The 278,280-nt window shown below is 39.0% G+C and overlaps 4 protein-coding genes and 3 pseudogenes across 4 annotated transcripts; 3 read left to right on the forward strand and 4 right to left on the reverse strand.

The window, feature by feature from the left end:
- Positions 1-21,877: 21,877 nt before the first annotated feature.
- On the reverse strand, positions 21,878-139,074 carry LOC140234746 (lipoyl synthase, mitochondrial-like). The gene is made up of 10 exons (XM_072314786.1): positions 138,742-139,074; positions 116,245-116,441; positions 114,175-114,268; positions 103,335-103,415; positions 101,664-101,820; positions 81,893-81,950; positions 66,038-66,166; positions 47,850-47,995; positions 37,041-37,223; positions 21,878-26,257 (listed from the first exon to the last, which is right to left on the reverse strand). Exons 1-10 carry the CDS (start codon positions 138,793-138,795, stop codon positions 26,172-26,174), a joined length of 1,185 nt encoding a protein of 394 aa, XP_072170887.1. The 5' UTR covers positions 138,796-139,074; the 3' UTR covers positions 21,878-26,171.
- On the reverse strand, positions 26,312-27,669 carry LOC140235282 (uncharacterized). The gene has a single exon (XM_072315313.1). The coding sequence runs from the start codon at positions 27,667-27,669 to the stop codon at positions 26,389-26,391; it is 1,281 nt and encodes a 426-aa protein (XP_072171414.1). The 3' UTR covers positions 26,312-26,388.
- LOC140235280 (uncharacterized) lies at positions 72,333-74,864 on the reverse strand (annotated as a pseudogene).
- A 7,057-nt stretch (positions 139,075-146,131) lies between the features above and the next one.
- LOC140234748 (uncharacterized aarF domain-containing protein kinase 2-like) lies at positions 146,132-223,871 on the forward strand. The gene is made up of 10 exons (XM_072314787.1): positions 146,132-146,174; positions 166,689-167,532; positions 168,629-168,720; positions 181,354-181,500; positions 183,227-183,355; positions 185,242-185,349; positions 188,025-188,276; positions 199,369-199,497; positions 217,167-217,220; positions 220,838-223,871. The coding sequence occupies exons 2-10, from the start codon at positions 166,776-166,778 to the stop codon at positions 220,973-220,975; spliced, it is 1,806 nt and encodes a 601-aa protein (XP_072170888.1). The 5' UTR covers positions 146,132-146,174; positions 166,689-166,775; the 3' UTR covers positions 220,976-223,871.
- On the forward strand, positions 160,086-161,430 carry LOC140234611 (uncharacterized; annotated as a pseudogene).
- LOC140235501 (uncharacterized) lies at positions 163,162-164,337 on the forward strand (annotated as a pseudogene).
- A 40,094-nt stretch (positions 223,872-263,965) lies between the features above and the next one.
- On the reverse strand, positions 263,966-274,242 carry LOC140234794 (ras-related protein Rab-9A-like). The gene is made up of 2 exons (XM_072314831.1): positions 274,179-274,242; positions 263,966-265,486 (listed from the first exon to the last, which is right to left on the reverse strand). Exon 2 carries the CDS (start codon positions 265,305-265,307, stop codon positions 264,684-264,686), a length of 624 nt encoding a protein of 207 aa, XP_072170932.1. The 5' UTR covers positions 265,308-265,486; positions 274,179-274,242; the 3' UTR covers positions 263,966-264,683.
- Between the last annotated feature and the right edge of the window lie 4,038 nt (positions 274,243-278,280).

Raw genomic sequence — 278,280 nt, forward strand, 5'->3', positions numbered from 1 at the left:
ATGTTGAATGAGGACATTTCGTGAATACAATTATTTATTATGCAAAATATTTCATATTTTCTTGTAAAATCAAAAATATCACTCCAACTCAAGTCCTTTTATGTTTTCTATGAAGCATTTGGAAAATACAGAACGTATCATAGCTATGAAAAAGAATCGTCTTGATTTTCATGTGAGCAAATGGCAAGCTCTTATACCATATAGTCCATGGGCCACGACCCGAAAAATGGGTTATTGGTACCACCTGAGGTGGCAAAACCTTTTTGGTGTCATTTTGTTTGTCGGGCATAGATATGCTTATCAAGCTATGATAGCATTTCCAAATGAGTAGCTTAGTCATAATACATGAATTTTTAACAATTTGGTCTCGTCTTTATATCCCTATACTTCTGAATCGAAACTAACCGCTATACAAAGAATTAGAAGAGCATTGTCTTCTGTATGTCCCACCGAACTAGAAACACAGACGGTGGTATGTCCACAGGTGTTCTGTTGTTGTTGTTGTTGTTGTTGTTTTGTGTTTAGTGGCGTTTTCCATTCTCTTTAGAATATTTACGCCAAACACTTATCTATAAATTTCTTTTCCTTTTATCATTTTTTTTTCCAAAAAAGAATATTGTAATGAGTATCCTTGGTCAGCTGTCGGTACGTCTATTTGCCTGCTTAAAATATCATATCTTCTGGCCAATCCGGCTCATTGGGCCGAATGCATAAAACAAGCAATTGCTTGTAAGCAATTGCTTCAAGCAAAAGCACAAGCTCGTCTAGCAAAAGGTCTAGCTCAAGCAATTGCTTAAATCTATATGCATAAACTTTTGCTTATGCTATTACCTTTTGCTTGTCCCGCACAAGCAATTGCTTGCGTTTTCAACAAAAGGGACTTCACGCCTGTGCGAACGCAAGAACAAAGGCGAGTGTGACAGCATGTATTTGAAAGGGCATGTGTGTGAGGAAACATGTGAGGAAACATTTCCTGACATAGCAGAAGAGCTATGAAATGCACATACAAACACATACACACACATCTATACACACACACGTATTACTGACTGATTCCCATCACTGCGGCTTATAGTAGCCCGGATCTGCCAGATCGCACGCGGAGAGAGGTCTCCTTGCTCTCCACCGAAGTCAGACATCCTGATTTTCATCACATTTTGCGTGCTAACCACTGGACATTCCCGGTGTTGAAATGAATAAGTGTCTTACACTACTCAAGAGTAATTTCTTGTAGATCTATACCACTCCTTCACAAGTGTGGTCTTTCTTTCATGAATATGAAAATGATTTAAAAAGGGAACGTTCCGGTTAAGCAAAAGCTCAAGCTCATTTTACAGAGCTTGGAAAATCGTAAGCAATTGCTAGCAAGAACTAGCAAAAGGTAGGTTTTATGCATACGTTTTTAAGCAAATGCTTGGTCTCTACGCAATTGCTTGAGGGCAGCAAGCAATTGCTTGTGCTTGCTAGCAAAAGCTTCTGCTCGCAAGCAATTGCTTGTTTTTATGCATACGGATTCGAGTAAAAGGCTAGCACAAGCAATTGCTAGCGTTTATGCATTCGGCCCAATGATGTCTCGAGCAGACTTCTCAGCCGTTAAAACGGCCTAGGCCCCTCCGATATGCAGGCAGTAGAGTCCGATGCTTACCAGCACAGGAACCTCAATTGGTCCGATACAGAGCCAAACAAAACAAACAAGCAATATTAATAAATTACAAATATATATAATAATCACATATACATTCTTTAATAAAGTAAGCAATCTCTGGGCTGTGGTGCGCATGAAAAGCCTCTTCAGGGTACCTCGAGGCAGAGTTAGTGTAAACTATGTACACTCATAACATGCATGAAAGTTTATCTATCAGAAAACTCGTTGTGATCTTTTAACATATAACACAAGAGCTTTTTGGTATACTGGGTTAGTTGAAATTAGTAAGCTTTGAATGCTGTTCTCATGAATTTTTGTTTCAACTAACATCATCGCTCTGGGTATAATATATCTGCGGCAGAACATAAGAAAATGATCAACTGTTTCTGGGACGTTACAATATTCACACAAACCCGACACATGTTGGTTTATTTGAAACAAATTGTCATTTAAACCTAAGTTCCCCATCCTGAGGTGATGTAGGATTGTCTCAGCTCTTCTGTCATTCAAAGTGCATAAATAGGTCTGAGAAACCTTTCGTTGAACATATTTCAGGGGGGAGTTTGTCTCCTCCCATTTATTTTGCCATTTTGTCATATAACACCTTTTCAGTTTTTTATTAAATTCGTATTTATTCAACTTGTTATTCACTTGTATGGAAACATTTTGTAAAGCCTTTTTTGCTGCTTTATCTGCCACTTCATTTCCTGTTATTCCACAGTGTGCAGGAATCCATTCCAAACACACTAATATTCCCTTAAAGTATAGATTAGTACAGAAACTTAGAATTTCTGTAACAAAACTTTCTTCTCTTTGAGATCGAATGGCTTCAAGGGCACTGAGTGAGTCACTAAAAATAACTACTCCTGTTTGAAGTGGTGGTAGTTGATCAATCCAATACAAAGCTAACGTGATAGCCGCCAATTCGGCTCTATAAACAGATGTTTGGTTCTGCATTCTTTTACTCTGAACACATTTATACACTGGCACATAAAATGAAGAGGCTACCTTGCCTTCAAGTGATTTGGAGCCATCTGTATATACATGTAAATAGTTTTGCCATTTGGTATACATCACTTCCAAGGAGGCCTGTTTTTGGAAGGCTGTGTTGTCAGTCTTTGACACACACTCTCTTAATTGTGTCGATACACACGGAGGCTTCCACATCCAGAAAGGCACGTTGGGAGGTTTTACACACAATTCAACATGAAGTGGATCTAAAAATTCAAATGAGTTTTGAGTCCTTTGTCCGAAAGGTTCTTTTGAAGCAGTGTTTTTACAAAATTCAAATTGCCAACAATTCTTAAGCCCTTCTTTCATAGGATGATTGGGAGTATTCTCAATACGTGCTTTCAGTCTAGCCGAGAGCATCTCTCGACGTAACTCTAGGGGCATTTCTCCGAATTCCACTTGGAGGGTTCTTAGGGCTGTCCCTTTTTTTGCGTTTGCACAAATAGTTAAAGCCTGATATTGTATGGAGTTTAAAACATTCTTGACACTCATAGTAGCAGAATCATAAGCCTCACAAGCATAATCTATTATGGAGCGTATTAAAGATCTGTATACGCCTAACAATTCTTGTATGCTTTGACAAAAATTTGTATGAGCTAAAACTTTCAATATATTCAACCTCTTCTTACATCGCAGAACTACGTCTTGCAAGTGTGGTCTCCAAGTCATCCTCCTATAAAATATCACTCCTAAATATCTATACTGAGGAGCAAACTTCAGCTCATTTTTCTCCAACAATAGACGAACGCGCTCATCTTTGTTTCCACGAGAGAAAAGAACAGAAGTGGTCTTCAACGGTGATATTTTCAGTCCCCGTGAAGTGAACCATTCATTCAAAACGTCTAAGTATGTTTGAATTTGAACAGTAATTTCTCTAATATCATTTCCTGATGTCCAGATAACGCAATCATCTGCATATAACAAATTATAAACATTATTCGTTCTGCTTACAGGTACATCAGAAATCATTAGATTAAACAATATAGGGCTCAAAATACTGCCCTGCGGGAGACCGTTTTCCATATGGAAAATATCAGATTTCTCGTTTCCTATTTTGACCTGGCAAGTGCGATATAATAGAAAGTTCTTTATAAACTGTAAAATATTTCCTCCTAAACCCAACTGACTGAGTTTTACTATGAGTCCTTTTGTCCAGAGTGTATCATACGCCTTCTCCAGGTCAATGAACACTGCTAGAGACTTCACACCAGTTTCTAAATTCTTCATTACTTCATTTTCCAAATGTACGATATTATCAAGAGTGCAACGGCCTTTTCTAAAGCCATGTTGAAAATTTGCGAGCAGATCGTGTTTTTCTATAAAATATTGCAATCTGTTTTTCACCAGCGTTTCCATTATTTTCATGAAACATGATGTCAACGCTATTGGGCGGTAAGAGCACAAATGGTGTGGGTCCTTACCCTGCTTGAGGAGAGGAATCAAAATCGAGTGTTTGTATGCTTCTGGAATATTTCCAGTATCCCATATTTGGTTGTACAATTTCAGTAATATCTCCTTTTTTGACTCTGGTAAATGTTTATACACTTCATATCCTATCTTATCTTCTCCCGGTGCTGAAGCCTTTTTATCTTGCAGAACTCTTTCCAATTCACTCATCACAAAAGGCTCGTTTAAGGCCAGTTGCAAGCCTTCCTTCTCCTGAACCTGGATCACATCAAATTCTTCCTCTATCTCTTTATAAATTTTACTTTCTGTATTTCCTTTCCCTGTATGCTTCAAATATCTTACAAATTCATTTGCTTTGTCTTTATCATCAACAATAATACGTTCACCTACATATAACACAGACATGCTATGGGTTTTATTCCGAGGAATACCGTTCATACTCTTAATGAATTTCCACAACGCCGAAACAGACGTGGATCGATTCAGACTTGCACAAAAGGCTTGCCAAAATCTGGCTCTTGCCTGCCGTATCGTTCGCTGCGTTTCTGCTTTCTTCTTTTTGTACCTGTACAAATTTTCCTCAGACCAACACCTAGAGAGTCTATTTTTCAATCTATTCCTTTCTTTAATTTTCAGAGAACATTCTTTTGTCCACCAAGGCTGTGACTTTTGGTGTTTATTTTTTCTTCTTTTACCTTCAACTGTATCTTCAAGTACCTCTGTAATGTGTGACATAAACATCTCATAAAATATTTTAGTATCCACGTTAATATTATCTATATTCATAACATTCTCACACAATTGAGCAAATTTTTGCCAATCCATATTTTTTAGATTCCAACCATTGCTTTCATTACTCATTTCTCGAAGGAGAGACTTTCCTCCCACACACAACTCAATACAAACAGGAAAATGATCGCTGCCTAGTTTGTCTGGCTTAACATTCCAAGTGCACTTACTTGCTAACTGAGATGAAATCAGAGACAGATCCAAACAAGATATTTTTCCTGAATGGGGGTCAAGTCTCGTGCCAGATCCGTCATTTGATATGACTAGATCATTTTGTAAAACAAATTCCTCAATCAATTTACCATTTCTATCCAGTTTATCACTACCCCAAAGGGGGTTATGAGAATTAAAATCACCTACAATCAATAATTTTGCAGGATCTTTAGCTTTACTTATAAATAAATCTACAGCCTCACAGCGTATCTCTCTACAAGGGTTATAATAATTAACTACTGTGAGGAAAAACTTACCCCAAAAAATATCAATCACTTGCAATTCAATTTCAGACTCGCCGCCTTTATAATCATAATATACAGAGTCATGTACATAGAAACAACACCCTCCTCTACTTTGTGTTGTTCTATTTTTAAACAAACAAGTATAATTTGGAATCTGCAAAACATTATCACTGTTAAACCATGTCTCCTGTACACATATCAAATGTACAATATCAGATTTATTTGTACTTAAAAATTGTATCAATTCTTGTCCGTGTCCACTCATTCCCTGAGCATTCCATTGGAGAACGAGGAAGACCGACATATATAAACTAGCAAGTTTCCCCAACATCATAGCTGTCTTGTCCAAGAAGTTTACCGGCTGCTGCATTTATCAGGAGGCGAATTTCATCCTCTGATTTATCTTTCATGAGATTCATGATCAAAATAACGATGAAGTTGATCAGCTCATTGTCTGTAGCCTGAGCTACAAAGTTTACACCTAACCTGTTTTTGACAGGTCCCTCTCTTTCTTGGGGTAGCTTTTGCATGTTTTGCTGGGGCTGAGCTTGGTTTTTGCTTTGGTTGGAAATCAACGAAAAGGACCGTGTAGCTTTTGATGGGGGGTTGTTCACTTCAGTTGAATGTGGGGTATGACTCACGGGTTGGCTTGCCCGAGGGGTACCATGCTTCATTTCTTCAGTGCTCTCTTTAGTTTCTTTCACTGCAGGCTGAGGTATGGGTCGTGTCTCTACTGCAACATTCGGCCTTTGCTCATGTTCTTGCCATTTGCGAGTGGCCTGTGCGAAGGTTAAGTTGTTCATTACTTTCAATTTTTGTATCTCTTTAGCCCTTTTCACCTCTCGGCATCCGCTGTATGCAGCCGAGTGGTTTTCTCCGCAATTAATGCATTTTGGAGTGTCTTTCTGTGGACATTTCTCAAAGGTATGCGGGTCGCCGCATCTCACACATCTTTGTTTTGCCTTACAATTTGCAACTGCATGCCCAAACCTTTGACAATGGAAGCACCTGAGTACAGGGGGTATGTATTGTTTGACCTGGAATTTCTGGAAGTACAAATCAATGTCTTGGGGTAATGTGGTTGCTTCAAAAAATAGTATGACACTGCGTGTCGGGGTGAGCTTCATTTGCTCGTTTCCTGAGTTGTTTTGATTTTTCTTTTGTTCCTCTCTCATTATTCTTTTCACATGAGACACCTTTTGCTTTTTCAATTCCATCTGAATTTCTGTCTCAGACATTTCCGTGGGGATCCCAGATATTACTCCTTTAATGGTGTACATCTGATCTTGCACCTTTACTGGCATTGTACCAATAGATTGAAGTTCCATCAGTTTTCTGTACTGTTTCTCGTTTCTACATTTCACCATAATGCCATTTCGCGTAGACTTAACAAACTCTGGTGGGGATCCACAGCAAGTATGGATGGCTTTGGCTACCGTAGCCAAGCTTGTGTTTTTTAGGGACCTTTTCTTGTCTATAGGACATATGTACAATCTCAGGTGGTTTAGATCGGGGGGTACCAAACTTTTCATTACCATTCATAGATTTATCATGATGGTCATCCTCCGAAGAGGAGTCTACTCTTGTCGCAAGGTCCTCAACATCAACGCTTCCTTCGCGTATTTTCCTCTTTTTTCGACGGACTTGTCTATCAGACACAACAGTTTGAAATTCGTCATCAGGTGTCGCAGTACCCACTTCCGAATCCATAAATGGATCCGGGGGGTTTGCGGCGGCCATATTGGCGCTACTCAATAAAAAGGGCGGGAGATTCAAAATCTATGTGTAAATCTATGCTAGCTCTAATAGGTCTATACTAGAATCGTTAGTTGTGCAAAATGGGGTGCAAATGAAGCCCAGAATGATTGCTTACCTCTGAATGATTCTATCCACAGTCATGAATCCATTTAGCCACAAAAATGGAAAAACAACGAGAGACCAACAACCAACAACCAACCACCAGCAACCAACAATGTGTTTGTTGCGCGGTGCGCTTAGTCTTTATTCAAGGCAGCGAAGGGAATATCCAAAGGGTTATGATGTCCACAGCTGTCACGCGGTGCGCTTAGTCTTTATTCAAGACGGCGAAGGGAATATCCAGAGCTTATGATACAGTGTATATCCCTTTATCTAAAAACAACAACAAAAGGCAATTCCTCGTGAATTTTGCCGTACTTTTCAATTATTCATCATTTTCCGGTGAAAACGCTACGGTGAAAACGCTAATACCACGCCAATGTCGCTTTATTTCCATCCAACGATGAAAGATAATGCAAGAACAATGTACCGGTACACTACAATACATTATAATAAATAGTATTGTAAATGAACAGAGTGATATTTGTTTAAAACCGATGTATTTGTTGAGAGGGTAGTATAAAAACATTATATTAGCATTTTAACTTTTTTTTTAACTTTTATTAGCAACTTTAGATATGATAATGGTACATTGTTTTGTGTTGTTTTTCTTTTTAGCAGTGTTTACCAGAATATTGCTGTTAATCAGCCAAGACCCGAAAAATGGGTTATTGGTACCACCAGAGGTGGCAAGTTCTAGTTGTAAATTATGAAATGGCATATTATATCTAAGGATTATATTTTGCTCTGATAGCATTTCCAGAGTAGTAGCTTAGTCATAGATTTCAGCCATCAACCCGACCAATACCAAATATTTTTTTGACGCTCTTTGACCAAAGACAGGCAGAGTGTGACCTTTGAAAATTTCAAGGTTTTCAAACCAATTCCTCTGAAATTTGGCACATATATTCAGCATAATATGATGCTCTAAAATATGACACCATCAAAATTTCACCGGTTATATTAAAACAGAAGCACAGTGAAATGTAACAACTCACCTTGATCTCCGGGACGACTTCCATTCATACTTCCAGCTGGTGATGGAGTTGCGTGGCATCAGGGGGGCATTTCATGAAGGAACTTGTCGGATAAAATATCTGACAAGTCAATTATATCCGACAAGTTTTGAGAAATTCTTTAGTCTGATCGGCTGATTTCTCCGAACTTGTCGGATATAATTGATTTGTCGGACATTTAATCCGACAAGTTCCTTCATGAAATGCCCCCCTGATCTCCCTTTCTTTCTTCTCACCCCCTTCTTTTGTCTCTTTGACCTTCATTGTCCTGTCAATGTGTTCTTAATTTCCGCTACAATACTGTGTCTTTACATTATGTGACAATTGTTTCCGTGTCTGTGTGTGTGTTTGTTTGTTTGTTTGTTTTTTTTTGCCTGATTAACAACAATATTCTGGTAAACACAGCTAAAAAAGAAAAACAAAACGAAACTAGACTCGGAATTTGTCAAGACTGACAAATTAGGTGATCCGATTTTTTTTTTTAATCAATGATTCGAGTCCTGATCGCAATAGGCATGACCATATAGATTTTATCTGTGTTTAGAGACATTGGCCGTGTGATATTTGGATTCTCATTTAGAAAAGAGAGTGAGGTCTACCATCTTTGGTACCAAATTCGGTATAAACCAGGGAGGTACCTCCCTGGTATAAACTATAACGAAGATACAGAATGAAGTACATTTGACCATTGACCCAACTTTGCACAGCCAAGATGGCATCTGAGCAAAAAGTGGTTATTTTGTGAAATGATCCTTGTAACATGGTCTTTACGTGTGCAAAATATGGGAAAGATAGGACATGTATTCACCAAGATACAGGTTGAAACATTTATGACCTTTGACCCTAATTTACATACCCAAGATGGTGTCTGATCAAGTAGTTGTTATTTTATGAAATAATGTACGTGACATGAACTAAACATGTGCAAAATATGGGCGTGATAGGGGCTGTTTTTCTTGAGTTATTGCAAAGAAAGTTGTAGAAAGAAAGAAATATCTCAATACATCGAAGATAAGTTTGATTTCAACCAAGTTTCTTGACGTGATCTCGGCGTCGTATGAAAAAATGGAGGGTATAGTCACGATAGCCCAAAGTCTGAGCTACAACATATTAAAATCTGGGAGAAATTCACAGAAGAGTAAGTGAGCTAGTGTTCGATAAAGACCGTCATGTCAATTTTCATTTCCAGAAAAATTCCCTCCCATAGAGATAACACGTAAACTGGTTAAATTTGACAAGGTTACATTATATCTAATTTCACGAGGTGAAGACATCATCCGATTAAAACTTTGATTGAACAAAACTTAAAGAGTATTACATTGGCTACAACATACTAAAATCTGGAAGAAATTCACCAAAGGGTAATTGAGTTAGTCGTCGATAAAGACAATATTGTCAATTTTCACATCTAGAAAAATTCCCTCCCATAGAGATAACACGTGATAATGAAGATAAAGAAAGAAGTACATATGACCTTTGACCCTACTTTGCACAGACAAGATGGCGTCTGAGCAAAAAGTGGTTATTTTGTGAAATGATTCTTGTAACATGTTCTTTACGTATGCAAAATATGGGAAAGATAAGACATGTATTCACCAAGATACAGGATGAAACATTTTTGACCTTTGACCCTAATTTACATACCCAAGAAGGTGTCCGATCAAAGTAGTTGTTATTTTATGAAATAATGTACGTGACATAAACTAAACATGTGCAAAATATTGGGCTGATAGAGCTTGTTTTTCTTGAGTTATTGCAAAGAAAGTTGCAGAAAGAAAGGAATATGAAAATACATGGAAGATAAGCTTTAATTTCAACCAAGTTTTTGGGCATGATGCCGACTCCGTATGAAAAAACGAAGGGCACACTTACGATAGCCCAAAGTCTCAGCTACAACATACTAAAATATGGGAGAAATTCACCGAAGCATAAGTGAGCTAGTGCTCGATAAAGATAGTCATGTCAGTTTTCATTTCCAGAAAAACTGCACTCCCATAGAGATAACACGTAAACTGGTCAAATTTAACAATGTTACTTTTAATCCATTTTTACGAGATGATGCCGTCATCCAATCAAAATGTTGTTATTATATTACCGAAAGAGCATTTAATAAGCTACAACATACTGAAATCTAGGTGAAAATTGGCAAAGGATTAGTGAGATACGCTCAAATGAACTTAAAATTTGATGACGTCATTTTGAAAATTTACTTTTTTTACTTTATTAAGAAATTTGATATCTTTTAATCATTTTTTCAGCATCGTCAACCCATGAAATGACATGTACAACTCATCAGCTTTCAGAATATGTAAAGAAAATGGGGGGTCACCGTCCATCCTGACGAGTAAAATCGGATTTGAAATTGGCGGTTTTTTGGCATTGTTGGACTGTATATCGCCATTGACGCGCGCGCGGAATTTCAACTTTGACGGGTCTGTATGACGTCATATTGAGTCGGATTGACTTGAAACTTGGTAGAAATATTCCTTGACATTTCAGGCATCCGATAAGTGTGAAAAAACGGGAAATTTCTATTGCATATGAGCTGTGCGTGCGTATATATGCGCGCGCGTACGCGTCCGTCCAATTTTTTCAATTTTTCAAAAAATGCTCCAAATGGTCTGAAACGTGTGCAAAAAAATTTTGAGCTCGATTTGAGCATACAAATATTTCTACGCGCGCGTACGCGCACGTTTTAAGAGAAAATATGAATTTTGAGAATATGAGTAGAATCCGCATAACTTGAAATATATGTGACGTAAATTTCATTGAAAAACTCCATTCCATTAATGAGATATGAATGAAAATGTGTTTTCATATAAATGACGTCATAGTGACGTCACGGTCGACTGATCACTATGATTTTATTTGACCCGTCGTCTTTGGGACATGATACATATATGGTATAATTTTGACATTGATAGGAAGAACACTTTCTGAGCTAATCGATACACAAATTTTGTCCAGAAATAAAGAAAGAAGAAGAAGACCCAACAAAGAATCCGTACAGATACAGAAGGTGATCCGAGAGGATACTCGGATCACCTAACAATGTACCGTTATCACATCTAAAGTTGCTGATAAAAAGGATTATCTATACTGTTTTTATACTACCCTCTCAACAAATACATCAGTTTTAAACAACAATCACTCTGTTCATTTACAATATCATTTACTATAATGTATTGTAGTGTACCGGTACATTGTTTTTGCATTATCTTTCATTGTTGGATGGAAATAAAGCGACATTGGCGTGGCATTAGCGTTTTCACCATAGCGTTTTCACCGGAAAATGATGAATAACTGAAAAATCCTTATAGCATGCAGCGGGTACTGCTTTGTTATTCAAATTTATGAAATTCTTCCGTCGAGATGTTTTCATTGCAACTGATTGACAAATTGCCCTACATCGACGTAAATAAGCACTGAATTGATCAGTGTTTTAGTAGTAGCCATGATATGTATGTACGCCCATGATCTTTTATCATGGCTACTACTAAAACACTGATCAATTCAGTGCTTATTTACGTTGATGTAGGGCAATTTGTCAATCAGTTGCAATGAAAACATCTCGACGGAAGAATTTCATAAATTTGAATAACAAAGCAGTACCCGCTGCATGCTATAAGGATTAGAACCAACACTTGCTGTCGGGCGAAAGCTCGGTGGTCTAGTGGAGATGACGCCTGTCCGGTGATCAGGAGGTCGTAGGTTCGAATCCTGCTCGAGTATGTACGCCCATGATTTTTTATCATGGCTACTACTAAAACACTGATCAATTCAGTGCTTATTTACGTCGATGTAGGGCAATTTGTCAATCAGTTGCAATGAAAACATCTCGACGGAAGAATTCCATAAATTTGAATAACAAAGCAGTACCCGCTGCATGCTATAAGGATTAGAACCAACACTTGCTGTCGGGCGAAAGCTCGGTGGTCTAGTGGAGATGACGCCTGTCCGGTGATCAGGAGGTCATAGGTTCGAATCCTGCTCGAGTATGTACGCACATGATTTTTTATCATGGCTACTACTAAAACACTGATCAATTCAGTACTCATTTACGTCGATGTAGGGCAATTTGTCAATCAGTTGCAATGAAAACATCTCGACGGAAGAATTTCATAAATTTGAATAACTGAAAAATATGGCAAAATCCACGAGGAATTGTTTTGTTTTGTTTTGTTTTGTTTTGTTTTGTTTTTAGATAAAGGGATATACACTGTATCATAAGCTTTGGATAATTCCCTTCGCCGTCTTGAATAAAGACTAAGCGCTATGGACATCATAACCTTTGGATATTCCCATCGCTGCCTTGAATAAAGACTAAGCGCACCGCGTTTAAAACAGAACACCTGTGGACATACAGAAGACAGTGCTCTTCTTTGTATAGCGGTTAATCTCGTTTCAGAAGTATAGGGATATAACAACGAAACCAAATTGGTTAGAAATTCATTTATTATGACTAAGCTACTCACTTGGAAATGCTATTATAGCTTGATAAGCATATCTATGCCCGACAAACAAAATGACACCAAAAAGGTTTTGCCACCTCAGGTGGTACCAATATCTGGCCTGGCCCATGGACTAATAGTTTTCTATGTTATTTTTTTTCCATAATGTACTATTCATTATCATGCATGTATTTGGTATATGAAGCAACATGTGCATTGGGAAAATAAAGTTTGAAAAAAAAAAACCCTGAAGTTACTAAGCCCACAAGATTTTACACAATTTCATTAAAAAATGTTGACCAAAAGGCTGTCTTGCAAATGTCCATCTTATTCTTATGTAGTTACATTTGTTGAATCTCAAATCACAAATTTATAAAACTAATGAAGCTTTTAGTCCATAAGATTTGTACATGCTTTTTATTTTAAGAATGCTATTCCTATAGCAATGCATTGTTGAACATTGACAAAAGATGTGTTTTGTATATCTAAAAAATTACAATGATCACATATGCCTAGTCTCAAGCCATGCCCTCAAAAACTGAGGGAGTTTGTGCACTTCACAATGATTCTTATTAAAAAAAATTGTGTTACTATGGCAACACATAGACATCGACAAAAGATGAAGCTCACACATCTACATACTACAGCAATCAAATCTGCCAAATCAAATCAAATACTCTCAGAAACTGAGTGAATTAACTTAATCTACAATGTATACTTGAAATGTTGAACCCACATGTTCTTTTTGAACGAGTTACTGTATACGCTGTTATTTTCGTGTTCAGACGTTTTCAGGAATGAGGTCAGACATATTCAAGAGATGTTGTTTTTGTGAATTGACACAGAGGCCTTCATAAGCCACTGTTACCTTAGAGCATTTTCACGTGTTGTTAAATTGACCTGTGATTCGCAAAATTCACTAAAATTAAAGCCTCATGAAAATAACAGCTTATACAGTATATAAAACATTTTGCAATGGCTACACATTTCTTCCCACTCACAAAAAGGTGTCTTGCACAAGTATTAGAGCTATCATATGTCCCAGATACCAACTTAATTGCATAACAAGGAAAAGTAGAAATTACGCGGTGCGTAATATATGTCCCCGCCGGAAGTAGCATTTAGTAGCAAAATGTACAATATAGGTAAAAAGATCAAGGTCAAAGGTCAAAGAAGTCAAAGGTCAAAATTCTATGTAGAAGTTTTGAAGCCCTCACCTAGTGCCATCACATAAAGCAAACGGAATCGAAATCGGGTTAGAAATGGCGAAGGAGTAGCATTTTGTAGCCAATGTACAATATAGGTAAAAAATCAAGGTCAAAGGTCAAAGAAGTCAAAGGACAAAATTCTGTGTAGAAATTTTGAAGCCCTCACCTAGTGCCATCACATAAAGCAAACGGAATCGAAATCGGGTTAGAAATGGCGAAGGAGTAGCATTTAATAGCAAAATGTACAATACAGGTCAAAAATCAAGGTCAGAGGTCAAAGAAGTCAAAGGTCAAAATTCTGTGTAGAAGTTTTGAAGCCCTCACCAAGTGCCATCACTTAAAGCAAACGGAATTGAAATCGGGTTACAAATGGCGAAGGAGTAGCATTTTGTAGCAAAATGTACAATTTAGGTCAAAAATCAAGGTCAAAGGTCAAAGAAGTCAAAGGTCAAAATTCTATGTAGAAGTTTTGAAGCCCTCACCTAGTGCCATCATATAAAGCAAACGGAATCGAAATCGGGTTAGAAATGGCGAAGGAGTAGCATTTTGTAGCCAATGTACAATATAGGTAAAAAATCAAGGTCAAAGGTCAAAGAAGTCAAAGGACAAAATTCTGTGTAGAAGTTTTGAAGCCCTCACCTAGTGCCATCACATAAAGCAAACGGAATCGAAATCGGGTTAGAAATGGCGAAGGAGTAGCATTTAATAGCAAAATGTACAATACAGGTCAAAAATCAAGGTCAGAGGTCAAAGAAGTCAAAGGTCAAAATTCTGTGTAGAAGTTTTGAAGCCCTCACCAAGTGCCATCACTTAAAGCAAACGGAATTGAAATCGGGTTACAAATGGCGAAGGAGTAGCATTTTGTAGCAAAATGTACAATTTAGGTCAAAAATCAAGGTCAAAGGTCAAAGAAGTCAAAGGTCAAAATTCTATGTAGAAGTTTTGAAGCCCTCACTTAGTGCCATCATATAAAGCAAACGGAATCGAAATCGGGTTAGAAATGGCGAAGGAGTAGCATTTTGTAGCCAATGTACAATATAGGCAAAAAATCAAGGTCAAAGGTCAAAGAAGTCAAAGGTCAAAATTCTGTGTAGAAGTTTTGAAGCCCTCACCTAGTGCCATCATATAAAGCAAACGGAATCAAAATCGGGTTAGAAATGGCGAAGGAGTAGCATTTTGAAGCAAAATGTACAATATAGGTCAAAGGTCAAGGTCAAAGGTCACAACTGAAATTCTTTATAGAAGTTTCAAAGCTCCCATGTAGTGCTATCATATAAAGCAAACAGAATCAAAATCGGGTTAGAAATGGCGAAGGAGTAGCATTTTGAACATTTTGATCACACACGGACGCACGGACGGACGCACGGACGCACGGACGGACACACGGACACACGGACACACACACGTACGGAGCCCGTTTCATAGTCCCCTGCTCGAACTCGTTCGGCGGGGACAAAAACTGATATCACTGTAGTTCCCTCCACAAGTTTTCTATGATATGTATAAACAAGAGACCCGAGGATCTCACGCTCTTCTGAGTATCGCAAGTTCATCTTCCATGTGTTCTTGCATACTCTTTAACTACAGTATATTGTATTAACTTGACTCTATCACTTCTGGTTCAATACAAGTAGATCTTTAAAGATGCCTTACTCCCCGGTAATTTGGGGAGGTTGGGGCCACCTACGGGCCCCAGGGGAGCATGGTGCCCATTTGAACAGATTGATATCGTATCCCCCTAAGGATGATACTTGCCAAGTGTGATGAAAATTCATCATGGATTTTCAAAAGAAAGATGGAAATGTAAAATTTAGGCCCCCATTTGGCCCCCCCCCCCCCCCCCTCAGCTCCAAGGGGGGCACCCCTGGATCTGCCACGAACAAATTTGAAAATACAGTCATCACCCACTGTATCAACGTAGCTCTATCACTTCTGGTTCTTGAGAAAAAGATATTCAAAGACTCCTTATTTTTTTTTTTTTTTTTAATATGGGGGGGGGGGGGGTAGGGCCCCTGTGGGCCCCCTGGAGTGCAGGGGGGGGGGGGGCCTGGTGCTAATTGAACAAATTTAGATCCTATTGCCCTAAGGATGCTACCTGCTAAGTTTGGTGAAAATCCGTCTTGGGGTTTTTAAGAGGAAGATGAAAATGTAGAAAGTTTATACACGCAAAGCACGATGGACGATGGGACGCCAGATGAAGAGTGACCACAACAGCTCACTTGCGCAGGCTCAGGTGAGCTAAAAGTGCTGGTGCCATGGCAACACAATTCTTGACACAAAGATGTCTTGCACAACAATACACTATTGATCTCATGAGCTGAATTTCAACTGACATGTTTTAAATCTGAGATTAGTTTGATCACATTTTGGTATGATTTTCGTAAGATTTTGATGTTACCATATGCCAATGCCATGACTCAATACTGACAAAAAAGTGTGTCATATATCTACACACTGAATATGATACCAGTCACAAAAATCAGGGAGTAGTTTGATCAAAAGTTCTTTGCAACAGACTGATTGCTTGGCCCCCACCCTAAGAGTGATTCCCGTATAAAATACCTATCCCTTTAGAAAGTGCGGGCATGGGTGAAAACATCTATCCTATCACAGTGTAGCTGCATTTAACATTCCTCATGCCCCAAAACATTTTCAGACCAAAAAGAAGATGTCTTTTGTTCTTTGCTGTTTAGCAAATTTATTCCAAACCTGTCAACTACAAGTTTCTTACAAGTCTGTTTATAAACTTATTCTTTGGTATACATAAATTACAGTCAAGTTTGAACAACCAGTTGACATTTTATTGAATTTTCATGTCTGTATATCACTTTTTATTTAACCCAAAAATGTCCCCAAACCTTAGTTTAATTTCAGAGATAGTAATTTCGATCCATATCATACACATTTACTAGGTCTGTCTCAGCATATTCATGTCATGATGTGGTTTTGCTACAGTCTCTACTGAAGTACAACCCCTCCAACACACAAACAGAGAGTGGAATATATAGACCTAGTGGAGGGCCTAATGAATACTTGCATACTGTCCACTGAACTGCTCACATCAGAGAGTAGCTTTCACTTTTCTGAATGTGTTATTTACAGAACTGTCTGTTTCAGTTTCATTGACCCTTTGTTTTTTGTTTTTGTTTTTTGGACAAAGATCCTCCTCAGCTATCCTTTGCCCATTGAAACAGCTTCTTTCACACGAGTGTTGTATGCAAGTATCCATAGAAAAAATTGATGGACTTGATCAGAAGTGGCATATGAACTAGAAATTTGAAAGTGTTATCTTGAGATTGGGCATCTGCCCAAGACTATTACAATGTCAAATATTCACACAGTACTTTTATAAACAATTTTTTTTTTGGACAATACACTCAGGAAAGAATAAAATAAATGTTATAGAGACTAGCACTTTTTGACAACAATCTGTAAATTCCTGATGTCTGTATTTCACTGTATGCACCCATGAGGGTATAACTGTTTTCTTTCCATGAAATATATATAAGGGAGAAAGATTTGTGGTGACACCATGTGTATGTAGTTCTTAACCGGATCGTTGTTTGGCAGAAGAGCCTAGAAAGAGGAGAACTGAAAAGGGAAGCAACATATAGGGGTTGTAAGGAGGGCAAAAAGTGAAGAGTGGGAGACAGTAATGGGCTAGAAGTTGAAGTTGCACTGGTGGAGACGGTAGAGAAAGGAACAGAGAGAGTCACGGGTAAGGAAGAATAGAGTGAGAATCGAGTAAGATGTTTGGACATCGTTAGAAGGAGAAAGATGAGATAGAAGGGAAGAGGAAGAGGGAGGAGTTGAATGGTTGAAAATCATGGAGATATAGGAGAGAGAAGTGAAGATTCATGAAACCAAGAGAAGAACGAAGTCGGCGAACAATGTGGACTATGGAATGCGGAATCAATGGAAAAAGGACGAATAATCCCGCGAAGGAAAGGTAAGTCGAGGAGAGGTGAGACTATGTTGAGAGAAGGGAGAGAGAGAGGGGGGGGGGGAGAGAGAAAACAGAGAAAAGAAGAAGAATAAGAAAAAATGAAATTCAAGAAGTAAAGGAGAGGGGGCTTGGGTGGATCTTAGAAATAAATGCTGCAGAGGAGAGAGAAAAAATATGGAGAGGAAAATTGATGACAGTTAAATCCTGAAAAAGGTTCCTGTGGGAGAAATGCAAAATGAGAGATTAAAATAAGGTTGAAGTGTAGTCCTGAGGGTAGAAGGCAAGAGAAATAACCTGTGAAGAAAACTGTAAATTAATACAAGTGGTCCTGAAAAGGACCGTTGGGTTGTATGGAAGAAAGAAATAAAATGAAAAAGAAGAAAAGAAGAGAAGAGAACAGAAAAGAAAAGAAAAGATAATTAGCGTAGAAACAGACAAAAGTGTAGGAGAGAGAGAAAAAAAGAGAAATGAAATACTGAGTAAAAGGTGCTAGTGAAGGTAGAGCAAGATGTCTAGTTATAAGAATAACTAGGAGAACCAAGGAACTTGACGTTTCGGGCAGGTTGACTGTCCTTCGTCAGAAATTAAGCGTGACCTGAGAAGAGGCGGGCTATATACGGAGAATGTGGACCTAGATGGAAGTGGTCGGTTGTGGCGGGCTCGCGGGCGGGCTGAGCGACGGCTGTTGGCGTGCGAGGTGGAGTGTTGCGGTCGTTGATGCGTTCTTTTGTTCTCGGAGTGTGTTGATGGTGGAGTACATCTGTGAAGGCTAACTTGGCTGTTAGTAGGTTGTGGCCGGAGATTGGAGTCCGGATTAGATGGGGTGGACGCCGGTGGTGTGGATGACTTGTGTCGGTGAGGGCGTCTTCTGGAGCCAGTGATAGGTGTGGTAGTGAGTGGGAGGCGTGGTTGACGTCGTGGGTGCTGTTGTGAGGAAGTGGGAGAAGAGATATGAGAGGAAGAAGTAGAGGGTGGAATGTGCTGTAGAAAGAGTGTGTTGTTGTCGTTGCTGCTGTTCGATGGTTTGTTGATGAGAGGAAGCCAGATGTTGTTGATGTGGAGTCCAGTATCCTGTGTAACAGTGTCGTGTGTGTGAATTTCTATGGCTTCTCTGATGCGTCGTGTGTTCCAGTTTTTGATGGATGTGATGAGTTTGCTGTCTTCCCAGTTGATGCGATGTTCCGACTGTTGAGCATGTTTCACGATGGCTGACTTTTCCCATTCCGAACGTCTGTAGCATGTTTTGTGTTCTTTCAGTCTTGTCTCTAGTGATCTCCCTGTTTCACCTATGTAGACCTTTCCGCATTCGCATGGGATACCGTAGACACCTGGTTGTTTGTGTTTGGGGTGCGTGTCTTTGTGTGAGTGCAATAAATTGTGGAGTTTGTTAGAAGATGTATGTCGGACCTGGATGTTGGCAGACTTGAAGATGCATTGTAGTTTATGCGAGGTGGCGCCGAGGTAGGGAAGAAAAAATGTATATATATAAATATATATATATATATATATATATTTTTTTTTTTTTTTTTTTTTTTGAACTGGTCTATGTGACAAGAATACTGGGGGCATGATGCCCAAAATCAGCATTGAGAGAAATTTACCATTGATCCAATCTCCTTGTAGTGCCTCTTGAAAGTATGTTATTGGACAGAACAAAATAAATGAGTCACCTCTATTGTTTGTTTGAAATGCTGCCGAGGGACTTGTAATCTCAGAGAAATAGCACACTAAACCCCATGGAAAGAACATTCCGAGTATTCTTGACAATAAAAGTCATCTATTAAATAGGATAGTCAAAAGTACATGGAAATATAGGCATACCCTCAAGTTTTCTTTGGTAGCCAGTTTGCTACATCAAGAAGCCTACAGCCATGCAGCTTCAGCGTCTTTATGCCTCATACAAGCAATTTATTGCCATAATTATTGTACAACACACTGCATGCCTTTCCATTATAAGCGTGTTTCTACTGAGCGATAAAAATTTGAGGTGATGCGAGGTGATGTGAGGTGATGCAGGGCAATGCGCGGTGACACCTCAAATATTTCCTCTATAGAAACGCACCGGGTAGTGGCCAATGCACGGTGATGCGAGGTGCCCGTTCGTTCACCTTCATTAGAAACACAGTGTGTAACGAAATTTGCAGTGCACCGGATGTCTCGAATTATTGGGAGTTTCAACCGCGTTATTCAATAATGGTCACACCCAGGCTTTGCCTTCACAGTGCTGGCACATCTTACGTGTTGTAGATATCCTATACAATACATGCACTACACAGGTGTACACTTGAACTGCATACTTCACGTCTCATGGCTCGCATGTTGTTGGGGTCTAATGTTTCCTGAACAGATATAGACTTGTTTTTTGTTGTTTGAATAAATCATATTGGAGAATATCAACTGGACATTGAATCTGCAGCTGTTTTTAATTTTCAAGGGGTGGCAGATGACTGAAGGAGTGAAAGGCATTTCATTTTTGGATGGCAAAACAAAGCGGAATGCTAGTCTTATGCCGTTATGTAGCCTACATGTACATGCTTATTCTAATTCGAGACATTACATCTCCCGAAACATTCGGCCACTTTCTCCTTCTCAAAGCAGCAGATTGTACTTGACTCCTTGACTTGCAGGGGCAATGACAGCAGTACAAAAGCTAACATACTAATAAGCAGTTCATGTCCTGATCTAGTTTGTGCCATCTTGATCGTTGCTTACCTTCCCATACCGCGTGACCTGCGACCATCTCTGTAATAATACGCGACTTCCTGTTCACAGCATGTTCTCGCATCTCCCTGCGTCACCGTGTATTTATTGCTCAGTAGAAACAATTGGAGTAGTTGTAAAATACGAGATGCAAGGGACAAAAATTCTCTATGCCTTCCTATCATCTGTTTACAAGAAATTGTTTATACATGAGAATATAAAAAGTATTAATACCCATGGGAAAAAATGACAAATCTGCAAACTTTCAATCAAGCGACCCAGAGAGCAAATCACTGCACTTTCTCAACAGAGATCATATGCTTAAATCGTCCCCTACCTACCCACGGCTTCCACTGACAAAAGCTCAACAAGGATGGCATGAGCATCTACATGTTGTGATGGCAACATGTTAAAGGTCCAGTATACCTTTGGGAGCAGTAATTCGAAAAATGTTCAAGATATCGCCTTTTATGCATATGTGTAGGTCTGTTGTACCACAAAACAACCTCCCATATACAATTTTTGCAATAGAGCCTAAAATGTAAGGAGATGTCAGTATTTTTCTCAATAAACGATAACTGTAGACAGTTTAGTCGGGAAACATTTTTATTATAACTATTGTTCACATTTTGTATCTTTAACAATACTTAACATCGATTTTACAGATTCAAATTTTCACAGTGGTTGTTTCTATCGCTAACTCACATTTTAGAACTATTTCAAAGCACTAATGCTGGGTTTTTGTTTCATCTGCAAATGGTAAATTATGCCTTTAATCTGTCTCTCTAAGGAGAATAATGTGCAGGTTCTCACATGTAGAAGTCAAAATCACAATCTATTTCTCACAGTGCTTTGCAAAATTGGTATCGAAAATTTGAATCGCAATAATAGGGCTAATAGTGACAAAGTGCAAAACTATCGTCAGGAACAACCACATAAGTTGAACAAAAAGAAAATTTATCATTTGATACGTGGTTCAGTTTCTCCACTCACGAAGGTGGTTTTAAATCTTGCTCATTTGAATATTCATAGCTTAATTTCTAAAATTGATGAATTTAGATTACTTCTGAGAAATGTATCATTTGACGTTACTGGTTTGAATTAAACATTTTGTGATTCCATGACTGATGATTCTGAATTGCATATAAATATATTACGTGAAGAAAGTGCAAGATGTGGTGGTAGCATGGCTGTATACAATATAGTGGTACAACATATTCAATGATAAAATAATTTCATTGAATGATTGCATTTCAATCATTCATTTTTGAATATTTGACACTAGCATAAGTAATCATTATTTGGTGTATGCAATTTGAAATTTCAGTGCAAAGATACATAAAATATATGAATATGCAGAATTCACTCAAAGAACTTGATGAGGAGAAATTTTAAAGTGATTTAAGAAGTGCTCCTTGGAAGGTTTCTATTTATTTATTTATTCAGTCTTAATTCAACAGGGTAGCCTCATCAGTAGGCAGGTACTGTTTTTCCTGGGGGCCCTGCACATAAAATCATAACAGATAACAAAACGATATTTACACAAAGTACACCACACGTGAACAGGTACAGTTCTTCCACTGAACCTGAATACATATGATCACACAATAACTATACAATGGCATTTATAAACATACTAATCGAACAAATGATAACACCTGTACCATGGTGGCCCTACATATCTAACAACATTAAAGTAAACTTTTGAACAAAAAACAATGTCACTGAATGTCTTCAATACTCCACCCAAGACTAAGGGAGCCAGCTCAATCCGCAACATTTGAGCAAGTTTCCTATTGAAAAAAAAAAAAGGTTGCAAAAGATATATATGACATTGATGATGCTTGAGATATGTGGTTGACTCTATACAATTATGTCATTAACAAGCACATACCTTTGCACAAAAAGCGGATAAGATAACAGGCATGTCCACGGATATCTGACGACAATGGCGAATTAATTGATATTTCTCTTTTTCTATCGCCATTCTGGTGAACTCATGTTATGGCATATTGATATTTGTTTCACGTTACTTTTCAATGTACAAGTATCTCACTTCTTCTGTATATACATTCTGCTGTTTGATGTACATAATATGCTAATCAATTTCATTCAGGCCCCCATGGAAGACCAATACTTACTAGTGAATAGGCTACCCTGAAAAAAACATTAGAAATAAGTAAAATCAAGTGATTCTATTTATCCAACTGTTTGCTATATTTGACTACCCCAATAAACATACATGTAAGCTTCTGTAACTACCTTCTCAAAGGCACCACATACAAGGGATGATGTCTTTTCATTTTGTTTTTTGAAAAGAAGGCCAGCCAAGCATGCTTTGCAGCAAGAACATCCACAGTAAGCACATTTAGGAGAATCGGGGCAAACACGCACTACCCATATTTCAGGATTTTTCAGGAAAGATTTGAAAACTACCCCAAATTAAAAATATTTTGAGGAAAAATACTAAAAGCCTTTAAAAATACTTGATGCTTTTTAAATTTACCCCCTAAATTGAGCTCCTAAAGTTATGTCTCTTTTCTTGATAAATAATGACCGATGACAGCCTGAGGTTCGGGGGGGGGGGGGGGGGGGGGCTAGCTATTAGCTATAACAGGTATTGACATACAATCAAATTTGCTTTATACTATTAAGAGGGGTCTCCCTTTCTAGTCGTAACAATTGTGTCCCCTCTGCCCTTAAGAATGCTTTGGTAAATGTCTGATCATGTATTCTAAAGAAAGATGACAATGGTTATTAAGATCATTGGGTCCTATCCCAGCTTGTTACCCCATTGAGTGCCCATCACACCAATGCTTCTGCTTGTCAGAGCAACCTTTATTCTTTCCCTCTCTGAGTATCTAATTGCAATATATTCTGGTTGCACTTTAACTTGTACTTCTGGTTCTACAGTAGAACATCTTTGACAGTATCACAATTTGGGAAAATTTTGGGCCCTGCATTGAGGCCTTCTGGTACCAATTGATCAACTTTGTGTCTCTTATCCCCTACAAATTATTCTTGTCAAGTTTGTTCATATCTGAGGACAGATTTCAAAGGAGATGAATATCGGTATGTAAAACTTGTGACGATGCACAACCCACAGGAAGCAACTGCAATGACTCACTTGAGACTACAATATATGGCTAAGATGAGTTAATGACAATGATGATAACAAAGAGAACTCATTATGTATAACCTACGATGTATCATCATTCTAGAGAACTATTCTGACATACAAAGAACTGCATTTCCAACATTCCAATACACCATACAAAAGGATGTATGCATTTGTTTGAATTTAAGCATATACACAAGGAGAAAGAACAATCATATTCAGAGTTGTCTTTTATGTCAATGATTTCTCTATGCCAGAGAGAAGCATCCTCAAACAGAGTTATCTTCCACAAATTTGATTCATGCCATTTCTTGAAGATTAAGAATCTAATCTTGGTGCATATTCAGAATTTACAGTTTGGCACACAAACACAAATGGCTTTCAAAGTCAAAGGCCAATTCTTAAATGGGGACTCTTTCACATATTGGTAATCAAGATGAACCATTACATGCAAGTATATGATTGGGGCTGCACATGTACATCATGACCATGTTTTTTTTTTTCAAATTGGTATTGATCTCACAAAATTGAAAATATGCAAGCAAATAAATGCTACTCTGATCAGCAACCACTAACATTTCAAAATCTTAATGCACACCAGGATTCCTTGCAGTTGACATTGCATTCATGTCAACAGTACCAATAAGTGATTACTCTCAAATTTTACTGGCATTCTTTAGTAAGGCCAAAAAAAAAAAAATTGTTGCATTGGCGTAACCCGCCCGACCCTAAAAATTCCGCCGACCCCATGTTTTTTTATTATTTTTTTTGCTATCGATATCAAATATCTTGTTGATTGCGATCGCGATCGCACAAACCCGGAAGTGGAAACGGCTCTGGGGATATCGGATGTACGAGGGAGAGATCTAGCGCCTCGCATAAGCCTTCCTTGATCAGTACGTCATCTGTTTCCAACACGGACATGTACTCTAACAAGATTTATTCAGTGTATACGTAGCATTCAGACTGCGATGTATTGTGCACAGTTTTGCCATAGGTTTCGTGTGTGGAGAACTTACACGAATCTGTATATGTGGGACTGTAATAGAGATCGCCGTGTGCGATGAAAAGATCGTACATATGGGTCAATTTGCATCTATCTTATCTAAGTCAAAATAGTAAAATATGAAGTGAAAACATTCAGGATAGGGATTTCAACATCTTTAAATTCTGTGAAGGGGTATAATTCCAGTAATATCGGCCTCATAAATGATTTGTAGAATAGATGAACACAGCACATTCGGTGCAGCAGTTGTAACTGTTTACTGAGCTGAGCACGAGTTTTACACGTAAAATGCAGGTAAAACAAAAAAAAAAAATAAAATAAAATCCGCCCGACCGACCCTATTTGAAAATCTCATGTTACGCCAATGCAACAATTTTTTTTTTTTTGGCCTAAGGCAATGACCATAAAATTTGAATTGACAGTCATTGTCGTGATCCACATGGCGTTGTCATTATTCAGTTGTGATTTATTATTAATCAAATGATTTTAATTGTACACAAAATTGTTCTGTTCTCTCCAATACTCTTTCAAACTAATACACAACCAAGAGAATTGAGTTTTGTAAGCTTTAGATCTCTGACATAATCGCTAGGACAATGCCTCCTCCCCGGTTGGACAATGGAAACAGCTGTCATGCGCAGAACACCATTTTTGGTCTTATAGCATCGTGTTTGCATTCATGTTGCAGATCTAAAGCTTGCTATTGTGCCCAACCAAGAAGTGTAAAGAATATGGCAGAATGTACATATAAGTACATGAAGTTGCAAGAAAAAAAACCCACCATAGAATCAAGTTGATGCAAATTAATTCAGTGACAAAACAGCACAAACCAGACACCAAGAATATAATATGCATACAGGCGACTCCTGTTACAACAAAGTTCTTCGGATTGACAGTTTTCTGTTGTTATATCAACATTTTGTTATAGGTGAACAAATGATGTAAAGATGTATAGATATAATAATTTTGGATCTGAATCTTACTTTGTTTTTATAAAATGTCATCATAACCATGTTCTTTATAATTGGAAAGCACTGTACATCGTTTCAAACACAGTCAAATTGCCTGATATACGTAGTAGGAATGAATGCAAACATGTACATGCTCTTGTAAATCATTAATTGGACATGCTTGGCAAGCCACGGGAACATATATGACTAAAATATTTTAAATGAGAAATCTGATAAATTTGACACAATAACAGAGATGTACACTTTCAACTCCACTGTGGCTTCTATGTCATTAAACCTTCTTCTTGTTTTATCTATTTGTATTCTCTGTCATCATTCTACGGGCCTAACCTATAAAGCTGTTATTGCTATCTCTTACATTGATGAAAAGTTTTAAGCAAGACTTCAACAATACTTATTTAACAAGAGGTAAAACTGAAAGATAGTAACACACAATACTTGTGTTTAAAACTTTACACCAAGCAGCCATCAAATAGCATAATCTTTGATACCAAAGATCTTAGCTAACTGCACAAAAAAAAGAGTAAATAGAAGGTGTAAACAGCGAAAAACTTCAGACTGAGGGTCACTGATCTGTCATCAAGTTGTTCAATCTGCTGGCTCTTCAGCTGTCTTTGACAGTTTCACTGCTCCATTCCTCTTCTTTCTTACCATATTTGTGAGAAAATATTCACCTGTACATGGGATTAAGAAAAATGCATAAGCAAATATTCATATCAGCTCGCCATTCAACACCATTGCATATAGGCATTATAAAAATTAACTTTGCTACTATAAAGCACAAAACAACATCAGTGCCTCTTCATCACAGCACATGGAGACTGTTACACCTTCTGAAACCTGGAGAAGAGGTTCTGGGCTTCCTAGAAAGGGTCATAGACTTGTGCGCTTTCTGAAGGACTACAGTCAGCAGCTGATCATCCTCTGGCAGGCGAAGGATGGACCCTCCCTGATTCAAGAGAGATGAGTGGACACTTCCTAAAGATGACCGGGCATCATAAAAGATGTCACCCTCCTCATCCTGAGCTGCTGCCAAAGAGAGGGGCAATCTCCTGGGGATGCCAGGGATGGAACCAGTTGGAAGCCTGATCTCCTCCAGGGAGATGGAGTAACGGTAGAGCATGTATGGATGCAGGGGTCTGCGACACTGTTCCTGCACAAAGCCAGAGGGTGTGTGGGGTCGGGACCTCCAGGGCAAGTCATCAGCTGTGAGGTTGCTAATCCAAGAGGTTTCCAGCTCTAGGGAAGATGTGGTGGATGAGCGATAATGCATCTCTTCTTTGGCCATTGAGCAGCGGTACCTGAGCAATGAGCCCAGCTTGTTGGTGAGTAGACTGGAACTCTCCACTGCCCAGGGATTGACAATCTCCTCTCTAGGGAGAAGATCTCTCCTAATGCTGACCTCTTTTGTAGTATCTTTATCCGAAATAATTACCTTTATGTCATCTCTGCCAGCATCACCATCATCAGGGGAATCTGACATTTCATCTGAGCCACTCTCTCCACTACTTGTGAAACTGCAGTTTTCTGAACATGACTCTAGAGACCCTTTGACATTCTGCAGGGAATCTGTCACGGCTGGCTCAAACACCAGTGCCTCTACACTCTTCATTACCTCTTCTTCAAAATCACTAACAACAGAGTGCATGCTTGTGCCATCTGCATTCAGAACCTGTGCCTTCACTCCATCCTTGATCAGCAGCTGGCATGGGTGTGGAAAAAAGGGCTCCTCACCATCTTTTATGACCTGCAAGCACATTGAATTGCTGTTGAAAATAATGCTGCTCTCTCGGTCATCCTGCATTCTGCCATGACTCTGTCCCCTTAGTGGCCTCACATTATTCCAAGGCCAAGTGTTGGCCCTCCCACTGGCACATGTCTCTTGATGAAGAAGCACTGACGGAACCACATCCCCTTCTTCCTCTTTGCCATCATTTCCAGAATCACTATCCCCTGATGAGTTCTTGTGGCAGCAACCTCTTCCAAAACTGGACTTGAAGCAGGCAAGCCCACATCCAATCAGCAACACACAAAAAAATATCACTCCTGCATTAAGCACTACAGGCAGTTCTGTGGAAATCATCATGCTTCAGATTGTGCTTATACTTATTTCCTGAAAGCGTGTCACTTGTATTCACTTTTTGATTATCTAGATGCAAACTTTCCCAGCAAAATGCATCTCGTCAGCTATACAGTTGTTGAGAGATCTACAATGTCGCACAACTGGAGTGTTTGATGATGTTGCAAGTTCTGTCAATCGAACAGATGGATAGAACACTGTAGTGAGGCATTCTCCAGCTACAAGTGTATGTCCAATCCATATCAGAGGTTAAGCAGGAAACAACCAAGCACTTTTTTGCATGCCTCCTACGTATCGAAAGTACCTCTCTGTTTAACAAAGGCCAACCACATGATGCATGCTGAATAAATTGCTTCAAGTAATGACTATCATTCTTTAGTGAATGAAATTATCACAGTTTAATTCAACATGACTTCCTGTAGTGTACCAATCACAGTCTATGAATTACGACACTACAGTGGTTAGATAGATGATATGAAAACAAAACTAATAGGTACTTATAACGCTACCTAAGTGCCCTGAAAACACGCCTACATTTTATTAAAGTCTCGATTGCACTTCTTAGACGAGTATTCCTTTCTCTTTCAATACCAGCGACAAGAATCATTAGATACATTTGCAAGATTCCATCTATGAACAAGAACATGACAGAAGGTTGCTCTCAATTTTTATGCAAACACAGCACATATCCAGATAACATCTACTCATTCCACATATTGGGAAAACATTTGTAAAATCTATTTGTTCTGGAGGAGGATTTGTAATTCTTCTGTCCTTCAAGCTAACATGTTGAAAATTGTTGCTCACAGTCCAAATATAGTTTTGGGAAAATTCACTTTCTTGTTTCAAGGCAAGGAAAGAAGACCCCAAAGTAAATGTATGCAAGTACCATTGTGAGAAGAAAACAGTATATTGAGCCAAATGTTAATATTCTTGGTCTGAGCTCTACCTTTGAGATTAAAATTCTCTAAAATGATTGGAAGAGTCCCACAAACCTGGCTTAAAATTGGTTGAAATTGAAAATTAGGCTTCAATTTGGGGAGATTTTGTACAATCCCTATCATATATAGGCATAACCTGTTGATGACAAACCCGCATTTCGATACATATTATAAAAGCTTATGAGTCATAGATGTCAGTTAATGAATCTTCAAGGCTGGCAAAATGATTTAAAGTTATCAAATACCTTCATGAAATGAAAATATGAAATTTCTTAACGACATCAATTCTCCTATTCATTTAAACTTAATTCAATTATACTTTGAACCAAGATTTAGCATGTAGCGTGTTTCTGTATTTCATTTTTCCCCCCAAGTTAGTAATAACAGTATAATTGCATTTTGCAATGCCATCACTAAATATTTGATTGAAGTAAACCATATTTTTTGTAGCTTGACATCTGCAAGATGCCAAGTTTGAATTGCAAAATAGTTTACAACAATTCTTCATTCTCTATATCGGTTTGTACATGCCTTTCATCCCTATATTTTGTGCAGATATACATGTAGACCTATTTCATGTTTGGACCTTTGATAACAAATATCTACTAGGAAATAGGTATACAACTAGAAATGTCGCTATGGCGACTGGTATGCCTCCGCCATAATGTATGATTCTCCTAATAGGTCGATAGTACGTCTTGGCAATGATGACGTAATGACAGTTTCATCTAATTGGCAAAATATCAAAATGACATATGTGTTGAGTGTTCACTTTCCTTGAACTAGATTTAATTGGATGAATGGCCACATTTTCCAAGAAAGCATGTATTTGGGGATTTGAGGGCTTTTACTTGACTTTTAACCCTTTTATAAGTCTATGCATCAGGCAATTTCAAGGTAAGGAAAAAAGGTGTACTTTCTATATTAAATAGTAAATTGTGAGAATTTTGACCTGGCCTTTGAACCTTGACCACTGACCCTATGACCTTGAAATTCCCAAGAGAATCACTGTCGGGCAGAACATGCATGAATATTAGTTTCATGATGATACTTTCAGCCACTTCCGAGATATGGAGGAAGAAGTGAAATTTAGCACTTTCACTTGACCTTTGACCTTCTTAGCCAAAAAAAACTTCCCTGAGAATCTCTATTGGGCAATACATGTATATACAAAGTTTCAAGAAAAATCTTGCAAGCATTGCATGACAGAAAAATTAAATCTAATGAGTTGACCTTGACCTTTGACCTCCTGATCTTTGACCTCATGACCCCAAAATTTCCCAAATAATCACTGCCAGTCAGAACTTGCATAGGTACTATGTTCCATGAAGATACCTGGAATCATTTCCGAGATATGGAGGAAAACAAGAAATTTTAACATTTTCACTTGACCTTTGAACTTAGACCTCATGACCCGAAACTCTCACTAGAAAATCATGAGGATCAGGCGTGATCCTCTAATCTACGAGGTACATACGACCACCTATCTGTGACAGTATCCTATTTTCTATAATTGCCCATAGACCGAAATAAAAATTTTGACACAAATGGCCTACCATACACCGCCTGTGTCCCCCGGGTCACACGTTTGTAACCCGTCACCTGCCATGACACTTCCTCCAGTTCCACGCACCAAGAGAAAACCCGCAACCGGGACACGCAGACATGTCGTGCTGCGGGGCGAGGGGTAGGAGGGGAGACACAGATAGGTGGTCGTATGTGCCTCGTAGATAAGAGGATCACACCTGACCCTCATGATCTATCAGTACATCCGACCACCTGTTACAGTATGCTAGATCGACACGGACACGGACTAAGCAGATGGTGTATTAGCGGGACTGAGCCGCCGACAGCAGGGCTGCCCGAGAGAATGAGGGCACGGTGGCGGGAATGTCCCGGAGATAAAAGGAGATGAAGGAGTTCGGGGAGTGCCAGTAAACTGACTTCTGAATCTCCTCAATAGACACACCGTTGAACAGGGCCCAAGAGGCACTAATTCCCCTGGCATCATGTGCACGGGGCAACACACCAGGCGAGAGGGCATCTGGGCCGGCCGCTCTGATGGCGGCAACAATCCAATTCGAGATGGCGCTCCCAACGCACATGCCCCGGCGCCGCCAATAGTGCGTGCAAGGCACTGCGGCGCTGACCAGAGGCAATCACCAAGAGAAAGACCATTTTAATGGTCACATCTCTGAGGGAGGCCTCAGCAAGGGGCTCGACAGATGCCCTAGATAGGGCCTCCAGCACCCGAGGGAGGCTCCACGACAGGAGCAATCTCCACGTTGGGGGGCGCTCCAGGAAGAAAGCGCAGACCAGGCCTGTCAGGGAGGGGGCAGTTGAGACACTGGCCCCGTCCGCGAACCCGGCATGAACAACCGCGATAGCCGAACGGTAACCACGGATGGTTTAGACAGTCAAACCCTTATCAAAAAGGGAGATCAGAAAATCTGTGACATCCCTTAGAGGTGCAGAACAGGGGTCCACCCCATGTGATTTGCATAAGCTAAAGTATCCAGCCAAACGGGAATTATACAATTCCCGGGTGGACTCCAGTCGGCTGCGAGCGATGAAAGTCGCAGCCCACTCTGAAAGGCCCGCCTGAGCTCCAGATTCCCTGACAATGGCCAAGCAATCAGGTGGAGTGTGGCCAACCGGGGTGCATGACCCCCGACACTGGCTGGGAGATCAGGTCCGGGCGAGCAGGGAGGAGCCTCAGGTTCCCCACTAACAGGCCCATCAGCTCGAGGAACGTCCTCTTGGGCCACCACAGCACGAGGACAGTCACTCGGTACTGCCTCACCGTCTGCAAAACACGGGGAATGAGAGCGAACGGTGGGAACGCATAGCCCCTGAAGTCCTTCCACTGGAAGAAGGCGTCTATCCGCCAGGCCACCGGGTCCTGCACTCTCATGCAGTACATCAGCAGCTGTGCATTCAGCTCCGAGGCAAACAGATCCACATCTAGTGGGGGAAGCTGACGCACCAGCAGTTGCATGACCTGCGGGTGGAGTGTCCACTCCGAAGGGGAAACCCGGCCCCGGGACAGAAAGTCTGCAATCAGGTTGTCCCAACCCGGTATGTATGATGCAATAGGGAAGACTTCCATGCGTTGGCACCACCTCCACAGCTCCGCTGCTAGGGTGTTCAGGCGTGTTGTGGAGTGTGTGCCTCCCTGCTTGTTGACATACACTGCTACAGTGACATTGTCCGTGCGTTTCAACACAGCCTGGCCGCGAATCAGCGGCAGAAAATGGCAGAGAGATAAGGCAACAGCCTGGAACTCCAGCACATTGATGAGGCAGGCCAAGCGGCACCAGTCCCCATAGGCATGCAGGCCCTGACAGTGCCCGCCCCATCCCATGTGGGAGGCATCGTGGTCACTGTGATGGAGGGCTGCGGGGCTGCAGAGGATTGCCCCTGTTCAAGAACTCCGGGCGGCACCACTGCCTGAGTAGCAGGCAGTAGGTGTACCAGCCTTGTCAGGGAATCCTGTGATGGGTGGTAATGTCTGGGAAGGTGGATTTATAGTGGTCGCATGTGTAGCCGGCAGTCTGGCAGCACGTCGACCAGGCTCGCCAGGGCCCCGTGTTATCAAGATAAAGTTAGCGCTGATTGTGAAATCAACGCTACCTTTATCCAACTTAACTTTAAATCAACTGCAAGTTTCCATTTTACGAAGAGACTTAATAGTCGATTATAGTTGTGGCTGATCACCATGACTTGATTATTGATGTAGTCAAAACAAAAAACACAGGAGGCTGGTTTCCATTAGTCTACTTAAAAACAATACAATACATAAAGAAAAACAACAGAAGCGTAGTCTGCTAGTGCCACACAGTATTATTAGTGCTAGAAGTATGTTTGTAACAGAACCGCAAAATACGCTGTTTTGCATTGTATTGAAGAAAGTAGGTCGATAGAATAATAGCACATCTCAAGCTCAACGAAAATCTGCATACGCGCATACCATAAAGATCCCACACAATACGTGGCCCTCAGTAAATCTAACATTATAACTGTATTCATTGACGTACATGGATATAAACGTACAGTAACTGACTGTCCAAGGTTGAAGGTCGTGTATGCTTTGTTTCAAGTTCTGTGTTTACGTGTAGGATTATGGAAACTTGTGAGAGTGTGGTGACTACAGTAGCTTGTTTTTACCTCTACAGCACAGATCGGCTTTGTAAAGATTAGATCGCGAGTCTACATGTCGAAATTCTAGACCTAGTAGACGCTCTAGTCTGCAGTGTTACAGTAAGTACAAACAACTCGCTGTGTAAACGTTACTTAGGCCTATTAAACATTACTTAGGCCTATTAAACGTTAGGCCTATTCACTGGTTAGATTTTACTGATGTACTCGGTGCTATAGAATTAAACTCTATTTTCTGAATAGGCTAACTAAACTCTTAATTAGTATCTATTGATGAACTTGCCCTACGTAGGCCTACACACATCAGAAATCACTGGTTTCCCCACATATGGGTTCTTTGGCAAGCAATACATTGCACACAAACGCGGTTCTGTTAGTTATTCGGATACTTGCCCTTGCTGGCGATGGCTTGATTGGCGGGCCGAGGCGCCGGGCACGCCGGCTGGGATTGAGACTGCTGTCTAACCGTTAGGGTGTTTCCGTGCAGCAGTCGCGTAAGCAATGTGTGCCAATCATTGATTCCACGCAAGGAAAAGACCATAATTACATGAAAGAAATGCAACTAAATGTTAGAGAAAGTGAGCAGTTAAACATTTGTGACAAGACCCCAGCTAGACTAGGAAAGTGTGGCAATAATCTTTCTTCTGTAAATTGCCTCACAATTGAGTCTACCTAGACTGCCTCTATTTAGAATTAATATTTTATCAATTATAAAGTTAGGGATTTGGAGCAGTTGAAAAAACATATGTTGATTTGGGAGGAAGTTGGAGTTGATTTCAACTCTAGGTGTCTTGATAAAATGGACCTCAAGTGGATTTGGAAGTTAATCATAGATTAAGTGGACTTAAAGTTGATATGAGAAGCTGATCATAGATCATCTAGACTTAACGTTCAATTTATCTGTTGATAAAACAGGGCCCTGGTATCCTAGGAATTGAAGCCAGGTCCTGGCTGGCACCTGCTGCCGCCTTACAGGTGGCGCCCATGATCGTAGCCACCCAAGCCGGGCTGGGGGCGTGCCAGCTGTCAGGGGATATTGATCACGCACCCAGGAAGGTCAGGCACTGTGTAGGCACGAGCTCCAATTTCTCCCAGTTTATAAGGAACCCCAGAGCTTGCACCATTCTCAGGAATGGGAGCTGGCTGCAAGCAGACAGTCGAGGTAGCAAAAGACCCTCAGGCCTTGCTGCCGGAGGAAGGCCGCCATGCACAATACAAGCCTGGTAAACAGGCATGGTGCGGGCTTCAGGTCGAAAAGTAGGGCGCGGAAACAGTACACATCTCCCCTGAATGAGAAGCCCTCTGGAGGATAGGGCTATGGGGATGTGAAGATAGGTGTCCTTCAGAGCTATACATACTGTCCAGTCACCTGGCTTGAGCCACGGAAGTATGGACGCCAAAGTCTCCATGTGGAAGTTATTTGTACTGATGTGTTGGTTGATTCTCTTGAGGTTGAGAATCAATTGGAAATTCCCCGAGCGCTTGGGGATGAGGAAGATGGGGGAAAAGGAGAGGCACGGGTGATCGCGGGTCCATTCCACCGCCTCCTTCGCAAGGTGGCGAAAGCCGGGTGGTCAAGCAATGGCACCGGGCAGGCATCCGCCGGCACAGGGAACATTTCTTCCCCAGGCGGAGCACCGAGCGTCGCCAGGGCACGGCTCGCACCTGCCCGCTGGCGGGGGAGTGGCTCGCCAAGCAAAGGTGTGGTAGCCAAGGGCAGGTGAGGAGCGGTGGCGGTCCGACGAAGTTGACATGGCCGATGCAGGCCGCTTCTTATACTTCTTCTTCCTCTGAGGAGTCACTAGGGGTGAGCTCTGAGGCTGTCCAGCAGGCGGGGTGTTGGAGGAGGAAGCCGCAGAAAGCTGCCAGCCCCATCCGGGGGCCTCGACCGGCGGCGCCTGGCCAGGCAGGACAGGGAGGGCTCCAACGGAGGTAGCTGCCTGCCTATGGGAAACATGGGCACTCGTTACCAGCCTCGACTCGCGGGCCACGAGGTGCAGGCCGGGTGGGAGGGCACCGGAGGAGGCCTGGGAGGTGGACCGCCAGGACAAAGCCGCAGCCAGCACTCCCCCACTCTCAAACCCCACTGACAGCCCGACTGGGCCGGGGAGAGAGCGGATAGAGCCATGGCTGGATGCCGCTCTAGCAGCAGGGACGACCAGCCGGTCGGTGCTGCGAGCGGATGGGGTGGGGGCAGCTCTCCTGAGCGAGTGTGCTCGGGGCTGCACCCCACCGCTCTCAAACTCCTTGGTTGGCCTATTTGGGCCGGGGGAAGAGCGTCCAGCAAAGCTCCTATCGTGGCGCCATGGGTGGCACTCATCCTGCTCCTCCGAATCTTTTTTGCTGTCCCTGGAGGCGAGAAGCTCAAGGGGAGGGTCGGCTGTGCCGAGCTCTCTACCCTCCGGCTTAGAGGCCAGTAAAGGCTCTCCCTCTACAGGGGGGTCCCGGGCAGGAAGCTGCCCTGAATCTGCTGGCCGAGTGGCCATGGAAGGGACCAGGGCCGAAGTCCTCTGGGTCGGGGGGTGTGAAGACAGCCAAGCCTCAAGTAGAGCCCATGTCGGGTCATTCCACGTGGAGCAAACTACGCAGGGGTCGGGACGGGAGCACTGCCTGTGCAGCGGGCAACACGCGTGCATATCCCAGTCCGGCAAACCCCAGCGGCAGTTCTGGCATCTAAGAGTCATTCCTGTATATGAGAGATAAGGACTGTTAGAAACAGAATATATATTGTAAATATATATATATACATGCATAAGTACTGAGTCAATTGTAGACAAAAATCATGTGTACAAGACAAGGGGCGGGAATTAAACAAGCGCTGTGCAAACAAGATGGTCTACGTTGAAGGCACAGCAAGAAAACGCCTAAGAATAATCATAAATACATGAAACATGTATGAAAAGCAGTACCAGAAACCCTGGAACCTATAAAGAACATTGTTAATTATGGCCAAGGTGGCCCGCCATAGGCGAAAACTAGAATAAAGGCCGTGATGGCCCGCCATAGGCATTAATTATGGCCTAGGAGGCCCACATAGGCGAAAAACTACGATAAGGGGGCCGCGATGGCCCACATAGTAAAGATTTTCCTCGATGTTTCTAGAATTAGCCAAACGGCGAGAAACATTACCAAACATACTCCCGAGACCGATAAACATCCACCAGGAGGAAAACCTAAAAATAACAAGTATGCCGTACAAGGTAGGCAAGGCAGAAAAGGGAGAAAATCAAGCTAGCACAAGCCACGCTCCGAGGCCGCAGTGCACTCAACATGCTAAGTGTATGGGGCAGCGCAATCTAAACAGGGTCAGTTTAGACCACGGAAAAAGGCTTGATTTTCCCCTTTTTCGATGACATCAATGTAACAAAAACGATATGCTAGCGTGAACATCAAAGGGTAAGAAAAAGGAAACGACCGGCCTGTTTGTTGCGGATCACGTCGATGGAGACGGATTTTCACTAGCGATCGTGCATACACGTCCAGTTCGTAAGAAGGCGAACGGAAAGAAGGAAGTGTCATGGCGGGTGATGGGTTACGTGTGTGCGACCCGGGGGGACCACAGGCGGTGTATGGTAGGCCAATTGTGTCAAAATTCTAGTTCGGTCTATGGACAATTATAGGAATTAATAGCATACTGTAACAGATAGGTGGTCGGATGTACTGATAGTAGATCTTAATTGGGTAATACATGTATGCACCAAGTTTCAAGAAAATACCTTCGGGCATTGCATAGATATGGCAGAAAAAGTGAAATTTTGAGCATTTGACCTTGACCTTTTGACCTTTAGCATGTGTGCCTAAAAGTTGATAGGCACAACCTCGCCCCCTCACGCATATACCGGCCATGTTTCATTAGGATACCTCAAAAGGTTTTTTAGTTATGCTGTCCACAAAATTGATTACGGACGGATGGAAGGACGGACAACCCAAAAACATAATGCCTCCGGCGATTCTTCGTGGTGGAGGCATAAAAATTTATGTGTTGTGGGAATGACAAATCTTCAGAATGATGATAGAATCATTCTTCATGTTAAGATGAACAAAGCTTTCAATGGATTGGAAACTTACGTCACAAGTTTCTTATCCAGTTTTATGACTTATACGAATTTTGGAGATTTTTTTTGGACAATGATGGTATCTATAGCTATAATAATGACAGTGACAACATTAATAAAAGAAGAATTACAGTAATTATGCACAAATCATTCTTTACATGTATCCCAATATCAACATAAGAGGAAAGCCAAGCCCAGCTTTGTTCATAAACAGAAGCCATACCTGCTTTGTACGAAGACCTGACCAGAGGCCCACTGGCTGTGTAGGCAAAGCCAAGTTTGTCACCCACTTTCTGCCAGTAGTTGAACTTCTCTGGGGTGACATATTCAACCACTTTGAGGTGACGTTTGGTTGGCTGCATGTATTGTCCCAGGGTAAGACAGCTGACACCAGCTGACCTCAAGTCTAAACAAGTAAGAATCAGCCACATTTTTCAAAAATTCAATAATGAAACAAAGTACATGTGATTGTGCACCACAAAACAAACAAAAAGTCGCACCCCTTGATTTTACTTAAGGACTCAAAACAGGTGAAATGGGTTATCTATGTCAATCTTGAGTTTTTCATATTTTCTGAAAGAGCTATCTTTCTTCTACATTATTCTTTAGTTTGGGATCATAACACAAATGGGAAAATGTGTTTTCAGCAGTTTTTCTACAACCCCTTTTTGGGGGAGAGTATAGAATGTTCAGGTATGTATTAGAGGCCCCCTCTTCATTTCTTGAAATCCTTTGTACACTCTTCACTTTCGAGTCTAATAACTTTTGAAAGTATAATGCTGCTGCATTGTAAGTTATCATTAATCATGGACATGAAGTGTTACTAGAACATGCTCAATTTCAGTTTAATCTGATAATCCCTTCACTGTTGTTGCTCCAGTGGTGGGCATCCTGTGTTTTGTCAAATTCATCGCCCAGCTAGCGCGTCTTGGTGAAAGATTAAGCGCTTGAATAGACCCTGTACTTCAGGGCATCTTTTCTCAGTTCACACTTTTCCAGAGTGTGAGCTTTCTTTCCAGTATTTAGGTAGGTTAGGGGAGTCCATTTGAATTGAGTTATACATCATTTTAAAGCTTAGAGTCTGCTCCTTCAGAATCCGCCCTTACCTAAAAATCCATGTCTGGCGACTTTTTGTTGGTTTTGTGATGCAATGCACATATAAACACACACACAACCTAACACACATTAATCTGTGGGATACTATTCGTGTTGTCCTGTGTTTGCGACAGGTTGGGTTCTTTATCCCAGTGTTGACAGTGCTCCTGTGCTCTACAAAGAAGCCCCTGTAAGCATGTGAGCACAAACACACAACACTCTAGTACTACCATGTACAACTACAATGTACCTAGTGAGCAAATCATGAAGTATTCTATATGAATATATGAGTTTGATAAGGCTTCCATTTTTCTTTCATTGGTTCCTACACTCAGTACTACACAATCAAAGCAGCAGAGGTTTTGTTTTTGTGTGTGTGTGTGTGTGTCTGAGGATGGGGGAGGAATAGAAAACTTGCCTATTCAGACTTCATCTTTATTATTGCTGTTTTGATTATTATCAGATGGTCTTTGGAAAAACAGATATAAAAGAAACCAAACCCCCTAATATAAATGTGGCTTAAGTGAAAGTAGCAATATTCGTTGAACAAATCTATGAAAGTTTGAGGAAATTCGTACAATCGATTGAAAAAGTGTGAATTGTTTATGAAGTTTTTTGTGCTGTCACTGCTGGATAAGGAGACAACTACACTTCATGACATTATAATAATATAGACAAAAAATAACTAGAAATGTCGCTACAGCGACTGGTTATACCCCCGCCAAACAACATTTCATAAGCTTTGGTCAAAACAACATTTGATAAGCTTTGGTCAAAAAACTGAGGAAGTAGTTAAATCCGCAAGATCTTTCCTTGATCTTCTGCCATTAATATGCCGTTACCATGGCAACGTACTTTCGGGTACTGTCGAAAAATGCGTCTTGCACATCTACAACCAAAGGCACACATCTGTATCAAGTTTCATGGAAATTGGGCAAAAACTGAGAAAGTAGTTTGCAACACAAAATTTTCCATCATTTTGGCTCATAATATGTGAGCTGTTACCATGGCAACATACTTTTTGTCACTGTCAAGAAATGTGTCATGCTGACCTATATCCTAAGACAAACATTCAATATGAATTCCATGAGAATTGGAAGAACACTGATGAAGCAGTTTTGCCATGAAGCATTTTGCCCTACATTTTACCAATAACATGCCGTTACCATGGCAACGCACTTTTTGCCACTGCGGAAATATGTGTCTTGCACATTAACATATTCAGATGAACATCTGTACCTAATTTCATAAAAATTGATCAAAAACTGTGGGAGGAGTTCGCGACGCAAGATTTGTACCCATTTTTGCCCATAATATGCCGTTACCATGGCAACGTACTTTTGGGTACTGTCAAAAAATACGTCTTGCACATCTACAACCCAAGGCACACATCTGTGCCAAGTTTTATGGGAATCGGTTGAAAACTGAGGAAGTAGTTCGCGACGCAAGATTTGTACCCATTTTTGCCCATAATATGCCATTACCATGGCAACGTACTTTTGGGTACTGTCAAAAAATACGTCTTGCACATCTACAACCCAAGGCACACATCTGTGCCAAGTTTCATGGGAATCGGTTGAAAACTGAGGAAGAAGTTCGCGACGCAAGATTTGTACCCATTTTTGCCCATAATATGCCATTACCATGGCAACGTACTTTTGGGTACTGTCAAAAAATACGTCTTGCACATCTACAACCCAAGGCACACATCTGTGCCAAGTTTCATGGGAATCGGTTGAAAACTGAGGAAGAAGTTCGCGACGCAAGATTTGTACCCATTTTTGCCCATAATATGCCATTACCATGGCAACGTACTTTTGGGTACTGTCAAAAAATACGTCTTGCACATCTACAACCCAAGGCACACATCTGTGCCAAGTTTCATGGGAATCGGTTGAAAACTGAGGAAGAAGTTCGCGACGCAAGATTTGTACCCATTTTTGCCCATAATATGCCATTACCATGGCAACATACTTTTGGGTACTGTCAAAAAATACGTCTTGCACATCTACAACCCAAGGCACACATCTGTGCCAAGTTTTATGGGAATCGGTTGAAAACTGAGGAAGTAGTTCGCGACGCAAGATTTGCAACGGACCGACCGCCCGACCGACCGCCCGACCGACCGTCCGCTGATTCCTATATACCCCCTTCAAACTTCGTTTGGCGGGGGTATAATAATATTTTTTGTAATATAGACAAAAAATTAAGAAAATTCAACTAGCACAATAAAAGAGCAATTGACTTACCTCTTTTATACAGTAGGGTGAATATCATTGCTCAAAATGTCAGTAACCACTCAATGAAATTTTAACTTTCATAACTCTAATTCATCAGTCTTGAATGGAATGTCCAATTTTCCTCAAACTTTCTTGTGTCTTTTTACTTCTGCTTTGACTGAATCTCCTTTCATATTAGGGCTTTGGTTTCCTTTAGTAAAATAGCATGAGCTTCTTATCATCGCTGACAATAGTTTCTTAAGTGGTAAAAGGAAAGCACAAAGAACGGGTTATTGAAGTCTTCAATGAGAGACAAAGAATATAAAAGAAATAAAGAATATGCCATACTGTTAGTCAATATATGTGACCCTGCACCACAAAACCAACAAAAAGTTGCCAGACATGGATTTTTATTTAAGGACAGATTCTGAAAGAGCAGACTGTAAGCTTTAAAATGATAACTCAATTCTAGTGGACTCCCCTAACCTATCTAAATACTGGAAAGAAAGCACATACTCTGGAAGAGTGGGAACTGAGAAAAGAGGCTGTGAAGTACAGCGTCTATTCAAGTGCTTAATCCTTCAATACCAAGCTGTGCTAGCTGTGCGATGAAAGGGACAAAACATAGGATGTAAACCACCGGAGCAACAACAATGAAGGGATTATCAGATTAAGCTGAAATTAAATATGTTCTATCAACACACTCTGTCCATGATTAATGCCAACTTTTAAAACAGTAGCGTTATCCTTTCAAAAATTATTAGACTTGAGTGTGCAAAGGATTTCAAGAAATCAAAAGGGGCCTCTAAGACATACCTGATCATCTACTCTACCCCGGAAATGCTGAAAACACACTTTCCCATTCATGTTATGATCCCAAACTAAAGAATAGTGTAGAGGAAGGATAGCTCTTTCAGAAAATATGAAAAACTCAAGATTGACTCGGTTGACCCATTTGACCTTTTTTGAGTCCTCACGTAAAAATCAATGGGTGTGACTTTTTGTTCGTTTTGTGATGAACGGTCACATAATATGTTAGTAAGTGGAAGAAAAATGATTATGCATACAACATTCTACATCGTCAGTAAAAATTTGAGGAAAATTGGACAATCCATTCAAAAGTAATTAATTTTGAACATTTCTGCAGTCACTGCTGCATGAAAAGACTTATGTAATATGGGTAGAACAATAAAGGAAAATACAAAGAGAAGTCCACAACATGTATCTTTTTTTCCAAAAAAAGTACACTTTCCCTCGACTTGCTACTGTTGTATTTTAAGGGTAATATCATTCCCTGCCTTCTAAAAGAGGCAAGTGAAGTGCTCTTTTCCTCTGCATGAAAAGTAAAAAAAAAAATACATTGAATTTTCTTTACATTTTCCTCATATTGTTCTACGCATTCGACATCACAAGCTGCAGCAGCTTCTCATCCAGCCATGGTGCCATTGAAACTTCAAATATTCATATATCTTTTGAATGGATTGTCCGATTTTACTCTAACTTTCATTGATATAAATTATTCAACTAATATTGCTGGATTCTCTCAATCCATATTATGCTTATTTAGGTGGACTTGTCCTTTAACATGCAAAAATTTCAGCTCATATAGTAATGGAAGTCACAATACATCTATAGTTAAGTTTGCTACAGACTTCCATTTGCACAGGCCAATGACCTATGAATGTGCCTCTTGGACTGCTTCTTACCATTTTTGAATGCTTCACATATCATTGAGAAAAAACTGTGAGAAACTGTCTAATTAAATTCAGACAAGTGATGACGTATGATCACAAGTGGATATTGAACTTAACATGATTGTCTAATCAAAGAGGTATTAGGTGAGCTGGAGTTACACCTGAAATTTCTATAGCCCATAGTACTGTATATTCCAAATATTTCGCAGTTATTTTTGCGAATTTCGCAAGTCAGGTGCTATTCGCGAAATTAAGGCACGCAAAAATATTGACTCTGATCCCGATGTGAATGTTACGTACACGTGTACATTTCTCCGTTCAGTACAGGACTCCACGATCACAAATTTAAAGGGTGTGTACAGTTCTGGTCGAGGTGAGGATTTAGCTTATAACGTTTTGCAAGATATTCAGAAACCACTCTATGAGATGTCAAAGAGCATGCAATTCTAAGGGGTATCAAAAGTTTATTTGATGAAAATCGGTTTTGAAATGGCCGAGATATCCAAAAACAACATGAAACAAAGAGATTCTAATAAAAGGCGTGGCCTGTTGCCTTTTATTATCTATTTTTTTTTTGGATATCTCAGCCATTTGAAAACCTATTTTCATCAAATTAATGTTGAATCCTTCTCAAAATTACATGCTCTTTCATATTTCATAACAGGTTTCTCATTATCTCACTTAGGAATGTTCAAAACATGAATACCCACCTGAACCAGTATTGTACAGTCCATTTAACCATTCGCAAAATCGTCGGGAAGTCCTGATACGTGAAAATTTAGACTCACAAAATATATGGCGTATACAGTATTATGCAACGAGATTTATGTGATTTCATTTCAGAGTGCTGCTCTGTTCTTAAAAGTGCGATCTTGCCTTGGGTGATAGCTGGGAATTATGCTTGGGCCTATTGATGTCCAAGGTTCAATGCCACATGGAAAATTAATAAGCCAGTTCGGAGTTCCACTTTGCACATGAGCAGAAAAAGGTCATTTGTACCAACAGGGCAAGCTGGTGTTGAAATTCACTGAGATAAGTATCTGTGACGTAATGATTATTCAAGTATCCTTCTAAATGGTGTTTGCCATCACATCCACCTGACAGCAAAAGTGGTATTTGGCAATATCAATAGAAAATGATTCAATGCCAAATAATGCTATGGATGCTTTCACATGACCGTGTTGATCATGGATATTTCTAGCCACCTGGTCTATGCAAGTTCAGCCTTTCTTCGAACATGACTGAAGAATTCCATGTATTGTTATGTCGCAAAAGCTACAAGTAGCTGCATTTCTTTGAAAACAAGTGTAGTGCCTAACCAGCTGAGAAAAAAAGAAAGGTCATTTGTACCCATGTGCACATGAGCTAACTCCGAACTGGCTTACTGGGAAGCGGGGAAACTGCATCAACAAACAAATCAGACATGCGCAGTTCATTATTTTGCATCCTTTATATGTACAAATTGTGTTTGTCACACTTTTTCCTGCATATTGGTCCTCATTTCATCAAAATATACCAAGAAATAGGTGAATTTTGGTGCTATATCTTCACAAATATGATTATATTTATCAATTCATGAGTTTTTGGCAATATTTTCCAAAAATGAATGAAAGATATCTCATTGGATAGAGCAACTCTTTCTCTTCGTAAACTACCTCATGCTGAGAGTGTAAAGATGTGTAAACATAGTAAGAATTGCATGGAAAGAAGGAACCATCCCCAGAGTGTTTAGTTGCTCTTTGATCATGTCGTCTGCTGCAAGTTGTAAAGCGGTCCCATGTGTTAAATTTTCTTTTTGTGCATAATTTGTGATCAGTGCAGTGTTGAGATTTGTGCAATGTCAACGGCAGATACTTCGGTCAACTGATCAGATCACTTATCACTGTTTGAATGAGGTAGGCTTATGTCACAATGCTTCAAGGTTGACAAATGTGTATTATTGATATTGGCCTGGAATTCATTCTACAAAATATAATGACTACTTTACTCTAGATCTAGATTAAGAATATCTTTTTATTTACAATAATGCCATGAATGTGACAAACACAACACTCATGCAAGCCTTGATCAGTCAGTGGATCAGTACACTGGAACTAAATGTTAATCACATGAATTGACATCGTACTAGATCTACTACTAGATGATGATCAAAGGTAAGGGATAAAACAAAAAATCCAGTCATTACTTTAGCCTATTTTTTGCCCTTGTATTGGGAGTTCAGATGTTTTTGTGTTTTAACTAGGTGTTACAAAAAACATTTCCCACTTTTGATCCTTAATAGTTCGAAAACTATACATAAGATAACACTGTTATTGATATGAGTAATAGCTGAATAGTGTACAATTTATTTGAGGGTGACTTGAATATGATAGCATGAATCAGTTTTGTTAAATCCATGATTGATTTTAAAGTTATGTTCTAGATTTTGGTCAAATTTGAACCCTCTGTACAAAATTGAACTTTACACAAGAACCAATGTTGTGTATGTGAGTGTGTGCTTACAATGACCCTGAACAATAGACATGAATACCACAAATACCACCTTTTCAGAGCTCTGCTGACTAGGCTTCTGGACTCTTGGCCCAAGGCACATGAATGCTTTATTAATAATTCATGATGGATTGCCCTGGGCACTGCTAGTCTGAATTCATGATGAGGGGTAAAATGAATGCATATGAACAAAATATGCACATGTTTTCATGTGCATGCTTGCATACACTACATATCAGGATGAATAAAGACTAGCTGAGATCGTGGAATTTCTCATGCATACATAATAGAGCATTCCGATCCTGGCCATTGTTCAGGACCATTGTCAGGGTGTTAACAACACACTCCCATACACACGAATTGACCCCTGTGCAAAATTAGAATTTTGTACAGAGGATTGAAAACAGAGCAAAATCTGAAACCTAACGTCAAAATAAATCTTGAATTTATTGAAAATGATGTAATATATCAAATGTAGGAGTGTTGTTGCTACAAACCCAAGCTTCAACCACTACGGACATGAGGGAAAACTCCTTCATTGTTATTCTCAGAATTTTGTCCAACCCGACTGGTCATCACATCCTGTGATCAGTCTACACACCCTACCTCCCTAGTAGCCTAACCTCTCCCATAAACATTTCTGGATAACTTGTCTCCCCATTGTCTACCAGTGCTAAGTTTCTCCCCCCATCATCCCCATCATGTAATATGTGAGTCACTGGTGTCATGTGACCCATGGATTGACAGTGGTCATTATTAACCTACTCCTTTGTTTTATTTTAATTTGAATCCCTCTATTTTGAATATTTGAATATTATAGATTAAGCCCCTCCTTCTAGTATACATGTATTATAAAAGTGACCATGTGCTTTGAAAAAGGAGTTATCTCTTTCACCCTCTTCGGGTAAAGACACATTGCGTTGGTCTCCCTCTTTAGGGGCAATATATGGCCGTTTGATGGGGAAGTGTTATATCCTCCTGTGATTAAATAAAGAGCCCGGAATTGTATACTTTATATGAACTGGTCTCTTGGTCTTTTCTGTGGAGCTGTATGTCGAGAAACATTACCAATGTAACATCAACATTTAATACGCCATCAAATAAAACATCGACTACAAATAAAGGTGTTACATTCTGGTGGCAGTGGTGTGTCGATTCGTCGAGCCCTTCTCCAGGTAGGATCAACTGATCGAGCCCATCTACATGTTATATCGCTCTAGATGTTCCTGTTCTGAATTGTTTTATATTATTTGTTTCCTTCGACTGGATCATCTCGAGACAGTGACCTATCTCTTCTGTGGAACTAAATTCGAGCCTTTGTGCATCATAAGGCTCCTGCTTGTGGACACAATATATATTTTCTCCACAGTTGAAAGTGATATTGCACAGTGAACTATCACTTCTGCACAGTTAACTACTTAGTAATATGCACACTGTACATGTACATGTAACCTACAGAAGGTAGCATACTGTAAAACATGATATATTCGCGGCATGAATTTTTTGCGAACTGGAGCTGACGGCCTTTTTAGCGGCATGAAATTTTCACGAACTGCCACTGGCATTCAATGCATATTGCGTAGAAACGAACTTTCGCGTGCATTTTAATTTCGCAAATCTCCGCGCTCGCGAAATTTGCGAAATTAAAATGCACGCAAACATTCGTTTTACAGTACATTGAAACTCTTTTTGTGCTATCAGCGCAAAATTAATTTGTTGCTAAATTTACCTGCTTAGATATTGAGGAGTGTATCAAGCAGGTCTTGGAAGGAAACAGAATGAGTCAACAAAACTAAATGTAAAAATTCAATATCAAATCATGGCTTGGCACTGACAAATTGCACAATGTGGTGCACTGCGATCCAGCAATGCTCGCGTTACAACAAATAGTGAGCATTAATGTCTTTCATTGCCCAACTAATGAACTTGAACCAGTGCGAGTCTAGTCATCTTGACATGGCCTACATGTGGCAATGAGAATGAGAGGAGCACATACATTGTAGACGGCACAGTGTATCAATTTTGCGTGAACATGTCACATCCTCATCAGCTGGTCTAGCTGCCTTCACAATTCTTTGATACATGTAATTTGCTCAATGAATGATTGCCTGCACTGTGCCCTGATTTAATGCAAAGTTTTCTGTCCATGTTCTTGTGGTGATTTAGGGGTAGAGAATGTCTGAATGCATGTTATTTAGAAGAAAATTAGATGTGAATGTATATATACATTCATATTATTCCCAAAAGAATGAACATATATGTTCATTCTGTTGGGAATAATATGTAATTCATGTGAGTTTGTCTAGGAATTTTGTTTGAGTTTGCAATCCCCCTTTTCCCCATAATTATTGGATTGAAAAAAAAAAAAATGCCGAGATTGCATCTGGATGATAACAAGAGACCCGCGGGTCTAGCGCTCACCTGAGTATCGCATGTTCACCTTTCACGCAGTCACTAATCTAAACTATTCACAGCTCTACTAAAATTTGACCAGGCATTCTCAAGTAGAAGATGAAAATGTACAATACGGGCCCAAATTTTGTAAGATTCCTTAATTTGGGGGGATTAGGGCCCCCTGGGGCCGTCTGGGTGGGGCATGGTGCCCATTTTGATAAATTGAGATCCTGACCCCCTAGGGATGCTACCTGCCAAGTTTGGCGAAAACCCATCATATTTTCAGGAAGAAGATGAAAATGTACAATTCATGCCCCCATTTGGACCTCCTCACCCCCCCCCCCCCCCCACCCCCAAGAGGGGCACCCCTGGATCTGCTATGAACAAACTTGAAACTACAGTCATTAATGTACTCACTCATAGTATTATCTTAGCTCTTTAACTTCTGATTCTAGAGAAGATTTTTAAAGATTCCTTCATTTTGGGGGGTTGGGGCCCCCCTGGGGGCCCCCTGGGTGGGGCATGGTGCCCATTTTAACAAATTGAGATCCTAACCCCCTAGGGATGCTACCTGCCAAGTTTGGTGAAAATGGGTCATGGGGTTCTAAAGAAGAAGATGAAAATGTACAATTTAGGCCCCATGAGGACCCCTCCCCACCCCCTCCCCTGGGACCCAAGGGGGGCACCCCTGATTCTGCCATGAACAAACTTGAAACTACAGTCATCAATGTACTAACTCATAGTATTAACTTAGCTCTATCACTTCTGGTTCTAGAGAAGAAGATTTTTGCAGATTCCTTAATTTTGGGGGGGTTTGGGCCCCCCTAGGGGCCCCCTGGGTGGGGCATGGTGCCCATTTTAACAAATTGAGTTCCTAACCCCCTAGGGATGCTACCTGCCAAGTTTGATGAAAATCGGTCTTGGGGTTTTCAAGAAGAAGATGAAAATGGAAAAAGTTTACGCACGACGGACGACGCACAGCGGACGACGCACGACGGACGCCGGACAAAGGGCAATCGCAATAGCTCACTTGAGCCTTTGGCTCAGGTGAGCTAAAAAGGTCTGGATAAAGGAAGGCCGGATAGGAGAGGTCAAACTGTATATATAGCGAGAGGGAGAGAGATAAGAAAAATGAAATACCTCTGAGAGTCTGGAAGACCTCTTCATCAGATTCTCCAAGGCCAAGCATGATTGAAGACTTGGTAAAGGCTTCAGGGTTTACCTGTCTGGCATGCTCCAACACTGACAGTGTCTGTTTGTAATTGGCCCTTGGATCTCGCACAAACCTAGATGTGATGGGGAAAATATGTGAAATCAGTGGAAAGAAGGATTACATAGAGGTGCAAGACTATTGCCTCCATGAGCCTAGAGGTTGATGAATAAAGTGTACACTGTAAAATGCTTAACTTAATCTACATTACAAAGCCCAATCGGTCATGTACAGTACGCGGTAAAGAAAACATTCCACAAAAATAGCAAATTTCTGTTAACGGAAAAAACACGCCAATGACATTTCGTTAAAAGAGTTGCTATAAGACGCATTTCCGTTGAATTCGTTGTAAGTGTCAGCCGCTGATTAGCAAATTCCTTTAGTTTGTTGAAAGCATTCACGCATGACATTGATTCTGTTGAAACTGTTGAAAATTCCCAACGCTTTGCAAAATGTAATCTTGAATGCAGATCGAATATGTTGAAAATGCCAAAACCTTTAGAAAATGAAAAACAACAATGTTAAAGGGACTGTACAATACTGGTTGAGGTGAAGATTCAGGTTTATAACACTTTTTGGTGAGATAATGAGAAACCTCTTATGAAATATGAAAGAGCATGTAATTTCTAGAAGGATTCAATGTATATTTGATGAAAATTGGCCTTGAAATGGCTGAGACATCCAAAAAAGCTATCCTAATAAGATTTACAGGCCACGACTTTTATTAGGATCTCTTTGTTTTTCCTTGTTTTTACATATTTCAGTCATTTCAAAACCGATTTTCATCAAATAAACTTTTGATTCCCCTTACAATTGTCTGCTCTTTAACATTTCATAGAGTGGTGTCTAAATATCTCGCAAAACATTACAAGCCAAATCCTCACCTCAACCAGTACTGTACAGTCCCTTTAAATGTGATGGGATTTCTAACAATTTTTTTTTTTTTTTTAATCCGAGAGAAAAAATTCTGTTGAAGTTAGTTAAAACCATTGGCAAGGAATTCTACATTAGTTAAAATGGATCCAATCTGTTCTAACAGAGCAATGCATGCTTTTGCTGTAGTTTCAGAATATTGACACGAAGTCCATTCTGATGTAACCATGAACATAAACAATACTAAATCTTATTTTATACAAACCTCCGTATGAATTTACTAGTGAGTAAACAAAAGAAGCAGAAGAAGTATTGTCTTGATTGCTATAACCCTTTCCTGTAGGGCCGAAGTGTAGCATTCAAAAGTACATCACAATTCAGAGTTCAGACTGAGGGTGTAAGCTGAGTCCACAGTATTTCTGTATGCTTTTTAGTGAAAAAATGCTGTTACCCTGGAAAAGTGAGTAAAGAAAAGAAAAGTGTGTGCGTGTGTGTCACACACAAACACACTGCTATAGCTTCTGACCACCCGAGCATTGAGAATTAAGGGTTTCTGGGACGAACACTGTACTAGGGCTTTCTATAGCTCAGTCGGTAGAGCACCGGTCTAGCAATCCGGAGGTCTCGGGTTCGAATCCCGATGGAATCCCATTTTCTTTGCTCACTTTTCCACTAATAATTTATATTCTTTCTGGTCAGTTAATTCTGTCTTTATTTCTTTCAATATTTTGTCGTAGTGGCACTCTACTTGTAAACAAACGCAATTTGGTATTGTCTGGTTTTCAGACCCTTTGCCAACTGAATTCCGTGGCGACGAAGTCACCGTTCGGACAAAGGCCTTTGCTGAAGGAGAAAATCCTTTGCAGGACAAAACCACCTTAAACTATACTAGTTTTGAAGTGGTTAATATCCTGAATAGCGAAATAGTACAGGCGAGGGTTTGGAAGCCAGACTAAAATTGGCCGCGCATTTGGCCCAGTTTGCGTTTACACTGAGAAAAAGGCCGAGACCACCTCCAGAGCGTGGCCTAATGCGAGGCCAATTTGGGCCTCTCATTTGGCCTTTTGGGCGTTTACACAGAAATGAAGGTGGGCTCAGCCGCGGCCGAGCCGCGGCTGAGCCTCGCACTGTAAACGGGGTCCAAGTGATCCTCGACACGAACAAATCAAACATGACAATGAAGTGTTTTAATAACCATCCTGGCTTTAACAGTGGCCTTTTAAAACATAACCTTTGACCCTTATTTACATAACCAATATGACTCCCTCTGATCTTGTTATCATAATTGATATGATCAGTTCAGAGAGCTCTTTCAGAGAGCTATACAAACCTGTGAGATTTACCAGCAGTAAAACCAATGAAGCCTCCGATACAAAACAAAGGGATATAGAGCAAGTGTGTTTACATGAGAATGTGATTCATACCTGGACGAAAGTGATACCTCAATTAAAGAGAAAAGGGCAAAAGAAAAACGGGCCAAACATACGGCTCAAGCGAAAGAGACAGCGCCTTTAACCATGTAACTATAGGTCTACTCCAACCAAGAATACACTTTGAACGTAAGCTTATACGTGAATGATAATTTATGACGATCTCACGTGATCGACACACATTCAAAGGGGTCAGTTAGAAGTGATTGGAGTGCTTAATCGTGTCATTAATTCCTAATCAATGACACCCCTACCATAGGCATGTCATAATTTCTCATCTAAAATCAATGGTCTATAGGACTCATGCACCATTACTTGTATAGTGCATAAACTTTGCTTTTTAAGCTTTGAGTGAAATGTGTCATAGCATAATTCTGTAATTCCATCAGCAGTGATTGACATAATGAAGAAGAAAGATCCTTGAACGCTTAGAACCTAACGGGGGGGGGGGGGGTATTATAGCATGATACTCGGTTCTTTACTGCCCAGCTAGATGCTAACAACACCCACAACTCACGGCTACGCATAGAGAAACAGCCATGGCGAAAATAAAACTTTGCTTTCTCATAGGCAGAATGACACAGAACCCCGTCAAACACACTATAATTGGCAGGGAGGGACATGAAAAAGTTCATTACTAATACTAAACAGCGTATGCATTCCATTCATGTGGCACGAGATACCTCTATGGCAACATAAAGCCTGTCTTCAACTCCGTTGGTCGAATGACAACCTTGAAATTTCAAAGAGATGAGCGAGACGCCATATACACCTGGCCTAGAGTTAATTTATTCAGTTCTCATTCCTACTTCAAGTTGGGTTATGTTATTCTAATCATTCCCATCTGCAGTATAACAAAACCAAACTGAGTGAAAAGGGGAGAGAAAAACGAGAGGTGGCAAAAGGAAAACTGCATGCACAACTGCAATCCATAGCATTGCTTGTGACAAGTGAAGCAAATGTTTTAGTTGTTATAGCAGTGTTTTATGAGCATAAACAGACAAATACACAATGTCAAATTTAAAAACCATCAATTTAATGTCAGAGAAGATGGTAAACAAGATGCATTGAAACCGTAACTAAATCGAACAAATTTAGATATAACATTCTTGAATTAAAAACAAGAAAAAGAAAATGTCCATGTCAGGATTAAAAAAAAAAAAAAAAAACGCCGCACGAACATGCATTATATTCTAGATGGGAATACGGTCTTGATGCAAAGGTCCAAGGATTGTTTCATTAATTTAAAAGCAATGATTCCCTTACCACCACCACCAGTACCACACCACAATGACGTCTCCAAAATCAATGGTAGCACATATCATTGCATCGTGCATTAAATTAGCTCCCTTTTCCTAAACTACCAGTGGAATGTGCCGTATTATATTCAATTTGTGTAATTCGATCAGTAGTGATTGACTTTAATGAAGAAAGATAATGCAACAAATTGAATGCTTACCACATTGCTTATAGGGCTATTCCAGTTTGGTACTGATCTGTTCTATTCTCCCAGATGCCAACAACACATATCACCTATGGCTAAACTAGTGAAACAGCCATGACGAAAATAAACGACAGAGAACCCCGTCATAATCACGACACTAATTGGAAAGGTATTGCCCGAAAATCCTCATATAATATGAAACAATATCAAGTCACTTCCTTCCCTGCCTGTCTTTAACTCCGTTATTTGGTCAAACAATAACAACCTGGAATTCCAAAGAGATAAGCGAGACGCCATACATCTGGACTCAAGGGTTAATTAATTCAGTTCCCATTCCTGTTAGTTATGTAAACGTACACATTCCTACCTATATCCTGCTACAGTATAACAAGAACAAATGAAGAGAAAAGGAAAGAGAAAACGAATGGTAGCAAGCGTGGCACTGTTTTAAGGGGCAATGTACAACATTACGTGCGACAAAATTAATGAAGCAAACCCAACCTTCAAACTCCAATACAAAACAAGGTAAATAGAGTAAATAGTGTTCATGACATCGGAGTGAAGCTGAACTGCAAAAAAAATAAATAAATAAAAGGAAAAAGTCCTGCGGGACTCGATTAACTTCTCTCCTTCCGGTCGGGCATTATAAACACGCAGCGCGCTAAGCGATTCTGCCACACGGCTCTCCTGAAGATCTTGTGCGAAACTTAAATCTATATACTATACACAACACAAATTTACTTTGATATTCAATTTTTTGGCGATATACGTCAAGTGACTGAAAGCGCTATTCAACTTCCCACAAGTGGCCGCGTGGATTCGATCAATATACAGTTGCAAAGACAAATCGGGAATCGCTTCGACCAGATTCCATTCTCATTTTCAGTGATCGACAACGAAAATAATGTTAAGTAGCGACTTGAAGTAATATTGAGAAACATTCGTAAAGTCCAATTCTTTATACAGTCCAACATAATTCAGATGAATTTGTTTCTGTCATGCAAACAAGTGAAAATTTCGTGCGTGTGTCGGCGTGTGCAAGTATGTCGATTGGACAGGATATATAAATGAATATTTACCAATAGGTCTTTATATTGTAAAAAAAAAATCAAACATGGCCATGTGGTCTTTTAAGAGTCATCTTCACTTTAACATTTGTAACTTCAAGTCCAAGTTGCCAGTCAAAGCAACGTAGTCTCCAACACAAAACAAAGGGATATTGTGTGTGTGCATGTGTGTGTGTGTGCCTGTTTGTGTGTACGTTTACATGAGAACGTGATTTCTACATGGACGGAGGTGTAATACTCCATAGAAGAAAAAAAAAGTAAACGATATACAAGTAAGTATTTTGTTTCGTGCTCCTATGGGGTTCGAACCCGTACGTGCGCAACCTCACGTCTCTGGTGACGTTGCCTTTATCCTCTCGGCCATGTACGTCTTGACGAGAAAATATGAGGAACGTAAGCTTATATGTGAAAGATGATTCAGGAATCGTTTGGTCCACATTCCATTCTCATTTTCAGTTTTTAGCTGCAAAATTATCAACCTGATGAGGAGATTTGAAAACATAAGATTTGAAAACATTACTGCAGCTTATTGTCTTAGCTACCACATACTTAAATTTCAGAGGAAATGGAGCAAGATCAGCTGAGATAAAGGTCCTTAAACGTTGTCAAGTCAACGCATGGTTTTAAAAAAATCACCTCCCATAGTCATAACACGTCAACTTGTCTGATTTTGAGTATTTACCTTTAATCACAATAAAAAGTATGATGGTAAGTCTTCTCAAACCAAGAGTGTGGAACATAAGCTTTTATACATGAAAGATGAATCCTGACGATCACCCGTGACCGACACATCTTCAAAGGGAACAGTTAGAAGTGGAAGTCCTCGTGCCAAGCATATTGTCTCAACAATTCCAAAGCAATGACACCCTTACATTTAGGCATACCATAATTTCCCTCAGAAATCAATGGTATTAATCATGTACAATTGCTTGCCTTGTCCATAAACTTTCGGTGAAACGTGTCATAACATAATTCTGTAACTCCATTAGCAGTGATTGACTACATAAATAAAGATATATCAAATTGAACGCTTAGCGCGTATTACTAAGGGGGATTTTAGCCTGATGCTCTGTTCTTCACAGCTCAGATGCCAACAACACTCATTATACGGCTACGCATAGAGAAACAGCCATGACGAAAATAAAAGTTTTTTCCTTTTCTTTGGCAGATCGACACAAAACCCCTTCAAACACACTATAATTGACATAAAGGGACATGAAAAAGTTCATTACTAGTACTAAACAGTGATGCCTTCCACTCATGTGGCACAAGATACCTCTATAGCAACATAAAACCTGTCTACAACTCCGTTATTGGGTCAAACAATAACAACCTGGAATTTCAAAGAGATGAGCGAGACACCATACACCTGGACTAGAGTTAATCAATTCAGCTCCCATTCCTGTCAGTTATCTAAACGTACACGTTCCTACCTATCCTGTTACAATATAACAATAACCAATGAAGAGAAAAGGAAAGAGCCAACGAAAGGTGGCAAGCGGGACACTGTAACAAGGGGCAATTTACAACATTAAGTGTGACAAAATTAATGAAGCAAACCCAATCTCCAAACTCCAATACAAAACTAGGGAAATAGAACAGCCGTGGTCACGGGTTACGTATTCTTGATGAAATAATACGATAAATGACATCGGAGTGAATCTGAACTGCCGAAAAAAAAGGAAAAGAAAGAATGGAAAATGTCCTGCGGGAGTCAAACTTCTCGCCTTCCGGTAAAGCGTTATGAACACCCAGCACGCTAAGCGATTATGCCACACGGCTGTCCTGAAGATTGAGTGCGAAACTTAAATCTAAATACTATCGTGACTGTGTTGACTGTGATGACGCTATTCAACTTCCCACAAGTGGCAGCGTGGATTCGATCAATATACAGTTGCAAAGAAAAATCAGGAATCGTTCCGTACAGATTGCATTCTCATTTTCAGTTTTAAACTACAAAATTGTCAACCTGATGAGGAGATTTGAAAACATAAAATGCATGATTACTAAAGCTTATTGTCTCAGCTACAACATACTTAAGTTTGAGAGGAAATGGAGCAAAATCAGATGAGGTAAAGGTTCTTAAACGTTGTCAAGTCAATGCATGGTTTAAAAAAGAAATCACCTCCCATAGACATAACACGTAAACTTGTCCGATTTTGAGTCTTTACCTTTAATCACAATTTCTAGTATGATGACGTCATCAAATTTCAAAACCATCACATGGACTTAAGAGGCAAATGTTCAAAGTACGACATATCTGAATTTGGGATAATATTGAGCTTAAAGATAATAAAAAGTTTTGGTACCTCAAAAGTTTCCCTGAATTTCCGTGTTTCAGGTTAAAGTACCTTTCAAATAACTAACACTGTGAAACTTACTCGCCCCAAAGTGCTCTCATTTCTTAGTAATCAGGCAATTAACTGCGACCAGCAGCCCCATACGGATAGCGTAATGGGGCTTCGCATTGTAGCATTCAGGATCATGACAGATTTAGTATCGCGGGTTAATATCAACTTAAAATCCAAAAAATTCTTCAATTTGAAGACTTACCAATTAAGTTGAAGTCTTGAAAACAGGCTTCGAGCAACGTTTGGTTCTGCTAATAGTCCCTTTCTGTTCGAATTGATGACTGAATGTGACTCTGTCGAGATTACCTTGGGAGAGGTACATACACTGATTACTACGGCCAGCGCATACGCACACATCACATGCGAACAAATTTCAAATCCACGAACGGATAAGATGTTTGTGTGCGCATGCGCTGGCCGTCAATTCAGTGTAGCTCTCCCAAATTCCTCTCGACCGAGTCACATTCAGTCATCAATTCGAACAGAAAGGGACTATTAGCAGAACCAAACGTTGCTCGAAGCCTGTTTTCAAGACTTCAACTTAATTGGTAAGTCTTCAAATTGAAGAATTTTTTTGATTTTAAGTTGATATTTACCCGCGATACTAAATCTGTCATGATCCTGTAAGCTACAATGCGAAGCCCCATTTAGCTATGCGTATGGGGCTGCTGGTCGCAGTTAGCTACTCAGTATGCGTATGGGGCTGCACGCTGCTGGTCGCAGTTATCATGCAATAATGGTTTCGTACAATACGTGTGCTACCTCGCCGCCGTACGGCGGCGGCTCTGGTACGAAACCATTATTGCATGATTACTACGACATGAGAGCACTTTGGGGCGAGTAAGTCTCACAGTGTTAGTTATATGAAAGGTACTTTAACCTGAAACACAAACTAAGACAAGGAAATTTAGGGAAACTTTTGAGGTAATACCAAAACTTTATATTATCTTTAAACAACAGAGATACGAGCAAATGAATGTCAGAAACAGTACCTCAAAAAAAATCAATTCCACTTTTTTATTTAAAATGATATGACGACGTCGAGTTTTCCTGGCAATATTGATACTTGGAATGTTATTTACACTTCATATGCTTTTGTAATATGCAATAGAAATATAGGGTCAACAGACGATTTAAAGAGCTATGGCAAAATAAACAAAGACATGTTTTTTCACTATATTTGAGTACACAAGACATGTGCCAGAAGTTTTTCTCTCACACGCTCACCGTAAATGAGAATCAGAATTATCATTGTTTGCAGACTGCAATCAGATGTGTAATGATACAGCAAGGAAATACAAGGAATTTATGACTTACACCACTGCTTAGACTAATTCTTTTCTTTCGGGTTTTGCATTTTAATACATCATAAATTTCATGAGTTCATTGTCAGTTGAACGGAAGTAGAAATTTAATGATTTAATGAACAAATCGGGATGAAAAATTCATTCTCGGTCATAGTTTCACTCACAACTAGAACAAAAATGCAATACAAACACAAATGGACAGGGTACTACTCTTCCAGAAAAGAGCGATGCGTTTGATATGCAATACAGCTTAGAGATCACACACTGATGTCTTGTTTAAAGAAAACCGTATTCTTAAGATTACTGATTTATATCGTCTTCAGCTGGGTTGTTTTATGTACAATGTAGAAATTAACGCTACCCCTGCTGTATTTAAGGAAATGTTTCGAAAAAATAATGTTATACATAATTACTCAACAAGGTATGCGAATGATTATCATCTTCCTAAAAATAGAACTAGTTTTGGTAACAGAAATTTCATGTTTACTGGTCCTAAGCTTTGGATTCCTTTGATCGTTCACTAAAACAAGCTCAGAGCTTGAATAGCTTTAAGTATAAGCTCAAAAATTTGTTTCTTGATAAGTATTAATAAACAGTTTTATGGTAATAAAACGTATGTATATTTCAATCAATGTTTTCTAGAAGTACTTTCATTAAGTATACACGGAAGGTTATCTTCTGTTTCATTCATCATTCTAATGGTATATAATGTACACTGTAAACACTTTATACATAAACCTGTGCTTTATAACATATACATGACTTGTATCCATAGTACGGTTCATAATTGTGCCCTTGTAAATAGTGTATATATGGTGTTTTTGTTATTCCACTCAGCCTTATCTTTGATATTATTTTGTCTATAATCTGTAGGGGGGCTACATTTAACAAGCAGTGCTTCTAAGTAGTCCCCTCCACATTTGTACGTGGTGTAATTTTATCTCAGAATATCACGATATTTTGTATATACATGTAATATACTCTGTATAGTTTTGATATAATGTCCACTATGTGTTATACCCTGTATATTTTATCATATAATGTCCACTATGTGGAATATGAATAAATTTCATTTCATTTCATTTCATTTCATTTCAAGTAATAGTAGTAGGCCCTACATACACAAGAACATTGTAGCCTTCATTTTCATTTATTGCAGGTGTGCACGCAAATTAAAATCATTACAAGAGAATGAAGCACAAACAGCATTGAGCTTAGATGAAACAGGGATAACTCCTTGTATAGGGAGGTCGCAGACAAAACTAAATTATCATGGGTGTAAAATATTTTTGACTTGTCTTAGCATGTGTTTCGCATTGTGCACAAGTTCGTACATAATCATACAATTTTATAACAGGATCCTTGATTCGTTCACACGCGTCATCTATATGAAGTTACTGGCGAATTAAAAGGGTTAAAACCTCAACAGTTTATTTAAAAAAAAATGTACAATGACAAATTGATACACTGTGAATACCTGCAATGTGATCCCTCCAACACTTATAAAAAAGAAAATAAATGTATGCTTAGCATTCGCCCTTAATCGTCAATGAAAATAATGATGATCGGTATTTGAAGTTTGCAGCATTTCAAAGAAGCAGATAATGACAGTGGTGATGTCGATTGCTCAGTCTCTTTTGGTTCTAGTTTTATATGAAATTTGAATGATGTGATAATTTTCCTTGCTTTGGCTAAGTTGCTCGGTCAATTATTAAGACATTTAGAAATTGGGGTTTTTCTGTATTTCTTTAATAAGTTCACAAGTCAAAATGATTTTGCGATCATTGAGTTACAAGGATTTTAGCCACACGCAACCGTTTCAATTAGTCAAATATGACAACTCATGCTGGACAATCTAACAATCACCTTTTTTTCATTCAGATTCAGATTCGTAGAAAGCGCTCCAACTTTGCGAAGTGGTCATTCAATTTTGTGAGAGATGGAGATGTGATTACACAGCATCTAAATTGTAACACTCAACTTTGTTTAGGAGCAAGGTATTTCGAGCAATAAATGCATGAAATGTTCTTGTTGTATCTCATAAATTGATGTAATCAAATGTTTCATGTTACTATTGAAATGATTCAAGCACTTATTGTGCCTGTCTTTTCTATAGCTATCTCTGCATATAGGTACATGCATTTATACTTATTGTAGACTTCATGAAATCCCATTGCAGCATTTTCATTTTCATAAACAACAGCAGCAAATGCTTGTTTCCTTTATACATTATGCTTGCTGAATACGAATAGTACATCATTTTTCTATCTTTAATTGGGGAGTGATTGTTATACACAATAAGGTAAATAATAATTTACAGTCTTGATATTTAAAGAGAAGATCATTTTAGCAGAATTGGCTGTCTATTATGAGTGGTTGAAGAATGTCAGGAAAAATGTTGTGGTATATTCAAACAAACATATTGTCTTTTTCTTATTTTCTGAAGTGATGAAATGACGTTAGGCTTTCAAACCTGTATGGCATGTGCTCACAATACTTCCATGGTCATGTTGGCTTCTTCTACAGCTTCCGGGTGGCCAACCTTTTCTTGCTAACTTGAATGAACTTCTCCAAAGAACTCGAAAATGCTCACCTGCAACTCTGCTCAAAAAGACGCTCTCTCACATTGGGACAAATATGAATTCTCGATGGGCATTCTAATTTGAATGGTGCTAATGCTACATTTTAGGATATAGTGAAAGGAAAATGAAATTGAATGAGTATCTTCATGGCTCTATCATTTTTGTGGGTAATTCTGAATGACCCAGCTATGAAATTGAAAGACGAACATACAAAAAATGACAGCAATATCTTTTGCATAATGTACCATTTTATATACTTATTTGCCATTTTGCTCCTCCTTTGTAATACATTTGCCTCGATTAGTGTTCCTTCAGTTGATCTCATTACATCACTTTCATTTCCAGCTATCAACTTTCTTCATTCCCATGTACAAACATCAGGGGTGAGAGAGCTGGTTAAAAAAAAAGTCTGAAAAAATCTGAAGTGAATAATGTGCGCGAAGCGCATGTGCGCAAAGCACACATCACAAGCACGAATTCCCTTAGGCTGGGGTCCAGGGCCCACCTAGGGCCCTGGAAGCTCTGAGGTTCTAGATGCTCTCTGGTGCAACTTGGGCTTATTTAGGAGACTATTTCCATCAATTTCAATTGCTAATTTTGAGAATAAACACTTTACTTTTTCCATACCTTAGTACCTGAGGCTTGAAACTTTGCATCTAGGACAACCACTGTACTTTTAAATAATCTGCTGCCTGGCACCTGGCATTTGCTGGTAACAGCAGTTTGGAATATGTATGTTATCAGATAAATTTAAAGGCATCTTTTCTTTCTCTGTGCATGGTTGCTGATATCTCTGCTAGCTCGTTTGAAATGCTGGAGCTTTGCTCGGACCTGAGAGATATCAGGCTTCTTCTTGATGACCCCTACAGTTGCCATGTGTGATTCTCTTTCCTTCTTGTGGTCTTCTTTTGCTTCTGCATACATTGTATCTTTGATAGGCACTACGCATATTTTTACAAAGTGTACTGTCGACTGGTTTGTCCAAAGATGGTGAAGAAAAATACTGCAAAGCGGTCTTCTTGGATGATTTTAGCTCAAACTTGACTGTTTGCACAGCTGAAAAGCTGTCTATGTGAATACTTGGTCTCCTTATGTTTAGAGTTTCCTGCATAATACTAAAAGATGATTCCACAGCTGGGTTATGGAAGCAGCTCAAGATGGCAAAAATCATCTTTGTAAGGTGGGGGAATGTCTCAGACTGCCTTGTCCAGTACTTGACGATATCATCAGACTCCTCACTTCCAGCTGCATGAAGTTGATACCTGTGAACTTAGACATCAAATTGATCATTTTCCTCTTCAGTGTGGAGAACATTGTTACTAGGCCAGGTAGCTTCAAAAGACTCTTGAGTGTGGCTGTATGACCCCTGCAGCATGGATCAATTGCTGAGACAGTTTTCAGAAGATCATTGTTCAAAGGCATTTTCTTCTGTAGGCAGGTCCCACACTTTATGTATGCTTTCAGTAGTTTATTTGTTACTTCCTCAACTAGTGCACTAGGGAGGTTTTTCCTGATGTGTTTACTCAGGTAAATGTCATTGGTGTCTAAGTGGTTGGCAGTATCATCTATCTGCAGCTTGGCAAGTCTCTTCGAACTGATGTCCTGGAGTTTCTCTGGTTTCATGAAACAGCACAGAAATTTTTGCAGCAAGTCACACTGCTCGTCATTCAAGAGATGAATCATACTTGCATCTCTCTGAAAAAGCATTACATAGCTCTTCAACATTGGCAACACAGATGTAAAGATGTGAAGCAACACTTTTGTCTTGGGGCCCATGAAAAACAGTTTATGAAGGATTCTGTTTGTTCTTTCTCTTCCTTCCTTGGTCATCTTTTTCTTCTTCATTGAGTTTTGCATGTCCCTCAATGCAATCTGTGTGTTGTCATCCACTTTGTGCTTCTTAAAAATGTCAATGACACATGAAGCATATTTCCTACGCTCAGTATCACTGAGGAAAGAGAAGTAGAAAATAATGTAGGCATCCCACATTCGCTCGGTATCTACACTCACATCATAAACTGACGTAGCGTTCTGGCATTGTTCCTTTGATGGCCAAGGCATCACAAATTAAAAGCAAACAGCTCTCTTTTGTCAGCGGACCATTTGAAATAATCATAAATGTTAAGCAAAGGATATTTAATATGCTGCTCGAATGGTTCGCAGAATGCCTTGGCAGCATTGTGTGCATGATGACATGTGTTGCCATCGATGTCCAAGAGATGTGGAGCCTTGTTGGTCCTGATACGTGTTTCTAATCCTGTCTTGGAACCTCTCATTATGTTGCAGCTGTCCATGAGAATGGCGACATGGGACTTCTTTTTCACATGTTCTTCCAGAGCTTTTCTACCCCTTCTCCCATATTTTAACTCCTTATTGCAAAATATGCAAAGTGCATATCCTGTTTTTTTTTAATATTGCGGACGGATTCACCCAATCGCTTTCCATCAACAAAATATTCCATCCAGTTCCAATTTCATGGGTTGGTAACTGAAGCATCACGTTTGTCTGCTCCCGTATCATGGTCATCCCCTCTTTGCACAATTACACATTTGTGTCCAACAACTCCTGCCATGTTGACTTATATCCAATGTAGTCTTCAGATCTGGAGAGAAAAAAAAAAAATAGTACAGTATTGAAACTTCTGAAACAGGCAAAAAAATAAAATGAATAAAAAATAAAGATATTTCATGAGTCCATTCTATCAAATTCAAAATGGCCAAACAATCATGCAGAAATGTAAGCTGCAAACATCCACAATGACTACAAATAAAAGCCAGGATATATGTGACCCGCTACAACAAAAGGATCTGGAAGTCGGGGAGGACAATTTTCTGAAAATGGCATGACATTATTCCCTTACTCCTCTACTTTAATTTCATATATAGCACAACTCATTAAAGTACTCGGTTGTGGAGATATTGATGATTTTAGAAGCGCATGTCAAGTGGTTGAGGAAATCAGAGTTTTGACGCCTTCAAAGCTTACCTTCCAACGCTATCATGATCAAGGGGAGGCGAGACAGTTTTTACCGCTTGACAGTAGAAGGCATGCTCGTAGCGACCTCGGCGATGATCATTTAAGCTTAGCGCCAGCGGTCTACGCACGTCCAATCAGTAATTAGGATGCCACGCACTGACCAATAAGATCACTCTCTCGTTGCTTGGGGCAGAGTCTAGCTGTGGTGCTAAATCCAAATCTTTGGACACATTTCTGTTATGTTTAAAGTTGGAAAATCATGGCCCAGAAAAACGCTGATTTCTTGCCTTTCCTTTGATCATTTAGCTTCGAAATTTCGGCAAATAGACACAAATAGACAAAATATTAGACTACGAAATTATGCCAAAAACAGAAATCCGATTGTATTGACCAATTTTGATGATGCGACTTCAAACTCGAATTTCTCGGCTCAGCCTTCAGTGACTTTAGGATCCTTTTGTTGTAGCGGGTCACATATTTTTTAATCTGAATCAGAATTAAAAAAAAATAAAAAATCCTGAGCAGCCATGCCCATGCACCGGGCAGTAAAAACTAAGTTGCAAACAAAATTGTTTTACTGTTTCACCTAATCATCTTCATCTAGATCTAGGTTTAAATTTTTAAAAGTACCATACACGGGGTCGGAGAACTCGGACCCCCTTGGTAAACTCGGCCCCCACAACATTCAGCTCGATGTAAAGCAAGTGGCCCTTGATTCGACAGGGTTCCATGAATAGACCATTTCAAATAAAAATTCACTGAAATTCATGAATAAAAAATGGTGCATATCAAGTGCGAAATTCCAACTATGCAACCACCTCCACATGTGTTCCAAAGAGCACAACAGTGGGCCACGTCGCCGGACCCCCGAAATCATTGTCGCGACCCTCCCGGGTCAACTCGCATAAGCAGTTCAACGGGTAAGTAACGGGTAAGTAAAGTTGCACAGCAACACATATAGACTCGTTTCATTCCAAGTTTCGAAGTTACTAATCCGTTTATCTGCATTGAATCTGTACAGCGTGTATACCTACAGTCATGACGGCAGCTGTTTCTGAGATAACTTGAGCGTTTACGCGATATTTATATTTTGCATTCCACCCGTGCCAGAATTTGCGGTATCACCATGGTTCGTCAACGTGTTGTGTATGCGTTGAATCTCGCGCACAGCGTGTGGAGTACATGGAGTAACGCGCTCTCGTAGTGCTATACCGTGCGATGTACTATGTATACAGTTTTGCCCACGCATGGCACTCGCGCTAATACGTTCACATAGGCAGGGCGAGCGCACAGGGCCGTACGTCGCGAATGTCGAACCACGGTCGAACAATAGTACAGGCGTTCGAACGATGATCGCAGCGCAAGCGTATGGATCATGCACGCTATTTTGATTCCGCAACTTAAGATGTCGAATCAAGGGCCACTTGCTTTAATTAATTTTTTTCTTGCACTTGCGAGAACAATCAACAGCTTAAAAAATCCACACATTTATGGATTTCAGTAAGCCATTGATTATTCTTGCAATACTAGCAAGAAAAATTAATTTCATGGACTTGGTCTTGAATGTTGTGGGGGCAGAGTTTACCATAGCCATGGGGGCCGAGTTCTCCCCTGTGTACGGTATTTTATTTTTAAGTTAAACAGGATTCAAGAATTGTAGCTCAGTAGATCAAAAATAAATCGAAAATAATAAAATTCCATTGAGTCAGTCTCAAAAATTCCACCACACACCAGAGAAACACAACCAACATCACCGCTCAGCCTCAGGTTATCGGTCTTTACATGAACGAATGCCAGAGTACCCGAAGCGCTATGGACATGGACGATGGACACGGCTGCATAGGCAGCCCTAGCCCTGCAAAGGCGAAGCGGGAGCTTGAGCGAGCCCGAGCTGATCGCAGCAAAGGCGGCCCAAATACCAATAGGCAGGAGTTCACAAAATCACAGGAGTACATACAAATAATTCTTATTATGAAAAAATCATTATCAGACAGGAAAAAGGTACGATTTACGATAAATTACTCACGTTTTCGGTCATTTGGATGAGCTCCACTTCACCACTTGTGTTCCCAAGAAGTCTCAGCGAGCGCACGCACGTGCACAGATTCTATGTACAGCCATATGAATTGTTTTTACAGTCAGTTACACGGTACTACTTGATTGGATACGATGAGCGGTGGTTTGTCGGCATGTGCGAATATTTAAGCTACTGAAAAAAGGGTAAATTTCGGCGGTTTTCCATCGTAAGAATACTAGCTAACTTCAGTTAACGTTAGCGCGGCTCACGTGCGAAGTTTATGTGCTTTTCTATGGACAATTATGCCTGAGCTGAGAACTGAAGTTTTCCGCTTTTCTGAAGCGCGAATTTCCAACTTTTAGATCTCGATCCGACGGGGGAAAAAATGCGGAAAATGTAGATTGGTGTTTCAGGGAAAAAATTGGAAAATCAGAGATTTCACAGCCCTGAAACATATACAGATAGGAAATTATCATTGGTGGTGATGATTACTTCTCCAAGATATTTTGCCTGTAAAATTTTTACAGCCAATAATATAATCTACAAGGATATTACCAAACCACTGATTATAGGCAAACCTGGTCATATATAATTATATTTCATTTCATTTGCAAAAGTGTGTTCAGACAGACTACCGTCCATCAAACAAAATTTAAAAGACCAGCCTATTTCTCTTTTTTTTTCTCTCATCATATAGACTCCCATGTACAGATTCCCATGCTCATTCATGCTGTATCAACTGACTTGAACAGGTGTTTAATTTTTCCTTTCGATACAAAAAATTATACATGTACCGATAATCATTTAGGTTGGTGATGACTTTTTATTATATATGTCTTATCATTGGGTGAGCTCGTATTCCATTTGATACATGTACAGTGAACAATATCTTCCTGACATTATGTTAGAGTTGAAAGTGAATCGTAAGATTGTACAGAAAAACGGCAGCATCAAACCCCGATAATAAAATCACAAATGCATATGTGGATCTCTGTAATAATCATCCAATGGAAACGTAAGTCACACGGTTGTAATCTGTAGGCAGTCATGATGGATAATTTCAGAAAGAAAACCTCTTTATACAGAAAACTTCAGTGTGGATGGCAGGTATTTCAAAAGCGTGGATTATGCAGTTTTAGTCATCATTATTTGTCAAAGATAGCTAGAGAGATGCAATGATTTATTTGAATATTGAACATCCCAGGCTCTTGTCAACATTACAGGAATTGTTGAAACAAATCCAAGAAACAAGCTCAAATGGAAGATTGGTCTGCGAAACTTATTCCAGTTATAACATTACATTGCCATTGATGATTTCCCTAAACGAAGTGTTGAAATAAAGCCACATGTTTCTGTTACAGGCACACAAGCTTTGCACTTGAATACAAGAAGGGACGAGCCAGGCATCACAAGGTTTACGTATGTTGTATCTTGTATAGAATCAAATAACTTCCTATTGTTTCCAAAATTCCTTGCCTAGCTATAGTAAGGAATTTCGTGAACAATACGAAGTCAAGAGTGGGTTCCTGAGTGTGCAACCGATATCACCACAATACGATCAGATTTACTCACCATGGTCCCGTTGCATAAAACTTTTTTAGCAACCTTAAAAAATTCAGGTTGGGATTTGCCCAACCTGAATTTTTTAAGGTTGCTAATCTAAGAATGTAAAATCCGTTGCATAAAAACTCTGGTTGGGAGCTTCCAACCGGAATTTTGTGATTTCAACCGGAAAAAAATCCGGTTGGAGTTTTATGCAACGGGCCCCATGTCTTATAGTCGTGTAAATGGAAACACGTGAGGCCACCTGTCTACAATCCCTCGCTCGATCGCCTTTTATTGAAAGACTTTGAAGGCTTAAGGCCAACAAATTATAGTTTCCATAAAATGAAATTTGTGACATTATCGCCATAGCATGCTGGCCAATAGTAGTAGGTGTTATTTTTCATATGAGTTGACAAGGAAACATAAAATTGACGATCGTACAGTGCAATTTTAGGAATAAGAAAGTTCAGTGGTCATTTGCGTAGATATGCTGTCATGGCATAATACCAGACAAGAAGAATCTTACTTTTGTAATCTGCTGACTGTTTCCACATTGTGAGCATAAACGTCCAACCCAGACAAAGCCACTCTCTCCACTGCCTCAAGGTCCCCTCGGAAGTCTGGGGTAAGACATTCTACCAAGATGGATGGCTTCCTGTATTAACACACACACAAAGACGAAGCAAAAATGAGTTCTCTGGACTTTGCCAAGCATTGGATGGGCTGAGGTTCTTAAAAAACATTGTGGTGGTCTTGCCTGAATATTACAAGTTTATCTTCTAATTTGTAGTCTTACAGAATATATATCCATGGACCTACTACACACATGGACTACATGTATAATAATAATCATCATCATCATAATAATAACAATAACAACAAAAATAATAATATTGATAATAATAATAATAACCAGATTTATTACTCAATGTGATTAATACCCCCACCCAACGATGACGGAGTTAGCTCAACCAGCAATTACTCTGTATGCTTTTTATTAAAAAAAAAATAGTTACCATGGCAATGTATTGTTCAACATTGAATAAATGTATATTTTGCTCATTGTTAGTCATATGTGCCATACCTCAAGTTGAGTGCTCAAAACGAGACGGAGCAAGATAAGTAAATCGGCAATTACTATGATTTTCATTAAAAAATACTGTTACCGGTAACATGGCAAGACAATGTTTGAAATCAACAACTATATATCATAGCCGTCACAGGTGCCAAATTTCAAGTCAAATGCTCAAAAGCTGAGTTAGCTGAATTCACATTATCGCATGATTTTCATTCAGAATATGCTGTTACCAACGTAACACATTTTTTCAACAATGATGAAAGATAAATTTTGCACATCTCGGTAGTAAGTGGTAACATATGCCAAAATGTTTGTATAATTTTCATTCAAAATAAACTGTTACCATGGTAACACATTGTTCAACAATGACATAAGATAAAGTTTGCACATCTTCATACTATAGTGGTCACACGTGCCAAATGTCAAGCCAAATGCTCAAAATCTCAGGGAGTTAGCTGAATCCACAGAATTTTTGTGCGAGTTTTCAATCAAAATACCGTATGCTGTTATCATGGCAACACATTGTTCAACAATGACAAAAAATTTAAGTTTGCTCATCTATGTACTATAAGGGCCGCATGTGCCAAATTTCAAGCGAAATGCTCAAAGACTGAGGGAGTTAACTGAATCCACAGTATTTTTGTATGATTTTCATTCAAAATATGGTGTTACATTGGCAATAGTTCAACAATTTCAAAAAAATAGGTTTGCACATCTATGTAGTAAAGCAGTCACATGTGCCAAATTTCAAGCCAAATGCTCAAAGACTGAGTGAGTTAAACTGAATCCGCATTATTTTTGTATGATTTTCATGCAGAATATGCCATTATCATGGCAACGCACTGTTCAACAATGACCACAGATTAAGTTTGCACATCTACGTACTGTAGAGGTCACATGTGCCAAATTTCAAGCTAAATGCTTAAAGACTGAGGAAATTAGCTGAATCCATAGTATCTTTGTATGCTTTTTAGTGAAAAAATGCTGCTACCATGGCAACGCATTATTCAACATCCACAGAAGATGTGTTCTGCACATCTACATACTGTAGTGGTCATATATGCCAAAATTCAGGACAATTACTCAAAAACTCAGGGAGTTAGGTCAATCCACATATTTCTGTATGATTGGTACAAAAAACTGCTGTTGCCATGGCAACATATCTATTCACACGCACAAAAAAGGCATCTTGCACAACTACACATTACATTGATCTTTTGTCCCAAATTTCAACTGAATTGCTATAAAACTGAGTAGTTCGATTCACAACATTTCATAAGATTTTTACAAATATGCTGTTGCCATTGCAATGCATTATGCAATACCAAGGAGGTTCAAGAGATGGAGTAACAACAGTGCTATTCCCTTTGATCCCATGTTTGATGCCGCCACTAAGAAATATTTGAAGTATGTGCTAAACTGGAGCTGCCTCACAGATAGGACAAAAATTGATTCATATGGCATTGCATCATGACTCGTCACTCTCAATGGAAGATATGTCTTTATGATGGTAATTACTTTTCGCTGTCCCTCCTTATAAAACATGAGCAGTACATAAAGGTACAGACAAAGGGATGTGCGAATAAAAATTCCACAAAAAAATGATGAAATAAGAATTAAAATTTACATGTTTTTACACTAATCTAACATATAAATTAATGAAGAACTACACTTAAAGATTATACCATCTCAGTTTCATTTGTCGGAAGTGATCAGAAAGATGATAAAATCGACTTTCCAGTAAGGGTGCAGCTCAAATATTTTCACAACATACGGCTCAGATCTACGCTTTTTGACATAATCCTGGAGAGGAGTTAATTTCTTTTTCACATGCTTTATCATTAGCTGAAATTTAATTTCCTTTAATACAAAACAAAATATAGCCGACATTATGTTACCGTTCCAAATGAATCATCTCCTTGCTCGGACAGACGGCGGCATCGAACCCCGATCATCAAAGTCACAAATGCACTTGTGGAATTCTTTTGTACGTCAAAAGAAAACTGACAACTGTTTGAATTTTTACAGTCAGTTGGAACTCCATTTCTCAAACCTCCTTGGCAATACTAACCAATAAGGTGTCCTGCACATCTTCCCTTTGATTGTGGTCACACATGCCAAATTATGGGTTAATTGTTCAAAAAATGAGAGAGTAGTTCAATCCACAACATTTTGTAAGATTTTTAAAAAATTTGCTGTTGCCATGGCAATGCATTATGCAATACTAATGAAAAGGGTATCTTGCACATCTTCCTATGATAGCTATCACACATGCCAAATATGGGGTCAATTGCTAAAAAAATGAGAGAGTAGTTTGATCCACCAAGTTTTGCAATGGACCGACCGCCCACCCGCACGGCCATCCGACATCCAAGTGATTCCTATATACCCTCATACACACTATACGGTATGTGTGGGTGGGGGTATAACAATGCATACAAGACTTTCACCTTCAGTCACACTGCACATATCCTCTATTACCCATGAATTTTACACAACGCCTAAAAAGGATGTAGCTATCCGATTAATAAAATTAAGCTGAAATTAAGCATGCTTTACCAACACATTCTACCCATGATTAATGCCAGCTTTCAAAGCAGTAGCATTATCCTTTCTAAAGTAATTAGAGTTGAAAGTGAAGTGTGTATAGGGTTTTTAAGAAATGAAAAGGCACATCTAATCACACTATTTTACAAAAACAGTGTTCAAGAAAAAAAACCTGCTAAAAACACAATTTCCTGTACGTTTTATGATCCAAAACTTTAGCATAATGTAGAAGACATGCTCTTCCAGGAAATATGAAAAACTCAAGTTTGACTAGGTTGACCCGTTTCACCTATTTTCAGTCCTCACACAAAATCAGTATGTGCAACTTTTTGTTGGTTTTGTGATGCACAGTCACATATTACACGTCATCCTATCGATAAGGAAATCTTTTTCATAAAGTCAACTTATCTGTTAAAATCATCTAGACGCCATTTTGAGATTTTGACATGACGTCAAATGATCAATTATATCTTCATAACTAAATGAGCTAACTTTATCATTTTCAGGGGACGTAAAGTCCAAGTGTCAACTGATCTTTTCATGCAGGGCATATCAGTCAGGCTTTCATGACGCGCGCTTACGCGTACGTCAAAATCTTAAAATGCTCATAACGACTTCCCGATCAATTTTCTATACTTTTCAGACAATAGCAAATGTTTCAAAAATTTCCCTGCGTACTGCATGTAAGCAATATGAAATTGATTTCCAGTCAATCTTGACCAATAACAAAGTACCGGTAATGCGTGTGCACCAAAGTTAAATTCTGCATGTGCATCTATGTGCAAATATAGTGAAAAAAACATGCCTTTGCTCATTTCGCAATAGCTCTTCAAACTGCATGGGAACCCTGTGTTTTCATTGCATATTCCAAAAGCATATAAATTGTAAATAACACTTCAAGCATTAATATTTTGATCTGGTAATATGACGTCATCATATTGTCATCTGAAATAGTACTGTTTCTGACAATCATTTGCTTGTATCCCAATTTTTTTTTTACTCAATATTCTCCCAAATTCAGATATGTTGTACCTTAGACAATTCCTAAATTATAAAAATAGTATGAAGTATAATTAGAATTCTATAAGTAATAATGAAGTATAATTAGAATTCTATAAGTAATAATGAAGTATAAGTCGAAGAGGTTAGCATTTAATTCCCAGGTGTTTTTAAAGGCAGTGAAGTCACATCATGAAATTCAAAGTAGGTAAAAATTCCAAGCAGTCCAAGATCGCTATAAATAACCGTGTCGGATAACAGAAACCATCTTTTCAAATAGGAGATGGCTCTAAACTGACCAGCAATACCAATATTTGGAGCAATGCAGGCAAACTTATGGGTAATTCCGATCATACAAACATACACGATTGTAAACACAATTCATTGCAGTTCAGTTGATGTGGAGCAAACCGCAGACATCTCATGTCAATCAATCATAATAGACACCAGCATACAGTTGTAGTGTTGACTTCTGTACAGTGATGAGAAGGGAGGGATTAGAACTAGTTAATTGAGTGAGGATCGAGTATGAAGAGATGCTGTGGGTGGGAACCTCTTCGACTTATACTTCATAATACTAATAGAATTCTAATTACCGTGGTATACTTCATGCTATTTGTATAATTTAGGAATTCTATTATGTAATACTCGTATAAGTCTTCAGAGGTTAGCATGTTCAAAGTTCCGTACAGAAGTCATACTCTAATAGTAAGGACTCGGAACAAGAGAATAATGAAGGGTGATAGACATTTGTCTTCACTAGAAGTTAAAAACTTTAATTATGACACCTCACGCACAGAGAGTGTCAGTGATGGAGAGACACATTGTCGCAAACATGAAATGAACTCAAGCAGGATTGGCTTGTAAACTTAGAGTACAAGACATAGAAAGTCATGATCATGATATCACTTGGTACATTGCGTGCTTTAGCTGGCTCAGTGTTGAGCATGATAACGCACAAACAAATAAATACACGCGGGTCACTTGTACCGCTTTTGATTCAAAAGATACGATTTTTATTCCCTATAATGGTATGTACATTACGTTGGAGGAATCACCAATAGGTTCATACACAGTAATACTGCCGCAGGCATAGTGAATGGTTACTCTGTTGTCGTTTGGGGTGATGCCAAAGCTTAAATTCATCAGTTTGTTGAACCAAACTTGCTTAGCAGGCGAGCGATTAAAATGTTGGCAAACCCCAATGCACGTGTCTTGTATCTTATCTGACTCGTATCATAGGACATCGTTCTTAAGTGAGATATACACATGTACATATCACATACCTCAATTTACATGTGCCTGGTTGACTCAGAAGAACTAAGAATTGTGGAGCTAAAGGTGGGAGTCAATTGGCTTAAGATAGAAGGTTCAAAATGTACCAGCTTTCGTCCAATCAGCTGTGGACATGATTTCGTTAAGACTTACTCCATGTGCGAAAGCTTTAGAAGTTGCTGCGCTTCGGTAGCTATGAGCTGAGAATGTAGAAGTGTTTATACCTGCGGCCGCGAGGGATGCTTTTAGCCACCGCACCAAGGTGCTTGTTGTCACTGATTTATGCGGATGTTTTGTAGAAATTAAGAGTTCGCTTTCTGAACTGACTCGTCGGAGGGGTTCTGTGCATTTTATATATACTCTTGAAGAGTTGATAACACACAGAGTTTAGGATTGGATGTACAAGAAGGCACTTTAATCACTTGGTTAGAAATACCTTTCTTAGTACTAGTGGTTTTAAGAATATCTCTAACGTAAAATGTCGCCTTGTCTGCTGATAATGTCATGAAATTAAGATCAAGATATCTCAGCGCTTGTGTACGCTGGGCCGAAACGAGTGCAAGCAACAAAAGCAGTTTTTGGCTCAAGGCGAGGAGAGAAAGTTCATGGTTATCCTGAAGTGATAAAAAGTGATTCAAAACAATTGAAACATCCCAAGTCCTGTCGTATTTAGGCTTAGGAGGGTCGAAGTTAAATACTCCCTTCATAAGTCTGACTACAAGGGGGTGTTTGCTTCGTACTTTCGTACCCTTCAATTTTAGGTAGTATGGAAGAGAGAGCAGATCTATACGAGTTAATCGTGGAGTAGGTTTTGTTTCAGCTATGCTGATAGCTTAAATCGTTCACAACATTCTCTATAGATGGGTTAAAGAGATCACAAGTTTGTTCGGAACACCAACGATGCCATTGTCTCCAAGCGACCTCATACTGTTTGTTGGTATTGTCTCGCCAAGATGATGAAAGGAGCTTTACAGCGTGCTGCGATATGCCTGTCGCTTGCCATCGCTGGTAAGGAGCGCCAAGGCAGCTAACCGAAGGTTCGTTGGTGGGTGGGGGTGTGGGGCGAGGCTTCTCTCGGGGAGTATTAGAGGTGGGGCTGTTAGCATTTCCAGCAGTGCCGGAAACCATGGCTGCGCACGCCATATTGGGGCAATGAGGAGTGCTTTGTCAACCTGGGCCCCGTTGCTAGAAACTTTGCGTTTAAACGCAACTTGCAACTGATTGTCACTGACCATTCTGATTGGCTCAGGGTCTGCCCTATTAAGAAGACATGCATGCAACAATGATTTTGATTGGCCAGTGACAATCAGTTGCAAGTTGCGTTTAAACGCAAAGTTTCTAGCAACGGGGCCCTGGTCTTGTTGAAGCTTGTGGAGGACCCTGGGGATGAGACAGAATGGGGGGAAAATGTATGGGGCGAAAACATTCCAGGGTATGGAAAAGGCATCGGAGGCCAGGGCATTAAAGTCAGGCTTCCATGTAACATAGGAAGGGAGTTGGTTGTTGAACTGAGACGCAAAGAGGTCAACATCAGGGTCATTGAGTGTATGGAGTTTGTGGATCACATCATGAAAAACATTAGGTAATAAATTATTGTAATTCTTTGTTCATGTCTCTGCGAGACAAGCAGTCAGCTTCAGAATTGTCTATACTTGCTAAATGTGAAGCTGATATCCAATTGTTAGAAGTTAGGCACCAATTCCAAATGTCAACTGTTATTTTGTTCAGGTTGGGTATGTTACCGCCCATTTTGTTTATGTATGAAACAGCTGTAGTGTTGTCTGGCTGAATATGGATATGTACGTTTGTACATGAGCTGCACAAGGCCTCAAGACTGTTCTGAATTGCCAGCAATTCAAGCACATTTAAGAATGTGCAGGGAATTCTGCTTGGCAGTCCAGGTTCCCTGAGCAAAGGACTTGTCATTATTCAGGACCGCTCCCCATCCGGACATGCTAGCATCGGTTGAAACTGTTATGCTAATAGGGGCAGGGTTGATGGGGTGGAAAATTCTTTGACTTTGCAAGACAGCCACCAAAGAATCTCTCGTTAAGCATGACTAGATAACACGGTTAAAGCGTCAAAGTCACCTTCTGCTTAACGCAGGGCATTTCCAAATGACGAAAGTGTAATTTTCCTTGTGGAAAGCATTCAAACGTAGATATGACAAGGCCAATGAATTTGGCTAAATCCCGAATTATGGTTTCTTCTTTAGACAAGATTGAATTTGCAAGACTAGTTTCTTTGTCAATCTTGTTTTGAGGCAAGCTAAATTTCATTTGCTGTGAATCAATATGAAAACCAAGGAAGGACTCGACGTGTTTTGGGTTCAAACTGGATTTGTCAAAGTTAACTGAGAACCCTAAGGAGGACAGCAAGTTGATCATAAAACTGGTGTTGTTAAGGCACTCTTCTCTAGTGCGAGAAAGAATGAGGATATCATCTAGATAAATAACTGTTCTAATGCCTCTACTCCTCGCTGAGGTAATGACAGGTTACATAACCTTAGTGAATATCCGTGGGGCCGAACTTAGGTCAAAGGGAAGGCACTGAAAACAGTAAAAATGCCCTTTCCATTCGAAAGACAAATACACTTGGTGAGCAGGGTGGATGGGAATTGAAAAATATGCATCCTTAAGATCAATACTAGTCAAAAAGTCCAGAGGCAAAATTAATTCCTTAATCAAATGAAACTGCTCCATTTTGAAATGCTCATATCTCACAAATTTGTTCAAGTTTTTCAAATTTATGATTGGTCTTATACCGCCAGTCTTTTTGGTGACTGTGAAAATAGTAGAAATGAATTGACACTCAGAATGAGAAATCTCTCTAATGGCTTGCTTTGAGAGAAGCTTAGACAATTCTTCGTCGATTGCCTTCTCCTCCTCGGGAGAATGTAGACTTTGTGGAGGAGAAATTGATTGGTATGGAGTTGAAATAAAATCGATTTTGTAGCCAGATATTGTATCTAATATCCAAGAATCTGATATTTTTGACCAATCATCTTTGAAAAGTTTGAGATTTCCAGCTTTGAATGGTTTTGGACTTACTAGTTTTTTGATGGGAAGCTAGCCGAGGCTGCGGGCACCATATTGCGACGTGTATCCGTCGGAGTGCGCCGGGGTGATAGGGGTGGGCGTGGCACTGTTGAGATGGCCCGAGACTGGGGGCGATGCCACTGCTGAGGGAATCTGCGGCTGGGCTTCTGGCTCTGCCAAGATGGTCGTTGTTTGTAGCCGTAGGGTAGAAAGGGGGTGCTTCGTATCCTTTTTGGTCGTTGCATTTTGCCGGTTTGGGTAGATACTTTCTCACCCACGTTGTATGCTTGTGCGACACTTGTAAAAGTTTCTCGGATGTCTTTCCCGAACAGCTTACTATCGAGCGGAATCGATTTGCTGCACAAACCTTTGTATCTGGGGTTGAGAAAAGGTCTCAGGCTAGCCCGACGGTGCATGCTCAGTTCGTATGAAGCAAAACCCGAAAGTGTCAGGCCATCGATGGCGAGCTGTTTGATTCACTTTGTGTCAACTGGCTGATTTTTCATGCATGATCTATGAATCTCAGATAGGATTTCCCCATAAGGTAGAAGACCCTTCATTACGTTTTGTTTTAGCCATTGAAAGCTCACGTCAAAGCCCCGAGCCTTGCCGGGGAGATTCGCCCAAGCTGCTTGAGCATTCGATGGCGTTTGGTAGCGCTCGGCGATTTTATCAAGACTTTCCTTCTTGGGGGGTGGAGTGACCACCTTCGTTAACAAATCAGCCAATTTTTCAAATTTGGCCAGACCAAGATCAGAGTTAGAGTCATATATGTCATTGTCAAAATCAAGCGCGGTATCAGGCTTAGGTTGTGTGGGCATGACATCAGAATCGAAATCAGTTGGGTCGTAATTCTTAGCGACATGACCATTAACCATAGAGGCTGAGTCACCACCCAGGGCAAAGCAGTCAGAGTCGCCGGGAAAGAGGCTGAGGATATCATCGTCCCATGAGCTGCCGATAGGGTTGATCAGCTCTCTAAAGTCTTCGATGGGTAGGGCAGCGCCTCTGTCCCCGCGGACATGGCTCACATGTCTAGATAAATCGTCGGGAGGAGGAGCTCTCCTGCCCGAGTAGGCATGGCACACATGCCTTGTGTCATCGCCACGGTCTGCCGCCGCTCTATCCAAGAAGTGTCTAAGTGTCCAAGAGTGTCTCGGAAAGTTTACGGATCTCTATGGCTTGAGCTTCAAGGCGGCATTCCATGCCCTGATCTCCCCGCGGGGAGGGGGGCTGAGAGGTAGCGTCGTCTTCCCGATCACTAGGCATTGGACTTTGAGATGTATAATTCACTGCCGTTACACTTGAAAAAGATGGTTTCTGTTATCCGACACGGGTATTTATAGCGATCTTGGACTGCCTGGAATTTTTACCTACTTTGAATTTCATTTATGTGATTTCACTGCCTTAAACACCTGGGAAATGCTAACCTCTTTGACTTATACGAGTATTACGTAATAGAATTGTCTTTCGCATCAGTGCCATTGTTTTTCAATATGACGAAGTCACCATATGTAAAATTTTGATCAAATGCAAAGTATCAAAATCAGCCAAGTTTATGTGTTATGTCTGTGGGAGGGAATTTTTTTTCCCCAAAAGTATACCAGTATTGACTTGACAATGTTCTCGAAGCTGTATCTCAACTGCTTTAACTCCATTTCCTCTGATAATTGAATATGCTACAGCTGAGACAACAAAATCTTCGTGATTGTGTACTTAAGTGTTGATTCAATGCTCTTATCAGGGTAAAAACTTCAATATCAAAGTAAATTTGTGAATGGAATCAAGACTGAGAATTTTCGTATTCTTCTGTCCTATGTAAGCTTTAGTTTCACTTCCTTAGGTCGGTAGAGCCATGTGGCTAAATTGGAAACCCAGGAACCCTTTGTTTTTATTGCATATTCCATAAAGCATAAAAATTATAAATAACAATCAAAGTATCAGTATTTCGATTAAAATTGTTTGACGTCATCATATCGTCATCTAAAACAAAAAAAAAGTGGAATTTTATTTTTTGACGTACAGTTTCTGACATTCATTTGCGCGCATCTCAGTCATTTTTGCTTAATATTATCCCAAATTCAGATATGTTGTACTCTGGACAAATGTCTTTTGATTCAGTGTCATTGTTTTTCAATGTGATGACATCATCATATTGAAAATCTGCCGAGTTTACATTATGCTATTGGTTAGAGCACTACATGCTTATGATAATGTACCAGAGACCCAAGTTCGAATCCTGCAGGATGCTGTTTTTCCTTTCTCTTTTTTTTTTCTCTTTTTTTTTTTTTTGCAGTTGAGCTACACTCCAATTTCATTTATCTTGAAATTATTTCATCAAGTATACACACCCCCACAGGCAATTTCCCATTGTTTTGTATCGGAGGTTGGATTGCTACTGGTAACAAATTTTGTAAGCTCTTGAAATTTGCCCAACTGATTATATTTGATTTGATAATAATGGCAAGTTGATACATAGCCATCTTGGTCATGCAAATTTGGGTCAAAGTTCACATTTAAAAAGGCATGTTCTAAGGTCAAGATGATCCTTAAAGGTCCTGTTTACCTTTGGGAACAGTGATTTTAAAAAATGTCAAGATATGACTGACATTTAATGCATATGTGTAGGTCTGTTGTACCACAAAACATCCTATCATATAAAATTTTCGCGATAAAGCCTAAAATATAAGGAGATATCTGTATTTTCCTCAATAAACCGTAGCTGTTGATGGTTTAGTCTGGAAACATTTTAATTATAACAATTGTTCATACTTTGTATATTTAACAATACTTACATCAATTTTACTGATTCAATTTTTTTACAGTGGTTGTTTCTATCCCTAACTCACATTTTAGAACTATTTTAAAGCACTAATGCTGGGTTTTTGTTTTATCTGCAAATGGCAAATTATGCCTTTAAAACACTTAGAATCCTCTTAAATTGTGTTTGTGTCAAGGGCATCTTCCATGGGAATGGGGAAATTAAAGAACAGAACTTATCAGATTCAATTTGTTGCTGCGTATAAAAGTGGCATTTCATCTTGTACGCTACCTTTAATTTTAGACAGTGATCTCTCTTTTTTTCTTTGTTTTTTAAAGGAAATATTGAGCTAGAAATGTTGTGTTCAAAGCTCATTTGGACATTTTTTCATAGCCAAATTACAATTCAACTAGCTGAACATTCATAGTCAAGCAGAGCTTAAGTAGTTCTGGTATAGCTCTATCTGAGGTAAACTTTTGATAGTTATGATGGATGTCTTGTAAGTAACTCACATCCAAACGCACGCACAGGCAATTTTTCTTTGTTATGTATCCAAGGTACTGTAATAATGCTCTGGGACTGTTGTCAAATGACCCTGAAAATAATATTGAAACACACAAACAAACACACACATATACACAAATGTCATGAACTGTCACACTTGCAGATCCTGTGTGTAAATTTTACAAGGAAAATAAGGGAAAAAGGGGGAAATGAATTCCATGTGTAGTTAATGAAGCTACGGTTTTACTGCATCTTGTACACAAGTTTCTTCTGTGAGATTTGATGGTTTTGAATTGAAATACTGACCTCAAGTGTGTATCAAATGTCTACGATAAATATTGTTACTGCTACAGTACATGGCGATGCGTGCTTATGAACTCTCACACCATTTTAGCTCTAGAAAGTATGTCTGAGACCCCGTTTACAGTGCAGGGCTGGGCCGAGCCGCGGCCGAGCCCAGCCTCAATTGCGCTTTTAATTCAAACCTTTCAATATTTTGTCGTAGTGGCGTTCTGCTTGTAAACAAACGCAATTTGGTATAGTCTGGTTTTCAGACCCTTTGCCAACTGGATTCCGTGGCGACAAAGTCGCCATTCGGGCAAAGGCCTTTGCTGAAGGAAAAATCCTTTGCAGGACAAAACCACCTTAAACTACAGTCAACTTCGGATACCTCAAATTCGTCGGGACCAAAGAAAATGGTTTGAGGTACGTGAAATTCGAGGTACGAGAAATTCGAGGTACGCGTACGTACGTCGAATTTTCTTCGACTTATCTGACGTTTATCGATGTTCAACATGGTATCTGTTATAGTGCCTACCGATTGTTTGCATGCTTGTCAATTGGAATTGAATCGACTTTTATGTGAATGAATTGAATGAAAATCGGAATTGAAATCAAAATGTCAGAAATGAAGATTTTGGTGGCCCTATCGCTCCACCAAAAAAAGTCGGATGTTTGCCTTTACTTTTGAAAATGAACAGCGGTAACAATCGGCTCCGTAAGATACTAAAATAAATGTCGGATGTTTGCTCATACTTTTGGAAATGAAAAACGATCAACTCAGCTCCGTATGGTGCTAGAACTAACGTCAGATATTTGATTTTGCGTTCGGAAATGATTAAGGACAACATTCGGCTCTGGAAGACGCTGAAACAAATGTCGAATATTTGCTTTGACGTTCAGAAATGAAAATCAATATTCAACTTCGTACGATGGTTAGATAAGTGTCGGATGTTTCCTAACACTTTCGAAAGGAAATAACAATAACATTCGGCTCCGGAAGATGCTGAAATAAATGTCAGATGATCGCTTTTATGTTCGAAAGTTCCAGTAACATTCTGCTCCATACGATGCTAAAATAACTGTCTGATGTTTGCTTTTAAATTTTGAAATGAATAACAGTAACATTCAGCTGCGTTCAATGGTAAAATTAATGTTTGATGTTTGCTTTGACGTTCGGAAATGAGTAACAATAACATTCAACTCCTTACGATGATAAAATAAATGCTGGATGTTTGCTTTTACGATCGAAAGTAAATGGCAATAACATTCAGCTCCGGAAGATGCTAAAATACATATTGCTTTTACGTTTGGCATGTTTGAAAGTGAATAGCAGTAATATTCTGCCCCATATGATACTAAAAAAAAGTATTGGATATTTGCTATTACATCTCGAAATGAATAACGGTAATATTCAGCTACGTTTGATGGTAAAATAAACGTCTGATGTCAGCTTCGACGTTCAAAAATGAAAAACAGTAACATTCGGCTCTGTACGATGATAAAATAATATTGTCAGAATGATTCATTTAACTTTCGGCAGTGGACAGCAGTAAAATTCGGCTCCGTACGATGATAAAATAAATGTCGTATGTTTGAAATGAATAACGGTAATATTCTGCTTCGTACGATGCAAAAATAAATGACAGATTGTTGCTTTTACATTTGGAAATGATTAACGGTATTAATCCGCTCAGTTACATGCTGAAACAAATAGCGGATGTTTGCTTTCACGTTTGGAAATGGATAAGGATAGCATTCAGCTCCGTAAGATGCTAAAATGAATGTCGGTTGTTTGCTTTTACATTTAAAAATGACTAATGGTAATATTCGGCTCCGTAAGGTGCTAACAGACTAATAAATGTTGGATGATTGCTTTTACAATAAGAAATGAATAACGGTAACTTTCGGCTCTTTACAATGCTAAAACAAATGCCGGATGCTAACAGATGTCGGCAAATGCTCCCACTTTTTCATTTCAAACGTAAGTTTTGACCTCCTAAATTTTTAGGTATCAACTTTTATAATAATCTATACGCCTATTTGTTAAATCTTAAAACACAAAATAAGATGATTGGATTTTCTGATTTTAATTTCGAGTAAATTCGACCACCAAAAAATAAAAATCAGTGATACTGGTGGCCCGATAAAAGTTAGTGTGGAGCCCTGTCTATTCTATTCTTTATTATGCTCGGCCTATACTTCCACATCATATTCCACAATATTTTCATAATCGCATTGCTGGAAAAAAAAAAATCAGTGCTTGCGTTCTCGGGGAAGAATAAATGAAACATACTTCGTGAAAGGCAAAAAAAAAAAGTTAAAAAAGGGCACTACGCAGGAGATCGATGTTTGGACAGTGGACTGTGATTAATGCCAAAGATATAACTGTCAACACCCAACACCTACGCAGGTGCGCCACGACGGTTTAGAAATCTACGCGCGCGGTATGACTATCATGATCAAGAATTAAAACACAGTGGTTAAAGAAAAGAAGATGATGGGCAGAGCGTAGTGCTATCGTAAGCACTCCATTGGCAAGGGTGCTACGTGCATACCGTATACGTATGTAGGTAGGTGTTGGGGATTTTTCTTGTCAGCTGTGTACCGGGTATTTCTTTGGGCGCGCGATTGTTCTGGTCGGGAATATTTACAGTCGAGTGTGAAAAGATTTGTGACGTCTTCTTCGCTGTCCACGCGCGCTTAATCGGAGATGCTGAGTGATGTTGCAATTCGATTCGAGCTACATGCTGGGAAAAACAATAAGTTAATTAAGATCGGGGCAGTAGATTTCACTTCGAGGTAACCAAACTTCGAGTTATTTCTTCGAGCTACGCGAATTTTAATACACGCAAACTCCATAGGAACAATCGCGACTTTCATTTTGCCCCCGAGGTAAGTGATATTCGGCTTATCCGACGTCGAGGTATCCGAAGTTGACTGTATACTAGTTTTCGACGTTGAGAGGGTTAATATCCTGAATAGCGAAATAGTACGGGCAGAGGGTCTGGAAGCCAGACTAAAATTGGCCGCACATTTGGCCCAGTTTGCGTTTACACTGAGAAATGGACGGGTTCAGCCGCGGCCGAGACCACATCCAGAGCGTGGCCAAATGCGCGGCCAATTTTGGCCTTTTGCGCGTTTACACTGAAATGAAGGCGGGCTCGGCCGCGGCCCAGCCGCGGCCCAGCCCCGCACTGTAAACGGGGTCTGAATACACATTTACTTCATTTGTCACACCCAAGGTTATAAATTGCCCTTATGCAGTTTTCTCTTTGCCGCCTCTCATTTTCTCTTCCCTTTTCTCTACGTTTGTTCTTGTTATACTGTAACAGGATAGGGTGATATGTGTACATTTACATAACTTGCCTTCACTCAGCATGCACGACCTGAATTAATTAACTCTTGATCAGGTGTACCATTCTGCTAACCTTTTTTAAATTTAAGTTTGTTATTGTTCCACCCAGTAACGGAGGAGTAGATATGCTGGAAATGTACGAGCTATATTAGTAAAGAGGTATTTTGTGCCACACCCTGCCGGGTGTAGTGTGTATAAAGGGGTTCTGTCTCATTTCACTTGTTCCTCTAATATTCATTTTTCCGTGTTTCATTCATTCATTCAGTATTTATCTATCATGAAAATGTCCTGCAAGTAGTGGATTGCAAATGTTATGAGTATGGGAAGTGGTCCGATATTTTTGCAACATGACCTCACAAAATACTGTTGCTGGTTACAAAAATGCAATATGCAGCATCTCTGAAAAGGGAAATCACTCAGTTTCTTTTCAAAACTGAGATAATAATTTCTGTTGTTCCTCATTTGTTTGCTGCAGTAACCTATTAAAGTAAAGTTTTCGCAAGTAGTGGTTTGCAAAATATAAGGTATCTGCAGTAACTTACCGCCTTTTTATGTCCCTAACTGTCTCTGCAAAGTGGGCAGAACCCCCATCAGTCAAATCTACAGCAAATGAAAGACATAATTCATTGATTTCATGAGGCAACCAAGAGGAGGCATGAGAGTGCCTTTGTGATGAACTTAAAAACATTGCACTCCACCATGACTTGCTCTGTGAGCCAACACAAACTGCCATCAGGGGTATTTATTCAATACCAAAATGGAACTTCTTTGCACAAATATTTGTTCTTTTTTTGAGAGAGAAATAGTCCTCACAGAATTAGCAAAAATATAGATATGCTGGACCTTATCACAGCACAGGTTCTTCCATATCAGTTTTTCACATTCACCTATAACAAACAAATAGGAATAAAAAACACATTCAGACAAAGGGTACACAACCTTTATCTTGAATTTAACAATGTTAACTGGTGAGCAGAAATCAGCTTTGCTACACAAGATTTCTTTGCAAGTGTGTTGTGACTGAAACTAAAAATGGTCTCACTGCTTTGCAAAATCTACGCTTGAAGTGCACACCATGATCAAGATAACCTTAAATTTCACAGAATAACAGCTGATGAATTGTAGGGGTTTCATGAAAATTGTACCTGAAATAAGAAAATTATGAAATCCATATTTTTCAGGGAAACAGCAATACATCATTAGCAAATCACATGTTGAAATAATGAAATATCATTATTCTACAAGTCTTCTGACACACAATCATACACATCTTTATAAAACTTATTCTTTTTTGACATCAAATGGAAAGAAAAAAAAAGAATATATCGTATCCTACAAGTCAAAATTGTATATTATATTCTTACAATGTCATATTGATTAGACAATCATTTCTGAGGCCATTGTCCATGTCAAGCGTTTGCTTATGATGGTCTCCTGAATTTCTGTACATCAAGAGCTGCCTAATTTGTCTTTGAACAATAGAACTCATGCTTGCATAAATGTATGCATAAAATAATTTGTTTATTTTCATTTTGCATTGTGTCAGGAAAAAAAATGTTGGATATTTGAAGTAATCATTATTTGTTTTAACTGTCAGATTCAAATTATACTGTGCTCAATAACTTTGTTCAATTCACTTTGTATTTCATAAAATGTATGAAAAAGAAGTTCAGAAATAAAATCAAAATCAATCAAATTAAAATATCACAATTTAGTGACACATGTTAAAATCTTATTAACTCTTGTATGTCTGATTTTGCATAAAAACACTTTGTCTTTTTATCTCATTTACCATGTACTGTATTTTGTCAAAGCCAATCTGATAATGTGGTCAACATATTTGGTCAAAAAGTAAATTGGGACAATAATACAGAAGGAGACACAAGTAGTGTATTCACATTGGCCCTTGGATTTAAGCCGCTGATGGTGCCAAACGGTGTTCTGCACCAGTCTAGCATCAGTCGAGGCTTAACCCATTTAGAACATGTCCCGAGTATACTCCGGCCGACATTTTTCAGGCTGTGGACTAGTCCCGAGTATAATCAGGCTGAGAGAGTGAAATGAACACGCATTATTAAACTTAGAATCTCACCAACAATACGATGCCTATGTTAAAAATTAATTATATTTTGTGGGACTACATATATCAAAGTTGCCATCTGTGTACAGTTTGTGATGACTGGTCATATCTTATGTCTACATGTATAAACAAGCATAATATTGGTAAACATGAGTGCAATTTTCACGACATTCAGACATTCAGACCTTCGCAACGGTTGGGGAAACTGACCAATGATGAGCTACCAGCCGCACGCTCTGGCGATCTCATTTGCATCGGTATGCAAATTGCCACACTCAAGTGAAAAGCGTGCGTGCGGCGGTCAAGACCGTAGCGTGCACGCACCTACCAAGGAGGTTTGAGAAATGGAGTCACAACAGTCGTATTCGCTTTAATCCCATGCTCGAAGCCGACACTCAAAAATATTTGAAGTATGTGTCAAACTGGATCTGCCGCTCAGATGCGAAGACAATTGACTCGTGTCTCATTGCATAATCACCAGCCACTTTGAAAGGAAGATATGTCTTTGTGATGGTAATTACTTTTCGCTATCCCTACTTACAAACAATGGGCGGTAGACAATGGTAAAGGCACAGGGGTGCGCGAATAGAAATTGCTCAAATATTGCTGAAATAGATATCAAAATTACTCGACTGTACGTGTCTGTACGCTAATCTGACATATTAATTTATAAAGAACTATACTTGAAGATGATACCATACATCATTGTATTAGTCTCATTTGGCGGAAATAAGGAGAAAAGTGATAAAACCGGCTTTCCATGAGGGTAAAATTTCAAACACTTTCACAAAATACAGCTCAGATTTACACTTTTGCACATATTTTCGAACGGAATTGACTTTTGTTTCATATGCTTTATCATTAAGTGAAATTTCATTGCATTTGATATATAAACGAGCAGCATTTATCCGATATTATGTTAGCGTTAAAAATGAATCTTCAGATTGCTCAGAAAGATGACGGCTTCAAGCATCGAACACCAAAGGCACAAATGCACCTATGGAATTCTTTTGTCCATCCATAGAAAACTGACAGCTGATTGAATAATTATAGTCAGTTGTGACTCAATCTCTCGAAACTCCTTGGTCGTACCTATGGATTTTCCATGAAAGCCATCTCGGCATGGCGACCTGCTTACCATTATTGGCATAAACTGTTGGCCTTCTTCTGCCGCCGAGTCCTGGGTTAACCCAAAGTCGGCAAATTGAATAAATTCTAAAGTAAATCTTTTGCATGTCCCTGCATGTGAGGTGTGTGAATGTTTTTGTGTCTGTGTGTTATCATAACAGCAATCATGTTACTTGTAGTTGTTTGAAGGGTTTTACCGTCATGAATAATATTCTGATTAGGTTATAAAATCGTTCAAAAAAAAAAGAAACCACTTGGCCAAGACCAAACCGAGTAGAGGATGTACTGTATACAAACAACGCAAGAGTCGATAGTGCCACATTATCGAAGTCGTATACATTATGTATTCATCATGGCGTAACACAGCGTCACATGTGCATGTGTTATGGGCGAGAATATTTTGAATAGACCAGCTGGCAAGAGTATCAGGTTACAGTAGGCATTTTCACATCAGCCCGATGTTTCGAAATAGCGCGCTATTTTCTGACTTGGGAAATTTTCCCGATAGCAAAATAGCACGCTATTTGAAATTCGAGGATTGTCTTCTTTGCCCAAAGATTCTTCCCGTCGAAGCACGGGGGGGGGGGGGGGGGGGTGCCATTGACATTTTGCCCTGCATATCTCCCTCTTCCCCATGCCATTCGCCCTCAGTCTCGACGCCCGTTGACACACATCTTTTCTCTTCATGAAAAAGCTGAAAAGTGGCGTATGTCATGAATAATATTCATTTTACCACGTCATTTAAAAAAACAATATGTTTACATATCCTCGCCCGTTTATCTGCCTCAGACTGTACATTATCATTATTATATATATGAATACTATTATTGTATCATCATTTAATAAATATCATTTTGGGAGGGGAAATGATATAGTCATTATACGTTTAAAAAGTAGGCATCCGTGGGTATCCATGGATCTCAGGGCCTCGTATTTTTTCTTTACTATTTCTTTTCCCACATTATGGGAAAAAGAAGAATATTTTCGTCTTCATTTGCTTCCTCTTTTTTATTTTTATCACCAAAACTTGGTTTGACGGACTATAGAACCACCCATTTAATTTCCACTTGTTAACTTCAAAAATAGGCGGTCGGCAAATCGAAGTTTTCCCCTACGTCCACACATCTTATGAATATTCATATTTACAGCAGCTATGCAATAAACGAATGGACAGCGGCGCGTGTAATCTGAAATGGAAGGGCACGATCGGCAAGGATAAAAATTTAAGTGGATATTTAGTCGTCCTAAACAGTCTGATTGCAATGATACCCGACGTGAGAGCAAACTAAATGACGTAGGCCTACCTGAGCTGCATAGTATCCTGTAGTTGTGCAAAATACAGTAAAATAACAGCATTCGCTGTTTTCATTTGGGCACGCCAATGGCGAACTGTACGTAAATGCCCTTGTATGACCGAGCCGTGTATTACCATATGAGAGCCCATATCACGTGCACGCAGATAGTGTGTTTCGTGTAACTATCGTCAATACATACACAGGCGCAGGCCTGTAATCTGATATGGAAAGGCATGATCGGCAAGGACAAAATTTAAGTGGATATTTAACCGTCGACATCACTGCTAAACGGTCTGAGTACAATGATACCCGACTTGAGAGTAAACTGAATGACGTAGCTGAGCTGCAGAGGATCCTGCAGTTTTGGAAATAAAATATGGCATTCGTAGCTTCCTGTGTACCGAGAACCCATCATGATATGCAATGCAACACAGCGACACGCTCAATGCATACACATATCTCTCTGCGATATATTGCCCGTACCCGGTACCCATAGTGCGTGTATCATGTCTCCGCGAACGATCAGCTGGGCGAGCGAGAATGCCCACTGTGCTACCACAGATTGTATAGAGTTCTGTGTGTGCGGCCTGAGCCTGTGAGCTGGCGCGAGCTGTATATAACCCGTATACATCGTGTGCGTGTGTGTGTGTCCAAGAACGATGATAGAGCTTTCGCCACTGAAGCGGGAGTCCAGCGCGCAAACGCTGCATGTTGTTGTTTGTCTTTTGTTTGTCTTTGTTTTTTGTACCGCTCTCGATGTCGACACGGAGGAGGAGCGCGGACGAAACCCGAACGGGAAATAGAAGAGACCCTCCCGCTGCCGATGGCACCGGTCTCGGGGGCCCGGAGCCGACGGCTTCGGAGGAGATAGCCTCACAAAAAAAAGCACGGGAAGGCATGGGGGCGATCCTTACGCAATTATAATATATATATATATATATATATATATATATATAATCTAATCTTATGTTACCATAACACAGATTATAGGCAAACCTAGCTGTGTATAATATTACATTTCGTTTGCAATAGTGTGTTTGGATTACATCCGTCAAACAAAATTTAGAAGACCACCCCATTTCTCTCTCTCTCTCTTTCTCTCCCTCTCAATCTTTCTTCTTATCGCATAATAGACTCCAATGCTTCGCCTGAAGACAGGAAGAGCTCATAAATGTTCTATCAAATATACATATTCAACAAAACAATAATTTTTCCGCTAGTGATGACTTTTTATCATATAATAACTAACTCATGTCTTATCACTGTGTGAAATCTTATTTCATGTGATACGTAGTGAACAATATCTTCCCGGCAGTACGATAGAGTTATAAGTCAATCGTAAGATTGCACACAAGTAAAATCACAAATGCGCTCGTTCATCTCTTTTATTCATCTCATGGAAACCTATTCTGTAGGCAGTCATGATGGATAATTTCAGAAAGCAAACTTCTTTATACAAAAAAATAAAACTTCAGTGTGGATAACAGGTACTGCAAAAGCATTGATTTTGCTGATTTAGTCATCATTAGTTGTTAAAGATAGCAAAAAAAGATTCAATGATTTATTTGAATATTGAACATCCCATCAGGCTCTTGTTAACATTATGAAAATTGTTAAAACAAAACCAAGAAACAAAGTCAAATGGAAGATTGGTCTGCGAAACTCAACTTTGATGTTGCTTGAAGCTCTTTTTTTTCTGTCATACTTATGAATGACGACCTGATTATGTTATAAGATCGTTCAAAAAAATCTACTCGGCCAACGAACCAAATAGAGGATATAATATTCATACAACACAAAAGCCAATATTGCCACTACGGGGTCCTAAATTCATCATGGTGAAACATAGCGTAACATATGCACATGTTATACAAGAATACTTTGAATAGACCATGTGGCAAGAGTATCGGGTTACATTGTACCTCCATGAATAGACAGGATGTTGATACAACTAGAAATGTCGCTATAAAGGCGACTGATGCCTCCGCCATAATGCATGATTCTCCCAATAGGCGTATAGTACAATGTCTTCACAATGTGTGATCCATGACATTTTCACATAACTGGAAAAATATTGAAATGACAGGTTTGTCAGAAATGTCTTGAACTGGGTTTGCCATAATTTTCTAAGAGTGCAGGTATACATATTTGGGGAATTTTGGGGAAGTTTATGCATTGAGTAATTTCCAAGGTATGAAGAAAGAGTGTGATAACGGTACAAAATATATATATATATATATATATATATATATATATTTTTTTTTTTTTTTTTTGGGGGGGGGCATTGAAACCTGGCCTTTGACCCTTAACCTTTGACCTTTGACCTTCAGGCTGGAAATTTCCTGGAGAATCTCCATTAGGTAATGCATGTACTAAGTTTTGAAACTAATAACGCAAGCATTGCATATACTAGTATATGAGGGAAATAGTAAAATTTTTAGGAGTTGACCTTGACCTTGACCCCTGACTATTGACCCATGACCCCTAAATTCCCTAGAGAATCCCTGCCAGACAGTACATGCGTATGTACCAAGTTCCATGAAAATACATTGAACCATTTGCGAGAAAAGTGATATTGCAACCTTTTCACCTAACCTTTGACCTTTTGACCTTTGACCTTATGACATGAAACTCTCATTGGAGAATCTTTATGCAGTAGTACATGTCCACACCAAGTTTCAAGAAAATACCTTCGGGCATTGCATAGATATGGGGGAAATTGCAACATTTGTAGAATTTGACCTTGACCTTTTGACCTTTGACCTCTTGCCAATGTCACTTAAATCTACTCAACTAATTTCCCATCATACATCATCCTTGGACCAAGTTTGGTGAAAGCTGCTTCATCCAGTTTTGGGTTATCACGTAAACAGATAAATTTTAGGATTTGACCTTGATCTTTGACCTTTGACCTCTGTCCGATTTCACTGAAAAACTACTCAAGTAATTGTCCCATATCATACATCATCCTCCAACAAAGTTTGGTGAAATTTGCTCAATCCAGTCTTGAGTTATCACGTAAACGGATAAAATTTCATGATTTGACCTTGACCTTTGACCTTTAGCCGATTTCACCAAAAATCTAATCAGCTAATTGCCCCATCATACTTCATACTTGGACCAAGTTTGGTAAAATTCCAGTAAATATTACTCAAGTTATCGCGTAAACGAAAGCGTACGGACATACGGACGTACGTACGGACGGACGGACAACCTGAAAACATAATGCCTCCGGCACCACTTCGTGGCGGAGGCATAAAAACATTCCTAGACGCGCTCGTAGACGCCACCTGAAAAGTCGGGGATTATGAGCATAGTAGAGAAGGTCAAAGGTCGATTACAGACAGTCTCTTTTTTCTTCACCGGTCCATAGAATGCATTATAGTGATGTGCTTCGTATGTATTACATAACCGCTTTTACGGACCCCAACGATTTTATGGTTATTGGGAATCGAATGTGCAAGTTCTCATGTGATTGTTACCAACATGTATTACAGAATTTAAACTTCGACAACGAAATACGCTGCAATAAAGTGAGAAACAAGACATGTGGCAGAAGGTTTGTTTTTTTTCTCATACGCTTAGCATTCGCCAGAAATTGTAAATAACATTATGATTTTCGGTATTTAATGTTTGCAGCATTTCAAAGAAACAGTCAAAATAAAATTATAGCCCATATTACGATACCGACAATGGCAATGTCGACTGTTTATTCTTTTTTTTTGTTGGGGGGGGGGGGGTCCTAGTTTTGTATGAATTCTTCATAATATGAAGTCTGGGTTTTTTAGTCCATTTCTTTTGATAAATCAGTACCACCAATTCGACTTATGATATTACATCGCCGTTGATGGTTCGCCTCGTGTTGAAATAAAGCCACGTGTTTCCGTTACAGGCACGCGAGCTTTGTACTTGGATACAAGTAGCGGGGACAAAACACGCGTTACAGCTTTTCAAATGTTGTATCTTGAATACAATGAATAAACTTCCTACTGTTTCCAAAATTCCTTGACTAGCCATGGTAAGGAATTTTGTGAACAATAGGAAGTCAAGAGTGGGTTCGTGTGCTTTTGATATCGCCATAATATGAGATTTTTCTCGCCGTGTCTTATAGTCGACTAAATGGAAACACGCAAGGCTGTATGTAATCCTCCAATCGATCGCTTTTCATCGAAAGACTTTGAAGGCTTGTGATCAACGGATTACAGTTTCCATAAAAGATTGCCTCCATGAATCAGAGAATTCAAGACAATAATGTAGTAAAAATTTGCGACACCCTCGCCATAGCCTGGTGCCCAATAATAAAAGGCGCTATTCATTTGATTTGACGAGGGAACGTAAATTGATGATCATACAGTACATGAAGTTCAAACCGCGCGCACGAACCCAGATTGAAGGAAAGTGACATTATTATTCATGAGCGGTCGTTATTCACCCAATCAGAAAGCGGATTCCTACACCGCATACATGGCAATTTGATGATTGGGTAAAGCGGGACTGTAAGTCACACCCCCTTAGTAACCCTGGGTTCGAGCTCGATTTTGGAAAACCTGTCCATCTCTGGGGGTGTTCGCTCGCCAAAGCAAACCGTCCTAAACGGGTTAAATTGTGTTCATAGTGAGCTCACCGGCCATGCACCGACAGCGTATTTGCATGTTCACATTGAAGCCAGTAGACACTGCTTAAAAGTATGTAATATTTGGCAAATCCTAAAAGGAGAAAAAAAAGTTGCCTTTCCATGAATGCTCCGTACACTGACAGTACATGTGGTAATGTTCATAATGACAATAGATAGAACCACATTCCATATATGGAATGTGGTTCTATCTATTGTCTATAGATATGAACATCACTGCCTTTTTACGTTTCGCAGTGGCATGCTTTATGTTGAAATGTTGAAAATTATTCAACACAAGAGTTTGATTATCTTGCAAACCACACTCGGACTCTGGAAATCACTAGCTTCATAGTTTTAATACAATGGCCACAACAAACAAAAACAGATTTTTTTTGGTTCTTTTTTTACACAACCCAAAGTTCACTTCACTAAAACAAATTAGAAGATTGCTACAAAATAATGTGCTTGCTGATTATAAAATAGTATAGTTTAATATGTACACTGTATAAAGAACATTAAGGTCAATGGGTAAAGTAATAAAGATAAAATCTCCTTTCTCACAGAAACTAGAATTATCACTGAAGGTGATTGATACCCCCACCCCTAGTGTTGCTTTATAGTATGTGATGTCATGAGGGCAATGACGTTAATACCAAGTTTGTGCACTTGTTGAATTGGAAACAGAATAATTTTAGTTTACTGTACAATTACAGAGTTGACACTGAGTATAAAACTTACAGCAAATGGAAACATGCTTTCCCCCAGTATCACTACACTTAAAGACCATCATACATCAGCACCAAATTTGACCTTCATAGCTTGAATGGTTTATTTTGATACAAAAATGAGTGGTTACCATGGCAACACATTTTCCTTAAACTAACACATTGGTGTCTTGAAAAACTACACTTCTAGATCATGATACATACCGGGTACTAAATTTGACTTTAATTGCTTGAATGATGGAAAAGTTATTCGATCCGCAAGGTTTTCGTAAAATTGTGGTTACCATGGCAATGGTTTGTGTGACAAACACAAAGATTATGTGTTCAACATCTATACCTCAGGGCCATAATGCCTACCAAATTTGGTTTCAATTGCTTGAAACTGGAAGAAGTTCACTCCACAGGATTAAAAAAAAAAAAATGCTGTTACCATGGCAACGCATTGTCCAATACAAATACAAATGACATTTTCCGAAATCACACTTAAAGAGCATCATACACACCAAATTTTACCTTCACAGATTAAACGATTCAATTTGATACAAAAATGAGTGGTTACCATGGCAACACATTTTTCTTATATTAACACATTGGTGTCTTGCATAACTACACCTCCCAATCATCATACATACTAGATTTGACCTTAATTGCTTGAATGATGGAAAAGTTGTTCAATCCACAAGGTTTTGGTAAAATTATGGTTACCATGGCAACACTTTGTCCGACAAACACAAAAATTATGTGCTCCACATCTATGCCTCAGGCCCATAATGCCTACCAAATTTGATTTCAATTGCTTCAAAACTGTGGAAGTTGTTCACTCCACAAGATTTCGAAGCAAACATGCGGTTACCATGGCAACGCTTTGTCAAGTACAAACACAAAGAGTGTCTTGCATAACTAAACCTATAGATCATCATAGATACCAATTTTGAAATTGATTGCTAATATACTATGGAAGTTATTCAATCCACAAGGTTTTGGTAAAATTATGGTTACCATGGCAACGCATTGTTCGACAAACACAAAAAACATGTCTTGCACATCTATACCTCAATATCATCATTTACCCTAAGTTTCATTTAAATTGCTTCAAAACTGCAGGAGGAGTTCGCGACGCAAGATTTTGCAACAGACCGACCACCCGACCGCCCGCCCGACCAACATCACGGTGATTCCTATATACCCCCTTCACACTATGTGTGGCGATCACATTGCCTAAAATTATGACGGAGTGTGAGTGTTCAGATCGACACTGGTACTGCACAAGTTGCAAAAAAATTGAGCATCAGCTGCCGAGTCACATGGCCACTGTAAACACGGTAAAGCCAAAGGAGTGTTCAGTCTCAATTTTCACAGCACGCCAGAGCAAGCCGAGGGCAGTGAGTTGGCTCAGTCGGTAGCGCGTCTGCCTCACGATCACGTGGCCCAGGTTCGAACCCGAGTATGGACTGAGCAATGTTGTGTGTAAGCATACTGTCCCCTCTAGCAAGAGGCAAAACACTCTGTCCCTCGGACAGGACATAATGGAGGTCTCGTGTATGAGAGAGTAACAACTCATGCACGTAAAAGATCCCGCTTTATTCATTCATCGCAAAGAGCAGGGTGTTTAACCCGGTGAAGTGGTCCCACCTCACATCCAACTGGACCTCATGGAAGACCAGCTTAATGTAGCTGAATATGGGCTATCCAGCCATCTTCTCAGATGGAAAATGAGCAAACAAAGCCAGACTGAGCCCTGGGAGGGGACTTAAAGCTTCCAAAGCAAACCAAAACCATGCCATGCCAAACAGGACATCGAAGAGTACCACAGTGGGTCATCTAGTGATAATTTAGCATTACTCAGTATATCATGCTGGCCACACAAACTGAGACTGTGACTGTGCCACACATGCACTGTGCCACACTGAGACTGTATACTCTTTACATCGATATTGGTTTCCAAAGGTTTGAGGTAAGTTTGAAGAATAAATGCAGACATTTACAAAAGGAAATATTACAACAGGCTTTGTTTATTCACAACTGACCTAATAATCCTAGTTATCTATTTATCTGAATATTCTTAAGGGACTGTACAGTACTGGTTGAGGTGGGATTCATGTTTTGAACATTCTTAAGTGAGATAATGAGAAACCTTCTATGAAATATGAAAAAGCGTGTAATTTTAAGAAGGATTAAACGTTCATTTGATGAAAATTGGTTTTCAAATGGCTGAGATATCCCAAAAAGGTGATAATAATAAAAGGTAACAGGCCACCTCTTTTATTAGGATCTCTTTGTTTCACCTTGTTTTTGGATATCTCAGCCATTTCAAAACTGATTTTCATCAAATAAACTTTTGATACCTTTTAGAATTGCATGCTCTTTGACATCTCATAGACCCCATTTACACAAATACAACTGACGCCTGTGTGAGGCCGGCCTCACGCCGCCTCAAACGTAAGTGTAAACACACAAGTGGACTGACGGCGGCTTGAGGCCACCCCAGTTTTGGTCCACCTCTGGAGGTGGTTTGAGGTTGGCTTCGAGGCGGCCTCATGCCGCCTTCACATATGTGTAAACACAAAGCGGACTGACGCCGGTTTTCGAGAGCCACGTGATCATCACGGGCTTGTGCAATAGTGCGGATACATCATTGTTCGTGAATTTGTTGACCTCGGTATTGCTCGTCAGAAATATGAACGCCGAATGACCAACTACTCGTACAAATAATCAAATAAGTGTTTTTGTTTTGTGAGTAATTTTGCTTTACTGGAGTCCTGGACTGCGTTGTTGAGTTTTCTGCTTATTCAGTCGTTTTGTATCCTATTTTTTTGTTGTTGCGTTTGTGTAACTTGTAAGGTTTGTATTGTGTGGTCTACTTTGTATGAGCTCCTTCACATCATCAAACTTCATAGCTATGAAGACAACGTGTCCATAACAGGAGAACAGATAAGTGAAAAGCGCTAAAGTACTATATTAGTGGCGAAATCGTGTAATGAAAATCACAGGATTTGAGATCGAACATGATGACCGCGCGAAAAGGAAGAGACTCATGAAAGCCTTGCCACGCAGACCGGCCAAGCCGCTGTATGTGTAAACGGGGGGTAGTCAAGCCGACTTCAAGGCGGCATCCAGCCAACCTTTCTGCTATGTGTAAACACACTTTCGACATTTTTTGGAGGCAGCTTGATGTCGACGTGAGGTCGACGTGAGGTCGACTCGATAAAGCCGGCCCATGTGTAAATAGGGTCATAGAGTGGTTTCTGAATATCTCGCCAAACGTTCTTCACCTCGACCAGAACTGTACACACCCTTTAAACTATAATAAGAACTGTAACTGGTCAATAAATGACAGTTCTTACTTATGAGTAATGATCAAACATCAATTCTTTTCAAATCAAAGTATGTTACAGCATAATTCAGTAACAATACAACAAAGTTTGGATTCAAAATATATGAATATAGGTTCTACACCCCCCCCCCCATATTCTGAGTGCTCAATAAGTTTTTATAACAATTGACAGTACCTTGAAGAGGTATTATAGAGATCAATGATATGTCACACTGTTTCAATTTTTTGAAATGTATATGCTTACTCTTTAGTATAAAGTATTCGTCTTCCACTATATATCTGTAGTTATGATGAAATAACATGACAAACAAAGCAGTTTGAGAGTGCTTCCTCATCAAAAACATAAACCGATCTAATCATAACTAGAACTATCACTCAATGTGATTAATACCCCCATCTAACACTGAAGGAGGTAGCTCAACCAGCAATTGCAACGTACTTTGTATGCTTTGAACTGAAAAAAATTGTTACCATGGCAATGTATTGTTCAACATTTGCTCACTGATAGTCGCATGTGTCATATCTGAAGTCAAGTGCTCAAAACCCGAGTAAGATAAGGCCAAAAAAAAAAAAAATGGTTTGTCTGCCCTTCGCAACCGACCGAAAATCACAGAAATTTCGGATCGGGTTTTTTTTTTTCCTCTTTCAAGTTTATGTTTTTTCCCACAAATTTCATCTTCTGCAAATTTGTGAACAGTTTTAAACCCCAAATTATCCATTTTAAGCTAAAGAAAGAATGAAACTAGAAATGTCGCTATGGCGACTGATGCCTCCGCCATAATGCATGATTCTCCCAATAGGTGTATGGTACAATGTCCTCACAATGTGTGATGACTGACAAAATATTGAAATGTCATGTTTGTCAGAAATATCTTGAATGTTCACATTCCTTGAACTAGGTTTGCTATAATTGTCTAAGAGTGCAGGTACACGCATTTGGGGAAGTGAGGATTTTTACTTGACTTCTGACCGACCCTTTTGTAAAGCTATACATTGAGTAATTTTCAAGGTATGAAGAGTGTAATTACAGTATAAAATATATATTTTTTTTTTTGCATTTAAACCTGGCCTTTGACCCTTAACCTTTGACCTTTGAGAGAATCTACATTAGGTAATACATGTATATATCAAGTTTTAAAAATGATAATGCAAGCATTGCATATAATACTAGTTAATGAGGGAAATAGTAAAATTTTGAGTTGACCTTGACCTTTGACCCCTGACTAATGACCCATGACCCCTACATTCCTAGATAATCCCTGCCAGTCAGTACATGCATATGTACCAAGTTCCATGAAGATACATTGAACCATTTGCAAGAAAGTGAAATTGTAACATTCTCACCTAACCTTTGACCTTTTGACCTTTGGACATGAAACTCTCTCTGGAGAATCTTTACGCAGTAGTACATGTCTACACTAAGTTTTAAAAAAATACCTTTGGACATTGCATGGATATGGGGGAAATAGCAACATTTTTAGCATTTGACCTTGACCTTTTGACCTCTTGCCAATGTCACTAAAATCAACTCAACTAATTGCCCCATCATACATCATCCATCGACCAAATTTGGTGAAAGCTGCTTCATCCAGTTTTGAGTTATCACGTAAACAGTTAAATTTTAGGATTTGACCTTGATCTTTGACCTCTGACCTCTGTCCAATTTCACTCAAAAACTAATCAAATAATTGTCCCATCATACATCATCCTCGGACAAAGTTTGGTGAAATTTGCTTGATCCAGTCTTGAGTTATCGCGTAAACGGATACAATTTCATGATTTGACCTTGACCTTTGACCTTTGGCTGATTTCACTCAAAATCTAATCAACTAATTGCCCCATCATACTTTATACTTGGACCAAGTTTGGTAAAATTCCAGTCAATATTACTCAAGTTATCGCGTAAACGAATGCGGACGGACGGACAACCCGAAAACATAATGCCTCCGGCACCACTTCGTGGTGGAGGCATAAAAAGTCTAAAAATGTTTTTTCATCTCATCAACCCGTCATAATTGTGTTCGGGTCGCGCGGGGCCACAGGCTACATTTTATAGCATGCACTGCATGCTAGCTACCTTTTTGGCTCACGTGCATTGCGCAATTTGACTTAGAGAAGGGGTCATATACTGTAACCGCAGTACAAAGCTGTTTCAAAACAGCTTTGCGTTTTCTAGCTTCAAAGGGCTTCTAGAAACAGGTTTCTGGAAACCTGTTTCTGAAAGCACAAATTTGCGGCTTTCGAAAAGGCTTTCCGAACCCCATAATCAAAACAGCTTTGCATTTATCAACTCATAAAAATTCCTTGAAAGCCGTTTGGAAAACTTGTTTCTGCCACGTGCTTAACTACAGGTGAAAACCAGGTGCTTTGACAAAAGAGAGCATCAATAATCGGGAATAGCGCTCTCACATCTAGAAATACTTGCCCCTACTGCAATTCACTCTCCATTTAATGTGATGGCAACAATGGATTTGTGTACCATGAATTGGAGCAGCGAATCAAAATGCAGTGTAAAACTGACAATTTTAACAGCAAATAGTTCAAAAGCACGCTGGAACACGCTTTAGCGGAGTACTTTATTTGAAAGATCAAAATATCCCAGATTAAAAGATAGAAAACTTACATGCGGAAATGTGCGCATTCTAGAAAAATATTAGGTTTTAAAGAGGGCCTAATTTTCATTTTATTTCGATTTGCGCATTACGAAGAAACTAGAAATACATGTTTATAATATTGATTTCTTTCCTAAACTATTCTAAATCAATTCAAGTATTTCATCTAAAATTTTACGGTGAAATAAAGCTTGTAATTCAACGAAAGGTAAAATGCGTTCGTCTCCGAACTTCGTCTTGCAACTAGAGCGGTGCCGAGCATGATTTCAAAGCGTAGTGGAATGCTAGACATCCCATTGTAACGACTTGAACCCAAACATGTGTTTGCATGAATTACAAAGAGTTGCCACTCCATCTCTGTAACACCTCCCTGATTGTACCATGCATTATCGAATCATTAGGAGAAAAAAAAAATAAGAGCACACTGCCATAACGAAAAAGAGAGAGAGAGAAAAAAAAAACAACAACTAGAGATTGTAATTTGTCATCACTGACAAATTAAGGTGATCCGATTTTTTTTTTAATCATTGATTCGAGTCCTGATACTGCAAAGTCTCAGCTACAACATATTAAAATCTGAGAGAAATTCACCGAAGCATAAGTAAGATAGTGCTCGATAAAGAGAGTCATGTCAATTTTCACATCTAAAAAATTCCCTCCCACAGAGATAACACGTCATAGCGAAGATAGAAAAAGAAGTACATGACATTTGACCCCACTTTGCACAGACAAGATGGCATCTGAGCAAAAAGTGGTTATTTTATGAAATGATCCCTGTAACATGGTCTTTACGTGTGCGAAATATGGGAAAGATAGGACATGTATTCACCAAGATACAGGATGAAACATCTATGACCTTTGACCCTAATTTACATACCCAAGATGGCGTCTGATCAAGTAGTTGTTATTTTATTAAATAATGTTCGTGACATGAACTACACATGTGCAAAATATGGTGGTGATAGGATATGTTTTTCTTGAGTTATTGCACATAAAGTTGCAAAAAGAAAGAAATATTTCAATACATCGAAGATAAACTTGAATTTCAACCAAGTTTTTTGACGTGATCCCGACATCGTATGAAAAAACAAAAGGCACATTTCCGATAGCCCTACGTCACAGCTACACCATATCAAAATCTTAGAGAAATTCACCAAAGCATAAGTGAGCTAGTGTTCGATAAAGATAGTCATGTCAATTTTCATTTCCATAAAAATTGCACTCCCATAGAGATTACACGTAAACTGGTCAAATTTGACAAGGTTACCTTCAATCCATTTTTTCGAGATGATGTCGTCATCTAATCAAAATTTTATAATTACATTAATGAAAGAGCATTTCATAAGCTACAACATATTGAAATTTGGGTGAAAATTGGCAAAGGGTAAGTGAGATGCGCTCGAGTAAAACTTAAAATTTGATGACGTCATTTTGAACATTTAGTTTTTTTTACTTTATTAAGAAATTTGATATCTTTTAATCATTTTGTCAGCATAGCCAACCCATGAAATGACATGTACAACTCATCAGCTTTCAGAATATGTCAAGAAAATGAGGGGTCACCGTCCATCCTGACGAGTAAAATCCGATTTAAAATTGGCGGTTTTTTGGCATAGTTGCACTGTGTATCCCTATTGACGCACGCGCGGAATTTTGAATTTGACGGGCCCGTATGACGTCATATTGGATCGGATCGACTTGAAACTTGGTAGAAATATTCCTTGACATTTCGGACATCCGATCCGTCTGAAAAAATTGAAAATTTTTATTGCATATGAGCTGTGCGTGCGTATATGCGCGCGCGCGTACGCGTCCGTCCGATTTTTTCAATTTTTCAAAAAATGCTCCAAATGGTCTGAAACGTGTGCAAAAAAAAATTTGAGCTCGATTTGAGCATACAAATATTTCAACGCGCGCGTACGCGCACGTATCAGGAGAAAATGTAAATTTTGAGAATATGAGTAGAATGCGCATAACTTGAAATATATGTGACGTAAATTTCATTGAAAAACTTTATTCCATTAATGAGATATGATTGAGAATGTGTTTTCATATAATGACGTCATAGTGACGTCACGGTCGACTGATCACTTTGATTTTAGTTCGATTGCCGTCTTTGGGACACGATACATTAATGGTATAAGTTTGAACTTGATAGAAAGAGCACTTTCTGAGCTAACCTCTGCACAACTTTTGGGGAGAAATAAAGAAAGAAGAAGAAAGAATCCGTACAGATACAGAAGGTGATCCGAGAGGATACTCGGATCACCTAATTACGGCAAAAACCGCAAATTCCGGGAGGATAATGTAGGTGACCGTAAGGCCGTGAGTTGGAGTGAATTTCCAGGAGCCTCCTGGCAAAATCGGAAGGGTTGGCATCTCTGGTTCTACACAACAAACATTTTCCATCGGCAGGCCTGGCTCTACTACCAGCAGTGTCACGGTACGCCCTGATACTGCTTCATGCTCAACTACAGCTGAGCCTGGTGAGGACGACTGAAGATCGAGGCCTCCTGGTCGTAAACGTTCTAGTTCCAGAGGAGCACGTCTCAAAACAGTAAAAGCAAGGGTATGTAAAGACCAATGGTATCTGTCTGTTCTCATTGGGCTTCTTATCTAACATTGGTAGATGTAACATGGTCAGCCCCGAATAGAGAGATTTCCTCGTATCACTGTGCTATGCAGAATTATTGACCTGTGCCAGTCAGTGAAATTTTCAGCTAAAAATGCATTAAAAAGGGCATTTCAGCCTCACTGAATCAGCTCTTGTGAAACATCTTGGCCTAATATATACCAAATTGATGTTTGGCTTACCAATTTTATGAATTAATCCAAAAAGTTCTTGTCTTTTCTTGCACAGGTCTCGCAGTTGCCTTCCAAAATACAGTGCCTTTTAAATCATCTGCTGCTGTGCATGCCCACAGCAGTTGATTCGAGTGGCGCTGTGTAGGCGCACAGTAGTTGATTTGAACGTCGCTGTGTAGACGCATGGCAGTGGATTTGAACGGCACTGTATAGGTGAATTTGAATGTTTTAGCAGGCAGCTGAAACACCTTTACAAGAAAAAACAAGAATTTTTCTGATTAATTCATAAAATCGGTAAAACAAACATCAATTAGGAATAGATTAGGCCAAGATGTTCCGCTAGAGCTGATTCAGTGAGGCTGAAATGCCCTCAATTTTACTGATCAGCGCAGATCAATAGTTCTGCATAGCAAAGTGATACAAGAAGATCTGTCTCTACATAGGGTTAACCATGTTACATCTACCAACGTTAGATAAGAAGCCCAATAAGAACAGACAGATACCATCGGTTTTTTCATACCCTTAGAGATATGCTCCTCTGGAACTGGAACGTTTATGACCAAGAGGCCTCGATCTCGAGCCAGCCTCACCAGGCTCAGCTGCAGTTGAACATGAAGCAGTACCAGGGCGTACCGCGACACTGCTGGTAGTAGAACAGGGCTTGACGATGGAAAGACTTTGTGTCAAATAATAATAATAATAAGAAGAATAAGAATAAGAATAATAATCATAATAATAGTAATACATTGTAAATAAATTTATAAAGGGCAAAACCTATAGACTTCTGTGCTGCAAAAGCTTCTGATGTACTTGATGATAATAGACAATTAAATGAAAAGATGTGCTTTGAGTCGTGATTTAAAGACTTCTACAGTTGGAGATTTCCTGACTTCTAATGGTAGGTCATTCCAGAGTTGCACAAGCAAATGCTCTGTCTCCCATTGTTATTTTTGTTTTGCATTTCGAATGTGCAAGTGTTGGTGCTTTGATTGTTGGAACTAAAAATACATTGTAGTTTCAACTTAAATCAACAAAAGACACCCGATTTCCTCATCATGGCCACAGATTCATCAATACATTCATCTTTGAAGTGTGCCAAGCATACCAAAGAATGTTTGGTAAGATTAAAATCACACCAGGTATCCTGCACGAAATGAACCACACCTGTCGAGTTAGATTGTCCTCGGGAAAAGTCAGCCAAAACACGTCTGGATTTTTCTCCTTGTTCCTAGTACAGCCACCAACACACGAAACTGGCACGGTGGTACCTTTCCAAGCCTATGATTTCCTTTACCTACTGAAGAAATATGAACTTATCACACTAAAACTGTATTAATTTGCAAAAAAAAAAATAATCCTCCCAGTAACATCTTTGAAGTGCAATTTTGTATGGGTAGCTACAAACATGTAGCTAACTAGCATATATAGCCCCAGCTTCCTCAACTGATGTACAATGTATGCAAGCTATGTTGACTCCTAGTTATGACGTCATGCATATCATCTTATAATGATTAGATCTGTTTACGTCTTTTGGCAAGGAAGCACTCTTGAACAGGTATGTTTGTCATGTTATTTCATCATAACTACAGATATATTATGGAAGACAAATGCTTTATAATACAGAGTATGAGGTTATCTTTCAAAAAACTGAAGCAGTTTGACATTCCATTGATCTTCACAATACCTCTTTAAACAGGGTCTTCAGATGACGATTCTTACCATCTCTATCTACAGAGGTTAGGACAATGTAGTCTACTCCCCAGGATGCAATGGCAGTAGCAGTGTTCATGGGCTCATTGGGGTCAGGAGGAGGAGGGGTCCTTGATGTTTTCACTGAGCAGAAGCGGCAACCTCTGGTGCAAGTGTCACCCAAAATCTATAAACCCAAAAATATTAAAGAAAAGATCTGAAATTTTAATGGATTCTCTCAAAGATTTTTGACATGAGTTATCCACACAAAACATTTAAGCTTAAAGCCCCTTGCTAACATTTGCAGATGAAAACTAGAAAGGCGACTGGTATGCCTCGGCCATTATGCATGGTTCTCCAAACAAGTCTTTAGTACATCTTCACAATGCATGATGACAATTTCACATAACTGGCAAAATATTAAAATGACATGTTTGTTATAAGTGTGATGAGTGTTCACTTTCCCTGAAGTACTGTAAAAATGGAAATTTTCGCACGCTGAAATTTTTACGCATATCACGCAACCAGAAGCTAGCGCAAAAATAAAAGCATGTGATGTTTTCACTTGACCTTTGACTTTTAAATTTCAATTTCAATCTATTTTCATATTTCTCGGTGAAAAAATACATCAAATATAACAAAATGAAATGGTGCATGATATCCAGCTAGGAAGCATAATAGAACACTGCAAACATATGCGACCCACCACGACAAAAGGATCCGAAAGTCACTGAGGGCTGAGCCGAGAAAATCGAGTTTGAAGTCAGATCATCAAAATCGGTCAATTCAATCAGATTCCTTTTTTTTTGGGGGGGGGGGCATAATTTTGTAGTCTAATGTATTGTCTATCGTCTGCCAAAATTTTGAAGCTAAATGATCATAGAAAAAGTGAGAAATTTGCGTTTTTCTGGGCCATGATTTTCTGACTATCAACGGAACACAAATATGTCCACAGATTTGGATTTAGCGCCACAGACAGACTCCTCCCCCGCAACGAGGGAGTGATCTTATTGGTCAGTGCGTTGCATCCTAGTTACTGACTGGTCATGCAAAGACTGCTGGTGCTAAGCTTGAATGAACTATTAGTGTCCAAAATCAAGAAACAAACAAATTTTAACAGTTCTAAGAAAGCTTATGCTGGCTTCCAGCCAATAGTTTTAAGATATTGCTATTAGCTTTTGAATGTTTCTATTTGTTTGCTCCACACTCTTTGAGAGATCTACTTCTAATCTACACACCAGTGAGGAACCTTTGTTCAAAGAGCAGGGATTATTTGTTCTTCCAAACAGAAGAAACAACTTATGGAAAATAAACATTTGCTTATAATGCTTCTACCTGAGAATTCAAAACAAATTACTGATAATAATGAATTCAAGTCTGCTTTGAAAACACATCTTTTTACAGTGAAACAACTTGGTATTGCTGAACTTGCACTTGTATGTTCTGGTATAATCTTTTCCTTCCTTCTACACATAGGGACATGATACTCTATGTGTGAATGTGCTAGATGAGCACTTTTAATTATCATTATCATTATTACTAATATACTACTATTACCAGCTCACCAAACTATCCTGCCATCGTAAAAAGTTACCCTCTTCATATCTTTGAGTGGTTCACAAATTGCACATCTAAATTGATGGGGGGAAAAAAGATTTTTGCTCCCTTTACTCAAATAGCTCTCTCAGTCCTTCAACTCACCATAATTGTAGCAGTTGAAGTACCATGTTCTCCACCTCCCCAGCATTCTCCTATGTTGGGACACTTTGCCTCCTCACAAACCTGTTGGCAGGACAAGCATTTCATACATGTACTGTAATTACACTTTGAACATAAGTCTAGATTACACAAAGCAGATGGGTGCATTACACACTGAAACACACTCTTGATAATGTAAATATGCCATACATTTTGGGAATCAGGACTTCCTGACAATTGCATGAGCAGCTAAATTTGCAATTGTGGAGTACAGTTAACGTAGTGAATGCAGAAATATACACATGTACACATGTTTGCCTTCATGTCAAGATCACAGTTAAAGGACAAGTTCACCTTCATAGACATGTGGGTTTACTGAATGCAGCAATATTAGTAGAACACATCAGTGGGAATTTGAGGAAAATCGGACAATCCGTTCAAAAGTTATGAATTTTTGAAGTTTCTCCTCACGACTGGATGAGAAGACTACTATGGCTTGTGATGTCACATGAGTACAACGATATAAAGAAAGAATAAAGAAAATTCAACATATTTCCATTTTTCTCGCATAACGAAAGCACACTCAACTTCTCTCTTTCAGAAGGCAGGGGGAATAATACTACCCTTAATATACGTCAGTAATAAGTCGAAGAAATGTGCACTTTATTCAAAAAGTAAAGTTTTGTGAACTTCTCTTTTTATTTTCCTTATTTCGTTGTACACATGTGACATCATACACTGTAGTAGTCTTCTAATCCAGCAGTGACTGTGCAGATACTTAAAAAATTCATAGCTTTTGAACGGATTGTCCGATTTTCCTCAAACTTTCACTGTTGTGTTCTACTAATATTGCTGCATTCTCTCAATCCTTATGTTTATGAAGGTGAACTTGTCCTTTAATGATCTTGCGAGTTGTTAACCCTAACTAGGCGGGGGGGGGGGGGGGGGGGCCTCCGAGGCCCCCCCCCTCGACGTTCCGCGCGATGTATCGCTAACGCGAAAAGCTATCGCCGCGACGTTTCATGACTTTTTTCTTTCAAGTCTCCCGCATCTTTTGACACCAAATTTGCGATGCCCGGGCGCGCGGTTCCGAAGTGGGCATAAATATGTATGTGCATGTCAGACCAAAAATTGCTCAAAAACGTGAATTCGTGTACAATTTCAATGCAAACTGTGCTTACAGGCAAATTTCATAAAAGCATGATTATTTTGGGGTTCTATTGATTGAAATCAATTCATAACATATTTTCTTGTTCGGAACAATGTCGCGGACAAGTTTCATCGAAAAAACAATGAAAAACATAAAGTCGAAAAAACAGAGAAATACATAAGAAATTCAAAAAACAATAAAATACTTAAGACATTTTTTCTACTGGCGCAATTTTATTCTCTTATATTTGCTCAGGACACTAAAAAGAATGTTTGCACAAAAAATGTGCTCATTTTGAGCTTTATTTAGTGATTTATACCAAATTGTCTGATTTCATGCATCATTATGCATAAATTAGCATAATTTAGCATAAATGATAATTTTTAAAAAATCTACCTTCGTGGTACTTTAGATTACATCACAGGCAATGTGTGTGCCAATTTTCATCGCGATCGCACGGTCGACGGCCAAGATCTGGAGGGGGGGGGGCCTGGGAGGGCCCCCCCCCCCCCCCCCCCCCCCCCCCCCCGGCTCTATGATCACCTAAATAGCCCGGCCTAGTTAGGGTTAAAGGACAAATTCATCTTAATATACATGTGGACGGAGAGAATGCAGCAATGTTAAGAACACATCAATGAAAGAGGAAAATCAACAATCTGTTAAAAAGTAATTAATTTTTTCAGTGCCGCCATCGATGGATGAGAAGACTACTACAGCTTGTGATATCACATGTGTAGAGCAACATAAAAAAAATACTAGCACTATCACTGCATGTGATGAATATCCCCACCTAAAACTGAGGGCATTAGCTCATTCCACAATATTTTTGTACCTTCTTTATTAAAAAATATGTAGCCATGGCAATGCATTGTTGTGTTTACTCATTTAAAATGAGTTAAATATGCCACCAATTCAAATGCTCAAAAACTAAGGGAGGGATCAAAATTCACTGGTAATTTGTGTAGTTTTCATGTTGTTACCATGGGAACACTTTGTTCCACATTGAAAGACGAAATTTGTTACATCTACATAGTAGTCACATGAGTTGAATTTCACAGTCAAGCACTGAAAATCCACAATATTTTGTATGTTTCTCACTGAAAAAATGTGGTTACCATAACCATGCATTGCACAACACTGACATGAGGTGTGTTTTGCACATCTTAATGCTACAGTGGTCATGTGTGCCAAAACTCATTTCAAATGCTCCAAATATGGGGATGTTAGTGCAATCCACAATATTTCTTTTTTTTTCTGTGATTTGTATTTCAAAATATTGGTACCCTGGCAAAACATTGATGACAACAAAAGATGAAGTTTGCACAACTTCACATCATAACGGTCACATTATGCCAAATTTCAAGTCAAATGTTCAAAAACTGAGGGAGTTAGCTAATTCCACAATATATTCATGTAATTTTCATACATACTTGTAAATGCTGTTACGATGGCAACAAATTGTTTAACAATGAAGAAAGATAAAGTTTGCACATCTATGTACTATACCGGTTACATGTGCCAAATTCCAAGCCAAATGCTAAACTAGAAATGTCGCTATGGCGACTAGTATGCCTCCGCCATAATGCATGGTTCTCCTCATAGGTCTATAGTACGTCTTGACAATGTGAGATGACAGTTTAACATGGTAAAATATCAAAATGACAGGTTTCTCACAAATGTGTTGAACATTCACTTTCCTTGAACTAGATTTAATTGGATGAATGACTAAATTGTCTACGAGTGCAGGTATCAAGGATTTGAGAATTTCTTTGACTTTTGACCCTTTCATTAGTTTATGCCTTGAGTAATTTTCAAGGTATGAAAAAAAAATTAAAGGGAATGGCTAGTAACTGATCAGTGGAAATCAGTGGGAATGCTGGGGGATGATTGTTCCAATCCTTGTTGGATTCATTTAAGAGTACATTATACATCTATTGTTGTGTGAAAATTATTTGCTTCAGAATGGTCTCATATTCAAACTAGTAAATGTCGCTAAAGGCGACTGGTATGCCTCCGCCATAATGCATGATTCTCCTAATAGGTCTATAGTACATGTGGACAAAGTGTGATTACATTTTCACAAAACTGGCAAAATATTAAAATAACAAGTTTGTCACGAATGTGTTGAATGTTCACCTTCTGTGACTTAGGTTTAATTGGATAAATAGGAGAGCATGTATTTGGGGATTTAAGGACTTTAACTTGACTTTGACCCATTCATTAGTTTATGCATTGAGTAATTTTCAAGGTATGGAGAAAAAGTGCAATTTCTGTATTGAAAAGTACATTGTTACCATTTTCATCTGGCCTTTGACCCTAAAATTCATAGGATAATCACTGTCAGGCAGAACATGCATAAATATGTAATAAGTTTCAAGATAACTTGAGCCACTTCCGAGATATGGAGGAAAAAGTTAGTTCAGCACTTTCCCTTGATCTTTGACCTTTTGACCTTTGAGGCAAACAAAAAAAGAAAAAAAAAAGAAGAAAGTTTCCAGAGAATCTCTATTAGGTTACACATGCATACACCAAGTTAAAAAAAAATAATAATTCTGCTGGCATTGCATAAATATGAGGGAAATAGTAAAATTTTGAAGTGTTGCCCTTGACCTTTGACCCCTGCCTTTGACCCCATGAACCCTCAATTCTCTACATAAATCACTGTCAGTCAGTACATGTATATATATATATATATATATATATATATATATATATATATGTTCCATGAAGATACCTTGAACAATTTCCAAGGTACGGAAAAAAAAGTGAAGTTTTAATATTTCTACTTGACCTTTTGACCTTTGACCTCATGACCCCAAACTTTCACCAGAGAATATGAATTGGGTAATACATGTATACACTAGGTTTCAAGAAAATATTTTCAGGCATTGCATAGATATGGTGGAAATAGCAAAATTTTAAGTATTTGACCTTGGACTTTTGACCTTTGACCTTGAGCATGTGCACCCAAAAGTTGATAGGCACAACTTCACCCCCTAATACACATACATGCCAAGTTCCATTAGGATACCTCAAAAGTTTCAATAAAATACCATCAGAAATTGCATAGATACGGGGAAATAGAGAAATTTTGAGCATTTGACCTTGACCTTGAGCATGTGCACCAAAAAGTTGATAGGCACAACTTCGCCCACTCATAGTTTACATGCCAAGTTTCATTAGGATACCTCAAACAGTTTTTTAGTTACGCTGTCCACAAAATTGGTTATGGACGGACGGACGGACGGACAACCCGAAAACAGAATGCCTCCGGCGCCACTTTGTGGCGGAGAAATAAAAACTGAGGGAGTTGGCTCAATCCAGAATATTTTTGCATGCTTTTAAAATGAAAAAATGTAATGTTATCATGGAAATTTTTTAACATTTTTTTTTTTTTACATGGATTGGACGTCTAAGACATTAAGGAATGATTCTACCAAGCTTTAAATCAATCCGACTCAATATGATGTCAAATGGGCCCATCAAATCTGAAATTCCGTGTGTGCATCCATGGCGATACACAGTGCATACCGGTAATTTTCAGTCCACTTTAGCTCATTAGGATGGACAGTGACCACCCATTTACATATTCGGAGAACTGATAAGTTGTAAAGATCACTACATGGGTGGTTGATGCTACAGCTGTACAAATACAAATACAAAGGACATTCTGCAAAACTACACTTAAAGAGCATTATACACACCAAATTTCACCTTCATAGATTAAATGGTTCAATTTGATACAAAAATGAGTGGTTACCATGGCGACACATTTTTCTTATATTAACACATTGGTGTCTTGCATAACTACACCTCCCGATCATCATACATACTAAATTTGACCTTAATTGCCTGAATGATGTGGTAGTTATTCAATCCACAAGGTTTTGGTAAAATTATGGTTACCATGGCAACGCTTTGTCCGACAAACACAAAAATTATGTGTTCCACATCTATGCCTCAAGGCCATAATGCCTACCAAATTTGATTTCAATTGCTTCAAAACTGTGGAAGTTGTTCACTCCACAAGATTTCGAAGAAAACATGCGGTTACCATGGCAACGCTTTGTCAAGTACAAACACAACGAGTGTCTTGCATAACTACACCTATAGATCATCATAGATACCAATTTTGAAATTGATTGCTTAAATACTATGGAAGTTATTGAAACCACAAGGTTTTGGTAAAATTATGGTTACCATGGCAACGCATTGTCCGACAAACACAAAAGACATGTCTTGCACATCTATACCTGAATATCATCATTTACCCTAAGTTTCATTTAAATTGCTTCAAAACTGTAGGAGGAGTTCGCGACGCAAGATGTTGCAACAGACCAACCGACCGCCCGACCAACATCACGGTGATTCCTATATACCCCCTTCACACTACGTGTGGCGGGGGTATAATTAGAAATATGAAATGTGTGGCATCCCAATTTGAATATAAAATTGATAATGCGTAATTCGACGCTCGACTTTACCTACTTTTTTCACCCCCCCCCCCCCCCCCACGGGGGCCCCGTGTGGACCACTAAAATCATTTGATTGAATTATTGGCCATAAAAAGAAAATGTAGTTTGAAAAATATAAGGAAAAATGGCAATCTCTCGATCGGGTGCGCGAAAGCTGAAGATATGATTTTTTTTTTTTTAATGTTTGGTGACACGACAGCAATTTTTAGCAGTCCCGGGCCACCTGACCACAGTCAGTGCCGAGCTCTGCATGGATATGAGAAAAAAAAGTTAAACAAAGTGAAAAAATTAAATAATTAAAAAAGAATAAAATGCGCACTCTGTAGCCTTCGACAATGAAAACTTTGCAAAAATAAAAGCATACTGTATCTGTACCACCAAACCAGCCTGCAAAAATGTCAAAATTTACTCCAAATCAGAGTCATTCTCTCCTGTGTGATCAGAAATGTTTGGAGTGGTTGGATCTTTCAGCACTTTTCTAAACACTATGGTATCATTAGGAAGAGGCGAACGAAATATTTCATCTACAGAAGGAATGGACGTCCATTACTGTCCACCGCATACGTTTGATTACGAGCAATTTCATATATTAATGAAATAGAGAAAATAAAGGATTTCCCCCAACTTGTTTCACAAGTGTGAATCTACATCATTATTATTGCATGAAAAAAAATCTGGCTTGGAAGCAGGCATTAACATAAAAAACAAAGAAAATTCCACCAACCTTAGAACTATCCTCACATGCCTCCTTAAATAAAGCCTATAATATGTCATCTATAGGCCTACTGCAATTGCACGAACATGAAATAAATCGACTCTGGAAGATTATTAATAACGGAATAACCCTTACCTTTAAAGAGGAAATCCAGTCCAAATATAAGTTAGTCTGATAAAAAAGAGTAAAATATTACGAGTTCAACGGTAAAATTTTGATCGAAATCGGACGAAAATAAGGAAGTTATGAAATTTTGAAGTTTCGCAAATTTTTGAGGGAACAGTTCTTGAACGGTCAATATGCAAATGGCAAATGAGCATATCATCCCCTCACAACTTGCCATATAGTTTGTACATAAAATTTTGAAATTTCCCATTTTTCATTCAAACGCAATTATGCCTGAGGCTCAAATCCTGATATCTAACTGATCACTATTCTGAAGTTATTCAACCAGGAATAACATCATGTTTCAGACTTCAATGACAGAAACATGAATTTTCGTCATTTCTTGTACACGATCAATGGAAAATTGCGCGGTTATGACATGGTCAGCTCACCCATTTGCATATTCATATTCACTGTACAAGAACTGTTTTGCAGAAATTAGCAAAAGTTAAAAATTTCATAACTTCCTTATTTTTCATCCGATTTCAGTCAAATATTTAGTGTTGAACTCGTAAGATTTTACTCTTTTTTATCAGACTAACTTATTCTTGGACCAGATTTCCCCTTCAACGGGTGTGTGCAGTTCTGGTTGAGGTGAGGATTTAGCTTTTAACATTTTGCGAGATATTCAGAAACCACTCAATGAGATGTCAAAGAGCATGCAATTCTAAGGGGTATCAAAAGTTTATTTGATGAAAATCGGTTTTGAAATGGCTGAGATATCCCAAAACAAAGTGAAACAAAGAGATCCTAATAAAAGGCGTGTCCTGTTGCCTTTTATTATTATCATTTTTTTTGGATATCTCAGCCATTTGAAAATCAATTTTCATCAAATAAATGTTGAATCCTTCTTAAAACTACATGCTCTTTCATATTTCATAGGAGGTTTCTCATCATCTCACTTGGGAATGGTCAAAACATGAATCCCCATCTCAACCAGTACTGTACAGTCTCTTTAATAAAGAATGTAAAATATAAAACAATAGGGAGCTTTAGATTTTAGACGCGCGGACGTTCAAAGGAAAAAAACATGTTCTGAGTGTGCGCAGTAGCGCGCGTAAAGTCAATCTATTTTTAGCTTGCGTCGCCTGAGTTTTTCATTACGCGTACTGGGCTATTTTCACGTCCGCACAGTTTGCGACGTAGAGAGCTTCTTCATGCACTGATCATATGGGGGCGCGATTTTATTTTTTACGTTGCGTCCCAGCGTAATCTAAAGCTACTTTTCCACACGACGCGGGGAGAGGAGAACATCAAGCGCAAGCGTCGGCTCAAACGTCCGCGCGTCAAAATCTAAAGCTCCCTAATATCCTTGGGAAGAGTGCAAAATGTTAGGCATTCTTTATATAGCATCACTAAATATCTTTGCCATTATAGAATAATTGACGTTTAATATGCAGAAGTGGACGAAATTAAGGTTTGTCTTACGGCTGGTTGAAGCATATGTACACTCTAATAGGTCTTTTGTTTATCCACAAAGCTGTCACATACTTTTCATTAGGTTTGCCCAGCCAAACACTCATAGTCATTTCATATATCCGTTTAATGTGGACATTGCAATTCTATCCACCGATTGAGATGAATGAGACTCCTTCTCTTTTTCTTTTACGACTGCCTTTCTCTTTCTTTCCCGCTCTCTCTCTCTCCTTCTCTCTCTGTCTCTGTCTCTTTCTCTCTTCATATCTCTCTAATTTGTCTCTTTCTAGATATTTCAGCCTCGTTTTCTGATGTTTTCCTCATATTTTATTGTTTCCGAACTTCAAGTGTAAAAGAAACTTCAAGCTTTCTTGACCGACCAGTGTTGTACCACACGGAAGGTTAAAAAGCAATTCATATTATACGTTTGGATACAGACCAGACATCACCATAGCTATTTTTTTTTTTTTTTTTTGGACATTTCCTGTCAAAGAGAACCAGAAGATAAATTTTGTTATGGACGATACTCATGACGTCAAAAAGGGTATAAATCTGCCGTAGTACCGTGTGTGCTTTGTCTGCGTGCAGGGAGGTGGCTGCCTGCTGCGTGTGAGGATAGGCACACAATGCGCGCTTCTATGGAGTTAGGCCAAAAACTAAGTGAACATGCGGGTGGAAAATGGGTTTTAACTCAGAAGGTTGTGCAAGGTTGCAGCCAAATTTGATATCAATCTAAAGCATGGACTATAAGAAAGGCCATCATGATGTTTTCAGCGCAGAAGTCGACAGCAATGTTGACCATTTTTGTGCATGAAAGAAAAATGCTGTTTTTGCCCCATTATTTTTGTTTTTCATCTGAATTACCTTTAAACAGAAATAAGAATGTGACTGTAAACTCTGTGATTACTTAAAATAACTATTTTGAATCAACCACATTTGATTTGAAGTGGTTTGAACAACTCGTTTGGCAAAGAACCCTTAACAAGCGCAAGGTTGCATTTTACCCATTTTGTACCCGATAATCACAATTTTGCGTCTTTTTCAAGAAAAATTACCCCTTTGAAATTAATTTCAAGAGGAAATATTGCTCACATGTGTTCTAGAGGTTGTAATCTTTGCTTAGAACATGAAAAAAATGAAGCTTGTTTGAATGACCAAATCCCTATTTTGGCGCACTTTCACTTACACCTGGCCTACTGTGGGCCGGACCGGTGCCAGTGTGCAGCCCTGTGTTATTGAGTTTACCAATGCATACTGTACCTGCACAAAAACAAAAACTAAATATCGCTGCATTTCCTCAATTCACATGTACATTTGGGCATCATTCTCCTTTGATCTGTCATTGCATTGGCACCATGCAAACTTAACAGATGCATTGTCAGAAGTTATACTCCCATCTCACTAGACAGCGATTCCGCTATGATCATCAAAAATCAACAAAGCGGGGTGGATCGTGCTTGATTGCTTTAAATCTTCTCCATCTTATCTTGAGCAGTTCAGAAGCGCAGAGGGTCACCACCATCGCCATGGTCGCCGCCAAGTTTTGAACATGTCCAAAATTTCCGTAGCGAGGTCGCCGTGGTTTTAGAGCATATCACAATCACCTCACGAGCGCATTAAAGGGAAGGTAAACCCAAAGAGCAATGTGGATTGAGTGAAAGTTGCAACATTAGCAGAACACATCAGTGAAAGTTTGAGGAAAATCGGACAGTCGATGCAAAAGTTATGAATTTTTAAAGTTTTGGTATTGGAACCGCTGGATGAGGAGACTACTAGAGGATATGACGTATGAGTGGACAACAATACAAAGAAAATATAAAGGAAATTAGACAAAAATTCACTTTTCTAGAAATATGAAAGAGCAATGGACCAACCGCTTTCAGAAGGCAGGGGGAATAATTGCTACCCTTAACATATGTCAATATCAAGTTGATGGAATTTGTAATTTTCATGAAAAACGGATTTTTATAGTATTTTCTTTATATTTTCTTGGTATTCTTGTCCACTCATACGTCATAACCTCTAGTAGTCTCCTCATCCAGCGGTTCCAACACCAAAACTTTACTTTAAAAATTCATAACTTTTGCATCGATTGTCAGATTTTCTTCAAACTTTCGCTGATGTGTTCTACTAATGTTGCTGCTTTCACTCAATCCACATTGCTCTTGGGGTTTATCTTCCCTTTAAAAGCGCCACATTCGTAACTCTGACGAGGTAGCAACACATAAAGCGTAATTCAAGCGCATCAAGAGCGGCCCCCATTGCCCATGAAAATTACCACTTTTACAGTATTACTCAACAGGAACCAACCATAGTTTGCTCGTAAGCCGGTTCTTTAATATTATGTACACATTTTACCCTTTTCATTGAATGGATGACTTAATAGTGCAATTCACATCAGGTTCTGACTGGTGTGTTCTACAATGCTAAGATGTAAGGGTGAAACCATATTCTGCATATCCATGTTGGTTTGACACTGACATCTGACTGAAGTTAAATTCAATCATGAAATCCATTTTATACCCCGATCGCTTGAGATCGTAGCATGAGGCCGGCGTAAACGTATCATTGTTGTAGTGAGGTCCTGATAAGTGTACGAATATCGCAATACAGTCGGTTTGATCGCAGAAGCAGCACGTCTCGTCGGCCTGGAAATGCTGCAACAACGTGGCAGAGTCATGTTATCATCGTGGCCCTATCACCTACAGCGCAGCTTGAGCGTGGAGATACCGCAGTGTAATTGCCTCGAAGGCCAAATATGGAGACGGACGGCGATCGCCGCGATTTGTAAATTTTTCACAGATCGCCATGGTTGCCTTCCTAGTGAGATGGGGGCCTTAAAAACCTGATTCACTTCACACAAATTGATTTCAAGGTAAAAGGTTTAGAAACTGTTGAAGGTAATCAATAAAAGGCACTAACTGTATGGAGATTTAGGCTCCTCAGATTGTCCTTTATACCAGTGTAGTTTTTGCCAACTGGTATTTCAGTCTTCAACCATGGAGGTAGGCGCAATCTGCAAAAAAAAAGAAAAAAAAGGAAGAAGAAATGTTTCATGTTGAATAGTTGAATAGGTTGCAGTTCTCACTGCCCTGAAGTCCACATCGATTTCCCTTCTACCTTCTAATGCATGTAATCAGTAAATATTAGCAGACTGAGTTTGATCAAGCTGAACTTGGTCCATTTATTGATACAGCAACTGACTTTTGCCTGAGAAACCTTTAACTATGTTAAGTTTGCATGTAGCTTTTTATGTTCATCATTGGAAAGCAGACAGAGTTTAACTTAGCTGAAATTGGTTTACTTATCATGGGTGTATGCAAGGGGGGGTCCGGAGGGTCGTATGACCCCCCCCCCCCCAAATTTTCAAAAGGTCCACTTTTTGTAAAAGACAATCTTTTTTTTTTTTTTTTCGAGGGCTTTTTACCCTGGGGTCTATGTACATTAGGAAGGTGTAAGGTTAGCTAGTCAGCAACTTTTTTTAAATGCACTTATGCAGTTTCCAACTTACCGATTAACAAACTTACAAGTGACCACCACAGGTTTTATCACCAATTTCAACATGATAAATGGGGTTTTTTTTTAAAGTATGCTGAAAAAGTCACTTTGTATGCACCGAATGGCCCCATTTTAAGATATAAAATTCAAAACTCCCTACCGTGGGAGGGGGACACCCCCTCCCACACCCTCCCCCCGCTCAGTCGCTCCGTTCCCTCGCAAAGGTAAAGGTCCAAAAATTGTGATTACGACCCCCCCCCCCCCCCCCCCCCCCCCCGAAAAAATCCTGGATACACCCCTGCTTATTCATTCAACACCAAGACTAGTACCGGTATCAATTTCTGACTGGGATATCTTTTTTTTTATTCAAAAGAAATACACTATTTTTATTTTGCAGTAATTTTCTAAGTTTTGTATGTTATTAAGATATGGGGATTCAATCATCTAGTGACATGGTAAATTGGTATCAAATGTGAGCAAATGGTAATTTTTAAAACTTAGTCCTACAAATGTATACTATTATTATGGTTTAGCTGGATATAGACAGCAACCAAATTAATACCCCATAGAGTCCCCCTGTCTAGGAGAACCTCAAGAGGACCTCCAGAGGACATGCCAGGTGAAAATGAACCATTCTTTTATAAAAACTCGGAGGGGGGGGGGGGAGGTGAGAGGGACCCCTGTTTTAAGAGTCAACTTGTGTTGTTTAGTGCAAGGTTGGCATGTATGTTTATGGAAACCAGTGGGTGGGCACTTCTCTTCAAGAGAGGAGGCAGTTTCTCATATGCACATACTGTATGCACAATCCACACAAACAGCGCAGGTCACTGGAAGTGTTTGCCATGTTTACGCCAAGACCATTAAGAGTCCCCTCGTCTGGTGTTAACATGGCACAATCTCTAGATGTTGTGCTAGACTTGTGCTAGGCCATCTAGCAAGACATTCATGCTAGACTCATACCAGACTCACTCTAGACTCATGTTTTATGCTTTGTGCCGTGACTGTTTAGAGTCCCTATCATTCGGCATGAACACAGGACAACCTCTGAGGTTGTGCCGTGCTTTTTTTATTTTTTTTTATTTTTTTTATTTTATTCATTTATTTATTTATATATTATTATCATCTTTATTTATTTATCTATTTATTATTATTATTATTATTTTTTTTTTTGGGGGGGGGGGGGAACTCTAAACAGGGTATTAGAGTGGTTGTCATATCATCCAAACCAATTTGCATCTTGTCAGCACTTTATGCATATGTTTGTGTATCCAGCATCAAAGTGATATTTTTAATCATTACATTGGATTAGATAACAGCTGTACACCATTGCTGAGTGCCTACAATGTGCAGCAAAAAAAAAAATGTACATCTCTTCAAGCACAATGAGGTTGAAAGGTGCCATATAAATACAGAACAAAACAAAAACTATCATCAGTCCACATCAACAGAAGTCAGGAAATAATCTATGACATTTTATATGAATAAAAGTCATACCTTTTGACTCCCTTTTCTTTCCTCAACTTTCCATCATAGCTATGACTTTCAGGCTCTACACTGAAGTCTCCTGCGATGAAGTCCACAAGACCTGGTCCTGTTGCTATCTTGTCTTTCTGCTCCTTTGTCAGAGTGCCATATGGCTTCTTGTTGAGGTGTAATACTTGGCTACCACTAACAGTTGCAAGGGGAATTCTCTGGGAGGATAGAGAAAAGGTTAACAACAATTGACGAGTTAGAATACATAAGGTATCAACCTACACATATGCACTAAATGCATTAAGTCACTTATGATGTACCTCAAATCAAGTATGCCACATAATGGAGAAAAGTTTCAATATACATTGTAGGTAACGAAAGAATACTGCTGCTTTGTACAACGGGAGTCACCTGACATGGGAAGTTTATCTCAAAGTGTTAAGTATTTGAGTAGGTAAAACAGTTGTTTGATAGTGGTCACACATGCCAAAAACACATCTAAAAATGTCACTATGGTGACTGGTATGCCACTGCCATATCGCATCATTCTCCAATAGGTCTGTAGTACATTTTGACAATGTGAGACAACAAGTATTTGGAAACTTGATAATTTCCACTTGACCTTTGACCCATAGGCCTATGGGAAATGCATTTCTACTCTGTCCTGGTGTTCAGTACTAGAACATCGATTGGTAGAGACTGCACACCTTGAAGATATGCACAAGTCAGGTGAGGAGTCTTACCAAGACTGTCATGGACATTTGAGTACAGCTGAATTTGACTTAAATCTATGAGTAAATTTGTAAAATATTTTGTGAAAAAGCTGAATGACAAAATGAGCACTGTGAAGAAAGATGATGAGAATGTAGGCCCAGCAACTCAAAAAGATTTTCAGTGGACAAGGACACTGAGTCTGCCTTGACCATTTAGTCAAAGATTTCAGAAGCCCTTTGTTTGGAAGAAGTGCTGAAGGTATTAACGAAAGCGGTGACAGACTTAACCCTATATCTGTCACATACGCCGTAGCCAGACTGCTCAGACATTTTGCAGTGCGCAGACACAAAATTGTTGATGGCCATTTCTGATTATTATCATTGACATTAATGTGTCATGTTATACATCATTTAAAAGCTTATGGTCTAAACTTTCATATTACATAATAATCTGAGTGAGGGCGCCCTTAAATTTTAAATAGAACGCCCTCTTATGTCACATAATTATCATTGCAGACTTATTTCTACATGTTACCACTGACCTCATTTTCCCACACAACATGCTCTTGCATCACAAAAAGGTCTCACAGATGTTATAGAGAATTTATTCAGCTTTCAGATGATATGATTTTTTCATCAATAGCACTAGTACTTTTCATTTTATGAACAAAAGTCTGTGGCAATTACAACCTAGATTTCACACATTTTGTGTAATTTCTGATTTTGTGAGTGATGTTGGCTTGAAAGTAGACAAGTTGAAAATATAAATAAATCAAATGCTCAAAAGCTGAGAGAGTTAGCTGAATTCATATTTATGCATAATTTTCATTCAAAATATGCTGCTACCATGGCAACACATTTTTCAACAATGACAAAACATAAATTCTGCACACTAGGTAATACAGTGGTCACATGTATCAAATTTCAAGCCAAATGCTCAAAGACTAAGGGGGTTAACTGAATACATAGTGTATTTGCATGATTTTTCAATCAAAATATGCTGTTACAAATAGCAACGCATAGCTCAACAATGATGAAAGATTAAGTTTGCACATCTATGTACCGAAGTGGTCACATGTTCCAAAATTAAAGCTAAATGCTAAAAGACTGAGGGAGTAAGCTGAATCCACAATATTTTTGTATGGTTTTTAGTGAAAAAATGCTGTTACCATGGCAACACATTGTTAACAATAACAAAAAATTAAGTTTGCACATCTACGTACTATAGCGGGCACATGTACCAAATTTAAAGCCAAGTGCTCAAAGACTGGGGGAGATAACTGAATCCACAGTAGTTTTGTACAATTTTCATTCAGGATATGCGGTTACCATGAAAATGCATTGTTCAACAACAATGAAAGTTTGCACATCTATGTACCACAGCGGTCACATGTGCCAAAAATTCAAGCTAAATGCTGAAAGACTGAGGGAGAAAGCAGAATCCACAACATTTTTATATGTTTTTTAGTGAAAAAAATGCTGTTACCATGGCAACGCATTAACAATGACAAAAGATTAAGTGTGCACATCTATGTACTATAACGGTCACATGTACCAAATTTCAAGCCAAGTGCTCAAAGATCAAGGGAAATAACTAAATCCACAGTGTTTTTGTATGATTTGCATTCAGAATATGCTGTTACCATGGCAACGCATTGTTCAACTATGACGAAAGATTACGTTTGCACATCTACGTACCATACATACATATATGCAATGTATTATTAATATTTTTTTGCTAGTTTTTTATGTAGAAAATGACCTCTGATATTTGAATGGAATAAGAAAGATTGGTAGTTACACTTAAATTGACACTTATAAAGAAACAGTTGTTGTTTTTTTGTTTTGTTTTTTTAATGTACGCCTCTTAATGAAATTTGTATCTTTTATATTGTAAACTGACTGTTTTGGGTGCACCAGGTAGGTTGGGGAGGATGGCCCGAGGGCCCAAGTCATTTAGTTGGCTCTATCCAGACTTGGGCTACCCAACCTGGTGCACCCTTACCACTCCAGTGTATGTTCTGATTTCAAAAAATGTAATATATTTGTGCTTGAAAGCCGAATGAATAATAAAAATAATAATAATAGCGGTTACATGTGCCAAATTTCAAGCTGTATGTTCAAAGACTGAGGGAGTTAGCTGAATCCACAATATTTTTGTATCCCTTTTAGTGAAAAAATGTTACCATGGCAACATATTGTTCAACTTTACTTCAACAAAAGATGTGTTCTGCACATCTTCATACTGTAGTGGTCACATGTGCTAAATTTCAAGTCAAATACTAAAAAACTCAGGGAGTTAAGTCAATCCACATATTTTTGTATGATTGGCAAAAAAAAAAATGCTGTTGCCATGGCAACAGATTTACTCACAAACAAAAAAGTTGTCTTGCACAAACACACATTGCATTGATCATTCATATATTGCAAATTTTCAACTGAATTGCTATAAAACTGCGAGAGTAGTTCGATCCACATTTTGTAAGATTCCTTTTTTTTTTCTATGCAATACTAATGAAAAAGGTGTCTTCCACATCTTCTTTTGATAGTGGTCACGCATGCCAAATTTGAAGTTAACTGCTCAAAAAAAAACGAGAGTAGTTCCATTCACAAGTTTTTATGAAAATATGCCATTGCCATGGCAACACATTATGCGATACTAACAAAAAAGGTGTTTTGCACATCTACCTTTGATAGTGGTCACACATGCCAACTTTGGGGTCAACTGCTCAAAAAATGAGAGAGTAGTTCGATCCACAACATTTTGCAAGATTTTTTTTTTTAATTTGCAGTTGCCATGGCAACGCATTATGCAATACTAACAAAAAAGGTGTCATGCATATCTTCCTTTGATAGCAGTCACACATGCCAAATTTGGGGGTTATTCTAAAAAGATAAGAGTAGTTTGATCCACAAATTTTCATGAAAATATGCCATTACCATGGCAACATATTATATAATACTAACAAAAAAAGGTGTCTTGCACATCTACCTTTGATAGTGGTTACACATGCCAAATTTTGGGTAAATTGCTCAAAAAATGAGAGAGGAGTTCATCCACAAGTTTTGGCAACGGATGGACCAACTGGCCACCCGACCCCAGAGTGATTCCTGTATACCCCATACACACTATGTGTGGGTGGGGGAATAAAAAGACTTAAAGCTCTATCACTTCTGATTCTAGAGAAAATTATTGATTATTCCTTAATTAAGGAGGTTTGCCCCCCCCCCCCCCAAGGAGAGCATGGTGCCCATTCAAACACAATGAAAAGTCCCCATTTGAACCCAGCCCCTCCCCTTTGTCCCAAGGGGGACACCCCTAATCCTGCCATGAACAAACTTGAAACAACGGTCATCAATATACTACAATGTATCTCATTGTATTAAAGGGATGGTACAGTATTGGTGGAGATGAGAATTGGGTTTTTAACTTTGTGCGAGATACCAAGAAAACATATACGAAATAGTACAGAGCATACCATTTTAAGAGAAATTCAAAGTTTATTCGATGAAAATCGGGTTTGGAATGACTGAAACATCCAAAAACAAAGTAAAACAGAGCGATCGTAATAAAGTGTGGGTCCCACACTTTACTAGAATCGCTCTGTTTTGGACATCTCAGCCATTTCAAAACCAATATTCATCAAATGAACGTTGAATTCCTCGTGGAATTACATGCTTTCTCATATTTCATAAGAGGTTTCTCATTGTCTCATCCAAAAATGTTAGAAACCTGAAATTAGGTCTCAACCAAAACTATACGATCTCTTTTAACGTAGCTCTATCACTTCTGGTTCTACAGAAGATCTTTAAAGATTCCTTAATAGGGGGGGGGGGGCCTTGTGTAGGGCCACCTGAATCCCCCTCCCCAGGTGGGGCATGGTGCCCATTTGAAGGAAATGAGATCCTATCCCCTAAGGAAATTGCCTGCCAAGTTTGGTGAAAATTCATTGTGAGGTTTTCAAGAAGAAGATGAAAATGTACAATTTAGGCCCCAGGGCACAATTTTCGAACTCAAATTTGATTAGCAATTTCAGCTGATGAACAATATTTCACATGGTATCCTGTACACTTCTATGGAAGAAAACTGCTATACAAAAGTTCGTGTAGCAGTGGTGTAAAAATGCATAGCAAATTGCGATGCGATACCAGGAAAATTATTCCCTGGGCCCCCATTAGGACCCTTTCCCTGGGTTCCAAGGGGGACACCCCGAATTCTGCCATGAACAACTTGAAACTACAGTCATCACTGTACTAACTCAGAAGTATTAACTTACATGTTGCTTTATCACTTCTGGTTCTAGAGAAGAAGATTTTTTTTTTTTTTAAGATTCCTTTTTTTTTTTTTGGGGGGGGGGGGTTGGGGCCCCCTGGGGCCCACAGGTGGGCATGGTGCCAATTTGAATAAATGAGATTCTATTCCCTTAGGGATGCTACCTGCCAAGTTTGGTGAAAATTGGGAATGGGGTTTTCAAGAAGAATAAAATGTAAAAAGTTTACGCACAATGGAGGATGGACGAAGAGTGATCGCAATAGCTCACGTGAGCCTACGGCTCAGGTGAGGTAACAAACAGCAGCATTAGGCACTTTTCGATTTATACATTGAGCCCGGCGTCACTATGCTATGACATATTTTTTACATACTGCGCATGCGTGAGTGTCGACCCCTGGCTCATCACCCAATTTTTGAATGCGTTCACCCCAGTTATTACAGTCCACCCAAATTCACTTGCGCCGCACTCACGCCGCCCTATCTATGACATCACATTCCCCTTGCGACAGACGAAATTGCGCAAAAGATCGTGACTCTCAGGAAATCAGTGCTCAGTTCACCTGTTTTGCTTTTTCTTTTGAGAGAATATTAAAGTAGAAATTCAAAGCGAAGGCTCAATTTTTGCAATTAGACATGTAATGATAGCAGCCTTCCGAAAAGCGACAAAATATCGAATAAGGGGAGATTTTAGGACATATTCAACTGTGATATGTGCTGCAGCTCAGGCAGCTCGCGATCTCATGTAAGCGATATTAATCCACGCAGTGATGTGGCTCTGCACTGTTCGGGCGAAAACCAGCTGACAGCGCTCGCTAAGCATGACGTGCGTAATATGTGCTTTGCTTTCAAGGAGGTGTGAGTCGGCAAACGTAACGCACCACATGTTTCTGCTTGGCATGTGCTTGGTGACTTGACTGAATCGAGTGGTGGGTTAGTCTCATTCCTCAGTTACCTTACTTTGTCTTGATGCTTTACGAGGAAGAAAAAAACCACACGATAGACTCGTTGATCAGAGTAGACCTGATTTCAGTAATTAAAGGGAGGCAGTCCTGAGATTTTCACTGTACTGATAATTAAGAAGAGTAAAAAATATAACCTTTCACCAGTTTATACGCATGGAAATTAAAAACTGTCTCCATACGTGATTTTTGAAAAATAATTCCAGCAAGCGATCGTGTAAGAGCCTGCAAAAAGATGCTACGTCATTCATGCCCTACTCTCCAATTCGACAGCCGCGCCTCTAAAAACCAATTTAAGTGTTTAAATGATCAGTCGTAATTTTATCATAAAATGTGAAAGTATGTGATTTTATTATTCTAAAGAAAATATTTCAAGCTTAGTTATGTATAATTGATGAAAAATTAATATTGTGAACATAAATTTATATATATATTTTAAAATCAAATATACCATGTACTTGACATCAAAGAGGCACAGTCCTTTTCTAGCTTCTGTCCGTGTTGCATACTACTTTGCGTACAAACCACTCTCGCTTGCGAATTCTTACCATACTAATGTACACAGTACTCCATCTAGCTGAGTTTGGCGTTCAAACCGAAGATAACCTGTGCATTAGAGAGTCGAATTCTTCAAAGAAAATATTGTTTGTATCGCGATATTTCTGTAAGTACTCAGATATCGCCTTACCTCGAAAAAAATATGACGTCTGCTAGGCAGGGTAAACACAGGGGGCCACAGGGATATGATTTCGCTCCACTTTGCCGCGCATGTCCAGTCGGCACTGGCAGCAGCTAGCTCAGTGGCACTGTACTGCAGTCCAACCCCGGCTGCAGCCCCATCGTAAATGAAACATAGCTAGCCACTTTCCTTACCTCTCTAACTTTTATACACTTCCTTTGCTCGGTTCTCTTCGAAGTCGATGCTCGAGGTGTTTCTGTTTTATAACTCATATGAGCAAATATGGTCGGGATTGCATCTGGCTTCATAGTAGAGCAGATAAGCCGAAGAATTGTGCAAAATTTGACTAAAGCATGAAACTTTCACCATTGTTAGTACTTGCTATAAGATTAATTTCAAGATCGGGAGGTAAGTCTGAATTGACCTCTGATGACCTCTAGAGGTCAATGACCTCAAAATCTAAGAAAATTATATTTTGCGTCATTGGTTAATGATAAACACAGTAATGATGTACTAAAACTTAATATTTGTCAAAGTGAAATTGTCTTTATGTTCCACAGAGCCCTGACAGGTTTCTACCTTTGACCTCTGATGACCTCCAGAGGTCAATGACCTCAAAATGTCAGAAAATTGATATTTTGCATCATTGGTTAATGATAAAACACAGTAATGATGTACTAAAACTTAATTTTTGTCACAGTGAAATTATCTTTATATTCCACAGCGCCCTGACAGGTTTCTGTCTTTGACCTCTGATGACCTTCAGAGGTCAATGACCTCAAAATGTCAGAAAATTGATATTTTAATGCATCACTCATAACTGAAACACGATAATTATGTACTAAAAACTAATTTTTGTAAGAGGAATTGCCTCAATGTTCCACTGAGCCTTTCGAGTCAGATTTCTACCTTTGACCTCTGATGACCTCAGATGACCTATGATGAGGCCAATGACCTCAAAATGTCAGAACATTGATATTTGGTGCAATTGGTTGATGACAAACATGATTTAGATGTTATATTCATTTGTATTACAATTGAATTGTTTTCCTATTCCACAGAGCAAGAGAAATTACTTACGTGTCTCTACCTTTGACCTCTGAGGAAGGTGACAGGTCAATGACCTCAAAATATCAGAATATTGATATTCTATGTATAGTCAATGATCAACTTTGTAATACCCGATGTACAATCATTTATGCTATAATAGAAGAATCTTGTCATTCCATGGAACATTGGTCATTAGCCTGTGCATTATATCCAACTTTGACCTCTCAGGACAATGAGAGGTCACTGAGGTCACATGTGTAGGCTTACCTGTATTGATGTTTGGCTTCATTGGTGTAATCGTAAATGCTTAATCATGTACAAATCACGCACTGATGTTTTGATCAAAGTATGTATGCATATTCCACAGAGCATTGGTTTATAGTAACAGGTCTCTGAAATGTGAGAGGTCAATTACTTCAGAAATAAGCTTAAGTTTCTTGAGTGATGGCAGTGACCTCAAATACAACTGTTATGTTTGGGTTAGTTATGTAGACTAGCAAATATAGGCAAATATGGCCATTATCTCGACACTCGAGGAAAACAAGGCCCACGAGACTGATATACAGAGTGTTTAATCTATTCAGTGTAAGTCTCATAGATCTTTTCCCCCATTTGTCGGACTCATTATGGGACTGGTTTGCCTAAGTGTCAAGCTCATGGGCAATATTTGCATAGTTTCCAGCTGGTGGGCCTGTATTGGCCAGTGTAAAGCTGGTGGGTTGTTACGGTATGACTGCGATGAATGACTCATGGTCCTGGAGTATACAGTCCACAGCTGCGACATCATGGACCATCTTGAAAACTTCGACATACTGTGAGGCCCAACATGCATTCCACATGAAGCAATCCTGTGTATTGCAACTAGCTATTGCCATCCGAGACATACCCAGGGAATAGATAAGCATTCATGGCAAACCATGGAGAAAGCGGATTGTGCAAAATATTTTGGAGTTCCAATAGGAGGCTCAGCTGGAATCAAATCGCCACAGCAGCTTAAAAAGGTTATACTTCAACCAAAGACTCTCTCCAGACGAAGATACGAGTATCATAAAGTTCAGGTGTTTTGCTACTCCATGCCGCTCAGGACTGTCCTGGAATATGCATGCATCATCTGGGATCCATTGACCCAGGTGAAACATCATGAAGTTTGGAATGATCCAGAGAAGATATGCACTCTTTAGCTGCAATGACCATCATATGCAAAACAAGCAGTGTTACAGCCACACTTGAAAAACAAAACAAAGCAAAACAAAACAAAACTACAATGGCAATCCCTGTAAGAAAGTACAGCTCAGGCAAATTCAGCGATGATGTTCTGCATCAAGAACCCCACAATATTCACTCCGCAGGAAGTTGTGGCTCTATTGCTGCATTCTTCAAAAAGGGCAAATGACCAAAAATGTCAGGCATCATTTGCAAGAACACAAAGTCGGCCTACTCCCTAAAAAGGTGGCGGCTACTCTCGGCCACTGTCTCTTGTATCTCTTTGAAACACTTCAGGAGAGAGATACTCAATATTCAGCTCTGTTATTAAAGATACATATGTCTCTCTTATTGTTTTTGCATTTGTTTGTTGTTTTTTTGCTTCATATAGCTCTTTGGATACCTTCTTTAACCAATTAAGAAAAGGCTCCATGGCAGAATATTACAAGATTACACAGTATAATGAAGAAGAAGAAGAAGAAGAAGAAGAAGAAGAAGAAGGAGGAGGAGAATAGGAAACAAGATCTGCTGTCAATGATGCAGAGCCAATACCAATCAGTTCCATGGCAGATCTTAGTCGGGTTTGGATGTCTCTCTCTGTTGACAAAGGATATTCTAAAGCTCCAAGTAAGTCCATGGGGTGGTTTACATTGTCTGGGCATAGAGGGTTGGGTTGGGTTGGGTATATGAGGATATGATGCTTTGTTATAACAATTAGGTCTGACATATCTATTTTTTATGTTTGTTTTGACCATCCCGCATGGATCTCCAACGAAAAGGAATGATAACGTGTTAGACCCAGCCGCCACCGTGTTTTTTCAATAGATTTTGATATTACAGTGTAGTTGGGAAAAAAGTAACCGCTCGTTGTCCTAGATGGAAGTCAAAATTGAACTGTGTGTGGAATACTCTGCATACAATTTTGGACACACACACACACACACACACACAAACACACACAAAATGAATTTTTTAAAATATAATTATTATTTCATAAGCAGCTGGCCATTACAAACCAATGAGACCAGACATCAATATTCTTACATTTTGATGCATATCTTTCAATATCCTCCAGGGGTCAGAGGATCATCGCTAATGTTAATGTGAAATGAGTACACGCCTTTTGAATTGCTCACTTTTATTGCTATAGAAATACACAATATGCGCATCATGTCAATCATTAAATATTGTATCAGTTTCATTTTCAGTCTTGGATTATTTTTTCTATGTACAAATAAAATCGTGGCAAAGTAAACAACTTTCACATCAAAATATAAACGAGAATACTAAAAAAGAAATAGATGTAATAACGTGCAAGGCAAATACCAGGCCTACATCATCTTAAGGTGTACAGGTGAAGGAAATCACCTTATTGATAAACAATTAACTTGACTGGGATAGCGACCACTGAACAATATTGTTTCTTAAAACTCTCTCTTCTTTTCAACAAGTGGGATAAAACACATGCACATACCGGGGCATCAGTTTGGAGGAGGGGTGGGGTGGTGGCAGGGATAGTTGACCCCCACCCCATTAAATTCTGAGATGTGGACTATGTTTTGTTGTTGTTAGTTTTTGTTGTTTTTTGTTTTTTGCTTTTTAGACAGAAAACTGCCCAAGTTTTTCACTTTAAGTGTGCATCGGATTGTTAAAATTTAATTCTGAAATGCAAAATCTCCCTTCTGTGAGAGGGGATATCTCCTTTCGCTAGACTCCTTCCCCCTGCTTGGTTCCTTCCACAGATATAACATACTTTGGGGAATGATAATTTCCCTCATTCTATGAAAAAATGTTTTTAAGAGATATTTTTATTTGAATTCCAAAGATGAAAAGGCTTTCCTATATAATATGCACGATTGTTCATTTTGGAGGGCAAGAGGCATTTGCCCCGCCTCCAGAGAAAATATGGGAGGGGGAATGGTGGGGACATAAAACTTTGCCTCCAAGTATTTCCTGAGATTGAGATTTTTTTTCTTCACTTTTTTGACAGAAAATGAATTGTCACTGAACATTTCAGCTATAGTATGCACCAGATTAAAAGGCAGAATCTCCTTTGCATACCCCCTCCCCCACACTATCTTTCGTTATGTCCCCTTCCATATACGCTCAGTGCTTTTGTCCCATTTTTTGTGCTATATCATCACAAAGTATGTACTAGATCTTTAATTTCAGTTTCGACATATAAAAGAAAATCCCTCTTGTTGGAGGGGGTAGTGTATCTTTCAATTAACAATTCCTCCTCGGTTTTTACCCTTAGATTTGGTACACTCCTTTTACTGATAATTTCCCAAATATTCCATCATAAATGTGTTTACTAGATTTTTTTTTACATTTCTATTCTTACTGCAAAGGCTCCCTCGCATGGGAAGGATTGGGGGGACAGCCCCTTTCATACCCTCCTCTCGCTGTATCAACCTCTCCTCCATGCATTGATTATGGCTACACATTTGGGTATGGACCTTTTTTTTTTTCAAAATGGTAGTTCAACCAAGAGTGGCACGAGATCATTGAATTGCAAACAAAAGAATGCAAAAGCTCCATAATGTGGGAGGGGGATACCTCCACCCACATCCTTCTGTCGATTGGTCTTCCTCCATAGATGGCTGACTTACTACACCTTTTTGATACAATTTTGAGGTATTCCTTCAAAAGTGCCTGTGTGCCAGGTCGTTGAATCTCATTTCTCAAAATACAAGAGCTCTGTCGAATGGGAGTGGAATACCCTACCCTCGCCAACGCTGCGCTTGCTGGGTTCCCATCCATATAGACTTGGTACACCTTGGTGATCCATAATTTTCCAAATATTCCCCAAAACGTATGCATCAGATTCTTAAAAAAAAAAAAAAAAAAAAAAAAAAAAAAACTTCGTCTTTGGGAGAAGGGTAGGTGAGATGCGCCCACACCCCATCAACTTCCGTATAAGTGATGACGCACACATTAAACAAGAGCTACACTGAATCACTGATTTCAGGTCTAAACCTGCAAAAATCCAATCCCCCACCCACATCCTCCCCCTCCCCATCCGCTTCATTCCTTTGCACCATGAACTTATGCTTTTACATATTTTCCAAGTTCCCCCCCCCCACGTGAAAACAGATCGACACCCCTTGCTCTGTGCACATACCCGACTTAGATAATTACCTGAAAAGTTCTGCGGAATGAGTAGCCACTTTTTTGGTAACAGAAATGCATGGTTTGTAAGCCCTACATTATAAACAATTATTAACTATTAACTATCGCAATATCAATATTAACATCCTCACATTTCATTCGAGGTATTTGACCTTGTGTGATTTTCATAGGTGAACGGTAATGGCTCGTTAATAAACAGGGCCTACGAGTGCTCTCTAAAACATCATCATGTTTACCATTGATGATGCCAAACTATTCTGATACTTTGAGGTCATTGACCTCTCGAGATCACCAGAGGTCAAAGGCAGAAACTCGTCTGTGTGCCTTGGAATATGAAGACGATGTCATTGTACACAGATATGCTTGTTTTGTACATCTTTACCATGTTTGACCTTTCACCAATGATGTCATACTTCAATATTCTGATATTCTGAGGTCATTGACCTCTCAAGGTCATCAGAGGTCAAAGGTAGAAACCTGTCTGCTCTTTAGAATATGAAGACAATTTCATTGTAAGACAGATATGCTTGTTTTGTACATCTTAACAATGGTTTCCATTAACCAATGACATCACAGATCAATATAATATTTTGAGGTCATTGACCTCCAAAGGTCATCAGAGGTCAAAGGTTAAAACCTGTCAATGCTCTGTGGAATCAGAAAATGGTTTCCCTGAAGTATAGATGCCTGTTTAGTGAATCATAACCACATATATCATTCACAAATGTCTAAAAACATCGATATTTTGATATTTAAAGTTCATTGACCTCTGGAGGTCATCAGAGGTCAAAGGTAAAAACCTGTCAGTGCTCTGTTCAATCTGGAAATGATTTCTCTGTGGTATAAATGCATGTTTAGTGCAACATAACCACATATATCATTTGCAAATGTCTAAAAACATCGATTTTCTGATATCTAAAGTACATTGACCTCTGGAGGTCATCAGAGGTCAAATCAGACTTACCTCCCGATCTTAAAATAAATCTTATGGTATGTACTAACACTGGTGAAAGTTTCATGCTTTAGTCAAATTTTGCACAATTCACGTGATTTTGAGGGCTTATCTGCTCTACTATCAGGAGTTTTCTCGGTTTATAACCGAGGGCCACAGCCTGCCTGTCCACGTAAAAACACTGCTTCTCAAATGGTCCACGCACAGGTAGGTCACAACATGATATTGAGAATTCTTGTAGGCCCTTAGGTTTTTTATGTTTGGCCTCGTTGTACCGAGATTTCTCAGCCATACAGCGTACCTTTCACGATACTTTTGTGGGTCTGGAACGGAAAAGACGATTTTCCTGGGCAATTTTCTGCACAATTCGAGCAAAACTACTGCTTGACACATCGGCATGATGTACGATAGCCTGACCAGACGACGCTGAATGTGGTCAGTCCCTCTAGTGTAAATAAATGTGTAGAACCGTTTCTACCTACCTACAATCTGTATGTACTAGAACATAAAGAGCCAGCTAACTGCATGTGCGGCGACAGGGCTGCAGCTGCGCTGTGATAGACTGGAAAAGTGCGAAGGGCAAACCGGGGTATCTACCGTAGATCTAGTAGTAGCGTGTCCACACGTGTACTGTGCGAATATACGATACACAATACACACACACACAAACACACGCACAGTACGTAAAAACAATGTCAAATACTAGTAGCCATCGACTTCTTCATGCATCCAGGTAATTATAGGGAGCGTACAGGTAACGAGCAGAACACGGCTGGGAAGAGTTGTGCCTCGGTGACGTCTGACTCTCCGCCAAGACTTGCTCATTAGCATATTCACCATGCAGATTCACACTTTTTCAACCAAAATTTATGAGCTTATTTGGTGATTAGAAAGTTTGTTTTTGGTGAAAGTAGTTCATTGGAGGTACCAACAACAACATTTTTTTTTTTTTAATTCGTGAGGACTGCCTCACTTTAAAGAGTTCAAATTTTTAGCATGACGTGCAGATCGCACAAGGGAGGTTCTGATCACACAATTGTGCAGGTACATTGTGTAGCTGGGAGTGGGCCCCCCCCCCCCCAACCGGAAAATTCTCCATAAACTGTATTAATACAGCATGATGCGAATGTGACAGTTCCTTTTTAATGAACTTGCCTTGCCGTACGAGTAAAACCTGTCACATGTTTTCTAAAAGACATGTGATTTAGTTTTTCTACTAAAGTGAAAGTTTCAAATTTCAAATACATGAGTCGATAGTAGTGTTCAGTCCAATATAAGAATCATCGAACTCCAGCATTTGCCGTAGATCCTAATAGGGGGCTCTTTACATTGGACTAGCATCTAGCCATTCCATTTCTCTTCCAAGAACTCCCGCCAAGATAACAGTCCATACACATTGTCCATCATACACACCAAATTTTGACCTTCATAGCTTGAATGGTTTATTTTGATACAAAAATGAGTGGTTACCATGGCAACACATTTTCCTTAAAGCAAAAATTTATAGAGAAACTAGAAATATGACAAGTTTGATATCTACGGAAGGCTAAGAAGCTAGTTAACAAAACTGGATATCTTTTAGACGATGTAACTTTACCCCCAAACTGTTTTTGAGATTGAAAAAACACCCAATTTCCATGACCACGTAGCTTCGTTCGCTACAAGAAACATCGGATTTGAGTGACGTCACCAAATGTGTATGAGCTGATTTGCCGTACGGCTATATGAGACCCGCTCTGGCAAAACCCGAAATTTCTCAGCAAATGTGATTTCGCACTACAGCCCGAAAAAGGTCAAAAAATGACCTCAGGGACCAAATTGACATTTTGGTATCACGTTGTACGGGAAATTTTCTAGTTTCTGATTGATATCAACAACATTTCGAAATACAACCTACAAAATGTGGAATTTTGAAGAGAAAAGTGGGATGTCAATCTCAAAAGTTGGCCAAAATCTTACGACTAAAGACCAAATCGCCTTCGCTTACGGCGAAAATGACTGTTCTTTTGGCGATCGTGTCTTAGATATTCTGCGCTGAACCCTGACACATTTGGTACCTACAGAAAGCTCTACCTCTGCTTATTCCAAATATGGTCATGGCACGATGTCATGCTACTCACTTTCATTCATAAATTCGTCTGAAACATGCGTAAGTTTACGCAAATCGTCTCCCAGACGCATAAACAGCCTTGTTACCAAGACACGTGATCGAAATACGTGTTCACGATTGGTCAACTGCGCCGAGGACCCCCTTGTTTACAAGCAACCTACGTGTTATACTATGGGGATCGCTGCAGCAGCGGTGCATGCTTGCATGCAACACGTGTATCGTAACTGCTGATCAGCACGGAAATGTTGCAGTTTCCAGCTTTGTTAGACTGTTTTTTTTTAACAAGTTGAGGTAGAAATTTGAATTTAAACCAACACAGAAGAGAAAAAGAAGGTCACATTTATCTAAGAAACCTTCATCATGCCACTTTGAAGAAGAATCAAGCTGAAATCACGGCATCAAGGAATACCTCTTCACTGCCGATTCTGCTGGTACTGTTGTGCGAACACCTGATCACGGCGATCGCGAATCTTGAGCTGATTACGGTAGGTTTTGTGCTTTTCAAACATCGTATTTCCGTAAATTTATGGGTGTAAAAATGATTTCCAATCAATTACAGCTCTTTGACTTAAGTTATCATCCTTCATGAGTATATGTAAGATTAGCTCAGCTATACGCAATTCCCCCACAATGATCGATTTGTTGTGTCAATAATAACAGCAAATTCTGGCTGTACGAAGGAACAGCTGATCACGGCGATCGTGAATCTTGAGCTGACGATAGGTTTTGTGCTTTTAAAACTTTGTTTTTCTGTAAATTTATGGGTGTAAAAAATTATTCCAATGAACACAAACAAACAAACAATTTTACGACGTGAATATATAGTTTTGGCGGACGATTTACTCTAGATTGACAACAAATTACACACCAATTTCCTGAAAAGTGCACACAGTTTGCCAATAGATACGTAAATCCCACTGGGTTGCATACACATTTGGTGACGTCGCAGATTTGGCACTTTTCGTAGCCGCATCAAACTCTTTCCAGTGCTCAAATTTGGTAAAAGTAAAGATTCTTCTATTCAAAGCAGAGACAACTTTAATGTCAGAAATTAATCAAAATAACATTAAATGATGGAAAACAGTCAATTTATATGATATTATTTCCTATAAATTTCTTCTTTAAACTAACACTTTGGTGTCTTGCAAAACTACACTTCTAGATCATGATACATACTAAATTTGACTTTAATTGCTGGAATGATGGAAAAGTTATTCGATCTGCAAGGTTTTGGTAAAATTGTGGTTACCATGGCAATGGTTTGTGTGACAAACACAAAAATTATGCGTTCCACATCTATTCTTCAGGACCATAATGCCCACCAAATTTGGTTTCAATTGCTTGAAAACTGTGGAAGAAGTTCACTCCACAGGATTTTAAAAAAAATGCAGTTTCCATGGCAACGCATTGTCCGATACAAATACAAAGGACATTTTGCAAAACTACACTTAAAGAGCATCATACACACCAAATTTCACCTTCATAGATTAAATGGTTCAATTTGGTACAAAAATGAGTAGTTACCATGGCAACACATTTTTCTTATATTAACACATGTGTCTTGCATAACTACACCTCCCGATCATCATACATACTAAATTTGACCTTAACTGCTTGAATGATGTGGAAGTTATTCAATCCACAAGGTTTTGGTAAAATTTTGGTTACCATGGCAATGCTTTGTCCGAGAAACAGAAAAATTATGTGTTCCACATCTATGCCTCAAGGCCATAATGCCTACCAAATTTGATTTAAATTGCTTCAAAACTGTGGAAGTTGTTCACTCCACAACATTTCGAAAAAAACATGCGGTTACCATGGCAACGCTTTGTCAAGTGCAAACACAACGAGTGTCTTGCATAACTACACCTATAGATCATCATAGATACCAATTTTGAAATTGATTGCTTAAATATTATGGAAGTTATTCAATCCACAAGGTTTTGGTGAAATTATGGTTACCATGGCAACGCATTGTCCGACAAACACAAAAAACATGTCTTGCACATCTATACCTCAATATTATCATTTACTCTAAGTTTCATTTAAATTGCTTCAAAACTGTAGGAGGAGTTCGCGACACAAGATTTTGCAACAGACCGACCGACCGACCGACCAACATCGCGGTGATTCCTACCCCCTTCACACTACGTGTGGCAGGGGTATAAAAAGCACACCACTTCTTTACACAGGAATTAACTGCGTGATGACAGCAGACGAACTGCATGGTGCAAAAAGAAAAAAAAAAACAACAACCTGTAAATGAACAAAATATTATTGCTAATGTAAAGGAGAAGATGGAGTTCCATGAAAACAGAGAAACCATCCCCACCCCACCCCCCTCCACCAAAAAAAAAAATAATAGATAGAAATGAAACAAAAATAATGCAAAGTTTGCATCGGAGACAATGCAACACTACCACAAATACATGGGGAACAGGTTTGAACATTCTTTTTGTGCACGTCGTCACACAGTAATCATGCAGCACGAAAACAAACACTCACCTTTCAATTGCAGCAAATCACGTAATTGGATCCTACGTAAAAACTCTTACAACACTCTCAAAAGTGTGATCGAACATGTGAAAGCAAAAGGATACAAAAGAGGCAGAAGAAAAGCACATTAAGGCAGAAAAAGGGAGCAAATTGGATGAGGGGAGACCTTAGGCCTATATTGCTTGGGACCTGAAATAAATGGTCACACACGAGGGTTGTACACCACTATTCATTCGCTGCATACCCATGGCGCACTCACACACACACACACGCAATCACAAATCCCGCAGATATACACGAAGTGAACAAACACTCACAACTCTACACACACTCATACACACACACGCATACACACACGCACACACACATACAGGCATACACACACCCACCAGTCAGCGCACTGCATGCTGTTGAGAGCGTGTGAGAGCGGTGGCGTGCTACTACCGGACCTACTTCTTGAAGGAACAGACCCGAAATGAGCACCAAACGCAACACTCAATGGTGAAATAATATACAAATGATGCACAGGATAGAGTGCGTTAGTGTAGGTGTAGCGCACTCGAGGGTATTTACAATTGTGAAACATGCACGAGGCGAAGCCGAGTGCATGTTGCACTACATTGTAAATACCCAAGAGTGAGCTGCGTCTCCACTAACGCCACGAAATAATCCTGTGCATCATTTGTTTTATAAAATGGGTCGAAAACTAGCAGCATTTTCACGTACCTTTGTGGGTCAATAGTCCAGTCAGCTACACGTAGCACTCGCTCGCTCAAGAGAGTCGAGTCAAGCACGTCGCACTCGAAAATCTCGCACTGTACGTACGTATAAGAGTACTGTATACGTACGCCCCATATTATGTTATGCACACAAAAGGCCGGCCGGCATACGCAGCCCGAACTAGATGTTGTTTACAGGTATTGACAGCGCGTATAGTAGCGCGCAACGCACTTGTAACAACTGATTGAGTGCGCACTGGTATTGCAGTGCAATGGTACTAAAGTAATCAAAGCCCACGTGACTCATTTCAGCGCTTCCTATTGGCTACGTTCTTGAACCCATTTTAAAATATGCAGATATCATGCCGTGGCATGGGAGTGACTATGTACACGCACACACAGTGCGTGCATTTCTTTGTGGCTGTCCTCGAGTGGACGTGAGGTGGCGCTACACAACGCAGTAAACCGGGGTACTACGGTACCCCAGGGTAACGCGTGATGCATCACTTGTGCACATCAACATTATCACCCATAAAAATCATGTAGCTGTACCAATGTTACGGCACGTTTTGGTAAACTGCACATTTTGGTAAATTACCAAAATGTGCAGATTACAAAAATGTGCCATGACATGTTACGCCATATTTTGGTAAATTTCACATTTTGCACGTGTTAGGTATGATGGTATTGTACTTTTGTTGGCAGAATTTTTTGTGTGTCCAAAGCAGTTTCATATTGTCGTTTCCTTACGATAAATTATTCTCCAGTTCGTGTAAAATGGAAAAATGTGACATTTAGAATGCACATATGACCACGTCATTCCAGTCCATTCACTGTCAGTATGTGCTAGTTATAAATGGGATTCCCGATGGAATCCCATTTTCTTTGCACAATTTTCCACTGATAAATTATATAGAGGCACGGCAAACTGGCAAGGGACAAAGAATTCGGTGGCTCACGCAACTCACGGCCCTGTGGCCCCCGGAGTTGAGCGCGGCGAAAGCAGTGGCGACTGTTCACAAACGGGACACATCCTGCGGCTCGGATTCTCGTAGCAAGCGAGCTGGTAGCAGAAGATTCGTATTTCAGAGCACGTAACGGACGCGTAGTAGCCTTGGCTTAGCGATAGCAAGGGAACAACACAGCTAGATCTAGTTTATAGACTAGACTCCAAGTCCAAAAAACACTCAAACTGCAGATTTGTTCATAGGGCCTACGTTAGGTCTAGCAAGAGTTGGAGAGTCTCTAGACATACAGTAACTAGGTAGTCGAGGTATATCACTTACGGTACCAACCGTGTTGTTGCTATTAAACGCTGGACATTCTGCAACACGAGCAAGACAACTAACTAGACTACATGCACGCACAGTACGGTAACATACGAGTCAACTTTAGATGTGGGCTAGCGATTACAACAGTGCATCGTCTCACTGACGCTACATAAAAGTGCGTTGCACTGTGGTCTATCACTTGACCCAGGTCAAATGATAAACCATAGTGCAACGCACTTTTATTTCGTGCGTATGGTTGGTCCTACTACTCATCGACCGCCTAATTTCTATTTGCCTGATAAGAATATTTAACACTGAAATTCATGTAAAAAGTTGACCTACGTGATTATCCAGCACTATCAAATGCTGTTGTTCCCTTTTCAATTCGAAGTTTCAGTGCAAAAATATCGCCGTCGAATTTGAGTGCAATATTTTCAGCTCCCTGCGGTGCCGCTCCTTTTTTAGATCGACCGCTGTTTTTGTATTGACAATGCACACAAACCGAGTTGCATTGAACATCGTACTGTACAAAGCTTTTTAGAAAATGCATTGACATTACATTACGATTCGGTTAAAATATTCATTCGAAATTTTGTCCTTGATTAAAACCATTAATGAACAGTGAATTTTTGCGTTTTCCAACACATCCTATCAACGGTCAAAGCCAATACATTTTTATGTGCTCTGCGCGCAGTGTGTGCAGTGACTGTGGACTAACATCAGCAAAACAAAATGACTATCATCATAGAGTGTAACGAACTTTTCTTCTCAGGTGCTGTGATGGGCAAAACTACTTTTATCACGTGCCACGTAATCAGCTCTTGACCAATCCTAGGCTATAGCAAGATTCTTAGTAATACTATTAGACCATACTAGTAGTAGGGCATATGTGGAGGTGCCAGGTAAAAATGTCTGAAGTAAAAATGTCAGAGGTAAAAATGTCAAAAGTGAAAATGTCAGAGGTAAAAATGTCAGAGGTAAAAATGTCAGAGATAAAAATGTCAGAGGTAAATATGTCAGAATAAAAATGACAGAGGTAGAAATGTCAGAAGTCGAAATGTCAGAGGTAAAAATCTCAGAGGTAAAGTTGTCAGTGGTCAAAATGCCAGAGATAAAAATGTCATTGGTAAAAATTTAGAATGCATGCATTATAAATCAAAATCCGGAAGACAATCACGAGCCCCAAATGTTTTGTACACTCCTGTACTATAATATTAGTTTACTACCCCCCCCCCCAAAAAAAAAAAAAAAATGTTTGTGAATCTAATGAAATGTTAATGATATAAAATCTTGGTTTAACACCTGGGCATATCCATATTTTTGCTTTAAAAAATATTAACGAATTTTGAGCCTGTATAATATTTCACTCCCCTTTTGTAAAATTTCGACTGACAGATTCTAAGTTATTACTTTTTAGTGAAGTTTTCTTACTGTTGTTGTATAACGAGGGAACAACATCATTTTCGGAGGCTGATTCTAGCAATCTTTAGCAACACACCAGTTTGATAAACTTACTACATTAAACATAATTGAATCTGACTTTGGAACAACAGCTTAGTTTGAAAGACATCAAATATTTACATTTTTCTCTTGCCTGCGGATCCATTCAACAATAATTGTGTTACAACACAAGAGAAATCCCATGGCAAACTTTCGGTTTTTACTCTCACTAGAACAGTCTATTGCTTAAGTTCATCTCCAGTTCTAATAAGCATAAGTTTGTAAACTGACCGCAAAGTGTTCATTGAACTTCGAGATATTTGTTTTTTGTGCCATGTGATACTTAAACCTTGTAAGAAAATATTTTGCAAGAGTTTACTTATGTCTGCCGGCACATCTAGTTAGTTTGTTTGCGTTTTGTATTTTTTTTAATTGTACATTTATGTCGTGATCGGGCCTTGCCAGATAAATACGAAACCTGGATTTGAGAAATTAACATAGAACAGATAGAAAGTCAGCGGTTTGCTTAGACTATGCCTCATTAACTTCTTTACCCTAAACAGTTAAGAAATGAACAATAAGGACTATATCTAGCCTGGACGTAAGCAGAATTCGTTTGCGTAAGAGTGTGTAAGAGTGCGGCCGGGGCTTGTGGCATTGTTGGAACCCCCTTATAACAACAACAATAATAGATCTAAATAGGCCTACTAGGCTCTTAGCTGGTTAAATATTCCTCTGAACAGACGGATTACACCAAAGCACTGGAAACAAACTCAGAATATTGAGAGTGCTGTAATTCTTTTTTAAACACAATTCCCTAAATATTCTTCAAATCCGCAGTTTGGATTTGATAATTCGATAAATACAGTTTGCTCTGGCTAAGTTTATACCCCTTCACATTTTTACCTCTGATATGAGTAACTCTGACATTTTTACCTCTGACATAGAATCTCTGTCAAATGTTACTTCTGACATTTTTACCTCTGCTCTGACATTTTTACCTTTGATATTTTTATCTCGGACATTTTTATCTGTGACATTTTTACCTCTGACATATTTATCTGTGCCATTTTTACCTCTGACATATTTATCTGTGACATTTTTACCTCTGACATATTTATCTGTGACATTTTTACCTCTGACATATCTGTGACATTTTTACCTCTGACATTTTTATCTGTGACATTTTTACCTCCGAAATTTTTACCTCTGACATTATTACACCGAACCTATATAATGTGGAATACAATCACTGATAATGTTATTTTAGCCTCAGTTATTGGCAAGATCTGAGATGTAACGTTAGGCAATGTAAGTGTGTAACACATTAACTATACACAGCCCAGTCGCTGTTGTCTCACAGCGTCTGGTCGGGCTAGTTCCCAAAGTGTAGGCCTATTACGCTACACGTAGAAAATAAGTGTCATGAGGTATGGTAAGTGATAAGTCGGGGTACCTAAGTCGGAAGTATATTTTGGTTAATTTTTAACTAAAAATGAGCAGAATGTAATTCCAACCTACCTCAAAAACTTTGAAGGGGAACAGGCAAAGGCGGGTGCAGCTGTAGCTAACCATTTCTTTCGCTACTTCTGCTGCCGATAGTACAGGAGCAAGACTAACGTGAGTTAGACTAGTTGGGTCTGGGGCCTAAATACGAGAAAAACTCTAACGCACGTTAGACTTAGAGTCTCTTCTTCTTTTTGACTTGATCACTAGGAGACTCTGCTCTCACTTGTAGAAGGATCTAGATCATCTCTAGCAGTAGTAAGATGGAGTAAATTACAGGCCACCGCACTGTCACTGGCGTCAGACATATTCTACTTCACATCATGACATGAATTATGTATGACATGACAACAACCGATACGAGGATTTACGATTATTGCATAAGAGCGTGGTGTAGAGAGGGATGAGGATCAAGAAGCGGCGCTAAGAGGGCCTAGGAACACTCCCGATTTTGCGTAGTACGCTCATGGGCGGGATCGGTCGTCATTTTAGGATGCAAACCGCCGGGTGATCGATAGAGGGCGTATTTCTGCCTCCGTTTCATTTCATGGGGCATACAGGATAAAAGATGAATTCAGGACCTCATTATGCAATTATAGAAGTAGAATTTCCGCCTAATCATGAAATAGAATTGAAGAATGATGTTTTTAACTTTCAAATCTATAGTCCATCAATGTTCGCCGGCTAAATTATGACCGTATGCAAGCCTGCTTGTGTCCTAAGCCAAGTAGTGCTTATGTACAGAATGACCAAGGAGGTACTAGGCAAAGCTTTGCCTCCTTGGAATGACGTGGGGTGCATCAAGGGCACTTTCTCTCCCTCCCCCTCTCTCCCCCTCTCTCCCGCCCTCTCTCTTCTCTCTCTTTCTCTCTCTTACCGGGCCCAGTTGAAATGAATATCGATTCCATTATTCATATTTTCGGTTGTTCTCTTCTTTTGATAATTATGGTATATACCACTGGTACACAGTAAGTACCAGAATTCTCCCCACAGAATCTATTTAAGGAACGCAACAAACTGAATTTTCCTTATCATATTTTAGTCATAAGAAAGAGTTATTTTCATGTTTATATGTTTCATGGTCTATCTGTACTCAAAGTAAAGAGGTGTTGATCGTTTGGGTGATGCCTCTCTCCCGGCGCTCCCCCCCCCCCAAAAAAAAAGAAGAAATGTTTTGGCAGCCTTTGTACAAAGGCTGCAATGATAGAAAAGATATGACCTGTATTATTATAGGGATGAGGGTTCAGGGGTGACACCCCCCCCCCCCCCCCCCATGATGACCCCCGCTGGCGAGTAGGGTCCGCTTGAACAAGGAAAGGGAAATAAAAGTGAAAAAAAAACTTCTTCCAAAATCTCCAAATGCAACACTTAATATTTAAAAATTATATGTAAACCACAACCCCCCCCCCCCAAAAAAAAAAAAAAAAAAAAAAATCCAGTCTCTATACAACTGTGACAGGTTGATTCCCCGGGTATCCACCCCCCCCCCCCCTCCGTTTCCCGCTTCATCGGCGTTATAGCTGAAAATCTTGACTCCAAGAAACGGCTGAGAGAGATAGTTTCATGAGAGCGAGTCAGTATATTAGGCACCATGCATGGACGTCTCATTTACTGGCGCTGGGACTGGTCTGGAAGAGTTTTCAAATCCCCCTTTTTTTTCAAGAATCAGATGATGGATTTTCAAATGATTAAAAAACCGTGAAACAATTACAGATTATACCCTTCATTTTACTGGTTGCATTTCTCGTGATCCTATTGTGATCCTGAGATCATGATATCTATATCACCATATTATACTCCATTCAAACTGCTGGTTTTAAAATTACCGGTGAGCGCTATTCACCCCATAGACTCAAATGGTGCGAAGACGCATAAGCGGACAAGAGGTGACAGATGTACAGTGATTTATCACTTCATATTTTATCAGTAGAATAATTTTTCTCATTTTTGATTGAAAATATTTGAGGGCATGTTTCGAAAATATTCCATGAAAAGTGTGTACCCAGATTTGAATTTCAATAACAAAATAATGCAAAAGCTTTCTTTTGTTGGGGGGGGGGGGATATCCCCATCCCACACCTTCTGACCTTCTCGACTCACTGTGTGCATGATCAAGAGTTTCAAACAAATTTTGATCTGTATTAGATGAGAAAATCACCAAACAATTACATATTTCAGTTTATTTTTGGGCTCTTATTCTTCAAAACACCACATTTATAGACAAACAACCCAAAAAAGAATGGTACTATACTTTTTTTTTTCATTTAAAAATTTCGATATCATTTCAACAAGAGTACATCCTAAAAGACATAACTGCACTTTTTATGACATATTCCGCAACACAAATCCAAGGATGATGCTGAACTTGGTAAATATATAGGTCAGAACAAGTCAGTCGCATGGGCACAAGGAATATAAAAGACAGCACTTTCTCATGCTGATTCATTTACACTTGGCAAAAATACAAAAGAAAAAAAAATCTGCTCTTACCAGTTTTGAACCATTCATAAAAATTTTGTTACGGATCTGTTTCATTTTGTCCACGGAATGTATCTCACCATGGGGATATTTGTCTATACGTGAAAAAAAAAAAAAAAAAAACACGGGTGACTTGAAAACATGAATGGTGGAACTGAAATTCTCTTCACGGCCCAAACTGAACATGGTGAAAGAAAGAGAAGAAGGAGGAGGAGGAGGAAGAGGAGGAGGAGGAGAAGAAATTGAAAAAGAAGGAGAAGAAAAATAAGAAGAAGAAAGAGAGAGAAGGGGGGCCAGAGAGGGAGGGAGGGAGAGGGAGATTAAAAAGCGCTTTGTGAGTACGTTTTAATAATAATAATAATAATAGTGGCTACTTGTATAGCGCACAGGTCCACTTTTCAGTGCTCATGGCGCTTCAAAAATGAAAAAAAATATCATATATTTACATGCATATACATATTCAAACATTTCAACAAAGAAGAAAATGGTAAACAATAGCAAATATATACCAAATGAAGAATACAACATATATCAATTAAAAATACAATATTGATCCAATATTAATGACATACAGCCTGCACATACTTTCATTAGTTAGCTCGAACTTTGAGGGACAACAATTTGGAACAAAACAGGTATTTCTTCAATTTTATATCATATTTCAGTAGAAATGATGCTTCTGTATGATATAACAAGGTCTTACATACATCTGGAAATTTGTATAGAAAATGAAAGGGAGGCAGAATTTTCTCTATTAGTCCAGGCTAGAAGGCACCCAACCTTGTTTTTGGATATATACAATGTTTTTTGATGGTTTCTTGTCAATTCGAGGGTGCTGATTCTAAATCCGATTGATGCCACTCGCGTAACCTTGAGCATTTTCGGCAAAATGCAAAAATCCAAAATGGCCGCCAGATATGCTAATTCGGCCGTGATAAACATAATAATGCGCATTATGTGACAAATTATTCCACCAATCTTTGTACATTTCTGTTCCTAGAGTTACTCCATCTGCATTTGCAAGAGGATTTTCATTTCATATATGTTCATTTAGTATTTAAAGCTTATTTTTATTCAAAATGGCCGCCATTCCTATGCTTATGTACTATATGAATGGCAAAACATAATGCATGGGAATATAGAACAAATTTACTGTATTTCCAGTCCCGTACCTACGCTGTGATAAAGTGTTGCATGTGTAATACAAATATGTTGGGTGTCACTTACAATATAGAGGGCCTACATGTATATTTCAGCATTTAATATTCATAAACCTTACTATCTTTAACACAATTTCTTATCTATTTCATTTTGTCTCAACAACGAATATAAGTTCACTAAACGTCTCGGAAGAAATCAATATAATATCATATTCTACACGCAGGTTGAATATAAAAATGTAATACTATAGATGCATTGTATTTATCAAATAATGTTGAAAATGGAGGGGAATCTAGAAAACAAAGCTTCTAATATACATTCCCCTATAACCATATTAACAAAGTACAGAAAATCCTATACAGTAAGTGCAGAGATACATGGTTGCAGACACAAACATACCGGACGTTAATGACACAACTAAAAACCCTTTACATTATAGTTGTTTTTTTTTTTTTTCTAGCAAGGAGTTGGGGGCGGGGGGAGGGAGGAGAGTTTGAAATGGATCATAACCTCCATCACTTTGATATGATATAATTTAGAAGTACCGCCTTGATATTATAGAGTAAACTTGATTTTCTTTTTGACTTAAAATAACGACAAAAACTGGTGAAGGCATAAACGAAACTGTCTAAACGCAATACCGTACAAACTATTCATTAAACATCAACAAAGGAGCAGTGAGATACCTCTTTCAGTTCTCTCACAGTTCCCAGGTGTTGATAATAATTATACACTTTGACATCATGATCTCACTCAGTCTTGTCTTAAAACTAAAACTGTAATTTTTATTGTCTTTAAAGAACCCTTTAATTGGATGTTTGGCAACAGGTGACATCAGCCCCAAATTTGCAGAATTCTCAGGCTAAAGATGCATATTAGTCTTGCAATTGCCTTAATTAAAACCACATCTGGTGATGTTCAGCACTTCCTCAGGGGTCAGAGGGCGATTATTTGCCATAGAAACAGAATGAAGACATGAAGACTTGCTTGATCACCACCCGTTGAAGCCCTATGGCTTTGTTGCCAGGCCAGAGACAGTGTTGTAGGTAACTTAGGTGGTGTCAGAGATGACATCAGACGAGCATCTTCACCAACCGGTTTTGGGGTCAAAGCTTTCAAGTTACGGGAGGGAAATCTAGGCTTGTGGGATTTCAGACGCATTGATGGCAGGTTGTTCAAGGGGGCATTTCATGAAGCGTTTTGTCAGATCTTCTCTTTTTGACTAACTGTTATAAGCTACTAAAATCCTTGCATCTGATTGGCTGAGAGCAAATTTGTCAGACAAATTTTTCAGACGAAACGCTTCATGAAATGCCCCCATGCTATTGTTTTGGAAGGTCAGGGTATGCGTTGACAGCACGTTGACTGGTGACACTTGCCATCCTTTCCATCCAGCGTGAGGGAGAGTGATCGAGTGCCAATGAAGGAAGGCAGACTTCCTTAGCCTATAATGCTTGGAAGGCTTGCCATAGAGGGCTACCTTGAACACAGCATTGGCAAGATGGTTACTAAGATGGAAGGCATGGGTCGGATGATAATCTTATAAAGGTTGGGGCAAAGTCTCCAGAAAGTGAAGAACTCCTCTATTGTCTTGAGATGGGTCAGTACTCGGCTCATGTCATCCAAGGACTGTCTATGAGACGTAAAAGATCATCTGCAAACTTCCTCCGTGAAGGGAATGTTATGTCACCATGTATATGGTAAAAAGAGCTCTAGTGGAGTTAGTTTACAGCCACCATTAAGGAGGCCATCATTCAGAGTCCGAACACGGCTGGTCTGGTTACCTAGAGCAATCCTGATCTGCAAGTGCTCAAAGACTCCAACCCCAAGTACCTTCTGATCTGGAGATTCTCCCGCCTGAAACCCCTAGCAAACGGGAGACTCCAACTTGATATGCGCGAAGCGCATAAATTATCAAGAGCGCGAAGTTCCCTGCGGCCGAGGTCCAGGGCCCGCTTGAGCTCTGGAAGCTCTTATAGGGTTCTTAATGTTCTTTTGTGCTATCTAAGGCTTGTTTTTGAACATACGAACACACAAAGTAAGAAATCATTTCAAGTGGGAGACACAGAGCCAGGGCAGGAGAAAGTAAATCTCAAGCGGGAGAACGGGATATTTTGCAAAACGGGCTTTCGGCGGGAGATCTCCCGTCGAAAGTTGGAGAGTTGGAGTCTTTGAGTGCTGAAGATTAAGGACAAGCAGTGTGAAGTTGTTATAACACTGCTTTCAGAATGAGGCAGCACTGTACAGATCTCAGAGTCTCTCTTGACATCATATACGCAAACACATTCACTCAAAAAAAAAATGGTAGAATTCATCTTCCATATATAGTTCATCTAGGTTAACATGAAAAACTTTTGGGCCTTGTTTTCATTTCAGAGATTTGACAACAGGAAGTGAGGTGGTCCCTTTTTTCCACTTTCCCCTTCCTCATGTTCTTTCTCGGGTGAGGGGACTGAAAAGTTTGTATAATATCGCTTTAGATAATGTAGAACAGGAAAGGTAATTGGAAATTTCATTTGTGTCATCATCTAGGATTCAGCCTTTTATCAAATTGTTCATGTCTAATAATTCCTGATAAACGATGTTGATGTTGGCGTCAATTTAAGCTTTGGTGGGTTTTACCAAATTTCTTGGGAAAAATTCAGATTGAGGAAGCAAATTTGGATGTTTGCATCAAAGAATAAAACAGCTTTTGTTAGTGACAATCCTCTGATTTATAATCAGCACACAAATTGAGAAACAGTGTACCTGGGTGACAGAAAAAAAAAGAAAATTGTTTTTTCCATGAACACTTTGCCGTTCATATTGTGCAGGGGTATGTTATATGAGTGGCATTCATTTTGAAGTTTTGTATGAAGAATATAATAAGTCTAAAAACAATACATTTTCTGTTTGTTTGCTTGTTTGTTTGCTTGTTTTGCTAGTGGCACTCATTAGATTTGCATGGCACATGCAAAATTTGATAAAAGCGTAGGTATGTGACTGAAAATTCGTCTTCTATTTCTATGCATATTTTTTGCCATTCATATAGTACATGAGTATAGGAGTGGCGGCCATTTTGAATTGAAAATAAGCTTAAAATACTAAATGTACCTCTTCAAATGAAAAGTTTCTTGCATGTGCAAGTAGAATTACTCAAGGAACAAAAATTTAAAAAAACTTTGATGGAATAATTGGTCATAAAATTGACATAACTGGGATTAAATTATCATGGCCAAATTAGCATATCTGGCGGCCATTTTGGATTTTCGCATTTTGCCGAAAATGCTCAAGGTTACGCGAGTGGCATCAATCGGATTTGGAATCAGCACCCTCGAATTGACAAGAAACCATCAAAAAACATTGTATATATCGAAAAACAAGGTTAGGTGCACTTTCTATGGAGCCTAGCCTGGACTATATACGGCCACGTGATATACGCTGCGGAAGATCCAGCGGATTGCATCCTAAAATGGCCGCCGTTGGGCTCCATTGCGTACTACGTCCGTTTACGTGTAAAATCGAGAGAGTGTTCCCTCTTAGCGCACTGCGTGCGCTTATATACTCTTTGATGAGGATACACGAACTCTTACACATGTTCACAGTAGAGTTCTGTTCTGCATGGGATTCACATTTAATGTGAACCGCTGATGAGGCTTGAAGTTCTCCACAAGCCAAGCCTGCAAGCTCCCACGCCACTCGGTACCTAAACAGGGAGATGCCACCTCTCGTTGCACAGTAAACATTGGTAAAAATTGTCTGTTCGGACTACAAGTTTGTAGACTCGGTGACCTCAACACGTTCGTGTCGAGTTAGACAACAACTCTAACGTTAGTAAACATAAATTTATTGCATTGGTTAATTAAATTACAGCTCCCCTGCCCTGGCTGGGTAGGCCTAAGTAAATTTTACCTCATGAGCAAGTAGACTTGTACTAGAAATTCTAACGTTAACCAGTGTTAACTGTTAGTGTTAGAGTCTAGCTTTTAGAGTAGAAGTCCCATGGCCATGGGCCATGCATCATGTGTTTATTTTCATGCTAGTACTGTAGACATTAACATACCATAAGAACTACCGTACAATTTCCGAGAAGTCATTCCAGGCCAGCCAGAGCAGAGTAACAATGAATTTCGATTGTGAGAAGTTAGTACAATGTACATGTAGTAGAGTCTATAGATGGTATAAACACAACAAACTGACGAATCGGGATAAGGATTTTTAGCTCACCTGAGCCAAAGGCTCAAGTGAGCTATTGCGATCGCCCTTCGTCCGGCGTCCGTCGTGCGTTGTCCGTCGTGCGTCGTCCCTCGTGTGTAAACTTTTTACATTTTCATCTTCTTCTTGAAAACCCCAAGATCGATTTTCATCAAACTTGGCAGGTAGCATCCCTAGGGGGTTAGGAACTCAATTTGTTAAAATGGGCACCATGCCCCACCCAGGGGGCCCCCAAGGGGGCCCAAACCCCCCAAAATTAAGGAATCTGTAAAAATCTTCTTCTCTAGAACCAGAAGTGATAGAGCTAAGTTAATACTATGAGTTAGTACATTGATGACTATAGTTTCAAGTTTGTTCATGGCAGAATCAGGGGTGCCCCCCTTGGGACCCAGGGGAGGGGGGTGGGGAGGGGTCCTAATGGGGCCTAAATTGTACATTTTCATCTTCTTCTTGAGAACCCCATGACCCATTTTCACCAAACTTGGCAGGTAGCATCCCTAGGGGGTTAGGATCTCATTTTGTTAAAATGGGCACCATGCCCCACCCAGGAGGCCCCCAGGGGGGCACAAACCCCCCCCCCAAAAAAAAATGAAGGAATCTTTAAAAATCTTCTCTAAGATAAGCTAAGATAATAGATACCTACTATGAGTGAGTACATTAATGACTGTAGTTTCAAGTTTGTTCATGGCAGATCCAGGGGTGCCCCTCTTGGGGGCAGGGGGGGGGGGGGGGGTTGGGAAGGTCCAAATGGGGGCCTGAATTGTACATTTTCATCTTCTTCCTGAAAACCTCATGATGGATTTTCGTCAAACTTGGCAGGTAGCATCCCTAGGGGGTCAGGATCTGAGATAATAATGCAACGTCCATTCATTTAAAATCATGAATGAAGGACAAAAGTTTACCAGTGGTTGCATTCTGTTGTGTACCATACTGCCAATGCACAGCACCCTGTTTGTCTCTTCTAAATTACGCCGCGCAGGGCTAGGGAAGGGCGTTAGAGCAACCTTGTGGCATACCACAACTGCTTTCATTACGCACACTCACGTTGACACATACACTAGGGGGATTCACACGTAGTGGGTTACAAAACGTGAGTTTTGTAACCCCCTAGGAAACTTGAGTTTTTTTTAAAACCCTGAAAATTAGTGCGATCAGCAGCGCGATGCCAAACACAAATCTTGCTTTTATTTCTGAATTAGTGCGCTAATTTGCCCCACCGTTACGTGTTGAGTGGTCGGGTTTAGAAAGTCAAGTTTTTATATCCCATCATTCAATGCGCACATCACAAGAGCGAGGCCTCTGCGAAGAGGTCCTTCACCTCTTTGGCACACCACAAGAACAGCGTGCGAACCACAATGCCTGTGACACGCAAAAACAATGGGCAAAGAGAAGTGCAGGCAGTGAACCGCGCTGTATGACCCAGTTTGCAGGTTTGGCTGTTATCTCGATCAGCAATTCGTGGGTTATTTCTCTGTACGTGTGAACGGTTGCAAAAAACTTGAGTTTCCGAGCGCGATCACTAACCCGCTAATTTTGAGCATCTGAACGGTTGCCAAAAAACTCGAGTTTCCAAATGCACTTGGTCACCTGCTATTTTGTATGTGAGAATGCGGCTACTGCATCCCAATGCCAAATCTCACACACATGCACACAGCACATAGTACCGGAACACATGCTGCAGTGTGCTACATAAATACTTGCCCGATTGCCTGGGGCAAGTGTTTTTGAACAATGAGAACAAATGCTTGCCTGAATTGGGCAAGCAAAAAGTTTTGAAGCCACCTTTTTCCCCCTTATTCCCCCCAACAAACCTAAAACCATACGTGACCGTGCATCACAAAACGAACAAAAAATCACATCCCTTGATTTTACATGAGGACTCAAAAAAGGTGAAACAGCTCAACCAAGTCAATATTGAGTTTTTCATTTTTTCTGTAAGTACTACCCTTCTTCCACATTATTATTAAGTTTGAGATCATAAAATGAAAGGGAAAGTGCATTTTCAACAGTTTTTCTACAACTTTTTTTTGTAGAGTAGTGAGAACAGGTATGTCTTACAGGCCCCTTTTTATTTCTTGATAGCCCTTTGCAGACTCTTCACTTTCAAATCTGATAACTTTTGAAGAAATAAGGCTACTACTTTGAAAGTTGGCATTAGTCATGGACAGAATGTGTAAATAGAGTATGCTCAATTTCAACTTAATCTGATAATCCCTTCATTGTTGTTGCCTCAGTGGTTTACATCCTGTTTTTTGTCCTGTTCATTGCACAGCTAGCACGGTTTGGTAAAGATTAAGCGCATGAATAGACAGATAGACCCTGTACTTCAGAGCCTCTTTTCTCGGTTCACACTTTTCCAGAGTGTGTGCTTTCTTTCCAATATTTAGATAGGTTAGGAGAGTCCATTTCAGTTGAGCTATACATCACTTTAAAGCTTAGAGTCTGCTCTTTCAGAATCTATCCTTAAAGATAGTAAAAAGTTTTGGTACCTCAAAAATGTCCTTGTCTTAGTTTGTATTTCAGGTTAAAGTACCTTTCATATAACTAACACTGTGAGACTTACTCGCCCCAAAGTGCTGTCATGTCTTAGTAATCATGCAATTAACTGCGACCAGCAGCCCCATACGCATAGCGACCAGCAGTCCCATACGCATAGCGTAATCGGGCTTCGCATTGTAGCATTCAGGATCATGACAGATTTAGTATCGCGGGATAAATGTTAACTTAAAATCCCAAAAATTCTTCAATTTGAAGACTTACCAATTAAGGTGAAGTATTGAAAACAGGCTTAGGGCAACGTTTGGTTCTGCCTATAGTCCCTTTCTGTTCGAATTGATGACTGAATGTGACTCGGCCGAGAGGACCTTGGGAGAGCTACATGCACCATGTACACTGAATACTACAGCCAGTGCATGCGAACACATCACATGCGCACAAATTTCAAATCCCATATCAACGGATAAGATGTTTGTGTGCGCATGCGCTGGCCGCAGTAGTCAGTGTATGCATCGGTCCATGGTGTATGTAGCTCTCCCAAGGTCCTCTCAACCGAGTCACATTCAGTCATCAATTCGAAAAGAAAGGGACTATTGGCAGAACCAAACGTTGTTCGAAGCCTGTTTTCAATACTTCAACTTAATTGGTAAGTCTTCAAATCGAAGAAATTTTGGGATTTTAAATTGACATTTACCCGCGATACTAATTCTGTCATGATCCTGAATGTTACAATGCGAAGCCCCATTACGCTATGCGTATGGGGCTGCTGGTCGCAGTTAGCTATGCGTACAATGGGCTGCACGCTGCTGGTCGCAGTCAGTGGTTTCGTACAATATTAATCGACGCTGTACGGCGACGGCTCTGGTACGAAGCCATTATTGCATGATTACTTAGACCCCGTTTACAGTGCGGGGCCGGGCTCGACCGCGGCTCGGCCGCGGCCGAGTCCGGCCTCAATTGCGCGGCCGAGCCTCGCAATTTTGTCCGTTTACACTGCTGGGCTCGGCCGCGCTTTTGATTCAAACCTTTCAATATTTTGTCGTAGTGGCGCTCTGCTTGTAAACAAACGCAATTTGGTATTGTCTGGTTTTCAGACCCTTTGCCAAATGAATTCCGTGGCGACGAAGTCGCCGTTCGGGCAAAGGCCTTTGCCGAAGGAAAACTCCTTTGCAGGACAAAACCACCTTAAACTATACTAGTTTTCGACGTTGAGGGGGTTAATATCCTGAATAGCGAAAGATACAGGCAGAGGGTTTGGAAGCCAGACTAGAATTGGCCGCGCAATTGGCCGCGCATTTGGCCCAGTTTGCGTTTACACCAAGAGGAGGCAGGGCTCGGCCGCGGCTCGGCCGCGGCCGAGACCACCTCCAGAGCGAGGCCAAATGCGAGGCCAATTTTGGCCTCGCATTTGGCCTTTTGCGCGTTTACACTGAAGCGGGGCTGGGCTCGGCCGCGGCTCGGCCGCGGCCGAGCCTCGCACTGTAAACGGGGTCTAAGACATGAGAGCACTTTGGGGCTCAAGTGAGCTATTGCAATCGCTCTTCATCCGGCGTGCGTAAACTTTTTACATTTTCATCTTCTTCTTGAGAACCCCTTGACCGATTTTCACCAAACTTGGCAGGTAGCATCCCTAGGGGGATAGGATCTCAATTGTTCAAGTGGGCACCATACCCCACCTGGGGGGCCCCCAGAGGGGCCCAAACCCCCCAAAATTAAGGAATCTTAAAAAATCTTCTCTAGAACCAGAAGTGGTAGAGCTAAGTTAATACTATGAATTAGTACATTGATGACTGTAGTTTCAAGTTTGTTCATGGCGGAATCAGGGGTGCCCCCCTTGGGACCCAGGGGAGGGGGGTGGGGAGGGGTCCTAATGGGGCCCAAATTGTACATTTTCATCTTTTTCTTGAAAATGCCATCATGAATTTTCACCAAAGTTGGCAGGTAGCATCCCTAGGGGGAAAGAATTTCATTCTTATCAAATGGGCACCATGCCCCACCTGGGAGGCCCCAGTGGGCCTAAATTTGGACCAATATTGTAAATGTTCATCTTTTTCTTGAAAACCCTACCACAAATTTTCACCAAACTTGGCAGGTAGCATCCCTAGGGGGATAGAATCTCAATTCCATCAAATGGGCACCAAGCCCCACCTGGGGGCCTCAGGGTCCCCCCCCCCCCCCCCCCCTCTGGAACCAGAAGTGATTGAGCTTAGAAGTTGATACAATGAGTCAGTATATTGATGACTGTTGTTTCAAGTTTGTTCATGGGAAAATCAGGGGTGCCCTACCCCCCCCCCCCAACCCCCTTGGCACCCAAGGGATGGGATGGGGGGGGGGGGGGGTCAAATGTGGGCCTAAATTTTCATCTTCTTGCTGAAAACAACATAATGGATTTTCACCAAACTTGGCAAGTAGCATTCCCATAGGGATATAAGATTTCAAAGTGTTTGAATGGGCACCATGCTTTCCTTGGGGGCCCCAGGGGGTCCAAACCTCCTAAATTAATGAATATTCAATAATATTTTTCTCTAGTTCTAATCAAGAGTGATAGGGCTTTTAGTCCCAAAGCTGCAAAATCCAACATTCTATAAAGTACAGTGTACTTGGTAGGTATTTTTTACCAGTGTGATGGAATATGTAAATGGACACCATGCCCCCACGCTCCAAGCTACCCCCACCATAAGTTTCCAATGTTCTCAGGTAAGAGTCTGCAAGAATGCATGGAAGGTGAACTTGCGATACTCAGGTGAGTTCGTTACCCTTGGGTCTCTTGTTTTATGAAATGCCGTTTATTTTAGAAAATATTTCTCAGTTTCACCCTCATTCATTTCACTTAACCCTATTCTAACTGTGGGGGGGGGGGGGGTCAAATTGACCCCCCCTCGACGTTTCGCGCCACGATTCCGCAATGCGCAAAGATTTTGCCGCGTCGTTTCACAACTTTTTTCATTGAAGTCTTCTGCATATTTTGAGACCAAATTTGCGACGTCCGGGTACACCGTTCTGAAGTTATGTAATGTTATGCATACTGATATGCATGTCAACCCGAAAACAGCTCAAATCCATGATATCATGTGCAAATTGAATGCAAATTGTGTTTTTTGGTTAAATTGATATAAATTAGATTATTTCAACTTTTAACCATTGAAATTAATCAATTCTAGTGTGGATAAGCCTTAAAAAGTGCCTACAACAAATTTTGGCAAAAAACAATAGAAAACAAAAGGTCGAAGAAACAATGAAATACATAAGAAATTAACAAAACAATAAAAAACAAAAGAAATTGATTTTGATTGTGGTATTTTTTTACATGAAAATTGTTTGATATGTCTTGAGGAATTCTGACACAAAAATTTAGCAATACTTCAGTCTTTTTAATGGAGTTATAGGTGAAAATATGATTTCATGCACAAATTTGCATAATTAATTTATTAAAAATAGAAAGGCAATATTTTTCTATTGTATGACCATGTAATCTTGTAGTCGACATCCAGCTCTATCTTCAGGCAAAATTTCGCGGCGATCGCGCGATCGGTGGCCGAGATCTAAAGGGGGGGGGTCAAATTGACCCCCCCCCCCCAGTAAATACTTGGTCTCAAATAGCCCAGTTAGAATAGGGTTAAAGGATGTGTACAGTTCTGGTCGAGGTGAGGATTTAGCTTTTAACGTTTTGCGAGATATTCAGAAACTACTCTATGGGATGTCAAAGAGCATATAGTTGTAAGGGGTATCAAAAGTCTATTCGATGAAAATCGGTTTTGAAATGGCTGGGATATTCAAAAACAAAGTGAAACAAAGAGATGCTAATAAAGTTGTGGCATGTTGCCTTTTATTATTAGCACTTTTTTTGATATCTCAGCCATTTGGCAGCCGATTTTTACCAAATAAACGTTGAATTCTTCTTAAAATTGCATGCTATTTCTTATTTCATGGGAGGTTTCTCATTATCTCACTTAGGAATGTTCAAAGCATGAATCCGCACCTTGACCACTACTGTACAGCCCCTTTCAGAAAATACCGCAGATTATATCCTGGACAAACGCAAGTGACATTTTTTAACGTACACCGGTGTAAGCTCACCATTTTAATCATCCACCAGTTCTCCCATTGATAAAGCACGTAAATCTAGTGAATAGCGAAGACGCGTCAACAATAATTATGTGTATTGCCTGGTACTATTACTAATGAGGATTTTCTTCAATTTGTTTTCCTCCTGTTTCCTCAGGTTATTTACCTGGCTGTATCCCCCTCATTTCTCTTGATTTGTATTCATGTTTGAATGTTCGAGCGTATTGCGCCCTCGTGTACTTTTGATTTTGTACGCCAGAAAGCTAATGAGCCAAATGCATAAAACAAGCAGTTGCTTGTAAGCAATTGCTTTAAGCAAAAGCACAAGCTCGTCTAGCAAAAGGTTTAGCTCAAGCAATTGCTTAAATACATATTCATAACCTTTTGCTTGTGCTTTTACCTTTTGCTTGTCCCGCACAAGCAATTATTTGCGTTTTCAACAAAAGGGATGTCATGCCTGTGCAAACACAAGAACAAAGGTGGGTGTGACAGCATGTATTTGAAAGGGCGTGTGTGTGCGGAAACATTTCCTGACATAGCAAAGGAGCTATGAAATGACACTCATAAATACACACATGGACGCACACACCTATACTGGCTGATTCCCATCACTGCTTATAGTAGGCTGGATCTGCCAGGTTGCACGTGGAGAGAGGTCTCCTTGCTCTCCACCGAAGTCAGACATCCCACCTGTTTTTCATCACATTTTGAGTGCTAACCACTGGACATTCCCGTTGTTGAAACGAAAAAGTTTATTACACTACTTATTAGTAATTTCAGGTAGATTTATACCACTCCTGTGCAAGTTCGGTCTTTCTTTTATGAATATGAAAATAATACTTATAAGGGAACGTCCCAATTAAGCAAAAGCTCAAGCTCATTTTACAGAGCTTGGAAAATCGTAAGCAGTTGCTAGCAAGAACAAGCAAAAGTTATGTTTTATGCATGATACGTTTTTAAGCAAATGCTTGGTCTCTAAGCAATTAACTTGCGGGCAGCAAGCAAAAGCTTTTGCTAGCAAGCAATTGCTTGTTTTTATGCATACGGATTCAAGTAAAAGGCTAACACAAGCAATTGCTAGCTTTTATGCATCCGGCCCATTGTGCCAGGGTTGTCAATGGTCTATTTATGCATACTGTGCAAGCCCAGTTACGCCTATGGTTAGAACCTCTGAGTTTGGTCCTCTAGGCCTAAATTTGATTGTAAAATTCACATTTCTTCATCGCTTAACTTCTTAATTTATCCTTCGGCAGCTAAGATTATAGAATTTGCAGTTTCAAATCAGAATCAGTTCTTAAAAAAGCTGAAAAAAAAGCGGAAGTCGCTATTTTGGGAAATTTTGTGCTAGACCTTTGAACTACATTTGTAGGGTATCCCTTAAACAATTTAGCTATCCATCCAGATGAACTTAGTTAAAGGCAAGTAAAACACCTGACATATTTGTGACAAACATGTCATTTCAATATTTTGCCAATTATGTGAACTGTTGTCCCCACATTGCAAGATGTACTCCAGACCTTTTGGGAGAACCATGCGATATGGCAAAGGCAGCATCCTTGCCAAAATATGAAGTATGCATGGCGGAAAAGTGCCGTCAGGTAGTTTGAAATGTTTACGTGTTGTGGCTCAAACTGAACACGTGGTCGGGTCATCGGGGGAAGAAACAGCGCTTACACACCGACATGCGCGTGTGCGAGAAGTATGCAAAAAAACATAGGGGGGAGGGACAAAACTGGTGCGACATCGCGCTGTCGACGCTGTGTTGTAATGTTACAACTTCATAGCTAAAAAATGTTACTATAAGTGTCCGAAATTATCCCTCCGTTTGTAAGAGATCATTATGCATTGTTGATACTTATCACGTAACTAAAGTGTATGGTTGCATCGCATTTTATCCTTTCGTTCATTTCTCTTTTTTTCCAAGATCACGCCATTTTGAATACGTACACAGGGGAGGAAATGAAGAAGAGAAAGAAGAAAAATAATGAAACTCACGAAGCGGCATTGCATTATCAACACTGCTTTTGTGAATTGACTTCGGGAGTCAGGCATTATCTTTTCTTTTTTCGACAAAATTATCGATATTTATCACGTTACTAAAGTGTAAGTTTGCCGTTCCATTTAATCCTTTCTTTGTGATTTTGTTTTAGTTTCAAGAATCGCGAAATTTAGAAGAGAAAACAGCAAGAAATAGACAAAAAAAGATAATACCGGTGGAACTAATGGCAGCGACATCGCACTATCAACACTGCATTTAACTTAACTTTCATGCACCGCTGAAAGTGTGACTTGAAATCTCCGAAATTATATTTTTTTTAATGACAATATAGTGAATACTTTTAATAAAGTGTGGGTCTGCATTGCTTTTTATGCCTCCACCACAAAGTGGTGCCGGAGGCATTATGTTTTCGGGTTGTCCGTCCGTCCGTACGTCCGTACGTACGTCCGCATTCGTTTACGCGATAACTTGAGTAATATTGACTGGAATTTTACCAAACTTGGTCCAAGTATAAAGTATGATGGGGCAATTACTTGATTAGATTTTGGGTGAAATCGGCCAAAGGTCAAAGGTCAAGGTCAAATCATGAAATTGTATCCGTTTACGCAATAACTCGAGACTGGATCTAGCAAATTTCACCAAACTTTGTCGGAGGATGATGTATGATGGGACAATTACTTGATTAATTTTATAGTGAAATCGGACAGAGGTCAAAGGTCAAAGATCAAGGTCAAATCCTAAAATTTATCTGTTTACGTGATAACTCAAAACTGGATGAAGCAGCTTTCACCAAACTTGGTCCAAGGATGATGTATGATGGGGCAATTAGTTGAATAGATGTTAGTGACATTGGCAAGAGGTCAAAGGTCAAAAGGTCAAGGTCAAATCCTAAAAATGTTGCTATTTCCCCCATATCTATGCAATGCCCGAAGATATTTTCTTGAAACTTAGTGTAGACATGTACTACTGCGTAAAGATTCTTCAGAGAGAGTTTCATGTCATAAGGTTAAAGGTCAAAAGGTCAAAGGTTGGGTGAAACTGTTGCAACATCACTTTTCTCGCAAATGGTTCAATGTATCTTCATGGAACTTGGTACATACGCATGTACTGACTGGCAGGGATTATCTAGGGAATTTAGGGGTCATGGGTCAATAGGGGTCAAAGGTCAAGGTCAACTCCTCAAAATTTTACTATTTCCGTCATATACTAGTATATGCTTGCATTATTAGGTTTAAAACTTAATATATAGATGTATTACCTAATGGAAATTCTCTGGGAAATTTCCAGCCAGAAAGTCAAAGGTCAAAGGTTAAGGGTCAAAGGCCAGGTTTAAATGCAAAAAAAAAAAAAAAATCTATTTTGTACTGTAATTACACTCTTTCTTCATACCGTGAAAATTACTCAATGCATGAACTTATAAAAGGGTCGGTCAGAAGTCAAGTAAAAATTCTCAATTCCCCAAATATGTGTGCCTGCACTCTTAGACAATTATAGCAAACCCAGTTCAAGGAAAGTGAACATTCGAGATATTTCTGACAAACCTGTCATTTCAGTATTTTGCCAGTTATGTGAAACTGTCATCGCACATTGTGAAGACATTGTACTATACACCTATTGGGAGAATCATGCATTATGGCGGAGGCATCTGTCGCCATAGCGACATTTATAGTTATACTTTCTTTTGTGTTTCTTTTTTATTTTAAGAATCACATTATTTTGAAAAAAATAAGCAAATAAAAAAGGAAGGAAATATTGGTAGAACTAACGGAGCGGTATCGCACTACAACGCTGTGTTTAGCTTAGCTCTGCGTCGCTGAAAACGTGACTTATAGTCTGCAAAATCATCTTTTCTTTTATGACAATAGTGGATACCTATTACTTAATAAAGTATGGGTTTTCATCACTTTTTACACTTTCTTTTGCATTTCTTTTTTTATTTGAAAAATTGCACCGATTTGAAGAAAAAAAAAGAAAAAGGAAGAAAATATTGGTGCAACCCTATATAACGAAGCGTCAACCCGCCATGAAAGCTGCGTTTACGTTAACTTTGCGTTGCTGAAAATGTGACTAAAAGTCTTCATAATTATCTTTTCTTTCATGCAATATTGTTGACACTTGTCACGTAATAAAGCGCAAGTTTGCATCGCTTTTATCCTTTATTTTTGTGCATTTCTTTTTCTATTTCAAGTCTCACACGATTAAGAAGAAAAAAATAAGCGAAGGAAGAAGTTTTGAAAAAGAAAAGAAAAAGAACAAAATATTGATGCAACCATAACAAAACGGCATCGGGGTATCAAAGCAGCGTTTATAGCTTAACTTTGCGGTGCTGAAAATGTGACTTCCAGTGTCCGCAATTATATTTTCTTTCATCATACAATGACATAATTGTTGTTATTCATCGTGTAACTAAAGTGAAGGTTTGCATCGTTGCACTATTTCCTTTCGTCTCATTTTTTTTCTCTTCTTAAAAAATCACGCTATTCAAAAGAATGTGGAAAGAAAACGAAGATGAAGAAGAAGAAAAAAATAGTGCAACTATCATAACGAAGCAGCATCCATGCTCTATCAACGCTGCATTTAGTTTAACTAAACGTCTCTGTGAAGTGACTTAAGTGTCCGAAATTCTTTCCTGTAATGACATGATTGTTGATATTTATCACGGAACTAAATGATATATTTCAATCACATTTATATAATTTCTTTTGCATTTTTTATGTCAAGAGTCGCGTAATTTAGAAGAAAAAATAACAGCAAGAAAAAGATTAAAAGAAGAAAGTATTAGTGGAACGAACTGAGCGCAAAGTCAATGACATCGCACTAAATGTGACTTTAAAATATTTCCGAAATTATATATTCTTTTATGACAATATTGTGGATACTTATCACTTAATAAAGTGAGGGTTTGCATTGCTTTCATACTTTCTTTTGTGTTTCTTTTTTTATTTCAAGGATTACACTGATACGAAGAAAAAGGGGAAAAGAAGAAAATATCGGTGCAACAAGATAATAGAAGCTTGGCATCCCGCTATGAAAGCTGCTTTTTAGCTCTCTTGCGTCCAAGAGAATGTGACTTAATTTCATTTTATAATTCAAGAATCGCGACATTTAACAGAAAAGAAAAGGCAAGAAAATGATTAAAAAGAAGAAAGTATGAATGGAATGAACTGATCACAGAGTCAGTGACATCACACTATCAACGCTTTATGTCATTAAAAACGTGGCATTAGAGTCCGAAATTATAATTTCGTTTATAATCGTTAGTACTTATCACGTAATGAAGTGTAGGTTTGCATCACATTCTATCCTTTCGTCTATTTTTTCCCTTATATTATAGTATACTTCAAAGATCACACAATTTAGGAGAACATGGAAAGAAAAGGAAGAAGAGGTAGGCCTACATGTAAAAAAAATAGTGTAACTATAACGAAGCGGTATCTGCAACTATCAACGCTGCATATATAATTATGCGTCGTTGTGAAGTATATAGAAATTCATCAACGATCTGGTGCATATTTTGGGTGGAACATTCGGAAAATATTCAATGAAATAGTAAGAAGACACGTCGGTGCCAAAATAAAGGAAATCTTTATCATTGTTGCGTGATTCACGTTCACGTGTCGATGTGCACTGCAGGTGAAAAGCTTTTGAACTTTGTTTCCAGTGTATCGTGGAAACTCAATATAGATGGTCTAGATCTAGGCCTAAGGAGGCACAAGGATCTCGTTATACCGAGTTTCACTGTATTTATTTTCGTGTGGCATTCGGTGCTGCGAACTTCTGTTTACTGCTTTATTTTCGTCATTTTTCATACCTCTCATTTGGTGGGATTTCTTTGATTAATATTACTTTATTCGTTCTCTTTATATTTCATAAGTATCTAGAAGTAATTCACACTTTTCACGTTTTCGTAACGGTGATTTCACCGCTTCGCAGCAGTATTTTCGAAGGAAGTTTGATCGCAGCCACTTTGGTGTGCTGTGTGTAATTTTTGTAGTTTTTGTGGTGTCGGGGAGGTTGTTGGGATTTCGTAATTTGTTCGCTAGCCTTAGGTGTTTATCTTGAAGTGATGATGGTTGTCGTGATTCTCAATGTCATAGGAATAGGAAAAAATGATTCTGAGTGATGCTGATTATAATTAGGGCCTACCGATGCTAGTGTAAAAGACAGCTTGCTTTGAATGCTGAGCATACGTGTTAGTCCTTCGTCTTATTTCATGTCTCCCTCTTTTACTCTATTTCCCCTCCCATGAATGATGAAAATAAAAATTATATACATGTCTACCTCACAACAAAAAAAAACCATGTGCTAGCAACCTTCGTAAAGTTAAATCTAATTGTTGATTGCCAGCAAAGAATAAGGGGGAAACAAGACAATAAATAGAAGCAAAAAGATTGTATGCAGTCTCTTCGGATTGAAGATACTTGACATCCATCCCCCCCCCCCTTGCGGAAATTTACAAAACACCAGGTGCCAGACGCAGGTGCCAGACGAAAGAATGCGCGCACTAGAATTCTGTCAATAAACAGAATGTAAATACCCTGGAAATATCGATCGAAGAACTAGCTCGTGAGTAGAATTAAAGGAATCATTACAAGGATCATGATTCTATGTCTTTCTTTTGGCCCATAGTAGAAACATCGAACTGTCGATCATAGTCTGGGATAATAGTGTATACTTGATTATTTTAGATGTTCCTGAACTATAGAAAGGGATTGATTTTATTTCGTGAGTTTACGCAAGAACTCACAGTGAGAGCCCGCTCAACGCGCACGCAGTCATATCGCTTCTTCACACGTTATGCACAAGGGAATAAGTTCCCTCCTCGCAGTCTAAATCAGGTTTTATTCATCCCTTTTACCGTGCATCGTCGCACCATCTTATCATATTGTGGATTGTTATTATTTGTAGCTCAGTTAGAGCTTACTTTTGTTTCGGAAGAGGACTTTTATTCACTAGAATTTGCGGGATGGAAATTCTGCTTACCGTTCCCCCACATCATACAGCTAAGCCTGTCGTGGGTGGCACCACTAGTTCGAGCGCCCCACAGCATACAGCTAAGTCTGTCGTGGTGGTGGTGACTACAGCCGCGCATCATGAACCTAAGTGTTCGCCGGCTATTAAGGCTCAGTCGAAGAAAGAAGGGGACGGGAAAACCCTTAAAAAACCAGCAAACCAGGCTTAAATAAGAAGGCAGCCGGCCCCCCCCCCCCCCCCAAAGAGAAGACGGACGCGGAGGTGCTTTCCCGCCTTTCAAAGCTTGAATCCATGTTTCAGAAAGTCATGGAAGTGCTACCGTCGCAGCCTGCTTGATCGAGTTTTCCATTCGATCGTATCCAACAACAACTACGTGCCGGCCATGTTGGTACGGCTTGTACCGCAGACCATGGTGGTGTGCCGTTTGGGGATATGGATGCGTGTGCTACTGACGATAGTACGCAAGCACGCGGTATGCTGTAGGATGGGGATGAATGCGATTTCCCTGCGGCGGCAGCGGGTTATGCACCCGCAGAGCACACAGGGCGACCTGTGCAAGTACCATCTTTTGCTGCAAAGTTTGCGGTCTCCTCCTTTGTGGGCGAACCTATCAATGACGAATTGGCAAATTCTACCAACTATCTTATCTCCCATTGTCTGGAGGAAAAATCTATGGAAGAGTCAGCGGCAAACTACCCAGCACCGAGCAATTGCCCAAACTTGCTCGTCCCTAAAGTAAATCCAGTGATTTGGGATAATGTGACCCAGACTACACGCAGCAGGGACGTTAAACTGCAGAGAGTACAGAAATCTCTCACCCGCGGGCTATGTGCGTTCCTACAAACTCTTCCTACTGACTTGAACGAGGTGCAACAGGACGCACTTGCTTTACTCTGTACCGCCAATTACGAAATGAACTGCCTGACAAAGGAGCTTATCAAGCCCGACATGAACGCTGCTTACGCACATTTGTGCAAGACTACAACGCCCGTGACCACGTTTCTCTTCGGTGACGACCTGGGACGACGTGTAAAAGATCTCAAAGAGGAGAATAGGGCTGCCTTTAATGTGGTTAAAGGGCAGGCTAAGCAATCAACGCATCAGCCGTACCACCCATACAAGTGCACGACCAGCGGTGGATTCAGCCGGAGGCAATATTGGAGCGCGGGCTGGCTCACAGCTGGGGATACATCCAGGCCTTTTTTAGGCCAACAGCGGGGAAACAGACATTCAGCCCTGCACACACAGACTTGCCCACCTCCAGCACTTGCGCACAACCGGGGCAGAGCTACTCAGTGATCCCAGCCAAGCCAAACACTGTGTCACGGAGAAAGTAGCTGCACTACCCAAAGAGGTAAGTTGCAGGCCTAGCTCGAACTTGTTGTGGAAATACACAATCTACTTATACTGCACAGTCAGTTTTTGACATTGAACATGTAGATGTTCCATTAGACCTGCCTGTTGGGGGTCGACTGAGGCATGTTAGCAAGCAGTGGAATCATATTACCACTGATCCTATCATACTTAATGCAATTAGCGGTTACAAACTTGAATTTCAAGAGGCGAATATCCCACCTGGCAGAGGTAAACCGCCTTACCACTACAGAGTGGGTAATGCTGAGGAGAGCAAGATTGACATTGAAATTCAGAAATTGGCCGAGAAAGGCGTAATCGAAGAATGCCAACATGTGGCAGGAGAATTTGTGTCCAATATATTTACACGCACAAAGAAAAATGGGGAATTACGCCTGATTTTAGATTTATCGAACGTAAATGACAGTCTGTATGTACAGCATTTCAAAAAGGATAACATCCATACAGTACAACCCTAATTTCCCCTGGTTGTTACCTTGCCTCAATCGACCTTCGAGATGCCTACTACTCTGTCCCTATTCACCCCTCACATCGCAAGTATTTGAGATTTGTCTGGCAAGGGAAATGTTGGCAATTTAGGGTACTCCCCAATGGCCTTAGTACAGCGCCTAGACTCTTCACCAAACTTATGAAGCCGGTGTTCTCAAAACTGAGACAGGCAGGCCACCTGGTTGTGGGGTATTTAGATGACACTCGCATAATTGGTGAAACTGAATCGCAAGCACTAGAAGCGGTGCAAGCAACCACAAAACTGCTCTCTGATCTTGGTTTTGTTATTCATTCGGAGAAATCTATCCTAGAGCCTCAGCAACGGCTTAAATTCTTGGGGTTTATCTTGGATTCGGAAAGCATGACCATAACGCTCCTTCATGAGAAATGTCAAAATATCAGGGCAGTATGTGTGGAATTACTAGGGAAACAGAACCCTACTACTAGTATCAGGCAGGTGGCGCATGTCATTGGGAAACTGATTGCTACTTTTGGGATGATAGGGGAGATAGTGCATGCTCAAAACAATGAAATCAACTATCTCGAAATATTGGCAGCAGGGCTTGGTTTGAAATCATTTTGTGGCCACCTGCATGATACGCACATGCTCATTAGAACTGACAACACAACAGCTGTAGCCTACCTGAACAATATGGGAGGCATTAAATCTCAAGCCTGCGACAGGGCAGCACGAGACATTTGGGTTTGGTGTAAGGAAAGGAACATCTGGATCACAGCAGCCTATTTACCTGGTCGTGACAATACAGAAGCAGACAGGAGATCTTGTCATTTTAATGACAGAACAGAATGGATGCTGAATAACAAAGTTTTTACAGATATCACAAAGAAATGTGGTACTCCCCAAATTGATCTCTTTGCGTCCAGACTCAATAATCAACTGCCTGCTTATGTTACGTGGCTGCCTGAACCAGATGCGGTTTCGGTGGATGCATTCACTCTGTATTGGGGTGATCTGTATTTCTACGCATTCCCTCCTTTATGCCTCATCCCCAAATGTCTCAACAACAAAAAAGCGACAAGGCACATGGTCTCTTGATTATCCCAAACTGGCCGACGCAAGCATGGTTTCCTCGCATGAGGAGAATGCTAAAAGATGAGCCACTGTTTATTCCTAGACACAGGAATTTGATTACGCAACCAGTATCTGGGGAACCGCACCCCTTACACGCTTGCCTTGATCTGTTATGTTGCAGGTTTTGAAGCTGCCGTTCAAGAACTCTGGCATGAGCAGCAGAACGGTGGACATCTTGGCAGCATCTTGGAGGGCATCAACCCAAAGACAGTATTGTATATATATAAGGAAATGGAAAAAAGTTTTGTACACTTAAGAAGGAAAGTCACCTTCATGCCAAGATTAATTTTTCGAGTTTTTTACGTACATTTTTTATGAAGAGAACTTGAGCTATTCAGCTATTAATTCAGCAAGGAGTGCACTTGCTGCCTTTCTAATGTTAGAGGATGAACAATTCACTATCAGCACTCATCCGCTTCTCTCTCGTTTTATGAGAGGTGTGTTCCAGCTCAGGCCCCCAAGGCCGCGGTATTCAGAAATTTGGGATGTGAATATTGTTTTCAAGTATTTGAGAATGCTGGCTCCCGCAAGCTCGCTTAGTTTGAAGCAATTAATGATGAAGCTATGCATGTTACTGGCTTTCATATCCACCCAGAGGGTACAGACTTTGCATTGCCTGAATCTAGACAACATGATTCTCAAACAATCTATGGTGTCATTCAAAGTTAATGAACATCTTAAGCAACCTAGGTTGTTGTACACCTGGGAATGTTGGATTGGACATACTCTTGAAAGCGTACCCCCCCCCCCCCCCCCCCCCCCGACAGACGTTTGTGTGTAGTTACATACATTAAGGCCCATCTTCGGAAAACCAAAGAGATCAGGGCCCCGTTGCAAGAAAGTTGCAATCAATTGCAAATAATTGCTAATTTTGAAACAACCATTCTGATTGGCTCAGGGTCTGCCCTATTAAGAAGACATGCATGCAACCATGATTTTGATTGGCCAGTGACAATCAGTTGCAAGTTGCGTTTAAACGCAAAGTTTCTAGCAACGGGGCCCAGAGGAGAGGAACGACATCTCTTCGTTGGTTTTCGCAAACCTTTCAAGAGAGTAACGGCACAGACAATTTCTCGATGGATCAAGGAAATCATGACTAGCGCTGGTATTGACACCACAATGTTCAGTGCTCACTCAACCAGAGCAGCATCTAGCTCACCAGCAAACAGAGCAGATGCACCTATTCCTCTGATCCTCGCAAAAGCAGGCTGGTCCAAAGAGCAGACATTTCGCAAATTCTATGACAAGCCTCTGCAAGTGTCTGTCGCAGCTGATTATAAGGAAATGATGGCCTCAGACCCAGGTAATTTTAGCCTATATTTTGCTTGCCATTGTGCATGCCTAAGATTGTTCAGTTGGAACAAATGTGACTTCTGTGCTACAAAATCTCTCTGTGAGTTCTTGCGTAAACTTATGAAATAAAATAGAAAGATTAAACAAGAACTTACCAGTTTGAAGTTTGATCTTTATTTTATGAGGGAGTTGGAGAAAGAATTCACAGTCCCTCCTCTCCCTCCCTTTTCATGAATATTATCCCAAAATGTATAGATCAACTTCAAGTAAGTTCTCAATCTTTCCACTCTGACAGAAGTCACATCTTGTTGCTACGAAGTATGACTGCGCGCGCGTTGAGTGGGCTCTCACTGTGAATTCTTTCTCCAACTCCCTCTTAAAATAAAGATCAAACTTCAAACTGGTAAGTTCTCATTTAATCTTTCTATTAATCACTCGATTTACGGAATCACAGAAAGACAATAATTATGAAAGGACACGTCTCGTTTGCAGACACAAATTCACTACGAGTATGTGATATGCAGCCACTACCCGGTTTTACAGACAGTAAAATCACGACAATTTCAAGCTCATTAAAACTGCGTATTACTTTTCAAAGTTTGAAGGAAATTCACCTATGAACTGTGACGGTCCACTATATACGAAGATGATTTGGCTATCAACATTCGTTCGTTTTTTAGATGATTTGGCTATCAACATTCGTTCGTTTTTTGTCTTGTTATGTCTTGTCTAATTATTTGTTTGGTTTTGTTTTTGCTCGTACAAGACATGACGATTTCTTCGTTTCGAATGGAAACTGTTACCGCAATCAAGCCATTAAACGCAGCTGCGCTGCATTATCCATTGAACTTGCAGTAGCCTCAAACAAGGCAAGAGCACATGGCATGTGTTTCGCACATCGGCATATTCACAATTTATGCATTTAGCAATCATCGTTATGGCAGACTGTCTGATTCAATTATGGGAAAAGAAACTGGAATACTTGGGAAAATGATGATGTTTAAAATCCAATAAAATGAAAAAGCCTGTAAAAACGCATGGCTATGTCACGGCTCCACACTAACTTTTATCAAACATTTATTTTATCATCATACGGAGTTGAATATTATTGTTATTCATTTCCGAACGTCAAAGGGATCATGTGACATTTATTTTAGCATCTTATGGAGCTGATCGTTACCGCTGTTCATTTCCAAAAGTAAAGGCAAACATCCGAAAAAAAGGAGGTTGAAAAGTACGAATTTTACAGCTGCTGAGTACAGTACTAATTTGTGTTTCCAAAGATTGGCAGCGTTGTGTACTGCAATACTGGATCACTCGCACATGGCTCGCTCTGCGATCTGCTGCTCCGGGGATTTGGCGTGGGCGCATACAGTGGCTACTCTCAGTGATCGGAGAGAAGAGCCCGTAAATTTTGTGCAGCGGAATCTCGGTGATCGTGGTATAATACTGCACTCACGTAACTGTGCACAGAAGGTCTGCGTATGCTGGCAAGCAAAGTGGAATCGGTAATGGACCGCATGCGATGCGGGTACGTCGCACACGGTCGACGATCTTGCCTCAAAAAGCGAGCGCCGAGCAAGTAACTGTCGAGAATGCGTTTGAAGGAAACTGCAAAAAATATTTTTTTAAAGGGAAAAATGACAAAAAGGGGAAGAAAGATAACTTTAAAAACTCTGAAAATTACACGTGGTAGTCAAAATTTACGCATGGCGCAAAATGGGTTGCCACAATTTACGCGTGGTGCAAAATTGGCTGCCACGATTTACACGTGGCGGGCTGTAAAACGCCTGGCGAGGACCATGGGCAGAGGCATACTAGATGCTATAGCAACATTTCTAGTTTCTCTGGGGATATGCCACCTTCAATCACAATGTGTCTACAGATGACAGCTAATGTTTTTAGTTTGACCAGTTGTTAATTTGTTCATTTGTTAATTGATGCTGTGTAGCATCACCAAAATTTCAAATTATGATTAAGAGTTTATGAAACTACTGTGTACATGCCACAAGGTGCGAATATACAATATTTTCTCCATTTTTTCATTGAGTTTGCTTGTCTCTGTATCAAGTTGTGGTCTGATCATGAACAAAGACATATGGCAAATGCTAATACAATATAATGATTTTGTTAGGGCAGGCTTCCCACCTCCCTGGTTAGGGTAACAGCTATGTGCCATGGAGATTCTATATCAAATTTTGTGTCTTACTTTGTGAAGAATATTGATTACACATTTTAGGGTCTAAATTCACTGTTAGAGATTTCCATTATGAAGTATAATTCTATAAAATTCAAAGTTGTGAAACAAGTTCAGTATATTCTTTTGTCATTTCCTTTGCTTGACAGGAGGCGGAGGCATATCAACGTCTGTTGCCTAACGTTTAGAGATTCAGGGTGGCATGCTGAGAAAAGGCAAGAGATAAGGACGTCAAAATGAGGACATATCTTGTCTCCAGCTTAGCTCACTTCTGCTTGACCAACTTCAGACCAACTCGTTTGATGGGCCGCTTCCTCAGTCCACAGATTTCATTCACGAAGAGATATCCAACAATTCGGAGGCCTGTTAACTTTTCCTTGTACTGGGCATTTGTAGGAGTTGGTTCATATGGCTTTGCACAACACTCTGTGTCAAGAGCAGCCTGCCAGAAAGCTGTTTTCACAGATGATTCAATGGACCCACCAGCAGCAACAGTCTCATATAATTCTCTCAGCTCTCTCCTCACAGAACAGCTAAAATTCTGGCATCATGTCCTTGAGACGCTTGCCTCAAACTTGGTCTATGGTATCCTGGTATCTTTCCGCTTTATTAAGAACTCTGTTCTCTTTGGACCACTCCTCTTCTCATACCCACTTGCCTGGCTATTTCCTGATACCTTCCAAGATTTATGGCTCTCCACATTGCTTAGAGTGATTGAACTCTCAGGTCCCACATATGTCAAGCTTGGCCAATGGGCAAGCACCAGGAGAGATATTTTTAGACCAAACTTCTGTAACCAACTCTCCAAACTTCACCGCAATGCTCCAAGCCACTCACTGGAATACACAAAAAGGGCCCTTCAGCATGCGTTTGGAGCACTATGGAGAGAAGTATTCCAGCTGGAAGTAACCACTGATGGCAGAGACTGTTCTGTCTACTCAGGATGTGTTGGACAGGTTCACAAAGGCTACATGAGACGAGATCTTTATGAAGGTGCTCCATCTTTGTGTGTGTGTGTGTGTGTGTGTGTGTGTGTGTGTGTGACAGGAGCTTTGAATGTGATATATAATAGATAGATTGCTTCTTTCAGTCACTTCAGTTAAAACAGACATATTTTAGGGAGTTATAAACTGAGTATTTTAACTATTTGATACCTTGAAGGGAGGGTAAATCTTTTACCTTTTGGTGTGATTTTCAGGCATGTTTCTTACAAAATAAAGCTACAGTTCACAAAGGATTCAGCAGTGAAATTTGAAAATGATGAGACATATCATTGGCTAATCACTGACTGGAATAATTGCAGATCTTTGATGAAAGGGTGTGTATCATCAACATAGAAATAAAACACAAACAAACTGTCATTTTACCATACAGTACAGTACATATATTTCTCATTAGGTTATATTATTTTTCCTTTTAGTGTTAACAGTTCATATTTTATGACAAACACTAAAAAACTGCATACAAAAGGCAAATTGTCTACTTTTAGCAAGGTATCAAATATAGTCCATTGTTTAAGAAGTGCTAAAATGTTACTAGCATAACACTACCTCACATACATTGTAGGCAGTTTCCCCATAGTTGCAGTTCATATTCACTTCTAATTTTTATTCAGTATATGGCAAAAATGTCTTCTTTTGTTTACTTTCTTTAACTAAATTTTCAGTCTTTTGCCCTGAACCAAACAATAATAATGATACTACTACTTCTACAACATTGTAACTACTGCTACTACTTCTACTATGACTATTACTATTACTACTACTACTACTACTTCTACTATGACTATTACTATTACTACTACCACTACTACTACTACTTCTACTATGACTATTACTATTACTACTACTACTACTACTATTACTACTACTACTACTACTACTACTACTACTACTACTACTACTACTACTACTAGGAGGAGTAGTAGTAGTAGTTAGTAGTAGGTCATAGTAGTACAGTCAAACCTGTCTATAGCGGCCACCCAGGGGAGACGCAAAAAGTGGCCGTTATAGACAGGTGGCCGCTATAGACAGGTTATCCTTGGCACCAATGAAAACCAACCATATATGACTCATATTTTCATTTTCAGCTGTAATGGAAGGGAGACCAAAAGGTCTGAAGGACTGGACAAAAGTAGTTGTGCTTTCCCGTACGTGTGAGTGGGTTCCAGTTGCTATCAAGGTTTGTGAACAAACTCTCCTTCGCTTTGTATCTGGCTACCCTTTGTTCTTCTGATGAATTGCATTCTTAAGAAGTCTTTTTGATTTCATTTCTCTTTTGTGTCGTTAAGGATGAGAAGATTCCGGAAAAATGTATTATGCCTCGGATTTGAGAATCTTTACAATCTTACCAACTGGAATTTTATGGGTTCTGCCATTTCCTGACCCACTTTTTAGCTCATGGCAGTCACCTGAGCTAATTAGGCTCAAGTGACCTTATTGCTATCATTCATCGTCTGGCTTGCATTGTCTGTCATCTGTTATGAGTAAACTTTTTACATTTTCATCTTCTTCTTGCAGTGCCCCATGACAAATTTTCACCAAATTGGGAAGTAGCATCTATAGGGGGATAAGTTTTCAATTTGTTCAAATGGGCACCATATATGCTCCCCGGCCCCTGGGGGCCCCAACCCCCCCCCCCCCCCCCCATTAAGGACTCTTTAAAAGTCTTCTCCAGAGCCAAGAGTATAACCAAAACCATAGAGCTGAGTTAATGTTATGAGTAAGAACGTTGACAGAGATACCTACGGAAACGGATTCACTGTATAACTGCTATCTTCTGATTTTTTTTTTTATACTCTTGTTATGGTATTACAGTAAACAATCAAAAGTTTATGGAAAAAGACAACAGCTACTGAGCTACACATAAAGCTTTAAAAGAGGATGTGTGCTCATTAGGTCTGTCTTCATCAGACCCAAGTTTCAAAATAGTGCACTACTTTGTGGTTAGGAACATAGATAGACCAATGTCAAATGAACAAGCTATTTGTGCAATGAAGATACAAATAGCATGGTATAATTTGATCAAGGAGATTTTCACAGAAAACTTTGTCTAGTTTGTGAATTAGCTCGCGCTACTTCAGTTCCGTCTCCCATCAGCCCCAAATGTTCTTGATCCCATCATTTGAACCATACTGAGCGCTGAGTCCACAGAACTCTAAGGTTGACTGAGGTGGGTAATGATGCAAAGTACGCATATGTAGCAACTTCGGCTAATTTTCCTAGTGGGCTGCTTTTGAACTGATGAACGTACACATTCATAACATATCACGCTATTTTCCTAACTTGCAAAATAGCCCGCTAGTACAAACTATGAGATTTAAGACACGTCAAATGTATATGTTGTAAGGGAAACTTGACAGCCATGCCAGGCAAGCCAGGTCAGTGGAAATTTTCAATAAAGCAAAGTGCTGCCCGGCTAATCTCCAGGGCAGAGGAGTTCTTGTACACAGTCTTTTGCACCCCACCAATTTGTAAACCACCTGTAAACTACTGTAAAACGAGGAATGTATGCGTGCATTTTAATTTCATGAGTGCCAAGATTCATGAAATTAAAATGTACGCGAAAGTTCTTGTCTACACAGTATGCATTGAATGCCAATTGCAATTCGCGAAAATTTCATGCTGGGAAAATACAGTCAACCTCGCGTAAGTCGACATAATCGGGACTGAGCAAAACACGTTGACTTACGTGTAAGTCAACATTTTGTTGACTTATAGATGAAAATTAATTTCCCCTGTACAGGGTAAGATTTGGATCACGATGCAGATCGCTATTCAATTCTTACTCCTTTTGCTGCCAAAACATGCCTACTGACATTAGCAACAATACATTAGTTCATGCATAAATCTCGTGCGGATTAGGAACGACAATGCACAATTCCCAAACCTCTTGAGAGATTTTGAGACAGCGGGATCGGAAACCTGGGCCCATTTCTAGGCACTTTACGTTTTAAACTTGATTGGAAAAATCAAACACAAATTCCCAAAAATTCCCCAAATTGCATGCGGCTTTGCATTTTGAATTCAAGTGCGTTGCTGCAAAGATATGTGTGTGAATTCGTATGATTCTGTCGACATGATATTTCAGTGTCAACTGAGTTGAAATATGTATGATTTTCCTTCCCGAAGTCACCATATTTGTTTTACTGGAATTTCTATTGCCATACTCTGAAAATGAATTGTTCTTGCGCTCCAATTCGCATCATTACCGCTCTGTACGGCGTGGGCCCGTCTGAAAAAAAAAAAGAAAGAAGAAAAGTTTGTTTTAAAATCCGAAAACGACATCTTATTTTCGGATTAACTAACCTTCGTAAACGCAAACCTTTTTCCATTGTCAGACTAAATTAACTTTGACCTGAGATATAAACCATCGGAATAGCGAACTGTAACAATAATTTGTTACCATTTTTATGCCTCCGCCACGAAGTGGTGCCAGAGGCATTATGTTTTTGGGTTGTCCGTCTGTCCGTCCGTAATGTGGACAGCATAACTAAAAAACCTTTTGAGGTATCCCAATGAAACTTGGCATGTATGTGTATTGGGGGTGAAGTTGTGCCTATCAACTTTTGGGTGCACATGCTCAAGGTCAAAAGTCAAAAGGTCAAGGTCAAATGCTTAAAATTTCACTATTTCCCCCACATCTGTGCAATGCCTGAAGATATTTTCTTGAAACTTAGTGTATACATGTATTACCCAATTGAGATTCTCTGGTGAAAGTTTGGGGTCATGAGGTCAAAGGTCAAAAGGTCAAGTAAAATGTTAAGATTTCACTTTTTTCTCCATATCTTGGAAATTGTTCAAGGTATCATCATGGAACATAGTGTATATGCATGTACTGACTGGCAGTGATTATCTAGGGATTTGGGGGTTCATGGTGTCAAAGGTCAGGGGTCAAAGGTCAAGGCAACACTTCAACATTTTACTATTTCCCTCATATTTATGCAATGCCAGCAGGATTATTTTTCTTTTTGAACTTGGTGTATGCATGTATAACCCAAGAGAGATTCTCTGGGATTTTTTTTTTATACCCCCGCCACACGTGTGAAGGGGGCGGGCGGGCGGTCGGTCGGTCTGTTGCAAAATCTTGCGTCGCGAACTCCTACAGTTTTGAAGCAATTTAAATGAAACTTGGGGTAAATGATGATATTCAGGTATAGATGTGCAAGACATGTTTTTTGTGTTTGTCGGACAATGCGTTGCCATGGTAACCATAATTCTACGAAAACATTGTGGATTGAATAACTTCCATAGTATTTAAGCAATCAATTTCAAAATTGGTATCTATGATGATATATAGGTGTAGTTATGTAAGACACTCTTTGTGTTTGTACTTGACAAAAGCGCATGTTTTCTTCGAAATCTTGTGGCGTGAATAACTTCCACAGTTTTGAACTTTGAAGCAATTCAAATCAAATTTGGTAGGCATTATGGCCTTGAGGCATAGATGTGGAACACATAATTTTTGTGTTTGTCGGACAAAGTGTTGCCATGGTAACCATAATTTTACCAGAACCTTGTGGATTGAATGACTTCCACATCATTCAAGCAATTAAGGTCAAACTTAGTGTATATGATGATCGGGAGGTGTAGTTATGCAAGACACCAATGTGTTAATATAAGAAAAATGTGTTGCCATGGTAACTACTCATTTTTGTATCAAATTGTACTATTCAATCTATGAAGGTGAAATTTGGTGTGTATGATGCTCTTTAAGTGTAGTTTTGCAAAATGTCCTTTGTATTTGTATCAGACAATGCGTTTCCATGGTAACCGCATTTTTTTTTTAATCCTGTGGAGTGAACTTCTTCCACAGTTTTCAAGCAATTGAAACCAAATTTGGTAGGCATTATGGCCCTCAGGTATAGATGTGGAACACATAATTTTTGTGTTTGTCACACAAACTGTTGCCATGGTAACCACAATTTTACCAAAACCTTGCAGATCGAATAACTTTTCCATCATTCAAGCAATTAAAGTCAAATTTAGTATGTATCATGATCTAGAAGTGTAGTTTTGCAAGACACCAATGTGTTAGTTTGAGGAAAATGTGTTGCCATGGTAAGTACTCATTTTTGTATCAAAATAAACCATTCAAGCTATGAAGGTAAAATTTGGTGTGTGTGATGGTCTTTAAGTGTAGTTATGTAAAATGTCCCTTGTGTTTGTATCAGACAATGCATTGCCATGGTAACCACACTTTTTACCCAAACCTTGTGGAACTCAGTGTCAACTCTGTAATTGTACAGTAAATTAAAATTATTCTGTTTCCAATTTGACAAGTGCACAAACTTGGTATTCACGTCATTGCCCTCGTGACATCACATACTATAAAGCAACACTAGGGGCGGGGTATTAATCACCTTCAGTGATAATTCTAGTTTTGTGTTGTTTTTTTTGGGGGGGGGGGGCAAAAGGTCAGAGGTCAAAAGGTCAAAGATCAAATGGAAGTGCTGAACTTACTCTTTCCTCCATATCTCGGAAGTGGCTCAAGTTATCTTGAAACTTAGTACATATTTATGCATGTTCTGCCTGACACTGATTCTCTTATGAATTTTAGGGTCAAAGGCCAGATGAAAATGGTAACAATTTACTATTCGATACAGAAATTGCACTTTTTCTCCATACCTTGAAAATTACTCAATGCATAAACTTATGAAAGGGTCAAAGTCAAGTTAAAGTCCTTAAATCCCCAAATACATGCTCTCCTATTCATCCAATTAAACCTAGGTGAAGGAAGGTGAACATTCAACACATTCATGACAAACATGTCACTTTAATATTTTGCCAATTTTGTGAAAATGTAATCGCACATTGTCCACATGTACTATATACCTATTAAGGAGAATCATGCATCATGGCGGAGGCATACCAGTCGCCATAGCGGCATTTCTAGTTTCGTTGACATTTCGTGAAGCAGCATGCATTTCGGTAGTTTGAAACGTGTAAAATAATGTTGCGATGTCTTTCCCCTGCTAGTTCAGACTACTCAGTAAGTTCGGTCAAGGCAAAAGATCTGTTTGATATTTTAAATTTGCGTACGAAATAAAAAATAATGCAAGTCTTTTCAACAATAACACACTTCCGTAGACTTTTAGAGAAACATTTAAACGCAGTTTCTAGTTTCGTATGAAAACCGCAAGTCTTTTCTTCAACGCCCTTGCATTTAAAGGACAAGTTCACCTTAGACATGGGGGTTGAGTGAATGCAGCAATATTAGTAGAACACATCAATGAGAGTTTGAGGAAAATCGGACAATCCGTTCAAAAGTAATGAATTTTTGGCATTTCTGCTCAGTCACGGCTGGATGAGAAGACTACTATAGCTTGTGATGTCACATGTGTACAACGGTATAAAGAAAGTGTAAAGAAAATTCAACTTATTTTCACTTTTCTCACATAACAAAAGAACACTCGACTTCTCTCTTTCAGAAGGCAAGGGGAATAATATTATCCTTAACATACACCAGTAACAAGTCCAAGAAATTTGCACTTTATTCAGAAAGTAAGGTTTTGTGAAATTCTCTTTTTATTTTCCTTATATCGTTGTACGCATGTGACATCACACACTGTAGTAGTCTTCTCACCCAGCAGTGATTGCGCAGATACTTTAAAAATCCATAACTTTTGAACGGATTGTCAGATTTTCCTCAAACTTTCACTGATGTATTCTACTAATATTGTTGCATTCACTCAATCCACATGTACAATGAAGGTGTACTTGTCCTTAAAATACAGCGTTGCGTGTGATTTGATGGACTTGCATTTGATTTATAGAGTTGCGTTTAAACACAATCAAGTTTTAGTTTCCTACAATTTTCTAGTTTCATATGATTATCAAACGCAAGTCCTTCCAGCGTTCCTTGTTATTTGATAGACTTGCATTTGATTTTCAGAGTTGCGTTTAATTTCTTATTTTGCGTTACAAATAAAAAAAATGATGCAAGTCTTTTCAACACAACGCACTTCTGTAGATTTTTAAAGATGTGTTTAAATGCAGTTTCTAGTGTCGTACGAAAACCGCAGGTATTTTTTCTATAACGCTCTTGTATTTAAATACAGTGTTGCGTGTGATTTGATGGACTTGCATTTGATTTTTAGAGTTGCGTTTAACCCTAAAAAGACTGGGGGGGGGGCCTAAAAGGCCCCCCCCCTCGACATTTCGCGCAATTACTCTGCAACACGCAATGCTCTCGCCGCGATGCTCTATGACTTTTTTCTTTCGAGTTTCCCGCACATTTTGACACCAAATTTGTGACGCCCGGGGGTACGGTTCTGAAGTTACATAACTTTTTGTACGTGCACGTGAGGCCGAAAATGGCTCAAAAATGTGATTTTGTGTACAAAGTCAATGCAAATTCAGTTTTTTCACATGGTTCATATAAATATGCTTATTTTTACTCTCAATGGCTAAAATTAATTTGTTTTAGGAGTATTATGCTTCAGAAAGTGTCTGCCACAAATTCTGTTAAAAAAAACAACAAAAACAAAAGGTTGAAAAAACAAAGAAATACATAAGAAATTCATATAACAATAAAATACATAAGAAATTAATCTTGATACCAAATTTTTTTTCAAGTACATTTGCTAAGAATGCCACAAAGAATAATTAGACCAAAAATGAGCACTTTTGGAGCTTTATTTACTGATTTAGATCAAAGAGTCTGATTTCTCGCATAAATTAGCATAATTAATCAAAATAAAATAAAAGAAGACTATTTTGTAAAATTTAAATATACGATCTTGTAGATTACATCGCACACTACCATTGTGCAAATTTCCGCGGCGATCGCGCGATCCACGGCCGAGATCTTAAGGGGGGGCCCTTTAGCCCCCCCCTCCCCCCAGTCTTTTGAGCTACCAAAATAGCCCAGTCTTTTTAGGGTTAAAGGCAAATGAGTTTTAGTTTCCTTCAATTTTCTAGTTTCGTATGATTATCAAACGCAAGTCCTTTCAGCATTCCGTGTGATTTGATAGACTTGCATTTGATTTTCAGAGTTGTGTTGAATTTTTAATTATGCGCACAAAATAAAGAATAATGCAAGTCTTTTCAACAATAACGCACTTCCGTAGATTTTCAGAGATGTGTTTAAACGCAGTTTCTAGTTTCGTACGAAAACCACAAGTCTTCTCTGCTACACTCTTGCGTTTAGATACAGCATTGCGTGTGATTTGATGGACTTGTATTTGATTTTTAGAGTTGCGTTTAAACGCAATTGAGTTTCAGGTTCGTATAATTATTTTATAGTTTCGTATGATTATCAAGCGCAAGTCTTTTCAGCAGCGCACTTGTGCTTGAATGCAAAGTTGCGTGTGATTTGATACACCTGCATTTGATTTTTTGAGTTGCATTTAATTTGTTGCATTCAAATTAAGTATCTGGAAACGGGTCCAGGTTTCTAATACCGCTTCGGAATAATTAACGGTAGAATATTTGGAATAATGAAAAAGGCCTATTCATGTTCGGATAATGAATATCTACTAGGACCTAGGTGTACAAAATTAATGCGTTTTGAGAATAACAATCAAACCTCATTGTATTTTCGGATAAACAAAATCACCCGTAACATATTCCTCCAAGCTGCGTGCTTAATAATGAGCGTGCACAGAGGAGGTGTGATAATATTTGACAAAATTGTGTATGTTACTGACTGTAATCGCACAAAATTTCTTTTTGACTTAGCTTAGAAGGCAAGTGTACATCCCAAGGTACAGTGCATGTAATTTTAAACGAAACAAAAAGTGAGAAAACAAATGTTCAAAAACAATTTCCTGTTGCACCCTCATGGAATCACGTGGTTTTAGTTCTACCATGGATGCATGGCGAACGCTACCGCGCCGTATGTGAGTGAATTAGCGAGAAGGAATGCTGCGAATCGGAGCGGGAAAACAATTCTTTTTCAGAGAACTGCGATAAGAATTTTAGTGAAAAATTACGTTGACTTAGACAAGGGAATTAACACGTATTTCAGCTCAGTTGGCACAGAAAATCATGTCGACTTACGCGAGTTGTCGACTTATAAATGTTAACTAATACGAGGAAATCTTAAAGGAATAACAAAGGCAAAAATCTGGACTTTTCTATCATGTCGACTTAAGCGAGTTGTCAACTTATGTGATGTCGACTTAAGCGAGGTTTACTGTATTATGTTTTACAGTACATGGGGAACAAGGTCGATTAGTCTGTGAGTCAGACCCTTTGAAATCATTGCAAATGTCATGGCACTATTTTTTTCCTTTCTTTGGGCCTGAAAGATAAATATTTAACAGATGATTTGTGTATCAAAGATAATCACTTAGCCATGCAAAAGAATCAATCAAGAGGGCGTTATGATACTGCTGCCATGAAAAGAATTTTGTCTCTTAAAGTTCACCGTGATTTCTTCTTAATTTGGAATTAAACAGTACTCTCTTGCATGTAAGTTCATTGATACTGTGTTTCTACCAGCCTTCATTTTGAGAAACTGTGTTCCAGCTCACCTCAGTTTTAGATGGGGGTATTAATCATATTAAGTGATAGTTCTAGTAACAAATGTTCTGAATAACAAACATTTGGCAGTGTGAACCTATGGAATAGCAAACCTTCTGAATAACATAGTGTAAATGAGAGAAAGATATTATTCAGAGGGGTGAAGGCTCAGGTTTGAGTTTCTTCAGTTTGTCTCCCTCTACAAATTTTCATTTGTAGAGGGAGACAAACTGAAGAAACTCAAACCTGAGCCTTCATTCCTCTGAATAATATCTTTCTTTCATTTATCCTATGCCTTGTCTGCCTTGGACTGCTTAACATAACAATGTCGGAATTTCGGAGCTTGGGTATTTGTTCACGTTCATCGTGTCACTGCCGGCAACCAGGGACAGCCTGGTGGTAGTGTCGCTGCCCGGAAAGCAGTAGATGACAGGTTCGAGTCCCACTGGTTTCTTTTTTCCGACATGTTTGTTAATTTTCAGATCAGCAGTTGCGATCTTAACAAATTTTCATTTGTAGAGGGAGACAAACTGAAGAAACTCAAACCTTAACATAGTGTCACACTGGTTTGCTTTCAAACAAGGATATTGCATGGGTCCCAAGTATACTCAGGCAAGTGTCTATGGGAAATGCGTGTTGTAGCAAAATCATTCCATCCTCTACGGGTTAATGACAGGGTAGAAGTAATTAAATGTGTAATCCATTGTAATGGAGCAGTCATAAACGGTATTGGAGTATGACTTCATTTGGATATGAAGCCATGATGAATTTGAGACATATATCATAGAGAGAACATTAACCCGTTTCTTGCGGGAAGCTGGTTCCAGGTTCCCTTGGGAGCAACTGATATACAGGAACCTGGTTATACCAAGGAGGTTTTATTCATGGAGTTCCAACTGGCTGTAATTATTCAAACAGTTGTCAGATTTCTACTGATGTACAAAAGAATTCCACAGGTGCACTTGTGCCTTTGATAATCGATGTTCGACGCCGCCGTCTTGCTGAGCAATCTGAAGATTTATTTTGAACGTTATCATAATGTTAGCCATATTTTGCCTATTTATTCATTAAATGAAATGAAATTTCACTTAATGATAAAGCATGTAAAACAAAAGTCAGTTCCGTCCAGAAATTTGCACAAAAGTGTAAATCAGAGCTGTATCATGAGAAAATGTTTAAAACTGTACCATCCTGGAAAGCTGGTTTTATCACTTTTCGGCTTAATTTCCCCAAATTAAAAGTAATATGGAATAATCTTCAAGTATAATTCTTTATTAATAGATATATCAGATTAGTGCCCACATATGCCCAGTTGAGTAATTGTCCCCGCCGAACGAGTTCGAGCAGGGGACTATGAAACGGGCTCCGTACGTGTGTGTGTCCGTGTGTCCGTCCGTGTGTCCGTCTGTGTGTGCGTCCGTGTGTGATCAAAATCTTCAATTTGCTACTTCTCTGTCATTTATGAGCCAATTTTGATTCTGTTTGCTTTATATGATGGCACTACATGGGAGCTTTGAAACTTCTACACAGAATTTCAGTTGTGACCTTTGACCTTGATCCTTGACCTATATTTGCTACAAAATGCTACTCCTTTGCCATTTCTAACCCGATTTCGATTCCGTTTGCTTTATGTGATGGCACTAGGTGAGGGCTTCAAAACTTCTACACAGAATTTTGACCTTTGACTTCTTTGACCTTTGACCTTGATTTTTGACCTGTATTGTACATTTTGCTACAAAATGTACTCCTTCGCCATTTCTTACCCGATTTCGATTCCGTTTGCTTTATGTGATGGCACTAGGTGAGGGCTTCAAAACTTCTACACAGAATTTTGACCTTTGACCTTGATTTTTGACCCATATTGTACATTGGCTACAAAATGCTACTCCTTCGCCATTTCTAACCCGTTTTCGATTCTGTTTGCTTAATGTGATGGCACTAGGTTAGGGCTTCAAAACTTCTACACAGAATTTTGACCTTTGACTTCTTTGACCTCTGACCTTGATTTTTGACCTGTATTGTACATTTTGCTACAAAATGCTACTCCTTCACCATTTCTTACCCGATTTCAATTCTGTTTGATTTATGTGATGGCACTAGGTGAGGGCTTCAAAACTTCTACACAGAATTTTGACCTTTGACTTCTTTGACCTTTGACCTTAATTTTTGACCTACATTTTGTTGTACATTTTGCTACAAAATGCTACTCCTTCGCCATTTCTAACCCGATTTCGATTCCGTTTGCTTTATGTGATGGCGCTAGGTGAGCGCTTCAAAACTTCTACACAGAATTTTGACCTTTGACTTCTTTGACCTTTGACCTTGATTTTTGACCTATATTGTACATTTTGCTACAAAATGCTACTTCCAGCGGGGACATATATTACGCACCGCGTAATTTCTACTTTTCCTTGTTTTCAGCTTTATTTCAGCATTTTTTGCTCAATTTCTGTTCGCGCATCCTCGTGTCTGTACCACCTACCTTTTATTAAGAAGGGGTAGCGAAAAGTAATTACCATCACAAAGACATATCTTCCTTTGAAAGTGGCTGGTGATTATGCAATGAGACACTAGTCAATTGTCTTCCTATCTGTGAGGCAGCTCCAGTTTAGCAGATACTTAAAATATTTCTTCGTGGCGGCATCAAACATGAGATCAAAGCGAATAAAACTGTTGTTACTCCATGTATAAAACCTCCTTGGTTATACCAGGCTCCCAAGATGAAGACGAGTGCCTGCTTTCATGGCCTAAATTCATGTTTCTTTGTGTTACAGTGCTCCCAAAAATGGGTGTAATGAAAAGATTAAAGTTTATTCTATCAGCACTTGTTCTCTTTCTGTACAAAAATGCGTATATCGCAGTATTATTTACCCCTATTTTCTGATTTAGTTTGCACTTGCTTTGCTATAAAACTTGCATGAACATACGTAAGCGATCAAAGCTGAGCTCAGTAGATTTCTGTGTTCGCTGACCCCTGTCATCCCATTCAGGTGCCTGGTTTTGTGTAGAACAAAAGAGTCTGTGAGCCCATCATTGCACGCTCTATTCATACCCTCACACCCGAAAGATATTTCCATTGTTCAGTGGCACATGTAGTTGAAGGTGGAAAGGGAACAATACATGCATTGCTTGACTGCTTTCGCACAGGTGGATTGCCAACCTGTTCGTTCTCTGTTGACGGGCAAAAAGAATCTTGTTTGGGGGCATTAAAGGCACTCAGAGAATTGCAGAAAGAATAGGTTAAGTTATGTATGTATGTACAATGTACAATGTACAATGTTTAATAAAAGTTTGACTGTATATACAATGTGTTTAAAGGGATCTTATATAGTTTTGGTTGTGGCCTAACTTCAGGTTTCTAACATGTTACTCCAAGTGAAATTACAGTTTTGTAAATGTTTATTTGATGAAAATTGGTTTTGAAATGGCTGAGATACCCAAAACAGAGCAATACTAATTAAAGATGGGACCCACCTTTTATTCAGACTGCTTTATTTTACTTTGTTTTTGGATGTCTCCTCCATTCCAAAACTGATTTTCTTGAAATAAACTTTGAATTCCTCCTTGAATGGTATGCTCTGTAATATTTCACAGGTGGTTTCTTGATATCTTGCAAAAACTGATAAGCCCATTTCTCATCTCCACCAATACTATATACAAGTCTTGTATCATCCCTTTAACTCTTTATGTGCCACGTTGGCACGCCCGACTCAGTCAACGGCGTGCCAACTTCGCATATTCTGCTCAAACCCACAAACCCGCCCAAGCCGATCGATAAATCGCCAAATGCCACAGTACAATGAAAGCGTTTCCTGGACTTTTGTTCCTCTTGCATAAAGCTTGCCTTTTGTGTCGTGACTGACTAATAACAAGCTGTGTTCACTACTGGATTTACGCTTAAATTGAGTTTTTGTCACTCTTATGTGCGCAAAAGTCATGTTTTTACTAATATAGCTACTGGTCATTTGAAAGAAAAACAATCAAAGATTTGTTGTACAATTCACATGAAATCAAAGCTTAGCATTTCTCTACAACATTGCTCACCACATAGGCAGCTTGACATAAATCTGCAGAAGTTAAATAGATTTGAAAAGACAAAACGTTTTTTTAAAGCATGACTATGTTGTCATCTCAGAATAATGTGGCACAGAGGGGGTTTCCACCATGGCACATAAAGAGTTAAGGACTAGTACATGCAGTTGCAAGTTGAAGCAGCCCATGGCAGCTGCTATTACACGGAAGCATTGCAGGCTAGGGGCTTTCCTGTTCATGTTGTTGCCTGTCCATTGATGGTTTGTAAGTATGGAAGGGTATTTCAAAGTGACATGTTTCATCTTTTTTTATGCAGGTTCTACATCCTGGCATTCTTGAGAGTGTTGACCTTGATCTAAGAATCATCCACATGTTTGCCAAGATTCTAAATCTGGTTCCAGGGCTGCACTGGCTCAGCCTATCAGGTCTGGTGAAGGAGTTTGAAACTCTTATGAAGAACCAGGTACACATTGTACGACTACTATCTCTTTCACTGGTTGTTATCTATTCCATATGATTCTACCTGAGTGTCTTTATATCAATTTGTTACCCATGCCGCTGAAAATTGGCGGGGGGATACGTAAAGGGTTCCGTATGTTTTTTTGTTGTTGTATGTTTGTTTGTTTGTTTGTGTATAAGAAAACAAGAGAACGGGTGAACAGATTTTCACCAAATGTTCAGGGAATGTTTGGATAGTGACAGGAAAGAATCGATTAGATTTTGGTGATAATCGATTGACCCCTGCAAATTCTGTGTGACCTTGTAGTTTTGACCCCTTTCTTACTTTGCACATTTACCAGACGACAGACTTTGCTGCTCAAATGTCTGTAAGAATGCCGAAATTTATGTTTATTTGAGGGACTAGCCCTTCTGAATTTCTTTAATGTCAATTTTCATTTTGTTAAATATTTCACAGAATTTCACAAATCCCAAAATATATCACCTTGAAAATCCCAGAATACCCCCACTGCGATCAGAATTTGGACAGGCGATATGCGCATTCAAAGTCAGTGCGTGTTAAAGGCCACTGAAAAATGTGCCGCGCACTACCTTGTTGGTGCAAAATTGTATCGGGGACGTTGTGGTGCTCGTAGGTGACCGAATACTCGTGCAGTTGACACTTGCATTCAGCCCTTGTACACTGAATCACTGCATTGGCACGTATGGAAATGTTCTTCTTCTTTTGTGTTTTTGCGGATACCACACTCTGAGCTTGTTATAAGCAAAAAACCCTGCAAGAAAACGGCATATTTCTCAATTTTTAGCACTTTTTTGGCGACCCATACTCTCATTAAAATTGGGCTTAATTCTCACATGTTTTGGAAAAGTCGCGCCGATTCTGCACTTTTGACGGTGGAATTTCGGTTTGTCGATGGATTTTTGGAGGGGAATAAGGGACTTTCCTGTTGTGAATGAGTGTGCCAGTATGTGAGATGGTGTGATTTGTGCATGTTGTGATGATAGAACTCACTGGCTGGTGATCAGTGATAAGTGACAGAATTCCAGTAGGTGACAGAATAGTCCGACAGTGATTTCTACTGGTCAGGGACCATCGGACCAGTACCAGTGTGCAGCCTTGAATAAGGTCTTATTTACCCAGGTAGCCTATTCAGTGTTGCCACTGCTCTGTCAGAAGGCCCTGCTACACTTGTATTATTATTACCCTACCATTGCCAGGTACCCATTTATACACCTGGGTCAAGAGAGACATGGTGGGCAAAAACATCTTGTCCGATGATGTAAGCACTGGGTGGGATTCAAACACAGGTCCTTTTGTTGGGAGTTGGGAGTCTGTGCCCCTGTGATAGAGTGATAGAGCTAAGTTAATACTATGAGTTAGTACATAGATGAGTGTAGCTTCAAGTTTGTTCAGAATGACAAATCAAGGGGTGCCCCCATGGAGCTGGGGGTCCAAATGGGGGCCTAAATTGTACATTTTCATCTTCTTTTTGAAAATCCCATGATTGATTTTCGCCAAACGATAAGTACATTGATGACTGTGGTTCCATGTTTTGTTCTTGGCAGATTCCAGGGGTGCTATTAAGAGTCCTGCTCTACTGACTTTGTTTTAGGAGCTGTTTGGTGTTTTTAAATTTGTCACGTTTATTTACTTCAAGCTGTATGAAAATTCACATAGTGTTCGGTTTAATGCCAATTGTTATCATATGTGATGCTATTATGTTTTGCAGGTGGATCTCAAAGTAGAAGCTGAAAACCTTCAGAAATTTCATCGAAACTTTTCTGATGTGCCTTATGTCAAAACACCTCAGCCTATTTGGCCTTTTGTAACTGATCAAGTATTGGTTGAAACATATGAGGTGAGCTATTGCATAATTTTGTTAGTAAGAAATGAATGCAGTCAACTTCCAGCAAAGATTGGTCGTTATCACTCTTGTATAATTTGTCTAGTCACAAAAATGTCTTGAAATTGGTATATATATCAGCTTGTAGTAACAATGCTGCAGATAAGCTGAATAAATTAGTGATTCCTTTTTTTTTTTTTTGGAGGAGTTTTTGACAGTTTTTAGCAGATCATTTTATTCTTTTAATGCAATGTCCCATGAATATATTGATCCGTACTACTTGTAAAGACTTTGTGCTTATAAGTAGATATGCCAAGTTGTGTATACTAGTACTTCTTAGGCTATTCAAATTCATTATATGGCTTTACTGTGTTGCATTATTTCACTTCTGAATATCTGTCATTTAAATTCTGTAAATGATTCTGTTACAAGAAATTACATTTTTGCCAAATGAAATGATAACATACTCCAATCTGTAAATGTATATTTTTAAGACTATAGCTGGGGGAAAAACAGTACAAATGTGCTAGTTTCAATCATGCTTTGTAGGTATACTTCTTGCAACACATCCAGTTGAAATTTCATTTTTCAGATTATTTTAAGTATTGCAGGTTACTGTGTTTTGTTAGATTGTACACGAACAAGTATTTCACTGTGAAATTAAACCATTCCCTGATGTCATAGTATATACAATTTTAACTGCACTTTTTGTGCTGGCCAATGTAGCAAAAGCCTGTAATTTTACTGATCACAGTTTGTTTCTGTAAAACCAGCAATATTTGCAGCATGAATTTTTCACAAATTGGAGCCTGCGGCCTTTTTCATGGCATGGCATTCCCACCAATTGCCACTGGCATTCAATGCATAGTGTAGACAAGAAATTTCACATGCGTTTTAATTTTGTGAATCTTGGCTCCTCGTGAAATTTGTGAAAATTTCATGCACGCCAAAATTTTTGGTTTTACAGTATTCCTAAGGTTCATTAATCCAAAAAATGAAGAATGAAGTTCATTATTAACTGTATACATTTATAAGATGCTATCAGCTAAGTTGAGCTTCTTGATAAAAAGAATAAGGGAAAACTGATCAGAATAATCTTGTCTATAACTGTACTGGAATGTGACATGGTATTTGGTAACCCTGGTTTACCAACTAAAAATTTACTAGCTTGTTGAATTATAATTTTTTTTTTTTTGTATTTTGTCTTTTTTTAGTGCTGTGCCATGGGTTGCCATAAAAAGAAAAAAAATGGGTGAAAGTAATTTTTAGTGTTGTTTCATTAAGATTTTATAGTGATAGTAATCTTAATGCAACAATAAGTAAGTGCTGATTTGTCAAATGTATCCTATGATGTAGTCATTCTTTTTTCTCTTTCTCTGATGATGGGTTTAAAACAGTATACTGCCGTATGCCCTACTGCTGAAGTGGAGGTAAAAGCAGTGCATGCGTATTTATGCAGCCCAGCTGCAGTGCTCCGCAGCAGCAGCTCCAGTACCATGGCATTTCACTATGCATTATCAGTCGAATTCATACGAAAATATGCAATCATGGGTCGAGTTTGTGTATTAATATGGTTTTAATCTGAATTACTATTCTTAATTAGTTTATTATTTTAGAAACAGAACATAAAAGATATAAATTTAATCACATAAAATACTGAATGACAGGAATGAATTGGCATTAGAATCACTATCGCCAATTGCTAAGATTTGGCCACCTTGATAGCAGTATGTAACTGTATATGTTTTAAGAAAATGAGGTGGCACTACACAATATCAGTTATCTGATGGTACCCAGAGCTAAAGCATGCTGAATCATGTAGTAGCTTGATTCTTTATGGACTTCAGCGCGTTATAAGAGGCCACTATTGTTAACTCATATTCCCTCTATCATCTATGTAGGAGGGTGAGAGCATATTAACATTCGTCTCATCATTTGAAAAATCACCGGAAGATATCAGAGTTAAGAAGTGTCTTGCTAAGATGGGAATAGATGTCCTTCTCAAGATGGTAAAGTTGCAAATGCATCATCTTATGTTCATTCTCGTTCCATACCTCGTTTTGTTTTGTTTGCTTTGCTTCATGTGTTTGTTATTTATTTTATCCTCTGTCTTAGTATGTTGAATTCTCTCCATGTTTCCTTTATGTTATCCAATTTTAATTGTGTGCCTGTTTCAATGTTTCATTCTCTCTGTGCTCCTTTGATATTGTTGTTAACTTTTATCATTTGGTATTCTAATATTTAGATTGCAATATGTGTATGATTTGTTTTCTAGGGTACATTCTGTTTTTATAAGCCTCTCAAGCCTCTGGCTTTCTCTGAACTGTATCTGCTACATTTTTAAAACATTTTATATCCAAACAATTCTTATTACTGAATAAATGTACGAATTAATTCATTCATACAACTAGAAATTGATTATATTCTTTTTGAGGTTGTAACTGTATCAGACAATTTCAAAGTTCCATGTCACGTTAGTCTCCTCCCTACAAGCAGATTTAAAAGAGAAGAAATAGATGTACTGTGTAATCTTCCATCAAATGATAACTTTGTTCTTAAAAAAACAACAACACAAAAACAGACTATCATCCAGTTTACTTACTGGTAGTATTTTGTGGTATGAAATGTCTAAGATGGGGAGAACAATACCATATATTTCATAGTAGTAAAACGCTATCATGAATGTAATGTACATATTGTAATGACATGCAAATTTAGTACAGGGGAAACTCGATATAACAAGATAGTCGGGACTGAGTTTTTTTCCTCTTTATAGCAGATATCTCGTTATATCAGTAGGCATTAAAAAAGCATAACACTAAGACACTGTTTACAGTGCGAGGCTCGGCCGCGGCCGAGCCCTCCTTCATTTCAGTGTTAATGCGCAAAAGGCCAAATGCGAGGCCAAAATTGGTCGCGCATTTGGCCACGCTCTGGAGGTGGAGCCCGGCCTCTTCTTGGTGTAAACGCAAACTGGGCCAAATGCGCGGCCAGTTTTAGTCTGGCTTCCAGACCCTCTGCCCGTACAATTTCGCTATTCACGATATTAACCCCCTCAATGTCGAAAACTAGTATTGTTTAAGGTGGTTTTGTCCTGCAAAGGATTTTTCCTTTAGCAAAGGCCTTTGCCCGAACGGCGACTTCGTCACCACGGAATCTAGTTGGCAAAGGGTCTGAAAACCAGACTATACCAAATTGCGTTTGTTTACAAGCAGAGCGCCACTCAGACAAAATATTGAAAGGTTTGAATTAAAAGCGCGGCCAAGCCCGGCAGTGTAAACGGACAAAATTGTGGGGTTCAGCCCCGCAATTGAGGCTGGGCTCGGCCGCGGCTCGGCCCACCCCAGCACTGTAAACGGGGTCTAAGACATTAATTTGCACATGTGGGACTACCCATCATCTTTCAATCAATACAGATAACTTGGTAATGTGTGTTAGGGAATTACCATTATGGGTAAGAAGATGGTTTTTTGAAAGAAAGAAAGATATTATTCAGAGGGGTGAAGGTTCAGGTGCGAGTTTCTTCACTTTGTCCAATCCCTCTACAAATTAAATTTCTTTTCAAAGATCACAACTGCTGATCTGTAAATTAACAAACATGTCGGAAAAAGGAACCAGTGGGACTCGAACCTGTCATCTACTGCTTTCCAGGCAGCGACACCACCACCAGGCTGTCCCTGGTTGCCGGCAGTGACATGATGAACATGGAACAAATACCCAAGCTCCGAAATTCCGACATTGTTATGTTAAGTAGTCCAAGGTGGACAAGGCATATTAAATGAAAAAAAGAAAGATATTATTCAGAGTGGTGAATTAATTTACTGATCAGCAGTTGCGATCTTAACAAATTTAATTTGTAGAGGGAGACAAAGTGAAGAAACTCGCACCTGAACCTTCACCCCTCTGAATACTATGTCTTCCCAGATCCAAAATCCTATAATATCCTATCCTAATTGCCGTTAGGCAAGCAACGGTAGTGTGTGTGTAGAAAGCTTGATTATGTTCTGCACAAAGCTGTCCGTTTATGTGACACATTCTGTAATTATATTCATTATGACTGTGTGTGTGAAGATGTGGAATTCCCTATAGAAAGCCGATCACAGCATCAGATTGCCTCACACCTGCTATACGTCATGATGATGTCATGTATGCATAAGGCCCTCCCACTACATTCCTGCATGTATCAACTGGTGTGCACATCACACACGCACACACACACACATACAACATGCGTTGCTAGGTCGAGTGCACTGAAGAAAATATGTGTGTACAAGACACAGTTTTTGGAGCGTCAAGCTTTACAATCTTGGAACATGATTGCAAAGGCGAAGTAAAGCTTTACACAAAGAGATTTTGCTTAACCTCACCTTAACAGGTTTGATTGACTATGTTTTTCTTTGCCTGGAAATCACAAAATTTATCTCGTTATAGCTGTTATTTCATTACAGCCGATCTTACTATAAGAGTAGCATTTTACATAGACTTGTGTTAAAGGAAATTTGGGACCGGAAAAGTTTTCTCATAATAACCGATATCGAGTTACAGCAGTGTTCATTATATCGAGTTTCCCCTGTATGATAAAAATGTGGTTCATTTTGATTAATATTTCTCTTTTAGTAAGGAAATGAGGACCAAGAGCATAATTAAAAAAAATATATATATATTTCCTCTGATATTAATACAGGTTTTTGTAGATAACTTTGTCCATGCAGACCTCCATCCAGGCAATATGCTTGTTCAGGGAGTTGAGAAAAGCATGTCCCTGCCAAGGAGAATGGTGCAAGTCTTGGATCATGCTGATGAATTCCAGGTTTGCCTTGAGGAGGCACCAAGCCCTCTTTGTCTAGTGTTGCTGGACACTGGCATCATAGCACAGTTGGATGAAAAGGACTTCAGCAACTTCTTCCAGGTGTTCAGTGCCATAGTTCTATGCAAGGTGAATTTTATCATATTCATCACATAAGGAAACCAAAACTCAAATATAATTGCAAATTGAGATAAGCAGCAATATTAGTAGAACACATAAGTGAAAGTCGACAATCAATTAAAAAATTACGAATGTTTAAAATTTTAGTGCTGACGTCGTTGGATAAGAAGACTACTGCATTTCATGACATCATTTGGACAACAGTATGAAGAAAGTGTACGAATTCAACAAAATTTCTTTTTTCATGAAGAGTAAATGTTCCATCAACTTATTACTCACATACAAAATTGTATGTTAAGAATACTATCATTCTCCCAGTTTTCTGAAAGAGGTAAGTCAAATATGAACTGTACTAGTCAACCTATTCTTATCCAAAGATGACAGCACCAAAATTCAAAATTTCGAAACTTTTGAATCAGCTGCCCAATTTTCCTCCAACTTTCACTGATGTGTTCTTCTGCTGTATTGCTGCTTTCATTTTATCCACATTTAAATTTGGATTTTGGTTTTCTTTAACGCAAGGTAATGAAGTGTAAGCATTCACTTTGTAACAGAAAATAGCATCACATTGTGGAAAACTGATGCATTCATAATTTGTTAGGCCTCATGTTACAAAAAAAAAGAAAACATTTTTCAAAAGGTCTGACAAGTTCATTATGAAGTGAGGTGTGATTATCTAGTAAGGTTGTGCTCTCACCTTGTAAGAGATATCCTTCCAGGCAGCCTCTTGTATTGATAAAAATACTGACAAGGGCCTGTGAAATCAGTGTTGCTGATTACAAACACATATGTCAGGCCTACTTGGAAATAGACCTGTGCAACCTTTTGTGGACATGTGATGCGGGGTGATTTGCACAGAAAGTGCAAATCTTTTGACACCATTTGGCATTTATTAAAAGGCATCATCTACCATTTTCAGATGAAACAAAACCCAGCATTAGTGCTTTAAATAGTTCTAAAATGTGAGTTAGGGATAGAAACAACCACTGTGAAATTTTGAATCAGTAAAATCAATGTTAAGTATCGTTAAATATACAAAATGTGAACAATAGTTATAATAAAAAATGTTTCCAGACTAAACCGTCTACAGTTAACGGTTTATTGAGAAAAATACTGACAGTGTATTTTAGGCTTTATTGCAAAACATTTATATGTTTTGTGGTACAACAGACCTACACATATGCATGAAAGGCAATATCTCAAACATTTTTCAAATCACTGCTTTCAAAGGTAAACTGGACCTTTTAAACCTGGAGATGTTCTCCCATTGGAGTATTATTATATATATCTAAAACATTCTGCACACATAAACAGTGGTTGAAGGAAGAAACTACTGTAGATTATGGCTGTTTGTTATTGTTACACTACATGCATCAACCACCACATCATTCCAAGATTGTGTCTATATGCAAGAAAAGACAGACACATGACAATTGCATGTTGCACTGTCATGACAACAGTATCAAAAAATGAATCACAAATGAACTGATGCAGCACAAAGCTTGCTTCACGAAGGTTATGCACATGTATCAAGTCAAATGTATCTGGGTCAAAACCACTAAAAATGTACAACTCGGTGAAAACTCTGTCACACAAGTTGAACCAAGAATATATATGCTGGTATTTAGTCAGGAAGTCATGAGTGTCAGTAAAAGTACATCCTCAAATATGTGGTAATTGACTGTAAGTTCTGAAAATTTTAGCATGCAAGTTACAAGCTTTTTGATATGGTATATTATTGAAATTCCTGATGTTGCAAACAATTGAGTTTGGATATTCTGCAATGTTTTCTTTTAATTTACTCCTTTCCTGTTTATGACTCATGTCAAAACAAATCAAGTTGTTCACACAGCATGAAAAACAAAAGATCTTATAACAAAAATATATTTCAGGGTGAAATATTTTCATAAAAAATGGTTGTCGCAAAGGTCTTTGAAAGATATGTTACCATGGAATACTTACATGGGTCGATTAAACCTAAATGATTAATTTCGGCGACTGTTTGATGCATTTCATTGCTTATGATGCAGAAAATGTTGTCTTATAACGCGAATATCTTCAGCTCACCGATGCTCGCTGAAACTCACAATCACTTGCACAGGCGCACAGCATGCATGCAGTGCAGTGCTTTGAGAGCATGCGTAATGCGTACTAATGGATATAGCAGCAAGTCTCTCCACTGTTGCACTAGGGCAGGCCGCTTATTACTCCTAAAAGAATGTAGAAAATTTTGCAGTTTCTAGATAAATGGGTGAGAAAAACCAAGTCGAAAAGGTAATGTATTAATTGTCATTGTGTTTATGATAGAAATTTAGCCGTGCTTTATTTGTGAAGTCGCCGTGAATGTGGCAGTGATTTGTGCTCCCGCTCAGCTGCAAGGTAGCCGCCAGGACCGCCTTGTGGCGCGGTCTCCGGGGCTAGCTACTAGTACGTACATGTAACTTACACATGTATCGCATGCAAGTAGTACGTACGTGGACCGGAGCTAGCGAGCGTTATACGCATGCATACGGTGCATTTTCATTTATTTTTATGAAAGTAATGGACTAATTGGAACGAAATTTTGCACAGGTGTTACTGCAATCATACCCAAACTCCATGCTAACTATGAGACCAATTGCTGAAGGTTTACAAATGTGGGCTAGTACCTTTAAGAAAAGTAAACCTACATTGTATGTTACCCTCTCGAAAGTACTAAATTTTGAAATGATTTCACGAGGGTTATCATAATATGAATACTTTGTGACCTTGTTCAAGTGATATGATTTTGTTTCAGCAGTGCCTTAAATATTGTGATGTTCATTGTATTGAAACCAAAATGAAACATAATTACTGAAACACACGTTTCCGGCTATTTTAGAACCTTGGCTCGCTGGATTGGCATGGAAAGTCCATTCATTGTGCAAACTGATTTGCAAGCGCAAATCATTAAAAAAAAAAATAAAATTTAGAATATGACGTCATCATCCCTGTTTGCTGCTCCTGCACAATCTGAAATTTGCTGTCATTTATTTTCACTTGTATCTTCATAAATAGGTCTTTGGCCAAGTAAACACATCTTTGTCTCCATCCGCGCATGTCTTATGAATAAGTACATAAGTTTTCTTGAATATTTAGTGGTGCGACCAGATGTGTCTGGAAATAATTGGAGGGTATTTTTCCCAGACAGCAAAATATGAAATGTTAATAAGATAAAAAAAAACACTGAATCATTTCACATGTTCTCAGACAGATTCACCATTATCAAAACCTTCATGCATTACTCCAATGGCAGACCTGTAACCTCGGATGGTGGCAAGATTAGCTTTCACTAATCTTGTGAGCATGATAGAGGAGGAGACAGATTCACCATTATCAAAACCTTCATGCATTACTCCAATGGCAGACCTGTAACCTCGGATGGTGGCAAGATTAGCTTTCACTAATCTTGTGAGCATGATAGAAGAGGAGACAGATTCACCATTATCAAAACCTTCATGCATTACTCCAATGGCAGACCTGTAACCTCGGATGGTGGCAATGGATAAATGTTTGTCATAGAGAGAGACTAGAAAATCTGCAATCTCACCAAAAGATTAGTCTCAGTTTCCCTGCACCACCTAACGTAGTGCAACAGTCTTGAGTTGTAGATGCTTCTGGTTGACTCTCTGAGACACTGTGCTGTAAGGCTGGCAGCCCTTTCTGAAAGTCCTGCCTCAAGTGCTGCTGCCCTGTAATTGGCCAGAGTGTCAGTCTCAGTCTCGCTGGGTTTGGGTAGTAATGCGTCGTTCCTGGCTGTCTTCAGATGTCTTCCCTGGCTGGAAGGATTATTGGAAAATGGTACAAAAGGTTCACAAGAGTGTAGAACCATGGACGACGGGGCCACCATGGGGCTATCAGGAGAGTGTTCGCTTCCTCTTCCTGAATCTTGATTTGCACTTTCATGATAAGTGTGAACAGGATAAAAGCATACTGTATGTTAGGACATTGCTCCATGGAATTGAGAATGCGTCTGTTGCCAGAGCCTTGGGGTCCCTGTGTTTTCTGCAGTATGTCTGTAGCTGTTTGTTTAGTGTTGATGCAAACAGGTCAATGGATGGTTGATTGAACTGGTTGAATATTTGTTTCGCTATTACTGGGTGCAACATCCATTCTCTTGGTAGATAGCTTCCTCGCGATATGAAGTCTGCTATGTGATTGTCTATGCCAGGGATGTGGGATGCAGAGACACGAATGTTCCGGTTGTTGCACCATTTCAGTATTTCCAGAGTTCAATAACACAGTGTTCTTGAGCGAGTTCGTGATTGACTTGTCCGACTTTATTAGGATCACCTTCCCCTGTATCTCCCTCTCGAAATGCTTGAGGGCACGCTGTACTGCTACCATTTCCAATTTGTTGATGTGCAACTTTTTTCCTCGTAGTTCCAACATCTCCCATTGAACTTGATTGGAGTTCAGGACTGCTCCCCAGCCCTGTTTGGAGGCATCTGTTAGAATTGTCATGGTTGGGCGGGGATCTTGAAATGCTTTCCCTGTTTCTAGTGTGGAGGACTGAAGCCACTATTGAATTGTTTTTCGAGTCTGTGGGGTCAGGGGAACCATTGTCTGTAATGCCTGTGAGGGACAGCAGTCAAACTTCAATAGATGTAATTGGAGGGTTCTCATTCCCTGGCAGCACTGTGTAACTATGTTGACAAGACTTGCCAGCAACCGCAAGAAAATTTGCCAGTGCTTGATCGAAGATTGCTGGGAACGAAGTAGACTGGAAGCTGTTTCCTGTACCTTCAGGATTCTTTGCAGTGTCGGTGTTGCTCTTTAACATGGAATGTTGATTATTGCTCCGAGAAATTGTGGGGTTGGGGTTGGCGTTAGTTGTGATTTCTCTTGGTTTCTCTTGATTTAGAATGAATCCGAGACTGGTGACCAGGGAGATCGTGTAGTGAATGTTCCTGATTAGTGTTTTAGAATATGATGTTTTATGAATATGGCTTGTTTGGACTCGAGAGTGTGTATTTCTCCCAATAAAATCCTTCTTTGAGTGAGATTCTTTCAAAGGGGGGTGACACGTCTTAGTGAACACAATGATTTGCGGAATGCTGGGTCTATGTGGATGGTGTATCCCTCTTGAATGGTTTGTAGAACAAATTTTTCCGTGGTCATTTGGCACCATTTCGCTGCAAAGAGTTTTAGTCTTCCCCCTACCGGTGGGAGGTGTAGGTCTAGTGACGGTCTGGTGAGATAGTCAGAATTGCGGTCGACCGTGTGTTGGGCGATGGGGTCTAGTTTATTGTCTACATTGGCCTCGAAAAAACTTTTCATCCTCCTGCTTTTTTTGAGGTTTCCTCCCTTGCTCTCTGTGTGAGTGTGATGTGAAGGAAGAGTGACGTGACTAAGCAAAAGATTCTCGAAAATGTGAGTCGTGTTGTTTTGGTGTATGGAGATGATAGGTTGAGCTTTGGGCAGTAGACAACCCGTACACATTCTTATCCGCAGTGTTGAACACTGTGATGGATGATTCAAGAGTCTCCTGAAATTTTTTCTCCAAAGAGATCACATCCTTTTACTGGGAGGTTTTGTAGCAGGGTCGATGCATTTTTCTCGATCTGCAGTTGCTCTAAGAGCTGAGATCTATGGAGATGAGTGGTTAGAATTGCTTTACGGGATACTTGTTCAAACTAAAACTCAGCAATTTTCAACAGCTGGTTGGAAATGTGTTTTCAGTCTTCACTTGAGATGTCCAGTCTGTCAGCTTCACGTTGGGCTGTGAGTAAGCATGTCTGTTACACGGCGAGTCTCATGGAGCTGGGATTCCTGCATTTTGAACCTAGAGGTCCGCAGGAGATTGTGTTTGGACGACAGTCTCTTCACTTTCATGTCCCCCGCCTGAATGGCTGTGTCTGGTAGTGAAGGGGCCTTGAAAAAGGCCCTGAAGTCATTATTTCAAAAGGAGAATTGGTGACTTAACTCTTTCCGTGCTGGTCGTAGATGGGCCCCCCTTGTCATTGTGTCATTCTGTGTTCACACAGGAGATGAACGGGGCGTCCGGTTTGATTGTGCAATATGAGGTCTGTTTGCCCCCACTTAGATCTGAGTCCAACCAGAGGATGGGTTTTGGTATGTCTTGCTCTTGGTTGTCTGTTTCTGCTCTCAGTTGTGGGCAGTGTTTGGTTATGATCCCTGCTGCTGAATACGTTTTAACCTCCTCGGCGTCTTTGGAGTGATCTCTGCTTTGTGCATGGGACTGGGATCCCCCAATGTCTCCCACTTCGGAGGTGGCCTCCCTAGTAGTAAGAGTGCTGTCGGTAACCGAGACGGAATCCACCTCAGATGAAGACCGTGCTGTCCTCTTTTGGTAACGCGATTCCATGGAAGAGGATGATGATAGCAGTGAGTCTGTCCATTTCCTCTTCCTTGAGCTCACAATAAGTTGATGATAGGTGAACTCAGAGTCTGATTCATCATCAAGTTGAATTGAAGCCGCTAACTGGGCAACACCTGAACGAGAGGATCATGTGGGGCTCAGACTACTTTTATGGTTTCGTCGCATTGTCGGTTCTCGGTGTCGCTGCGAACGTCCACCCGGTTCCCCGGAAGGGTTCAGCGGAGCGCCAGTGTCTGTATCACCGGCCCCGTTGGGGCAGGAGACTGTCGATGGTGCAGGAGACCGTCAATGGTGCGTTCGAACGAGGCTTGACACGGGTCGAAAAGTTACCGCTGTTTTGCTCGTTTTGGTTTTGGAAAGCCGTCTGAAAGGCTTGGGAAGACCAACTGGCAGCCGTTGTCGGGTCAGCAAACAGACTTGGTAATGACAGATCCGAAGTTGGGGCGGCCATAGCCATTGATCGTGGAGCGTTTTGTTTCGTTTGTCGGCATTTTGGAATTTTGGGCATCTTGAATAGTAACATCCATTCCCCGTATAGTGAAGGTTTGTGTATGAATCGAGATGGCAACCTCCGCCCTAGTACTAGATTCCCTGCACGTTGTAGGCTTTCTCCGCGGAGATTTGTGAGTCTGTTTACGGGAGTTTGACATTGATTCCATTTTCCCAATTACTTTTTGGGTTTGTTTTTCTTGGCAGAGAGGCTCATTTTTCTACCCTCACTCTGCTGAGATTCGTCTTGAATTTTCCACATCATTTTTTCCCCGTGTTGGTATTGCTTATGTACGGGATGTCCGTAGCGGACCTATCCCTGCACGCGCTACCATCACCCGTTTTCACAGATCCTGTGTTCTTTGGGGTGGGGTGGTTCTTTTCTCCATCTCACGTATTGTACGTGTCTTGGGAGCCGGTTCTGACATTTTCATCACTTAGGAGATTTGTAAGGTTGTAGATGTAGGTAGTAAGTGTGAGGAGCCGGTGACAGAAACCAAATTACGACGCCTGCTGGAATAATTTGCACGAATCAGGCGCTGGCAAAGGAAAGAGGAGGCGTCTACCGCGATAGGCCATTATGTAGTATTGAGTGCAGGGTTTCCCGCTGTGCCCTAGGAAGTCTGGCGTCACAATGACTAATCTGTGATTACAGACTCTCTCTGAGAGTTGTTTTCTCCAAAAAGAGAACCTTTGCCAGTAAATAGCGGGTAGAGTAAGGGAATAGCATTAATGGTGAAGGTAAGTATGGTGAAGTCTGCTGTAGATGCTGCATTCACTCAACCCACATGTCTATGAAGGTGAACTTGTCCTTTAAGCAGATATCCACTTGGCAATATGGTACTTTACATACATCCAAAATGTAACGCAGGTTTCATCTTTGGTAATGTATCTTAGGTTTCAATTGTTCATGTATTTTGTATGATTATAGTTTATTCAAAGCAGAGGTAAAATTAACGGTAACTTTAATAGTTAACAAGGAAGAGGGTGTTTCAATAGTGCTTCTAGTGAAGCATTCAATCTTGCATATGCTATTACCACTTGTAAAAACTGCAGTTGATTCAGTGGTAACATACGTTACACTATCCCATATCAAACCTTAAAATTCATGTGTGAAAAAGCACAAATGATTTGAAATAAATGTATTTATAGCCTATCAAAATACTTTGCACTCCAGAGAAGGGGGTGATGTCCCTTTAAACTGTGGCTGTTTATCTCCTCTTCACTGCATTTAACATAGGATATGTCAGAGTAATATAGTCATGAGTATTATGCCCATAATTTTTATCATGGCTATAGCTCATACAAGCACTGAATAATCAGTGTTTATTTTGGTTGATGAAGGGCAGTTTGTCAATCAATTGCAATAAAATACATTTTGATGCAAAAATCATTAATTTGCGAAAATATGCATTACCAGCGATTATGAGTGATAAGGACCATCACTTGCTGTATAAGCTGAAGCTCAGTAGTCGAGTGAATGTAGTGCCTGTCTAGCAATCATGAGGTCATTGGTTTTTGAATCCCGGATGTTATTCTTTCTTCTGAAGGTTCTCTATTAAATCTTACAGTGGAATAAGGTTCCTTATCCCTAAGGTCCGTTATTTAGAAACTCACAAATTCCCTTTAGCTAGATGTTGTTAATCCAAAATGAAATGGGGTTTGTAAATCTGAACATCTGTGTCATTATTCCGCAGGTTTGTTCTTCCATAGTTTTGTTTATCCAAAAATGATAATGTCCGCTATTACGGAGTATCAAGTTCGTCAATCAGTAAATGAAATAATTAGAGTTCATAAGTTCGAAAATGAAAGAAGGTGCATTCTAATGAACTTTGAATTTACAAAATGATGAACCTTATTTCGTTTTCGGATTAACAAACCTTAGGAATTAATCCTTTCTTCATTTGTGGAAAAACGAACCTTATTTTATTTTTGAATCAACAAACCTTCAGAATAGGAAACTTACTTCGTTTTCAGATCAGCGAATCTTCAGAATAACAAACCTTACTTCATTTTCAAATTAATGAACCTCCGGAATAATGAATCTTATTTAACTTTTGGATTGAGGAACATTTGGACTAACAAACCTAAATTTGAGTAACAAACTGCAACCCTCTGAGTAGGCCTGTTGTGTACCTATGATCTTTTTTCTGTTCTTTTTTTCATCATGGCTATGATTCAGACAATGAATAATTTGCATCCATTTACTTTGCCTGAAAAAGGGCATTTTGTCAATCGGGTGCAATGAAAGCATCTCGATGAAAGGCTTATCAGTTTCAAAAAATAATGAGTAATGAGTAAAAAATAAATGTATTGACTGTTTTTTAATTTCTTTTCAGTTAAGAATATGTACATGAATTATCAGCATGTGTATGAAACATACATTACCATTCCATGAACATGCACAGAATGCAAGTATCATTGATAATCTGCAATTGTGTTGTTTGTAACAACCTTGCAAATGGAGATTTTATCATTCTCTTTAAAATGATTGTCGTTCCAAATTATATCGTCTTTTGATGCATCTGTTACTAGTAAATGTTCTTCACAGCTTCATTATCGTAATAAATGAAACATATGTTACCATCTTATGAATATTCGTTATATGAAATTATAACTGACATCTAATTTGTTGGCACACCTATATAAGATACGATTATATAAGAAATTTTCTCGCTTATCGGAGCAACCACAGTGAAGTATTTGGCATCCACATGTAAAATTATTATGTATAGACCTTATAGCGTAAACACAACTACTTAGTAAATCGAATATTTGTTCATAGTAACTGTTGACTGCCTATATCTGTTTACGGAGGATTTGAAAGTGCGGAGAAATGCTATGAATGAAACTTGTCGCTTCAGGATAACCAACCTCATATTCACAGAAAAATTTTATCTTAAAAATATTCAAGAGCTGTGTTTTCCTTCATGTATAGGTATTACGCAGTGTATGTTGTCTTTTGCAATGTAAGTGACCCACCATATGAAACATACCTTGCCATAATTGTTTTCATTGTGATGCAAAAGGTGTGTGTTGTGACAAAGATTGTCGCCCCCTGAAACAGGCGACAATTTTTGACGGAGTTGACATCTTAAATTGTCGCCCCGTCATAAATTATCGCCTGGCGACAATTTATGATGAGGGCTGGCGGCAAAAATTGTTGCCCGCCCTCGAAGCACATTTTGCTGGGTAATATCGTTCTTGACATAGTCATTGAAATACCAACACATAACTTACATGGCTACATCCATGCAAACATGCCATGTAAAAAGTCATGGTGAGATTTCAAGGAAGTGTGTATGTGCGCGCGCACATAATTTAGTGTCCGTTTGTGCATGTGTGTGTGTGTGTGTTAGTGTATATGATGGAAGAATGTGTTTATTATGTCAGCGTATGTGTTTTGGCTGCGTGTGGGGAGGGATAAGCTGTTGCTGGCATAAACGTTATATTGATTTTATCAACAGCTTTGAGTTTGATGAGTTTGTTTGACAGATTTGTATATGAATTCAGAGTGGTGCTTAAATGCGGGCGGATGCTGCTTTTATGGATACGGTCCATTATGTCTTACATATTAACATTGGGAAGTCGTTTCATCAGGAAGGAAGGTGGTATCGGTTCGGGTGTGTGTGGGTTACATTTCGTTATTCCGAAGGTTCGTTATTCCGAAGGCTCTTTAGTCCGAAGGTTCGTTATTCCGAAGGATTGTCATTCCGAATTTCATTTTCGGATCAACGAACCTTCGGAATAACGAACCTTCAGAATAACGCAACAAATGTTCGGATTAACGAACCCTTTTTCAGGAGAAAATAGGCAGTCCCTTTTAACAGGTTTGTATTTTGGTGATAGATGGAGGCAAGAGTGTGACGAAGAGTGTGGAGTACACCCTGGTATGTGCTGTGATAAAAATTACTTCATCAGATCAGATGATGCAGGGACTCGTTAAGTCATTTTCTCATGTGTACGGTCAGTCAAATAGAAATCAAGATACTACGACACGCGAAACTTGAGAAGGCACTTGTGAAAAGTCACAAAGTCACAATTTCTGCTCCTGTAGATCCACAATGCTGAGAGAGGCAAAACTTTAATACCCACAAGACATACACTGAAGTTGAAAATGAACTGAAAAAAAGCCACTGAATATTGAGTATTACACGAGAAAATCTAAAATTGTTATTTTCATGTCCTTCTTTGTGTTGATGACTGTAAAGTAGTAAGACCACTTGTTTGTGGATGATATGTTCTTCACAGGGAGATGCTGTGGCCGAGTTGTTTATTGAGCATGCATCATCAAATGCCTGCAAGGATATTGACAAATTCAAGGCAGATATGAGTGACTTAGTGGCCAGAGCACATCAGCAAACTCTGCAGTTAGGCAAGGTAAGTTTTCAATAAAAACTTTTCATATTACTTTATTAGTTGTCATTTTATCACTAAAAGGTGATGTATTTGTGATTTTACATTTGCATGTTTCTTTTATGTATATATATACACATTTTTTTTATGCCTCCGCCACGAAGTGGTGCCGGAGGCATTATAATTTTTGGTTGTCCGTCCTTCCATCAATTCCGTCCATCATCAAATGCCTGCAAGGATATTGACAAATTCAAGGCAGATATGAGTGACTTAGTGGCCAGAGCACATCAGCAAACTCTGCAGTTAGGCAAGGTAAGTTTTCAATAAAAATTCCGTCCATCATCAAATGCCTGCAAGGATATTGACAAATTCAAGGCAGATATGAGTGACTTAGTGGCCAGAGCACATCAGCAAACTCTGCAGTTAGGCAAGGTAAGTTTTCAATAAAAACTTTTCATATTACTTTATTAGTTGTCATTTTATCACTAAAAGGTGATGTATTTGTGATTTTACATTTGCATGTTTCTTTTATGTATATATATACACATTTTTTTTATGCCTCCGCCACGAAGTGGTGCCGGAGGCATTATAATTTTTGGTTGTCCGTCCTTCCGTCTGTCCGTAATCAATTTTGTGGACAGCGTTACTAAAAAGCCTTTTGAGGAATCCTAATGAAACTTGGCATGTATATGTATGAGGGGGTGAAGTTGTGCCTATCAACTTTTGGGTGCACATGCTCGAGGTCAAAAGGTCAAGGTCAAATGCTCAAGATTTCACTATTTGCCCCATATCTATGCAATGCCTGAAGATATTTTCTTGAAACTTAGTGTATACATGTATTACCCCATTAAGATTCTCTGGTTAGAGTTTTGGGTCATGAGGTCAAAGGGTAAAGGTCAAATGTCAAGTGAAAATTTCAAAATGTCACTTTTTCTCTCCATATCTTGGAAATGGTTCACGGTACCTTCATGGAACATAGTATATATCGTCGCTGGGGCGACAAGACCTCGTATCTCAAAAATGTCAAATGTTCAGGAGAGCCAAAAAACATGGCGGCCAAAGCACTATACTGAATGGAATAGTCGTTCCTTTGACATGCCGTGGTGGCTTCATTTTTGGGGTAAGACAGCTGGGATTTGGACAGGACATCACTTAACCGATTATTTGACCACTAATGCAAAAAAGTCATTTTCACCAAAATTTGAGATACAAGGTCTTGTCACCCCAGCGACGATATGCATGTACTGACTGGTAGTGATTATCTATTTTGGGGTCAAAGGTCAAGGTTAACTCTTCAAAATTTGACTTATTTCCCTCATTTATGCTATGCCTGCAGGATTTTTCATTTTAAATGTGGTGTATGCATGTATTACCCAATAGAGATTCTCCGGGAGGTTTTTTTTTTTGCCAAAAAGGTCAAAGGTCAAAAGGTCAAAAATCAAGCGAAAGTGCTGAACTTTACTTCTTCCTCCATATATCTCAGAAGTGGCTCAAGTTGTCTTGAAACTTTGTACATGTTTATGCATACTGCATACAGAGAATATTTCGCGAGGTTTTTATTTTCGCGAATTTCGCGAGTCGGGTGCTATTCGCGAAATTAAAAACACGCAAATATATTGACTCTGTTCCCGATGTGGATGTGACGTATGCTAGTACATATTCTCCGTTGTGTACAGTACTCCACAATCGGGAATTCAACCACTCGCGAATTTGTCGGGAATTCCCGATTCGTGAAAATTTAGACTTGCGAAATATATGGCGTATACAGTATTCTATCTGACAGTGATTCTCTTATGAATTTTATGGTTATAGGGTCAAAGGTCAAGGGTGAAAGGCCAGGTGAAAATAGTAACGTTGTACTATTCAATACAGAAATTGCACTTTTTCTCTATACCTTGAAAATTACATAAACTTATAAAAGGGTCAAAGTCAAGTAAAAGTCCTCAAATCCCTAAATACATGCTCCCATTCATCCAATTAAACCTCGCTCAAGGAAGGTGAACATTGAAAACATTTGACAAACATGTCATTTTATTATTTTTGCCAATTATGTGAAACTGTCATCACACATTGTCCACATGTGCTGTAGACCTATTGGGAGAATCGTGCACTATGGCAGAGGCATACCATTCACCATAGTGACATTTCTATTTTTTTTTCTTGATTGAAATGATATTTATAATTCTGAACAAACAAATACTATAATGGGCAATTCTGCAGTTAGGTGGACATGACATGGGTAAAAGAAATGTGCCTCTTGTCTTACTCTTTAATTTAGGTATCAACTGATGCCATGGATGTTCACCAGTCACTAAGGTCTTTCAAATTCAGCAGATTTTATTTTCCGTATTTGTTGGTTTTGCGAGATCTAAAACTGAAAATGTACGTGTGAGACTGGGAAGCTGAAATTTACTTAAATGCAAATTACAGTGGTTTCCTTTGAAAATTTTTCCTCAAAGTTTTTTCTGGAGGGTAAATGATGAATACATTTAAATACTCCAGAAGTCATGTGACATTTTGTCAATTACAAAAGGGTGAAATGACCTGCGGAATTACTCCGGACAAATGTAACGTTGCTAACTGTAACGTTACTAACCATGCTTTTGGGGTCTAGCTCATTAATTATTAAATGAACTGCTAAAAATATTTGTTTGAACATTTGTCATGATGCAATAATTGAGATTAATGCAATTCAATTGAGATTAATGAAATTCATTTAAATGCAAATTACAGTGGTTTCCTTTGAAAATTTTTCCTCAAAGTTTTTTCTGGAGGGTAAATGATGAATACATTTAAATACTCCAGAAGTCATGTGACATTTTGTCAATTACAAAAGGGTGAAATGACCTGCGGAATTACTCCGGACATATGTAACGTTACTAACTCTAACGTTACTAACCATGCTTTTGGGGTCTAGCTCATTAATTATTAAATGAACTGCTAAAAATATTTGCGTGAACATTTGTCATGATGCAATAATTGAGATTAATGCAACACTTTGTTTGAAGTAACTTGAATTTTTGCACACTTTTTGTTACAAGACATTGATTTTTTTTGACATGTCCTTTTTTCGTAACATTACTAACCAGTCCTTTTAGTTGCCGTAACAATTCTAATATTTGTTGGATTGTATTCATTCTTTTCTATATCCTAAACCTGGGAAGGGTGAAAATGTTTTAAACATGATTTTGATTTGAAATGAATAAATGGTGATTTAGCAGTAAAAATGAATATCTAAATTTGCTTAAATGTAACGTTACTAACTGCGGAATTGCCCTAATGGAGTATCTGTGATGAAATATGTGTATAATCTAGAAATGTTGCTATGGTGACTGTTTATACCTCTCCCATATAACATTATTTTCCCATAAATCTTTTATACCTGTACATCTTAACAGTTTGAGACAACAATTTCACATAATTAGTAAAACATGTTTAAAGTGAATATTTAAAGGAAATTACCATTTGGCATAAATTTATATGCAGTGTTTATGCTAGAATCTTTGAAAGGACAAAATATAATTCCACAACATTCCACAACAGAGAATGCAACAAGAGCAAAAAGAAAATTTATATGTCTTTGATAATGCAAGCACTTCGGATCAATTCGAGAAAATTTGGTGAGGGTTTCACCAACATCAAAAAATGTCAGACCAATCTAACAGCAGCAGACGACACATCACAGCTGAAACAAAATTCATGCATTCATCTGTATTGAAGAAGAGGTTAAATAACTTTGAATTATGCTAATTGTGATATTCTTCGAAAGAAAAGGGGCAGCTTAGAAACCATCACTAGAAAGGCATATTTAAGATTTTAGAATGTAAGGGCTATGGCATTTTCGAGTTTGAAAAGCCCAATTAACAATATGGTGATCAATGTGAATGAATAGCAAACCACCCGGCACAGCAGTTTCGTGGAAGGCATAAATCAAACAGTGCAAGGCCATGTGAATGCTGACAGTGACTTATAAAATACTGAAGTACATACTCGTATTCGGGGTGGGCAAGTGCCTGAGAGACATAGAATTTTACCTTCTTTTTGAAAGATTGTTATCGACTGTCTAGTGTTTTTAAAGCAGATCATTCAAATGACACAGAAAAGTGTTAGATTCACTCTGAATTGGTATGGCCTTTATCCCAGCTAAATATCAATAAAACGCTCACCAAGGAAAACAGTTGCACCTGTGAAACTGTGCATTGTCTATAGGACGTACATGTAGTCTGCTTTTGCTCGTTGATTCCATTCAGTGACTTCACAGATATCAGGCTTGTTCAGGTTTAATATCTTTGAATGGACAGTTTAAACATTTAATAACGCAACCCCAATTACATTCACTGGGGTTTTTTTTCAATTTATTTTCATATTGCTCACATATATTGCAATAAAGTATATAAATACAAAAATTATACAAAACATAACTTAGATGAAATTTCACTTTAATGTACAAAAGTTTGTCTTGGTATAAACACAAGGTCTGTTTACATACGAGTTGAATTGTGGTCATAATGTGAAAAAAAAAATATGGGGCCTGTGTAAAAGCAAGCTTGTACAGCCACAGGTCCCATAATGAATCAGATTAGGGGAACTATGACATACAGATATTTTTTTTTAGACCGTACTGTAACTGGGGGGAACCGATTCAGACAAACAAAAAATCTGATCAAATAAGTGTTACTTAATAAAATACAGAAAGGCCACATATTGCAACAATGTTATAACCTACTACAAGTAAGGACATTGGGAGAACAATGTCTCAGATTGTAAAGATTCCAGTGGGTGTGAAGATATAGAAAATGGCTTAACAGTTTGGCATAAATATTTAAGTTCAAATATTCAGGCTTTTAAATGATCCTACTTTTCCTACTTTTCCTACTTTTTTACTGCTGTCCCTACTTTTCCTATTTTTTTGCTTAAAATCGCGCAAAAAAAAGGTGCAAGACTACTTGAGTAGTTGATATTCAGAAATGATGAGTAGAGGTGAAACTCAACATAAGCTGCAGCAAAAAGAACATCCACCATGGAACCAGTCCAATGAAGAATCCCCTTGGACTTTCACCGTAAAAGAACTTCAGACAGCAATCGACAGTCTAAGAATGGCAAGGCAGCTGGACTTGATGACATCTGTACCGAGCAAATAAAGCATTTTGGACAGGTTGCTCAACTATGGCTCCTCTCCCTGTATGACAATTGTGTACTGCAGTCCCAACTACCAAAGATCTGGAGGAAAGCTTACCAATAAGTAATTGCAATTCTCAAACCAGGCAAAGGTCGAAAAGTGGCCCAAAACTAGACCAATTTCCCTACTACATGTATGTCATCTCTACAATCTTTTTGAGCACCTCATCTTGAACAGGCTTGGTCCTACTACAGAACAACACTTGATCCCTGAGCAGGCAGGCTTGCACCCTGGGAGATCATGCACAAGTCAGGTTATAAACCTGACTCAATTCATTGAAGATGGTTTTGAGAAGAACCAACCTACGGGAGTAGTATTTGTTGATCTTACAGCTGCATTGATACAGTGAACCATAGGCTACTCCTTAATAAGCTGTTCAAGACGACAAGTGACATAAACCTCACCAAACTCATCAAATTGCTACTAGAAAGCAGGCGCTTCTTCATGGAGCTGAATGGGAAGCGCAGCAGGTAGAGGATACAGAGGAATAGACTCCCCCAGGGCAGTGTTCTCGCTCCAGTTCTTTTCAACATTTATATGGATGATCAACCTGTCTCAACAGGTACAAGGAGCTTCATCTACACTGCCAACCTTGGCACCGCAGCTCAGAACAGCGACATCAGTGAGATAGAAGCCATCTTAAAGGGGATGGCTAGTAACTGATCAGTGGGAATGCTGGGGGATGATTCCAATCCTTGTGGGATTCATTTAAGAATACATTATATATCTATTGTTGTGTGAAAATTATTTGCTTCAGAATGGTCTCATATTCAAGTAATGTGCAGTTTAATCGCCCCGTCACTGTACAGGCATGCTAACATGGAAACATTGGAACAATCATCCCCCAGCATTCCCACTGATTCCCACTGATCAGTTACAAGCTATCCCCTTTAACCCTAACTAGGCCGGGGGGGGGGGCCTCCGAGGCCCCCCCCTCGACGTTCCGCGCGATGTACCGCGAACGCAAAAAGCTATCGCCGCGACGTTTCATGACTTTTTTCTTTCAAGTCTCCCGCATCTTTTGACACCAAATTTGCGATGCACGGGCGCGTGATTTCGAAGTTGCGCATAAATATGTATGTGCATGTCAGACCAAAAATTGCTCAAAAACGTGAATTTGTGTACAATTTCAATGCAAACTGTGCTTACAGGCAAATTTCACAAAAGCATGATTATTTGGGGGTTTTATTGATTAAAATCAATTATTATTATATTTTCTTGTTCGGAACAATGTCGCAAACAAGTTTCATCGAAAAAACAATGAAAAACATAAAGTCGAAAAAACAAAGAAATACATAAGAAATTCAAAAAACAATGAAATACTTAAGAAATTTTTTCTGATGGCACAATTTTTTTCTCTTATATTTGCTCAGGACACTAAAAAGAATATTTACACAAAAAAATGTGCCCATTTTGAGCATTATTTAGTGATTTATACCAAATTGTCTGATTTCATGCATCATCACGCATAAATTAGCATAATTTAGCATAAATGACAATTTTTTTCTAAATTTAACTTCATGGTACTTTAGATTACATCATAGGCAATGTGTGTGCCAATTTTCGTCGCGATCGCGCGGTCGACGGCCGAGATCTGGAGGGGGGGCCTGGGAGGCCCCCCCCCCACCCCCCGGCTCTATGATCTTTCTAAATAGCCCGGCCTAGTTAGGGTTAACACTAGCCTTGGACAATCTGATGACATACCACAGAGGCAACTAGCTGAAGGCAAATCCAACCAAGACCCAGGTTAGCTTATTCCATATATATGCAACCGAGATGTTAGGAAAAAGCTGTCACTCACATAGAATGGTGCACCGCTTGAGCACTGAAAATCTGGTGTACCTTGGTGTCACTCTTGACTGGGCACTTTCATTCAAGCAGCACATCGAGAAAGTGAAAGGGAAAGTGAGAACTCAGTACAACCTTTTTCGGAAACTGGCAAATTCTTCTTGGGGTGCTAGTGCCTCTACACTACGGGCGACTGCTCTTGCCCTATGCTACTCTGCTGCAGAGTATGCATGCCCAGTCTGGGAAAGATCCTGCCATTCCAAGAAGCTTGATTCAAGTCTCAACGACAGCTGTAGAATTATCACTGAATGTCTCAAGCCGACAAATGTAAACAGTCTTAATGTTTTGTCTGGCAATGCCCCACCTAACATACACCGGTCAGTAGCCAGTAGTATGGAGCGTTTCAAACGAAGTCAGGACTGCTGGCACCCATGCTACGGCTCCCAACCAGCCCAGAAACGGCTCAAATCAAGGAAAAGCTTCCTACACTCTGTCCAACCCTTGACTGAATCCCCCAGGTGGACAGATCTAGACTGTGAGGAGACGGAGCAGCAACCATCATCATGACGAGCTACCTCTCCCTGCTAAGGAGCAGCTACCCCCAGGGCACAAGTGGGGATATTCAACTGATGACAACATAAATTGTGACTGTGGCACACCTCAAACCATGCCCCACCTTCTCCAGTGCCCTAGCCTTGAGGAACAGTGTAGCCAAAAAAACCTGATGGCTGCATAAGAGAAGGCTCTGCGATGTGCCAAGTCCTGGCCAAATATCTAATGACTATGTAGATGTTGGATATGACGAAGAAGAAGACCTACATAGTACATAAGCAGCAGCAAAATCATACCACATTTGATCCTGAAGTAGGTAATACATGTACTGATGAATCACAGATTTCAGCAACACAGGGAATTTTTGAGCAGCATATTACAGAAAGTGTTTCAACGCATTGACCACACACATGCATACACAGTACAGATATTAAAAATCATAAAGTGGTTATAAGGATCCCAAGATTGGCTGACGACAATCACCTGACTAGTTTTTCATTTTGTCTAACATGCCCAGCCTTCATAAATTTTTACCATTGACTGTGTACTAGTGACTGCTCAGAGATATGCATGTGAATGTTGCTTGTCGTAATCACACTCAATAACGTCACAATCACATAATTAAGCAATGCGCACTCGGTCAATTACAACGGCACGCACAATCACCTATTTACCGTAAACAAGTTCGTGTTCAGCACCAGTGTGTTTGGAACATTTCTTCAGACATTTTTTATTGTTCGAAAGCAAGTTCTACATGTACCTGTCTGTTATGTACCCATAAAGGTGCTAAAAGAAAAATAGTTAATAGAACCATTTTATAAAACAATGCACAGGTTCAAGTTCAGGTATTCTCTGTAATTCACAATGCTGTCCACATGCACTGTTGTCAATACCTTTGGGTGTGCTGCGTCCCCACAAATGGTCTCTCACATGTGCATTCTGTATATTATCATGCATTCTCATGTGGTAATTTATGAAAGTGAATAAATATCAAACATTTCATCTAACATTTGGTACATCGGACTTCTCAAAGAAGAAATTGGTGTCAGGTACCCTAGATATAAACCCTTATGCATTATAAAAGTGATAATTTTAATGAGATTTCCTGAAAAAAACCCCACACAGTTAAAACTTATGGGGCTGAGTAACCCCTGAGTGCTCCATTGTACAGTTGTACTGTGGGAGCCCTTAGTGTTTATGCTGGTTGAAGTGGAAGTTGATATAATGCATAAAAAATGAATGTGTGCCTATGGCAAACTGTGAGTAAGGCCCCCATCTCACTAGGAAGACAACCATGGTGACCATGGTGATCTGTGACGATTTAACATATCGTGGCGTGATCGCCGTCCATCTCCATTTTGGGCCTCCAAGGCGATTACACTACAGTTTCTCTACGCTCAATCTGAGCTGTAGGCGATAGCACCACGATGATAATATGACTCTGCCACGTTGTTGCCACATTTCCAGGCCGACGAGATACGCTGCTTCTGCGATTTAACCGACTGTTTTGCGACATTTGTACGCTTATCAAGACCTCGCTGCAACGGCGATACGATCGCAGCGACGGTGATCCGTTTACGCCAGGCACATGCTACGATATCAAGTGATCGGGGTATAAAATGGGTTTCATGATTGAATTTCTTCAGTCAGATGTCAGTGTCAAACTGATATGGATACGCAGAATATGATTTCACCCTTACATCTTAGCGTTTTAGAACATACCAGTCAGAACCTGGGCCCCATTTTATAAAACAGTTGATATGATAGCAACTCTTGCTGGAATGGCAATAAGCCAGTTCGGGGTTCCACTTTGAGCATGAGCAGAAAAAGGTCATTTGTACCAGCAGAGCATGTTAGTTTTTAGATTCACTGAGATAAGCATCTGTGATGCAATGATTATTCAAGTAATCCTTGTATTAAAGTGGTGCTTGCCATCACATCCACCTGGCAGCAAAAGCAGTATTTGGCAATATCAATAGAAGAAGATTGTCATTACATTCAATGCAAAATATATGGATGTTTTCCGAAGTGTCAATTGATGGATCATTCTGATCACCTGGTTTACGCGAGTACATCCTTTGTTTGAACATAACTGATGTATTCCACAAATTGTTATGTTGGGCAAGCTAATGCATTCTGTTGCTTGAAGACTAGTGGAGTGCCTAATCAACTGAGAAAGGAGAAAGGTCATTTGTACCCATCTGTACATGAGCTAACCCCGAACTGGCTTATTGTCATGATAACATAACAAATCCAACTTCCTGATTGGCTGTTGCTATATTGGAAGTTGCAGTTCCAGCAAGAGTTGCCATCCTAACATCTTTTATGAAATGGGAAACTGATGTGGAATTGCACTATTAGTTAAGTCATCCATTCAATTAAAAGGGTAAAATGTGTATATGATATTAAGAACCGGCTTATGAGCAAACTACAAATCATATCCTACAATGATACTATTTTATGAAGATATATTTGAAAAGATTAGAACTTAATATACTTTCATTGACTTGCAATGGTATATGACAAACAAACAATTTGATAAACAGAGTAGATTCGTATTACATGGTAAGTGTACGTGGAAAAATTAATTTCATATGTTTTTCTCCATGTCAACCTTCCTGATCTGGTGCATCACTTTCTTTCGTTCATGGTTAGTTCCTGTTACATAAGTTGTTTAATCGTGACTTTATTCAAGTTCAAGAAAGTGTGAGAATGACATGTATACAAAAGAACCAGGTCCACTGTTTCATTCAAAATGAATGGCAGGTTTAGACACGTACATGGGGTACAAAACAACAATATTAGAGTTTACATTACTGCAACTCATATCACACATAAAATATCAAATATTACCGGTGATCAATCAATAAGAAATCAATACATATACTGTTTCTGCGTTACAATAACAACAGTGGTGTGATTATCTTCCACAGTATTAATACAATAATCCGCATTAAAAAAATGATGAAATAATACAAACATATATATATATATATATATATATATATATATATACACATAAACCTTATTACCATCATCATCGTCATCTCATCAAATCTTCACCAACGTAGATCTTTATTTGGCTATGTGCCCCATACCCTCCCCCCCCCACCACGTATTATAATAATCGAAACCCATCTTTACAACTATATTATAAATCATTTTCAACATAAAACCAAAAATTATAAACAAAAATTTCTGCATTTTTTTTTCAATTGCCCATTCACCCATAATATTACATTGTGTAACACTAATCTCATTTCAACTCTCCGAAAATATCATTTGACCTCAGATTCCTTTCCCTTCCCAACAGAAACAAAACACAACCTATGCAAAATCAAAACCAGCTGCAGCGACAAAATAAACTTTCACCCGCTATTCCCCATTTCATACCTGCGGCTACCCTCCTCCTCCCCCCCCCCCCCCCCCCCGGAAAAAAAAAAAAAAATCTACAGCCAATACCACATAATTATAAACTGTATCAATTATAACATATCTTAAATAATATTCTGTAATTATATCACATACATAACACATACAATTGACGGACAGACCAGCAAAACATATTACTGTACTTCCACTTCGACTTCAGGGCGAAAACATGGTGGGTGTGAATATTGCATAACTATAGTTAAATCCTATGGATCTAGGTGCCGTACCTCCCCCCAAGCTCTCTCTTTTCTGGCATAAAATATTGAAAAAGAGGAGAGTATGGCGAGTTTAGAGAGTGTCTGGAAAAATTCGTTCGGACGAATCTTTGAACTTGTTGTTCTCAGAATTCGTTTTAAATGGCATTTGTTACCCTGGTCTATTAGGCCCCGTGCCCCGACTTCTGTCGTGTGGAATGACACTGAGTAGCCCTTATCCTGGATATCCCGCACAATTGAATTATATTTTTCTACTTTTCTTTGATGTGCATCCTCTAGGTTCATTTCAAATGGAACAGTTAGTTCAACAATCGTGATCTCTTGTTCTTCCCTTAAGATAACTAAATCTGGGTGCGAATTTGTAGTGAGAATAAGGGGAGGTATGGTGCCCCGGCGATTGAGTGCCCTTCTAGATCAGTGTAAATCGTCTCGTTCGACAGATTTTCAAGAAATGTTTTGTACATATACCAGATTGTTATGATGCCACTCGTATCTATCTAGAAAAACTGGGCAGTTTGAAAGTATATGATGCAAAGTGCCTGTGGTTCCCGGGCAGAAGACACATTTATCACTGAGGCGTTTACCCCAGGTGTGCAAATTTGTGTAGGAGGGCAGAGAATCTATACATGCATTGATGATGAAACTGAGAACTCTTTGGGGAGGTTATACAAGATCAATTTCCACGTTAAATTCTCATTTTCCAGTAACAGTAATGAGGTGAATTTCCCCTGCACTAAGAGTGGCGCTACTCGATCAGTCCAGTATTTCACTGTATCCTCCTCTATTACCTGCTGAACCATTTTCTTTACTGCATTCCATGAGCTTGTCTGCACAGCTTTCCACTTTATCACGAGTTACGTTACAATGCACTACAGTGGACTGCTTACGTGCCCAATTTGACTCTCTTTCAATGGCGGAGTCGATCGCTTGGTTAACAACACTATCAGCTTTGACTCTCGATCTGGTGAAAGCGTGAGATTGAGACTGACAGTAGATGTCAGATAGGCTGGGGATGTTGAGACCATGGGGTAAGTGAACAATGGCGATGTTAGCACCACGAGCGGGGATACCTAACCATTTTTTCAGATATTTGTCGGTCATTACATCGAGTTTATCTAGATGGGTCTTTTGCAGTGTATGATCTGTAAACAAAAAACAGATAGAATTTAGCAGGTAACGTGAATAGATGGCAACCTTGAACTCCGGACGGACAGATGTTTCTTCAATTCTTTGCATCTTGATCATGATTTCATTGTGAACGAACTCGCATACTTTGGCTGGTTTGCCACTAAAACAAATATGTGAACCCAGAAATTTATGAGGCTTTTCTTTGATTGAACGAATACGTTCAGTGCCAATTGAATACTCAATTGCTTTCGGGACACCACCGCAGACAGAAAGACTGCAGCATTTGGAAGGTTTTGATTTGAGTCCCATTGATGCTGTGTATGAGTCCAACTGGTCAATTATTTTTTGATGTTGTACTTTGTTGTTCGTGATCAAATTGAAATCGTCTGCGTACGGAGTTGTTATGATTCTGGTGCCATTCAGATCATACCCCAGTCTATCCTTCATCTGTCCGAGATATTTAATGAGGGGGTTGAAACATAACAGATAAATGATAGGTGAGAGGGGGTCTCCCTGAAGCACACCTTTTTTAAACGTGAAAGGGTGAGACAACCATTTGTTACATTTTACACTACCTTGCAATCTACCTTATAAATTGTTGATATACACCGAAAGCAGGGAGGTGGTTCTTCCACCTCCCTGCCGAAAGATTGGTTGGTACATGAAAACGATGCAAGGAATGGGATATCAACTCGTGGCTAACACTCCCAAAAGCATCAGCCAGATCGAAAAACGTTAGATGCACTGTGCGTTTCTTGGCTTTAATGTGTGCAATTATTTCATGTGAGACTTGATTATGCTTGACACATTGATGAAAGCCTTCTGCACATTCGGGTCAATGAAACGATTTGTATTCAGATAGCTTGCTAGACGGTTTGCGAGTATTTGGTGAAAAATTTTGCTTACACAAGAAGTTAATAAAATCATTCTGAAATTTTCCGGTGCATTTGTATCCCCGGCCTTGCGTACGAGCGTTACTTGGCAACAGGACCAGCTCTCAGGGTGGTCATTTGTTTCAAGAAGAAGTTGAGAAAATAGAGTGGCCAAAAAATGGTGAACACAACGAGTATTTCTAAGCAAGCCGTACATAAGGCCATTTGGCCCGGGAGAGGAAGAAGCCTTCTTTTTTTGTAATACCAATTTCACTTATTTGGGAGTAACCGGGGTTAAATCAAATTCATGATTTAATTCATCTACGTTTATGTATGGGAACCACTAGAGCTGATTAAAATCAATGTGCTCAGCTTGGGAGTATCTTTGTGGATAATACTCATCTGCTCTTTCTTTCGAGAAGAAAATATTAGGGGTAGCTTTATTGAAGTCTCTGTTACATACTTGTTTTGAGAAGTTCCAGAAGTCTTTTCTGTAGAGATTTTCCTGGTAGGCTGCTGTTTTTCCAGCTTTCCTTTTGTCAGATCGCTTTTTCAGAAAGGATACTGCTTTAACTGCTGACCGAAAGGTTTTCCTGTCCTCCTCAGTGCTTTCCTTGCTAAATGCTTTTCGACGGAGAATGTTTTTCTTTTTTCGCGCGTCAGCTAGAGTTTTTGGTTCATGTTCGATGTATGCTCATGAGTTGTTTTCTAGGACGAAGTCAGGTTGCGAAGCGAAGTAGCCGAAGACGGTATGGCTGAAAGAGTCGGCGGCCTCCTTGGGGGTCAAGATGCGGTGATTTAGGTCGCGATGAATAGGTGCTATGAGTTCTTTCAGCTCATTGTTCCTTTGTTGCCATTCATTCCTCGCATACTGTGGGATGGCTAAGTGAGTGAATTTCTCAGTTTGAGCTATGTAGATGGTTAGCAGCAAGACAACCATGATGAAGGAATGCACTATACCTTTGCGGCACATTGTGCACTTGCGCAGCTTGATCACGTGGTCAGTAAAGTGGCGCCACTAAAACCTTTGATATGGTAGCAGCTGGAAAGGTAGGGGGCTGACGGCGATCGGCTAGTGGGGTGGGTCAGCGGGTCGTCACCTTGAGCACCCGTTATAGACGTAATTTCCGAGTAAGAAAATACGGAATGTTCTGCCGATATTTTCTTAAATATCAAGCGATAACATATCGAGTTCAACGATGGGTTAAAATGTTGAGACACTCACCAAAGCAGTGATAACAATAACGATGTCGGCGGGTGCGGTCAAATCCAGAATTTTGGGCAAAATTTTGCAGCGGTGAAAAACCTTTCCAAGATTGCCGTTGCGCCCTCTAGTTCTGTAAAAGTGGTAATTTTCATGGGCGATGGGGGCCGCTTTCAATGTGCTTGAGTTACGCTTTACGCGTTGCTACCCCGTCAGAGCTATGAATGTGGCTCTTTTAATGTGCTCATGAGGCGACTGTGATATGCTGTGAAACCATGGTGACATCGCTACAGAAGTTTTGGACATGTTCTAGTGAGATGGGGGTATAAAATGTCTAAAATATCAGTTTCATATATCCCCCAAAAGTTGTGAATTATGTTACAAAAAATCACTGAACACAATTCCATTGAAAACTAGAAAAGCACTCTGAGAGCACAGATCTCCACCAAGCCGCTACTTTCCACCAATGATCTTGCTCTTCCATAGAGATCAGTGATTCCCACCCACTGAAAAATCGCCCCATTTCCCAAAATAAAAACCTTTGTTACTTCATAAACCCTCAGCTGCGCAGCGCGCCTCGCCCTAGCAGAAACTTCAGCATGCACTTTAGTGTGCGTATGAAAACCTCAAAAATGCGCAGCTTAACTCCCATGTTCATTGACCCTACCTGCCAAAATATTATTTGAAAATCCTTCATATAATCCACAAAAATTTCTGGACCACTACCAAAATTTAATCATCTGTTCCTTGTGTCATTCTCAACCTTTCGTGCAAGTTTCATCCCAATCCGTTCACAACTTTTTGAGCTATTTTGCACACAGACAAACAAACAAACCAACGATAATGAAAACACCTCATCCTCTCTTGGCGGAGGTAATTACTGTTAGAAAGGGTGTCATCAAGACACAATGAGCACAAACACAGATAAATTATTTCATGATCTTCCTAGCACTCAATCCAGTGGGACAACTCGGTCTTGCTTTGATGGAGGGACAGAGTTGTCCCCATGTTCAAGTTAGCCTGGATTTCTCTCAAATAAAAGTCAGTATACCGACTTTTGTTATTCTACACTTTTGATCTCAAAATACTCCAAATTACTCACCATCCTGGCAAATTGTGTCAGCCAGGTAAGTTTGTTGGTAGATCCTTTCGATATATTGCAAGCAGATATGACATGATGCAAGACGGGTTCTCAAACACTCAAGAGAACTGTGTTTTAGCCATCCATCCAAATGAAACCCAACATTCAACACATTTGTGACAAACGTCATTTCAATTTTTTCCCAATTATGTGAAACCTATCATCTCACATTGTCAAGACGTACTCAAGACCTACTTGGAGAACCATGTGATATGGTGGAGGCATACCAGTCGCCATAGCAACATTTCTGTTTAGTGGTTTATCTGTTTAAATAGCAGAACCTTGCTAAGCAGTACCTGTTGTGCCTTACTGCATCCATATTGTGCACACCAAGGAGGTTCGAGAGATGGAGTTACAACTGACTATAATTATTAAATCAGCTGTCAGTTTTCTATGGATGGACAAGAGAATTCCTCAGGTGCATTTGTGCCTTTGATGTTTGATGCTTGAAGCCGCCATCTTTCTGAGCAATCTGAAGATTCATTTTTAACGCTGACATAATATCGGATATATGCTGCTCGTTTATATATAAAATGCAATGAAATTTCACCTAATGATAAAGCATAAAACACAAAAGTCAATTCCGTTCGAAAATATGTGCAAAAGTGTAAATCTGAGCTGTATTTTGTGAAAGAGCTTCAAATTTTACCCTCATGGAAAGCCGGTTTTATCACTTTTCTTCTTATTTCCGCCAAATGAAACTAATATGGTATCATCTTCAAGTATAGATCTTTATAAATTAATATGTCAGATTAGCGTACAGACACGTACAGTCGAGTAATTTTGATATCTATTTCAGCCACACAAACATACGATTGTACTAGGTGTTACAAAAAACATTTCCCACTTTTGATCCTTAATAGTTCAAAAACTATACATCAGATAAGATTGTCATTGATATGAGTGATAGTTGACTAGTGTACAATTTAGATGGAGGTGATTTGAATATGAGAGCATGAATCAGTTTCATTAAATTCATGATTAAATTTAAAGGTAAGTTCCAGATTTTGGTGAAATTTGAACTCTCTGTACAAAATTGAACTTTACACAAGAACCAATGATGTGTGTGTGAGTGTCTGCTTACAATGACCCTGAACAATAGACATGAATACCATGAATACTACCTTTTCAGAGCTCTGCTGACTAGGCTTCTGGACTCTTGCTCCAAGGCACATGAATGCTTTATCAATAATTCATGATGGATTGCTGCGGGCACTACTAGTCTGAATTCATGGTAAAGGGTAAAATGCATGCGCATAAAAAAAATAAGCACATGTTTTCATGTGCTTGCACACACTACATTTCAGGATGAATGAAGACTAGCTGTGATAGTGGAATTTTCATGAATATGTAACAGAGCATTGCACTCCTGGCCATTGTTCAGGACCATTATCAGGGTGTTAACCACACACTCCCATACACACCAATTGACCCCTGTGCAAAATTAAAATTTTGTTTTGTACAGGGAGTTGAAAACAGAGCAAAATCTGAAACCTAACTTCAAAATAAATCTTGAATTTAATGAAACTGATTTGTGCTATCATTTTTAAATTACCTCCAACAAAATTGTACACTATTCAGCTATTGCTCATATCAATGTCATTGTTATCTGATATATAGTTTTTGAACTATTTAGGATCAAAAGTGAGAAATGTTTTTTGTAACACCTAGTACATCACTCATTCACTCGATGGCTCCATGCTTTTTAAATGACTACATTGCTCCACAATAGTCTTAGCTACAGCATGCTTGCATGCAAAATAAACAACCTGCAGTGAGAGAAAGTAGGAAACAATGCAGTGAACTGTTGAACATGGCTGATAAAAACAAAGCAAAGCAAAACAAACAACTATTAGATAAAAATGTGCTGTATGAAATTGACCAAACTTACACAAATAGTGAAGACATTCAAATTTCATGAAATGCATGAAAATATTGTCACTCTTTTAAGCCACTTTGGCTATTTCTGCCACAATTCTCTACAACTTAGCCTACATCTGTCACATCAAGTCACATATGTGGACCAAACCAGTTCCGCACATTGCAGTGCTGATTTTGATTTCTAACATCACCACACATTCCTCTGTGTGTGTGCACTTGTATGTTTGTCATGCATCCATCAAATTTTGTCCTGAAGAATTCGTGACAAGATTTTCTTTCTCTCATGACCTTTGACATGTAGATGCAGGTTGGGCAGCTCCTAAGTGACCTTTTCTCCATGATGATACGCCACAAGGTCAGTACTTGCAATTGTATGGTTTGTCGTATGGAAAGAACTGGTCCTTTTTGTGTTGTTATATCAGAGCGAGTGATATATTTGGTATTTCAAATGTCAGTAGGGAAATCAATGTCCACTTAGCAAAGCCCATATCCTAATAGAAAATGAGATGTCAATAGATAAGTCAAATATCCACACAATATAAAGTATTGTGTCATGTCTTGGCCCTGTTTCATCAAAATTTATAATTGATCATAAGTCTTAGAAATCAGTTACTGGTACAACTCTCCCAAATTAATCATAAGTCCATAAATCAATCATAACTTCTCAATCAATTATAAGTCAGACTCTGTATTATCAAGAGACCTGTAATTGAAATCAATTATTCCTTCCTCCTGATTCAATTATATATTTTTTTAAATCAGCCATAATTTCTCAAAATCAATTATAACTCATATTTTATACAAATCAGTGATAAGTAGAGACCATCTAGGTAAACTCAGTAAGACAATTTACAGAAGTAAGATGGCTCTCCTACTTTCCCAGTCCAGCTGGGGTCTTGTCACAAATGTTTGTCTGCTCTACTGCTATTACTACCCCCACCACACTTAGTGAGAAGGGGGTATATAGGAATCACCGTGATGTTGGTCGGGCGGTCGGTCGGTCGGTCTGTCTGTTGCAAAATCTTGCGTCGCGAACTCCTTCTACAGTTTTGAAGCAATTTAAATGAAACTTAGGGTAAATGATGATATTGAGGTATAGATGTGCAAGACATGTTTTTTTTGTGTTTGTCGGACAATGCGTTGCCATGATAACCATAATTTTACCAAAACCTTGTGGATTGAATAACTTCCATAGTATTTAAGCAATCAATTTCAAAATTGGTATTTATGATGATCTATAGGTGTAGTTATGCAAGACACTCTTTGTGTTTGTACTTGACAAAGCGTTGCCATGGTGACCGCATGTTTTCTTCGAAATGTTGTGGAGTAAACAACTTCCACAGTTTTGAAGCAATTGAAATCAAATTTGTTAGGCATTATGGCCTTGAGGCTTAGATGTGGAACACATAATTTTTGTGTTTGTCGGACAAAGCGTTGCCATGGTAACCATGATTTTACCAAAACCTTGTGGATTGAATAACTTCCACATCATCCAAGCAATTAAGGTCAAATTTAGTATGTATGATGATTGGGTGGTGTAGTAATGCAAGACACCAATGTGTTGCCATGGTAACCACTCATTTTTGTATCAAATTGAACCATTTAATCTATGAAGGTGAAATTTGGTGTGTATGATGCTCTTTAAGTGTAGTTTTGCAAAATGTCCTTTGTATCGGACAATGCGTTGCCATGGTAACCGCATGGTTTTTTTTTTTAATCCTGTAGAGTGAACTTCTTCCACAGTTTTCAAGCAATTGAAACCTAATTTGGTAGGCATTATGGCCTTGACTTTTCCATCATTCAAGCAATTAAAGTCAAATTTAGTATGTATCATGATCTAGAAGTGTAGTTTTGCAAGACACCAATGTGTTAGTATAAGGAAAATGTGTTACCATGGTAACCACTCATTTTTGTATCAAAATAAACCATTCAAGCTATGAAGGTCAAATTTGGTGTGTATTATGGTCTTTAAGTGTAGTGATGCTGGGGGAAAGCATGTCTCCATTTGCTGTAAGTTTTATACTCAGTGTCAACTCTGTAATTGTACAGTAAACTAAAATTATTCTGTTTCCAATTCGACAAGTGCACAAACTTGGTATTAACGTCATTGCCCTCATGACATCACATACTATAATACTAGGGGCGGGGGTATTAATCACCTTCAGTGATAATTCTAGTTTTCTCTGACATTTAGTTTCCTTTTTACCCTCTATAGTTATGGTCTGTTCCTTGTATATCCTAGTTAATAGTCTAAATGCATCGCTCATATGACTGCTGTACATGAACAGTACAGTAGCATATAAGCACAGTTTGCAAAATCGATATGTGTAGACACTAGTGTAGGGTTGCCTGGCGTGGGTTCTTCTCCACAATTACAAGACAGGGGAGGCAGTCTGTACTTGGTGACTGCATAGAACTTAACTGCCCCTGTGTCTCTGCTTGAAACCCCAGGGGTTTTTATTCCACATAAAAAGATGTGATTGACGTGGTCAGTGCGCCTATCAGTTGTCTCCCACAGCTCTCTCGGCTTTGCTCTTCTTCAATTTCAGCTTGGATTTTTAACTTACCTGAGCCAAAGGTGCAAGTGAGCTATTGCGATCACTCTTCGTCTGACATTCATCATCTGTCGTGCGTTGTCCGTTGTTTGTCGTCCGTCGTGCGTAAACTTTTTACATTTTCATCTTCTTCTTGAAAACCCCATGACTGATTTTCACCAAACTTGGCAGTTAGCATTTCTAGGGGGATAATATTTCGATTTGTTCAAATCTGAACCATGCCCCACCTGGGGGCCCCAGGGGGGCCCAAACCCCCTAGATTAAGGAATCTTAAAAAATCTCCTTCAATCTCTAGAACCAGAAGTGACAGAGCTAAGTTAATACCATGAGTTTGTTCATTGTTGACTGTAGTTTCAAGTTTGTTCATGGCAGAATCAGGGATGGCTATCTTGGGACCCAGGGGAAGGTCCTGGTGGGGGTCTAAATTGTACATTATCATTTTCTTCTTGAAAACCCCAAAGTGAATTTCCACCAAACTTGGTAGGTAGCATGCCCAGGGGGTTAGGATCTCAATTTGTTCAACTGGGCACCATGCGCCCCTGGGGGCCCCCAAATTAAGGAATATTTACAAATCTTCTTCTCTAGAACCAGAAGTGATTAAGTGAAGTTAATACCATGAGTTAGTGCATTGATGACTGTATTTCCAAGTTTGTTCATTGCAGATACAGGGATGCCACCCCCCCCCCCCCCCCTTGGAGTCATGGGGGGGGGGGGGAATATGAGGGATCCAAATGTGGGCCTAAATTATACATTTCTTCTTCTTGAAAACAACATAATGGATTTTCACCAAACTTAGGAAGTAGCATTCCTAGAGGGATAGGATCTCAATGTGTTCAAATGGGCACCATACTCCTCTTGGTGCCCAAACATCCTAAATTAAGGAATACAATAATATTCTTCTCTAGAATCAGAAGTGATTTGGCAGTGATTTGACTTAGCAGGTATTTTTACCAGTGTGATGGAATATGCAAATGGACACCATGCCCCCAGCTCTCAAAGCTGCCCCCCACCCCAAGTTTCTAATTTCTCGGGTAAGAGTCTGCAAGAATTGCATGGAAGGTGAACTTGAGATACTCAGGTGAGTGCGAGACCCCCGGGTCTCTTGTTTTTGTGTGACTCTTATGTACCAGGTGAGTCCAGATTATAGTTAACCCTCCTACACTGTTATTGAGCATTAATCATGAGTTTGACCCTTGCTTCCCTTTGCATTAATGTACATATTTGTTGCATAGTGTAATGCAGGTTTGCAATTTATTCTTTTTGTCTGCAAACACTTTGCATTTTATGTGTCTCTTTGTAACACTGAAAGTGGAACTACAGCTGTGCACATGATGGGTGTCTTTAGTTGGTAAGAGAGGAGCTTGGAAAAAAATTAAACAACAAATAAGCAATGTGGCATGTATTTGTCACCACACAGGTCAAGTTGGAGAGTAACTTCGCATCCATCATTCTTGCCATCATGGTTCTGGAGGGACTTGGACGCTCACTTGATCCTCAGCTGGACATCCTGGAGGCGGCAAAGCCAGTTATCCTAGGGAAACCGCTGTACAAGTAGATGCTTTCTTGTCACTTGGAGATGCTTCCCCAAAGCTTCACCAACTTCTCAAAATGAAGAAAATTCATATCTGAATGACACTATAAATTACTTCATTGTGAAAATGTGGAGGAATGGTGGCTGTCAACTAGCATGGGTTTATTAGAAATGTATATCGGGGAATCCCATTATAAAGAGATCGTTGGTTCCAGGTGATTTTTCTTGTTATATCTGGATTCTCGTTGTATCTGAACACTTGTGGAAAGTACACTTTATATAAACATGCTCTGTCATATTTGGTTACATGCATTGAATAATATGACAACGTCATGTTGATGAACAGAAAAACAAGAAATGCGACTGGAAAATGCAAGAGCATTCTTGTGATAATTACAATTATAAAATACTTTTTTTTTTTCTTGACACTTGTTATCGAATGTTTCAGATCTGACAAATCACATGCATAGTCATGTCGTAGATGAGACCTGCCTTTTGTTATCCGCATTGTAATTAATCTACACATTTGAGAAGAGAGAAATGAAGAAAAATCAAAATGCAACTAGGGCAGTTCATCACGCTATATCAACGTTGCGTTTAGCGTAATTTGCGCGGTTGAAAGCTGTGACTACAGTCCGAAATTTTTATTTCATTCTATGACAAATTATTTATATAAATCTTGTGTATTAGGGTGAAAGTTTACATCACAATTTGTTCTCTCATTTTTAATGTCCTTCAATGAAACCGTGCCCATTTTAACATCCAATTTTTCTCTCGCTATTGCTGTACAGTGCAATGAGCGAAACGCATGCTTCATTGATGCCCAGATGACTTTAACTGCCAGAGTGCCTTGTGCTTCCATGCAGCTTGTTGCGATGCATCAGGTTGAATGCGTGCTTTGCATGAATGTTTCACCCGACGAGATTGACAGGTGCATGCCGTTTACGAAAACAAGAACTAGTACCCGGTGACCATTGATTGCAAAATTGACTGAAATAGTATTTCGATTAGCTAGAGTTGAGTTACTTCAAATTTTGACATACAACCTCATCGAATTGACATCTAATTCAATTCTCTCATAATCAAAGATACGTAAATGGGGTATCTAACTGAGCGGGTAGCTTGCAAAAGTAGCAAATAATAGCAGATTTTAAATTTCGTCAGGGTTTGGTAATAGTTAGTTGCAATCAAACTCAAAAATATTTGTCATTGTTGCAACCAGTTTTTCTTATGGCAAAGAAACCTACAATTTGCTACGTTCGCAAACATTCACTGCTCACATGCAGTTTGATACTCGATCCCTTTATGTATCTTTGGAAAGGTAAACTTAATATTTCGGATACACAAATACATGTGCACCATTTTTTTCTTGTTGAAGCCATTAGAGAACACTAATTCGAATTATACCGTTTGTGATAACATTTAGGCCTATTCTTTAGCAAAAGCTATAGCTTATAAATATTCTGATGCTGTTCCATCTTGGCCCTCGAAGAGACTTTCTAAACTTGCGGCACGTCACCTTGATTGCGTTCTGTTTCGCACCGGCAGAGTGAGTCTCTGCTTGCACGCAACGATAATTCAAACAATTACACGGAGAATGGCCCATTTCTGGTTTTGAAATAGTGCGTGATTTTGCCTGCTGTTTAGTTCAGTATTTTAAAAGAAAAAAAATTGTCGTTATATCCGCACAAATTCATCTTTGTTTTTCTTTGTTTTTAGGCCCGAAAATTATTTCTCAATAACCGGAACTCCAAATCCCCATATACTAACATGCAAATTTATTTTGGGACCAGACGATTTATCTCGTTATAAGCGGATTCTCGTTGTATCCGATCTCGTTATAACGGGAACCCCTGTATATGCTTTATTTTTTACACAGAAAAGAAGAAATTTGAATGTCATCCATAAGCTACAGCTTATTACAGCCATGATGTGAAACAATGACACATGAATCATTGGGAAGGGTTAAAGAATTATCCACACAAGGTGACTTCTAACTTACCTATGCCAAGGGGTAAAGTAAGCTTTATAGCTATCCCTTTTTGTCTATTGTTAGCCATATGTCGTTTCTACACTTTGTACATTTGAAACAGATATAGCTTTAACCAAATTTGTCAGGATTCATTCCTATGTAGGGAATTAAAGTGAATATATGTTGTTAACATGGTTCAGGCTGCTTCCTGGGGAATCTAGGGCATGGCCCAAAGTTCAAAAAGTTAGCGGTTATAGATATTTCTTGTCCAGAACCAAAATTAGTACAGCCATGTTGTACATTGTATGGCCTTTAAATACTGATACAAACGTACAAGTAAAAAATGTATTTTTTCATGACAATGGTAGTTGTGGTCTTATTCTGGAAGGGGGGGGGGGGTAATAAAATTGGGGTGAGGGATGAAATTGATATTCCATCTTCTCCTTTTAAATGCATGTTCAGATTTTTAACAAAACTTAACATAGTGGTAGGGGATAAAAATTGTTCAAATGGGTAATGGTGGGACCCAAAGAGGCCTGAAATAATAATCTTGGAAGTATAGAATATGGATTATTCTTGGACAGTGGCAGCTATGACCCAATTGGACCCCCTTGCTCTTGAGGGGTGATAACTTGCCTTGTGGCCTAATGTGCATAATTAATATTTTGATCTTCTCTTCATTATGCATGATGCCATTTTCACTAACTCTGGAGGAATCATTCTTTATGGCAAGTTTGATATAATTAATTGTGGTTGCACAGATCACCACAATGCTCCAGGGACCCAGGGACATGACCCTGGAGTGTCTTTTTTTTTGTTTTGTTTTAATGCAGATGTTATACAGCCATGTTGTACTGTATTGGGATTCTGTGAGAAATAAATGTGATAAGGTAAGATGCTAGGGAGAGGACAAAATGAAAAGGAAAAACATAAAAAACAAAAGAACAATCCTTAGCTGTGATCTACATGTTTATTTGAATCAGATATGGTGCCAAAGCAATGCCCGGAGGATTTGAAACATTGATGGGAGATGTGTATATTCTCTTGGTTCATTGCATGGGGTGTAGATATCTATGTAAGGGGAAGATGAGTTTTAATGGTAGTCCCAGGGATGGCCCCATTGATAAAAATTGTCCCTGCCAAATTTCTTTAAGATATATTACAAGAAAATTTAGCAAGAATCATTCTGTACAGGTAGGAAACACAGTTATTCAAAAGATACATACACAAGTATGGTTTACATGGATGACTTGGGGCAGGGCTACTCTTAGGATTTTTTCATTTTTTTAAACATTTTCTTTCATTCGGTATAAGTCTCTGCAGAAGGACAAGTACATGTAAATTGATTGATGTGTAGATACACATAACGGTAAAGAATTATAATAAATTGTAACTGTTTGGAAGGTCCCTGAGAAGGTAGTTGCAATGCAATTGATAACATAATATCAAGAACTGAGGTACAGTACTTCAGGGAATTTGCCTATGAGCTCGGATAAATGTAAAGCACTCCTTGGTTGGTATTCAATAGAATTCTAAGACATTTCCCTAAGACCAGACAATTTAGTCTGGGTTCCAGAGGCTCAACCTTGTTTTTCTGTCTGCCCGATGTTTTTGATGGTTTTTTCCCTATTTTGAGGATGCAGAATTGGAATCTGGATGATGCAACTCTTGCATCCTTAAGGGTTTTGAGATATTCAAAATGGCCATCATAATGGCTGCCAAAATCAGAAATTACTACCTATTGTATATGTTTCCTTATTTGTAGTGAAAAATGGAAACAAAAATGGAATTTTACTTTATTTAAAGACTAGTGAATCTGAATAAGGATGATGCAACTTTTGCATTCTTGAGGATTTTGAGATACACAAGATGGCCGCCAAAATTTGGAAATCCCATATATTTCCTTTGAAACACTGAAAAATATAAAAAATATGATGTTCTTCCCCCTGTTTCGGTGGTGCTGAATCTGGATAGAGCAACTCTTGCATCCCTGAGGTTTTTGAGATATCCATAATGGCCACTAAAATGAAAATTTTGATTAAGGTATTTCCTTGTGAATGTGAATGAATTGGAATGAATTAATGGTTATACCCTATGTCAAGGGTGCCAAATCTGGTTGAGGCAAGTATTGCATCATTCAGGTGACCAAATTGATAAAAAAAAAAAAAATCTTGAATATCTTAAAACCTCAAGGATTTGAGATTCACATCAAACAGATTTGGATTCAGCACCCTAGAAATAAGGTAAAACTATCATTTTAATGTTGATTGATTCACCATTTACAAGGAAATACTTAAATTGGAATTTCAAGTTTTGGTGGCTATCTTGGATATATTATATAAAAAAATCCTCATTGATACAAGAGTTGCATCAACCAGATTCATATTCAGCACCCTCGAAACAGGGTAAAACCGTCAGTCTACAATCAATTTTGTGCAATTTATAGGAAAATAATTAATATTTTAAAATATAAAGTTTGGGTGGCCATTTTGGATATCTTAAACCCCTCAGGATACAAAAGTTGTCATGTCCATATTTGGATTCAGCACCCTGGAACTAGATTAAAATCATCAAATCTTTTTAACTTTTCGTATTCTAAAAAGAAATATACAGGAATTTAAATTTTTGGCAGTCATCTTGAATATCTCAAAATACCTTAAGAATGCATCATACCCTGGAAATGTGGTAAAACTCCATTTTGTGTCCAATTATTCACTATTCATAAGAAAATATATAGGAATTTCAGAATTTTGAGGCCATTTTTATGCCTCTGCCACGAAGTGGTGCCGGAGGCATTATGTTTTCGGGTTGTCCGTCCGTCCGTACGTACGTCCGCTTTCGTTTACGCGATAACTTGAGTAATATTTACTGGAATTTTACCAAACTTGGTCCAAGTATGAAGTATGATGGGGCAACGATTTGATAAGATTTTGGGTGAAATCGGCTAAAGATCAAAGGTCAAAGGTCAAGGTCAAATCATGAAATTGTATCCGTTTACGCGATAACTCAAGACTGTATGGAGCAAATTTCACCAAACTTTGTTGGAGGATGATGTATGATAGGACAATTACTTGATTAGTTTTTCAGTGAAATCGGACAGAGGTCAAAGGTCAAAGATCAAGGTCAAATCCTAAAATTTATCTGTTTATGTGATAACTCAAAACTGGATGAAGCAGCTTTCACCAAACTTGCTCCAAGGATGATGTATGATGGGACAATTAGTTGAGTAGATTCTAGTGACATTGACAAGAGGTCAAAGGTCAGAAGGTCAAGGTCAAATGCTAAAAATGTTGCTATTTCCCCCATATCTATGCAATGCCCGCAGTTATTTTCTTGAAACTTAGTGTAGACATGTACTACTGCGTAAGGATTCTCCAGAGAGAGTTTCATGTCATAAGGTCAAAGGTCAAAAGGTCAAAGGTTAGGTGAAAATGTTGCAATATCACTTTTCTCGCAAATGGTTCAATGTGTCTTCATGGAACATGGTACATATGCATGTACTGACTGGCAGGGATTATCTAGGGAATTTAGGGGTCATGGGTCAATAGTCAGGGGTTCAAAGGTCAAGGTCAACTCCTCAAAATGTTACTACTGTATTTCCCTCATACATGTATACTATATATGCAATGACTGCATTATTTGTTTTAAAAGTGTTTAATATATGTACATGTATTACTTGATGGAGATTCTCTTCGAAATTTCCAGCCAGAAGGTCAAAGGTCAAAGGTTAAGGGTCAAAGGTCAGGTTTAAATGAAAAAAAAAATATTTTGTACTGTAATTACACTCTTTCTTCATACCTTGAAAATTATACTCAATGCATAAACTTATAATAAGGTTGGTCAGAAGTCAAGTAAAAATTTTCAATTCCCCAAATATGTGTACCTGCACTCTTTAATAGACAATTATAGCAAACCCAGTTCGTGGAAAGTGAACATTCAAGATATTTCTGACAAACCTGTTATTTCGATATTTTGCCAGTTATGTGAAACTGTCATCACACATTGTCAAGACATTGTACTATACACCTATTGGGAGAATCATGCATTATGGCGGAGGCATCAGTCGCCGTAGCGACATTTCTAGTTAATATCTCAAACCTTCAAGGATGCACGAGTTGCATCATCCAGCTTCAGATTCAGCACCCTCAAAATAGGGTAACACCTTCAAAAAATATCTGACTTTGGCACCCAGTCTAATTTGTCTTTGCCCTTTGCTTGGCTAAGAAAACTGCCTGAATGGTATTCTATAAACATTAGGGCATTTTTCTCTAGGTGGGCGATATTGCTAAGGCAAATCTTAAATTCTTTGACATCATGAAAAAAATTTGGATGTCACTTAAACTTATGACGTTGCCCTGCAGTGAAAGTCTAGATGTATTTTATGTGTTTAAGCAAACATCGCAGTGAACCGTAGTCACTGTATATAAAAAGATGCAAGTGGTAATTACGGCAGAGGTTTAGGAGCAATGTCATCACAGATCTAATATTAGGTCTGTTATGTAAATGGCACATTGGTAGCACCCATTTACTTTTATTTTAACGCAAATATGGCTAATTTCTCCAGTTCTCATTTGGACCTTTTGGAGTTATGGTTGCAGACATTAGAGTCAGACTCGCAGCAATCACATCATGCCACATTATCACACTGAGTGAACATTATTTAATCATGGGAATCACAAATGAATGGTGTGTGGTATGAAAGAAGAAGCCTTATTACTGTTCTTGCCGATCCGATTACCCGTGCCAGCCAGGCGACGCATCACCTGACTTGATACACAATTGAACCGAGCCCCTCACATGCCCCTCCTCTAATCGAGGGCTGAGTGCAAGACAGGCCTAAACTTTGAACTCATTTCATTATAGATGAACTTGTCTGTTGCCAGATATTTTCCAGTGTCATGTTGGTTGTAGTGCAAGCAGTGGATTATAAGCTAAAAGCTGCCATCTTTCCTACATTGTTTACATTATACCGTTATTAAATGTTCCTACTGCAACCCAAGTTGAGACAACTCGTAGATGTCTTGAAGTTAGGACAAATGTAAATATGGAATACCAACAGCATATTTTTAGGAAAAATAGTCCATCAGCCAAGGGGGCTAAGTACTTTTTCTCTGATATAGTTTTTTTTTTTTTCTCTCTGTTGATTATTCATCTTTGTGGTCTCTACAATGATATCAAGGTGGGTGTGGAGCTCTCACTCTTGCGCAATTTTAATTATTCAAAATGGCATCCATGATGGCCGCCATGAAGCCTAAAAGCCAGAAAAATGGATATACACCCTGTATGTCATAATAATTTGTCACTGAAACACTAGTATTTCAATCGGAGCACTTAGCTAAATGACCAATGATATTAGTACAATGCATTTAGTTGCCAAACCGAATCTGGTTGCCATGGTAACCAACTAATTTGAACAAACCTCATTAAAAATGAGAAAATGAGAAAATTATGCAAAATACACACGAAAATACTTGTTGTTCATGCAACGTGCACAAAATATCAAACAGGAACAGTGGTGGGAAGCAATAATTTGGAGCCTTCTTCCCTTGACTACCCAAATGATGTTGGATCCGGCTTACGTGCACTCTTCCATACTGCAACCTGAAGATGAGCCTGGGCTACATTTTGTCTGAATGCTTCATTGGTGGGAGGTAATGATGCCATCCTCAGAGCATGAACCACACTGCGACTTACTTTAGATGTCCATAGTTTTTGGCGCGCTTCTGTTAGTGACAAAGATTTTGACATAACAGGCAAGAACAAATGAGTATGCTTGTTGAAGTCCATCATCCAAACTGAAGTTTGTGTCACCGTTATTGTTATGTTGTTTGTTTACTATTCAATTAAAAAAAAAAGGATATGTCACTGATGTTAGTCAAGGGATGACTGCCAGACCTCAAGACTTTCAGTGCTATCGCCTTTCCAATGACAAAGTACATTGCAACAGTATCACAACCTGTGACACCATGAGTTCCTAGTAAGTTGGGAATGATAGCAAGATGTTTCTTGACTGTAGGATTTATGTCAATCACTGCATGTCCCTGAATTGGGGAGGCCATTAAGGTGATGCTCGACTGTGGTTTGTCACCTTACCAGCAGAAAATGCAGGAGGAGGACAGTGATGTCTGTGTCATCAGCTTCTACAACCATTTTGTCAGTCTTTACTCCTGCAACTTACTGGGCAACAATTGTATCTGCCTCCTCATGGGTGGTTTTCATGTCTTCACGTCTTACAACAACCCCACAGTGGATTTCCAGAGGGACCGGGTCACTCCCTGTGAGAACAAGCTTTTCATTGAATTCATCCTTGTGGGGTACCAAATCCTCAGAGTTGGATCTTGTTTCTTGTGACCGTCAGCATGACCTTTTGTGGCAGGTCGCATCCAGACATGATAAAGCAAAGTTACTATGAGTTTGTACATTGATGACATTGAAGATTGTTCATTGCAGATCCAGGGTTGCCCCCACCGCCCCCCCCCCCCCCCCCCCCCCCCCCCCCGGGAGTCGGGGGGGATCCAAATGTGGACATAAATTGTACATTTTCATCTTCTTGCTGAAAACAACAATGGATTTTCACCAAACTTGGCAAGTAGCATTCCAAGGGGAATAGGATCTCAAAGTGTTTGAATGGGCACTATGCTTTCCTTAGGGGCCCCAGGGGGCCCAAACCTCCTAAATTAAGAAATACATGTATCCAATAATATTATTCTCTAGAATCACAAGTGATAGAGCTGTAAGTCCTTTTTTTCCCCAAAAGCATAGTCCAACATTCTATAAAGTACAGTGTATTTGGCAGGTGTTTCTACCTGTGTGATGGAATATGCAAATGGACACCATGCCCCCAGCTCTCAAAGTTGCCCCCGCCCCAAGTTTCCAATGTTCTCAGGTAAGAGTCTCCAAGAATGCATGGAGGTGAACTTGTGATACTCAGGTGAGTGCAAGACCCCGGGTCTCCTCTTTTAAAATGCTTCCATCTGGCTTTCAACAAGTTTGAGGGCATTGTTCACATTGACTGATTGATGAGAGACAACCTTCCCTGTCGCCACATCTGCTCTTTATTGTTTGAAAGGGCATTTCTTTTTTGTGGATAGTTTTCGTGGGTGCATCTTCTCTATCTGTTATTTCCAAGAGGTCACTGAGAAAGACACTGTATGTTGGCAAGCTGTATGCCCATGTTTTTAGGGATTCTGGCTACAATGTCAAAATGATGATTCACTTGCACCCATGCCCAAACCTCATGAAGGATGTTTCAATGGCCATATCTGATCAGATGCCATTGAAGATGCCCGACTAGTGATGCATTGTGTGCTTCCAGCCAAGAAGTGCTTGGAGACTTCACTTGGTGGCCTTTCCTTGTTGTGCAGGTAGTAGAGCACTTACCTGGCATAGTGAGTGTAGCCTGCAGCAAAGAAGAGAGGTATCACCTCCCTGACAGTGTCAAAATGGAGTGCCCAGTCTGCCTCTTGCTCAGCTCATGTATCTAAGTATGGTGAAGACAGGCTTGATCAGGCAATCAACCCTGAGCTCTTAGCGGAAAGTGTATCCAATTCTTGGAGGAGCTCATCCATCTTCTGGAAGTTGTATTTGATGAAGAGAGGTCACAGTGTTTCCTCTACTAGCATCCACATGGCTCTCACATTTTCTGGAAACTGTTTTTCCACTAAGCATCTTTAAGACACCATGACATGCAGAGCTCAGGACCTCTTCTATACAGAAATCAGCCATTAGCATCCCTATACACCCACAACAGCTCATAAATAGGTGCATTCCACCTAATATGAGATAGACATTCTGTAATATGGCTTCATTCTCCCAGAGAGCATGCAAGGCAACTCAGTACAGTTGCTGGTCAAGAATGAGGATTGTTAACTTTTGTCCAGCAGCTTCAGATCTCCTTGCTTTCAACATCATCATTGTACCAGTATCTGTAGGAGGCTTGTCAATTAGTGGAATATACACAACAAGATACACAGCTTTTGTCATTGGAGCCACTGAGTGTCTTTGCTCCCGTCACAACTTGGTATTGTATCCATAGAATTCAGGGGTTTTGTCTTCAGTAATGACATCCTGGGAAAATGCAAAGTCACTTTCCAAAGCTTTTGTTTGTGATACCCTGGCCTGGTGATTGACCATTCCATGCATAGAGGATACCTCCTGTTGTTGCATCATTGACTTTTTACTGCATTTGAAGTTTTTGCATTCCTGCACATCTTTCATTGGTTTGGAAACATCAGCCTTGTACAATCATGTTATTTCAAGCTAGTTCATCACCATGGGCTGGTTTTGTAATGATCATGGCCAATGAATGCCTGGGGAGCTTTCCAGTGGAGGAACTCATGAATACGACCATGACTGGCATCATGTATTCCTTGCCTTGCCAGATCCTCAGAGGCTGCTGCAGCGGCTGAATGCTTGAAACACAGTAGTTCATTGTAACTGCATGTGATGTGGTAGTCATACATTTGACCCACTATTGTCTTTGAGTCTCTGCTTTGATACGAGATACACCTTCAGACTCAGAGAGATTTACCTTCTCATCACAGTCAGTGTCATACCCGAATTTAAAGACACAACTTTGCTCCATAATTCAGCTGATGTGATGGAAAACACAAAAAGGATGTGTTGGTAATAATTTATTAATCAAAGATCACAGTTTGCCATATTGTAGTTAAGTGTAATGTGGAAACATTTGAAAACTTCCAATATGGTACAAGATGAACGCTAACCATGAAATAACATTCGCATTCATGACATTGATGTCAATACATACATTGTTCATAATAAATTACAATCCATGAAAATGAAGAAATACATGAATCCAGATGGTTGTAAACATGCATGACTGAACATGTAATTCGCTGTTGTAGAGACTGTTTTGCTCAGGATTTATTTCTAGAATCTGATGATTAATACCACATCTACTATTTCTGAATGGTATTTTACTTTTTTGATGTGGAAATGGTTGCATACAGTATAAATGTATTCATTTAATGTTATTGACTGTGATCAACACAATCTGCTGGAATAGTTTGATCTGTTGCTGGTCTGAAATTAGTGATAATCTATTTCTAACACATGGTGTTAACCACAGCCACAATAAAATGAAGAAGCCTGGGTATAGAATGAATAAAATTTTGTTCTTGATTCTCTAAAACTCTGTATAGAGTTAGAAAACATAATAGCTAGATTATAAAACAGTAGAATAATTTTGAGAAACTATGTGTTTCAAAATTCTACTTACCCGAACATGCAGGGATCAGAACTACATAATGAATGCTAACTCAGCTACTGCAGCTATTAGAAAGAAGTTACCTAGATTCGGGTCTTCAGTACACTTTAAAAGAAAAGCTAAATCATAGACCAAAACTGACACTGACTATTGTTGTTCGAGAGCAAAGAGGAAGCTTTTTAACATTGTTTGGATGTTTCCAAAGACCAATTCTTGTGTGTAATTTTATACAACTATATAACTACTATGCTATTCTCTCCATGTCCCTCTGTGCCTCAGAATAGGCCACTACATGGAGATCGATGGCACATTACAAATGCTGTAGGGCCTACTTATTATTATACCTTATAGACTGTATGGTTGCTACTTCTTTTTAAAAACCACATTTTCATAATAATTGCTTTAATTTTTGAATGACCCCAACAACTTCATCTTGAATGTTGGTATGGAAAGTTAGTTTCCATGGCAACTTGGAGTACCTAACCTGTTGAAGACGGGCTGATTTGGCTACAGCATGCATTTCCCATAGACACCTTTCCAAATATATACTCGGGACTCATCCTCAATGGGTTAACTTTGTAGTATTTTCTGCATGTTCTGAAGTACATACCAATAAATGTATAGAACTTACTTTATTTTAAGACATCTCAGGCAATTATCACTTTAGATGATGTTCTCATGGTATATAACATGTATAAAACCAACATAAAAGCATGTTGTCATGGCAACCATGTACTCGGTTTCTTACAAATTGGCAAGATTCCTATAAACGCAGGTTACTCAAATACATCCTAATTCCAGGACTATTGGCTATTTATGTTACATTCGTATGTTACATATAATGTCGGTAACCAGCAAAAGAGCAAGTTTCCATGGCAACCATCTGTTGAGGTCTTTGAAATAAAATAGTTTCAATGATTTTCTGCCAAACATTCGAGCCAACATATCTCTCATGCAACAATCACACACATACAAACCTGATTCCATATCATATATGTGCTTATCTTGAGTATTTATGGATTTTAAGCTGAATATTTTACAGTTACCAAAGCATTTGTCTTTCAACAATTGTCAAAAATATTTTAAAAAGTACTAGATGATCAGAAAACACAGAAAGATTGAAAGAGATAACTGTTAAATTGCAAGAAATTCAACAGTATTGTAGAATTAGTGACCAAGATCTTTATCTATAAACCAGGTACTGAGAAAACTTGTCATTTCATAAGGGCAGGTAATAAAGACAAATATTGCTGACTTTGACCTTCTTTGATGTAAAAACTTGTCTGAAGTTGAGAATCCACTAAGTCTTGGTCTTATGACACAAATAAAACTATTCTTTCCTCCTCAGTTGTGACGAATGTACTTTTTTTTTTTAAATATCAGAATTGTCTATTTTGCCTTACTCAGGAAATCTATGTTTCAAGTTGTGCGTTGCATAAGTCATTTCACTCTTGCGAATAAAAAAAGAAGAAAAAGAATGATTTGTCATATCAATGTTTTTTGTCTCTGGATAAAGAGCTTCAATATAAAATGAAAGGTGAAAGTATCTGACCAGAATGGAATGTTCTTATACCAGTTATGTGTTAAGTTTTAATGTATAGCTACCTACCTCGGCTTCACGACTTAAGAACTTGTGGCATTGTGTGTGTGTGTGTGTGTGTGTGTGTGTTTGTGTGTGTCTTGTTGTAAACGACTTCAGTCGGGATATTGTAGTGTTTCACTACAGGCAATTAACCTGTTAAGGACAGACTGATTTTGCCGTAACACGCATTTCCCATAGACACCTGCCAGAGTATTCTCGGGACTCATCTTGAATGGGTTAAGGACACACTTCACTCTGGGAATATTCCCCTTTGTTCAGATATTAAAAAAATAAATAAATAAATAAAAAGCACCCTCTCAAGGCCCTAGGGGTATATACACTATGCACCTGCCCATTCTGCATACTTACGATCGGTATATTAGGTGAATAGTTTTCACACTATGTAAATGAGGAAGTTTGAAAATTTTTGCGTGTATCCTTGACTGTTGTGTATATACCAGATACACTACATGAAGCCTGATTTTTTACTTACTAAACTGACTTTTTAGTAAGTATTTTTTTTATGGTTTTCAATGTCAATTAGTTAATCAGAAAAAAAAAAATCAATTTTTTATTATTATTTTTTTTTTTCAGAAACAAATACAATGTAATGAAATATGCCCAGTTACCTTGAGCAGACTATCATATCTCTGGTTGAAGCACTTTATGAGAATGTATGTGTGTGTTTGTGTTTGAATGATTCCATCCAAAGTAAAATACAATGATTACAATGAATGCAATGAATACAATGAAGTAGAATACAATGATTCCATCCGAAGTAGAATACAATGTGTACAATGTATAATGTACAGTGTACAATGTATGTTTGGAGAATTTCAGCTTATTTAAGAGAGGGGATTAGATGGATGTGTTTGTGTCAGTGGGTCATTTCAACATCATGTATAATTTATGCAGTTACTTTGTTTCTCACTATCATAAAGTGGAAAGTATACTCATCATAACAACCAAAACATGTTATTAGTTTCAATATTTTCTTTCCTTCTTTTTGGGACATGGCAATGGGTGTAAGCAAATGATTTGTTAGGCAAATACAAAGGAATTATTATTTCTTGTTTATTTAAAGGTATTGAAAGCTATAAGATATCAATTCAAGATTCTTTGGTTGGTGCCACTCTCCGTTGTACTAAGTCACAATGAATATTTCCAACATTTGATCCTATTTCCCGTTTTCAAAAACTATATATCAGATAACACTGTCATTGATATGGGTAATAACTGAATAGTGTAAAATTTAGTTGGTGATTTGAATATAAAAGCATAAATAAGTTTCATTAAATTCAGTGGTGGATCCAGGGGGAGTGTACCAGGCGGGCCCCCTTTTATTTTTTGTTAAAACTAAAACTAGAAATGTCGCTATGGCGACATTTCTACTTATTTCTGCGTATAGTATGGTATAGTGGGAATCGTGCTTGTTCGATTTTCATGCAGCGTATACCATCCTGTTCAGGTGTGGCAGCTGGTGTTTTGAATGTGTGCTTTGATTAAATAAGGTAAGTTAAAAATTATAGGATTTTGTACTCATTTTATTGGAATATTTAATTAATTACTTAATTATTCTTATAATAAGTTGAAAATGATGTGGAAATAGATTTAATCCAAGAAAATATTGTTTATAAAATGATTTCTTTATTATTTCACTTTTGCTATGAGTTCACAGAGCTGGGATGGGGCAGTAGAATTAAGCTACCCCCCTCCCCCCATAAAATAAAAATGACGCCATCAAAGCAAAAGTAGGAATAACTGATAAAATCAATTGGGTGATACATGTTTCAAATGCTAAAATAAATATTTGGAAACATAACTACAGTGTTTCCAATCACATTCTCCCTTATCCCACCCATGTATTAGAAGTTCAATAATTTGCAGAGGTGATTTCTCTGCTTTAAGTTAGTCCAAAACAAGTTTATTTTCGAATATCAGTAAGTTATGTAGAAAAAAAAAGTTTTTTTCTTCTTTTTCTTAACAGAAATTAACTTCAGATAGGCGCCAAAAGAATGTAGGACACGCGCACTACGACCTGCCATGCCCGAATAACGTATAGCGAGCAGCGAATACCGTATACCGTATACTTCTATGTGAACCCAGCCTTATGCCAGGGAGGTCTCTTCCCACCTCCCTGCTTATGCGCTCTATCGCAGGTGTTAATAAATTGGTTTGACAAAAGACAGCACTTTAACTGATTGCATCTCGCATCATCACAGATCATTGTTCCGGGATCATCCATACTGTTTCTGGCATAACCTTGTTGATTCCGTGAAGTCATCTGGCATGTCCGTGGAAAAAATTGAGCTAGCTTAATTTTTCAACCCGGCCACAACGGATAAAAAGGATACAAACTCTTCCTTGTAGGCACCGGCTACTCCATGATGCCTCCGTATTTATTCCGGGACAATCTGGAAAAAAAAATCGGATGTCCGTATTAGCATCAGTTTCATCCGGGATTGAAAATCTGTGCATTTTGCCAACACGAGCTCATAAACTCTGTGAAATGTGCTCGCATCTGTCCCCAGGTCTAGGACAACTACCACTTGAAAACCACCCTCTGGATAACTACTACCTGAATAATTACCCCCAGGACAATTCTCCCCATGGGCAATTACCCCTCCCCCCTCCCCTCCCCCACAACTACTCTCAAAGGCAGTGATTCTCCACGGCAATTACCCCCTAGGGCAACAACAACGTCTATTTCACGTCAGTGCTGTCGTAAGAAAGACGTCGTAAACTGTCGACAGAAATACGTAATTTTGCTCAAATGGAAGACGTAAAAAAGACGTTCATTATCTAGACGTCATAAAGGCGTCATAATATGTCGTCTTGACATAAATAAACAAAGATAATGGACGTCATTTAAACGTCTGAGACTGACGTCAAAATGTATCTTTGCTCAAATGGCAGACGTCGAAAAGAAGTCATGTTTGTTACGTCTGTCTGACGTCTAGGTGGTCGTACAAAGACGCCTTAAACAGGACCTGAGCACTCATTTCAGAAAAAAAAAAATTCTTTTACTTAATGCTCTGGATTCATAAATTTCTCGACATATTCACATGGAGGTAAATAATCATGTTAGAAAAACGGCAAGCATTTTGTGTAGTATCTACAAAATGATTTATAGTAACTAATTAAAACTTGGACTGTTAACATTTCAGGATTACTGAGTAAGAATAAACCATGAATGGATTCAGATGATAGTCATGCTGATTTGTTGAAATAAACCCACAAAGTCACACACACACACACACACACACACACAAACCCTAATGTAATGTCCGGTTAACGCTGGAATTGCCCAGATTTTTTTTTATGATGATTAACAGCTGAATCAACATTGATTTCCTCAAGTAAAGGCATATGTTCTTCATTGATCTCATCCATTGTACATGTATTAGAAGATCCTGAAGTCAAAGAACATTTTGACTGCATTCAGAATATCAATGTCAGCAATACATTTTTCAAATTCGGACATGGACATGGATTTGAAGCAGTCTCTATTTTCTCTCAAATAGTTTCTGTGAAACATCAAATCAAAAGAAGCACAATAAAATGGCTCCAGACTTCCTAATGCCATTCGAACCTTGTCATCATTGTTTTTCATTTTGATGACATAAATCGTCTACTCATTGTCTCACTTTCAACTCGAAGTTCACCACTTCTTGCATTAGACCAATGGAACTCACAACTTTTAACCTGTGAAAATCAAACAGTTGATCTCAGCCGATGCCCAGTCACATTGTATGTGCTTCATCGCCCCATGATAGCGAATCTGATCAGGCTTGCCCTTTTTGGTGGTACAACTATAGTGTGATAATGATGCTTCCCTAAATTTGTTCAGATCTCAGCAGTTCCTCGTTATTTACAACTTTCTTATAACAGCCACAATAGTAAACTGACTGAAAATCTTGCTCTTCCTGAAAGACTTGTTATCCTGTCACAGAGGGGTGAGAAGGTTGTTTCCCCATATGATAGTCCTTCCGACCTTGAAGCATATATTATGTATCTTACATACTTTATGCATTTTACATACTTCTGGCGGGCAATGTTGGCATTCTGCAGATTCAGATCTGCCTGCAGTAAGGCTACCCTGTACTGATGTACCTTGGAATCGGTGGCACTTCGTCACAACAGAGAGGCATTAAATGAGAAGGGTGAGGTCCCACGACGTTTTTATATGCCCATGCAGGAGTCAGTTGAGGCAAGGCCGATACATATTCCTTACACATCAGCTTTTCATCCTGTTCATATTCTGTGGATATACTGTAGATATCCTACAGATATGCTGTAACCATCACTGAATGGCCGTCCTGTCCGCTTGTCATCCGTACCTACATGCGTTTTGCACTTTAGTCGTCCTGTGGCTGTGCCGTGGGTATGCGTTTGATGTCCTGTACATAGCCGTTCCATCCATTCTATCTCTTGCAGCAACGGATGGAAACGAGTGGAAAACGGCAAAGTTCAATACAGATACAGATGAGAACGTGCAACTATCGGACAAGGGTCGGATCGCGCTATCCGTTTTTGGCGAGAAAAAAAACTTTGTGCATCCACAAAGTTTTCTGGCCGCTCTGACGGAAATCACGGCACCGAAAAATAAACGTCCATCCAAATGATAAAAAGGACACGAAACGCATTTAATGGATATGAACGGATTCCAAAAATCGACATTCGTTTCTCATACGTTTGCCTTATCCTGCAAAGTGTGACAGGGGCATATAAGACATGCATGTCATCTGCTGGTACTGTCCATGTACAACGAATGAACAAAAAAAAAAAAAAAAAGATTACAAATCACAGTCAACCTGCCTAAATACCTGCTTTTGTTGTAAAATACTTGCATTTCTCAAATAAAATTGCTTAAACGATGATTTCTAAATATACACTAGAACCGCACATGCATGCATTTCGTTATTTAAGAGAGCTATTATCTCCTGCGCATGCATAGCAAAATGTTGTGCATATGGATTTACGCAATTGAATGTGCTTGATCTTTTGCTTGACAAGCTTGTATTTACTTGAGCTTGAAGCAACTGCTTGCTACAATTGTTACTTTTTGTAAAATTATACACAGCCCATTATATCATCTTCTCTGTTGCACTTAACAGCCTGATCCGTATACCAGGTAGTTAGCTTCCATGTTCTATGAGACTTTTTTTTTTTTTAACGGGATTCCGTGATCATTGCCAAGTTATCCGATAAAATTTGCAACATGTGTCCATGTTAAAACCTTACTTAAATTTAGAATGAATATACGTTTAAGTTTTATTAAAAGGGATGTATAGATCTAGGCCTATACGTCACCATTTTTTTTTCCACGTACCATAATCGGCTTACTGCAGGTTTATTGTATACATGTACTTGGCATGAGAAAACAACGTACAAAGAGACTCCCTATACTTTGAATCAGGCATATCGGGTTGGTCGCTATACATCTCCTGATCCTGCCGCTTCCTCGGCTTCCTCGGCCTTCCCCGTTATTTGGCAGTCGACGTGGGTTGTCTTTTTCCCAACATGGCTCCAACCGTGCTCTCGCCAACGTCCTCTCTTATGCCCGTCCCGTGCTATGTCGAAAGTTAATTGGTCTTTGGACGTTTCTTCCTTTTTTTTTTTCCTTTGTGGCCGTGCCTCCCCGGCTCCCTTTATCCCATCGCGTCAGACGAGGACGTACCAAACAGAATCAAGTTAGAGTTGACGGACGTACTTCATATTACTTGACTGAACCAAATTGGTATCACCCTGTAGACCCCTACCGTTTCCTGCGATTGTAATGTAAATCAAGACACTCATGCAAAATTCCTCACCTAACAGAATACAATCATTATGTTCTGAATGCAAACACATCCAGATATCAATGGTAATTCCGTCTGTCTTTTTTTTTTCTTTGCTCGCAAACGAAAAATCGTTCCGCTGCAACTGAAGTGGAACTTCTGCATAAAAGGGAGTTTTGAGTCGAGTTTATTTGAAATGCAGTGGGCCTAATTTCTGAACGTTACAGCTTATCATTGTGGAACATCGTCACTCCGACGGCTTGTCATTCCGAAAGTTCGATTCTCTGAAAATGAAAAGCGGTTTGTCAATCAGGCCCCTGCTGGGAGAAACTTTTTCCAAAGGAATGCCGAACCCCTGAGCCACCGATAGGTTCCTAACCATAAACAGCTAGCTCTTCAATTTTTTTTTTTTTTTTTTTGGGGGGGGGGGGGGGGAGGGGCGGAAGCACCCAAGGCGAAATGATAATCCTCGTGTCTTACGAGGGAACTTGTGCATCTTAAGTGAGATTCAACAATCCGGTGCATATACTTTATGTGGAAAATGTGGAATTCTTCAATTAACACGGTAAGACAAATGAATATTCAACAATTCGGTGCATTCTTTATGTGGAAAATGTGGAATTCCTCAATCAACACAGTAAGAAAATGAATATTCACCCATCCGGTGCATAAATTATATGGAAAATGTGGAATTCGTCATTGAGCGTGGTATCTGTCACCTATTGATCCGTGTGTGGGTTGTCATTGTTTTTAAGTCGGGGGGGGGGGGGGGTGGGGATCGGCTTGTCCTTTGACATTCCTATGAATCTCTGCGGACATACTGCAAACATTCCTAGGAGTGTCCTAGGAATCACTCAGGAAGAGCGCGAAATACCCCGGAATATGCTAATCGTAGCCGGACAGCGCGGACACATCCAGGATTACACCAGAAGTGGTAAAATCATGAACGATCGGGGACAATCAGAATGACTTGCGACAACATAATATGCGAACAGTGTAAGGAAATAGGGCAAGGTTATGAACTGGGAGCCGACTTTCGATTTTTCTCATTCGACTGGCCGTCATTGGGGTCACACCAACCGAAATTCACTTTGCCCTTATTGCGTCTATCACTGTCTATACAAGCTGTGAGAGATGCTCAGATAGCACTGTTTAGCTGGTCCCCTTTGAATGGGTTAAGATGGTCCAATTCTAACAAGTAAAATAATTTTTCAAGTTTAGAACTTAGTACTTTGACATAAGTATAAAAATAAAAATAAAATATCTTGACCTAGTTCCACTTTTGTGGGTTTTGAGCTGGGCGGTCACATTATTTGAAACGAACAAAACGATGTACTATGTAATATGGCAACGACATGTATTAAAAATCCCTCAAATGAAAATCATTTCTGAAAAGAACGAAACAATTAAAAAAAAAAGTTTACTGGGAGCGGAGGGGCTGTTTCTACTTCTTCTAGAACTTACTGTTAACAAAGTATTCACTGCCTCCTGCTGTGCCTTCTTCATTGGGCGCTTGGAAATGCTGACATTTACCTGTTCCTCATCGGTGGAAGAGAGGTTCGGCTGCGGGACTAGGATGGAGACCTCACCCCTCCCCCTTCTTTGTGTTTTTATGTTTCATAGGCACAATGCTGCATTGTTTGTTTGTTTGTTTACTTTCAAAATCCTTTTTCTTGTAGGAATCTGTTGACTCCTTCCTGTCTTGACTACATTAAGTGTCCGCAGCGGCTTCACGCACTTGCATTTTTCGATTCGCATCAGCATTGTGCTGCCCTAAAACATTCCGGGTGTCTTCCGCTTACATTCGCGAAGCTGCCAGCATTGCATGATCCTATATCAGGAGCATTTGCGGAAGGGGCGGAAGGGTTGCGGAAAGGCGGGATGTCCTGACGATGTTGCCAAGGGTGTCAGGAAGTTAATTTCCGCGTCCAAATTTTGGTCTCGATCAAAATTTAGACGCGGAAATTTTTCTCTCCCTAGAAGGTGCGGAAACGCCCGGACATGTATTGTGTGGGACAGTGAACGGACTCTTTCAAGAATGTGCCGAGAGGTTGCCGAATGAGTGCGGAATTACTAAATTACTAAATACCGCGTCTAGATTGTCCGCGCCCTAGTTGACGTCTGGTCTAAGACATTGTGAGGGAGCGAAGCGACCCGGGGGGGGGGGGGGGAGTGTGAAAGGTGGTGCCCCCCCCCCCCCTTCGACGGTAGGGAGCTTTGACAATCTTACATTTTAAATGGTGCAATCTGATCCATACTTTAGTCATGGTTTCAACACGTACATAGAAGCAGCATTGATGTACTAAAACAAATTGAAAAAGTATAGGTCACATTGTCATTGCTACATGTAGGCCAATAGTTCATGACCATAGAGGGAGTTTTCATTTTTAGAAGTGAAAGGTATCCCCTTCCGACACAAGGGAGATTTTGCATTTTTTAGAAGTGAAATCCAGTGAAATGGTGCACATATTTAATGGAACATTTAGAAAGTTGTCAACAACAAAAAAAAAAAAAAAAAAAAAATGAGAGATAGGGCGATAGGGCCAAACAGGCCAAGAGTATTAGTTTTAACGTGGACATTGCTGATATCAAGCTGATTTTTACAGGATAGCGCAAGGAATGTGTGTAAAATTTAATAATGTACTTTAAGTCATAAATAGCGTTTTCCGCAATCCAGTATGGCGTCTAAAATGATCGCCAGTTTCTGTTTTTCTGATAGCTTTGCAAGTAGGTTTCACCTACACGTTTTGAGACACAAGTAGCCAAATATAACTATTCACAGATTCTGAAACACACAAGAACTAATAAAAGCGCTTTTAAGCTCTTTCAGAAATACAAACTGGCGTCCAAAATGGCATCCATTTCCGGTTTTCTCAAAACTTTACAACTAGGTACTCCAGTACGCACTTTGAATGTATTAATATATGTTTTGGAACTCGAGGAACTCAATAAAATAGTCTTGAGTTCTTCCCAAAATCCAAAATGGTACCCGAAATGGCGGTCATTTTCTTGCTTTTCTCATAACCCTGCAAATAAGTAACCCGAATACGCATTTTGAATGTCTGTATGTTTTGAGACATAAGGAACCCAATAAAGAACATGCACTTTAATTATTCATTAATTTTGTAGCACATAAGTACCAATAAAACCGTGCAAGTTCTTCCCGAAAACCAAATGGTGCCCATAATGGTTGTCATTTTGTTTTTATCAACAGATTGCTGTTTTTAGCCTGTTCTAAGAGACAAAAAAAATTCAAAACAAAGTAATGTCAGAGATTCAAAAACTCAGAAGTTCCAGCTGAATCTTTACCTTACATGTGCACAACATGATGGGCGTAAATCCCGGGGGATGGGGGAGATGCATCATCACCCCCCCCCCCCTCCCCCGCTCTTGGAGGGAGGGGGGTGGCCTGTACAACTATCCCCCCTGAAGTTTGAAAAAAACAAAACAAAACGGAAGAAGAAGTGGAATTGAAGTAATTGAGGTTTGTTTGGTTTTTATTTATTTTTACTGCATAACATTCGATCGCACCCGCGCCTAGAGAGAGCTTAACAGTATTCTACATGTTAGGATTTGTATACATAATTTTGTCAAGCATCCGCTCGCAAAATATCGACTTAACGAATGCTTCAGAAACTGAAAACGTAAAATACCATGCGAGTATACCTGCTATGACGCGCGCCACTCGGGACCATCTACAAATTACCTACGAAAACACAACAAAACAAATCGCCAGAATTATACCCCCACCCCCTCCGTTTTCTGAATCATTGAGCGAAAGATGTTGACTCAGCCAGGACCCAGGAATATAAACAGACACCCGGGATGATCAAGGGCGTCGATCCTACGGAGACAGCAGGTTAGTTCCCCCCCCCCCCCCCCATGAAAACGTTGAGGGCAAACCTATCATTTTGCTCCCCCAATAAATCCCGAGATGCGGAAAAAATTTCGGTTTTTTTTTTTTTAAAGGAAAATTATTGTCCAAATGTTAAACTAGAAATATATGCACCTTATCGTTGAGTTGCAATCATAAAGATGCAAAACTTCCCTCACTTGGCCCCTTTCCATAGACTTTGTACACTTTTGAGATTGACAAAATTCCGAACATGTCATAAAAAGTGTGCACCAGATCTTTCACTTATAATGCACAAGTTCCCTCGTATTTGAGAGTGATAAGCCCTTCCTAACCCTTCCACCGCTCGGTTCCCTCACACAAATTTAGTACCCCGTAACAATTTCCCAAACATTCTATCAAATAATTTGTAAACGATATAATTATTTTCGTTTCAATTCTAAAGGTGCAAAAACTCCCTCGTGTTGGAGTTGGGGAATACAGTGACTGCAAATTATCTACTCTTTGAGGATTGACAAAGGTGCACGAGGGCTACATCCTCCCCCAGCTCATTGCCTTGAATACTAGTATTATTCTACTTAACACTTTTAATAGAAACAAAAGTCTAATATTTCATCATCAGTGGGCACCATACCTGAGATTTTCAGGTCTAAAAATACAAAATCTCCCTCGTGTGGGAGGGTGTATCACCTCCCAGCCCCGCATATTTCCCTAAATACATATATATATATATATTTTTTTTTTTACTTTTGTGATAGAAACAAATATCAAATATATCACCAAAAGAGTGCACTAGATCTCTGAATTTCAAGTTTGAGAATGCCAAAACCTCCATCGTATGGAAGTATTCCCCTCCCGCGACTCTTATCATGAATATATATATTTCCCTAACCTTTTTTAAATACAAATCAAACACATGTCGAATATTTCACCAAAAGGGTGCATCAGATCTCTGAATTTCAAGTCTGAAAATGCAAAAATCTCCCTCGTTTGGAAGACGGTATCCCCATCCCACACCCTCCCCCAGCACATTTTCTGATTATGCATTTTCTTACTTTTCTGACAGAAACAAAAATTGAATATTTCACAAAAAGAGTGCACCATATCTCTGAATTTCAAGTTTGAAAACTTTAAAATCTCCCTCGTGCGGGAGTAAATATTTCCCTCCCATACTTCCCCGGTACCATCCTGAATAATCATATTGTTTCCTTACTTTTTTAATAGAAAAAAAAAAAACCCACACGAATATTTCAGCAAGAGGGTGCACCAGATCTCTAAATTTCAAGTCTGAAAAATGCAAAAGTCTCTTTCGTATCGAAGGAGGTATTTTCCCTCTGACACACTCCCCCACACACTTCCCTAAATATATGTTTTTCTTACTTTTACACTAGAAACACAAACAGAATATTTCATAAAAAGAGTACACTATATCTTTGAATTTCAAGTTTGAAAATGCAAAAATACCTCGATGGAGGTATCCTCCTCTCACACCCTCCCCGTACCCGCTTCACTGAATACTATACTTTATATTTTTCTTACTCTTTTAATGGAAATAATTCAATATCTTACCAAAAGAGTGCACTATATCTCGGATTTCAAGTCTAAAAATGCAAACCCCCCCCCCCAAAAAAAAAAAAAAAAAAAAAAAACTACCTTGTATGGGAGGGGGTATCTCCTTGAGTGTCATACATTCTCTGATTTCTCTTTATTATTTATTCAATCTACATGAAATGAATAAAATAATTATATCACAATGTTTTGGGGTGAAATGATAGGCTACTCCACAGAAATTCAATGTCATGTGATACTACACATTACTTTGTAGCACATGTAGACACTTATTTTTAACATGTATACAGTATGGATACCAGAAAGAATAGTTTTTACTTCCCAAGCGATAATTGAAAGCTTCAAATGAAACTCATCTCATGGTAGTCATCAACTGCATCTTGTTGGTGAAAAAAAAAAAAGGAAAAAAAAAGGCTAGCAATAAATTTTCATCTCATGTGCTTGAGGTGACGAAAATAGACCACGTGGTAAAAAAAAAAGTCACCCTGTCTGCTTAGCAACGAAACTAATGGTGAAATGTTTCACTCATAACAAGAACACACTACTGGATTTTAACATTAAAACATTTTACTTTGTATAGTTAAGGCATAAGAACTATTTCAAAAAAAAATATTGAAAAGTTTGTTGAATATTTTCTAGACAAAATATCACATTTGAACCAGTTACTGATACGTATCATTGTGAGATAAAATTGTTAAGTGCGACTATTTTGGACACCACTTTGGATTTTCGGAAGAGGTCAAGCGGTCTTATTGTTATTTGCATACTTTAACATCTCTTAATATGTATTTCATTGAGTTCCCTATGCTTCAAAACATATATTTGGACATTTAGATTTTGTATCTGGGTTACCTTGTTGAAAAGTTGCAGTGAAGAATTTCAAGAAATGGCAGCCATTTTGGACGCCGTATTGGATTGCGGAAAATGCTCAAGGAGGCTTTATGAGGACTTAGGCCTACAGTATATAATTCTAGTCATATTCCTGGACCTGTCCTCAACAAAAAAAATATCAGCTTGATACCAGAAATGTCCACATTTAAGCATATTTTGACCTAATGCTCTTGGTCAATCGACCTAACCTGAAAAAAAAAAAGAAAAAAAGCTTGTTACCAGAAATGTCCAGATTTAAGTCTGTTTTCACCTAATGCTCTTGGTCTATGGACCTATCCTGGAAAAAAAAAATCAGCTTGTTACCAGAAATGTCCAGGTTTAAGTCTATTTTGACCTAATGCTCTCGACTTAACAGGACAGTAGGTGTAACATGGCCTGCTCTATAGCATTTTAACAGGCTAATACACAAAATAATGTGCAGGCAATGCAACTGTATTCAAACACTCACACACACACACACGCAAACACACACCATCTTTCAATGGGCTCAGTTCCAGACCCTCTTTGTTATTGTATTCAACATAATAACATGAAGGGCATCTTTCTTTTTCTTTTTTTTTTCTTTTTTTTTTAAATCCAGATAGTACAATAGACATTGCGAAATGAACACAAATTATCAAGTGTAATACATGGGCATGTACAAGTTGGGAAGCTTCCATCTCCCAGAGGGCTGCCATGACAATTCAAAATGAAAAAAAAAAAAAAAAAGGTTTGTTAATATGAAAATGAATGAACATAGTCTTGTGTGGTGAACAAAGTGAAATATGTTCAGCTAAAATGTTGGTATAAATTCTGTTGCTTTATCTAAACTTGTTAACTTTAATCATCTGGTGTGCACAATTTGGGTATTGTATATCCGTATCAAGGGGGAGAAAATGGAACATTGTATTTAATTACCATAGAACATTGCACCATGGCGACCTGTTTTTCTTTGCCCCTCAAAGGAAACTGGACTGGAGAAAAATCAGATATTCTGTCAACTTACGCGAATGCGTTCATGCATAATGTCAACAAAATTATAATATCAACTTACTCAAGTTGTTGTTGTTGTTGATGTTTGTGTACATGTGTGTGTGTGTGTGTGTGTGTGTGTATGTGTGAAGTAAACAACTTACAAAATTTGGGTTACTGTCCTTTTAATGTTGGTTAATGCATGTATACTGTTGTAGCATGATGTGACGTGGACTGTACTCATACTGCTGACATTGTAAACCCAGAGTTTGAATATCTTGAACTTCTTTCTTATGAACAACAATGAAGAACTATTCAATAAGTAAAATAGCAAGCGTAGCCACGATTCTCATAAGAAATTAACGTATTGACAAGCTGAAACGTATGATCAGTGTTGTATGGCAGTCTTACACTATGCATTTCTGGGTCTTGGGGAAAAACAGAGAGATGAGAAAACATTTAAACGGCATGATTTGAACTGAAGGCAAACTGAAGGCAAAAGCCAAGCGATCTCGACATGACCCTTATTCAAACGTGACTGTCATCTTTAGGCATGGTACCTATTTCATGGTCGTAGCTAAAAAAAAAAAAAAAAAAAAAAAAAGCTGTGGAAAGCTCAGATCCCAATATTGTGAATACAGTGTTTTCCAATGCAAGTTCATTTACCTTCACACCTTTGAACTTGCCAGACTTCACCCATATTCGAACTTGATGAGTATTTTTAGGTTATGATGATGATGATGAAAACGCATATATATAATTATGCTTTTTCAGCATCATACGAGAGCTGTACAGTGTATATATTTTTATCATCATCATATAGGTTATGTACCTGTGGTGTGAGTTTGGTGGTCATAGCTCCAAAATTGTACAAAATTGAGAGTAAACCAAATTGTTGATGGCGCCGATGATAATGCCAATGATGATGAGGGAAAAGTGACGTCTGTTTCTTTTTTTTGCCACTTCCTACCAGCAAATGAAATTTTGAAGTCAGAACAAGCAATAGCCATGCACTTACTTCTTTCATCATAGCATGCATATCATACAATGAGTAAAACTTTGGTGCAGCTGACATCCTTCTGTATTTCGGAAATTTTTAGTACATACGTGTATATTGGCTTGAATTCTGGTCTGAGTGCAGCAATTTTCTTAAAGATCATCAGTGTACATGCACTTTTGTTCAAAGTCCTCTATTAAATGCTTAATAATTTTGAGTTTCTGAAGTAAAAAAAAAAAAACAAGGAAAAGTAGAAATTACGCGGTGCGTAATACATGTCCCCGCCGGAAGTAGCACTTTGTAGCCAATGTACAATACAGGTCAAAAACCAAGGTCAAAGGTCAAAGAAGTCAAAGGTCAAACTTCTGTGTAGAAGTTTTGAAGCCCTCACCTAGTACCATTACATAAAGCAAACGGAATCGAAATCGCGTTAGAAATGGCGAAGGAGTAGCATTTTGAACCAAAATGTACAATATATGTCAAAGGTCAAGGTCAAAGGTCACAACTGAAATTCTGTGTAGAAGTTTCAAAGCTCCTATGTAGTGCTATCATATAAAGCCAACAGAATCAAAATTTGCTCATAAATGACAGAGAAGTAGCAAATTGAACATTTTGATCACACACGGACGCACACACAGACGGACGGACGGACGGACGGACACACGAACACACACACGTACGGAGCCCGTTTCATAGTCCCCTGCTCGAACTCGTTCGGCGGGGACAAAAAATGAAATGTGATCAATAAATATGCAACACACTGAAGAAAGCATTCATCCAAAAATAACTACACGTACCCTATTCTATAAGATATCATGCGTGCCTGTCATTATTCTCGCAACTGATTGACAACCTGCCCTACATCAAGGCTGTATACGCTATATATTTCGCGTGGGTTTTATTTTCGCGAATTTCGCGAGTCGGGAGCTATTCGCGAAAGTAACAACACGCGAAAATATTACCTTCCAAAATGAATCCCTTGCCTTGACGATACAATCATTTTACGGCTTACCGAACAGACCATACTGGCTAAGCTTGTTTACGTACATATAGCATGTCCACGTCTAACTACTAGAATCTCTAGTATACACAGCCCAGTCGCTGTGGTAGCATTCGTTGCTAGTAAGTTGAAAATTCACACTTTCTTTGCCACTTCATATTTTCTCTGGTCCCCCAATCGCGAATTTAACCACTCGCAAAAATGTGTGACATCGGCAATTCGCGAAAATTTATGTACGCGAAAATTATAGCGTATACAGTAAATAAGCACTGAATAATTAATCAGTGTTTTAGTAGTAGCCATGATAAAAGAAAATAAGGATTAGAACCAGCACTTGCTGTCAGATGGAAGCTCAGTGGTCTAGTGGAGATTTCTCTTGCCCAAATGTCAGGAGGTTGTAGGTTCAAATCCTGCTCAAGTATGTATGTCCATGATTTCTTCTACTACTAAAACAATGATCAATTCAGTGCTTATATATGTCGATATATGGCTATTTGACAATAAGTTGCAATTAAAAAAAAAAAATCTCGACAGAAGAATTTCATGAATTTGAATTTCATTATTCTTATTGGGTTAGTGTTTTACTATTGTAGTGTTACACTAGACCTGTAGACACACAATTTATGTTAAAGTATGGTTATTTCATGAAGGAGTGACTTAAAAAAAATCTAAACCTGAAGTTTTTAAGTTTCCTCTTCAACAGATCATGAACTCTCTATTTCTCCTCCAAAAGTAATTTTAACAAGTTTTATTTTCTATCTCCTATATTCAGCTGGGCAGGGGATAGGAACATTCAATTTGGATGTACTTGTAGTACATCATTATCGTGAGGGCTGTGTATCTTCTTCAAAATTTGCCCCTAACTAAAAGTTCCCATCTTGGTGACTCTTTCTTGGGCTGGTGATGCAAACACAACAATATGCCTGTTGCCTCCATGTAAATAAAATGAAACGCCCCTTAGAATTTAAGCAGTTCCTGTGAGTCAAATAAAGAACATTGCAGTCTGGCAAAGATCAAGGTGGTGTTCACAGAACACAAAAGCAATGACTGGTATAAATTCTTTATTATCACACATGTGGTCCCCGCACTCCATTTTAGATAGCTTTTGTGGATAAAACACCAACATCTGTACTAGCAACACACTTGAAAAATCATTAGTGCTGCTTCACAGAAGTTATTGTAAAGTTATATCCAGCAGGGATGATCAAAAAAAAAAAGTTGTGTTTATCCATACACTACAATGTATAGGTACAGAATACAATCTAGTAAGAAAGTTTTGCATCAGATGCCACTGTTAAACTTTTTATTGTCACAGAAATGTCAAATATGTTGTTTTACATAAAGTATGTGTAACTGACTTATTGTATTTGGTACTTTATCTGACTTTGCACGAATTCAACAGCAGTAGCCAAGATTTGTAAGACCAATTAATTTCATCAAATTTTATCTACAAATGTAGAATGAGGTACATATTGGATGAATACATTGAACTTCATGACAAATTTACATTTATGGGATTACTAGTCAGTAATGACTATTACAATTTATTATTTTTTTTTTAAATTAAGTTTCTCTTTGAGTTTCTTCTAAATAACTCTGTGAATGCTTGGTATGTTTGCAGTTGCATTTCATATCTACATATCGTCAGCTGAGAACCAGAAGGGTTGTATAAATCTTGATATCAGATTTATCTTCTCTTTTTTTTTTTTGGGGGGGGGGTGTATTGAGTTATTGGTATCATGTTGTAGAGCTCGATCTCCTCTACATTATGGTGTCAATTTTATATTATTTTTATTTTCAGTGCAATGTTGAAATTAATACCACAAGGGCACTACTGTATTTCACCCTTTATTTGGAACAGTCCTTATAATTCTACCCTCTTTTGACTTGTGAAATCAAATTTTTACTCAATGAAGTTTGATTGTTTCTTTTTTATTTACGCTCAAATCTTAGAACGTGATAGCGCCCTTCTGGTTGTCAGCTGACGATATGTTCCTCTCCATCCCTAATGATCTACAAAGTCTACTGCTGTTGAAGTCTTTCTGTAATATACATGTACATAGCGCAGAAGAGAACACATGCAACACTTGCATAGAGCATTATAAATCATTTTCACACAGGATGGGACAATGTATACTTGGGTACATGACCGAGTTAAAAGCAAAGACACTTATAAAGGTGTGCTGCACTTGAAACTCTAAATCATTATACATATATTTTTTCTTCTTCCAGTTAAATAACAACCATTTCAGTATTCCGAATGCATATAGGTAATAAATGATATAGTCTGAATAAACATCAGAAAATTTCATTAAGACATGAAGACCTATCGGGCAGTTGTATCCAATGTCCTTCAAGGGGAATTCTGGACCAGTTTAAAGTTACAGTCTGATAAGAAAGAGCAAAATATTATAAACACGACAGTGAAAATTTGATCCAAACTGGACAGATTGGAAAGTTAAACTTCAAAAGTTCACCATCACAATTTTATATCTTTCCTAATTTTCATCCAATCTTGATTAAATTGTCACTGTTATGCTTCTAAACTTTTACTGTTTTCACAGTAATGTTTAACTGCTTTAGAATTCCCCTTTAATGTGAAGCATTAACTATATGATAGGGCTTAGAGCTTGATTTTGTTATATCAACAACTGTACCTTTGCAAGCCACAAGCATCTGAATAAATATCCCACAGACATTGCCAATTTTCTGAACTTTCCCAAATATATATAATTTTATGCAATAATAAAACAGGAAATACATGGCATAAAACTTACGTAAATGCAACTTGACTTCAGGAAATTCAGCTTTGTCAAAGTTTTTGAGTAACAATGTAAGTGTTCTACAGAAGAAGTAAGTTTTCTACACTTGCAGAAAAGTACCAGTCATTGTTCCATACAATTTCAAATCTCACATTCTATCTGTCTACAGCAACTTGGGGAGAGTACATTAATCATAATTATGAAGCCTTTGTGCCACACAGTGGCTGCATTGTTTCTCATACATATACATCTAGTTCATCATTTTAATGCTTGCCTCTAACAACAAAGTCTCTGTATAGTTGCTTCTCAACTTTCACTTTATCACTGTAGAATTTTGTCTGTATAATATTCATAAAACCTTTTGTCTGAATATTGTGCCAAAGGACAGCCATTTAACATGAGACTTCAATCTGTATTTGATGTAAGTGTTGTGCTTCAGAATAGTCCAGTATTGCTTGCAATAGTACACACTCCATTGTTGACCAAAGAATATACACAAAGCACAGGGACACAGTAATTACTACAAAGAGGAATACAAAGAGTTTGATCATGGTAGTACTAGTACTACATTTTTTTTTCTCATACAGATTTATGTGCCTTGATTGCGAGCCTGTCTGAACAGCATACATTACTATCTTCCGTCAAAATAATGATATATTCTGGTAGGCAGATGGCATTTAGGACATTAAGGGTATGGGGGATTATGTTCAGACTTAAGTAAGATTGCTTGTAGTACTGCACACTTTGTGTATGCAGAGATATGCTAGCATAGCGACTTCCTTGTGTGTGATAGTATAGCTCATTGGTTTTAAAGCTACAAAAAATGACTTGACATCTCTGCACAACAAAATGAACTGTACAACTGTGACACCAAAGGAAGAATATGTTAACCAGAATGCTGGTATGGTAAATTAGTATGCCACAGCTATATGGCATTTTTCTACAAATAGATCTACATTACATCGTAACAATGTGAGACAGTTTCACATGATTGGCAAAAAATTAAACTGACATGTTTGAAAGTTTGATGGAACAACCCAAAAACATGTTGAGTGGTTATATGTAAATACATCCCATAGCGGAGTTTCATTTGAATGGCAAACTTGTTTCAGAGAGCAATTATTTGGGAAAATTATGGGGGTTTCATGATTGAACCTGCTTAAGGTACAATTTTGTTGATATTTGACCTCATAACCATATGACCTTAGCTGTTCAAACATGTGCTACATAATTATCCAAAAGCTTGCAGAAATTTCAAAGACATGGGGATTTAGCAAAACTAGCATTTAGTTGTCACTTCTGACATTCACCCATGACCTTTGATCTAATGCACTAAAACATAATAAACATTGGGAATGCAAGTGCAAATTAAGTTTAATGAGGATATCATACATTGTACTTTGAGCCATTTCCGAAAGATGGAGAAACTAGTGATATTTGAGCAGTTTAGCTTAATCTTCCAGCCCATGGCCACAAATCTTTCCGTACAGAATAATTGTGCTGTAATGCATGTAGAAATCAAGTTTATACATTGAGCTATTTCTAGGGGATGGAGGAAAAAAGTGCCATTTTAACAGTGTTTTGACCAAACCTTTGACCCTTTTGACTTTGACGCCATGACACAAACTTCCAAACGGATCACTGTTAGGCAGTACCTGTTTATGTAATAAGTTTCTTTAAAATACATGTACCCTGACTCATATCTGGGCTTTGAAGAAAAAAAAAGTGAAATTTCAGCACTTTCAATTGACTTTTAAACCCATGGCCTTGAAAACTTTTCCTAGAGAATCTTTATTTAGTAATACATGGATATATACACTAAGTTTGATGAAAATTTCTTCAGGTGTTACAGAGATATTGAGGAAAGAGTGAAGTTTTAGAAAAGGCCTTGATTTTGACAAGCGACCTTGAATTTGTGCACCCACATATTGATAGGCGAAGCCTCATCCATGCACTCATACAGATATGTATATCATGACAAGTTTCATTTCGATACCTCAAATGGTTAAGTTACATAGTGATAGTGCACACAATCGATTATGGCCAGAAAGACACCCCCCCCCCCCCACCCCTTCCCCTACCCTCAGCCATACACATATATATTTGTACCAGATCCTTTTAGATACCCTCTTTAACCCATTGAGGACGAGTCCAAAGAATACTCGGGCAAGTGTCTATGGGAAATGCCTGTTGTATCAAAATCGGCCCGTCCTCAACAGGTTATAGGATGGAAATGGGTTAGGATTTTGACCACTTTTATCCTAGGCTTTTGGAAAGGAAGTCATCAAAATCACCCCATCTCATGTTTTTGGAAGGGAAGTGTTTATGTACATGTAAATAAGAGACAATTTCACCATATTAACATATAAATTGAGAGAATGCAGCAATATTACTCATTCGTTTCTAATAGTAGAACACATAAGCAAGCAGCAATAGTTTTTAATAGTAGAACACATAAGCAAAAGTTTGAGAAAAATTGGACAATCCATTCAAAAGATACAACTTTTTTTTCAGTTTCACACTATTACAGTTTGTGATGTCACTTGTGTAGAACGATATAAAGAAAATATGAAGAAAATTCAACACATTTCCACTTTTTTCACATAATAAAAGAGCACTTGACTTGCATTTTCATAAGGGAGGGGAATCATATTACCCTTAACATATGTCACTAGCAAGTCCAGGGAATGTGTACTTTAAAGAAAAAAAATCAAAATCTTGCAGAATTCTCTCTATATTTTCCTTATATCATACTAGGTATGTGACATCACAAGCTGTAGTATTCTTCTCATCCAGCTGTGACTTCACAGAAACTTCAAAACTTTGTAACTGTTGAATAGATTGTCCGATTTTCCTCAAACTTCACTGATGTGTTCTACTGATATTGCTGCATTTACTCAATCCACATGCATATTATTAAGATGAACTTGTCCTTAAATGAGCACTGGCTGAAATGTACTAGCCAGTGCATAAATGCCTGGTTCCATATGTACAAGCAGCACATGTGGTGAAATGTCTTGTCTTTGTCTCGGGACAAAACGTCACACCGAGAGGCCATACTACCCCTATTTAAGAAGTTGCAGGGGGTTTGAAACTAACTCCATTCGGGACCCTATTTCAGGATTGTTCTGAAAAGATTTGAAAAACATCCCTAATTAAAAATATTTTGGGGAAAATATAGTAAAAGAACCCCTTTTCAACAATTTTTCTTGATTTTTTTTTTGTTCTTAAATCATAACCCTTTCCCTCCAAATCAGGAGCAACTTGACGTACAGATGACCACCTGAGTGTGTGTGTGTGTGTGGGGGGGGGTGGGGGGGGGGGGTGGGGGGAATGGTGGGGTGGGGAAGGATGGACAGAAGGACAATCCTAAAATAATACCTTTGTTGACACTTCACAACAGTAGCATAAGAGTATATGGATTAATTACTCTTGAAAATGGATTTCAAATGTATGGTAAACCATCAGAAAAATCCATTATCCATCTGTTTATCCTGGATTAACTCTTCTGATTTGTAGAGACCAGAGCAATCTATCTGTAGGCACATGAAGAGCAATGCATAACTCTGTTTGATATGAACTGCATCCTTGTCTTTCAGCCAGAATATGCATTATCAATCCTTTACTCCAGCACTGACACTCACATGCTGTAATGACAAAAATCAATCAAATTGTGAAAATATTTGCAAATACATACTGCTGTAGAAGGGCAAATGTTTGACATTATCAGAAGTATAAATCAAGGAAACAGACATAATCCCATAGTAATCCCAAAATATTCCAAAACACTTCAAGGCACCTACTTCTGCAGTAAATTCATAGAGGGGCATTTAGAACCAATTGCATAAATAATTGATGCTAGAATGGCCTACTCAGTACACAATATCACATTAATGCAAAATTACTCAACTGTTTTATGCAAAATACACCACATGTGATGGGAAAAATAAGAGAGGACCAAAATTACCCTCAGTACACATTGTAAACACCCTTTTAAAGGCAAAACATAGTTCTGGTATGCCTGCAAAATTGTCAAATTTCACTCCAAAATGTACACGTATGCCTAAGAAATGTGAGGAATAACACTGTTACAAGATATTCGTTGGGTAACAACGAAAATGTGAAATATTAACAAAAAATGTTCGCATCTCAGAATTTAACCCTACTGGGGTCAGGCTGACTCGGACTTGTGGACAACTCGGCCTCACTTTGATGGCGGGGCTGAGTTGTCCTTCTGGATTGTACAGTGTTGTACTACGGGAGCGCTTCGCATTTTGGCTGGTCGCAGTTACGGGCCGAGTTGATACAATGCACGCATCAAAGGACCTCTTTAGCGCGCCTACAAAATCAATGTGCGCCTATGCATAGAATATCAAATTATGTAACTGCGTATGAATTGTCTGAAATAGGGCCAATTGTCCCTGAGACCAAGTTAACCTGGATCCTTCTGGAATAAAGGTCAGTATACCAACTTTTATTTTCAATCTCAAAATACTCCAAAACAATACATCATCCCAGCAAATTACGTCAGCCAGGTAAGTTTCTTGGTAGACTCTTTCGATATATTGTAAGCAAATATGAAATGGTGCAAGACGGGTTCTCAAACTCTTACAAGAACTATGTTTTCACTTAAAATAGACTCAATACTCAAAGCAATGCCTTATCTTCTGTGGAAGACTGATTAATAAAATGAAAACCTCTCTTCCTACGATATTAAAAAAAAACTGTATGTGAAGCTTTTGATGGGGAAATAGCAAACGATGTCAGTGATTCTGTCTGCTGAGATACATGAATAAAAGATACAAATAAACACACATACACACACAGTGGTTGCAGACCCTTCATAAATTTTTGACACATTTCAAGAATCTCTTGAGCACGTAAAATTACAAACAAATCTGCCACTCATGTTACATCATGCTCACAATCAATCAGATGAATGTCAACACTTACATTACGATAGTTTTCAGATTTTGTGAAACAGCTCAACATTGGCAGTTTAAAACTTCAAACTTGGGTATTTTAATTTGAAAGAATGCTTTGAATTACATCAACAGGAAATCTCACGTAAGACTGCATACAGAGGACAGGAAAAAAAAAATTGTCACATTACTTAAATGTCACCTTGCACTGATAGAATGTCAATGAACATTCATCTAAGTCTTTTAACAGAGTAATTGCAACACACATGAACAAGCCAGCATCAAAATGGCATTAAAGTGACATTGACATTGAAATGAAAAAGGATCGCCTGAAGTAGACATGATAGGGAACCAGATCTGTTGATAATGTATTGAGATTACATTGCTAGAATATACCTTTTGAGACACCGAATTTAATTGCCTACTTCAAACAAAATGTAAACCAAAAACTCTCCGAAAGCCATCATTACCACTGTTGCTGGTATTGATTCTGATGAAACTAGAAATGTCACTATGGCGACAGGTATGCCTCCGCCATATCGCATTTTTCTCCAAATAGGTCTGTAGTACATCTTGGCAGTGTGATCTGCGACAGTTTCACATGATCGGTAAAAAATTAAAATGACGTGCTTGAAAGTTTGATGGCACAACCCTAGTGTCAAGTGTTTACATTCCTTGAACCAAATTTCTTAAGATTCTAATAATAATATGAAATATTCATATAACGCTAATACAAACATGTTTCGAAGCGCTTTAAAATTATAGAAAAATCCCAAAACAAACAAATATAGAAATCAACTACTAATACAAATAATAAACAATACATAATCAGTAGTTGTGTTCATGAAATAAATGAGTTTTAAATTTCTTTTTGAAAAAGTCAATGGAGGTGGAGGACTGGGAGGGAGTTAGTCCATGGGCCAGGCCAGATATTGGTACCACCTGAGGTGGCAAAACCTTTTTGGTGTCATTTTGTTTGTCGGGCATAGATATGTTTATCAAGCTATGATAGCATTTCCAAATGAGTAGCTTAGTCATAATAAATTAATTTTTAACCAATTTGGTCTCGTTGTTATATCCTTATACTTCTGAATCGAGACTAACCGCTATACAAAGAAGAGCACTGTCTCCTGTATGTCCACAGGTGTTCTGTTGTAAACGCGGTGCGCTTAGTCTTTATTCAAGGCAGCGAAGGGAATATCCAAAGGTTATGATGTCCACAGCGCTTAGTCTTTATTCAAGACGGCGAAGGGAATATCCAAAGCTTATGATACAGTGTATATCCCTTTATCTATAAAAAAAAAAAAAAAAAAAAAGCAAGCAATTCCTCGTGGATTTTGCCGTATTTTTCAATTATTCATCATTTTCCGGTGAAAACGCTGCGGTGAAAATGCTAATGCCACGCCAATGTCGCTTTATTTCCATCCAACAATGAAAGACAATGCAAAAACAATGTACCGGTACACTACAATACATTATAATAAATAATATTATAAATGAACACAGTGATTTTTGTTTAAAACTGATGTATTTGTTGAGAGGGTGGTATAAAAACAGTATAGATAATCCCTTCTATTAGGAACTTTAGATATGATAACGGTACATTGTTTTTTCTTTTTTCTTTTTTAGCAGTGTTTACCAGAATATTGTTGTTAATCAGGCAAAAAAACAAAAACAAACACACACACACACAGACACGGAAACAATTGTCACATAATGTAAAGACGCAGTATTGTAGCAGAAATTAAGAACACATTGACAGGATAATGAAGGTCAAAGAGACAAAAGAAGGGGGTGAGAAGAAAGAAAGAGAGATCTGATGCCACGCAACTCCATCATCAGCTGGAAGTACGAATGGAAGTCGTCCCGGAGATCAAGGTGAGTTGTCACATTTCACTGTGCTTCTGTTTTAATATAACCAGTGAAATTTTGATGGTGTCATTTTTTACAGCATCATATGCTGAATATATGTGCCAAATTTCAGAGGAATTGGTTTAAAAACCTTGAAATTTTCAAAGGTCACACTCTGCCTGTCTTTGGTCGAAGAGTGTCAAAAAATATTTGGTATTGGTCGGGTTAATGGCTGAAACCTATGACTAAGCTACTACTCTGGAAATGCTATCATAGCAAAATATAATCCTTAGATATATGCCATTTCATAATGATGTACCGTTTATCATATCTAAAGTTCCTAATAAAAGGGATTATCTATACTGTTTTTACACTACCCTCTCAACAAATACATCAGTTTTCAACAAAAATCACTCTGTTCATTTACAATATCATTTATTATAATGTATTGTAGTGTTCCGGTACATTGTTTTTTGCATTATCTTTCACTGTTGGATGGAAATAAAGCGACATTGGCGTGGTATTAGCGTTTTTACCGGAAAATGATGAATAATTGAAAAGTCCGGCAAAATTCACAAGGAATTGCTCTTTTTTTTTTTCTTTTTTTTTAAGATAAAGGGATATGCACTGTATAATAAGCTTTGGATATTCCCTTCGCTGCCTTGAATAAAGACTAAGCACACCACGTTTACAACAGAACACCTGTGGACATACCACCGTCTGTGTTTCTAATTCGGTGGGACATACAGAAGACAGTGCTCTTCTTTGTATAGCGGTTAGTTTCGATTCAGAAGTATAGGGATATAAAAACGAGACCAAATTGGTTAAAAATTCATTTATTATGACTAAGCTACTCATTTGGAAATGCTATCATAGCTTGATAAGCATATCTATGCTCGACAAACAAAATGACACCAAAAAGGTTTTGCCACCTCAGGTGGTACCAATAACCCATTTTTCGGGTCTTGGTCCATGGACTAAGTAGGGAGGTTGTTTCAAAGGAGGGGGGCACAAACAGAGAAAGCCCGGTCACCATAATAGTTGTGAGTGCCAGGGCAAAGTTTGAGCTGGGCTGTAGATGATGATCTGAGGTCCATGCATGTAGCCAGTTTGGGTTTCAATGAGATCAGGTCAGTTAAGTATAAGGGTGAATGGTTATGGATGATGTATGTGATGAGGAGGTTCTTGAACTTCATGCATTTTGGGATTAACAGCCAGTGCAGATTTCATGGCTAAATTGTTTCAGAGCAAGTATTCAGGAATCTGAGCATTTTCACTTGACTTTTAACCCTTGCCTCTTGACCCCATTGTCCATAACTTTCTTCAAATGATCACTCACTGGTAATACCTAATTTTCACAAATACTTTGAGCTATTTTCAAAATATTGACATCTCAACTTTATCACTTAAAGTTCTAACGTCATGGCCCTAATCTTGCCTTACAGAATCATTGTGCTGTAATGCATACACATGCATATGTGTATATATACAATATATATATACAATAGATATATAAGTTAAGTATGTGTATGCACTACTGTGTATGCACTACGTAATTTTCAAGGAAGGGAGAAAATAGTGTAATTTCAGCATTACATGCTCTTAAGCTAAATATTAGTGTTTCTTCCTGACATTTGACCCTTGACCTTTGATCCCATGACCCTAAAAGTCTTGAGAATCATTGTCAGGCAGTATGCGCATACATTCAAAGTTTCATGAAGCGAATTGAAGCGAATTTCAAGATATGGAGAAAAAAAGTTGCATTGTTGTATTTTCATGTGACTTTTGACCTGTGAATGTTGGCTCCATAGCCCAATACTTTCCCTAGAGAATCTTAACCTGGTAATACATGTATACACTAGGTTTCATGAGAATAACTTAGTCACTGCAGAGATACGGGGATAATAGTGAAATTCAAAACTTTGACCTTGGCCTTTGACATTAAATTTGAGCGTGTGCACCAAACAGCTGATAGGCACAGCTTCATCCACATGTATAAATACACACACACATACATATATATATATATATATATATATATATATATATATATATATATATATATATATTGTATGCGAAGTTTCATGTGGATGCTACAAATGGTTCTAAGTTACACTGTCCACAAAATCGATTATGGATTGAAGGTTGGACGGAAGGAGGGAGGAGGGATGGGCAGACGGACAACCCCAAAACATGATGCCTTTGGTGACACTTCATGGCGGAGGCACAAAAACATGAATTTTGAGAAGTTTACCCACACTCCAGTCTCACTTCAAGCTGACCATACAGCAAATTGACACATGAGACACACCAACTCAAACATACAAGTACCTTCAGTATGCATTTGACATGATCAAACACTTCATCATATGTACTTCCATAAATCTTGAAGTGTACCTGCATGGAAAATGTTGATCCACAGCTAAAATTCAACAGCCCAAATAATTGAATCACAGTGCCAATGATCAGGCAATCCTCTTGTCATATCTTCATTGTAACTATAGATAAAAAATATATCACTGAATGTGATTAATACCCCCACCTAAACCTGATGGAGTTGGCTCATTCCTCAATATTTTTGTATTCTTTTTTATTGAACGCAAAAAATTGGGTTACCATGGCAATGCATTGTTCAACACTGACAAAAGATAGGTTTTACTCATCTATAACTTCATGTACAGTGGTCTATGTGCTAAATCTCATGTCAAATGCTCAAACACTGGGTAGTTAGCGCAATCCGCAATATCTTGTGAATCTTATTTTAAATATTGTTACCATGACAACACATTGTGTGACAATGATAAAGATGAAGTTTGCAAAACTTCATTTCCTAAGGTCAGGAATACTAAATTTCAAGACAAATGTTTGAAAGGAAGTTATATCGAACCACAGTATTTTGTATGTTTTTATTGAAAAAAAGCTGTTACCAGGGCAACCAGGGCCAAATCTACAGTATTATATGATTTTCATTAAAAAATGCTGAACCATGGCCAACACATTGTTCAAAACTTTGTGAAAAGAGATGGATTTGGCACATTTACACACTATAGGAATCTCATGTGTCAAGTTTTAAGTCAAGTGTTCAAAAAATAAGGGAAGTAGGCAAATCCACAATATTTTGTATGATTATCATTTTAAAGAAATGCTGTTGTCACATTATGGCTACAAACTGTTCAACAATGACGAAAACAACGTTTACACATCCACATGCTATTTCAGTTATATGAGCCAAATTTCCAGCCAAATGCTCAAAAACTGAGGGAGTTAGCTCAATTCACAATATTTTTGTATGCTAGTGCTTTATATTGGAAAGGCTGTTACCACAGCAACACATCAGTCTGCACTGCTGAAATATGCAATATGCACATCTGAAGTTCAGATTGGTAAAATGTGCAGAAACATCAAGTCAAATGATCAAAAACTGAGGGAGATAGCTATATCCATTCGTATAATTTGCATGAATTTTATTTAAAATGCTGTTACCATGACAACACATTGTCCAATGATGGCAAAACATGAAGTCTGCCCATCTACAAGCTACAGCGATTATGTGTCAAATTTAGAGACAAATTCTAAAAAAAGAAATTGGGGAATTAGCAAATTCTACCCTATACAATTTTCATTAAAACATGCAGTTACCACGGCAACACATTGTTCAACAATGAAAAGAGATGAAGTATGCACATTAACATACTATAGGGGTCACATTTGCCAAATTCAAGTCAAATGCTCAAAAATGTGGGAATGAACAAAATTCTCAATATTTTTGTATGATTTTCCTTCAAAAATTGCTGTTACCATGGCAACACATGACAAAATATCTACATACCTTACCATGTGCCAACTTTCATTTCAAATGCTTTAAAGGGATGGTACAGTTTTGGCTGAGATGGGGTTTGCAGTTTCCAACATATTTTGATGATGATTTTTTTTTTTTTTTTAGCTAATAAGAAACCTTGTATGAAATATGAAAAACATATACTGTAAGAAAAATTTAAAGTTTATTTGATGAAAATTGGCTCTGAAAAGGCAGAGATAACCCAAACAAAGTGGGACCCACCTTTTATAAGGATTGTTTTGTTTTTTAATATCTCTGCCCTTTCAAAACTGATTTTCATCAAATAAACTTTGAACTCCTGTTAGAATTGTATACTTTTTAACATTTCATAAAGTGGTTTTAAGTATCTCACAAAAAAGTTAGAAGCCGAGTTCTCACCTCAACCAATACTTTACCATCCCTTTAAAACAGGGAGTTAGGTCAATCCACATATTATTGAATTAGTATAAAAACGATGCTGTCATGGCAACTGATTTCTACACACTCATAAAAAAAAATATTTTACACAACTACACATCACATGTGTGATGGCATGTGTAAATTTCAAAAGGCATCTTACACATCTTCCTATGATAGCAGTCCCACATGCCAAATTTTAGGTCAATTGCTCAAACAAGAAAGTGCCAAAATGTGTCTCGCCTATTCGCGTAGAAGAAATAAATGTTTTTCTAACTCCAAGAAGTTCATTGACCCCTGTCTGCGACCGTTGACCCCTGTCTGTGACCTTTGACCTTGCGATGACCTTCAACTCCCCAAGGGACATCAGCCAAGTTTGGTCACAAACACATATGGATCAACAGTTTTGAGCCATAATCAAAACGTGCCGTAAACACATTAAAACATCGTGTCCTAAAAGTTCGTTGACCCCTGTCTCTGACCTTTGACGTTGTGGTGACCTTCAACTCCCCAAGGGACATCTACCAGCCAAATTTGGTCACAGACATATGGATCAAAAGTATAGAGCCATAATCAAAACGTGCCGTAAACACATTAAAACATCGTGTCCTAAAAGTTCGTTGACCCCTGTCTCTGACCTTTGACGTTGTTGTGACCTTCAACTCCCCAAGGGACATCTACCAGCCAAATTTAGTCACAGACATATGGATCAAAAGTATAGAGCCATAATCAAAACGTGCCATAAAAACTTAACATTGGACACTACAAGTCTGTTGACCCTTGTCTGTGAGCTTTGACCTTATGATGACCTTCAACTCCCCAAGGGACATCTACCAGCCAAGTTTGGTCACAGACATATGGATCAAAAGTTATCAGCCATAATCAAAATGCGCTGTAAACTCTTAACATTGGGCCCTAAAAGTTTGTTGACCCTGTTTGTGACCTTTGACCTTGTGATGAACTTAATCTCCCCAAGGAACATCTACCATCCAAGTTTGGTCACAAACGGACATAGGGATCAAAAGTTACGACCTATTATCAAAATGCGCCGTAAAAACTTAACATTTGGCCCTAAAAGTTTGTTGACCTTGTGGTGACCTTGAACTCCACAAGGGACATTTACCATCCAAGTTTGGTCACAAACAGACATATGGATCAAAAGTTTTGAGCCATAATCGAAATGCGCCGTAAAAACTTAACATTGGGCCCTAAAAGTTTGTTGCCCCCTCTCTGTGACCTTTGACCTTGTGGTGACCTTCAACTCCCCAAGGGACATCTTCCATCCAAGTTTGGTCACAGACATATACATCAAAAATTATGAGCCATAATCAAAACATGCCGTAAAAACTTAACATTGGGCCCTAAAGTTCATTGACCCCTGTCTGTGACCTTTGACCTTGAGGTGACCTTCATGCTTGGTCAATTGTGTAACTTTGTATAACCACTCTTCCCTCCAAGTTTGAGCCAGAATATTTTGCATGATTTTTATAAAAATTTGCTGTTACCGTGGTAACTCATTTCTCCATAAAGACAGAAAAGGTGTTTTGCACATGATCATCTACCTATGTTAGCTGTCACACATGCCAAATTTTAGGTCAACTGCTCCAAAAATGAGGGAGTAGTTTGAGCCACAAGTTTTGCAACCGACAGACTGCCCAACTGCCCACACTATGTGTGGGTGGGGTATAAACTTCACATTCCAAGAGTAGCAATTAAAAAAAGGTATTTAAATCCAGAGACAAACAATTGTATTATAGACATATTTCACAAGTTGTGACAAAGTCTAGAGTTCTTCCTTTGAATCAATTTATTTACAGTTAATCTTTGAATATATGTAGCATGCATATTCAAGTTGCAAGAACAAACTTACCAGAACATAAATTTAAGGAAAAGACACACATTGCTACTGGTCCTACTCCACTAGCAGCCTGCCTGCTATACAGCAATTTGCAAGAGGAATGTAACTTTAAGGCCTGCAACTTGCATTTGGAAAATGAATGATATATTTAATGACATCAACAAATACTTTAACATCAGTACAAGAATGGCTTCATTAAGAAAGAAAATGTAGGATAATAGACCTATTTCACAACCTCACAATGCACTAGAAAGCTGAATGCAAGACACAGAGACTGAAAACTAACAACAATCCCCTTTCTTCTGGACATTGCTAGGCTTCTGGTTCAAGTTGATTGGTCCCACATCTCCCCTTTCATCATGCTTCCTATCCAGCTCCACCACTCTCCGGACTGCGGCTATGAAGGCTTCCTCAACATTCACAGCTGTTTTTGCACTGGTCTCGTAGTAAGGCACACTGCCGTTGTCCGCGCACCACTGTTTTGCTTCATCAGTCATGACCTGCCGTTTCTCTGGCTCTACATCGACTTTATTGCCCAAGAGAACAAAGGGGAAGCTCTCCCCTTCAGCAATATCTGCATAGTACAGGAACTCCTTCTTCCACATGGTCAAGTTGTGGAAGCTCTGGCGGTCATCCACTCCATATGTCAGCATGCAGCAGTCAGATCCACGGTAGAAGGGCGTTCGCAGACTCTTGAAGCGCTCCTGTCCAGCAGTGTCCCATATCTGCACCGTGAATGTCTCACCCTCAACAACAATATCCTTGTTGAGGAACTCTACACCTATGGTGTGGAAAGACTCCTGTTCAAACTTGTTGCTGACAAAGCGATTCATCAAAGAGCTCTTACCAACTCCACCGTCACCCAAGATGACAACTTTCAGGAGCATGGGTCGACTGGCAGACATCTTGTAAGCAAATTTCCAATACTTACATCCCACATTCAGAGAAAAAACAAATAGAATTGCTGCACGCTGTTACAATGTGTCCTTAGCATGCCACTTCCATTCATGCCACAGAAATTCCAATTGTAAGGCTACCATCTCGGCATCTCCAAAATATCAGCTGCGTAACCTCACAGAGAATCCTGAATATGATAGAATAATAAAGTAAGTTTGAATATGAAGACATCTGACTATTAAAGCATAAAGCACTTGACTGGTAAGCTACATTAGATATAGGATAATGTATTCACAGAGCATTTTATCATACTGGAGATCTGAGAGTTTTAAAAGAAACCAAAGCACAAAGATAAATGTGGATTTAGTGAAAGCAGCAAAATTAGTAGATCATGTTGGTGAAAGCTTGAGGAGAATTGGACAAATGATTTATGAAGTTATGAACTTTTAAAGTTTTGGTGTCATCATTGCTGCATAAGGAGACTACTACATGTAGGAAATTCACTTTTAGGTTTACAAGCACTCTAAACAACAATCTTTAACATGTATTGAGCTACCTGAGAAGTCCTCTACCACATGACAGAAAAAAAAAAGAATTCTGGCTGCATTAATAAATGCAACAATAATTATCAAGTTATTACCTCCGCCAAGGGAGGAGGTTATGTTTTCGTTACCGTTGGTTTGTTTGTTTGTTAGTTAGTTTGTTTGTTTGTCCGTGTGCAAAATAACTCAAAAAGTTTTGCATGGATTTGGATGAAACTTGCAGGAAAGTTTGAGAATGACACAAGAAACAGATGATTTAATTTTGGTAGTGATCCAGAAATTCTTATGGATTTTATGAAGGATTTTCGATATTTTGCCAGGTAGGGTCACTGAACTTGGGAGTTCAAGCTGCACGTTTTTGAGGTTTTCATGCGCGCACTAAAGTGCATGCTCTAGTTTCTGCTGGGGCAAGGCGCGCCGCGCATCTGAGGGTTTATGACATAACAAAGGCTTCTATATACATTGGGAAATCTGACGATTTTTCAGTGGGTGGAAATCACTCATCTGAAGAGCAAGATCACGGTGCAAAGTAGCTGCTTGGCAGAGGCCTGCGGTCTCAGAGTGCTTTTCTAGTTATCATTATTATTACCATTCTTATATAGCGCATAACACCTTTGGCAAGGTCTCTATTGATTGGCTTAAGAGGGGATGTAAAAATGCTGCTACAGCGACTGGTATGCCTCCGCCATAATGCATGGTTCTCCTAATAGGTCTATAGTACAATGTCTTGACAATGTGTGATGACAGTTTCACATAAATTGGCGAAATATTAAAAAGACAGGTTTTGTCAGAATGGAGGTAGTTGGGGATTTGACAATTTTTACTTGACTTCTGACCTTTTTATAAGTTTATGCACTGAGTAATTTACAAGGTATGGAGAAAAGTTTAATTTCAGTATGGTAAAATATGATTTGTATTTAAACCTGGCCTTTGACCCTTGACCTTTGACCTTAAAGTTCCAAAGAGAATACTGTTAGGTAGAACATGCACAAATATTTAATAAGTTTCATGATGATACCTTCAGTTATTTTTGAGATATGGGGGAAGAAGGGAAATTGAGCATTTTCACTTGACCTTTGACCTTTTGGCAAGAAACTTCCCAGAGAATACTGTAAAACATGACATTTTCGTGGCATGAAATTTTCGCGAATTGGAGCCAACACCCTTTTACGCGGCATGAAATTTTCACTACTTGCCTGTAACATTCAATGCATATCGTGTAAACAAGAACTTTCGCGTGCATTTCAATTCTGCAAATCTTGGCTCTCACGAAATTAAAATGCAGGCAAACATTCCTCGTTTTACAGTATCTACTGGGTAATACATGTATATCAAGTTTCAAGAAAAATCCTGCAGGCATTGCATAAATATGACGGAAGTAGTGAAATTTTGAGGAGTTGACTTTGACCTTTGACCCCCTAATTCCCTAAATAATCACTGCCAGTCAGTACATGCATATATACTATTAAGGTCCACGAAGATACCTTGAACTATTTGCGAGATATGGAGAAAAGTGTACAATTTCAACATTTTGACTTGACCTTTGACCCTTGACCTTTAACCTCATGACCCAAAACTCTCTCTGGAGAATCTTTATTTGGTAGTTCATACACAGTGTATATACACTAAGTTTCAAGAAAATACCTTCAGGCACGGCATGAATATGGGGGAAATAGTAAAATTTTGAGCATTTGACCTTGACCTTTTGACCTTTGACCTTGAGCATGTGCACCTAAAAATTGATAGGCACAACTTTGCCTACTCATACATATACATGCCAAGTTTCATTAGGATACCTCAAACTGGTTTAGTTTTTTTTACTTACGCTCTCCACAAAATTGATTATGGACGGAAGGATGGACGGACCGAAAACATAATGCCTCTGGCACCACTTCGTGGCAGAGGCATAAAAAAAAAAGATGTACAGGAAAAGATAATTACAGAAACAATGAAATGCTGCATAGATCACTGTCTAACAATCATTATGTTATATCAGTTACTGAAATGTCAGATACTAATGTTGATGTTACAATGAAGTAACATTTAGTGACCATGACAATAATTGTAAGGGCAATTCTTGGGTGAACGTTACAAATTTGATACACATAGCCCACAAGTCATGAGTCATAAAGCCTATGAGCCTGACACTAGGCAAATAAGATCCATGAGCCTGACACCTTAGGGTGCTACATAACTTTAATTTACCACTTGCCTGATCGGGCAAGCAGATTTTCAAATTTGCTGCAAAACACTTGCCCAAACATTAATTTTACTTGCCCAAAAAGAAAGTCCAAAATATAAGGAAATAATATAGTCAAGGGCTTAATAAAACACAATCATTGGAATAAAAAGCACACACTGATTTGCACACTTAAACACATTGTAGTAACAAACTCTGTGCGATCAAGTGTTGCCATTGCATTGCATTGGAGCTTCTGCATGTAAGTGTTGGAAAGCTGGTGAAATAAAATGTTAAGTGCATTGCATCACTAAACAGCCATTATCTTTGGGCTTTGTATGATTAACTTTGTGGGTTTGTTGGGAGGGGGCATTAAGTGAAAAACAGGTGGCTTCAAAACTTTTTGCTTGCCCAATTCGGGCAAGCATTTGTTATTGTTCAAAAACACTTGCCCGAATTTGATTTGTCACTTGCCCCGGGCAATCGGCCAAGTGTTTATGTAGCACCCTGCACCTGGCAAACAAGACCGATGAGTTTGACATGAACCGAAAAAGGCTGAAACTGACACATTAAGACCCCTGATGTAATGTCGAACTCATGGGCCTTGTTTGCCTAGTGTCAAACTCCTGGACCTTTTTTTGCCTAGTGTCAGACACGTGGGTCTTGCCTGTTGGTGGACTCATGGGCCTTATTTGTCTGGTGTCAAACTCATAGGCTATATGACTCGTGGACTTTTTTCAATGTCAAACTCGTGCACCTGTAAATGGGTGTGGGTCTGATGGGACGACCCCAAATTCTTGACCATAGGCCATTGCAGTACCTCTAGCAAGTGATTAACAGAGAGCAGCAATCACTTTCACTTACAGAATGATGTCATCACCATGGTATATCCTTGGATACATGTGCTTCTGATTTTTAGCTTAGCATAGATCCTATTGAAGTTGAATCATGCACATGTCTAAGAAGTTTATCACTTGTATGCATAATTTACATTATCTAGTACATTTTGATAATATAGTCCTATAACAAATCTAACATCAGTTCAAAGTTTTGTGATCATAGACATTGTTGCTGTACAGCAATCACCTGTCCTTCAAGCTCCTATTTTTCTATATTTCCTTGAAGCCTAGTGAAGTTTCTTACATGCACTTACATGGCAAATGCACAAACGGGTATATTCCCTTACTTGGGAAAGTTTTATAAATCTCCTGTTTATATTGATACGGCACATCTTGTATTATAGTACATACAGGTATGTAATGTCATTACTGTTTGAAACTTAACACTGCTTTTGATCAGATGAAAGGTGATGCTTCGCAAAAATGGTGCTTAATTTGTCAATATTTTTTTTTTTTCAACACATTCAATATGAACAGGAAAGAAAATTTACATGAATTCATGTTGACCTAAATCTTTTATTGCACAGTATGGATTTTAATTCAGAGACATGTTGTACCACAGCAAAAGGAAAAGAAAGTCAATATATCATTTGGAGCATGGAATACACCAATAATGTCCTTTCAACTAGAGATTTTAATACATTTCTTGAGGTGAGATCAAAGTTAAAATTTTTTCTTAACGCTTGAGTGTAAGTATACTATGGATAAAATTTGTAGAAGTGCAGTGCACTCTCAGTATCCATTTAAATTCATTGGTGATCGAAATCCGAGGTTTTATTTGTGGGTTTAGTAGCACTATGAATGCCTTGAAGAAGTTCCAGGTACATCTTGATACACAGATCTGACAAAAATATCAACCTTTCATGTGCTTGGAAGGAAGAAGAGATAACAAGAGGAAAAAGCAGCAGAATAAGAAGAAAAATATATCAGATGATTCTATGCATGCATGTAAACTGCTATTTGTTCTTTTTTTTTTCTCCCAGCGAAAATGAAAGTTTCAATTGGATCACACACACACACACACACACACAGAGCTAAAGGCACATTTTCACTTGCAGTATGATAAGAAATGCAGTTTGAAAGAAAAACTTTCCACTTGCTTCTTCACTCTCATTGACTCATGTACCTATACTAATGACAAGCCTCAGGTATTTCAATGAACAAATTTACAATGTAAACAATTTCATTAAAATTTTGGATTGTAATGTCATTTACCTTAGACTTGCCCAGATGTTGACAAGTCTGGCCCCATAGACTCTCTCAGACAAAGTCTGAACTTCCAAAACAGAAGCTTTTACAGAGGAGCTCTGCAACATACTACAAAATGCTGCAGTATGACAACGCCATTAAAATCTCGTTTAGCTGCAGATTCAAAAGCCTTAGCTTCAAATGAAATTCCTTCAACACACAAAGGAATACTTTTGCATCACATCTTTGTTTATTTACTCAAAAGTTCATCCAAGTTTTCCACATTCATATTTTGCTTTAAATTTCATCAAAGCCAATTTGACTAAATCAGGTTCCCACTATATGAAAATAAAGTGCATACATTACATTAAAATACATAAAAATAACATGATTGCATGAGAGGCACACACATGCCTGTTGACTATATGTGTACACTTGTGTATCACTTCTTTGTTTCTACTCACAGATTTATATAACTTTGATCCAAATTTGAATAAACGAAAGTAGTGAGGAAACATGGAAATATGCATGAATGAGTAAATGAATACACTGAGAAGTGATGCATCTTGCTGCAAGAGAATTGTACTACCTGACACTCATGTCAAAAGTCTATTTCAATGATGTACAGCTGTAGTTGGTCAATAATGACAGTGCCAACTTGACACAAACACTAGATGGGGTATGGTGCATGGTCGAGTTGCAAATTTGAAGTTCATACATAATATTAATTAAATATTAATTATTTAGAGCAGTGGTGTGGCATACCATTATAAGTGCTTTCATTATGGCACACACACACAAGCACTACATTGCGCTCCTTGTATACAGTTGTGGGAGCGCCCTGAGTCAACAGAGTGCTGTCTCTGTACGATGAAAGACAAACACAAATTTTTACCCCCCTATGAGTTACAGGTCCATTTCACCAGCAAAAGGCTTACTTTTATACTATACAAACGTTTCCTATCAAATTCATTCCATTCTCCTCGTTCTTCCCTTCGCTTTTTGAAACAACCTTTGCATGGCACATTGCGCACTGGCGATGTGAATAGACATGAAAGGCACAATGTTTTTAGCCTTTGGACAAGGCCCTTTTGCTCTCACGATGTCGCGCTCATCTGGGATTGCTTCTTCACTCCCCCAGAAAGCAACACAATACAGCAAGAGAGGGCCTTGTCAAAATGCCAGTACACAGCACTCTGGCTAGCGCATGTGCACAGGTTAAAAATCCATCGAATGGAGCAGCTGTCATTTTCACTCTTCCTCTTGAAAATCATTTAAACTAAAAGTCATCAATTTTGACAGGAAGGGACTATGGAGTATTAGAGGAACCAAATGTTCCCAGCCCCTGGTACGTATTGCCAACAATTGGACTACATCGGTATCAAATTGAAGCAATTTATAGTGCTAAAGTTGGAGTTTAGGAGCGATACTACGCTGAACGAGACCCCAAATCCTACAATCCACAGCCCGAATGCAAAGCGTTCGGGCTGATCGCAGCGCAATTCTACATTGACAAATATACACACTGAATCCCAATGCCAATGGCATGCAAAATCCCACACACACACATGCGCACACTACAGTACTGCCTTCTGGAACACATGCTGTCGAAGCTGTGGTGTCTGAGTGATGTAGGAGCCTGGGCTCAATTTCATAAAAAGTTGATATGACAGCAACTCTTGCTGGGCCCTGTTTTATCAAGATAAAGTTAGCATTGATTGTGAAATCAACGCTAACTTTATCCAACTTGAAGTCCGCTATAACTTTAAATCAACTGCAAGTTTCCGTTTTACGAAGAGGCTTAACAGTCGATTATAGTTATAGGTGATCACCATGACTTAATTATTGATTTAGTCAAAACAAAAAACACGGGACGAGGCTGGTTTCCGCTACTGTCTGCTTAAAAACAATACAATACTTTAAGCAAAACAAACAACAAAAACATGATTGTTTGCCATGGCCACGGAAGCGTAGTCTGCTAGTGCGACGCAGTATTATTAGTGCTACAGCCGCTGAATTAGAAGTATTTAAGTTTGCAACAGAACCGCAAAATACGCCGTTTTGCGTTGTATTGAAGAAAGTAGGTCGATAGATCTAGCACATCTCGAGCTCAACGAAAATCTGCGTACGCGCATACCGTAAAGATTCCGCACACTATGTAGGATTAAACACTCAAGTATTGGATCTAAACGTCCAGTAACTTAGAGTCCAAGGTGAAGGTCGTGTAGGCCTATTAATATCTATGCATTGTTTCAAGTCTTTCTAATTCAATAGGCTGAAGTCCTGTGTGTTTACGTGTAGGAGTATGGAAACTTGTGAGAGTGTGGTGACTACAGTACAAGATCTACGCGCACATCGGCTTTGTAAAGAATAGATCGCGAGTCTACATCAACATGTCGAAATTCTAGACTCTATTTAACAGTCTAATAGACGCTCTAATCTGCAGTAGGCTTACGTGTTATACGGTAAGTACAAACGACTCGCTGAACGTTACTTAGGCCCAACGTTAAGCCTATTACTAATTAGCCTAACTTAGATCTCAAGTTACTGTCGTACTCGGTGCTATAGAATTAAACTCTTTATTTTCTGTATAGGCCTACTAAACTCTTAATTATTATCTACGGACGAACAAGCTCTACGTAGGCCTACACACGTCAGAAATCACTGGTTTCCTCGCATATGGGTTTTTGGCAAGATATGCATTGCACACAGACGTGGTTCCAGTTACAGTACCGTACTCGGTTACTTGCCCTGCTGGCGATGGCTTGATTGGCGGGCGGGCGCCGGGCGGGCCAAGGCGCCGGGTGCGCAGGCTGGGATTGAGACTGCTGTCTAGGGTGTTTGCGTGCAGCAGTCGCGTAAGCAATGGGTGCCGATCGTGAATTTCATGCAAGGAAAAGACCATAATTACATGAAAGAAACGCAACAAAATGTTAGAGAAAGGTAAGCAGTTAACAGACAAACATTTGTGACAAGACCCCAGCTAGACTAGGAAAGTGTGACAGTCATCTTTCTTCTGTAAATTGCCTTACAATTGAGTCTACCTAGACTGTTTCTACTTAACATTGATATTTATCAACTGTTAAGTTAATCATGGATTTGGAGCGGTTGAGAAAACTTATAGTGACTTCTATGTTGATTATGGAGGAAGTTAAATTTTTTTCCAACTGTGGGTGTCTTGATAAAACGAACTTCAAAGTTCAAGTTAACTTGGAAGTTAATCATAGATTAAGTGGACTTAGAGTTGATATGAGAGGTTAATCATAGATTAATATTCTGACTTAACATTAAATTTATCTGAGTTTTGATAAAACAGGGCCCTGGAATGGCAACTGTCATAGTAACGACAAGAATCCAGCTTCCTGATTGGCTGTTGCCATTGGAAGTTGCCGTTGCCATTCCCAGTTGCAACGGACGACTATAATTAACTCCCGCAAAACCCACAAAACGTTTTGAATTTTCCACTGGCACTGTCATCGAGGCAGTCCGAATCGGGCGTTCCCATTTTCCCATCTAAAGTGCATGATTGCCAACTTGTCATCTCCGAGTCTGATGCGTACATGCGTGACGATCTTATTCAGATCTGACACATTATCGTTGATTATGTCATTATCTAGTGTTAGAGTCCCTAATCACGTGCTAATTTAATATCCACGTAAATTAGAAACTATTCCATATTGCACACACACGTCAAAAGTCGTTAGCAAGCAAAGAGTCAATGAAAGCAAGCCTATCGTCAAGATTCTCGGTGAAAAGAGCGAGGCGGGATCCCACCTGTTAGGTATGTAACGTTAGACTAGCTTAGCACCTAGCACGATCTCCCACCTCCCAGCAGCACCCAGCCTCCAGGTGAAAACGCAGACGAATCGCGATTTTAGTGATAACATGAATACGAGTATATGGGACTCTCATAACTGAGAAACGCCTACCACTGCCACCACCACCGACTAGGTATCGGGAGAGATCAAAATACTTCGCGTTACCACAGATTTCTTTGATGATGTGTGACAACATGTGTCTTCAACATAAATTAGATTGACAGCTGCTACAAAACGCATATCATAATCATACCTCTGGAGTCTAATCGTAAAGCAGAGCCCTACTACGTCGTTGCTCCTCATTTGTCATGTGGCTATGCTCTATGGGTGCATTCTAAAATTAGAATAGAATTATTAGTCACCTGACACTGCCGTGCGTGACAAACAGAAAAGTCTACACTAAAACATGAAACGGCAGCATCTAGTAGACAACTGCCTTTTTATGAGTAGGCCTACATGTTGTAGTTCTGATTTGGAACAAGTTGGAGGGGTAACCCCCTCCCCTCCTCAGGGACGTCGATTCTGGGGGTCAGGGGGTAGTTGCCCCCACCCCCCCCCCCATGAAAATATTGGGGGGGGGGGGCAAACGTATCACATTTCCCCCCTCCCCATTATTCCTGCGATGTGAAAATTTTTGAAAGATTTTTTTTTGTGATAAAAAATTGTCCAAATATTTCACGCAAAGTGTGCACCAAATTGCTGAATTTCAATTTTGAAAATGCAAAATCTCTCTCGCGTGCCAAGGGGAATACCCCCCCCCACTCCCCCCTCCCCCCCCCCCCCCCCCCCGTTCGGTTGTCAAGGGCCTATAGGCCTGATATACTTAGTACCGTACACATTTAGAATGACAGATTTCCAAATGGTTTATTGAAATGTGCTTCAGGGGGGTGTTTTCAATGAAACACCCCCCTGTTTCAATGAAACACCCCCTGAAATTGATGAATCATCAATTTAGTCAGCACTGACAAGTTGTCAGTCACTGACAATTTCAGCAAAATATTTGGTCTTGATTGGCTGAGATGCTCTGGTCACTGACTGTTACTATATGGTAATTGTCAGAGACTGACAACTTGTCAGCGCTGACTAACTTGATGAAACACTCCCCAGATCTATCACTTCAATTCTAATAAAATTAAAAGTTCCCTCATGCCATTTTGATTTACTTCCCCCCCCCCCCGGTTCCCATCCATTGATTTACACTCTGCACTTGGGGATCGACAATTTTCCGAATATTCCACAAAAATGCGTATCAGAATCCTAAAAATTCAAAAGCTCCGTCGTGTGGGAGGGGGGCTACCCCCTCGCACACCCTCTCCCTTCCCCTGAAAACCTCCATGTGGCCATAAGTAGGCCTACAGAGTGATGTCGCACGCGCGGAACGGAATAAGAGCTGAGATACCACGATTTAGTCATTCAATATTATTAAGTTCAGTTCAGTTTGATTTTATTTCTACATTTTTTTCCATGAAATCATAATGCGACACGTATATCTGACAACATAATCGAAACAAAAACAGTTTTACAATCATAGTATAATAATCACAATAATATTTAAAGTTTAAACAGAACGACAATGACATCAAAGGAATCGACGATACACAATCATGTTTCCAGGTAACGAGGAGGGAAAAATTTAATCTCATTTGTTAAGTAGAAGATCAATGATATAAGATGTTATTATATGTTTGGGGGGAATGCACCCTACAAGCTTTGCTTCTTCAGCATTCCTCCCCCATCTCCTGCATTTTCGCAATTTCAGAATGTTTTTTTTTTGTGTGTGTGTGTGTGTGTGCTTATTTCTTTTTCACTTTGTTATTTGTATATCTATAAATTCCACTTATCACACTTTGTAATATTCACATATTATTATGTATTTATATTTCATTTGGAAGGAAAAATGTACTTACAAGTTCTGTTGGAGAAGGAAAAAATAAATGAAATGAAAAAGCAAGCGCTTGATGGTGATGGCAGCCTCAATGAGTGAATAAGAAACATGATAATACATCAACATACAAAATAGGCAATCACCCATTGAACTGTCTTGTGCTAGCTTTTTGGCTACCACAAGGGGAAGCTATTATGTGGTGAAGCAATGAATTAAGTGCATTACGTGCGATGAAGTGTGCTTTCATAATACAGGTGTGTTATACTAGAATTAAATTTGATGTAATGAATAGATGTGAGGGATCGTATGAGTACTTATACCTCTGATTATGTGGATTACGTGGTTATGAGCGTGCATGTGTTGATGTAAAGTGTGTATGTATGCTGTGTGTGTGTGTGCGTTACGTGTGTATGTGTTTGTGTGTGTTTAGGGGTTATATACTAGTATTTTGAAAGTTTGAACAAAGCCCTTGTTCGTTTATGATATAAATGAACACCTCTTTAAAAAATCAGTGAACACATAAATTAATGATTTAAAGAGAAATCAACTTAATAGACCAAGATTAAAGAAAAAGAAAACAGAAAAAAGAAACCTGTTTCATCTTTTTCAATATGGATGATATTTAGAAATAAGATATTTCTTAAAAGCTGTCTGAAAGGAATTAAGGGAGGGACTTAATTTCAAATAATTGGGTAAAGCATTCCATGCATCAGCTGCGTTATGTATAATTGATCTTTGAGCTAAAATAAGTTTAGGATTATTCAAATGATAATCTGGTGAATGACGCGTGGGATAATTATGTATATTTGAACTAATATTATACATATTTTTAAACAAAGACGGGAGTTGATCAGATTTATATTGAAACATGAATATACCTGTTTATAAAATATGAATATCTTGTATTTTTAATGTACTTAGATGGTTGAATAATGTTTCTGTATGAGACAAATAGTCAATATTAGTGATTATACGAATAATAATTAGTCTATTTTTGATGTGCTACAATTTTCCCAAACGATATTACAATATGAAATATAAGACAAAACTAATGAGTGGTATAAAATCAAGAGAAATCTTTCAGTATGAAGATCTTTCAACTTGTAAAGTATTCCAGTATTACTGGATACGGATCTCTGTGTATTTAGAATATGTTCATTCCAGTTTAAATTACCATCAGTGATGGTAAGTCCAAGAAATTTTGTGCAATATTTTTCAGCAAGAGAATATCCATCAATGAATATATTACAATTTCCCGGGCGCTTGCTTATTGTTCTAAAATGAATGCAACTTCTTTTATCAATAGTAAGGGATAATTTATCTGATTTAAACCATTCGGATACTTTAACCAGTTCACGATTTAATCGGGTGGTTAAAGTTTCTAAATTTTGGTGAGAATAAAGAATACTTGTGTCATCAGCAAAAAAAAAAAAAAAAATCAAAAGTGTTGAAGAATGAGATTAAATGATATCATTAACGTAAATAATAGATAACAATGGGCCTAAAACTGAACCTTGTGGTACCCCACATTGAATGTTCAGATTTTGCGAGCTGTGGGACTGAAACATAACATATTACTGGCGGTTATGCAGATAATCTATAAACCATGATAATGCTTGTCCTCTTATACCATATAATCTTAATTTGTATATTAGTATGCTATGATCAATTGTATCAAATGCTTTTGATAAATCCATAAATACCCCAATGACATGTTCTTTCTTTGAAAAATCCTGAATTGTATTATCATACAAACTTAACATTGCATAATAGTTGAATGCTTCTTTCTAAGGCCAAACTGATTAGGAATCAATAAATCATTATTAATCAAAAAAATGATGAGACGTATGTAAATAATTTTTCGAGGATTTTGGATATAATTGATAAAATGGATATTGGTCTGTAGTAACAAAATAAGGAGGAATCATCTTTTTCATGAATAGGCAAAATAGGGATAACTTTAGCAATTTGAGGGAATTAGGAAATACACTCGTCATATTTTAAAGTGATAAATTAGAAATATAAGCTAATGGAGTATAGCAATTTAATAAATAATGTGTTTCAATATATATACACTAATAATATCATACCCCTTAGATTTACTCGACTTAAATTGTTTAACATTGATTATTTCATGTTGGACTAAAAAACAAAGAGTTTTCACTTGGTTTTGGTAAAAATACAGTAAAGTGTATACTATAATTATACTGGGATCAATACTAGCTGCTAAATTTGAACCTACATTGGTAAATTAATCATAGAAAGCTTTCGCTATTCTATCTGGATCATTAATATCTTTTCCATTTAGGCGAAATGTGTCAGTGGTTTCTATTCTATTCTTTCCTAAAAGATCATTAACAGTTTTCCATATTAAATTCATATCATTTTTATTTGTTTCAATACTGTTGGAATAATATAATTTGCATGATAATCTAATAATAGATGTAAGTCGATTTCTGTATTTTCTGCA

The sequence above is a fragment of the Diadema setosum genome, chromosome 11 (genome assembly GCF_964275005.1).
Source record: "Diadema setosum chromosome 11, eeDiaSeto1, whole genome shotgun sequence".
Lineage (NCBI taxonomy): Eukaryota > Metazoa > Echinodermata > Echinoidea > Diadematoida > Diadematidae > Diadema > Diadema setosum.

Bases quoted from the DNA above. Each gene is read 5' to 3' on its own strand.
- LOC140235282 (XM_072315313.1), bottom strand. From the start codon at position 27,669: ATGATGATTTCCACAGAACTGCCTGTAGTGCTTAATGCAGGAGTGATA.
- LOC140234746 (XM_072314786.1), bottom strand. From the start codon at position 138,795: ATGGTTAGCTACAGCTGCACCCGCCTTTGCCTGTTCCCCTTCAAAGTT. The intron at 66,167-81,892 runs GTAAGTTACTGC...GTGTTAATACAG, and splicing joins GTTAGGGACATAAAAAGGCG to GAAGCCATCCATCTTGGTAG. The intron at 26,258-37,040 runs GTATGGCTTCTG...TCCCATGTACAG, and splicing joins CAGGTCTTCGTACAAAGCAG to GTGAATATTTTCTCACAAAT.
- LOC140234748 (XM_072314787.1), top strand. From the start codon at position 166,776: ATGAGGACATATCTTGTCTCCAGCTTAGCTCACTTCTGCTTGACCAAC. The intron at 181,501-183,226 runs GTACACATTGTA...TATGTTTTGCAG, and splicing joins AAACTCTTATGAAGAACCAG to GTGGATCTCAAAGTAGAAGC. The intron at 183,356-185,241 runs GTGAGCTATTGC...TCATCTATGTAG, and splicing joins TATTGGTTGAAACATATGAG to GAGGGTGAGAGCATATTAAC.
- LOC140234794 (XM_072314831.1), bottom strand. From the start codon at position 265,307: ATGTCTGCCAGTCGACCCATGCTCCTGAAAGTTGTCATCTTGGGTGAC.